Source organism: Bos indicus x Bos taurus, chromosome 27 (genome assembly GCF_003369695.1).
Source record: "Bos indicus x Bos taurus breed Angus x Brahman F1 hybrid chromosome 27, Bos_hybrid_MaternalHap_v2.0, whole genome shotgun sequence".
NCBI classification, from domain to species: Eukaryota; Metazoa; Chordata; class Mammalia; order Artiodactyla; family Bovidae; genus Bos; species Bos indicus x Bos taurus.
This window is the reverse complement of record NC_040102.1, coordinates 20,851,842-21,140,199: the sequence shown is the minus strand read 5'-3', so window position 1 is coordinate 21,140,199 and position 288,358 is coordinate 20,851,842. Positions and strand designations below refer to the sequence as shown.

The 288,358-nt window shown below is 38.1% G+C and overlaps 1 protein-coding gene across 7 annotated transcripts; it reads left to right on the top strand.

The window, feature by feature from the left end:
- The first annotated feature begins 69,655 nt into the window (after positions 1–69,655).
- On the top strand, positions 69,656–284,200 carry TUSC3 (tumor suppressor candidate 3). 7 transcript variants are annotated; one of them, XM_027529727.1, is made up of 11 exons: positions 69,680–70,006; positions 155,395–155,564; positions 176,154–176,271; positions 179,595–179,735; positions 182,606–182,746; positions 198,164–198,253; positions 252,395–252,458; positions 263,532–263,630; positions 269,128–269,218; positions 279,856–279,918; positions 283,718–284,200. In XM_027529727.1, exons 1-10 carry the CDS (start codon positions 69,869–69,871, stop codon positions 279,872–279,874), a joined length of 1,071 nt encoding a protein of 356 aa, XP_027385528.1. In that variant the 5' UTR covers positions 69,680–69,868; the 3' UTR covers positions 279,875–279,918; positions 283,718–284,200. The 7 variants fall into 7 exon arrangements, with proteins under 7 accessions (XP_027385532.1, XP_027385528.1, XP_027385529.1 ...); XM_027529728.1 differs by lacking the exon at positions 283,718–284,200 and adding an exon at positions 282,727–282,824; XM_027529731.1 differs by lacking the exon at positions 279,856–279,918 and having other exon boundaries at positions 69,656–70,006; positions 263,532–263,606.
- The last annotated feature ends 4,158 nt before the right edge of the window (positions 284,201–288,358 follow it).

Below are 288,358 nucleotides of genomic sequence, written 5' to 3'. Positions count from 1 at the left end.
TATAGTTATTATAAAACATTGGCTATATTCCTTGAGCTAGACAATATGTCCTTGTAGCTTATTTATTTTATACATAGTAGTTGATATCTCTTAATTCCATATCCCTTTACTACCTCTCCCCTCTTACCTCCTCCCACTGGTAACCACTAATTTGTTCTCTATATCTGTGAATACATTTGTTTTTTTAATGTTCATTAATTTAACTTGTTTTTTTTAGGTTCCATATATGTGATTCCATAGAGTATTTGTCTTTGTCTGACGTTTCATTTCACATACCTTCCAAGACCATGCATGTTATTACAAATGGCAAAATTTCATCCTTTTTTATGGCTGAGTAGCATTATACTGTGTGTATGTTTGCATATATACCGCATCTTTATCCGCTCATCTGTTGATGGACACTTCGATTGATTCTGTGTCTTGTCTGTGGTAAATAATGGTGTTATAAACATCGGGATGCATATATCTTTTCTAATTAGTGTATTTGGTTTTCTTTTGGATATACACCCAGGAGTAGAATTGCTTGGTCATATGGCAGTTATAGCTTTAGTTTTTTTTGTTTTTTTTTTTAATTTTATTTTATTTTTAAACTTTACATAATTGTATTAGTTTTGCCAAATATCAAAATGAATCCATCACAGGTATACATGTGTTCCCCATAAAAGTCCATACTGTTTTCCACAGTGACTGTACCAATTTACCTTCCCCACAACAGTGTAGGAGGGGTTGCTTTTCTCCACATCCTCACCAACACTTGTTATTTGTGGTCCTTTTGATGATAGCCGTTCTGACAGGTGTGAGGTTGTTATGCCTAGTATTATACCTTGGTTTTAGAATCAAGTTACAATTCAAAAAATTCTGCTGGAATTTGGAATTGTAATTTGGAATTGTAATATGACTTTTTATATCAATCTGAAGAATAGGTATTTTCAATAGATGGTATTATACAGTATCAACATTGATGTTACCTCTAAAAATAATCAAATTACCATGGTAGATTGTGAAATATCAGATGTTTTGATGTACAGAGCAGGATCCATAAAACCAGTAGTGCGGCTCCTTATAAAGTGTTGCTTTAATATTAAACAAGCATGCTTCATCTGAATTTGTTCTTTAAATTGAAGTCTTATTGCCACTGTTACTCAGAGCATTGGTTTAAAGTTAATAGGTTCATAGAACAACAAAAAAAATTCAACTCTACTGACCAAAGTTACCTAATTTCATTGACACAGTAATTGAATTTCACTAGGAGTAACAAATGGAACAGATATGAGAGAAGCGCATGCATCCTGGAATTTAACTGCAGGAAAATTCAGGTAAAAAAAATACTGCATAATTTTACAGCTGTGGATTTCTGGTGTTTTTTTTGTTTTTTTTGTTTTTTCCAAATAAGTATGTGTGTTTATTTCTTCATAGTAGAAAAAACTTAAAATTGAATGTTCAAAGAAATGAAAATACATTTAAAAAACAGGTGAAATAACTAGGAAAGGTTGGTAGTTTAGAACTCGGAGTTCATTTCATAGTCTTACTTTTTGTATTCTTCTGCTATATTCACACACTACATCCCTTGCTCGGATGTGCATGCCTGCTCAGTTGCTCAGTCATGTCTGACTCTTTTCAACCCCATGGACTGTAGCTCACCAGGCTCCACTGCCCATGGGATTCTCCAGGCAAGAATACTAGGGTGGGTCGCCATTTCTTTCTCCAGGGAATCTTCTCGACCTAGGGATCAAACCCGTGTCTCCAGAGTCTCCTGCATTGGCAGGTGGATTCTTTACCACGAAGTCACCTGGGAAGCCACATCCCATGCTCATCCCACTCCAGCACTGAGCATCTTAGCCGGACTCTGTTCAAATCACTCTGTTAATGAAGGCATTCTTCTGTCTTCAAGCCACCCCTCTCTTCTGTGACATATGTTGATACAGAGATTTATTGACTTTCTTTTGCTGTTACCTACTAAAATGTTTGGATAATTGTCAACTGCTACAGGTCCTCTTTATACATGATTTGTTGCTACATGATAATAGTTGGGGCTTCCCAAGTGGTGCTCGTGGTAGAAAACACACCGGCAATGCAGGAGACATAAAGAGACGTGGGCTCAGTCCCTGGGTAGGGAAGATCCACTGGAGTAGGAAATAGCAACCCACTCCACTGTTCTTGCCTGGAGAATTCCATGGACAGAGGAGCCTGGCGGACTACAATCCATAGGGTCGCAAAGAATCAAACACGACTGAAGCAACTTAGCACACGTGAACATACGATAATAATAATTAATTTAATTGAGCAATTATTACATTGCCAAGTACTGCTGCTAAGTTCGGAAGGCTTAAATTGTCCTGTGTTGTCTTCACAACAATGACTGAGAGGTTTATATGATTATTAGATCCATTTTATAGATGAGTCTAGAGATGTTAAGACACTTGCCTAAAGTTCTAGAGCTGGTAAAGGGCAGAGCCAAGACCTGAAAGTAAATTAGTCCATCCCCTGAGGCAGGCGCTGTTTCCTATGCTCTTTTACGGAGCCTACACAGTTAAGGCAGCGTTTGAGATCATTTTTAGGTAGTATCATTTTTGGATTCAGTTAATTAGCACCAATATTATTCTTCCCATCTGTCAGTTTTCTGTTTATCTCTCAGCCTCTTAGCCAAATCCCAAAAGTGGTTTTAAATTCCCCTAGATAAACTTTGAGATCAGAAACAAATTTAACCCTGTACAGATACTTTCATTTTTAGAGAGTTGAAAGAAAAAGTATAAATAAAGAAACTGGAAAATTGGAGCATTAAAGTATTTGGGCAAACATGCCATCACAATAGCTATTTTTTAAAAAATAAACTCATCATTTTGGTTTTATATGAACATTATCGACTTAAGTGTGTTTTTGCCTTCGTTTAAATTATGCACATTAACATAAATACACAGAGCAAAGGGAAGTAAGTAATTTGCATTTTATAAATGTAATTAGCATTAATAGGATGTATGCACTCTGAAATTCGAGATGATATAGTTGCATTAATTCTCTTCCCCTGATAGATTTAAATGATTCCAGAATATATTCCTTTCTAATTAGATTGTTCTAACTGGGATAACTCAGTTTGATGAGCATTTAGAGTTCAATAGAATAGAACTAGAATTTTAACAACATAATGAGGTATTTTTTGGTTTTCTGTACATCAAGCTTTCAAAAATGTCCTTAAAATTATTCCTACAATATTTGTTTGCTCCTACTTAGAAATTTTATTCTGAAAAAAGTGAATTTTTTTTTAACACACCTGTACCAAAAGTGCAGCCTGTACCAAAGGAACAACTACGTAATTGTGTGATTTTTCAAATAGGTTTTATGTTCTTATGTAAGAAAAAATCCATTTAAAGAAAAAAAAACAGTAATATCTAACTCAATGTGAACACTGAGCAGACTATAATAATACTTTAAAAACCGACAGTAAACCCTAGCAAATACTTTTAATCACCCAAAACATATCTTGTATTTCTTAATGTATTGTATTCATTTGTGTTCTATTGTAGCTTATTTTATTTAATAGTTTAGAAGTTTACAGAGTGTTTTGATTTTAACACACTATGGTCTAACTGATTAAAGTGATTAATTGATTAATTGATTGAATAATTAATTGATTAACCGCCCCCCCAAGAAAATAGTAGCTGTATCACCAAAGCTAGTAAGTCTTCAGATATTAAGGTTTAAGACAGCACTCACTTATATTTAGAGAATGTCATTTACAATGGAATTTATTCTATGTTTTGCTCAAAGAATGGAATTTTTTAATTCCATTGCCCAGATAACCTCCCTTTAGCTGTCTATGAGGTTATATCACCCACCCAACCCCCCAGCCTCACCTTTTTTTTAAAGTTTTTTGGAATGGACACTCAAAAAACTTTGCCTGTAACCTAACATCAACCTTTTATTGTAGAAATAGTTTAATTCTGCAAATAATGACTTGCAGTCAGTTAACTTCAAAAATCAACCTCACTTTCACTGGAAAGTTTACAAGAAATAGGTATAGTGAAAAATATATTTCTTATACACATATGGTGTTTTCATATAAATTCTCAAAGAATTGTAGTCCTAAATCATGTGATATTGGCTAAATTTCCTCCTTGCTTTCCTGCTTTATTGAGTTTTCTTATTTTTCTCTTTCTAGCCTATTTCTGATTTAGGCTCCATAATGCTACACAAATCAGTAAAATATCCTTGGAACTTTCACGAAGACATACTGGTTTTGACTTGTCTTGGGTGGCTTCTTCTGAGGCCTCTCTCCATGGCTTGCAGGTGGCTATCGTCTTGTTCCCTCCCTCTGCTCATGGATGTCTGTCTGTGCACACAGGCCCCTGGTGTCCGTGTGTTCTAACCTCCTCGTCTCATAAAGACATTTGTCAGATTGATTTAGGGACCATCCATTCAACCTCATTTAACCTTAATCGTGTCTTTGACTCTGTCTTCAGTCACATTCTAAGCAGGGGACTTCAACATATGAATTTGTCAGGGAGATGGAGGGGAGTATACCGTTCAGTCCGTAACATGACTAAATTACTTTTCTGCCAAATAATCTACTTTCCCTCACTCCAGTACTCTTCCCGAAGGAGTGATTTTCAATATACATTCCTGCTTCTTGGTCCTTGGTCTGGCCCATGAAATATAAGCAGAATTTTTGTTGTTGTTGGAGTATAGTTGCTTTATGGGTCTTCCTAGGTGGCACGTGATAAAGAATCTGCCTGCCAGTGCAGGAGGCACAAGGGATACGGGTTCAATCCCTGGGTTGAGAAGATCCCCTGGAGGAGTAAATGGCACCCCACTCCAGTCTTCTTGCCTGGGAAATCCCATGGACAGAGGAGCCTGGCGGGCTACAGTCCATGGAGTCACAAAGAGTCAGACATGACTGAGCGACTGAACACACACAAACACACACATAGTTGATCTACACGGCTGTGTCAGTTTCTGCTGTACAGCAAAGTGAATCAGCCACACGTATACATAAATACATCCCCTCTTTTATTGCTTCCTTTCCATTTAGGTCACCACAGAACCCTGAGCAGAGTTCCCTGTGCTGCACAGTTGGTTTGCATCAGTTATCTATTTTATACATAGCAGTGTGTATATATCAGTATCAGTCTCTCATTTCGTCCCACCCCCCTTTCCCCTTTGCTGTCCATATGTTTGTTCCCTATATCTATGTCTCTATTTCTGCTTTGCAAGTAGTGAGATCATCTATGCTAATTTTTTAGATTCCACATATATGCATTAATATATGATATTTTTTTCTTTCTGACGTACTTCACTCTGTATGATAAACTCTAGGTCCATCTATGTCTCTGCAAATGAAATAGTTGTGTTCTGCTTTATGGCTAAGTAATATTCCATTAATATATACACCATGTTTTCTTTATCCATTCCTCTGTCAATGGATATTTAGGTACCTGGAGATTCTAAATTACATATTCCATTTCCTCATTTGTTAAGTACAACTCAGGTTCTCTATTTATTTATAACCCAAGTAAAAATTGGGTACCTGATCTCTCATTTTGTTTACAAGTAGCTTTGAAAATGAGAAATTAAATTATTTTATTGATTAATAAAGTGGGTATATGAAATTTTATGAACTATATATTTCTTCTTAAATTCAGGAATCATGTGCATTCAACCTAATTCTAAGACGTTATTTTTCAAGACATGTAAAGAAAAAATTTTACAGGTTCTGCTTATGATTTCTTGGTTAAAAATTAATATAATTAAGAAAAATGAATATCAAAATGCCCATCTTTGTTCCTTTAATCATATGTTTGAACCATATGAATATTCAAGGCTATTTGTATATTTATGGCCCTTTTCAACTGTGTTAGATGTACTTAATCTAAATTACAGTGTATATACTCAATGAAATATTATATAGTCATTAAAAAGGTGCTTTTAAGACATTTATAATGACTGGAAAATTGATGCTGTGGTAGAGTAATGCATATCATACAAAATAGTAACAAACTTGTCTGCACTGAAATTCTTAGGAATAGGAAAAAATTTTAAAAATCCAAAAAACATAGTTTTAATTGCAGTGTCAATATATGATAGAATGAGTGAGTTTTTTCTCCTTTTTGACTCTCTTTTGGGTTCCAAAGTTTGTATCTTGAGCCCATATTACTTTAAACAATGACCCAATAAATTAAAATAGTACCTATACAAACATAGAATTTCAAATCCTATAAAAATATCAAGGAAAAAAATCATTTTAAACTACAAACACTCACAGATTAAAAACCACCTTAAACATTTGCAGAATATATGAAATATACTTCTGTTTATATATACTGAACAGGAGAAAAGAAAGAGGAAAAGGAAAAAAATCTGTTAATACCATATGCTCTTTTTAAGTTAAAACCTATTAACTTGTAGTGTTAATTGTGGTTCACAAAAGGAAATCTGGAATAAAACTTAATACATTTAAAAATTTCAGATAAATGTTTTCTAAGTGATATAAATTATTATTTCCCTAGGAAAAAATCTCCTGAGTTTAAGAACAAAGGAACTATGACTTCCCTGGTGGTCCAGTGGTTGAAACTGCATTGCTGACAGTGCAGGGCACATAAGTTCAATCCCTGGTCTGGGAACTAAAATCCCATATGCTTCATGGTGTAGCCAAAAACATTAAAAAAAATAGTTAATTTAAAACAGTATAAATTTTTAAAAAAAAGAATAAAGGAAACCATTATGATTTTTAAATACATGTTATTTCTCTACTATAAAAGATGAGATAATTAACACTGTCATATGTTCTTTTCCTTTCCTCGCCCACTATCATATCAGATTATGTTATACTATGTCTACTTTAGTGACATTTTTAATATTTATGTTTGGTTTGTTGTTTGCAGTTGCAAAGTTGTATCTGACTCTTTACAACCCCATAAACTGTAGCCTTCCAGGCTGCTCTGTCCATGGGATTATCCTGGCAAAAATGCTGGAATGGATTGCCATTTACTTCTCCAGGTAATCTTCCCAACCCAGGGATAGCACCCACATCTCCTGCTTGGCAGGCAGATTCTCTACCACTGAGTCATCTGGAAAGCTCTAATGTTTGGTTGTTGTTGTTCAATCACTAAGTTGTGTTTGACTGTTTGGGACTCCATGGACTGTAGCACACCAGGTCTCCCTGTCCGTCACTATCTCCTGGAGTTTGCTCGAGTTCATATCCATTGAATCAGTGATGTTATCCAACCATCTCATCCTCTGCCACTCTCTTCCCCTTTTGCCTTCAATCTTTCCCAGCATCGGGGTCTTTTCCAAGGAGCTTCACCTTCAGTATCAATCTTTCCAGTGAGTATTCACGGTTGATTTCCCTTAGGATTGACTAGTTTGATCTCCGTGCAGTTCAAGGGACTCTCAAGAGTCTGTTGCAACATCAGTTTGGGTTTAGTTAAGTTCAGTCGTTCAGTCATGTCTGACTGTTTGCAACCCCATGGACTGCAGCATGCTAGGCCTCCCTGTCCATCACCAACTCCCAGAGCTTGCTCAAACTCATGTCCGTAGAGTTGGTGATGCCATCCAACCATCTCATCCTCTATCGTCCCCTTCTCCTCCAGCCTTCAATCGCTCCCAGCATTGAGGTCTTGTCAAAGGAGTCAGTTCTTCACATCAGGTGGCCTTTGCGTATGCCAAGCCTCCTTCCTCATGACCTTTGCCACGGGCGGAGCTCGCTCCCAGCACTGTTGTTCTATGTCCATTTCTAACTATTGCTTCCTAACCTGCATACAGATTTCTCAAGAGGCAGGTCTGGTGGTCTGGTATTCCCATCTCTTTCAGAATTCTCCACAGTTTATTGTAATCCACACAGTCAAAGGCTTTGGCATAGTCAATAAAGCAGAAATAGATGTTTTTCTGGAACTCTCTTGCTTATTCGATGATCCAGTGGATGTTGACAGTTTGATCTCTGGTTCCTCTGCCTTTTCTAAAACCTGCTTGAACATTTGGAAGTCCACGGTTCACATACTGTTGAAGTCTGGCTTGGAGAATTTTAAGCATTACTTTACTAGCGTGTGAGATGAGTTCAGTTGTGCGGTAGTTTGAGCGTTCTTTGGCATTGTCTTTCTTTGGGATTGGAATGAAAACTGACCTTTTCCAGTCCTATGGCCACTGCTGAGATTTTCAAATTTGCTGGCATATTGAGTACAGCACTTTCACAGCATCATCTTTTAGGATTTGAAATAGCTCAACTATTGAGGTGATAGAATTCCATCACCTCTTCTAGCTTTGTTCGTAGTGATGCTTCCTAAGGCCCACTTGACTTCGCATTCCAGGATGTCTGGCTCAAAGTGAGTGATCACACCATCGTGATTATCTGGTCATGAAGATCTTTTTTGTATAGTTCTTCTGTGTATTCTTGCCACCTCTTCCTAATATCTTCTGCTTCTGTTAGGTCCATACCATTCCTGTCTTTCATTGAGCTCATCTTTGCATGAAATGTTCCCTTGGTATCTCTAACTTTCTTGAAGAGATCTCTAGTCTTTCTCATTCTACCAGTTGGGGTACTCAACCCCAAATTTTCAAATTGTTCATTTGCTTTTGACTTAAGTGCATTCCGTGTTCTCCACCAGGTCTTCGCCACAAACTTTTCATTTCTGGATTCTCTTGGCTGGCTGGGATTTTTAAACCTCATGTAGTTTTTTGTTTTATTTATTTATTTTAAGAGGGCTTGTGTCTGATCTTAAGGGACCTGCAATCTTCATGTTCAAGGAAGTCTGCCTCCTACATTCATGCTTATTCTAGAGTCAGGCTTTCTTTCCTTAGTAGATGTTACTTCCTTTCTTTCTTGCAGTGAATGTTGCTATGAAAAAACTATAAAGCCAGTCTGATTTTCACTGCTTATAGTTGACTTGTTTTTATTTCATAAGATCCTGGGGAACTCTTTGGTTATCAGAGACATTCAATTATATAATAGGATATACATCAATGACAAGATATGAATGATGCCATTTAGAATTTATTTTGTTTATTTGATATGAATGATGCCATTTAGAATTTTAGAATCTATTTTTTCTCATTTCAGGAAAATAATGCTGTATTATATCTGATTACTTTTGCATTACATTTTTTAGAGTCAGTACATCAGGAACCCAATTTTTCTTTGTTTCCCTATTTTTGGCCATGTCTTATCTGTTCTTTGTCATAAGCTTTTGTTTTATTTAATTTATATTCTTTAAAGTTTTCCTACTATATAAGACATTACCAGATAGGAAATGTCTCTATTTTTTGGTCTATCTTTTATAGCATGGTCCATTTTATTCCCATTTTCTTTCTAATTCTTGATTCTGTAGGATGCTTACATAGTTACCATGTTATCTTATACATCTTATTCATGATTACATAAAGCAGGTCTGTGCAGACTTTTTCCTCTAATATATTAAACTATCTCTGACATTCTTTACATTAATTAGAGAATCATGTATCATCTTCTACATGTTATCATTTGAAAACTAGGTGGTATTTCATCCACTTTTTCATAGTACAATTGTTTATCAGACCTTTTGCTCACACTCTGTCAACAATCGTCTTATCCCCTTCCAATCTTCTCATCTGTCTTCCCCTCATTAATTTAAGGCCACCAATGCAATGCTGCCACCTCCAGTCCCAGACAAAATACAACTGGAAATTATAAATTGATGCTTTCCTTAAAGCTTCCCTTGTGGCTCAGCTGGTAAAGAATGCACCTGCAGTGCAAGAGACCTGGGTTCGATCCCTGGGTTGGGAAGATCACCTGGAGAAGAGAAAAGCTACCCACTCCAGTGTTCTGGCCTGGTGAATTACATGGACTGTAAAGTCCATGGGGTAGCAAAAGGAAATGTGTATTTCGTAATGGAGTGTAAATGTAAGTCAGGTACAAAAATAGTATTATTAGAGTTCACACTATGGTTCCACTTCCTAACTATTTTTCTAGCCTTTGGAATTTAGTATGTACTTTGTATGGCCCTTGAAGAGTGGTTAATTCACTCTCTATCTTCTCACTCTGATTCTTCTCTTGTTCTGACCTAGGCACTGACCCACAGAGGGTAACACATTTGACTCCAGATGACCTATGCTATGCTCTCTTTTGTCCATGGACTCCCAAATATTTATTTGTATATTTTAGCAAACTCCTTTGCTACTCCATGCCCTAGGAATATCAGGCACGTGGACGGAGACAACAGCCACATATGATCTTGTGTTGATCTAATGTGCCTCCTTAGAATATAATCGTCTCTACTTTTTCAAATTCTTCTCATGATTTGCACCTGAACTCAAATCCCCAGTCTGCTCTAAGCCTCTTTCCCCCAGAAACATAACATCACATTAAGCTCTTCTTATCAGAAATGAATATAGTCTAGCACTTAATTGTTCTCTAGTTGCTTCATTTGTGCTCATTTATATTTATGATTATTTTATAAATCCACTGAAGTAAAGGCTTCTTTAGTTCCCCACATTTTCTGGCAAAAGAGAGAACACACAATAAATACTCAGTAACCCCACACGTGGTATTTATGTGAGATACATCTCAGTCAAATGAGATCTAGTGCGTCTACCTTTCTCATTGCCTGGTAGGAAGAAGGTAGATGAAACATAATATTAACTGTGGGCACCTTGCTCTTCACAAAAATAATTAGGCAATATACTATATTATTCTTAGTACATACAAAGCAGTTGCTTAATGTAGGCAATTTTTACTGTGCAAAACAGTACAATCATGAAAATGACTGTGCAAGCTGAAATCAAGTGAAGTAATCTTAAAAATCTTTGGGAAAATGTATGATTATGTAAAGACCATTAAAATTTTATTTCAAAATATTAAGAATTCTGTTAGTTATAAACATATGGGGAATTGAAAACTAGTAAAAAAAAAGTGTGTAGTTTATACAATGTAGTATAATTTACTACATTAGAACAGTGAGAAGTGTTTTACTTCTTTGCAAAAAACAAATTTTATCAAGAGTAATTTGAATAATGCTTGCTCTCTTCTCACAAGGTAGTTTATGACTGGAATGAGCAACTTTTCTGAGGCTTAAAGAATCATAATGTTCCATCCAAGTTCAGGTCAGCTAATTTACTTACCTTTTACACTTTCAGTATCAGAAACTATCTCTCAGAGTACCCTGAAAGTGAAGATTTTTGAGAGTGTCACTTCCTCTAGGACATTTCTATCCTTTTTTGTCACAACTACATTCCTCATTTGTGTCTATAAGTTTATCTTCACCAAGTTCTTCTGGCTCAACATCTAGAGTCTTTCAAATGGCTGCAGTGTCAACATGCCCAGCTATTACAACTCCACTTCTGTCTGGTGTGACTCTCACTTTCAGTGTTATCACTTTTGTTTTCTTTGCTGTGCATTCGTCTTTACTGGCTAATTCCCTCTTTCAACTATCGTTTTCACAAAAGGTCACATAGGTTTTTCCCTGGGGAACAAGGAAGCACTGTAACTACACGCTTTGCTGTCTGTGCAGAAATTGAGTAATAAATGCACAGTGATCCATTACACACAACTTCTGAGAAAAGAAATGTGATTGGTAATTGACCCTAATGTGCATCTATTATTTATGTGGTGATTTGCGGACTGAAGACCTAGCAGTTAATTTTATCCAGTATGCTATTATTTATAGTTAATAGGTAGAGTAACTGAAACTTGAACTGAGTTACTGGGGGATTAGTGTCATTTAACTAAAATGTGGTAACTGAAAGTTGTGCATATCCAGACTATACAAAGTAAGATTGCCTATACTTGGTTTTAATATTTTTTAGATTGATCATTCTGTAATTTCTAAGAATAATCCTCTCTTCCTATTCTATAGCTATTGATGATAAATATATTATTATTTTACTTTTATTGATTTTTAGGAACTTTTTCTATATTCCTTATTTCAAAATTTGAAGTTCATAGCAGTGCAAATATACCCGCAGTTCATTAAGTAGCTTTTTACTCAACAACAGGAATATATCCCAGTACTCTATATATTTTCCTAGGAATTTGGTCTTGCAGTCTTTTGAAAATAATTGGAGCATAATTCACCCAGTCATTAAACATGTAAACTTATCTGAAGAGTATATATTGAATGTATATATTCAGGAATATATATATTGGAATGTATATATTGAAAACCTTCAGTTTTTATACCGTTATCTATTATTACTTTCCTTTCTTCTCTGGCAGAGCAATAAAATTCTATTTTGTTCTTCATTGCCTATTATATTTGAGGAATAGTTTCCTGATTCAATCATTTGTTTAATTTTATTTTTGTATTTTAATCCTCTCAGCTAGTTTCATATTTTCTTCTTTCAATGACCTAACCTAATTTCTACTATTTGGATTTTTTTTCCAGTTAACCTGGAAATATTAACTTTAAACATACTATGCTATTGTTTTCCAAAGCTATTGAGTATCTTCAGAACCAAACGATTTGCTGTGTTATTTATTCCTTTTAATATGTTAGTGAGTAGTCATACCAAAATTTGAAAACCTTATTATATTCTATTTCAATTAATTCTTTCTCTAGCATTCATTTTGATATAGTCACTGATACTGGTTAGAGTCTGTCCCAAATTTCTTTATTGAGTTGACCAAAGGAATAATTAACTTATCGCCTTATTTTACTCAAATGCTAAACATTTAAAGAAAATATTAACACCCAATAAAACACAAGTTCTTTTTAGTTTCTTGATATTTTAGCTCAGCACTTAAATTATAAGTGCCACGCCACCTAATTTGTTATTTAATACCAGCACAAATTACTTTGTAAGCTAAAACACTTATTTGCCTAAATAAACTCCATCTCCTTGCATTTGTATACAAAACATTTCTAAGCTATCCTATTTTTTTCCTGAATTCTATCTTCCATGTTATGTATTTCCAATCCTCGTGTATTTTTGGCGCGATTGCCTTAAAATTTCAAAGCAAGCTTTACCTAACTTATTATCTAATCTTAGTTCATTGTTCTTGTCACTAGACTAGTCAATATACTAATAAGATATTTTCTACTAAAAAGAAGATGGGCAGTACGCAGTTGTTGAGAACACACTCATCTAGAATTCAGGTAACCTGAATTCTACTACTACCTCTAGTATAAGCAGTGTGGCCTCTAGACAGTCAGGTTTTCTGAGCATCATCTTATTATCCATATAACAATGTGCACTCGGGAAGGGAAGATTTAAAGTAGACAACTTATGTTTCTTTGACTATGTGTGTGCTCAGTCGTGTCCAACTCTTTAAGACCCCATGGTCTGTTGCCTGCGAGGCTCCTCTGTTCATGGAATTCACCAGGCAAGGATACTGGAGTGGATTGCCATGCCCTTCTGCAGGGGATCTTTCTGACCTTGGGATAGAACCTGCGTTTCTTGCATTTCCAGCATTGGCAGGCCGATTCTTTACCACTGCACCACCTGAAAGTCCCTTTGACTCTGTGTCCCATCCCAACTGAAGTTTCCTTTTTCTCTCTCACTTAAAATTTTCCCTCAATATCAGCTTTGAATATATGCATTTATCTCTAAAATATTTCTATCATTACGGTAACTTCTTTAAACTATGTAAGTATGCTCATTTTGAGGCTCCTCTCCTCCCATGGTTGCAATTATTGTTTCTAAAGATACCTAGCTATTGAAAATGTATTTTATCAGAATCTATTTATCCCCCCTCAAATCAGACATATAAGGTGCTAAAGAATAATTTTACTATGATTAGCTGATTTTATTTATAAACCATTATTGTTCTGTTGATACTGATGCAGTGTGAACTGTGTTATCTTTTGTGTTGCTTTACTAGGACATTACATCAGTTCAGTTCAGTCATTCAGTCATGTCAGATGCCAAGATCTTAGTATTTCGCAAAATGGAAAGACATTGACCAAAACAGTCTGATGCAGGAGATATTTTTCTCATAATTTTATTAGCTAGATCTGTCTTTCACAACAGAATTAGTCTGGGGAGTCCAGTGCCTACCTAAGACAAGACAGGATTTCTAGTGGAGAGATAGAATTACAGACCTCCTCCACAACCACTGAATTCTCTCTCTGCTTCACACACTCTGCTAAATATGTTTGACTATCCTTAGCAAGTGACTCTCTAACCTTTCTGTGCTATACTCTGTCAGAGGCTGGAGATACTGAAGCTGAGCATCCTCTGGGAGCCTTAGACGTCTTTAGCCACTACTCAACAACCCAAGACATTAGCTAAAGCGAACAGAGCCAACACCCAAGGCTATATTCTAAGTAGTTCACATGTATGAGCCAATCTAAATAATTTTCTTTTTATATTGACAACTTTAATATTCTTTAGTGCAGCTAGTTCTACCTGACTACATAGATTTACCTCAAATAACTATGCTGCTTCAGACTTTCAGATTTTTGCACATAGTTCTCACTTCCTGAAATGCCTTTGCTCCTAAACTATTATATTCATTAATTTATTTGTGAAACATATATTGCATACTTACCACATGGAAGTCTGTCACTATCTCACCATCTAGGAGCTCATCGGTCTATCGATTCAGGCAGGACCTGTGGGAACACAAAGGAGCCGTGTATGAATTCTGTTTGGGCAAAGTGATGAAGGACCATAGAGTTAGAAGCAACTTAAGAAATGCCCACACTTTGAAATCTTCCCTGACTGACTACCCCTCATTCAATAATATGAGTATGACAGTTAACATTAGCTTCTCAATATTAGCATTCTTTCCATTTTATCATTTGAAGGCCATATATGCAATAAAGTTTCCTCTACTTAGTTGCAAAGGGTCTAATGACTGAAGCAACTTAGTACACATGCACACAATTTCAGAAGACAGGATCAAGGCCAGTGGGAAGAAGATCACCAGCTTCCTAACTTGTCTTCACCTTAAAGATGAAATATTCTAACATTAAGTGTGGCCCCCCAACAGGGAGGCATGAAGACTTGAGATGGTAGAAGCCCTGTTTCTAGAAGCATTTAAATAGAAACTGGGTAGTCCTAAGAACATTATAGATAATGCATTGGGTAGGAGATTTGATGTAGTCATTTGCAGATTACTTCAGGCATAAATTATGTGAATTTTAAAATATATCAGTTAATTATAATATATATGAAGTTTTATCCTCATGGATACAGGTAAAATGTTCAAAATGTACAGACATACAAAAATAATGGAGTTGATTTTTTAATGATAATGCTTTCCTCTCCACACCAATTCCTACCTGTTGTTTTGTTGTTCAATTACTAAGCCATGTCAAACTCTTTGCAAACCAATGGACTACAGCATGTCAAGCTCCCCTGTCCTTCACTATCTCTCGAAGTTTGCTCATATTCATGTCTGTTGAGTTGGTGATGCTATCTAACCATCTCATCCTCTGTCACCTCCTTCTCTTTTTGTCTTCAATCTTTCCCAACATTAGGGTCTTTTCAAATGAGTCAGATCTTCACATCAAGTGGCCAAAGGCCAAAGTATTGAAACTTCAGCTTCAGTATCAGTCCTTCCAATGAATATTCAGGACTGATTTCCATTAGGATTGACTGGTTTGATCTGTTTTCAGTCCAAGGGACTCTCAAGAGTCTTCACCAGCAGGACAATTTGGAAGCATCAATTCTTGGGCACTCAGCCTTCTTTAGGGTCCAGCTGTCACATGTGTACATGACAACTGGAAAAACATAGTTTTGACTATCTGGACCTTTGTTGGCAAAGTGACAGCTGTGCTTTTTAATCTGCTGTCTAGGTCTGGACCTTCCGAAACTGGGCCTGGAGGTCAGTAAGGTGTTCTTCTTGTTGGTTCATTGTTGCTGCCCAACTGCTCTTCCTCCTCTTGCATAACCTCTGCCCCTGTCAGTTTCAGATCTCTTGTTATCACCAGTAATTTCCATCATGCTTTCATCTTAATGCTTTAATTCCTGATTCAGTGTCAGTCTCCAATGCCAAGCCAACCTCCTTCTCCCTTTTTTCCTTTCTCTTTCTCTCTTTTTCATATCTGGAAAATTTAAACATTTTTTATTTTTTAATATATTTTTCTTACCAAGGTGTACTTTCTATATAATAAAATGCAGGTTAACATGTGCAATTAAGTGAGTTTTGTCAGATCCATGATACATCCATGTTACTATCACCAAATCAGATATAGAACTTTTATATCATCCTACAAATTTCTCTGCACCTTCATACAAAAAACTATGAGGCTTCTCTCACCTTTTGTTTTCCCTTTTGAGCCTCTGCTTAACCCCTCTTCTTGGACTTAGAATACCATATCTCTGTTTCTTAATTAAATCTATGAAGATGCTCTCAGGATGTAAATAGAATATGTACCGCCTCCTCCATGAATCCTTGCCTGAAGGCAAATCTTGGCCAATTGTTCTCTCTTTGGTGCACACGTGGCACTTTGCTGATACTCCACTTCAGCACTTAGCAAACCTTGCCACCTTTATTATGCTCAGTAGGTCTTCAGTGATTGGAAAGGAGACAATGTCCTATTTATCTTGGAATCACTAGTATCTTGAAAACAGTAGCTGCTTAATCTGGAGTGGTAGGAGGTTTTCTTTTCGTCTTTTCAGGCTGGTTGCAATATCTGGGAGCAGGAAGGAAGAAGCCAGATTGACCGTGGCGGTGGTCCTCAACCTGATGGAAGACTCCCATAGGCATCCAAAGTGTTAATGAGTCTGCAAGTCAGTCTCTTCCTGTAGTGTTCCTCCAGGAACAGGCAACAATCAGAATGACAGAGAACACTTGTTGGATGCTTACTGCATATATAACAGAATGCTGGTTGCTTTACTTAGGTGTTTCTAATGCTTTTTAAAAAATAAATAAAAAGGGAATAATTTTTGTTGTTGTTTTTTTATTTTGGCCAAGCCCGTGGCCTGTGGGATCTTAGTTCCCTGACCAGGAACTGAACCTGCATCCCCTGCATTGGAAGGTGAAGTGTTAACCACTAAACGACAAGAGACGACCCTCCAGAGCTCTTTTGAAGTTTTTATTTCCATCAAAGTCATTCTGGTACAAAGTTAAAAGGCACATTGTATTTCAAAACATGCTTAAGAACAGCAGACTCTTCCCCTACCTGTCCTCCCCTTCGTCCAGTACTGATGCCTAGAAGTACCTCTTACCTCTTTACTCCGTTTCTTCCTGTGTTTACGTCCATGTTTCCAAACAATTATGCTCATAATTCCACTGCCCGATTTTTTCATTTTAGTTAGTAATCGTGTATTGGTTTCATGTATTATGAATATTTAACTCTTTTATGCCATCATTTCTTATATCTTATCAACATTCGTCCTATCGATGTAGTTAATCACAATTTCTAGTTAAAGCTGCAGTTTTGATGATCTTGACAATGAAAACAATGTTCACATTGAAGTCAAATAGTAAACTATGATTGTGTCTTCCTTGCACTATTTTTTGCTGGAGTCTATTTATTCATTATTTCTTCACTTGCTCTGTTTTATTTTTAATATATACATTGCTATTTTCCCCTAATTGCCTCAACTAAGTTGACAAATACCTAAGCAATATGATTTCTATAATTCAAATATGTCATATAATCTATCGCTCCTTTAACCCTTCTCAGCACTGAGACCTCTTCCCAGAATTCCGCTCTTCTGCTATTGGAACTGGATTGGAACCTCCTTTCCCTAGAGCTCCTTTATTGGATAACCATTTCCTGGATCCTACATTTTTTTTTTTTTTTTTTTACTCTATCTCTTCTTTATCCTACATTTTGCAGAACCACAGCTTTCAGTACCTTCCCAAAGAGAGTGCAAGTAAGATACTGTTTTTAGTTCTTATATTTTTAAAGGTATCTTCATTCTATTTTTCATCTGGTCAATAATTTAGCTAGGTTTAGAAACCTCAGGATTTTGAATCTATTTCTCCATTGATTTCCAGTGTTGTTAGAGACATTTGGTACCATTTTGAGATTGATTCTTGCACCAGAGTCATTTTTCTTTCTGGATACTTCTAGGAACTTCCTTTCATGCCGAATTGTCTGTAGTTTCACTATAATATGCCTTGAAATGGGTTTTTTTTTTTTAATTTACAGTACTGTGGCCTCAGAGAGAGTTTTAAATCTTGGGATTCATATGCTGCACCACATTTGACTGGATGCACACGATTTCTCACTTTTGAGTGATTGTATGAAAGACTTAAGAATTGTCAAGCACATGATCTTATCACTGTAAAAATTACATAAGTAAATCATCTAAGATGGAAAAGAGGAATGGGAGTATTTTTTTTTTTTTTTTTTTGCACAACTGCTTATCTCAACCAGCCTCTTATTTTCATTTTCAACTGGTTCATGTGCAAACATGTGGCCACGTTTTTTCTATTTTCTCATCTAATTTAAGATTTTAAAAGAAACTTGAAGAGCTTAAGCTATTTCTCAACACTCTCATATTCTTTCTTGACCTCAGTTTCTACATCAGTATAATCTTTTTCTGCAATAAAATTCTGTGGGATAAATATCACAGTTACACACAATATCTTTGAATTTATCAATATTAATCCAGTTGTTGTAGGCTGAATAATGGCCCTCTAAAGATGTCATGGAGAAGGCAATGGCACCCCACTCCAGTACTCTTGCCTGGAAAATCCCATGGATGGAGGAGCCGGGTAGGCCGAAGTCCATGGGGTCGCTAAGAGTCAGACACGACTGAGCGACTTCACTTTCACTTTTCACTTTCATGCTTTGGAGAAGGAAATGGCAACCCACTCCAGTGTTCTTGCCTGGAGAATCCCAGGGACGGGGGAGCCTGGTGGGCTGCCGTCTATGGGGTCGCACAGAGTCGGACACGACTGAAGCGACTTAGCAGCAGCAGCAGCAGCAGCAAAGATGTCGTATCCTAAACTCCAGGACCTGTGAATGGGTTAGCTTACCTGAGTAAGACTTTGCTGATGTAATTAAGCTCAGGATCTGAAGATGGGAGGTTACTCTGAATGATCTTGATGGGCTCAACATTATCACAGGGTCCTTACAAGGGGGAGGCAGGAGGGCCAAGGGGAGATGGGGAGATATGTTGGTGGAATCAGAGGTCTGAGAGAGAAAGAGATTTGGATATGCTGTGTTGCTGGCTTTGAAGATGAAGGACAACCTCTAGAAGCTGGAAAAGAAAACATTCCCCGCCCCCCAGAGACTCTAGGAAGAACTAGTGTGTGCATGCTCAGCCATGGCCAACACTTTTGTGACCCCAAGGACTGTAGCCCACCAGGCTCCTCTGTCTGTGGGATTCTCCAGGCAAGAATACTGTTGTGGGTTGCCATGCCCTCCTCCAGGGGATCTTCCCTGCTCAGGGATTGAACCTGCTTCCTACACCGGCAAGCAGGTTCTTTGGGTATTCTTCACAGAGCTAGAACAAATAATTTCACAATTTGTATGGAAATACAAAAAACCTCGAATAGCCAAAGCTATCTTGAGAAAGAAGAATGGAACTGGAGGAGTCAACCTACCTGACTTCAGGCTCTACTACAAAGCCACAGTTATCAAGACAGTATGGTACTGGCACAAAGACAGAAATATAGATCAGTGGAACAAAATAGAAAGCCCAGAGATAAATCCACCCACATATGGACACCTTATCTTTGACAAAGGAGGCAAGAATATACAATGGATTAGAGACAATCTCTTTAACAAGTGGTGCTGGGAAAACTGGTCAACCACTTGTAAAAGAATGAAACTAGAACACTTTCTAACACCATACACAAAAATAAACTCAAAATGGATTAAAGATCTAAATGTAAGACCAGAAACTATAAAACTCCTAGAGGAGAACATAGGCAAAACACTCTCTGACATACATCACAGTAGGATCCTCTATGACCCACCTCCCAGAATATTGGAAATAAAAGCAAAAATAAACAAATGGGACCTAATTAACCTTAAAACCTTCTGCACATCAAAGGAAACTATTAGCAAGTTGAAAAGGCAGCCTTCAGAATGGGAGAAAATAATAGCAAATGAAGCAACTGACAAACAACTAATCTCAAAAATATACAAGCAACTCCTACAGCTCAACTCCAGAAAAATAAATGACCCAATCAAAAAGTGGGCCAAAGAACTAAACAGACATTTCTCCAAAGAAGACATACAGATGGCTAACAAACACATGAAAAGATGCTCAACATCACTCATTATCAGAGAAATGCAAATCAAAACCACTATGAGGTACCATTTCACACCAGTCAGAATGGCTGCGATCCAAAAGTCTATAAGCAATAAATGCTGGAGAGGGTGTGGAGAAAAGGGAACCCTCTTACACTGTTGGTGGGAATGCAAACTAGTACAGCCACTATGGATAACAGTGTGGAGATTCCTTAAAAAACTGGAAATAGAACTGCCTTATGATCCAGCAATCCCACTGCTGGGCATACACACTGAGGAAACCAGAAGGGAAAGAGACACATGTACCCCAATGTTCATCGCAGCACTGTTTACAATAGCCAGGACATGGAAGCAACCTAGATGTCCATCAACAGATGAATGGGCAAGAAAGCTGTGGTACATATACACAATGGAGTATTACTCAGCCATTAAAAAGAATACATTTGAATCAGTTCTAATGAGGTGGATGAAACTGGAGCCTATCATACAGAGTGAAGTAAGCCAGAAAGAAAAACACCAATACAGTATACTAACGCATATATATAGAATTTAGAAAGATGGTAACAATAACCCTGTATACGAGACAGCAAAAGAGACACTGATGTTTAGAACAGTCTTACGGACTCTGTTGCAGAGGGAGAGGGTGGGAAGATTTGGGAGAAAGGCATTGAAACAGGTAAAATATCATGTATGAAACGAGATGCCAGTCCAGGTTCGATGCAGGATACTGGATGCTTTGGGCTACTGCACTGGGACGACCCAGAGGGATGGTATGGGGAGGGAGGAGGGAGGAGGGTTCAGGATGGGGAACACACGTATACCTGTGGTGGATTCATTTTGATATTTGGCAAAACTAACACAATTTGTAAAGTTTAAAAATAAAATAAAATTTAAAATAATTAAAAAAAAACAAACAAAAAAAGCAGGTTCTTTGTCACTAGTGCCTCTGGGGAAACCCAGGAGGAAGCAGCCATACTAACAATTTTATTTTAGCCCAGTGGACTCTAGACTTCCTGGAACTTTCACTTTCATTTCACAGTGAACTCAGGACTTCCTGGAACTATAAAATAATGAGGGTCTGAGCCACTAAAATTGTGATATTTTATTACAGCAAAAATAGGAAATAATATGTCAGCTTACTAGCTCACTTTTCAAAATTATAATTATTCTGATTTTAACATATAATTATAGTACTTATTGACCGATCCTGTAACAATATCTTTTGGGAGATTGATACTGACCTTTCACATTATAACCAAGAACCTCACATGCCTGGGTTATAGGACCCAAGAGGTATGGTTATAAAAAGAATTTCTGTAGAAGAGAGAACACAGTTCATTTCACCATCCACTGCTCTCTTCAAGCTAGATTTCAGTCAGACAAGCAATGTTTCCAGCAAAGGCGAATCTTTAATTCTACACAAAACTGATTAAATAGTGTAGATCTGGATTCAAATGCTGGTTCTGCTACTAGCCAGCTTTCTAAGTTTCCTTGATTGTAAAATAGTAGAGATCATTACAATTCCCAACTCATAGAAGTGCTGTGAGAATTAAATTAGTCCATATAAACTACTTAGCATAATGTCTGATGTAAGGTAGGCATAAGTCCTCAACAGGGATAAATTATTGATAATAGTTATCATCATTATTAACACCGGTTTATTAAATTATTCAAAAGGATTCCTATTATGCCATATTGTTACTGCTCTTTCTTCAGGATTATGTCCCCTTTTGCCAAAGCAAATTCTTCTATTAAAGATAACATCTGAGCTACATTTTTTAAATGTATTTTTGATTGGAGGATAATGGTTTTAAAATATTGTGTTGGTTTCTACTATACAACAACATGAATCAATCATAAGTATACTTATGTCCCCTCCCTCTGGCGGAGTCCCTTCCACCCCCCACCCCATCCCACCCCTCTAGGTTGTCACAGAACACCAGGTTGCACTCCCTGTGTTATACAGCAATTTCCCACTAGCTATCTGCTTTACTTATGCCAGTGTATATGTCTCAATGCTACGCTCTCAATTTGTCCCACTCTCTCCTCCCTCTGTGTCTGCAAGTCTGTTCTCTGCATCTCTACAGCTGCCCCACAAATAGATTCATCAGTACCATTTTTCTAGATTCCATGTATATGTGTTAATATACTTCATTACTGAAATTCATTTTTTCTTTTTTGTAATTCATGTGTTTTTCCATTCCAGAAGAGTTAGAGACTTCCTGAAGTTAAGTGTTAGTCACTCAGTTATGTCAGACTCTTTGCAACCCCATGGACTGTAGCCCGTCAGCCTCCTCTATCCATGAGGGTTCTCCAGGCAAGAATACTGGAGTGAGTAGCCATTCCCTTCTCCAGGAGATCTTCCTGACCCAGGGATCGAACCCAGGTCCCCTGAATTGCAGGTGGATTCTTTACTGTCTGAGCCACCAGGGAAGCCCCAGAGACTTCCTAAACAATACTATTTCAATGTGCATTAAGCATTAAACAAAATCTTAAAAATCTTATTGCCATATGGTAACAGTCAAGAAATCTGCTCCCACATAATGAAAAGATAACAGATTGCCTTCCATCCACCAAGCCTACAAAGTATCCATGAGTTGGAATAAATCATCTCAGTTATCAACCATGAGAACTGGCTTGACTTTGCAGTTGTTTCCTTGTATGAATCATACCCTTTGCCACAGCTACTTTTTTTGTGATAAAATATTTTAGGAATATTTCTTCCAAAGAAGACATCCATGTCAGTAAGTGAAACTGCACTGTCAGTTCAAAAGAAAGGAAGGAAGAAAGGAGGGAGGGAGGGGGTCAGGAAGGAAGGGAGGAAGGCAAGGGGGAATCAGAATGCTATTCTCATAGTCTTGAGAGCCAGGGGGTTGATCTGCTATCATGGCATTGTACCAAGTCTAGTTTTCTGACATATTTTTAGGTTTGCACTTAATGTATTATACCAAGGCTATTTCTTTATCAGTCAATGTGAGTGTTAATTGCTGTTGCATAAACTTAGCAACATTATTATTCCTAATTTCATGTTCCGTTGCCACACTAGTCATTCCTTCTCACTCTGGGGCTGCCTTTACCACAGAATTTCCCAGACTTGTCTGTCCTAAGGATTATCAACTAAAAATAGAGGTACCCAGGCCTCTGCTATGGAGAATCTGATTTAGTCGGTCTGAAAGAGGAACCAGAAAAATGTATTTTTAACTGATGAATCCCATGGCAAATTGGGAACACTGCTTTTTACAACTTTATATCTGTAAAGTTACAGTGTTTTGTTTTCAGGGTTTTTTTTGTTTGTTTTTTTGTGCCTTTTTTTTTTTTTTTTTTGCTTTAAAGTCTCAAAGGAAGCAAGGATTGAAAGTAAACACATGAAAAGATCTGATAGGCTTCCATGGTTGGGGGTGAAACATTCCTTTCCTGTACTTAATTGCAGATGTCTGTAACATCCTAAGGAACATATTCTTAACTAATCCGGTCACACAAACAATAGGATACAGTGAAGAAGTCAAAAACAATTTAAAAATAATCAATTTACCAACTTGTGATCCCTGTCCACAATAAGCTGGTAAACTAGTGTTTGCAATGGCTTCTAATTGAGAGATACTGCACCAAAAATTGTAAAAATGCCTTGAGTGAAGAGTGCGTGAAAAAGAGACTAATTCCCACTTCACATCAGAACACATAGTGTATTGTTTAAACTATAGAAGAACTTGGCATCTGCATTCATTACATGGACAGAAAGAATAATGTAAGCTTTAGCTTACCATTTAAAACATGGTTTCTCCTATTGCTAATTTTAATTCCCTGGCCTCAGGTCCTTTTTAATTGGGAGGAGGAAGTGTCTATTGGTTGCTAGTTTTGTTGTTTACCAAAATTCTCTTCATAGAGATCTGTATAGTTGGAAGTGGAATATTTGTTGAAAATCAGACAGATGGTGGTTTGGAAAAATTGGGAAAATATCCATTTTCCTTGTAGCTTTTAGATTCTAGCTACTTTTTATAGTTATAGAAAATTAAGAGTTTGTGCCTTTTCTGAGTTTTATCAAATTTTTCGAAAGCTAAATAAAGTTCTTTTGAAGATTGAATTCAAAGGAATCTATAAGAACAAAGAACAAAGAAAATAAGATGTAAATGAGGATGATTTCTGTAACCTCCCATATTCTAATTCAAGAATTATTTCACAAGCACTAAGAATCTGATAGGTACTGGAGATTTAACTAATAAAAGCTTTTGAACTCTTGTAGTTAATACTGGGTGTGGGGAGCAGAGAGATACACACACAAAATTATAGTTCAGTGAAAAACATGCATAGGGAACAAAGGTGAGAAATTGCCTAACCAAGGGGTAAAGCCAGACAGAAGGGAAGGAGGAACAAATCTTAACAGAAGAGGAAGTGAGTGAGCCAGAGTAATAAAAGATGAGCTGAAACTTGCCCTGGGCATTCTTTATTCATGGGACAGGTTTGAGAATATTCCAGTAACTGAAGTGAAGGACCCTATGGAGAAGAAAAGGGATGGATGATTGACAAGATCTCAAAGAGGGAAGGAAGCCATAGGATCTAAAGAGCAGAAAGTCAGCTTAGCCAAAATTGGAGATGGAAGTCTCTTCCTTAAAGAACTGACAAAATGATTAAATGGGATTAACTGAGATTATGAAAGTCAAAGTGAAGTTGCTCAGTCGTGTCCGACTCTTTGCGATCCCATGGACTCCTCTCTACCAGGCTCCTCTGTCCATGGGATTTTCTAGGCAATAGTACTGGAGTGGATTGCCATTTCCTTCTCCAGGGGATCTTCCCAAACCCGGATTGAACCCGGGTCTCCCGCATTGAACCCGGGTCTCCCGCATTGTAGACAGAGACTTTACCGTCTGAGCCACCAGGGAAGTCCTAACTGAGATTATAGGTGAATGTATAGTCCAAAGGCAAAAGTTGAGGACGTTTAGGAATCTAGACATCTTTTAAGTGAAATAAGGAAAAAAACACTAGTAAAGACAACAAAAATCTGTTTATTGATCTTACTATGCTACCCACTTCGTTGAGAGCTTTAAATTTATTTTTATTGAAGTGGAGTTGATTTACAATGTTGGCCAATCTCTGCTGTAAAGCAGAGTGACTCAGTTATACACATAGCTATCCATATGCATACATTCTTTTTATATTCTTTTCCATTATGGTTTATCCCAGGATATTGAATATAGTTCCCTGAGCTATAGAGTAGGACATCATTGTCTATCTATTCTGTATGTAATAGTTTGCATCTACTAACCCCAGACTCTCAGTGCACCCTCCCCCAACCCCTCCTCTTAGGAACTACAGGTCTGTTATCTGTGTCTAGGAGTTTGTTTCACAGATATGTTAATCTGTGCCATTCTTTAGATTCTACATATAAGTGATATCATATGATACTTTTCTTTCTTTGTCTGATTTACATCACTTAGTTTGATAATCTCTAGGTACATTCATGGGCTTCCCTGGTGGCTCAGACGGTAAACCATCTGCCTGCAATGTGGGAGACCCCGATTCGATTCCTGGGTCAGAAAGATCCCCTGAGTGGCAATCCACTCCAGCACTCTTGCCTGGAAAATCCCATGGACGGAGGAGCCTGATAGGCTACAGTCCATGGGGTCGCAAAGAGTCGGACACGACTGAGCGACTTCACCTTACTAGGTACATTCATGTTGCTGCATATGGCATTCAGTTCAGTTCAGAGGCTCAGTCGTGTCTGACTCTTTGAGACCCCATGGACTGCATCACTCTAGGCTTCTCTGTCCATCACTAACTCCTGGAGCTTGCTCAAATTCATGTCCATTGAGTCAGTGATGCCATCCAACCATCTCATCCTCTGTCGTACCCTTCTCCTGCCTGCAATCTTTCCCAGCATCAAGGTCTTTTCCAAGGAGTCAGTTCTTTGCATCAGGTGGCCAAAGTATTCAAGCTTCACACTTAAAGGACGTGCTTTAGGACTGATTACTCCGGTGAATGTTGACATTCACTCTTGCCATCTCTTGTTTGACCACTTCCAATTTGCCTTGATTCATGGACCTGACATTCCAGGTTCGTATGCAATATTGCTCTTTACAACATCGGATATTGCTTCTATCACCAGTCACATCCACAGCTGGGTATTGTTTTTGCTTTGGCTCCATCCCTTCATTCTTTCTGGAGTTATTTCTCCACTGATCTCCAGTAGCATATTGGGCACCTACTGACCTGGGGAGTTCCTCTTTCAGTAGCCTATTATTTTGCCTTTTCATACTGTTCATGGGGTTCTCAAGGCAAGAATAATGAAGTGGTTTGCCATTCCCTTCTCCAGAGGACCACAGTCTGTCAGATCTCTCCACCATGACCCACCCATCTTGGGTTGCCCCACAGGCATGGCTTAGTTTCATTGAGTTAGACAAGGCTGTGGTCCTAGTGTGATTAGATTGACTAGTTTTCTGTGAGTATGGTTTCAGTGTGTTTGCCCTCTGATGCGCTCTTGCAACACCTACCGTCTTACTTGGGTTTCTCTGGCAATGCCAAAGAATGCTCAAACTACTGCACAATTGCACTCCTCTCACACGCTAGTAAAGTAATGCTCAAAATTCTCCAAGCCAGGCTTCAGCAATATGTGAACCGTGAACTTCCTGATGTTCAAGCTGGTTTTAGAAAAGGCAGAGGAACCAAAGATCAAATTGCCAACATCCGCTGGATCATGGAAAAAGCAAGAGAGTTCCAGAAAGGCATCTATTTCTGCTTTATTGACTATGCCAAAGCCTTTGACTGTGTGCATCACAATAAACTGTGGACAATTCTGAAAGAGATGGGAATACCAGACCACCTGATCTGCCTCTTGAGAAATTTGTATGCAGGTCAGGAAGCAACAGTTACAACTGGACATGGAACAACAGACTGTTTCCAAATAGGAAAAGGAGTTCATCAAGGCTGTATATTGTCACCCTGTTTATTTAACTTATATGCAGAATACATCATGAGAAACGCTGGGCTGGAAGAAACACAAGCTGGAATCAAGATTGCCGGGAGAAATATCACTAACCTCAGATATGCAGATGACACCACCCTTATGGCAGAAAGTGAAGAGGAACTCAAAAGCCTCTTGATGAAAGTGAAAGTGGAGAGTGAAAAAGTTGGCTTAAACCTCAACATTCAGAAAACTAAGATCATGGCATCCAGTCCCATCACTTCATGGGAAATAGATGGGGAAACAGTGGAAACAGTGTCAGACTTTGTTTTGAGGGGCTCCAAAATCACTACAGATGGTGACTGAAGCCATGAAATTAAAAGACTTACTCCTTGGAAGGAAAGTTATGACCAACCTAGATAGCATATTCAAAAGCAGAGACATTACTTGGCCAACAAAGGTTCGTCTAGTCAAGGCTATGGTTTTTCCAGTGGTCATGTATGGATGTGAGAGTTGGACTGTGAAGAAGGCTGAGCGCCAAAGAATTGATGCTTTTGAACTGTGGTGTTGGAGAAGACTCTTGAGAGTCCCTTGGACTGCAAGGAGATCCAACCAGTCCATTCTGAAGGAGATCAGCCCTGGGATTTCTTTGGAAGGAATGACGCTAAAGCTGAAACTCCAGTACTTTGGCCACCTCATGCGAAGAGTTGACTCAATGGAAAAGACTCTGATGCTGAGAGGGATTGGGGGCAAGAGGAGAAGGGGACGACAGAGGATGAGATGGCTGGATGGCACCACTGACTCGATGGACGTGAGTCTGAGTGAACTCCGGGAGTTGGTGATGGACAGAGAGGCCTGGCATGCTGCGATTCATGGGGTCCCAAAGAGTCGGACACGACTGAGCAACTGATCTGATCTGATCTGATTCCAGTGAATATTCCGGACTGATTTCCTTTAGGATTGTCTGGTTTGATCTCCTTGTAGTCCAAGGGACTCTCAAGAGTCTTCTCCAACACCACAGTTCAAAAGCATCAATTCTTTGGCGATCAGCTTTCTATATGGTCCAACACTCACATCCATACATGACTATTGGATAAACCATAGTTTTGACTAGATGGACCTTTGTTGGTAAAGTAATGTCTCTGCTTTTTAATGTGGTCTCTAGGTTGGTCATAGCTTTTCTTCCAAGGAGCACGCATCTTTTAATTTAATGGCTGCAGTCACCATCTGCAGTGATTTTGGAGCCCAAGAAAATAAAGTCTGTCACTGTTTCCATTGTTTCTCCATGTATTTGCCATGAAGTGATGGGACCGGATGTTATGATCCTCATTTTTTTTTTTTATCTTCATTTTTTAAATGTTTAGTTTTAAGCCAGTTTTTCACTCTCCTCTTTCACTTTCATCAAGAGGCTCTTTAGTTCCTCTTTGCTTTCTGCCATAAGGGTGGTATCATCTACGTATCTGAGATTATTGATATTTCTCCCTGCAATCTTGATTCCAGCTTTGCTTCATCCAGTCTGGCATTTCGCACGATATACTTTGTATATAAGTTATCAGAGTATAAGTAATTTATACTCTGCATATGGCATTATGCCATTCTTTTTTATGGTTGAATAGATTGCATCATAAATATATACCACATCTTTAACCATTCATCTGTCAATGGGCATTTTATATTGTCTCCATGTCTTGGCTATTGTGAATAGTGCTTTTGTGAACACAGGAGTGTGTGTATCTGCGGGGAGCGAGCTCTGCCCCTGGCAAAGGTCTTAAGGAAGGAGGCTTGGCATACGCAAAGGCAGGATCAAGCCTCAGGAGTCTCCCTGGAAATTCTCGAGCATCTACCCCCAAAACCAGAGTCTGCCTACTTTCTGCTTTGTGCTTTCACCTACACCTCTGACTTTACGGGGGGCTGTCCCCCACTACCTCTCTCTGAAAAAAGAGTTAGCTTACAGCTCCAGTTAATAATTCCTGGGTGTGAGTGTTTCAACCTACAAATTCCTTTGGAAGTCCTCTAGCCTGCCTGAATAGGTTTTTCCGGCCACATGTGATTGCTCAGAGCCTCCCAACTATGAGAGGCATGAGATGTTCTAAACTGTCTAAATACAGATTCCTTTGAGCAGTTAAAAGATTGATTAGAAATTGTATTGGTGAAGGGTTTTTCACTTGTTGGGCCAATGTTTGCTGCTAAGTCTCCATATCCCTTACCTGCTGTGTCCCTGGCAGTGTATTGATTAATATAATTGGTGTAAATAGTAGCTTTAATGTTTGTAACCTGGGACCCTTGAGTTAATTCTTTTTCTTGTTATAGCCCACCACACCTTTGCTCTGTAGGAATGCAACTTTATCTAATGCTTTTGGAGGGTGGCGCTTGACTTATCACCTTTAGAGAAAAATAAGTTTTCTGAAGAAAGGGTCTTAAAATGTTAACAGGCCTCCGGGCCAGAAGATGATGCAAATCACCTAAACTTTTGCATATGATAAGTTTGCAGGAAGAAAGCCTGGCTTACTGCATGACTCTACCCCTTCCCCCATTATCCTCTATGCATAACTTAAGGTATAAAAACAACTTTGGAAAATAAAGTGCGGGCCTTGTTCACCGAAACTTGGTCTCCCCATGTCGCTCTTTCTCTTACCTTCTGGCTGAATTGTTCAGCCTCTTTTCTTCACTGAATTTTCCTACTGAGCTATCCTTATTTCAGCCTCTTTTCTCCACTGAATTTCCTCACTGAGCTATCCTCATTCTATTACTCTTTATATCCTTAGTTAAAGTTTAATTAAGCAGTTGTTTCCTGATCCTCGCCGATGCCGTCCCCGCTTCGAATTCCCTGGATCCACCGGGCTGGACCCCGGCATGTATCTTTTTTGCATCATAGTTTTGTCCAAATATATGCCCAGGAGTGGAATTACTGGATCATATGGTAATTCTATTTTTAGTTTTTTGAGGAACTTGCACTAACTGACATTCTCACCATCAGTTCAGAGGATTGTTTTTTTCTCCATACCTGCTCCAATATTTGCAACTTGTAGATATTTTAATGATGGTCATTTTGACTGGTGTGAGATAGTATCTCATAGTTTTGGTTTGCATTGCTTAATAATTAGTGTGCTTCCCTTGTAGCTCAGGTGGTAAAAAACCTGCCTGCAATGCAGGAGACCCAGGTTCGATTCCTGGATTGGGAAGATCCCCTGGAGAAAGAAATGGCAACCTGCTCCAGTATTCTTGCCTAGAGAATCCATGGACAGATCAGCCTGCCTGGCTACAGTTCATGGGATCGCAAGAGAGTCAGACAGAACTTAGTGACTAAACCACCAATAATTAGTGACTTGAACATCTTTTCATGTACCTATTGGCCATTTACATTTATACTCTTCTTTGGAGAAATATCTATTTAGGTCTTCTGCCCATTTTTTTTTTATTGAGTTTTATTTTATTTTTTACTATTGAGATGTATGTGCTGTTTGTATGTTTTGGAAATTAAGACCTTGTTGGTCACATTGGTTGCAAACAGTTTCTCCCATTAGGTAAGTTGTATTTTGATTTTATTGTTTCCTTTGCTGTGCAAAAAAAATTGTCAGTTTGATTGGGTCCTATTTATTTATTTTTGTCTGTATCACTATTGCCTTGGGAGACTGGCCTAAGAAAATGTTGGTACGATTTATGTCAGAGAATGTTTCACCTATGATCTCTTCTAGGAGTTTTATGGTGTCTTTTCTTATATTAAGTCTTTAACTTCATTGATTTACATACAGCTGTCCAACCTTCTCAACACCAGTTGCTAAAGAGACTTTCTCTTTCCCATTTTATATTAAATAAATACAGAGTTTTAAATGTGTTGCCTTAATTAATTCCTCCCACCAGGGTTGGTACTGTTACTGATTTGATTCTAGTAAATAAGAATTTGAAAATTGAAGAAATTATTTAATTGCCCTGGATTGCACAAATCTTGATTAATGAAGCTGTAGTCCAACAAAAGAGCATTGGCTCAGAATAAGAGGCACAGTTAGGGAAAGCTGTCAAAGATGTGCATAAACTGTCTTGAGAATGGGAGAAGCAGCTAAAAGAGTAAGAGAAAAGAATAGCTGAGGAATGTCGGGGGCCCAGGGAAGGATGAAATCCTTTGGTCTGCTAAAAATCATGTTTCTTTACCAGTGAAAGAGAAAAGAGTGGATATTAGAGAACATTAATGACAGTTTTGTTTTCTTTTTTAAATGTCTTTGCTGCTGCTGCTAAGTCGCTTCAGTCATGTCCGACTCTGTGCGACCCCAGAGATGGCAGCCTACCAGGCTCCCCCGTCCCTGGGATTCTCCAGGCAAGAACACCGGAGTGGGTTGCCATTTCCTTCTCCAATGCATGAAGTGAAAAGTCAAAGTGAAGTTGCTCAGTTGTGTCCGACTCTTAGCGACCTCATGAACTGCAGCCTACCAGGTTCCTCCGTCCATGCGATTTTCCAGGCAAGAGTACTGGAGTGGGGTGCCACTTGTCAATAAATAGGTAGCAACACCCAATGTTAAGTTCTTTTTTTTTTTTTTTTTTCTGATGCTTTGTGAAATTTGAAATTGTGATGTAACAGTGCAAAAACATCAGATTAAGTATTATCAGAACGAACTTGTAGTCCTAACTTTGGATTTGTAATTTTTAATATCTCTGGCCTTCAATTCATCTTTAAAATGCAAACCATCTTGAAGTTTATATTCTGTCCCTTTAAATTAACTGATTGGATCATTTAGAAGTGAAATGAATGTGACTACATGGAGGGACTATATTCTTCTGTATTAGTTGATCAAAATATGCATGTGTGTATATATATATATTATTTTAGCAAGTTGTTTTCTATTTATGATGGGTTTCCCTGACAGCTCAGGTGGTAAAGAATCTGCCTGCAACGCAAGAGACCTGGGTTTGATCCTGGGGTCAAGAAGATCCCCTGGAGAAGGGAATGGCAACCCACTCCAGTATTCTTGTCTGGAGAATTCCGTGGACAGAGGCTACAGTCCATGGTGTCACAAAGACACCACTGTGGGACTAGCACTTTCACTTTTCTATTTACATAATGCTAAATAGGAGATTTGAGAAATCATTGATAGTTTCAGTTCAGTTCAGTTCAGTCGCTCAGTCATGTCCAACTCTTTGCGACCCCATGAATTGCAGCACGCCAGGCCTCCCTGTCCATCACCAACTCCCAGAGTTCACTGAAACTCATGTCCATCGAATCGGTGATGCCATCCAGCCATTTCAGCCTTTGTCATCCCCTTCTCCTCCTGCCTCCAATCCCTCCCAGCATCAGAGTCTTTTCCAATGAGTCAGCTCTTCACATGAGGTAGCCAAAGTACTGGAGTTTCAGCTTTAGCATCAGTCCTTCCAAAGAAATCCCAGGGCTGATCTCCTTTAGAATGGACTGGTTGGATCTCCTTGCAGTCCATGGGACTCTCAAGAGTCTTCTCCAACACCACAGTTCAAAAGCATCAATTCTTTGGCGCTCAGCCTTCTTCACAGTCCAACTCTCACATCCATACATGACCACAGGAAAAACCATAGCCTTGACTAGACGAACCTTTGTTGGCCAAGTAATGTCTCTGCTTTTGAATATGCTATCTAGGTTGGTCATAACTTTCCTTCCAAGGAGTAAGCGTCTTTTAATTTCATTGATAGTTTAAACATGTCAAATAGTAATAAAACTAATCTTTTTATTTTGTGAGTGCTTTGGGGGTAACAAGATCTGATTAATCTCTGTCTTCTTAAATATCTAGTTTTCAGTTTAATTCAATAGTCAGATTTAAATCAGGCCTCAAGGCAAAGAGAAGCTCCGTGTCTGAAGTTACCAAAGTAATTGGAATGGAGTCCTATTTAGTAACATCTCAACAGTGATGAACAGCTTCAGGAAACTTGTAGGGTAAATTTCTGCTTGGCTTAAGTTATTTACTAGAGCATTATAACTCAGGTTTGGTTTGCTTTACCCTGGGAGAACAACTAAACTCCTTAAGCTTATAAATAAAAATAAGTTTAAAATAGAATACATATATTTTTTCAAGTGCACATGGAACATTTGCCAGATAGAGTGTATTCTGAACCATAAATCATAACTCAATAGATTTCAAAGGAGTCCAGACATACCAAATATATTCTCTATAAAAACAGAATTGAAGTAGAAATGAATAACAGAAATATATCTGGAAAATCCCCAGATATTTGAAAACTAAATAACATACTTCTAAAGAACATATAATTCAAAAAAGAAATTAAAATGGAAGTTAGTATTTTGAGCTGAATGAAAATGACAATATAGCATATAAAACATGTAGTCAGCTGCTAACACAATACTTAGAGAGAAATTTTGAGCCCTGAATGCCTATGATAGAAAAAGAAAAATATGACTTAAAATCAAAGCCTTCAGCTTCATACCTTAAAAATCTAAAATGAAAAGAATTAATCCCAAATAAGTAGTGAGGATATTATTAGAGATCAAAGCAGAAAGCAAAGTAATAGAAAAAAGAAAAAAAAAATTGAAGAAACCAAAGGCTGGTTCTCTGTGAAGATCAATAAAATTGATAAACTTCTAAAAGACTGGTCAGGGAGAGAAAAGATACAATTACCAATACCAGAAAGAAGACTGGTAACATCATTACAGAAATTGCAGATATTAAAGTGATACCTGGAGAATATTATATACAAATATACACCAATAATTTCAGCAACTAGTAAGAAATAACAACTTACTTGAAAGATAACGGCCAACATTCACTCATGAAGAACTAAATAACCTAATAATTCTATATCTTTTTTAAAAACATAATTTGTGATTTAAAATCATCCTATATGAGAAACTCCAGGCTTCAGTGGTTCCACTGGTGAATTTAACGAAACATTTGAAGAAGAGATGACACCAGTTTCACACTAACCAACTTAATAAAGAAAATACAAGATTGTTCATTCTTGTATCATATTTCAAAATTATAAAAGTATTTCTCCAGTCATCATCTCTCATATTCTAATCTCTCCTGACATCTGCTTATAGTTGAATCATTCTAATGTATCAACAGGAGCATGCCTGAATCTGTAATGACACTATGCTTCTTACCAAAAATATTTGCACGTCTCAGATTAGTGCTGCTTGACAGGCAAGTTATTGATTTAGGAAGAGATACCATCCATACTGTAAGTTCTGGATTTATGAGGCCTGAAGGAAAGATTACAACAAAGCAAGGTAGTTACAAAAGCAGGGATTGATGGACTCACGTTAGCATGGATAGATGGTATGATCATCTATGCAGATCATCTTTGGTTCCAGAGGGATTCATTCTTGCCTGTAATTCTTCACCATTATACAGTTGGGGCTCCTGTCAGAGTTGGGAAAAGTGATGACATCTCAACTACTCAATAGCTCTGCTATAATGAGACTTAGATCACCTACTCAGAAAGGTAAAATAGAGTTTACAGTCATCAGGAACCTGTGCCTCTTCCACCAGATTCATCATCACAAAGACCCCATCGTCCAGGGGTTATAATGACACAAAAGTGTCATCTCAGTATTAAAATGCACCAAAACAAACAAGCAAACAAGAACAAAAATGAAAGCTCACAGATAATTAAGACCCTAAAATGGGAGACAAATTGAGCAGTCAGGTCAAGATTTGGGGGAGACAATCCTTTATGGATAGCTTGTTTGTCTTCCTCTTCTGAGTAAAGGAATTGACAGCTGTGTTGTAGACTTTGGAAGACAGACGTAGTGTCTCCCATCGGGACTGAGGGCGTATTTGCTTCTTGACCAAAATAATAAAGATAATTTCTCTCTTTGGGACAAAGTTTATGCAGATTTGCTCTCAGCTCATTGATAGATTGCTGGTTTCTTAAGCTCGCGGTCTCTGGGCAGTGTGTAGAGCATACACCTGGGATACTGTGTTTTGCCCTTGTGAGACTTGCAGGATAAGGAGAAACTATAGAAACAGTGAGCTCATGCTGCCCATTGTGCCATAATTGATAAAGTCCTTTGTCTCCAACCCAGGAGTCTTGTATCTTTTGCCGGCATCCATGAAATTGTTGTAGGCTAATTGTTAGCTTGCAAGTATGGTAAGAAAAAAAAATTGTTTTTCCAGACCCCTCACAGTTCGTGACAAGGGTGTATCATGCATTTCTATTGGCCCTGCAAAAAGTAGCAACCACGGATTCCTACAAAGAGTCCTTTCTTAGAAAATATGCTAAGCAGAATGAGTGGACCATGAGAGAGGCTTCCAGAACTCAAGGAAATATATTACTTACTAGATTACTGGTTTATTATAAAAGGATGTAACTCTGGAAGAGCCAAACTGAAGAGATGTCTAGGGCAGGAGGTAGAGAAATAGTACAGAGTGTCTGTGGCCTCTCCAGCTGCCATTCTCCAGCACCTCACGTGTCTCCCCACCCAGAAACTCTCTGAACCCTGTCCTTTTGGGTTTCTATGGAGGTGTCATTACATAGGCATGATTGATTAAAATCACTGACAACTGATTCAACCTTCAGCTCGTCCTCCTCTCCCCTCCCCAAGGGTCGTGGTAGGGCAAAAAGTTCCAACTTTCTAATCACATGATTGGTTCTCCTGGCCACCAGTCCCCTTCTGTAGGTATTTTCCGAAAATCACTTCACTAGCATAAGACACCTTTATTACTCACAAACACTTATGAAATTCCGAAGGTTTTAGGAACTTTGCACTGAGAACTGTGGTGTGTGTGCTCAGTCGTTAAGTCGTGTCTGACTCTTTGTGACCCCATAGACTGTAGCCCACCAGGCTCTTCTGTCCATGGGAATTCCCAGGCCAGAGTACTGGAGTGGGTTGCCAGTTCCTCCTCCAGGGGATCTTCCCGACCCAGGGATTAAGTCTGTGTCTCCTGAATAGGCAGATGGATTCTTTACCACTGCACCATCTGGGAAGCCCAAGAACTGTGGCTAAAGACCAAATATATGTGAGAAATGTATGTTGATCATTCAACTACCTTTTCCCTCATACTTGAGTAGATGTCAAGCTTCCATCATCAGTTCCTCTTCCATTTCAGGCAGGAGAGTTTTCGTGTCCCTACATAGTCAAACTGGGATTGTCATGGAGCAATGGAAATGAGAAAAAAGATGGTAACATATACTAAAATATGGTAAATCATATCAGGTTTCAGTATAATGTCACTTTTTCCTTATTTTTTTTTTTGTTATTGTTTTTAGTGATCACAGAGGAGTGTGTCCTATGAATCATTAACTTACTGAGCTCACTAGGAAGGGTGTGGGGGCTCATGCCATCATTGTTTTCTTACTTTGGGAGCATGTCTCATGCTTCTGCTGCATGGTTTTGCTGCTGAGCAAGCCTGCTTGGTTTTGTGGTTAAGCAAACCTGCTTTCTTGTGTGATCATTAATTTACATTTTTTTCTACACACTATCCCCTAGTGGAATTAACTATTTAGTTACTTACTTTGTCCCTGTCAAAACTGGAAGAATGAAGAAGATGAAGAAAAAATAGAGGGATGAGGAGGAGGAGGAATTTAGAGGAGAAAATCAAAGTGTCAACATAGTAGAAGAAAAAAAAAAATGTGATGGATCTTTTGTGCACCAATTTGGCTGGCCTATGGTGCCCAGATAGTTCAGTTCAGCTCAGTTCAGCCGCTCAGTCGTGTCCGACTCTTTGTGACCCCTTAAACCGCAGCATGCCAGGCCTCCCTGTCCATCACCAACTCCCGGAGTCTACCCAAACCCACGTCCATCAAGGTAATGATGCCATCCAACCATCTCATCCTCTGTTGTCCCCTTCTCCTCCTGCCCTCAATCTTTCCCAGCATCAGGGTCGTTTTCAATGAGTCAGCTCTTCGCATCAGGTGGGCAAAGTATTGGAGTTTCAGCTTCAACATCAGTCCTTCCAATGAACAACCAGGACTGATCTCCTTCAGGATGTCCAGATAGTTGGTCAAACATTATTGTAGACGTTTCTATGAAGGTGTCTTTTGGATGAAATCAACATTTAAATAAATGGACTTTGAGTAAAGAAGATTATGCTCCATCATGTGGGGTGGAGGCATAAATAGAACAAAGACTGATCTCCCCTGAGCAAGAAGGAATTCCACCAGCAGACTACTTTGGACTCATATTTCAGCTTTTCCCTGAGTGTCCAACTACCAGCCTCCTCCATCAGATTTTGGGTTCATTAAGCCTCCACAATCACATGAACCAGTTCCTTGAAATAAATCCTCTTTTCTCTATGTGTGTTTATGCATGCACACACACACATAAATCTCTATACATATTATATGTATAGTGTGTGTGTGTGTGTGTGTGTATCCTTGGTTCTGTTTCTCTGCTGCTGCTGCTGCTAAGTCGCTTCAGTTGTGTCCGACTCTGTTCGACCCCAGAGATGGCAGCCTACCAGGGTCCCCTGTCCCTGGGATTCTCCAGGCAAGAACACTGGAATGGGTTGCCATTTCCTTCTCCAACACATGAAAGTGAAAAGTGAAAGTGAAGTCGCTCAGTCATGTCCGATTCCTAGCGACCCCATGGACTGCAGCCTACCAGGTTCCTCCGTCCATGGGATTTGCCAGGCAAGAGCACTGGAGTGGGGTGCTATTGCCTTCTATGTTTCTCTGGAGAACTGTAACATCTGACCCAAGAAGTTTCTGCTTAGAGAGGATCTCTAGTAATCCTAAATGTTTTAAAAAATTGTGCACTACCATATTCATGGATCTAATCTAAAATATTACCTGAAAAATTAACACAGCCACTCAAATATTAGATAAAAATTAGAAACTCACAAATGAATATAATATAGAAAAACTTATTATGAGAATTAGATACACATAAACCAAGTTGATAGAGTTGTTAGTGAGCTATTTAAGTATTACTTGCTGTCGTGTCCGACTCTTTATGACCCCATGAACTATAGCCCACCAGGCTCCTCTGTCCATGGGATTCTCTAGGCAAGGATACTGGAGTTGCTATTTCCTTTCCCAGGGAATCTTCCCAACCCAGGAATTGAACCTGGATCTCCTGCATTGCAGGCAGACTCTTTACCATCTGAGCCATCAGGGAAGCTTAAATAAACATAGATTAAGTGTAAATAACTTGATAGCTACAAATATAGTATAGTTGTTGTAATTCATAAAAGGAATAGTATATAATAAACAATAACTTGATGGTACTGAACTAAAGAATCTCAGGGAAAAAATCATTTAAAAAATGGTTATTAATGGGGAGATGGGGAGTTGGTGGTAGGAAGTAAAATTTCCATTTTCTTTGTCTTTGATGGAGAGAATCAAAAGGTAATATTTAATCTGTTGGACATAAATTGAGGATTATAGATTATTATTTATTATTATTTAAAGGTATGGAGACATATCTAATCTGAAACCAGATTGTATTCAAAGTTTTCAGAAAGTGCTTTATGAAGCTGAAGATTAGGGGCAAAGGAAGAATATGGCTAATTTTATATTTTTATTTTTTATTTATTCAGTTTTGGCCGCACTGGGTCTTGTCTTGGCTTCTGCACGTGGGCTTTCTCCAGTCGCGGCGAGCAGGGGTTGCTCTCTAGTTGCGGTATATGCCTTCTCACTGTGGTGACTCCTCTTGTTGTGAAGCACGGGCTCTAGGGCACGTGGCCTTCAGAGTTATGACACGCAGGCTCTAGGACGCAGGCTCAGTAGTTGTGGTGCGAGGGGCCAGTTTCCTCGAGGCCTGTGGAATCTTCTCTGAGCAGGGAGATCAAACCCTGTCCCCTGCATTGGCAGGCGGACTCTCAACCACTGGGCCACCAGGGCAGTCCAAAATATAACTAATCTCAAATTCAAGAATTTTACTGAGAATTTAGGTGCTGTCTTGCCGACAGTAGATTAAATGGTTGTCAACTTGATCTTAGCCAGAAGGCCGAGAAGCAATGTCAAGATGCTTTAGATACTTGTAGAAAGAAGGCAACTTGTAAATGACTGTTGTGGGTAGAGTGTGTGGTGTCCCTAGGTCTAGGCAGATTTTCTTCCAGTCTAAAAAGCAAAGGAGCTCTGGGGACAGAGCGGGAAGCACATGTAGGTTGCAGAAATCACAGAAGCAAAATGCACCTCTAGTTGACTATGGCTCTCTTTTCAATCTACCTGTTACTTGAGCCCGATTTTTCCTCTTTTTGTTTCCACTTCCTGGTGCCTCCGTTTATCTATCTGTCCCCCTTCCTCCTCCTGCTTTTCTGCTCTCGGCTTCCTTCGTCCACTCCTTTATGGACAGCTGCGCTTCTCTTATAGCAGAGAGGAACATGTGATGCTTTGATTTGAGCAGCCTAGAACTCCCGTCTATCTGCCATCACTTCTCAGTTACTCATTAACAAAGACTGTTGCTTTCTGTTGGTGTTTATAATTGACACTATCAAACCTAACTAGATTTAATGAAATGTCATTTGGATGTTTTACTCTATGTGGTGTTACTTAAGGAAGTGTTATGCTCCTGTAATTACGTAGATACTTAGATCTGCTTTGTTTTGCATGATGAATGCATCATTATGAATGATGACAGAGTCATTAGCTATATGCTGACAAAATAGGTGTTTTCTTTCACAATAACATTCACATCTGTAGTAGTCAGTTATCTTTATATTTTAGGTTTTTTTTTAATAACAATGTCAAGAGTGAGTTGAGCAAGAAAGTAATTATCTTACAAGGAGTGTTCATTACAAAGCATGCAAAATAAAACATATCCCTTGGATGCTGTAATATTTTTAACTATCTTAACTACAGAGGTCCAGAGTAGAAGATTATAAATCTGAAAGGCAAACTCACCTTGTAATCACACTGAAGGCAAAACTCCACTCTCCATAGTGTAGACCTTCACACCTCTTGAACATTCAAGGGATCTGACTGCTGTGTTTTGTTTAGATTCTTGGTATGGAATAGCCTCCTATGTTTGTTTTCTAAACTATTTTTACACTTATTTTTATTTGGTGTTAATAATAATATTTTAATAGCCACCTTATTTATTTTATAAAGACACATCAAGGTAATCACATCATTCATGATTCCTTTGGAATCGGGCTCTAAAATCACCTAAATCTGGCTTCAGAATGGCTCAGCCACTTAACTAATGTGTTAACTTACACTCTCTTACAGTCTTACACTCTCTCAGTCTCAAATTCCTTATCAATAGAATGAGTATAATAAAACCTACCTTGCATGAATCCATAAATGATATTGTTATTTAATTTGGTTGAAAAATCAGTAGACCACAGACGTTGGGTTTATTTCTGTAATCAAATTTTTCTCCATTGATAATCTGTATGTCTATCTATATGCCAAGACCATATTCTTGATTATTGTGGCTTTGTAGAAAGTTCTGGAGTCAGAAAGTATGAGTCTGCTGACTTTGTTCTTTTTCAAAATTGCTTTGGCTATTTAGGGTCCTTTGCATTTCCATATTAATTTTAGGATGAGTCCATCAATTTCTACTTCAATGTTTTTTAAAGAACAGTTCCTTTTTAAAATCCAGCTCTGCCAGCTGCCAATCCTCAGTGAGATAGTTAGACATACTTACATTTTTTTCCCCCTCTAATTGGCTCCACTGAGGAATGAAAATAAGGCCTCTGGATAACAGACTAACTTAAGGGAAAGTGACTGATAATCTAGATGTGTATTTTACTCAAATTATGTTCCCTTATTTCAGCATCTTCCTGACTCTAGCAAAAGTCCAAATCTTATGTTTTCCTTGGTTCATTTTTAATTGTAGAATTTGAAAACGAAATTGGAGGCTGTTCTGTTAACATCAGCATAGAGCAAAATGCCAATGAAGTTTTTGTTAATCAAGTGCTTTCAAATATGAAAATTCATGTAGTTTATTATACAAGAGATGTACTGTTCAAAAAAATTTTACTATACCCTTGGAACTTTCCCAGAATTTTCTATTTTGTGAAATTATCCAACCTAAAAAGCTTTAGAGGACTTTGGAGAAATGTATAAAAAGGTCAAGTTAGCATAGATTTTTATAGTTACCTATTGTTAATGACTTTCATGGTTGAGTTAACTGAGTTTGACTCATCCTCATCTCTCTTACCAGAAATGTTTCATTGATTTTAAGTCAGAGAAAGAAAAACAAAATTGTATATTAACGCATATACGTAGAATCTAGAAAAATGGTACAGATGAACCTACTTGCAAAGCAGGAATACAGACACAGACATAGAGAACAAACATATGGACACCAAGCGGGGAGGTGGGTGGGGTGAATTGCGAATTGGGATTGACATATACACTCTATTATGTATAAAATAGATAACTAATGAGAACCTGCTGAATAGCACGGGGAACTCTAACCAATGCTCTGTGGTGACAAAGAGGGGATATATGTATATGTATAGCTGATTCACTTGGCCACACCGCAGACACTAACAGACCGCTGTAAAGCAGCTAAATGCCAATAAGAAATGTTTCACTGATTTTAGAATTGATACATATTTCCTGTATTCTCTCAATATATTCAGCATATACGGGGCCATTAAAACAATTAGAGAGGAATGCATTGCCAACCAATTTAGAATCCATGATCTATTCCAACTTTTCAAAGCAAGTGATTAAAATGTTTCTGATGTTCTCACCTGACGTTAATGACTAACAATTTCATTTTCTTTAGTAGCTTCCTTGGTTGAAGACTTGCTTCTCACTTTGATTGCTTCATGGCATTATTCATTTACAGTGCATTGCACTCGGGCTCTGTGTATTTCTCTTGATAAGTACATTGCTTCTTGGTACTCTGGCAGGTGATTCCCCCCTTCCCTGCAAATGGTTTGAGTTTCTATTACCATGCAGATTACTTTTCTTAATTAAAGTGGGTAGGTTTATAAATTGGAGCTGAAAGCATTTGGTTCCTCCACGAAACTCTCTGTTCTGCCATTTGTTATGTCGAGTGTTGGCTCTCGCAGTCTCATTACCATTAACCAGGGCACAAAAATGCTTCTGATTTAGACAAGCTATATTTAGACAGTGAATTCTATGAAATATAAAAGGTCATTCACTCCTCCCTCATTGTTTGTTGAGGAATAAAAAGGATGAGTAATAGACCATCAGACAAAATATAAAAATGTGGGTTATCCATTACAAAGAATATATTTCTAAATGAATGTGTGGTTTTAACAGTAATATATAATGTTAGAGTGTTCATATCATTTACATTTAATTTTAGGGAGTGAGATAATTCTATGCTTCTTTTAATATGGTTATTTGAATTGTATCAGAACTGGGGGAAAATCTTAATAAATGTGATTGAACTTTAAAGATATGAAGGTCTTTAAAGATCATCTAGTTCCCAGTATCAATGCTTAGATTCCCTTTTAGCGGTGACCTGTTATTAATCAATGCTCCCACTTACCTTGGGAACCTGAACTTCCTTCTGAGCAAAGAATTCTAGGGACCCTCACCAGTAGCTCAGAATTTTCTAGTTCTTACATTTACGATAACCTCAAATTATACACATTATGGTTTTACCTTTATAGTGTGTGGTATTGAGAAAAAAGTAGAAAAATACGGAGAAAAAAAGAGAAGTAGAAAAAATTTTATTGGGCCTTTTTCAAATCTTTCTTCATTCTCTTTTTTTTTTAATTTAATTTTATTTTTAAACTTTACAATATTGTATTGGTTTTGCCAAATATCGAAATGAATCCGCCACAGGTATACATGTGTTCCCCATCCTGAACCCTCCTCCCTCCTCCCTCTCCATACCATCCCTCTGGGTTGTCCCAGTGCACCAGCCCCAAAAATCCAGTATCGTGCATTGAACCTGGACTGGCGACTCATTCCATATATGATATTATACGTATTTCAATGCCTTCTCCCAAATCATCCCACCCTCTCCCTCTCCCACAGAGTCCAAAAGACTGTTCTATACATCAGTGTCTCTTTTACTGTCTCGTATACAGGGTTATTGTTACCATCTTTCTAAATTCCATATATATGCGTTAGTATACTGTATTGGTGTTTTTCTTTTTGGCTTACTTCACTCTGTATAATAGGCTCCAGTTTCATCTACCTCATTAGAACTGATTCAAATGTATTCTTTTTAATGGCTGAGTAATACTCCATTGTGTATATGTACCACTGCTTTCTTATCCATTCATCTGTTGATGGACATCTAGGTTGCTTCCATGTCCTGGCTATTATAAACAGTGCTGCGATGAACATTGGGGTACACGTGTCTCTTTCCCTTCTGGTTTCCTCAGTGTGTATGCCCAGCAGTGGGATTGCTGGATCATAAGGCAGTTCTATTTCCAGTTTTTTAAGGAATCTCCACACTGTTCTCCATAGTGGCTGTACTAGTTTGCATTCCCACCAACAGTGTAAGAGGGTTCCCTTTTCTCCACACCCTCTCCAGCATTTATTGCTTATAGACTTAATGGAGGTAAGATATATACATGCATATAATATATTCACATACCTATTTATATGATAATATCTTATTTTAATAAAATATTACTTTATAGATGATGGCTCAGATGGTAAAGAATCTTCCTGCAATGCAGGCAACCTGGGTTCGATTCCTGGGTTGGGAAAATCCCCTGGAGACGGGAATGGCAACCTACTCCAGTATTCTTGCCTGGAGAATTCCATGGACAGAAGAGCCTGGTGGGTTACAGTCCATGGGGTTGCAAAGAGTCTGACACAACTTGAGCAACTAAGCACAACAAAAATATATTAATATATAGATAATAAATATACAATATAGAGAGAATATTATTACATAAAGAATTATTTTAACTAATTGAATTGATTATCATCAAGCCACTTCTTATCAGAAGATACCCTCAGTTTCTATAGGATTTATGCCTTTTCTCTTTTCTTTTTCAGAATTATAAGTAGACATTAAATAAGCCACATATGTGCAGGAACAGTTACTACTCATGGCAGTAAAGTTGAATTTTGAGAAAAAAATAATAGTTAAAGTGTATCACTAAAGGTTTATTCAGGGGTTCTTTTAGTAGGCACTCAAAAGAGTATTTAAAGTTAGCAGTGCTGGGAGAGAAGGAAGGGGAGTTTGGGATTAGCAGAGGCAAAGTATTATATGTAGGATGGGTAAACAACAAGCTCCTACTGTATAGCACAGGGAGAGTGAAAGTGAGAGGGTTAGTCATTCAGTCCTGTCTGACTCTTTGCGACCCCAGGGACAGTAGCCACCAGGCTCCTCTGTCCAAGGAAATCTCCAGGCAAGAATACTTGAGTGGGTTGCCATGCCTTTCTCCAGGGATTGTATAAAACAGGGAACTATATTCAGTAATCTGTGACATGGAACTTCCCTGCAGGTCCAGTGGTTAAAGTTCCATGCTTCCACTGCAGGGGGCATATATTGGATCCCTGGCCAGGGAACTAAGACCCTGCATGTTTTATGGTGTGACCAAAAAAATAAATAAATAAGTAAATTATAGAACTAATCCTGTGACAAACTATAATGGAAAAGAATATATATATGGGTTTTCCTGGTAGCTCAGATAGTAAAGAATCTGACTGCAATATGGGAAACCCAGGTTTGATCCCTGGGTCTGGAAGATCCCCTGGAGAAGGGAGTGGCTACCCATTCCAGTATTCTTGCCTGGAGAATTCCATGGACAGAGGAGCCTGGCAGGCTATAGTCCATAAACGAGTCACTCTGCTGTCTAGAAGAAATTAATGCAACATTGTAAATCAACTATACTTCAATAAAACTTAAAGAAAAAAAATAAAGTTAGAAAGGCTAATAATCCCTCTTTTCACAAAACTAAAGTTTTATGCATCTGAATATGAAGAATTGATTCTATTATAAAAAATAAAAATAGAATCAATCTAAATTATTTGGTTCTCTCTTCTCTATTTGAAAATGTTTATTGAACAATGCCCATGACATTACAAGACTATCCTAAAATTGAATCAATAAATGAAATCTCTGTATGCAAATAAGACACACAATAGCATTCGCTTATACAACAAAACAGCATTACAACTACATTGTATCATCCTGTATTTTGGCTCATTGATTTGGCTTCCTACTCACTCTCATACACACATCTACCGACAAGATTCATCACTCATCTTTTAATTAAACTGTTGAAGCATGATGGAGGAGTCATGATTGTGAGAATAATGATTGTGTTTTATTCTCTTATTTGGCTAATTTTAGAATAGCTTTAAAACTTTTTTGGAGATAGAACCCTAATTGAAACTTACTGAAGACTGTAAAGACATTAGTATCTTTTGGTATTAATCCTAGAAGCATATTTTATATAATCAGCATTTTTCATAGTTCGTTCTTTCAACTAGTTTATTACTCATAAATTATAGAACCTTGAAGCTACAATAGACTCAGTGGTCTTATAGATGTAGAAAGTTCTACATCTACCATCAAAGAAAAGTGGATGCTTGCTCTATTTTAAAATATTTTTATGCATAGAAATTCTCTAAGTTCGTTGACTAGCCTGTTCTATATGGAGTGATAGTGTTGGTATGTGGTTGTAGGCAGTATACCTCTCAATATATTTAGAAGGAAAAACTGTATGTACTTATGAATAAAAGAATTAGGAGATTTTATAGCCCTAGTACACCTAACGATTCAGATGGATTCCAAGATTTTATAATACACTTTACCTTCTAAGCCTGTTCCCCTTTCATCTCCTAATTTTTCTTTAATCACATGGTATCTATGCTAATCTCATTTTAGGTGAATTCAAATTCAACAAACACTCCCTCTTTGAAAGGTATTATAGAAACACTGAGAGAGGGGAAAAAAAAAAGAAGCATGGTCTCTGTCAATAAGGATTTTTGATTTTATAAGTAGGTATACATGTTTAAATATCCTTAACATCATGAAGACTGAGATTAATGCTACAGTAAAATTGGATTTTACTTCCAGCTGTACCACTTAACAACATTATGACCTTGAGTAAGATATTAAACCTTTGAAAGCCTTCATTTCCTCATTTGTCAATGAGATTCATGCAAACCACTTGCTCCAGTGCCTGGTATAGTTCTGAAAAAATAGTTACTTACAGCTACTTGTTATTTAAATGATATCAATCTGTATTTCTATCAAATCAGAAGAGTCTTATAGAAGACCGTGAAACAGCCCTTCCTCTGTATTGAATGAAACCTCTGCATTATATGATAACAAACACAATTTTTATTGCATGTACCTGGAAATATAAAGATACAGAAATAATAGAGTAGATTCATGGGTTTCCCACTCATAATTTTGCTCATGCATTCATGTTTCTCTCTACCTATTTAATTCTAGCCTGCAACCTGCTATTGCTTCTACTCAGGAAAATTTCCACAAATGCTACCACATATATTTTTTTTAATTACAATAAGGTTTTACCATGTGCTAGGCCTAGGGGATGTAGAAATGAATAAATGAAAATTCCAGTCCTTATAGTCTTGTGGTGAGAGAAAAAAAAGGTAAACCAATATATACAATAAAATGGTGAAAGTGATTGCCAAAGCAGGACCTGAAGCAAAGGCTATGTGCACATCCTTTATTTGGAAAGTAATCATAGGAGATGAGGAAGGGGTAGGTAGTGGAAGGAAACAGGGAAGAGAGAAATTCTTTACAAAGAACATGTTCTCCAGTTGACCCCAACTCTTGGAGACTAGCACACCATCCCATTGGACTTTCTGAAGTACTTTATGAATGTCTCTCAAAACTGATGTCCCCTTTTGGCAATTGACTCTTCTTCCTCATTGGTCAGTGGACTGACCAAGGCTAATCTAGGACTTTAATTCAGCTTTCAAATTGTGTGTGGTTGAGTGACTAGCTGATCTTGCAGGTAAGCCATGCCACTGGGGCAAGAAATGAGAAATAAGTTCTGTATTCTCACCTCCCTAGCCTAGGATTCCTTCCACAATACCATGCCAGAGTGTTTTTGGACTCCCTGCCTTGTTTTCTATAGAAGATTATTGTACCAAAGCTTCAAAGAAATCTTTCACCAGGTTTTGGGTCAGTTCCAAGAGGTTTTGCCCACATATTGCATCCCAAGTCACGGGCATGCATGTGTGCTTCAGTCATGTCCAACTCTTTGCAACCCTATGGACTGTAGCCCACCAGATTCCTCTGTCTATGGGGATTCTCCAGACAAGAATACTGGAGTGGGTTGCCATGCCCTCCTACAGGGGATCTTCCCAACCCAGGGATCAAACCTACATCTATGTCTTCTGCCTTGGCAGGCAGGTTCTTTACCACTACTGCCATCTGGAGAGCCACAAGTCATGGGTAAATGCTCTTAAATCAATAAATACTCCACTATCAAGACTTTTTTCCTAATTACCTTGAGCCAACATACACAAGCTCCACTCTCACATGTGTTCCACTTATTCCTGGCTACCTACTAACCCAACTGCAAACACTTTGGGTGTGCCAGCTATTTCCTCCCAAAATAGGGGCTGTTTCCAATTCTAGTTTTGCTTAGATCTGATCCAAGCTGGAGGCAGTGAGGAAGAAAGCATCATCTGAGAAGCTCTGGCTTCAGGCAGAGTTTTTGCAAAGTCCCCAGGTAAACAGAAGCTGCTTTCCTTTAGCAAGTGAATTACATCTGCCAATGTCAAGGGTTCTTCTAACGGATTAAGATCCTCAAGCTTGTCCACACACATGCCCTATTTCAGGGTTTATGTGTAGGTTGTTTACTTGGGAAATGGTTTCAGGTAGCAGGACAGAGAGGCAGTGGGAGTGAAAAGGGAAAGAGTAAAAAACAACACAGAGATGTGTCCCCCGAGGAGACTGATGCTCAATCCTCAATCCTTATGAATTTTATGACTCAGAACTATGTGCCAGGATGATGAAATAGGGAAACCATTTCTCTACTGGTTGTCATCTCCCAGTTGTCAAGGGTTACTCCATAGTATTAAGCCCCCTGCATCTGCAGGTATCTCTACCATAGTATCAGGCAGATGCTGAGGCAGGAAGTGCAAAGTATGTGAGACAGTCTGATTTGAAGCATTGCCCAATGCTTCTGTGTAAAGTCTGGAGGAAGTAGTTGTTGCATGTATGGCTGAAGTGGGGGAGAGTGTGAAGAATGGAGTGGCACACCTAGATGTCTGAGTGTCTTGTAATAAAGGTGTGGGTTCATATTGACCATTTCCCTCTACATGATATATAGTTGGCAGTATCACTTATATTATTACTTACTCCTTATGTAACTTTCATGATTGCGTCTTTTGTCTTCTAAAATACCTGTAAACTCTTTGAGAACCAAGGCTTATTTTACTTATTTTACATCTTAAGATCACCCATCAATGTGCCATGTTTCCTAGAGCTGAATGCTAAATAATTATTGATTACACAGTAAATGTATTTCCAGCTTCTCAAATACTGTTCTTCCCAGATAATTGACTTTTAAAAGCTGTTCTTTTTTAAAGTATGCTTCTTAATAGAGGAGTAAACTAACCCATAAGCCTAACACTTCAATAAAAATACTTTTTTCTTTGCCTATGTTAACTGCTGTGATCATACCACATACTTAGTTTTATACTCTTGAAAGTAGAAACAATTAAAAAGGAGTTGATTGGCACTTTTTAAAATATTAAGCCTATTTACTACAAATGATCCCTTTTAATAAATCTACAACCATTCAGCCTTAATAATAGTGAATAGTTTTGGATAATAGACTTAAATCTCAGTAAACATATCTAACAGAAAGGAATAAGTTCTGACTTAATTCTTAAGATGTACATTTGAATTTGGAATATACCATGGACTTATAACAAAAATAATGTCTTATGTTCAGGTTAAGCAAACTCAGTGGCATTTGCTTAACCTGATATTAAAATATTTTTTTCCTTAAATTAAGAATAGACTTTGTGGAAGTGATATCCAGTATTAGTATTGGGAGGAAGTTTATTTGAGATTTAAAGTCACAGAGGGGGTAATCTGTGTTTAAATAATTGTGAGCATATATGACTCTCTCTCTCAGGTCCCTTGGACTGCAAGGACATCAAACTGTCAGTCCTAAAGGAAATCAGTCCTGAGTATTCACTGGAAGGACTGATGATGAAGCTGAAACTCCAATACTTTGGCTACCTGATGCAAAGAGCAGACTCATTAGAAAAGACCCTGATGCTGGGAAAGACTGAAGGCAGAAGCAGAAGGGGAATGACAGAGGATGAGATGGTTGGATGGCATCACTGACTTGATGGACATGAGTTTGAGCAAGCTCCAGGAGCTGGTGACAGACCGGGAAGCCGGCGTGCTGCAGTCCTTGGGGTCGGAAAGAGTTGGACACGGCTGAGTGACTGAACTGAACTGATGACTTCTCTGTTTCTTTTAATTTTTTGTAAGTAGATAAAGAGAATGGAAACCCACTCCAATGTTCTTGCCTGGAGAATCCCAGGGATGGCAGAGCCTGGTGGGCTGCCGTCTCTGGGGTCACACAGAGTCGGACATGACTGAAGCGACTTATCTGCAGCAGCAGCATAGATATGAAATGATTAGAGAGCATCACCGACTCAATGGACATGAGTCTGAGCAAACTCCGGGAGACAGTGAAAGACAGGGAAGCTTGGCATGCTACAGTTCATGGAGTTGCAGAGTCGGACACGATTTAGCAACTGAACAACAATAGATATTGACAGGCCTAATGAAGGGCTCATTTTTGGATACCCAGATCTATGGCTAATTCTAAAGTTGATAGATGTGTCTTTTGACTTAGTAGAGTGCAGGTTCTTCTGTCTGAGTATGAAAAGAATTCAGGGAGAGGCAGAGTGACAGATAAGAAGAGAGTTTACTACAAGATGATGTTTGTGAGAGAGACAAGCAGGTAGACAAGGGTGGAATGCTGCCCCAAGAACTTAGTGGGTAACAGTTTTATAATCAGAGGGAAAGTGTGGGGGAGAAGACCCCTTCTTCCTCATCCTAGCATAGATGTCAAACTTGCATCATTAGTTCTTCTTCCACATCAAGAGAAATTTTCTGGTCCTACATGCTGGGACTCACCACGGTGCAAATGAACAAAAACGTGGTCACCATATACTATGGTACAGTAAATCATCTCAGGGTTTGGTGTAATGTCACCTTTTGTTGTATTTTTGTTTTTCGTGTGTGCAGTGGAGCATATCCTGGGAGTCCTGGGCAGGATATGGGTCTCCTGCCAACACTGTTTTATTGTTTGGGATGTGTCTCGTGCTTCTGTTGCATGGTTTTGCTGCTAAGCAAGCCTGCTTGCTTTTATGGTTAAGTAAACCTACTTTCTTTTTTTTTACGTATATATTTATCTTTTGATTATTTTTTTCTTTTTTAAAATTTATTTAATTTAATTGGAGGCTAATTACTTTACAATATTGTCCTGGTTTTGCCATACCTCGACATGAATCCACCACGGGTAAGTGATCTCTAACTTACAGAGTCTTTAGTACTTTTTTCTCTACTGACAATCCCCTAGTAGGATTAACTATTTAATCACCTATTCTCTCCCTTTCCTCTGTCCCTATCTTTCCAAAGTGAAACTCCTTTCTCTATCATTCTCTCATGAGTGTACAGTGAAGTTTTCCAGAAGTTATAAATCACATCATATATGTAATACCACAACAGATTAAATGAAGAAACAATATGAGAATATAGTTGTCATTTATAAACCCAGACAGTAAGACTGGCAAAACTGTAATAAAAGAGTTATTCTTTTCACTACTATTTTTTAAAATAAAAATGTTATTTATGTTAAGCAGTTCACTTACTATTATTTTTAAATAAATTAATTTTTTTCTTAGTTTTAATTTAGAACGTGGCAAATATTCCTGTGGTCATGTATGGATGTGAGAGTTGGACTGTGAAGAAGGCTGAGCGCCGAAGAATTGATGCTTTTGAAGTGTGGTGTTGGAGAAGACTCTTGAGAGTCCCCTGGACTGCAAGGAGATCCAACCAGTCCATTCTGAAGGAGATCAGCCCTGGGATTTCTTGGAAGGAATGATGCTAAAGCTGAGAAACTCCAGTACTTTGGCCACCTCATGGGAAGAGTTGACTCATTGGAAAAGACTCTGATGCTGGGAGGGATTGGGGGCAAGAGGAGAAGGGGACGGCAGAGGATGAGATGGCTGGATGGTATCACTGACTCGATGGACGTGAGTCTGAGTGAACTCCGGGAGTTGGTGATGAACAGGGAGGCCTGGCGTGCTGCGATTCACGGGGTCGCAAAGAGTTGGACACGACTGAGCGACTGATCTGATCTGAAACATTGATTAATACTGCTGCTGCTACTGCTAACTCGCTTCAGTTGTGTCCGACTCTGTGCGACCCCATAGACGGCAGCCGACCAGGCTCCCCCGTCCCTGGGATTATCCAGGCAGGAACACTGGAGTGGGTTGCCATTTCCTTCTCCAATGCATGAAAGTGAAAAGCGAAAGTGAAGTCGCTCAGTCGTGCCCGACTCTTAGCGACCCCATGGACTGCAGCCCACCAGGCTCCTCCGTCCATGGGATTTTCCAGGCAAGAGTACTGGAGTCGGGTGCCGTTGCCTTCTCCGACATTGATCAATACAGTCCGCATAAACAAAAGCTCTTTGAGCGTGCAGTAGTTTTTGAGAAGTTTACCCTTTATGGTCTACTGAGTTCAAAATGTTTGGGAACTGCTGCTATGTATTAATAATTGTCCAAAGATGGGACTAGGCAAAGAATTCAGAAAAAGAGTTCAAGGTGAACTAGAAGATTCTGTGAAGATTTTAGGCGGAAATATATACTTGAACTGAGTCTTAAATGATAAAGGGGGATTTGAGCTTTGTAGAATATAAAGGGCCTTAAAGTCAGGGAACCAAAGGCAGAGGTGCAAACCGTGGAATGGGTGGGGGTGGAGAAACTGGATGTGTTTCACCATAAGAGGAAAGCAAGTAGTAGCAAAACAATGAGAAAGTAACAAGAGATAAGAAGAAAAGACAAAGGCTGGAACACAGGACATGGGGAATTTAAATTTCATCATATTGGCTTTAGGGAGCCAGTGAAGGTTTCCAAGCACATTGTTGTTTGTTGTTCAGTCACCAAGTCCTGTGGGACTCTTTGAGACCCCCTGGACTGTAGACCTCCGGGTTTCTCTGTCCATGGGATTTTCCCAGGCAAGAATGGTGTAGTGGGTTGTTATTTCCTTCTCCAGGAGATCTTTCTGGATCAGGGACTGAACTCGAGGCTCCTGCATTGGGAGGTGGATTCTTTACCACTAAGTCACCAAGGAAGCCCCCATCCTACCCTATACTCATTTATATATAATTTTAACAAATAAAATTATTTTTAGTAATAGTCAATGTGGATTAAACCTTGTTGACTAATAAATTGGGGTACTTACATTTTGAGCTTCTTGGTTAGTCCTGGTTCTAGTCCAAAAAACATCCTTGGACATATTGCTCAATTACTAATTTAGTCCCTAGAATATGATGAACTCTTGCAGGCAATCAACTAAATCTGCCATAATATTCTACCAATAAAACTTAATGACTGATTATAATTTAGTTAAATACTTGATTTTGTTAATATGAAGAGAATTAAACTTACCTCAGCATATGCGGTGTTTAAAAAAAAAAAAACTACTCCATATTTCTTTCCTGGAAAATGATAAGGTTAAAATGAACATTTATTCAGTGAAATAAAATTATTGGCATGTGGGTATTAGCATATAAGGTACCTTATTTGGTGAGTTTAGGAAATAAATTAGGAAGAAAGCCATGTGTTAATATCTGACGATTCAGTGTATAATGTACTCATTACATTCTGAAGTTCAATTTAACCTTTTATATATAATTCAAAAGAGGAGATAATTGAAAAGAAGTAAAAATAAGTTAAATTGGCCACTTGTATCCTAACAAATTATAGCATTTTTAAACCCTGAGAACTACAAATCAGAACAACCCTGTTAAGTATTCTGCAGCAAACTCTCTTCTGTCCAGGCTCAGGCGATTTGTTTGGCATAATAAGAAGAGTGAAATTATCTCTTCTGCTCACCTGGCTTCATAGCTTCCTTTCCAATGTTTTCTTGGCTCTGCGGAACAGTTCTTCAATTATTTCAGAATCTCTGAGATACTCTCTATGCACTCCTGTGAACCTCTTGGATTCGTTTCTTCTTTAAATGAATTGCTACCGATTGCATGAATTAAAGAGCTTCAATCATTGGTGCGTATCTCTATCTTCCTTCTATATAATTTCATTAAGATGAACTGCATTCTTTTAGTGAGCCTGGAATATTCTGGAAGCATTCTGCCAAAAAGCAGAAAGATTCTGGACTTGGACCTCAGGGTATCTGGTATACAAGAATTCAAGAAAATAACACCCTTCCTGTTGGTCCCCACAGTGGGCCCACCAGTGACTAACCAAAGCACAGTTCTTCAAAGTGATTTTTCTTGACCCCATCTTATGCTCCACTGGCTGCTCCATACATAAAACATGCTGAACAAATAAGTGATATGCTATTTGAGCTAACCAAACATTCTACATTATCAAATCATTTGCTGGAGGATATTTCTATAAACATCCCCAAGACAAACATTAGATTCTAAAATATAATTATACAAGTGCTTTCCTGGTGGCTCAGTGGTAAAGAATCCGCCTGCCAATGCAGGAGACGCAGGAGACATGGGTTGGATCCCTGGGTTGGGAAGACCCCCGGAGGAGGAAATGGCAACCCTCTCCAGTAGTCTTGCTTGTAAAATTCCCTGGACAGAGGTGTCTGGTGGGCTACAGTCCAAAGGGTCAAAAAGAGTTGGACACAACTTAGCATCTGAGCATGTACGCACATGCTCTTTAATACTGTAACTCCATTTGGTGGATCTTTTACTAGAATATTTCTTAATATTTGTGTTTTAAATATGAATCTATATTGAATTTGATAGATATTCTAGGGCAGATATTTAACAATAAGAAAAGATCATATACAAAGGATTTTTATAAATGTTGCTAAATTATATGAATAAAAGGGAATGTTTTAATGCTATGGGAAGTATCACTAGGGTGAAGTTTAACAATACTTATAAAAATAATCTAATTCCTGTTGGTTACATGGAAACAGTACTTCAAATAAATTTTTCAGTTACTAAGATACACTTTAAAAATAATTGAGTATAATTTATGATCACATAAAAATAATTTTTATTCTGGAATACCTCTAAGAAACACTCATCATAGAAAACTTGTTTTAAATGGCCAAGTGTTTGAAAAATACTACACTTACTTAGATATACTATCTGAAGTGAATATGTTTAGGAAAATGAGAAAAGGCTGCTAGAATTAAATATGAATACCTAACGTTTCCAGTCATTGGTTTTCAAACCGTTTCCTGCCTTCTGTGTTTTCTCTTTACACTTTCCTCAACGTCAGGGATCCCCAACCTCTGGGATCTAATGGTTGATGATTCGAGGTGGAACTGATGTAATAATATTAAAAATAAAGTGCACAATAAATGTAATGCACGGGAATCATCCTGAAACCATTCCCCACTCTCCGTCCATGGAAAGATCAGATCAGTCACTCAGTCGTGTCCGACTCTTTGTGACCCCACGAATCACAGCACACCAGGCCTCCCTGTCCATCACCAACTCCCAGAGTTCGCTGAGACTCATGTGCATCAAGTCAGTGATGCCATCCAGCCATCTCATCCTCTGTCGTCCCCTTCTCCTCCTGCCCCCAATCCCCCTCAGCATCAGAGTCTTTTCCAGTGAGTCAGCTCTTCTCACGAGGTGGCCAAAGAACTGGAGTTTCAGCTTTAGCATCATTCCTTCCAAAGAAATCCTTCAGAATGGACTGGTTGGATCTCCTTGCAGTCCAAGGGACTCTCAAGAGTCTTCTCCAACACCACAGTTCAAAAGCATCAATTCTTCAGCACTCAGCCTTCTTCACAATCTAACTCTCACATCCATACATGACCACAGGAAAAACCATAGCCTTGACTAGACGAACCTTTGTTGGCCAAGTAATGTCTCTGCTTTTGAATATGCTATCTAGGTTGGTCATAACTTTCCTTCCAAGGAGTAAGCATCTTTTAATTTCATGGCTGCAGTCACCATCTGTAGTGATTTTGGAGCCCAGAAAAATAAAGTCTGACACTGTTTCCACTGTTTCCCCATCTATTTCCCATGAAGTGGTGGGACCGGATGCCATGATCTTTGTTTTCTGAATGTTGAGTTTTAAGCCAACTTTTTCACTCTCCTCTTTCACTTTCATCAAGAGGCTTTTTAGTTCTTTGCTTTCTGCCATAAGGGTGGTGTCATCTGCTTATCTGAGGTTATTGATATTTCTCCCGGCAATCTTGATTCCAGCTTGTGTTTCTTCCGGTCTTCCATTAATCGGTCCCTGGTATCAAAAAAGTTGGGGACCACTGTCTAACACAGAGGGGCATCTGTGTAACACTTCTGGGGGAAAAACTTTCTAGTCTCCTGTATTGCAGCATGGACAGTATTAGGAACGTGGGACTGAAGTCTCTGGTCATAGTCTTGTTCCCTGGTAATTTGTCCTCCACCCAGCAGCTAGAAGGATGTTTCTTCACATCACTGAGCAGCTTCTCTCTCCAATGGAAGCGTGCTGAATATCTACCATTTTTCTTAAGCAAGGGTGATGCCTGTCAGTGTCTGTAGATACTAAATATCTGGATTCTGTTAAATATTTATTGAGCAACTATGACCACAGTGGGAGATAACATATGGGATTTATAATGTTTACAAATTTATAATTTATAATGTTTTCTAGTACCCTTCTAAATGCTTGACCTGCAGTCACTTCTTTCATCTCCATTGTACCATTCTTATCCTCATTTTACAAATGAAGAAACTGCAGCACCGGTTTCCCTGATGGCTCAGAGGTTAAAGCCTCCAATCTTCCAGGGGAAGATTCCCTGGAGAAGGAAATGGTAACCCACTCCAGTATTCTCGCCTGGAGAATCCCATGGACGGAGAAGCCTGGTAGGCTACAGTCCACGGGGTCGCAAAGAGTCGGACACAACTGAGCGACTTCACCTTGGCAGCACAGAGAGGTGGTATAATCCGCCCAAAGTCCCACAGCTAACTAAGAAGTACAGGAAGTAGTCTAGCTCCAGCGTCCATGCGGCCAAATGCTCCACAGTAATTGGAGCTGGGAGTACAAAGAGAGATTAAACACAGTCTGAGTGTTTGCTGTTCAGCAGAGGGCAACGTATTTTCAGTGTAACGGTAAAAGATAATCATAGAGATAGCAAATATTTATTAAGAATTTATAAATTCTGAGCTCTGTAATAATTCACTTATATGCATTGTTTGGGCTTCTCCGGTGGCTCAGCAGTAAAGAATTTGCCTGCAATGCAGGAGATGCAGGAAATGTGGGTTTGATTCCTGGGCCTGGAAGATCCTCTGGAATGGGAAATGGCTACACACTTCAGTATTCTGGCCTAGAGAATCCCATGGATAGAGGAGCCTGGTGGGCTACAGTCCATGGGGTTGGAAAGAGTCGGACACAACTGAGCATGCACGCATGCATGCACATGCATTGTTTAACTTCATAAGAATCCTATACTTTTTCAATTAGAAAATTAAGATAATTTTGCTCAAGATGAGAAAGAACAAATTAGATCCTGATTCCAGTTAGCTTGGATTCCTCTGGATTTAACAGGCCTTAGTTTTCCTCTGTTGAATATTAAAGAGCTTCTTAGAACACACTGACCTTGGACAAGTTCACTTTGTGACTGTGACTGAGCAAGACAAAAATGAGTCCCTTTCATAATCTTGTCAGAACACAGACAAAAAAAAAGAACACAATACAAACCACAAAAATGACCAAACATTCCCCATCTTAGCTAACAGCAGTGACTGCCCCCTTTTCTGATCAATTTTATCTCGAGCTCTAATTTGTTCCTGTAACCTTCTAGACAAAATTTTTCAGGCACTATCTTTTCCCTGTTATCTGCTCTAATCCAGAGCAAAATCATTGTTTTAAAAGTCCTTCAAAAAAAATAAAAACAAGCCTAAATCTTATAGCAAGTTTTTTCTAACACCCTCCTACTGAGATCCCCCCGGTTTCTCATGGTAATCTATCTTCTCTGTTTGCAATGAGCCAATAAACTCAACTTGGTTCCACTTCAGGTGTATTTTTTAGCTGGAGGATATTATCAGTTAGGTCCCACTGAGATTGGGCTGAGACCCTCACCCAGGACAGGTCACTAGATTCAGTAATAAGATGCACATTGGGGTCACTTTTAAATCTCTTCCCGCTCAAGTGTTTAAGGTGTCACCCTGGCCACATATGGGAAGCTAATTTCACTATGAACTAAGCTGTGATTATTATTTCATTGTGATCCTTTGGCATTGGATTTTTGTTTTGTTTTGTTTTTTGACTTAGGACTAAGTTCCCTGCTGGCTCAGACAGTAAAGAACCTGCCTGCAATGCAGGAGACAAGGCTTTGATCCTTGGGTCGAGAAGATCCCCTGGAGAAGGGAATGGGAACCCACTCCAATATTCTTGCCTGGAAAATGCCATGGACAGAGAAACCTGGTGGGCTATAGTCCATGCGGTTGCAAAGAGTCGGATACAACTGAATGATTAACACTTCTTTCATTCTCTTGGGACTTATTGGTTATATGAGCAGATTTATGTTGTTTCTTAGTGAATTGTTTTCTGGCCTTGTATTCATTGCTATGGTCTGCTTGTTTACTCTATAAGAAAAAAGTCTATAAGGAGGGGATTGACATAGACTTGATAAGTTTATCTTTCACCCGGTCCTGGCGAAGGAGTTCAGAAAGTGTCATCAGACTAGTGTTCTTTGAGTAAAAATGCTGTAGGTCAGCATTTCAAAAACTTATAAGAAGTTTCCCCTCAATCTTGTGAGAAATAATTTATTTAGTTTCATCTGTCCCAGGTTGTTTGGTTCCTGATCAGGGCAAGTTTAGAGGAACAAAGTTGCACAAACACCAACGTTACTGACCACTGGAATTCTCATGGGGCCATCTCTTGATCTAAACCTGCAACTCTTTCAAGCCAAAATCCCGTTTTCTTTATATTTTCTAAATATAAGGTAAAATATCTATATATATATGTCTGTATATAGATAGAAATATATATATATATATATTTATATATAGACATACTCTCTGACTGGTGAAAATTACTAGAGACAATGTGAAACCGTAATGACTGCTGGGAGAATTGTGACATTAGCAAGATGTTAATTTGATAGCTTCCTTAGAACAAAAGAGGAAGAAACACTCATGGGGAGATTGTCTTGTCTACAACAAAGAGATTATTTTATTCAATGTAGAAGACTCCTTTTTCATTTCTTCAGGGTTAAATGAAGAAAAGAAATGGCTTTTAAAATGAGTGGCTTGATAAAATTGTCAACCACTTTTTCTCTCTTTTGTATGTATATACATGTCAAAATGGGTTTTCTTGCATCTAAAGTTTGTCACCTCTCCTTGCAAGAAATAGGTTTTTATAATGATATTAATTTAATATTTGGTGGAATTTGGCCCCTGCTTACTTATTTTTCAATAAACTGTGGAAAATTCTGAAAGAGATGGGAATACCAGACCACCTGACCTGCCTCTTGAGAAACCTATATGCAGGTCAGGAAGCAACAGTTATAACTGGACATAGAACAACAGACTGGTTCCAAATAGGAAAAGGAGTACGTCAAGGCTGTATATTGTCACCCTGCTTATTTAACTTATATGCAGAATACATCATGGGAAACGCTGGGCTGGAAGAAGCACAAACTGGAATCAAGATTGCTGGGAGAAATATCACTAACCTCAGATATGCAGATGACACCACCCTTATGGCAGAAAGTGAAGAGGAACTAAAAAATCTCTTGATGAAAGTGAAAGAGGAGAGTGAAAACGTTGGCTTAAAGCTCAACATTCAGAAAAATAAGATCATGGCATCTGGTCCCATCATTTCATGGGAAATATAGGGAAACAGTGGAAACAGTGATAGACTTTATTATTTTGGGCTCCAAAATCACTGCAGATGGTGATTGCAGCCATGAAATTGAAAGACGCTTACTCCTTGGAAGGAAAGTTATGACCAACCTAGATAGCATATTCAAAAGCAGAGACATTACTTTGCCAACAAAGGTCCATCTAGTCAAGGCTATGGTTTTTCCAGTAGTCATGTATGGATGTGAGAGTTGGACTGTGAAGAAAGCTGAGCACCAAAGAATTGATGCTTTTGAACTGTGATGTTGGAGAAGACTCCTGAGAGTCCCTTGGACTGCAAGGAGATCCAACCAGTCCATTCTAAAGATCAGCCCTGGGTGTTTTTTGGAAGGAATTATGCTAAAGCTGAAACTCCCGTACTTTGGCCACCTTATGTGAAGAGTTGACTCATTGGAAAAGACTCTGATGCTGGGAGGGATTGGGGGCAGGAGGAGAAGGGGATGACAGAGGATGAGATGGCTGGATGGCATCACTGACTCGATGGATGTGAGTTTGAGTGAACTCCGGGTGTGGTGATGGACAGGGAGGCCTGACGTGCTGCAGTTCATGGGATCGCAAAGAGTTGGACACGACTGAGCCACTGAACTAACTACCTATTTTTCTACTTATGTTCCTCGCTCTCTTTTTCTTATGCTTGGGAAATCCTAAAGAGAAACAGATTACAAAAATCATTTTGCTGGTACAAATGCACTCTGGGGATATCTAGTGAAGACAAACACTAAAAGTTGTTTTAAAATAATTATTGTGTTATATTTGCTCTAAAAATTGTAGAGTTAGAAAACGTGCATTTACTTAGCCTTCAGTACTATAATTATGAGATAAAAATATATTAGTTCTAATATATGAAATAGCTTTTGGCATCATTTAAAGAAGTCTGTTAAATTTAGTTTATCATATAAAAATATTAGCACAATATTTAGATTTATATAAACCAGGTTTTATTTCACAGCTTAAATTCCCTAAAATGACTTATGGTTTAAGTTATTACTACTGTTTTCTTAAAAAATTAGACATATACAAAAACATATGTGTGTGTGTATACATATATGTGTATAATATATACTGATAATAGTGGATATCTTTTTAAATGTTTAATTTTATGAAATTTTTACAATGTTGCAATCATAAGGATTTAATATATTGACTAAGATTATAGTCTAACTTTTCTTAACAAACTTTAAGATCTTGGACTATTCAAGACAGTAGTGACTACTATAATAGCCACTGTACCTATTGAAATTTGAATTATTTAAAATTAAATAAATAAATATTCAGTTCCTTAGTTGCACTAACCACAAGTCTAGTGCTCAGTAGTCACATATGGCCAGTGGCTACCATACTGGACAGTACACATGTAGGACATTTAAATAATTAGAGTTCCATTGATAGCACTGCCTTAGACATATGATTAAGCTAATAAGAAAATAATCTTTGGGTGCCCGGTAGTTTTTAAGTAAGAAAGATAGACAAGCACTGATTACTGAAAATGTTCTGCACTCAATTCTGTTGTGTGGCAGGATTTTCCACAACACCAAGGAATTCTCAAATGCTAGCTGGGTGTCCTACAGTTGAACTAAAAAAAAGCTCTGGCACTATTAACCGCATATACAGGAGATGGTCTCAGATTGCACAGGTTAAGTCCTCATCCCTGCAGGACTACACACCTCCCTTCCTCGGTACTTACCCCTTCCCCCATCCCCTCCCAGACTCCAGACACAAACCAAGGTTAACATCTGTGCTTCTAAGTGAGTGAAAGTCACTCAGTCATGTCTGACTCTTTGCGATCCCATGGACTCTACAGTCATGGAATTCTCCAGGCCAGAATACTCCAGGCTTCCCAGGAGTGGGAAGCCTTTCCCTTCTCCAGGGGATCTTCCCAATCCAGGGATCGAACCCAGGTCTCCCACATTGCAGGTAGATTCTTTACCAGGTGAGCCACAAGGGAAGCCCAAGAGTACCAGAGTGGGTAGTCTATCCCTTCTCCAGTGGATCTTCCTGACCCAGGAATTGAATTGGGTGTTCTGCATTGCAGGTGAATTCTTTACTAAGTGATAGTTCATAAATTGTAAGTTCCAATGATCTTAATTCTGTTGATTTGCTAGAGTGTCTCATAGAATCAGGGAAGCATTTATCTTAATAGACTATTAAGCATTCGGTTCAGCTCAGTCGTCCAGTCGTGTTCAACTCTTTGCGACCCCACGAATCACAGCACGCCAGACCTCCCTGTCTGTCACCAACTCCCGGAGTTCACTCAAACTCACATGCATTGAGTTGGTGATGCCATCCAGCCATCTCATCCTCTGTCGTCCCCTTCTCCTCCTGCCCCTAATCCCTCCCAGCATCAGAGTCTTTTCCAATAAGTCAACTCTTTGCATGAGGTGGCCAAAGTATTGGAGTTTCAGCCTCAGCATCATTCTTTCCAAAGAACACGCAGGACTGGTCTCCTTTAGGATGGACTGGTTGGATCTCCTTGCAGTCCAAGGGACTCTCAAGAGTCTTCTCCAACATCACAGTTCAAAAGCATCAATTCTTTGGCGCTCAGCTTTCTTCACAGTCCAACTCTCACATCCATACATGACTACTGGAAAAACCATAGCCTTGACTAGATGGACCTTTGTTGACAAAGTAATGTCTCTGCTTTTGCATATGCTATCTAGGTTGGTCATAACTTTCCTTCGAAGGAGTAAGTGTCTTTCAATTTCATGGCTGCAATCGCTATCTGCAGTGATTTTGGAGCCCAAAACAATAAAGTCTATCACTATTTCCACTGTTTCCCCATCTATTTCCCATGAAGTGATGGGACCAGATGCCATGGTCTTATTTTTCTGAATGTTGAGCTTTAAGCCAACGTTTTCACTCTCCTCTTTCACTTTCATCAAGAGGCTTTTTAGCTCCTCTTCACTTTCTGCCATAAGGGTGGTGTCATCTGCATATCTGAAGTTATTGATATTTCTCCTGGCAATCTTACTACTTATTAAGCATTTTACGTATTAGGTTTATTAGAAAAGGATGTAAGTTGGGAACAGTCACATGGAGGAGATGCATAGGGACAAGGATGAGCTAAGGCGAGTAGAGCTCCCATGTCATCTCCAAGTGCATCATTTTCCCCAAATCTCCATGTGTTCACCAACCCAGAAGCTCGCTGAACTCTGGCTTTTATTAGGTAGGTATGGTTGTTTAAATTACTGTCATCTGGGACTGATTTACCCTCCAGTCCCTTTCTCTCCTCCCCTGCCAGAGGTCAGATGGAGAGACTGAAAGTTTCAACAAAGTTTCTTCAATCACCTTGTGGCCTCTCCTGGCAACTAGCCCCATTCTTAGGTGCTTTCCAGATCTCACCTTATCAATCTTATTAATACAAAAGACACTTCTCTCACTCTCATCATTTAGGTAGTTCCAAGAGTTTTAGGAACTCTGTGCCATTTACAGGATGAAGGCCTAATATATATTTCTTATAAATCACAATATCACAATCAGTAAACATAATTTTAATTTACCCTTACTTCTTAGAATAGCTGAGATCGGCCAAATATGCAAATATCTGTGAATTATATATATGTATGTGTGCATGCATGCATAGGTGGTTTTTGCTGCTTTACTATAAAACTAGTACCTTAAGAAATAAGTGCTTTTGAAGAAAAGATATCTAAACGCTTCTTACTTTTCCATCTTCTAGTTTTCTCTTGTGTCTGGAGGAAAGAAAAGTAGCTACTTTAGTTGAAGAGGTATTTAAATGGTTGACTATTCTAGGCACTCTGATTATACAGTTAGACAAATAAGTATACAAAAATAATGCATGCAATTTTTTGTTTATTAGGAAAGTTATCATAGTTTTTCAATATAGTACATTTATATGATATATACATTGTTTTATTTAATATACTGATAGATTATATTTTAAACCTACAGTTAAAAGTTTGAATTTACAGATTTATGCATTTTATACCTTAAGTACATATATAAGGAAGATATGTTAGTAAATCATTTACCATATATATATTTCTTCCAGAATAATGTACAGAAGAGTTAAATTATAACTTTAAACTTTTTTGTAAAATCACCTGTTATTTTATGCCTAGATTAACAGTTCATTTTCATCACAGTTTTTTTTGTCTTTTCAAATCATTTTTTAAAAGATTGCTTATTTTGAAAGAACAGTTAAGATCCCAGTAATCATAACTTTATTTTAGTGTGTTTGACAAGACTATAATTTTTTTATCCTTAGTTAATTATGACATAATTACTATTAATGTATATCTTGTATTTTTTGACAACTATATCAAATGCTAAATATGTGTTTTTATATAAGCAACTTACAAATATCTATGGAAGCAAAAGGAGACACTGACTACTGCTGGCTAGGAATCAGGAATCACGAAGGGGTGATATCTGAGTTGTTCACTGAAAGATGGGCAAGATTTTGAAGGGCAAGGAATATAGACAATGTTATTATTGCAAAAGGATGCAATAGTGACAGAGGCAGGAATGTCCAGAATTTAGTCTTCAAAAATGCTTTGATAACATCTCTCTAAATATGGAAGACTAGATATCCTTTTGTCCATTTTAAAGGAAATATCTAAACATTTCATCCTAAGTTTACATAGTTGCAAAGAAACCATTTCCCACAAGTTTTAAATACTGACATCTAAATAATAAAAGTCACAGCATTCTTTTAAATATTTTTGAAGTATAGAAATGATGGTCATCATTATCCATTAAAAATTAACAAAAAGGAGCTCTTCTTTTTAATAGTTGAATACTTTATATTACATTTTTATGATTCTGAACTTGTATTTTCAGCTTGTTGCCTCCAAGGGATTTTAAATATATGCTTTTCATAAAATTCTTTATTAAAAAGTAGCTTTTGTATTGAGATATAATACACATAAATACATCATAAGTTTCTGGCTCAATAGATTTTTATGAAGAGCATGCATTCATGTAAAAACCAGCATTCAGATGAAGAAATAGGTCGTAGAATATTTTTAGCATTGCAGAGTTTTCTCTTGGGACCTTTTTCACTATCCTGACTTCTAATCTGGGATAATAAATATAATAACCAACAATGGCCAGATCATATATAAAAACAGAGGTTGGATCCACAACCTGCAGCAGCTTGCTCAGGAAACCAACCCCTTGTCTATCATAACCCATTAAAGCAGGTTGCTTTAAGTTGGACTAGACTGCTTAGCTCTAATAACTGTTGTGTTGTATACTTAACAGTTGCTAAATGTCAGACCTTTCAGTGTCATATCTTTTTTTGCCTCTTCATACTACTCATGGGGTTCTCATGGCAAGAATACTGAAGTGGTTTGCCGTTCCCTTTTCTAGTGGACCACATTTGTCAGAATTTTCCACAAGGACCTGTCCGTCTTGGATGGCCCTATCTGGCATGGCTCATAGTTTTATTGAGTTAGACAAGGTGATAGTTTGATTAGTTTTCTGTGATTGTGGTTTTCATTCTGTCTGCCCTCTGAGGGATATGGATAAGAGGCTTATGGAAGCTTATCACAGTAATCCAAATCTATGCCCCAACCAGTAATGCTGAAGAAGCTCAAGCTGAACGATTCTATGAATTTACAAGACCTTCTAGAGTTAACATCCCCAAAAGATGTCCTTTTCATTATAGGGGACTAGAATGCAAAAGTAGGAAGACAAGAGATATCTGGAGTAACAGGCAAATTTGGCCTTTGGAGTACAAAACGAAGCAGGGCTAAGGCTAACAGAATTTTGCCAAGAGAATGCACTGGTCATAGCAAACACCTTCTTCCAACAACACAAGAGAAGACTCTACACATGGATATCACTAGATGGTGAATACTGAAATCAGATTGATTATATTCTTTGCAGCCAAATATAGAGAAACTCTGGGAGAAGGCAATGGAACCCCACTCCAGTACTCTTGCCTGGAAAATCCCATGGACAGAGGAGCCTGGTAGGCTGCAGTCCATGGGGTCGCTAAGAGTTGGACATGACTGAACGACTTCACTTTCACTTTTCACTTTCATGCATTGGAGGAGGAAATGGCAACCCACTCCAGTGTTCTTGCCTGGAGAATCCCAGGGACGGCAGGGCCTGGTGGACTGCCGTCTATGAGGTCACACAGAGTAGGACACGACTGAAGTGACTTAGCAGCAGCAGCAGCAGCATGGAGAAGCTCTATACAGTCAGAAAAAACAAGACCAGGAGCTGACTGTGGCTGAGATCATGAACTCCTTATTGCCAAATTCAGACTTAAATTGAAGAAAGTAGGGAAAACCATGAGGCCATTCAGGTATGACCTAAATCAAATCCCTTACACTTTTACAGTGGAAGTGACAAATAGAGTCAAGGGATTAGATTTGATAGACAGTACCTGAAGAACTATGGACGGAGGTTCATGACATTGTACAGGAGGCAGTGATCAAGACCATGCCTAAGAAAAAGAAATGCAAGATGACAAATGGTTGTCTGAGGAGACAACCTTACAAATAGCTGAGAGAAGAAGAGAAGCTAGAGGCAAAGAAGAAAAGGAAAGATATAACCATTTGAATGCAGAGTTCCAAAGAATAGCATGGAGAAATAAGAAAGCCTTCCTCACAATACAAAGGATTAGAGGAAAACAATAGAATGGGAAAGACTAGAGGTCTCTTCAAGAAAATTAGTGATACCAAGGGAACATTTCATGCAAAGATGGGCACAAAAAGATCAGAAATAGTATGGACCTAATAGAGCAGAAGATATTAAGAAGAGGTGGCAACAATACACAGAAGAACTAACAAAAGAGATCTTAATGACCCCAGAGAACCACAGTGGTGTGATCACTCACCAAAGTCAGACATCCTGGAATGCAAACTCAAGTGGGTCTTAGGAAGCGTCATTAGGAGCAAAGCTAGTGGAGGTGATGGAATTCCAGTTGAGCTATTTCAAATCCTAAAAGGTGATGCTGTTAAAGTCTTGCACTCAATATGCCAGCAAATTTGGAAGACTCAGCAGTGGCCACAGGACTGAAAAAGTTAAGTTTTCATTCCAATCCCAAAGAAAGGCAACACCACAGAATGTTCAAACTACCACACAATTCCACTCTCTCACATGCTAGCAAAGTAGTGCTCAAAATTCTCCAAGCCAGGCTTCAACAGTATATGAACCATGAAATTCCAGATGTTCAAGCTGGATTTAGAAAAGGCAGAGGAACCAGAGATCAAATTGCCAACATCCGTTGGATCATCAAAAAAGCAAGAGAGTTCCAGAAAAACATCTATTCCTGCTTTATTGACTACACCAATGTCTTTGACTGTGTGGATCACAACATACTGTGGAAAATTCTTAAAGAGATGGGAATACCAGACCACCTGACATGCCTCCTGAGAAATCTGTATGCAGGTCAGGAAGCAACAATTAGAACTGGACATGAAATAACAGACTGCTTCAAAATTGGGAAAGGAGTACGTCAAGGCTGTATATTATCACCCTGCTTATTTAGCTTACATGCAGAGTATATCATGCAAAATGCCAGCCTGGTTGAAGCACAAGCTGAAATCAAGATTACCTGGAGAAATATCAATAACGTCAGATAAGCAGATGACACCACCCTTATGGCAGAAAGCAAAGAGGAACTAAAGAGCCTCTTGATGGAAGTGAAAGAGGAGAGTTGAAAAAGCTGACTTAAAGCTCAACATTCAAAAAATGAAGATCATGGCCTCCGGTCCCATCACTTCATGGCAGATAGATGGAAAAACAATGGAAACAGTGAGAGACTTTATTTTCTTGGGCTCCAAAATCACTGCAGATGGTTGACTGCAGCCATGAAATTAAAAGACGCTTGCTTCTTGGAAGAAAAGGTATGACCAATCTAGACAGCATATTAAAAAGCAGAGACACTACTTTGCCAACAAAGGTCCGTCTAGTCAAAGCTATGGTTTTCCAGTAGTTATGTATGGATTTGAGAGTTGGATCATAAAGAAAGTTGAGTGCTGAAGAATTGATGCTTTTGAATTGTGGTGTTGGAGAAGACTCCTGAGAGTCCCTTGGACTGCAAGGAGATCCAACCAGTCCATCCTAAAGGAAATCAGTCCTGAATATTCATTGGAAGGTCTGATGTTGAAGCTGAAACTCCAATACTTTGGCCACCTGATGCGAAGAACTGACTCACTGGAAAAGTCCCTGACGCTGGGAAAGACTGAAGGTGAGAAGAGAAGGGGACAACAGAGCTGGTTCGATGGCATCATGGACTTGATGGACATGACTTTGAGCAAGCTTCAGGAGTTGGTGAGGACTAGGAAGCCTGGTGTGCTGCATTCCATGGGGTCGCAAAGAGTCGGACATGACTGAGTAACTGAACTATTAGATCTCTTTTTCAAATGCATATTTCTGTATTTTCTGTCCAGGTTTTAGTGGCAGTGTCCAGGATTTTAGTTGCAGCATGTGGGATCTAGTTCCCTGACCAGTGGTCAAACTGAAGCTTGAAGCCCCCTGCATTGGGAGCACAGAGTGTTAGCCTCTGGACCACCTCTTTTTAAAATGTATATTTATTTATTTGGCTGTCCAGGTTTTAGTTGCTGCATGTGGGATCTTGTTCCCTGACCAGGGATCAAACGCAAGCCCCAAGCCCCAAGCCCCCTGCATTGGGAGCACAGAGTGTTAGCCTCTGGACCACCAGGGAAGTTAACACTTTATTGTTTGTTAATGACCTTCCCTTGTGGCTCAGCTGGTAAAGAATTCACCTGCAATGCGGGAGACCTGAGTTAGATGCCTGGGCTGGGAAGATCCCCTGGAGAAAGGAAAGGCTACCCACTCCAGTATTCTGGCCTGGAGAATTCCATGGACCGTACAGTCCATGGCATCGCAAAGAGTTGGACATGACTGAGCAACTTTCACTTTTCAAGAACAAACCATGACTTCTCTAACAATTGATCCCAAATGGCCAGTACTTGATTAATAACTGACAGTCTCCCTAATTTTTGGCCATGCCTCCAACTTAAGACTAACTACAGGAAGCCAAATATGCATCCCTCAGATCAGATCAGATCAGATCAGATCAGTCGCTCAGTCGTGTCCGACTCTTCGCGACCCCATGAATCGCAGCATGCCAGGCCTCCCTGTCCATCACCAACTCCCGGAGTTCACTGAGACTCACATCCATCGAGTCAGAGATGCCATCCAGCCATCTCATCCTCTGTTGTCCCCTTCTCCTCCTGCCCCCAATCCCTCCCAGCATCAGAGTCTTCTCCAATGAGTCAACTCTAAGCAGTCACATAAGGAGTTCCCCTTTCTAGTTAGCCCACCTACAGCCTCCAATCATAGCACACCTGAAGCCTTCCTCTCTTTCCACTGCTGTTTCCTACTCTTCTGCCTGCCTTTGAGTCTGTGCACAAGCTCAAGTGATGTCAGCTGAGTCACTTGATGTTGCAAGCACTGAATAAGCAGCCTTTGCCTATTCGCATTTGGTTGATCTTGATCTTTATTTTTACAAACCCTAATATATTACTTTTGTGTGTGGATCTTTATGTTGTAAAATTCATTCCATATATTAATATGCATAAATGTCATTAGTTTGTTTCTACTGTTATACGGTGTTCAGATCAGATCAGATCAGTTGCTCAGTCATGTCCGACTCTTTGTGACCCCATGAACCACAGCATGCCAGGCCTCCCTGTCCATCACGAACTCCCGGAGTTCACTCAAACTCACATCCATTGAGTCGGTGATGCCATCCAGCCATCTCATCCTCTGTCGTCCCCTTCTCCTCCTGCCCCCAATCCCTCCCAGCATCAGAGTCTTTTCCAGTGAGTCAGCTCTTCTGATGAGGTAGCCAAAGTTACTGTATCAGAAATTATTTCTCTATTTTACTGTTGATGGATATTTGGTCTCTTTGCAGCTTGGGCCTTTTTTGAATAAAGCAGCTATCCAAATTTTTACACGTCACTCAGTGAATATATGCTTATGTGGAACTCTGGGATCTTGGTTAGGTGTATTTAGCTTTAGCAGATACTGCCAAACAGTTCTTCAAGGTGGTTAAATCCATTTGCTCTCCCACAGGCAGTATAATCTGATAGAATTTTATCCTGATATACCTTTTTTATGCTTGGAAGTCTTTTATTGATTTTTTTTTTATGGTGGAAAGTCATTCTTCTCTGCAAAAAGAGTTGTATAAATCGAAATTTGATTTAAACAAACTTCTGTGACCATAAGGCTATATTAAAATTTATGTTTTGTACTGTTATCGTTGGTTATTATTAGTAGTACCCAATTTATCAAAATAACATGTATGATGAATTTGAGAAAACTAATAAACACGAAAAGCAAAACTGTATCGAGAAAACATTCCTTGTAAAGATAAAGCATTTAAAAATTAGTTTATGTACCTGTGGATAAATAATCATTGCTAGAAGGAGATAATATGCAGCATCACTTATTCTTACTTTAAATTTTTGTTCATGTTACATGCTAAGAAACTATGTTCACAACAAGTAGGAAAAGATACTGTTATAGAATACTCTGATCACAATATCATTCAATTCTCTGAACTATTTTTGAGTAAAAACGTCCCAAGAAGATCAGAGGGTTGCCATGAGCTAGAAGGACCAGATCCTTACTAATTCCTCAGAGATCTTCTCTATCACCGAAGAAGGCAATTTTATTATGTATGTCTCTGGTTCCAGGTAGAGCGTTGGATAAACAAGATCCTTCAATATCCCTGGGAGCAGGTGCTGGTTTCAGCGGCAGGTCAGCCTAGGGTTCCGATCGGCGAGCCGGCAAAGAGGACCACGCCCTCCGCCGCCGCGCGGGTCTCCCACAGATCGCGGGCTGCGTGCGCCGCGCAGCGCGGCTCGCCGAGGCCCCCGCTCCCTGGCCACGCCCACTTCCTGCCCCATCCCGGGTCTTTCCAGGTCTCCTCTCCCGGTGAACCGGATGCGCCGTCAGTTTTCTCTTCAGCGTCCTCCGTTGGTTCCTCGCTCCCCGGCGAGGCCGTAGGCATCCACGGGGGCACGGGCAGGGGGCTCCCGGAGGCTGGCCTGGCAGGTATAGGGCGCCGGTAGGAGCTGGGCGCGCACGGTTACCGCGCGTGGAGGAGACACTGCCCTGCGGCGATGGGTGCCAGGGGCGCTCCTTCACGCCGGAGGCAGGCGGGGCGGCGGCCGCGGTATCTCCCCACCGGGAGCTTCCCCTTCCTCCTCCTCCTGCTGCTCCTGTGCATCCAGCTCGGCGGAGGACAGAAGAAAAAGGAGGTAGGACGAATCCCATGGGCATTCCTGGGAGGGCCGGGGCGGGTCCGAGCGGGCGAGCCGCGTTGCTAGGCAGATGGGCCGCCGGGCGTGGGCGATGGCTGTTTTTGGGGGTGCTGGCGGAGTCGGCGGGCAGGCCTTTGCGCATGTCCTTTGAGCCCCACAGTTTCAAAAGTGGGGTTGCCATGTCCTTCCTCAGAAAACAACGCCAAGCCCCTTGCTCTTAGGTCACGGCGCGCTTTTGACCCTTAGTTGAAGGCTAAGCTTCGGGGCCCCTGAGTCAGTAAAAAGGGGTGTGTTGGGTGTGAAAATACCGTTTAGGAATATTTGAAGCCTGCATCGAAGGAACGGTTTGTTCCTTGTGTTCATTATCCGGCGCCCTTTGTTATCCATTTAGGAGGCAACAGAGCATATTGAGACTGTTTAAAGTTATTCTGTATTTTATTAAACCCTTGTAAAGCTGTGTATTTTTCCTTAGGTTAAATTAACGGTATAATTGTGCCAGTAACCTCACATTATTTAGGTTGCACACATTTGTTTGTGAAATTCAGATCACCTGACCTCAGTCCTAGCCCTCTAATAACTTTGATGAGGGGCTTCTCTGGTGGCTCAGTGGTAAAGAATCCGCCTGTCAGTGCAGGAGCCAGAGGAGGCTCGGTTCGATCCCTGAGTCGGGAAGATTCTCTGGAGGAGGAAATGGCATTTCACTCCAGAATCTTGCTTGGGAAATCCCATGGACCGAGGAGCCTGGTGGGCTTCAGTCGTGGGGTGGCGACAAGAACACAGCACACACGCACAACTTTGACGAGGGCGAGGATTGAAGTAACTGTATTTAAAGTAACTGTCGAGTTATTTGTGAATTTCAGTTGTCCTTGGATAACTTTTACCTTGGATGCTCGATCTATAAGGATTAGAAAAAAAAAATTATTCGGAAATGTGAGTAAGGTTTCTAATTGTACGTCATTTTGGTGAGAGCGTCTCCTCATATTAATGAGGTTTTTTCAAAATGGTTTTTCCCGGTGAAGTTTTATTTACATACACCTGGGTCTAATTCAAGTTTCAGATGTTACCGCAGCTTTCTTGATAACTGGGTTGAGAGCGTGAAAAAAAATCCTCACACACAAAATAATTCTGGTACTCTTTGCTTGAAACAACTTTGGATTAAAATATTTTCTTCCCTTTAACTTTTTAAATTTTAACATGAAAATAGGCCTTAGCGAAATTCTTGGTGGAGTTCTGGATTTTTGGTGAAGAACCACTGTTAACTTAAGACTGTATTTACAAATATAACGATTTTTTCCCCCTACCGCTTGCTATTTATATACATTCTTCGAGTTTTAGATTTCATAGTTTTTCTTGAGAAAAGGAGGAGATTTGAAAAGTAGTTTTTGTGTGGATTACCAAAGCAGAGGGCAATTAAAACGATGAGGAACTCCAGGAAAATTCTAATGATTTGTCTCCTAGAAAGATTTCTGTGAGTACGGTTACTTTCAGTTGAAAGAAAAAAAAAGCCCCCAAAGAGGTCTGTAAAGTGCACATCTTCAAAGCATCTTAGCATCTCTAAATATGACTACTTTAACACGTGACAACATGCATTAATTTAGTATAGGTGGCTTCCCTGGTGGCTCAGTTGGTAAAGAGTCTGCCTGCAATGTGGGAGACCTGGGTTCGATCCTTGGGTTGGGAAGATCCCCTGGAGAAGGAAACGGCAACCCACTCTGGTATTCTTGCGGGAATTCTATGGACAGAGGAGCCTGGTGGCCACAGTCCATGGGGTCACAAAGAGTCGGACATGACTGAGTGACTAACTCTAACTTTCATAAATTACGAAAATCTGTTTCCATTAAATTCTTTTTGTAAAAGGTATTTTAAAAATGCAATATTTTGGAGAAACTTGTTAAGGATTAAAAAAGGATGTCTTCCAAAACTTTTTCTTTCTCTTAAATAGGAGAGTCTAACACTGCTACATGGTGATATTGTAGAATATACATATTTAAGGAAAAGAGCAAAATAACAAATAGCTGAAATTTTAACGCTTTACCAAATGAGCATGCATATTTCTGAAATGTAGTCTAGTTCTCTTTCTGATGCTCAGTTACAAAACTATGGTCCTAAACAGACATTTCTCCAAAGAAGACATACAGATGGCTAACAAATACATGAAAAGATACTTAATATCGCTCATTCAGATCAGATCAGATCAGTCGCTCAGTCGTGTCCGACTCCTTGCGACCCCATGAATCGCAGCATGCCAGGCCTCCCTGTCCATCACCAACTCCCGGAGTTCACTCAGACTCACATCCATCGAGTCAGTGATGCCATCCAGCCATCTCATCCTCTGTCCTCCCCTTCTCCTCCTGCCCCCAATCCCTCCCAGCATCAGAGTCTTTTCCAATGAGTCAACTCTTCCCATGAGGTGGCCAAAGTACTGGAGTTTCAGCTTTAGCATCATTGCTTCCAAAGAAATCCCAGGGCTGATCTCCTTCAGAATGGACTGGTTGGATCTCCTTGCAGTCCAAGGGACTCTCAAGAGTCTTCTCCAACACCACAGTTCAAAAGCATCAATTCTTCAGCGCTCAGCCTTCTTCACAGTCCAACTCTCACATCCATACATGACCACTGGAAAAACCATAGCCTTGACTAGACGGACCTTTGTTGGCAAAGTAATGTCTCTGCTTTTGAATATGCTATCTAGGTTGGTCATAACTTTCCTTCCAAGGAGTAAACATCTTTTAATTTCATGGCTGCAGTCACCATCTGTAGTGATTTTGGAGCCCAGGAAAATAAAGTCTGACACTGTTTCCACTGTTTTCCCCTCTATTTCCCATGAAGTGATGGGACCAGATGCCATGATCTTTGTTTTCTGAATGTTGAGCTTTAAGCCAACTTTTTCACTCTCCTCTTTCACTTTCATCAAGAGGCTTTTGAGTTCCTCTTCACTTTTTGCCATAAGGGTGGTGTCATCTGCATATCTGTGGTACATAGACACAGTGGAGTATTACTTAGCCATAAAAAGGGACAACTTTGAGTCAGTTCTAGTGAGGTGGATTAACCTAGAGCTTGTTATACAGAGTGAAGTAAGTCAGAAAGAGAAAAATAAATATCATATACTAATGCATATATATGGAATCTATAAAAATGGTACCAAAGAATTTATTTTCAGGGCAGCAATGGAGAAACAGACATAGAGAATAGACTTATGGACATGGGGAGAAGGGAGGAGAGGGTGAGATGTATGGAAAGAGTAACATGGAAACTTAAAATTACCATATATAAAATAGATAGCCAATGGGAGTTTGCTGTATGTCTCAGGGAACTCAAACAGGGGCTCTATTTCAACCTAGAGGGGTGGGATGGAGGGAGATGGGAGGGAGGTTCAAGAGGGAAGGGACATATATATACCTATGGCTGATTCATGTTGAGGTTTGACAGAAAACAAAATTCTGTAAAGCAATTATCCTATAATTAAAAAAAAAAATCCAAAGGCTGGTCTCTTCAAATACTGAGAGAAAAACATTCTTTATTGGCGTTACTGGAAAGTGATTAGTCTCAAGTGTTTTATTTTTCTAGGACTATTACAGTGTTGTTTTGACCATATGTGGTTGGTTGGTTGGTTTTTTGCTGAGATTAGAACCTGATGCGCAGTATGAGATTTGACACCATTGAACCAGAAAAATATAACAGTTGGAACTTAATTTACTACAATAAATACTACTAACATAAGTGCCAGAATGTCTGACTTGGCATGGATGGTGTTTTCTTTTGTGTTGGGGAATCCAAATGGAAACCTACAGTTGAACCTAGAATCAGAAACTGGACACTGGGTGCTTTTAAGGAAGTCACATTTATGACAGTAATAGTACCATTATAGGTTTTTTAATAGAATTGATGGTGTGGTTACAATTCATACCCTGTCTAATTATTTAATTTTAAATCACTTAACTTCCTGAATTTTAGTTATGTTTCTTAAAAATACAGACATAATACCTACATTTCAGGGTTGTTGGGATTAAATAAGACTAAATTTAAAGTGTTTAGTACAATGCACATAACAAATGATCAATAATTTGGGTGCTGTAATTATGTGTCCTGATTTAAATGAAAGAGGATAGACATAATGAAATCCTAAAATATGTAACATTTTTTTGCTAAGTTAACTGACTTTGTAATAACTAAATTATGGTTTATGGAATAAATTGTCTGTTACTTATTTTATTTTGAAACACTGGGAATTCCAAACTCTTATGTTGTTTGAGAACTTCCCAAAAGGAGGTTTTTATATCATGGAACAGTTGGTGATATTCATGGCTATGTGTGTGTCTGTCTATATTTGTATATACCTATTTGTTCAAGAAGACATTTTCACTCACTATAGTTAGCTTTCCTATATTCTTTATTTAAGAATATAGTCAAGAGAAATAAGTGAATAGGGAAGGAAAATCAACTAGAGATTTTTATAGTCCACTTCCTTAGTTACGTTGAATACAGTCTTGTTAATTGATTTTTAAATCCTCATGTGAAGTGGTATGGGTTTGTGGGAGACTTTAGTTCTTAATAGTATATCATTAGCATTTCTGGTGTCTCATGGGTTTCCATTATTTTGACAGTTTCTCTGTTTCTTCATTGTTTAATTAGCTTCATTTAGAATTGTTTCAATCTGTAATGACTTCTTCTAATAGTATAAAAAGAGCTCAAATTCTGTAATGATTTCCAGTGGACTTAGTGACTTTGCCACCATCAAAAGTAGCTGCCGTCAGCTCTCCATATCAGTGGATCCTGCATCTGCAGACACAAAGGGCCAGCTGTCCCCCCACCATTTGGTAGGATAAAGAGCTTGAGTAGTTTCAGATTTTGGTACCTACTGGATCCTGGAACTAATTTTCATCAGATCAGTTCAATTCAGTCGCTCAGTCGTTTCTCTTCGCGACCCCTCGGGCTGCCACATGCCAGGCTTCCCTGTCCATCACCAACTCCCAGAGTTTGCTCAAACTTGTGTCCATCGAGTCTGATGCCATCCAACCATCTCATGCTCTGTCGTTCCCTTCTCCTGCCCTTAATCTTGCCCAGCATCAGGGTCTTTCCATCAGATACTGAAGGACAACTATAATATATATTATACTTTCTGCAAAGAAAGTGATTAGCTAACAGGCTAGAACATGTAGGTAACAATGAACATGCAATATGAAACATTAAGTGACTCATTTTTTTAAGAGAAGTAACATTATTAGTTGCCTCTGAGATAACTTCTGTAAGCACATTTAACACTAAGATGTATGTATCCAGTATCCAGTTACTTTTTAGTGGTACAGCCCTGAAATACTTTACTGTCTTAGCAAATGGTAAGGAAAGGATGAAACTAAGCAGTGGATTTCGATTTTACCTTTAACCAGAGAACTTAGGTGGAAGAAATAGCATGTAAACATATGAGCACAACTTTAAGAAATGCATAGTAATTATACATTGATATGTGTCCACACGTACAGCAGTCATGGTGATGTCAGATTGTTGTGTCATGTAGATTAGATTTTGTGTACGGTAACTCCTTGAAGAGTAATTGGAAATGACAGGTCTTAGTATGGCCAAAACTGCTTGTCAGTAACTGTGAATGTTTCGCCTGCTGCAGTCTCGTGGGTAATGGCAGAAGGCATAGGACTCCTGGGTCACAGCTGGACAGTTTATTACAGCAGTAGAATTGCCAGAATATCAGCGTTTGTGCCGGTGACCCAGGCCAGCTGACACCAGGAATGTAAATTTTGGAGCAGAAGAGAACCTTGAGCTTGTGGACCCAGATCTTTCATAATGGGCAGTAAACTTATCTGGCTTCAGCTCTAGAGGAAGACAACATCTTCATTAAAGTAGAAAGTGAACGGACCTGTGTGTTCTGGAAGGGACCCCGTGTCACAAAGTTGTGTGCTGTACAGACATCCTTGAAAAGATGCCGTAGAACAGTCAGTCAGTGCCTGGGCTTGCAAGTTATGTAGAAACCTGTGACCTGTCTGCTGACGTAAAGGACTGTACCTTTGCCAAAATGAGCACTTCAGGATAGTTTCCTGTGCATAGACACAGCACCTGCACGCTCAGCCCCTTGTAGGTGTTCTCTTCACATGGAGGACGTGGAGATGGAACGGACGGCAGCATGAAACTTGACCCACGGATTCATCAGTTGTTTGTTAACTTTTTTTTTTGGCCATATTTACTTGTGCACGTTGTCTTTTGCCTTAAATAGTGAGTTTGGATATAAGAGTGATCAGTATGGCTGTGACTACCTTAAGCAGCCTCCAGGTTTTATTGGTGTATTAGACCATGTGAAGAGCCCACTCAATTGGAAAAGACCCCGATGCTGGGCAAGGTTGAAGGCAGGAGAAGGGGGTGACAGAGGATGAGATGGTTGGATGACATCACCCACTCAGTGGACATGGATTTGAGCAAAATCTGGGAGATGGTGAAGGACAGGGAAGCCTGACATGCTGCAGTCCATGGGGTTGCAAAGAGTCAGACATGACTGAGCGACTGAACAACAACATGATCCAATCCCACCAGAAAATTTACCTTGGGCTTAGTGTCAGAGTAATGTTTCTCCTGCTAGAGGACAGGTAGATCATGAAGAGTTATGTATTTGTCATCTAACACTGTGTGTCTGTGTGTGTATGTGTGTGTGTGTGTGTGCACGCATGTACATATGTGGACCACATAGGTAGTATTTATGTGCATCTGGTCCCATCACTTCATGGGAAATAGATGGGGAAACAGTGGAAACAGTGTCAGACTTTATCCTTTGGGGCTCCAAAATCACTGCAGATGGTGACTGTAGCCATGAAATTAAAAGACGCTTAACTCCTTGGAAGGAAAGTCATGACCAACCTAGATAGCATATTGAAAAGCAGAGACATTACTTTGCCAACAAAGGTTCGTCTAGTCAAGGCTATGGTTTTTCCTGTGGTCATGTATAGATGTGAGAGTTGGACTGTAAAGAAGGCTGAGCGCCGAAGAATTGATGCCTTTGAACTGTGGTGTTGGAGAAGACTCTTGAGAGTCCCTTGGACTGCAGGGAGATCCAACCAGTCCATTCTGAAGGAGATCAGCCCTGGGATTTCTTTGGAAGCAATGATGCTAAAGCTGAAACTCCAGTACTTTGGCCACCTCATGAGAAGAGTTGAGTCATTGGAAAAGACTCTGATGCTGGGAGGGATTGGGGGCAGGAGGAGAAGGGGACGACAGAGGATGAGATGGCTGGATGGCATCACTGACTCGATGGATGTGAGTCTGAGTGAACTCCGGGAGATGGTGATGGACAGGGAGGCCTGGCGTGCTGCAATTCATGGGGTCGCAAAGAGTCGGACACGACTGAGCGACTGAACTGAACTGAACTGATGTTAATCTCTCTAGTTTTTTTTTCTATCTAATGGCCAGATTTCTGCAGCTTCTCAAATTGAGCATATCTAAAAGGAAATTGTCCACCCTGCCCTCTGCCCATCTGTTTTCTCATTGCTGTTAACAGTGTTGTTTTATGGGGAACACATTTTAACCTAATTTTTAAGTAATCGCTTGCCATATATGTATCTTGGTAGCTCTTATATTTTGCACACTGTACACAAAGGCTGACTTCACATAATTTCTTGCAGAGTTGTATATAGATTTAAGGAGAGTGTCTTGCAAAATACTACACATAGAGATATAAAACACAGAAATACTTAGTTTGAATTGTAAAACTTCAAAATAGTATTAAGAAGAATAGAGAGTATCTTTTTGTTGTAGTAATAGATATCTGTCTACCTACCTGCCTGGTTGTCTCCTTCAGTTTAATGTCTAAAGGAAGAAGGTCACTGTCAACAGTGAGCTTACATTACAGCATGTTTCACAAATCTGTGATGAAAAGTCCTAACTTAGAAGCATAGCATCTGAAGCCATTAATGGACTGAAAAAAGTTAAGAAAGAAAGGAAGTATTTTCTAATGTATTTATTGTTACTGTGTTTTTTTGTTGTTGCTTTTTTTTTTGGTTACTACGTTTCTGGATGCATATGTGAAGATACCTATTAGTATTTTGATGTTTGAAATTGGAAAAGGAAGTTTCTTTGCCCTGAAGGCTACTAAGAGAGCTCAGCCACCTTTAATGAAAAGGGGGATACCACACTATAGGTTAGGTAAATTGTGGTATTGATTTTATTTAATGGAACTGTTGTCTGTTTATTTTAGGTATGTATGTTTAGAGGTGGCTTAATATTGTGATCAACATGATTTGACTCAACTTTTGGAAAGATTGTGTCCTCTCTGCCCAGAAAGAAGGCAAACCATTGGAAAGTTAGTTCATAGGATTTTTGTGGTAAAACTTAAGGTACAAAATTGATTACAAATCGTGAACTCTGCTTACTACTCATATTAAATATTAAATTGAATGAGAAGCCTTCCTGTAATTTAGTGAATTTAACAAACTTGGGAGTTAGAATTAAGGCTTAAATTGTATCAGGAAATGAAAAAAATGTCAGTGTGGATAGATGTAATGCCAGGCATTTCACTTAAATTGTTTATAATCCTCACAATATCTTGGTGGTTGTGACAGTTTTGTTTGCCTTACCTTTGTCTTTGTTAACAGTATTCCTTGGTTTGATTTAAGTAATAGGAGAAATTGGGACTATCCTAAGCCCCAAGCAGTGATTTTCATTTGTCGAAGATTATCACGATTATCCAGTACCTTTCTAATTATTGGTTTAGGAGTGAGCATGTGATACAGTTATGCAGGGTTTTTGGAAGTTTGCTCCCCCTCCTTTATAAAGGACCCAAGAGTGGGGTGGGGGTAATTCTCTCTTCCGTCTTTGAAGGTGTCTATCAGGATGTGATGCTTGAGTTGCTGAACTCATCTTGAACCACGAAAATACAAGCCTTAGGTCAAAACTAGTAAGTTCATGATGGCAGAGTAGAAAAGAGGGAAGAGCCAGGGGTACTTGATGGCATGACTTAACTAGCCTTGGAATTGCTCTAACTGTGGACTCCTTGTTGAGTTAACAAGCTTTCTTATTGTTTGTGCTAAGTCACTTCAGTTGTGTCTGACTCTTTGTAACCCTAAGGACTGTAGCCTGCCAGGCTCTTCTGTCCATAGGATTCTTCAGGCAAAAATACTGTAGTGGGTTGCCATGCCCTCCTCCAGGGGATCTTTTCTGGAGGGATTGAAGCAGCTTCTCTTATGTCTCCTGCATTACCACTGGGATGCCTGGGAAGCCTTCTTATTGTTTACATTTCAAATTGAATTTTCTGATTTTTTGTATTTAAAAGCATTGTACCGAGAAAGGTCATCTTGCAATAAGAATTTTATACGTGACTGTACAACTTGTAAGTTTACAGCCTTACTCCAAAGAACTCTTTCTACACTATGCTTTAGTCACCTAACAATTACTTTGCTATATGAGTTAGTTATTAAATATTAGTGAAGGACCATTAAGTATATATAGTCATTGCCAATTTTTGAATATCAGTGGTCAGTATTAGAAGTTTGTGTTTGTCTTTGAAGTGAAATCATGTTCCTTTTATTGAAATAATTTCATTTTTATTGTATGAAATGAAATTCTCTTTCCAAAAATTATGTCCAAAAGATGGTAGGAAAGAAATTAGGCATAAATTTGTTATGTGCCTTTAAAGCTATTAGCCCAAGAAGAATAGAAGAGAGGAAGTATACCTGAGATATATTTGCCGTGTGCTGCTTTGTGTGTGAATGTTTTAAAAAAAATTACTTATCCCTTTTGCATATGTAGTAGGTTGATATGTAACTTAAACATATGTGAAATAAAATTCAGGAAGATATTTTCTTTTAAAAAAGATCTTATTTTAATAAACTTTCAGTTAACATTTGAGTTAAAATTGAGAAGAAAAACAGGGACCTTTCTCAAAGAGCTGGTTTTGTGCAGTGTTGATTGGTTCATTTTTTTTTTTTTTTTTAACAGTGAAATCTTTCAAAGGGAATAAAAGATTTTTCTCATACTCATGAAAGTGGAGTGGCTTTGCTATGTCCTGCGCTTGTTTCCTGTACATTTTCCCCCCCTTTTGGAGCCCTTACAGGGCGAAAGAGTGACTGAGTCAAGGTGTAACAGAATCATAATGGCCCTGTGACTCAGCTTGGCTTCCTGCTGAGAGCTGCCTGAGTCCTGGGCTTTGATGCCCAGTGGACTCCACATCATCAAGAGGATAGTAACTGGATGTGTGTGTGGGGGGTGCGGGGGGCGAGGAGGTTTAAACACTGGCTGTAGAATGATAAAGCAGGAAAATCCGATTCCAGGCTAAACAACAAAGCTGGCTGCCACCAGGGTTGTATTTCCCCATCCCCATGCTCAGTTACTCCTTCCTTGTTTCTGCCTCTCCCCTCTTTTTTATTTTGATTATCTTTTCATAACTGATTTTTATGAACTTTAATGATACTTAGAGTTGACCTCTTTGATAAAATAATTTATAAACTTAGGCCATCATTTTCTTTAGCAAGTTGTTTAAATAAATGAATTTAGGCTGAGGGGAGCCTAAAGTCACAAAAGACAGAACTCTGTAACCTACATGAATTCAGAAAGTATGAAAGTTTCTATTCCATCTTTCTTTCCCGAGTGGTGCCTCCTGCAATCTCTGACACTAAGTAAAGCATCTTCATACATCTGTTTGCCAGAGTCTGAAATCAGGTCACATTTTACTAGGTTTCAAACCTTTACTCACTTGTGATTTTTTTGCCACCTCTTCCTTCACCCCAGCTGAAGATGTCCCCTGGGACTTTTCTAACCAATGCTATCTTGGAGGAGTACTGTTTTAAATGCCAGTAAAATGGACTCAGTGTTCTTTTCATGCTGTTGAGTGCTTTTCCTGAGTGAGGCTTTGTCTAACTGTCCTGTTTTAGATCTCGCCACTGGTACATGCTTCTCTCTAGGGTTAACTTAAACAGGTTACTCCTTCCTCTCCATTTAGAATCAGGAATTCCTACCCTGTGCTTCCCAAGTGGCTCAGTGGATAAAGAATCTGCCTGCAACACAGGAGACATGGGCTTGACCTCTGGGGCGGAAAGATTCCTTGAAGGAGGGCATGGCAACGCATTACAGTATTTTTGCCTGGAGAATCCCATGGACAGAGGAGCCTGGCGGGCTATAGTCCATGGGTTGTAAAGTGTCTCAGAGCTGGACACGACTGAAGTGACTGAGCATGCACGCACCCTGTGCTCACATCGATGGTCTGTGTGCTTCTTCTGTATGACTCTTGGGTGAATTACTGCCTGTTGTGTGTCATTCCTTTTATTCTGCAAGCCCTTTGAGAAGAAGGGTTGTAGGTTTATTTTTATATTTCTATCCTCCATATGCAGGCATAGTGCCTTGTACTTGGTAAATGCTTAGTAAGGCTACTTTGGTCAAATTACTTAATCTCTCTAAGCTTCAACTTCTCTATATGAAAAGTAGAGATCGTCTGTTAGTCCCTGCTATAGAGTTGTGACCCTTCATGAGATAATCCTCTAAAGTATTTAGCATAGTGCCTGGAACGTAAGTGCTTAATGAATTGCTAGCTTTGGTGCTTATGTTAGTGAATGAATTCCCAGGATGTTCTGTGGTTGGTTTTATGTTTCCAAAGTGAATTTTCATGAGTAGCATAAATTGATTTGGCATTTCAAAAGAAACTTTTAAAGACATTTGAAGTGCATAATTTTTCATGAATACTTTCTTATGTGACAGATTCTGCTACTAAATTGGGTGTTGAGAATGTCATCATTACTTTCTTCAAATGATTAAAGATTCGGCAGTGACCATTTTATCATGGTTCCTTTTCCTGTTTGACTTGTTACCACATTTGGTAAGTGTCTCAGTGTAGCCCTGTGTGTGTGTGTCTGTGTCTGTGTGCACACTCAGTTGTGTACAACTCTTTGCAAACCTGTGGGCTGTAGCCTGCCAGGCTCCTCTGTCCATGAAATTGTCTAGGCAAGAGTACTGAATGGGTTGCCATTTCCTGCATCAGGGGATCTTCCTGACCCAGGGATCGAACTTGCATCTCCTGCATTGGCAATTGGATTCTTTACCACTGTGCCACTTGGGAAGCCCTTTTTGGGTGTAACATATTTAGCGTGCTTTGTACGTCTTAGAATTGGAGGTCTATTTCCCTCTACAGGTTTTCTTCTGTTGTTGCATTAAGTATACCTTCTGTCCCCTTTTCTTTCTCTTCTCCTTCTGGAATTCCTATAATGCAAGCATTGTTCCTTTGATTGTGTCCCATAATTCCTGTAGGCTTTCTTCAATCTTTTGTTTCTCTGACTGGATGATTTCAGTTGTCCTGATTCTTTCTTTTCTGTGGTTGAGTCTGGTTTTGAAACTCTGTTGAATTCTTCTGATCAGGTATTGTATTTTTGTACTCTGGGATTTCTGGTTTTTTTTATTTCTATTTTTTTTTGTTGTTGATCTTCTCGTTTGGTTGAAGCATTGTGTTCCTAATTTCATTTGTCTGCATGTTCTTGTAGGTCAATAAAATTCTTTAAGAAATTTGTCTGGTAGTTCTTAGATCTGCACGTTTTTAGTATCCATTATCAAAGCATTATTAGTCTCCTTTGGTGGTGTCATATTTACCTGATTTTTGTGATCCTTGGTTCCTTACGTTGATATCTGCACGTGAGTAAATGCTCTCCTTTTCCAGACTTTGAATGTTTGCTCTGACAGAGATAGTGCTCCACCAGTCAGCTCAGTTTGGGTTTCTGGATTCCTCAGCTCTTACAGAGTTACTTTTATTTTTCAGTGGGTGCTGAATGTTTGTTGTTGAGGGGAGGGGATGGTAAAAATGAAGGTCGTCTTATGCTGACATGATGCTGACGTCACTCTTCTTGCCTTCTTTTTTGAAAGTTCAGCAGCCTTGCCTTGTGCGACTTGACTTTACACATGGCTTTGTAGCAGAATGACGGATAGCAGAGATTATCTGAATGCCACTATTACCTCTGTTTTTTTTGCTATTGATTTTAATTGTCACCTTTCTTTGGCCTTTAATTGAAAATCTGTGACACCGTGTATAATTTGGTTTGGTCATTTGCTTTCTCATTGTCTTTTCTTCTTATTTTACTGCTTGGTAGTCTTTATAGAGTGGAATGAAAATGTGAAAAGCCCGTAATGTGAATTCTAGCTATATTGTTTATCTTTGCAAATTATTTAGACCACAGTTTCCTTCTTTATAAATTAGAGTAATTCCCAACTTGAAGTTGGTTTGAAGAGGAAATGAAATGTGAACTTTACAAAAGGTTAAGGGTTTAATAAAAGTTAGTTCTAGAAAATGAACTGTGGGTTCCAGGTTCTTTGATATAAACTCTGTGCTCTTGGGCCAGGCACTTAACCTTTTGAAACATCAGTTCGGTTCTAAAATGAGAACATTGAAAAAGATCAGGATGTCGGAATCTAGGTTAAATAGGAAAAGCTTCCCATTGGCCCTCTGAAATTATAAACATTATTCATAAATGGATTTTTCTGGCATGAGCATCTGTCCTGTTTATTAGATTTTTAAAAAGTTAAAAGCTATTGGATTAAACATTTGCTTAGATCCTTTTTAGATGGTAAAATTATCGGAAATATGATATTTGAATGATTTATGGTAGTTTCACTAAATATCAAAGGTAATTTTGTCTTAGAGGTTGAATCTTAGTAATAGTTCTGCTCTGATTTGAATAAAGTGTCCTTATCATAAAGAACCTGTACTAACACTAGTTTTTAACAGTGAGTTATATGATCCATAGAGGATGTCTACAACTAATGGTGGCAGGGCTATGCAAGTTCTTTGTATTTGACTGTCAAATAGCAATTAGATTTACACTTGCCTTATCTTTTCCCATTTCAAATATATAATCTACAAAGCCACAAATTAAAATAATAAGCTATTTCTGTACACCGCTCTAGTTTTCAATATGGCATAGTTACTATTTCTGTAGTAACTCATCATAGATAAGAAACCTTAAAGAAGTAGTCAGTTTTCTGAGTACCATCATTAGCACCAGTCTCTAGGGTTCGAGATATATGTTAGCAGAACAGAAAGAACATACTTCATTATCTAAAAAGGAATTGGTGAAGGAAACAGTGGTGTTTTCCTTTGTAAAGTTAGGTTAGCTCTATGGCATTTTTACATAGATTACAGCCCATTTTTTTTGTTTTTGCATTTTCACAGGATTCCTTCATGTCATAGTAGATGATCTCAGGGAGCTTTTCTGTATTATTTTATTCATATCTTACCAAAATCTAAACTTCTTTATTGTAGGGAGTTCCTAGTCTTACTTGTCTATAAGTAATCATAATCATAACAGAAGTCCTAAGTGGAGGAGTCTTTTAAATTTTGTGATTGTTCTTCTGGTTATTGATTTCTTAAATAGTGTATTTTTTTTCACATTGTGTCCTTTGGGATTATTTTAAATAGATATAATTAAAGTAAGGGATAGAAAATAAGTTTGAGTGTCATCTCCCTAAAAGATGGCATACATTACTGAGTTAAGGGCCATGTCACTGACATTTCTGTAAAATGCGATCTATTGTTCCTTTTTTTCAACAATCATCTGTTGATGAATACTGCATGTCAGATATCATGCTGTCTTTTGGAGGTAAAATAGCGAATAAGACAGCCACTGTTCTGATATTTTCTATTGCTCCTAGCCTAGAAAGAGATTCAGACAGGAAAACAGTTATTTATAATGTGGTGTGAGAAATGAATAAACTGGAAACGGATGGGTGCCATGGTGTTCGGTTAGCACACTGGGGTCAGCTGAAAACCCAAGGTACACATTTGTTGTTGTTCAGTCACTAAGTCATGTCCAAGTCTTTGTGACCCCACGGACTGCAGCACACCAGGCTCTCCTGTCCTCCACAGTCTCCCTGTGTTTGCTCAGAGTCATATGCATTGAGTTGATAATGCTGTCCAACCGTCTCATCCTCTGCTGCTCCCTTCTCCTTTTGCCCTCATTCTGTCCCAGCATCACGGTCTTTTCCAGTAAGTTGGCACTTTGCATCAGGTGGCCAAAGTACTGGAGCTTCAGCTTCAGTCCTTCCAGTGGATATTCAGGGTTGATTTCCTTTAGGATGGAAGGTACACATAGGAAATGATTTAACGAAGGAAGGAGTGTTCTAAGAAGAAGAACTAGTACTGTGAAGGTCCAGAAGTATGAAAAAGCACAGCAAATTCAGGGAACTCAAAGTAGGTCGACATGGCTTGGCTTAGAATGCACAGGGTGGGCGGGGTGACAGGGCTTGAGGCTGGAAGCTGGAGTCAAATCCCAAGGGTCCCTGTGAGCATTGACCTTGAAGTCAGTGGGGGGAATTGAAAGGTTTTCTCTTGGAGGTGAGGAGGAGGCTCACATTTAGGAGTATTGCTCTGGCAATGCTGTGGCAATCAGCTTAGGTGGGAATGTGAAATTGGAGGAACAGCAGCAGTGTGCTCAAGAGGCTCTGGCAGGAATGGACATGAGAGTTGATGATGACTCTTTACAGGTTGTGGCCGTGAGAATACAGAATGGTCACTGGACTTTTGAACTCTGTGAGCCAGACTTGGCAGCTGTTGGTGATCGATTGCTTGTGGGATGAAGAGAAAGGCAAGAATAAGGAGTCCATTGCTTGGTAAAACAGAAATTCTATTTACTGAAATAGGAAACAAGAGAAAGGTGAGATTTTGGAAGGAAGATATATTCCCTTCTAAGACTGTGTGCCATACATGGGCGGAATCTAAACGGAGGTGTCTGAGAGGTGGTAGAATGCACGAGTACAGACCTGTGATTTGGGCTGACGTGAAATGGCTTTGGAAATCATTAGCATCAGTGGGAACTGAACTTTTGGTGGTGGTTAAAAATCACCCTGCCAGAGTACGTAGGGTGAAAACAGAGAGCAGAGGCAGACCCTCAGGGATACCGGTGTGTCACTGTCCTCCAGAGGACAGGCTTGCAGAAGAGACCAAGGCTGCGCCACTGGAGAGCTAGGAAGAAACCCCGCAGAGGGGATGGCACAGAAGAAGAATGTTCCAGCAAGAGAGAGGTCAGCGGAGGCGAATGGCAACAGGCTAAACAAAAACTAGTAAGAATCTTTTGGATTTGGCCAGAGCCCTTTGACTGCAGTGCTGGGCCGGCAGCTGGAAGGGAGTGAGTGAATACCTGAGTGGTTCAAGAGGAAGCGGAGACAGCCAGCGCCTCTTATCAGGCACTTCCACTGGGGAAGGATGGAGAGTTAAGTGGGTGGGAGCTGGAGAAGAGGTTGACAGGTGAAGAGAGAAGGTAACCCAAGCAGAGCTAGGTGGTGAGAGGGGAGTGGGAGCTGGAGACTCGGGTTGGGGTTAGCTTCATACGGCACTGTGACAGCTCTCAGAGCTGCAGATAGTGTTGGGTTTTCTTCATGCCCGTGATAGGATTGCAGTTTCCCACTCCTGTGAACGCGGGCTTGGCCACGTGACTGACTTCGGCTCATGAGATGTGAGCAGAGGTGTTGTGTGTCCGTGACAGGCAGAGGCTCCGAGAGTCACTACATGCTCCACCATTGTCTTTTTCCTTCTGGCAGGGGACTGAATGTTTGACGCGGTGGATACTCTTATCATCTGGGTCCTCATGTGAAGAGGGTGAGCACAGTCTCCCTGCCAGCCCATGAGTTGGCGAAATCCACCTGTATTTTTTAAATGCTGAGATTGGAGCCTGTAGTGCTCTGTAATACAAGCTGTTTGGATTGTTACAAGGAGTATCGACCTCTCTTACCTTTTGATGAGAGAAGGGGGTGGAAGAACGGGTACAGTTGCAGGCACATTTGTTCCTTTGGTGGCCGAGACTGTTTCCTCTGTGAAATGGAAGGTGAACTGAAAAGGAGGAGTAAGTTGTCTAGGACAGTGACTAGTCTTAAGTAGCCAGAACAGGCATCAGGTAATTTGCCTAGAATTACCCCCCACTTTTCACTGAATAGGAAAACAAAAAAGCATTGTTAAATCACAGGAAGGGTCAGATAATTTGAGAATCATGAGTTTTGTATAATCCTTATTTGATTTTCTTTTCCTCTAGCTGACCCAGAAGGGAAACTGCAGGGACAAGAAGTGTAGGCAGTTGGATTGCTTCAGGGTTGGAGGTTTCAGGTGGGAGATGGAAAGAGTGGCAAGGGGAGTTAACAGACATGCTGTGGGGTGAGTGACTTGGAAGATAAAAGACTGTCCGTGCTGAGAGGGGAAAGAAGCAAGGCCCCAGTGATAGTGGCGGGTCAGAATGTTGAGGGGAAACCAGAGTGAGGGAACTGGGAGAGCTGGTTTTTGTCATTATTGGGTTATATCAGTTTATCATTGCAGAGGTGAAACAGTACCAGATAAGACCCTACTCGTAAGGGCTGGAGTTGAGGTTAGTTATTGGAAGTGATGAGGATAAAGAGCTGAAATCTTACCTAGGAGGTAAGATTGTTTATGTGGACTTTACTCAATACTCAGAGTAAAAGAAAGATGAAGGGTAGTGACTAAGTTCCGTAGATGACACTGACTGAACGAGATGGAGAACTTAAGATTTTGAAGGTCTGATTCATACAAGAGCAGGGGTTTTTCTGTGAGCACACAGTTTCCCTGGTGGCTCAGACGGTAAGGAATCTGCCTGAAATAAGGGAGACCTGAGTTTGAGCCATGGGTTGCGAAGATCCTTCTCCCCCCTGGAGGAGGGCATGGCAACCCATTTCAGTATTCTTGCCCGGAGAATCCCCAAGGACCGAAGAGCCTGGCAGGCTACAGTCCATGGGGTCGTAAAGTTAAGGACAGTGAAAGGTTTTCATTTTAGTAGCTCGAGACGTTCTAGCTAAGAGATTAGGGGAATACTCACTGTAGATACAAAAACTGTAAGGAATCAGTTGTGATCTTGAACATTTTATATAAGCTTTTTCTTTGATTAGATGGCAGTATTGCAGTTTTAAAATGAGAAATTGTTAGGCAGTTAACAGTAACCTTCATTTCCTCCATATCATACTTCCAAGGTCTCACACCAATTTCCTGATGTTACAGCATTTTTATGTATCAGATAAATTTTTTCATGTCTGCAGTATTTCATGGATATATGGAATATTGCTTCTGCTAAATGATCTTGTAGAAATTTGGCAACATTTGATCTTTTACAAATTGCAGCCTTTTGTGTAACAGTATTAAATCTAGCTAAATTTCTTACAGACTGTTTCAGCTCTGGATCATTTTATGAGATATAAGCCAATATGAATGCATAATCATTCATTGGTCTCTGATTTAAAATGCATCAATAATAATTGATTTCTGGACATAGATGATCAGAATGATTAATAAAAAGAGGTAAGAATTGATTTTAAGTCAGCTTTCAGACCTAAGAAAGAAATGGAAAAACAGCCACAATGACAACTAAGCAGGAGTCTCTGTCTTCAGAGATTTTGGAGATAAAAACCATCCCCAGCATTTTGTTATAACCAGGGTGTCGTTACAGAATTATCACGGGGGGTTGAGTCATGTGATGATATACCAACTACTGTTTTCTCATGGTTTTCTTCTGAGACGTTATCATTTGTAGTTTGTATATAATGTGTCCTGTCCTATTACTGAAATAATCTTAGGAAGTGTGCTGTAATAATAGAGCCGCTTTGCAGTGTATCTTTCCATCACACTTATCTCTTCCTCTTAAGATGAATAGTCCCTAGGAGCATTCAGAAACAGGCTATAAATACAAAGGTGGTTTGTGACTGTATTAGTTTTCTATTGATGCATAGCAGATGACCACAGATTTAGTGACTAAAAATAATACCCATTTTTTTTTCTCCTCTCATAGTTTCTACAGGTGAGAGATCTGGATTCTCTGCTGAGAGGCTGCCAGGCTGACGTTCAGGTGTGGCCAGGCTGTTCTAGAGCCTCTTCTTAACTCACTCAAGTTGTTGGTAGATTTCAGTTCCTGGAGTTGTAGAACCTGGTTGTGTATTTTCTTGCTGGCTGTGTTCTCTCCACTGTTGGAGGTCACCCTCTGGTTCTTAGCCATGTGGCTGTCTCCATGGTCAGTTTAAAACATGGCCGTTTGCTTTCTTCCAGGCCAGTAGGCTCGCCTCTGACTCTTCACTTTCTTCTACAGTGCTCATCTAATTTGGTCAGGACCACTTAGTATAATCTCCCTTGTGAGTAACTCAGAATTAACTGACTTTACATCAGCACATGTTTGCTGTATAAGGTAACATAATTACAGAAGTGCTAGTCCATCACATTCACAAGTCTTGTCCATACCCATGGGAGGGAATTATATAAGGTTATGGGTCTCTGGGGATTATTTTAGAATTCTGCCTCCTAAACTAGGTGAGCTTGGACTTGTAGAGTTTTCTGTGCTTTAAAGTGGTGGCTTACAAACTCAACATAGACAGTTATGATAGTGTATAGAACAACATTATTTAATAAAATATGTTTAGTAAGGCTATAAAGTTGAAGTGATAAACTTGAAGTGATAATAAAATTGAAGTATCAGTTCAGTCAGATGAGCAGGAGTGCAAGAAGATGAACATGCATGTGTGTGTGTGTGCATGTATCCGTCCTTGTTAAAAGGATTTGACCTCATGCAGTGGTGGGGGCTGTTTGGTGGGAAGAACAGGAACAAGCTGAAACCTCTGAGGAAGGAGTGAAACCATCCTCCTAGTAATTTTAAAGCTCAGTTCGGAAATTGCATAGTATGGAGGGAATAGTTATTTACAGAAATAAGTATTTGGAAATGATGAGAATTATTTTAAACAGATCATGTATCTTGCAACCTCAGGATGCCAGTTAAACTGGTAAATAAGTTTAAAGAGTAACAGACATTTTATTTTCTTTTTCATTTGGGAAACTTACAATTAAAATTAAACATTAAAATTCAAAAGAAATTTTCAATCTGATATAATTGTTTAGTGGAGTATATTTTAAAAATAAAATTTCTTCCCATTCAGTGCTGTATAGAAATGTTTCCCTCCCACCCACCCCATTATAGGATAATTATCATTTCTCTACTTACTTGTGATCTCAAAATAGAAAAGTTAAGTTCAGATTTTTTTCCATTTTTATGACTGATACTTTATGTATCTTGGTAAGCCTCATAGCAAGGGACCCTGCATTTCTAAATTGCACTTATTAATATTATAGAGAACATTGGGGAAATAACCTGAGTTAGGATAGTCATATTGTTTTTCGAATTAACATTTCTCTGTCATCTAAAATAAAAAATAAAAAAGTGATTTCTCATCTCATTTGAAATATTCATACTAGCTGCCAACTGGTATTATCAAAAAGTAAACTATGGAATAATCCATGTCTACTTTATTATTACTAAGTCTCATGAGTGTAGGATTTCAAGATAATGCCTTAATAAAGTTGACAGTTTATATGGTATTATCTTATACTGTAAAGATATGTATGTCTCTGTGATAGCAGCTCTTATTTGTGCATGTATCTGAGCAATACAGATTGCTTAGTAATTTACAACTACTTCTCATCTTTGTTTCCTGCTGTGGCTTTCATATTTTTATCAGATTTTATTACATTAAAAAAAATTCTTTGGTATGCCAGAGCTGTTTACCATATCAGTTTTTTCTTCTTCATAGACTCAAGCTAGACTGCATTTCCCAGCCTCCTCTACATTTATTTAGGGCCATGTGACCAAGTCATGATTAATGGAAAGTGAATGGAAGTGATATGTACCATCTCTAGCCTACCCATAAAGATGGCCCTTCAGCTTGTGCTGGTCATCCACTATCCTGTTTGGAAGACTCATCAGGATTGTATCACAAGCTTCCTTTGAGAGTCTGTGTTAGTTTTCCTCTCAGATTTGGAAGGTAGATAGGGGGCGAGACCACTGTTCTTCAGAAGTAATTGAGGCAGGTTCGAGGACAAATGTAAGGTTTGAAGTATTGTCCTGGAAAGTCCAGGATGACTGGCATGTGTTCATTTCCTATTTTACTGTATCAAATTATCACAAACTTATTGGCTTATTTTATTATCTTAGAGTTTTAGAGATCAGAAATCCAAAATCAGTCTCATTGGACTCAAGTCAGGGTGTGGTAAGAACTGTGTTCCTTTGGGAAGCTGAGGGGAAAATCAATTTCCTTGTGTTTTTCAACTTATGAAGGCGGTTTGAATACTTAATGATTCTTTAGTTGCATCACTCCAACCTCATGCTTGCATCTTCACATCTTATACTGAGTGATACTCTTGCCTCCTTCTTATAAAACCCTAATGATTATATTGGACCCACTCAGCTAATGTAGGATATCTCTGCATTTCAAGATTTTTTTTTTGAATAATTGAAGTGTAGTTGATTTACAATGTTGTGTTAATTTCTGCTGTAGAGCAGAGTGATTCTGTTAAATATATACACATGTATGTAATATACACACACATGTGTATACATACACATTATTATATTCTCTTCCATTATGATTTATCTCAGGACATTGAATATAGTTCCCTTGCTATACAGTGGGACCTTGTTTATTTCAAGATCCTAAATCACATCTGCTCAGTTCCATTTACTACATGCTTCAAGTTTCTGGGACTTAGGATGTGAACATCTTACAGGGGTGGGAGGGGAGCACATTGTTTAGCCCGTCACTGGTCACTTAGCTCTTACAGACCAAGATACTTGGTGGAAGCCTCCAAGAAGTTTAAGAGCTTCCAGATGAGCTCTTGAGAACCCCATGTTCTGAGTTTGTTGGTGGCTGTTTGTCTTAACCGTAATTTCTTATGCACTTCTCAGTGACATTCTAAGCTGCTTTTAATTCCTGTGTTAAATCCCTTTATATGTGGAGGACATGGAGCGTTTTTTTTTTCCTGACTGAACCCTGATTGATCCAAAGCTCTTTCTGTGTTACTGGGTATGTAAAGAGTGATCTGGGAAACACAATGTAAAATGTGTTGATATGGCAGAGCAGTCATCAGTCTGCGTGGTCATGACTGTGTGGAGGAGAGGCCCCCTGCTGCCCTGAATTCTGCACTGCATTGTTATATGGATGTGAGTCACTCAAACTGGGGCTCCATTTCACACTATAGTCTACAGCCTAGTTTACTCTTAATAATAGAGGTGTTTGTTGTTGTTGAAAACTAAATATGAAACAAGTCCCATCTCTTTCTTTGTGTTTAAACACACTTGATTTACAGTAGAACATTTTTCTATGTAAGAATGTATCATGCAAGGACAGCAGACTTCAAACATTTGTGTCTGTCATTTATCAAAAAGTTACTGTCTCAGCATCTGAAGGAACTCATTGGTATATATGCTCAGTTTCTTCTCTTCACTTTTGGGTGAGGGGGCTACTTGCATATTTGGACAGTGTCCTCATGTAATGTACTTCTTGTAATGTCTGGACTAAAGCATAGGACTCAGTAGCTGTTCTTTGATAATACACTCTCATGTGGGATGCAGCAGTTTCACCATCAGATTTAAAGTGTGCTTCGGGAGCTCAGAAGCAAATCTCAGTGGCTGTTTTTTCTTGAGGAACACAGCTTTAAAGGCATCATATCATTTATTCTTCATAGGAGTATTTTGAACAGGTGGTATTGTTACCACTGTAAGATGAGAGAACATATGTTAGTTCAGGAATTTTGGTACCAAGGTAACAAAGCTGGCAAGGGAAAGTCATGGGCCACAAACATGATCTTCTTGCTCTTAGTTCATGACTTTTCCCCAAGCTTCCCTAGTGGCTCAGTCAGTAGAGAATCCACCTGCAATGTGGGAGACCTGAGTTCAAAGCCTGGGTTGGGAATATCCCCTGGAGGAGGGCATGGCAACCCACTCCAGTATTCTTGCCTGGAGAATCCCCATGGACTGAGGAGTTTGGTGGGCTACAGTCCATGGATCACAAAGACTTGGACATGACTGAGTGACTAAGCACTGGCCTCACAGCAGGCATGTGTACTATTTACTTCTCCTCACAGAAAACACATAGTCAAGAAGTATAGTTGAATTACAATATTGTGTTGGTTTCAGATGTACAGCAGAGTGATTCAGTTAAGAAGTACATTTTTTTCAGAATGTTTTCCACTAGAGATAGTACAGGATACTAAGTATTGTCCCGTGTGTCATCCAGTAAATCCTTGTTGCGTATCTGTTTTATATTTTTGTTGTTGTTCAGTCTCTAAGTCATGTCCAACTCTTTGTCACCCAGGGACTGCAGCACGCCAGGTTTCCCGGTCCTTCACTGTCTCCTGGAGTTTGCTCAGACTCATGTCCATTGAGTCAGTGATGCTACCCAATCCTCTGTCACCCACCTTTCCCCCCTGTCCTCAGTCTTTCCCAGCATCAGAGTCTTTTCCAGTGGGTGGCTGTTCACATCAAGTGACCAAAGTATTGGAGCTTCAGCTTCAGCATTAGTCCTTCCATTGAATATTTAGAGTTGATTTTCTTTAGGATTGACTGGCTTGATCTCGGGGCTGTCCAAGGGCCTCTCGAGTCTTCTTCAACACCACAGTTCAAAAGCATCAATTCTTCAGTGCTCAGCCTTCCTTATGGTCCAGCTCTTATATCCGTACATGACTACTGGAAAAACCATAGTTGTTACTCTACGGACCTTTGTTGGCAAAGTGATATCTCTGCTTTTTATGTGCTATCTAGGTTTGTCATAACTTTTCTGCCAAGGAGCGGGCATCTTTTAATTTCATGGCTGCAGTCACCATCCACAGTGATTTTGGAACCCAAGAAAATAAAACTTGTCACTGTTGCCAATTTCTCCCCATCTATTTGGCATGAAGTGATGGGACTAGATGCCATGATCTTCGTTTTTTGAATGTTGAGTTTTAAGCCAGCTTTTTCAGTCTCCTCTTCCACCTTCATCAAAAGGCTCTTTAGTTCTTCTTCACTTTCTGCCATAAGGGTGGTATCATCTGCATATCTGAGGTTATTAATATTTCTCCCGGCAATCTTGACTCCAACTTGTGCTTCATCCAGCCTGGCATTTCTCATAATGTACTCTGCATAGAAGTTAAATAAACATGGTGACAGTATACAGCCTTGACATACTCTTTACCCAGTTTTGAACCAGTCTGTTGTTCCATGTTCCTTTCTAACTGTTGCTTCTTGTCATGCACACAGATTTCTCAGGAGGCAGGTCAGGTTGTCTGGTATTCCCATCTCTTTAAGAATTTTCCACGGTTTGTTGTGATCCACACAGTCAAAGGCTTTAACGTAGTTAATGAAGCAGATTTTTTTTTGGAATTCCCTTGCTTTTTCTGTGATCCAGCAGATGTTGGCAATTTGATGTTTGGTTCCTCTGCCTTTTCTAAATCCAGCTTGTACATCTGGAAGTTCTCAGTTCATGTACTATGGAAGCCTAGCTTGAAAAATTTTGAACATAATCATACTAGCATGTGAAATGAATGCGGTTTTATATATAGTTTGTGTATCTGTCAGTAGAAGCGTCTCCTAGTTGCCGTTTCTAAATGAAGATCAATAGAGAACACAAAACAAAATTTGTAAAAGAAAAATGGGATTAATAGATTTATATTTGTATTGAAGGTGCTCTTGGCTAAGACAGTGGTGTGGCCACTGGAAATCTATAGCAAAGGTTCTAGTTATAATTCTCTTTCTCTTCTCTCTCCCTCCCCCACCACCCACCCCACCACCAAGCCCATTCATAGCTCTTTAAACTCTTGACTCTGTTGTTTTGATTAAGTCACTATGACTTTTTGGGTCACAAAATTTTGTTAGTTAAAAAAATACATAGTTAAGCTAGATGCAAGATGCCTTTAAGCTTTCACATCTTATCATTCCTCTTAATGAAAGAATTGAAAATACTTCAGGGCAGTCGGGGAACCTTTATTTTCAAAAAAGTTAATATTTTTCAGTTAAAAATATTTTTTTATTAAAAATATTCCCTTACTTAGTGTTTCTTTGGTTACCACCATTGATTTCTCATACAGCCCATTTTTAAAATCTTCTTTCAAATATTAGCATAATGTCCTTTATATTAGTCATCCTCAAATCTCCCATAGAACTTAGTTGAGTATCTTTCTCAGATTAGGTGCTCACTTAAGCAGGTGTTTCAGTGGTAGCAAGCTCTGAGCAGTAGCAAGCATTTTTAGGTACACAAGGCCTCTAAACTGAAATTAAATAGTAATTGGAAGAGGCTACTCACCCTTATGGCAGAAAGCAAAGAGGAACTAAAGAGCCTCTTGATGAAAGTGAAACAGGAGAGTGAAAAATTTGGCTTAAAACTCAACATTCAAAGAACTAAGATCATTGTATCCAGTCCCATCACTTCATGGCAAATAGATGGGGAAACAATGGAAACAGTGAGTGCCTTTATTGTTTTAGGCTCCAAAATCACTGCAGATGGTGATTGCAGCCATGAAATTAAAAGATGCTTGCTCCTTGGAAGAAAAGCTATGAACAACCTAGACAGCATATTAAAAAGCAGAGACAGTACTTTGCCAACAAAGGTCCATCTAGTCAAAACTATGGTGGTTCTTCCAGTAGTCATGTATGAGGGTTGGACCATAAAGAAAGCTGAGCGCTGAAGAATTTATGCTTTTTAACTGTGGTGTTGGAGAATACTCTTGAGAGTCCCTTGGACTGCAAGGAGATCCAACAAGTCAATCCTAAAGGAAATCAGTCCTAAAAAATAATAAATAAAGGAAATCAGTCCTGAATATTCAGTGGAAGGACTGATGCTGAATCTGAAAGTCCAATCCTTTGGCCACCTGATGTGAAGCACTGACTCATTGGAAAGGACCCTGATGCTGGGAAAGATTGAAGGCAGGAAGAGAATGGGATGAAAGAGGATTAGCTGATTGGATGGCATCACCAAGTTGTGAGTTTGAGCAAGCTCCAGGAGTTGGTGATGGACAGGTAGGCCTGGCGTGCTGTAGTCCAGGTGTCGCAGAGTCAGACAAGCTTGAGCGACTGAACTGAACTGAAAGAGGCTATCTTACAAATCTAGTTAAGGATTAACAATATTTTATAGATGTGTAATTATCTAAAATTAAAACTAAAAATTTATTCATTTGATCATATGCTTAACATTTAGCTCTTAAATTGAAATTAATCATTATCTGTTAGAATGAACAATGAATGAATAAGTTCTCATATTTTTTGGTGTGATTTTTCTCAATAAAATTACACGATAGCATAGTCAGACATCTTCAGTTAATGCTTGACATTTGGAGCATGATTCCGGAGGTCAGTTTCCTAAAAATATTTTCATGTTTACCACTTTTCTCAAGGGTGTTGGAAGTACCTAATGTCATCCTCCTAGTTGGCCTTCTCTTTTCATATGTTAATCATTATAATTCTGACAGATACTCATTTGTTAGTGGTTTTGCATATAATTTGAGTAGTTCTGCTGCATCAGTTTTAAAAATTAACTTAATGAAATCCTTTGACGTTTATAAGATTGCAGTCAAGTATAATAATGGCCAAAAAGTAATGTGACATGGTGTGTTGGGATCAATGCTTGGTTGAAATCAGGAAAGATGTCTGCATAGGGATTACATTTATAAATGGTTGATTCATCCGTGAATATACCTTCAGTTCAGTCGCTCAGTCATGTCCGACTCTTTGCGACCCCATGAATCGCAGCATGCCAGGCCTCCCTGTCCATCACCAACTCCCGGAGTTCACTCAGACTCAGGTCCAATGAGTCAGTGATGCCATCCAGCCATCTCATACTCTGTCATCCCCTTCTCCTGCCCCCAATCCCTCCCAGCATCAGTCTTTTCCAGTGAGTCAACTCTTCGCATGAGGTGGCCAAAGTACTGGAGTTTCAGCTTTAGCATCATTCCTTCCAAAGAAATCCCAGGGCTGATCTCCTTCAGAATGGACTGGTTGGATCTCCTTGCAGTCCAAGGGACTCTCAAGAGTCTTCTCCAACACCACAGTTCAAAAGCATCAATTCTTCAGCGCTCAGCCTTCTTCACAGTCCAACTCTCACATCCATACATGACCACAGGAAAAACCATAGCCTTGACTAGACGAACCTTTGTTGGCAAAGTAATGTCTCTGCTTTTGAATATGCTATCTAGGTTGGTCATAACTTTCCTTCCAAGGAGTAAGCGTCTTTTAATTTCATGGCTGCAGTCACCATCTGCAGTGATTTTGGAGCCCAAAGAAATAAAGTCTGACACTGTTTCCTCTGTTTCTCCATCTATTTCCCATGAAGTGATGGGACCGGATGCCATGATCTTCGTTTTCTTAACATTGAGCTTTAAGCCAATTTTTTCACTCTCCTCTTTCACTTTCATCAAGAGGCTTTTGAGTTCCTCTTTACTTTCTGCCATAAGGGTGGTGTCATCTGCATATCTGAGGTTATTAATATATCTCCCAGCAATCTTGATTGCTTTTGCTTTATGATGTACCTTGGTGTTTTTGTGTGCACATATTGAGTAGTTAGGTAGGAAGAAGCCCCTGTGGCATATTCAGGACAGAAAACTGCTGTGAAGTTGCTGAAATGGAGGGTTTGCTTGTGTTTGGATTGCTGGTAAGGAAGGACCTAGTAAAGAAGATGTAGTGACTTTAACTTTCGGCCTCTGCCGACTGTCACTCCTTTCCCTTCTCTTTGTTTTCATCTTGATTCCTTCTTTAAGGACCACTGAGGTACATATGTTACCAGGCTACCATAGTCATACCACTAACTCATTTGTCATATTTGGCACGGTGTTGGGCAGGTGCCCTAGAGCCATTCACTGAGATTTTCTAGATGGAGCTAGTAGCTTGTTTTGCTGATTGGTATATCAAGTTGCAAGGATGGATTTTAGGTTGTCTGTCACTTCTGGCATGAAGAACTCTGATGTACAGAAGCTAAGCAGATAAACAGAGATTTTCACAGATTGAGTAAATACTAAGATGCTAACTCAGTGCCAGTCTTTGTTCTAGGTGCCACCAATACAGAAATAAACATAACACATAAAATTGTCACCCTTCTGTGGCTGGAGGGAGTACTGACGATACAGTCAAGTTCTTGGATGTAGCCATGCCTGAAACTGCAGTTATCTCCATCCTTCTTTGTTATGTGTGCTTACACAGCCCCTTTTTGCCCAAGCTAGACTGAGTTAGGCTTATGTCACTTTTTTTAAAGTTCATTTTCCTTTGGTTGAGTTGTGCAGCATGTGGGATCTGAGATCAAATCCATGCCCCCTGCGTTGGAAGCGCAGAGTGTTAACCAGCTGACTGCCAAGGAAGTCCCTGCCCTTATGTCAGTTTTAATAAAAGTCAGTTTTGTAAATATGAAAGCCATGCATAATTTCAGCCTTCATTAAGAAGATGACAAAGTTTAAAATATATGCATAAATTCCAATTTGTGAATTTGGGTAAAACTTTGTCACATATTTTTACACTTTTTCCTCAGTTTTCAATAAATGAAGATTACCTTATCCTTTCTTTTTCTTCTGTTCTGTTCCAGACTTTAACCTCATGGCTTTCTGGTAAGGCTCTCTGGCTGACTACTTTCTTTAGTCGTTCAGAAAGATGTAACTATGTGTTCAGTAGTTATTTTCAATAGACCTGTTTTAGGCAGCACAGGTTATTTTGGTAAATTGTTTTTAAAGAGTACTGTATGACTACTTGCATATTGGATGTGCAGATATTGAGAACTAGAAATAAAACTTCAATTTATGGATTTCTTTTATTGCTATTGAATGTGATGAGGAATATGTGAGGTGGGAGTCTACCCTTGAAGTTGCTGAGCTACTTTTGTCCTGGATGCTTCTCTATTTCACACAAGTACTGTGTGATGGGTAAGCAGCTTAATTCTGTTAGTGATTAATTCTTTTAGGTGAGAATACCTTCTTTATATAGTTTTTCTTGGTACCTGTTGGAAAATGTATGGGCAATTTGTTTTTCTACAAAATATGTGCTGTTTAAGACTAATTGAGGGGAGAATTAGAGGAAGTTTTACTGTATGAATTTGAGATAAATTATAGCCTAATGGTAATGAAGTAACATTATACATATGCATAATGTTACGTTTACCTCCCTTAGAATGTCTGTGTTATTATCCTGACATCTGGACCAGGGCAAAGATAGTCACTTGTGGCCAGAGGAACCAGGTACTTAGAAGTTGGATGATCATATAATTTGCTGTCCAAACCATAATGCTTGAGAGTGAAAAAAGGTGCAATTGATAATTTTGGTGAGATAGCAGAAGTAGACTGGGACTGTCCGTGGGCTAACTAGGGCATACGGTCACTCTCTCGAACTAGGAGAGAAGGGTTTTAAAATGGATACACAGTTAATGTTTACTACATTTTCATTGATTAGAATTATTTTATAGGAATTTTGATCAAAAAGTTCTTTCTCTCTGTGTTTAAGCTATGTTTACACTCTTGTATATGATTCATTATCCATTTTGTGCTGCACAAGAGTTTTGTGTGTTCCGCTGGTTCCTTTAGTGCTGCTTATTTAATTTTTAAACTCAAATTTAAAATTTTACCCTACTGTTTTTCTTCAATTAAGCAATTCATTTTCATTAAAAATAGAAGTTAATTTGTATCCATGCATTTATAAATAATGAACTTTAAATTGTATGTACAAAATACTGGTGGAAATTTTTTCTTGAAAAGGCCCATAGAGGTAAAAATATACTCACATTATCATTACTCATTTATTGTATATAGCTTGTCAATGACATTGTAAAGTTGGTAATTTTCTCAGTATGATGTAACTCTGAATTTGCACATTATACATCTTCCCTGTAACTTATTTATTTCACAAAACATGGTAGCACACGTTTAAGTCTTTTCCTAGTGTTAAAATAGTATTTCACACACACACACACACACACACACACACACACACCTCTGAGTGATGAGACAATGATGCTCAATGGAAATTGGTTAAAATATTGTACTCTTTGATTTGAAATCTGTCACCTATATTTATAACATATGAAGCTATCAATACATCAATTCAAATACAGACTTTTTTTTTGTCCTTCCTTTATTAATCTAAAGAAAACTCAGACTTTTCATTGGGCAGCCACTAGTGGTAGTTTTGAACTTGGAAGAAGAAATTTGAAAATTATTTTAAAAACATAGTTGTTTAAATTTGTTTAAAACAGACACTAATATTTACATTTTGTTTGTGTTTCCACATAAATTTAACAAACCAATGACTATGACTGTGACTGCCATTTATTAAATACTTACTGTTTTGTATATATATTACCTCATTTAAGCACAAGAACAATGCAATACAACTTTATTCTATAGATGAACTTAAGAGAGTTAAAATAATTTGCCCCCAGTAATGCAGCTGACAGTTATACCAATATTCAAATAAAGAATTGACTTCTTAGCTGTTGCTTTTGATTAACTATTACTCTATCTCTGCTTTTCATACAGAGGCAGGAGAATGAATACATACCTCCAGGGATCTGTAGGTGCAGCATGAAGCCACCTGACTGTTCAGATTGTCTTTGAGATCTTATGTGTTGTATTAAAACATTCTGCAGACTTTGCTTTCTATCACATTATCTATTAGGTTTTTTTTTTTTTAACTTTAAAAATATAATTGTCTCTTTTGTGTACTCTAAGTTGTTGGATATGAGTTACTTCAGGATGGTACTATTATGTTTTTCTTGGCAAACTATTAAGTCACCTCTGGGGTGCTTAGGGCTATTCTGTTCGAGAACCAAGAGAATCAGAACTGTATTGCCTTTCATAGAAGCCACATCCAAAGCTATTACAGCTTCAGTCATACAGCCTTCTGTATGTCAAGCAGTTAAATGGTTTCTAGACAACGGTGTAGTGGCAGCTGCTAGGTTGCCCCAGCTGCTTGGCACACTTCCATAGATTGTGCTGGAAGGAGACAGGAAGCCCGAATGGGTTTAGGTAGTTTATTACTCCAGACACTGCAGACAGTATGATCTGCGGGTTTGAGTGGGCTGTCTTTCCTCTTTACATCCAATGGGGTGATGCAGAGTTGGGTTCTGGTGGATGCTGTGTGCTCAGCTCAGTAGGGCTGTGTCACAGTTGAGGATCCCAGAGTTTAGGAAACTTCCCATCTTTTAATGAGGGATCTAGCAAACCTTCCATCCTTTGCCCTGGAGAGAGATATCTTTATCATTCTGGTTAGGAAGCAAATCTCTCCCCTGATCCAGAGGGAAACTTGGTGTCTAGCTTCCCAGACTTTTTGTTTAACAAACAAAAGATGTCGTCGAAAAGATCGTCTGGAAGAACAGCTTTCACAGGACAGGACATGCAGAAATTGGGGATTTTCTCCCAAGTACGTTCCATCTTGCAGATTCTTAGAAATCCTGAATATAACAGATTAAAAAAAAAATCAAAACACTTACCTTCACAGTACCAGGTAGAGAGTTGAAGAAGCTGGCTAACTGAATTTTTTCTCTAGGTAATTTTAGCTGTTTCTGTTGTCATCTTGGGGTGATATTTTGTTCCTGGAAGTTTTTCCAGCCTTAAAAAATTTTTTTTGACTAATTGATCTGGCTTAGATGGACTTAGGAAAGTTCAGTGTTCTGCTGTGAAGAGGGCCCCACTGGCAGTCTTGCTCCTTGTCTACTTCATGGTCACATACTCATTTTTTGTGCACTCACTTGATAGCCCTTGTGCATATTCCACTCTCACCATCAGAGTCTGCAGAGATTTAACCTCCTGTACTCCTCATTGTTGCTACCACAAGTAACAATTATGATTATAAGTATAAATGAATTTTGTGAGCCTGGGAAAATTGTGATGGCTAGAAAATTGTCAGGAGGCATTGCCCTTCCTCTAGTACTCAGCTTCTTTTTTCTATGTTTTGTTGTCATCCTGCTCTCATTTCTTCCCTAGGGTAGTTAGTGTTCATCAGGTTCTCTCTCTGGCTCAGGTGCATTCTTAAAATTGGTGGTTCTTTTCCACTTTGAGCAGGTAGGTTAAGGTGGGCCTGGATAATCAATACGATTTAGTAGAGCATTCAGCTGCCTCTTCACCCCTCGAAAGTGATTTACATGGTAATAACTTTTCTGATAACTCTGCCTCACAGAGTTTATTTTAGAGTTTTCATTCCCAGGTTTGTTAGGTTTTTCCTTTCTTTTTTAATAAGAGCTAGAGCTCACTTTTTTTTTTTTTTTAACTTTAATTTTTTTCTTTTACTTTAATTACTGCACAGCATGTGGGATCTTAGTTTCCTAACCAGGGACTGAACCTGAGTGTTAACCACTGGACCTCCAGAGAAACCCCTAGATCTCATTTTGTAGCTAACATTGTCTCGTTCATCCTGAGAATTTGGGTGGGTTTTTACCATCGAATTCACTCCAGTACTCTTCCCTGGAAAATCCCATGAATGGTGGAGCCTGGTGGGCTGCAGTCCATGGGGTTGCTAAGAGTTGGACATGACTGAGCAACTTCACTTGGACTTTTCACTTTTATGTATTGGAGAAGGAAGTGGCAACCCATTCCAGTGTTCTTGCCTAGAGAATCTCAGGGATGGGGGAGCCTGATGGCCTGCCGTCTATGGGGTCACACAGGGTCAGACACGACTGAAGTGACTTAGCAGTAGCATACCATCGAATTAGTCACTTTGGGATGCTGTAACTAAGTAGCGTAGACTAGGTGGATTTTAAACAACAGAAATTTGTCAGTTCTGGAGGCTGGAAGTCAGATCAAGGTGTGACTGGGTTTCAGAAAACTGACTTATTGTATTTTCCATGGGAGAAAGAGGGTAAGAGTGTTCTCTGAGGTCCCTTGTGTTAGGACACTAATCCAGCCCATGAAGGCTCCACTCTCATGACCTAATTATTTCCCAAAGACTCCACCTCCTAATACTACCACATTGGGGATTAGAAATTCAATGTGTGAATTTGTGTGTGTGTGTGGAGGGGGTACAAATACTCACTCCTTTGAAACCACCTTAGAGAAATAGGTCAGTCAGATATTATTTTCAGCTAGATGGTATACTTCGTGTCCAAATGGGCTTTCATCTAGGTGTAAATTACTTGGGAAACATTTAGAGGGATCAGCCAGTTGGAACATAATAAGCATGATTGGTTTCATCAGACAGTCCCTGAGATTCAATGGTTTGACTTAAAATTTTTTAACTTTACAATGCTGCAAAAGTGGTATGCACTGAGTAGAAACTGGACTTCGAATTTTGAGGTTTGATCCTGGTCTGGTGTTATGCAGTAGGTATACTCTCTGATGCTGGGCAGTGCTGTGAACCTCAGCTCTCAGGAAGCCACCTGTGACCTCAGGGTAAACAACTGGTACTCTTAGAACCATTCTGTACCCAAACATTTTTTTCACTTTTAGTACAGTTTTCAAAAAATTACTTAAGAAAGCGAAGAACTAAAGAGCCTCTTTATGGAAGTGAAAGAGGAGAGTGAAAAAGTTGGCTTAAAATGCAACATTCAGAAAACTAAGATCATGGTTGTATGGCGTCACCTACTCAATGGATGTGAGTTTGAGCAAACTCTGGGAGCTGGTAAAGGACGGGGAAGCCTGGTGTGCTACAGTCCATGGGCTCGCAGAGTCCAACAGGACTGAGCAACTGAACAACAGCATACATACAGAAAAGTACACCTGTCATAAAAGAACAGTGGATGAGTCATCACAGTTTATCATTTCCATGTAACTGTTGCAGGAAAGAGAATGTGGGGCATGAGAGCATGGTCACACCTGAAGTCACTTCTGATTCCCTGGGACATCCTCCAAGTGTGAGTTCTTGGATTTGTGTAGGACAGAATTCAAGAGTAGCCACAGTACAATGAAAGATGGGTTATTCATGGAGGAGATGCACTCTGTACATAGATTGTGGGCCGTCTCAGAAGGCAGGAGATACCCAAGAGGCCAAACTGGAATTTTAAAAATTATCTTTATTGGAAAACTCTTTTTTTTTTTAACTTATTTTTTAACTGAAGGATAATTGGTTTACAGAATTTCATTGTTTTCTGTCAAACCTCAAAATGAATCAGCCACAGGTATACACATATTCCCCCCCTTTGGACCCTCCCTCCCATATCCCTCCCCATCCCACCCCTAGGTTGATACAGAGCCCCTGTTTGAGGTTCCTGAGATATACGGCAAATTCCCATTGGCTCTCTGTTTTACTTATGGTAATGTAAGTTTCCACGTTACTCTCTGAATACATCTCACCCTCCACTCCCCTCTCCCCATGTCCATAAGTCTGTTCTTGGTGTCTGTTTCTCCACTGCTGCCCTGTAAGTAAAGTCTTCAGCACCAGTTATCTAGATTCCGTATATATGCATTAGAATATGATATTTATCTTTCTCTTTCTGACTGACTTCACTTTGTATAATAGGCTCTAGGTTCATCCACCTCATTAGAACTGACTCAAATGTTTTCCTTTTTATGGCTGAATAATATTCCACTGTGTATATGTACCACAACTTCTTTATCCATTCATCTATCGATGGACATCTAGGTTTCTTCCATGTTCTAGCTATTGTAAATAGTGCTGCAATGAACAATGGGATACATATGTCTTTTTCAGTTTTGGGGTATATGCCTAGGAGTGGGATTGCTGGGTCATATGATGATTTTATTCCTAGTTTTATAAAGAATCTCCCATAGCGGCTGTATCAATTTACATTCCCAGCAACAGTGCAAGAGGGTTCCTTTTTCTCCACACACTCTCCAGCATTTACTATTTGTAGACTTTTTGATGATGGCCATTCTGACTGGTGTGAGGTGATATCTCACTGTAGTTTTGATTTCCATTTCTCTAATAATGAGTGATGTTGAGTATCTTTTCATGTGTTAGTTAGCCATCTGTATGTCTTCTTTGGAGAAATGTCTGTTTAGGTTTTTTCCCCATTATTTGATTGGGTTGTTCATTTTTCTGGTATTGAATTGTATGAGCTGCTTGTATATTTTGGAAATTAATCCTTTGTCAGTTGTTTCATTTGCTATTATTTCCTTCCATTTTTAGGGTTGTCTTTTCACCTTGCCTATAGTTTCCTTTGCTGTGCAAAAGCTTTTAATAGGTTCCACTTGTTTACTTTTGTTTTTATTTTCATTACTTTAGGAGGTGGATCATAGAGGATCTTGCTTTGATTTATGTTATCGAGTGTTCTGTGTATGTTTTCCTCTATGAGTTTTATAGTTTCTGGTTTTACCTTTAGGTCTTTAATCCATTTTGAGTTTATCCTTGTGTATGGTGTTAGGAAGTATTCTAATTTCATTCTTTTACATGTAGCTGTCTAGTTTTCCCAGCACCATTTATTGAAGAGGCTGTCTTTGCCCCATTGTATATTTTTGCCTCCTTTGTCAAAAATAAGGTACCCATAGGTGCATGGGTTTATTTCTGGGCATTCTGTCTTGTTCCATTGGTCTATATTTCTGTTTTTAATGCCAGTACCATACTGTCTTGATGACTGTAGCTTTGTCGTATAATCTGAAGTCAGGAAGATTGATTCCTCCAGCTCCATTCTTCTTTCTCAGGACTCCTTTGGCTTTTTGGGGTCTTTTGTGTTTCCATATGAATTGTGAAATTTTTTATTCTAGTTCTGTCAAGAACGCCATTGGTAGTTTGATAGGGATCACATCAAATCTGTAGATTGCATTTGGTAGTATAGTGATTTTCACAATATTGATTGTTCCTACACAGGAACATGGAATATCTCTTCATCTGTTTATGTCTTCTTTGATTTCTTTCATCAGTGTTTTATAATTTTCTGTGTACAGTTCTTTTGTCTCCCTAGATAAGTTTATTCCTAGATACTTAATTCTTTTTGTTGCAGTGGTGAATGGAATTGTTTCCTTAATTTCTCTGATTTTTTAGTTAGCATATAGAAATGCAGGTTGGTTTTGTATCCTGCAACTTTGCTAAATTCACTGATTAGTTCTAGTAATTTTCTGATACTATCTTTAGGGTTTTCTATGTACAGTGTCATGTCATCTGCAAACAGTGAGAGCTTTACTTTTTCTTTTCTGATCTGGATTCTTCTTATTTCTTTTCCTTCTCTAATTGCTGTAGCTAGGACTTCCAAAACTATGTTGAATAATAGTGGTGAAAGTGGACACCTTTCTGTGCCCATTTTTTGAAGAGCTTTAATCATAAATGGGTACTGAATTTTTCCAAAGACTTTTCCTGCATCTATTGAGATTATCATAAAGTTTTTGTCTTTCAATTTGTTAATAATGGTATATCACATTGATTTATTTGTGTATATTAAAGAATCTTTGCATCCCTGGGGTAAACTCAACCTAATGATGGTGTATGAGCTTTTTCATGTGTTGCTGAGTCCTGTTTGATGAAATTTTGTTGAGGGTTTTTGCATCTGTGTTCATCAGTGATGTTGTCCTAAGTTTTCTTTTTTTGTCTTGTCTTTGTCTGATTTTGGTATCAGGGTGATGGTGGCCTTGTAGAATGAGTTTGGAAGTATTCCTTCCTCTGCAGTTTTTTGAAAGTGTTTTAGAAGGATAGGCATTATTAGCTCTTCTCTAAATGTTTGGCAGAATTCTCCTGTGAAGCCATCTGATCCTGGGCTTTTGTTTTTTGGGAGATTTGTGATCACAACTTCAATTTCAGTGCTTGTTATTGGATTGTTCATAATTTCTATTTCTTCCTGGTTCAGTCTTGGAAGATTGAACGTTTCTAGGAATCTGTCCATTTCTTCCAGGTTATCTATTTTATTGCCATATAGTTGTTCGTAATTGTCTCTTATGATCCTTTGTATTTCTGCATTGTCTATTGTAATCTGTCCTTTTTCATTTCTAAGTTTGTTGATTTGATTCTTCTCTCATTTTTCTTAATGTTGCTGCTGCTGCTGCTGAGTTGCTTTAGTCGTGTCCGATTCTGTGTGACCGCATAGACGGCAGCCCATCAGGCTCCCCCGTCCCTGGGATTCTCAAGGCAAGAACACTGCAGTGCGTTGCCATTTCTTTCTCCAATGCATGAAAGTGAAAAGTGAAAGTGAAGTTGCTCAGTTGTGTCCGACTCTAGTGACCCCATGGAGTACAGCCCACCAGGCTCCTCCGTCCATGGGATTTTCCAGGCAAAAGTACTGGATGGAGTGGGGTGCCATTGCCTTCTCCGTTTTCTTGATGAGTCTGACTAAATGTTTGTCAATTTTGTTTATCTTCTCAAAGAACCAGTTTTTTATTAATATTAACTACTGTTTCTTTCATTTCTTTTTAATTTATTTCTGCTCTGATATTAATGATTTCTTCTACTAATTTTGTGGGTTTTTATTTTTTTCCTTCTTGTTATAGTTGTTTTAGGTGTAAAGTTAGGTTGTCTATTTGATGTTTTTCTAGTTTCTTGAGGTAGGATTGTATTGCTATAAACTTCCCTCTTAGAACTGCTTTTGCTGCATCCCATAGGTTTTGAGTTGTTACGTTTTCATTGTCATTTTTTTCTAGGAATTTTTTGATTTTCCTTTTGATTTCTTCAGTAACCTCTTGGACAACTCTTTTAAAAGTACGTTAAATGGAGCATGATCCATGTATATATACATTCAAAGCCAAAAAAAAAACACAAACAAACCCAAAAATGACCCTCTTAGTTGATAAGAGGCTCCTCTAAAATGAGGATACACATTAGGGGGAAGATAGGAAATGGGAGGAAGGAAGGGGAATATCAGCTTAATAAACAGATGCACTGAATCAAATCTTAAGATAGATGATGTAACTAGACTGCCTTCTGCTAATAAGGCAATATTTTGCATGAAAATGTTAAAAATAGCTCTTCATGGGAAGTGTGCATATGACTAGTATTTTTGTGGGAATCAGACTTTGATGCTTAATTGCTGTTAAACTTATTTAATATTTCTTTAGTGTATTCTTCATTGTGAACCTCCTGAACATATCATTATAGTTAATTTGAGTAAATGGAGCACAAATGTATAGATGTCTCAGTGAATGGTTGTAAAGTTGTTAATCTCAGCAGAGCATTGTCTTAATGGCCTGCTGATCAAGGAGAATGAGAGTGTGTTTATATTCTATTGTAAAAGTGGGGAAAGATTCCAATTACTAGTGATGGTGACATAAAAACTAAGAAAAACATGATTAAGTGCTAGGTAGACTCACTTTATGACCTTGTAAGAATAAGTCGATATCCCTGCATGCTGATTGACTTAATTTAGTCTTGACTCTCAAGCAGGAGCTAGACCAGTTGAGGAAGGCTGTAGGCTGCAGGTTGTTACGGAGTCAGAGAGAGAGAGAGAGAGAGATTGTGTGTATGTGTGTGGTGGTGGTAATGGGACGTGAATGGAGAATCCTGGGTGGTGAGAATAGGATTCATGAAGGTACAATCTGAAAATATACTAAGTTCAGTGAATTTCAAATGGTGGGGCCTTTTGCATGTACACAATTGGAGATCTGTAGGAGTTATGAAGTGAGTCTCAACTGGTTTGAATGGAAACCAAGGCTTTAAGGTCCTGAAATGCTATTCAAAGCAATTGAAATTTGTATTGTAGGAGATGAGGCGTTGAATGGGGAATATCCAGACTCCAGACGTGGGAGACACTGCATATCTGCCACTAGAAAGATAACACAGTAATGAAGAAGGGATTTGAAGTTGGGGATGTTTTAAATGTAAGATTCTTGGAATAAAGGCCAATCCAGGTTATGAAAATATTAATTTGGAAGAGATAATGAAAGGCTGCTGGTATTACTGAAAAAGGACTGGAGAGAAGGAGATAGTCAAACCTTTTAGAAGATGGAATGGCGACCAGGATATGAGGAATGAAGAAGAATGCTATGCTATGCTATGCTAAGTCGCTTCAGTCATGTCCAACTCTGTGCGACCCCATAGACGGCAGCCCACCAGGCTCCGTCGTCCCTGGGATTCTCCAGGCAAGAATACTGGAGTGGGTTGCCATTTCCTTCTCTGGTGCATGAAAAGAGAAAAGTGAAAGTGAGGTCTCTCAGTCGTGTCCGACTTTAACGACCCCATGGACTTCAGCCTACCAGGCTCCTCCATCCATGGGATTTTCCAGGCAAGAGTACTGGAGTGGGGTGCCATTGCCTTCTCCAATGAAGAAGAATGGTGATTACCAAATGGATCCTGTGTTTCTGGCCTAGGAAACTGGTGAATTCACTGGTGTTAGGAACATGAGGTTCAACTTTAGACACATGGCAAGTGAGGTCCTTGGCAATTTCACTTAAGGTTCAGGAGAACAGTATAGCTCAGGCTCCATAATAAGTGTTAAAGCCATGAATGTAGATAAAATCACCCAGATGAATTCATGTATCAATACAATAGAATGAAGACAATGGAAACAGAATTCTGGGAGGGAGGGAAGGAAAGAAGGAAACACAATAGTGAAGAAGACTGAGAAGTAGTAGTGAGGGGGAGGCAGGAGGAGAACTCAGAATGTGGGGTATCTCAGACTAGGAAAAATGTCTAAGGAGAGGATGACTGATGGTTCCAGATAGTGTGTTCAGAGAAGGCAAAGCCAGAAGAGTGTGCATCAGATGTGCTAGTTCATCTTTAGTTTGTCGGGAACTTTGAGTAATAAGTATGATTGAATGTTGTCGGTTAAGAAGTGAACCGTTGTGTTGTCATTATTTTAAATGGGAGAGGCTGGAACTTGTCTGTAGGAAAAACCTCAGAAGGAACCAGTGAAACAAGATGAAGACGTGAGAATGGCATAGTAGGGGTCCTAGGGTGATCAGATCTTGAAACACAGGTGATTGTTCTGTGGCTGTAGGTATTTTGACTCTTGAATTTTTTTTTTTAATGTGGACTATTTTTAAGAGTCTTTATTAAAGTTGTTACACCCCTAAGTGTTAGTCACTCAGTTGTGTTTGATTCTTTGCAAGCCCATGGATTGTAGCCAGCCAGGTTCCTCTGTCCCTGGAGTTTTCCAGGCAAGAATACTGGAGTGGGTTGCCATTTCCTTCTCCAGGGGATCTTCCCAACCTGGGTCTCCTGCATTGCAGGTAAATTCTTTACCATCTGAGCCTTTAGGGAAACCCTGTTTTTATGGTTTTTGTTTGTTTGTTTTTGTTGCCATTAGGCATGTGGGATCTTAGTTCCCCAACCAGGGCTTGAACCCACAGCCCCTCCTTTGGAGGGCAAAGTCTTAACCACTGGACCACTCTAAGTCCTGACCCTTGCTCTTTAAAGTGTGGTTCATCAGCAAGTCAGATGGTGCCTTAGATAAGAGAGGGAGTGGGTCTTGGAATTTCCTGAGCCGCAGAGCCTTGTAGGGTCTAGAAAATCTTGTGACTCACAAGGGGAAACAAATGGTATTGTAAAAGGTAAACGAAACTAAGAGCTGTATTTTTGCACACAAACTGATGATGATACCAGTTTTTGGCCTGGGATTATAAGCGGGAGCCCTCAAAACTGTAATTTGAAGCACCCTTGGGGTATACACACCACCAGACCCTTTTCCCAATTGAGACTCCAGTTTGCTGTCACTCGGGACTTTCCAGTGCTGTTCAAGTCTAGATGTAGATTTGGCCCAAATAGGTGATGTATACACTGTTACTTCTCTCTATTGTTTCTGATACTTTTAATGAGTGTATATTGAAATTAAGTTAAATAATACTCTATTAAGTGTTGAAATTGTTAAATAATAAAATGTGGTTTATGAATTGGCAGCATCAGCTTCACCTGGCAGCTTAAACTATAGCACCTTCCCAACATTTTCAGAATCTTCATTTTAGCACAATCCTGAGCATCTTAAGGGCATGATCCTATGCCCCTTAAAGTTTGAGAGGAGTTTGAGATAAAAGAATAGGATAAAATTAGAATGTGGGCTGACTTTAGTAAATTTTTAGATCAATTCGAAATGTAGGATAAAGTTTAGGAAGGAAGAGTATAGTATGGAGCAGAGTTAATTTAACATAAGATTAAAATAGGTAATTTATATTTTTATTTAATATTACATTTATCATGAGATAGAAAATAAGCCTTCTGTCTCATTGAGATTCATAAGTAGTATACTAGGTCAATAAGCTTAATGTTACTACAACCTATATTTTTTAGGTCCTATTCAGATTCTTTGTATAATGTGCCAAGCTTGCTGCCCTAGATGACTTGGAAATTTTGTGTAAATTTGAATTAAAAAGTTTCAAAATTGAGAGTGAAATTGGAAAGGAATAACCTTTACAGCTTAAAAACAGAAGAAAAATACAGATTTGAGTGTTTTATTTGCCTCTTGGTAGGTCACTTACAACCACCATCATTTTTTATCATCTTACAAATGAGCAAATAGCCTTAGAGAACTTATGCAATGTAGTTACTGTTCCACTGTTAGTTCATGGTTGAGCCAAGGAATGATTTAGAATCTTCTGATTCTGGAACCTCTCATGGAGAAGCTGGGAGAAAAAAACTACTTCAATGTAGAAGTAGATGAGTATAAAATCTCACCATCTCTAGTAAGGAATAGGAAAGAACAAATAAACTTAAGCCTTCTTTGAGGTAAACTTGCTCATGTTGTTGGGATAGATTTCATTTGCACTATATCTCTTAATTTCTGATTACCATTTAATGTGTGAATTAGACCCCACTCTATTAATGTCCTGTTAAAAGCTTTTGACTTAATATTTAGGCTGACATATTACTGTATTGTAATAAAGTAGACAATAGACAACATGTCTGGATATTTGAATTTTTAAAATAGTCATCCTGGATTTTCTTTTCAGTTTATCCAAAAATGTCTTATTACTTATAAACAGGTTCTTGTAAATTTGGTTCTCTGAATCTTGAGATTTAACAAAAATCATAATCTTTGTTATGTATTAGATTGCTGGAAAAGTGATTATGGTTTTGGACCCTAAATTTTAAATTATTATAACTAGGCTCAAGCACATCTTTATTAATCAAAATAGGAACCATTACAGTCAGCACATTTTTGCCAATGAGAAATAAGTTTGTTTACTCCTGTAGCATAAAAATCCATGCTTTGAGATTTTATGAACTCTTGGAGAGCACTTTCTGCATCCTGCTGGTGGTGGAAGCGTTTTCCCTGCAAAAAGTTGTCAAGATGCTTGAAGAAATGGTAATTTGGCGAGAGGTCAGGTGAATATGCAGATAAGGCAAAATGTCATAGCCCACTCTTTCAACTTTTGAATCATTGATTGTGAGATGTGTGGCTGGGTGTTGTCACAGAGAAGAATTGGGTCCTTTCTGTTAACCCGTGATGGCTACAAGCATTGCATCTCAGTGATTTACTGAGCATACTTATCAGATGTAATGATTTCACCAGGATTCAGAAAGCTGTCGTGGCTCAGCAGATCATGAAACAGTGACTATGACCCTTTTTTTGGTGCAGGTTTGGCTTTGGGAAGTGCTTTGGAGCTGCTTCTTGGTTCAGCCACTGAACTGGTCATCACTGGCTGTCATGTAAAATCCATTTTTCATCCCATATCACAATCAGATCAAGAAATGATCTGTTGTTGTTGTGTAGAATAAGAGAAGATGACACTTCAAAATGACATTTTTTTTTTTTTTTTTTGGTTTTCGGTCAGCCCATCAAAAAATGATGGCCCCCAGTTACCTTTTTCACCCTTCAGTTTGCTGCAAATGCCAAATGACCCATTTAATGCTCAACGTTGAGTTCTTGGGCAACTTGTGTTTTCATTGTAAGAGATCAGCTTCAGTGATCCCCTGTTGGTCATGGTCAACTCCTGATGGCCAGCCACTCATTTTCAGTGCTCTTGTCTCCATTGCAAAACTTGTTGAACCACCACTGCACTGGACGTTTGTTAGCAGTTCCTGGGCCCGATGCCTTGTTGATGTTGAGTTGTCTCCACTGCTTTAGGACCTATTTGAACTTGTGTAAGAAAATCACTGGAATTTGCTTTTTGTCCAACATAATTTCCATAGTCTAAAATACATATAAATAACCAGCAAGTAATAATTCATTAGCAAAAAACATAAAGCAAGAAACGTGCGTTAAAATGATGTATAGCATAGTGACATTTATTTAAAAATGTATTCCAATATCAAATGGCAGAGTTCAACAGTGCGAAACTGTAGTTACTTTTGCACAGCCTAAATAGCAACCCACTCCAGTATTCTTGCCTGGAGAATCCCATGTTCAGAGGAGCCTGGCAGGCTACAGTTCATGGGTTCACAAGAGTTGGACGGGACTTAAGGACTAGACTACTGCTCCTACTAATTCCTCACTTAGTGTATGAACTGTGTGAACTAGATAGGGTAGCAAATGAGAGCTACCTACCTTCAGGTGGTATTTAATGTGTTTTGTTTTTTTTTTCAACTTCACCCCAGTAGTAGTTGTACTTTGCTATTTTTCAGAGTTGTTTCCTTTAGACTTTAATATTTTGTTTCTTTGACCATTATGGTGATACTGACTTGGGAAACATCCCCACACTCACTCTTTGGGGGACTTCTACTGCTTGACCATATGTGACTGATCTCTGTGTCTTTTGTTGGTAAATTAAGGGTGTGAATACTTACATACCCTCACCACTTCCAAAATATTTATAAATTATTCTTTTGCTTTCTCCTCTGTGAAGATAAATCTTACTGATTCATCAAATGAAGAAGTTTGAGATTTCCCCCCTATATTATTAATGAAAGTTTGTCATGATACAAAATTAAAAAGAGTAGTAAATTTTGCCCTTTGAATTGATTGTACATGTGTTCTGAGAGAACTGAAATTACACATTTTTGATTTGACTTAAGAATTTATTATCTTGTAGTGGCAATGATAGAGATAGGACAGAATCTTGAATTTTGTTTTAGAAACCTGACCTTGAAAATGGCTTTGCCATTGACTGGCAATGATATTTTAGAAAGTTGCTTTTCCTGGTGCTGGGGAAACTGGATAGCTGCACAGGAGAGAATGAAATCAGAGAATTTTATCATACCATAGAAAAAAAACTCAGTATGGATTAAAAACCTGAATGCAAGATTGGAAACTCTAAAGCACCTGAAAGAAAACATAGACCACTCTGGACATAAATCGTAGCAATCATTTTTTTGGATTTTCTCCTCAGGGAAAGCAAACAAAAGCAAAATTAAACAAATGAGACTTAATTTAAAGCATTTGTACAGCAAAGGGAACACCAACAAAATGAAATGATAACCCAATGAAATGATAGAAAATATTTTCAAATGATACGTTCTATAAGGGGTTAATATTCAAAGTGTATAAGCAGCTCAATATTAAAAGACAAATTGGGTTTTGCTCAAACTCAGTTTTTAATATGCCTCAATATTTATGAGTTTGGAGTTCAAAGAAAGATCAGGTTTGGAGCTACAAACATTTTGGGATTTATTAGCCTATAGAAGAAGAAGAAGGAAATGGCAACCCTCTCCAGTGTTCTTGCCTGGAGAATCCCAGGGACAGGGGAGCCTGCTGGGCTGTCGTCTCTGGGGTTGCACAGAGTCAGACATGACTGAAGCGACTTAGCAGTAGCAGCAGCAGCCTATAGATAATAATGTCTTCATTATGTATTAATGTGCTTTTAAACAATGTTTATCACTTAAAATGATGCAAGCTACATTTTCACCAGACCAGTAGCATGGTCAGAGTATTCTTACATACTTCCATAGAGATATTTAAATGAGTCATTAATAGTTGTGTATACATTGTCATCTCAGGTTCTTTATTTTAAAAATTATTTAATATAAAAAGCCATTTGAATTAGGATTTGCCACCTATTGTTCCCAAAGATTAATAATACATTTAAATTCCAATAGTCAGATTTTTAATTTAATTTTTTTTTTTTTTACTGTAGCTCTGCTCTCCATAGCTTCCTAACTTCTTGCAGTCTTTTCCTCAGTTTCCACCATTATATTGAAATGACTCTGTTGATTTTCATTGTTTTTCTCCTCTCTGTATCCAGGATCCTTTTCATCCTTTTATTCTTTATGCCCTGTGCACTACTGGTTTTCATTATTCAGTCCCTCCTTTTCTATTCTCTTCCTTGCCTTATAATTACTGCTGTCTTTTTTTTTTTTACTTCTTCAGGAATCAAAATGTTAACCAATCCTGAAGACCTAGTGAAAGTATTAAACTACTGTGAAGTTGCCCCTCACTATTATAGCCAATATTGATCTTTTCATTCAGTATCACTAACTTTGGCATGTACTAATAACACTATGTTATGAGGTGTTTTATACATGTATGTTTTTTCTCCCCCACTTGTATAATTCCTGAGGCCAGAAACTGTATCTAAATTTTTAACTTTCAGAATTTTGCATAGTATAGTATTGTGTCCTTTGAAGGTACTCACTGAAGAACTTTTGATTTTTAAAGTGAATTTTGAATATATAATGAGCATTGACCATATGTTCATATCTTTTACTATAATGATCAGAATCCCAGTGTCCCAACCTGAGAGAGCCCTTTTTAAATTCCCCAAAATCAAGGCATTTATTTATTTTTAGTCCTTTCATGCACTGAGATAAGAGAAAGTCAAGAAATCAAAGCCGTAATAGCTCTGCTGGTATCTGGGGTCACTCTTTTGTGATACATTATTCTTGGAAGATATGGATGTTAATGTGCTGTTTTTGGGCTAACGGTAATTACTTCAGAATCAAAGTTGATGTGTGTTTATTGACTAATATGTTAAAATAAGTTTGAGAGATGAAGGGAAACAAAACTGAAGACATTTTGTTGTTAATAATGAGCTTCATTTTATTTAATACAACATAGAATTTTCTTATTTGAGATGGGCACAGAGACTTTGGGATTTATTATAAGATCTCTTTATAAGAAGGGATTCCTGGTGACTCAGATGGTAAAGAGTCTGCCTGCAACGCAGGAGACCTGAGTTCTGTCCCTGGGTTGGGAAGATCCCCTGAAGAAGAAAATGGCAACCCACTCTAGTACTCTTGCATGGAAAGTCCCATGGACAGAGGAGCCTGGCAGACTACAGTCCATAGGGTTGCAAAGAGTTGGACCACAACTGAGCAACTTCACTTTCTTTTTTTCTTTCTATACAAGAAACGTCTTGGATGATTATATATATTCTATCAGTACTGTAGAGATTGTTTCCAAACAGAAATCTGCTGTCATCCTTATCTTTGTGCCTCTGTATCTAATGTGTCTTTTTTTCTCTCTGTTTTTAAGATTTTCTCTCTAATACTGGCTTTAAGCAATTGTCTGTATTGATATCGAGGGCTCAGTGGCCCTTGGAACCTAAATGATCTGAACCAATATCATTTGGTTTTTCTGAGTATAATCTGGATAATTCTTTTTTTTTTTTTTTTAGGTAAACTTTGTACTGTTCTTGGGCCAGTTAGGTGCTGGATTCGTGAAACGTTAATTACTAGCTTCAGTTTGTCAGTATGTTTCGTAATTTATTGAGTAAATTTATGTGTTTCTTTTCTTCTTTTTTGTCTTCAAATTATTCTCTTAGCACAATGAATTTTGAGTTAAATAGAATTCTTAGCTAATTATTTGTTTAAATGATCAAGCTTTATAAAATTTTGACAACCTGTCATGTAAAAAATTCATTTCAAAAGCCTAGCACATAGGAATATATATAATAAACTAAATATACATTTAAATTAGACTGATACTAGTTACAAAAACCTTCATGAATCTGTTTTTGGGAAATGATGACCAGATATCTGTCATTGGAATTAAGGACACACACTGAAAGCATATATGTAAATCCTAACTTACTGCTCTCCAACTATTTCTTTCATACTTTATCATTTGTCAGAAATATGTATGACCTAGATTTTTAAAGTAATTCATGTTCTACTTTGATAATATGGGGGGGCCTTTTGTTGCTACTGAGCATTGATTTTTGGTAATAGTGTATACTTTTAGTAATGCTTATTGATCAGCATTTATATATGCATTATGTACACACACACAGAAGTGTGTGCGTGAAACACTGTGGCCCATAATTGGTAGTTAGGAAGTGCTTTTCACGTAAGGTTGGTTTTACTAGGTTTAAGATATATAATTGCTATGAGAATCTAGCTATTTACAAACTTCAGGAGTTTCTGGTTGAATAACTGTGATTGTAAAGGGGATTTGGAGAGTACAATATAGGTTGGAATTTCATATAATTCTTGTTGTTATAATCTCGGACCTCATCCCCTCCCCCCAACACTCCACCCAGATTTTTACTGAAAGTTTTTCTTTTGTCTTTTCTTGCTTTTATGTACTTAGGTTCATGATAATATCCCTTTTTACTGAAATTTTGATTTGAGTTAGATGACCTTTAAGTTTATTACAACCTAAAGGTAGGATATTTTGTTAAAAATTTTGCTATATTTTATAGTTAATCAAAACTATCATGTTTTCCATTGCACATTGGACCATAAGTAAAAGTACTGCAGTGAATTATCCCATCTTCTTTTATTTCTATATTTTAAAATAAGTTTGCAGCAGGGTTTATAAAGTCATTTAATTTAGAATTAAATAATCTTCTTTTAGTCAGCATAGAAATATAATTCAGAGTTTTACTGTTGACCTGATATTTAATCTATGCTGTATGATTTAGGACATATTTTCTTGTTATATGAAGTAGTAGTATTTTCCTATTTTTTAGTATGACTTTCCTCTTAAAGATGTATGATTTTGTGTCGTAGGACAGGATTTCACATTTCTATATAGGATATGTATATTTTGCAAAAGTGTTTTATTTTAAAAATTCTTTTGTAAGCATTTGAAGTATAAAATTCCAACTAGTTGTCTCAGTATGTTTGCTATTAGAAAACTACAGTTAGCCCATGGAAGAACATTTAACTGGCGGTGTGGGAGGGGAATACTGACATTTGCAATGAAAATAAAAGATGATATTGCACTCATAATAGTATTTAAGAAAAAGTAAAGTAATGCTTAAAATTCTCCAAGCCAGGCTTCAGCAATACGTGAACTGTGAATCTCCAGATATTCAAGCTGGTTTTAGAAAAGGCAGAGGAACCAAAGATCAAATTGCCACCATCTGCTGGATCATGGAAAAAGCAAGAGAGTTCCAGAAAAACACCTATTTCTGCTTTATTGACTGTGCCAAAGCCTTTGACTGTGTGGATCACAATAAATTGCGGAAAATTCTGAAAGAGATGGGAATACCAGACCACCTGACTAGCTTCTTGAGAAACCTGTATGCAGGTCAGGAAGCAACAGTTAGAACTGGATATGGAACAACAGACTGGTTCCAAATAGGAAAAAGAGTACGTCAAGGCTGTATATTGTCACCCTGCTTATGTAACTTCTTTTTTTTTATTATTTAATATTTTTTTTTAATTTTATTTTATTTTTAAACTTTACAATATTGTATTAGTTTTTCCAAATATTGAAATGAATCCGCCACAGGTATACCTGTGTTCCCCATCCTGAACCCTCCTCCCTCCTCCCTCCCCTTACCCTCCCTCTGGGTCGTCCCAGTGCACCAGCCCCAAACATCCAGTATCGTGCATCGAACCTGGACTGGCGACTCGTTTCATACATGATATTATACATGTTTCAATGCCATTCTCCCAAATCTCTCCACCCTCTCCCTCTCCCACAGAGTCCTTCTATGCAGAGTATGTACATCATGAGAAATGCTGGGCTGGAGGAAGCACAAGCTGGAATCAAGATTGTCGGGAGAAATATCAATAATCTCAGTTATGCAGATGACACCACCCTTATGGCAGAAAGTGAAGAAGAACTAAAGAGCCTCTTGATGAAAGTGAAAGAGGAGAGTGAAAAAGTTGGCTTAAAGCTCAACATTCAGAGAACGAAGATTATGGCATCCAGTCCCATCACTTCATGGCAAATAGATGGGGAAACAGTGGAAACAGTGTCAGACTTTATTTTTCTGGGCTCCAAAATCACTGCAGATGGTGATTGCAGCCATGAAATTAAAAGACACTTACTCCTTGGAAGGAGGTTTATGACCAACCTAGACAGCATATTCAAAAGCAGAGACATTACTTTGCCAACAAAGGTCCGTCTAGTCCAGGCTCTGGTTTTTCCAGTGGTCATGTATGGATGTGAAAGTTGGAGTATAAAGAAAGCTGAGTGCTGAAGAATTGATGCTTTTGAACTGTGGTGTTGGAGAAGACTCTTGCGAGTCCCTTGAACTGCAAGGAGATCCAACCAGTCCATCCTAAAAATCAGTCCTAGGTGTTCATTGGAAGGACTCATGTAGAAGATGAAACTCCAATACTTTAGCCACCTGATGCGAAGAGTTGACTCACTTGAAAAGACACTGATGCTGGGGAAGATTGAGGGCAGGAGGAGAAGGGGATGACAGAGGATGAGATGGTTGGATGGCATCACTGACTCGATGGACATGGGTTTGGGTGGACTCTGGGAGTTGGTGATGGACAGGGAAGCCTGGCGTGCTGCGATTCATGGGGTCGCAAAGAGTCTGACGCAACTGAGCGACTGAACTGATTGAATGATTGAATTAGGAAAATCCTTGCATTTAAGGATAAGCTACAAGTTTGATTATAATTTAGGTAACCTTAGAAAACATAAAAAGAATGAATCCAGGTCTCCTGCATTGTAGGTAGACGCTTTACTGTCTGAGCCACCATGGAGTCCAATGTTAATTTGGAGAAGGAGAATTAGAGATAGCTAACGATTTCTGTAGTTTATTTTGTCTATAACTTTGTTTCCTTTAACTTGTTTTCATTTTTCTTCTTCTTAAGTTTGTTAGATACATAGAAGATCTAATTTTATTTTGTTTATTTTGTCCTAATGGGTTGCACAAGTTGGAGGGGCAATTAGGTGAGAGGTGTAAAAACATACGTGAATACTTAAAATGACTCAGCAGCCATGAGATACAGTAGTTCAGTTACTCAGTCATGTCCAACTCTTTGCGACCCCATGAACCATAGCACACCAGGCTTCCCTGTCCATCACCCACTGCCGGAGTCTACCCAAACCCATGTCCATTGAGTTGGTGATGCCATCCAACCATCTCATCCTCTGTTGTCCCCTTCTCCTCCTGCCCTCAATCTTTCCCAGCATCAGGGTCTTTTCAAATAAGTGAGCTCTTCAGATCAGGTGCCCAAAGATACAAGGTATGGTGTATTGTTTTGCTGTTTAAGAACTGAAATCACTTTCTTCAACTCTTTTTAATAGTTTCAGCTACTTGGTATATAGATTCCAGAATTTTTTTCTTTTTTGAGTTTGTTAGCATTGTTGATTTTGCTAATAAAGGAATTGTACTTCTGGTAGATAGGATAAATGGAATATCAATATGAAATTGTTTCATGATAACAAATGACTAATCTGAATTTCTTAATAATTATCCATATTGAGAGTTTATATGTGCAGACACTGTGTTAAATACCTTATGTGTTAGTGGAAATATCTTTTTCCTCATTTCAGCAGGGAAACCACAGGGTCACTGAAATCAAAAGAAGTACTTCCTCCAAGTCCCTAACAACTGCAGAATTCTGAATTACAAGTTAACTTCGTAAAATATTGTCAGTGGATTTGTTCTCATGGTATCCATGGCTAACAGGTCTATAGTGGGTTCATAAAATGAAATATGAGAAAGAGGTTTTAATCTATTTCAGAGAATGGGTATTTTAATAAGTTGTATCTGTATTTTTCATTAATCATATAGAGTCTATCTACTTTATATTTGTAAGGATATAAAATGCATTGCCCCCTAAAAACAGCACACAAACATTTCCCCAAACTATTCTGTGAGCAGTGTACTCTCGTAGTAGGGATGGAAGATCTAAGTGCTAAGGTGTGTAGATTGAAGCCTTATGGGAAGACAGGCAAGCCCACTGAGACAGAAAGACCATAGTGGTGATACTCCCACCTAGTGGTGAAACCTGGTAACCCAACATGTAGAGCAAGGCATGGATCCCATTCTGTGATTTTTTTTTTTTTTTTTTTTAAATAAGCCACAGGCCGTACAATTCATCAGATCTAGAATTTGGGTTGCTTCTATAACAATTTGATTAAATTCAGTACTTTCTCTTTAAATTTATTGTTGTTCAATCACCCAGTCGTGACCAACTCTTTGACCCCAGGGACTGCAGCACTCTGGGCCTCCCTGTCCCTTACCATTTCTCAAAGTTTGCCCAAGTTCATGTTCAGTGCATTGGTGATGCTATCCAGCCATCTCACTTTATAAAACCTGTGGCACTATATCTACTACACACACACTATATATATCCACTATAAAACCTATATAAAACCTGCAGCAGTGGGAGGGCATTGCTTTAATGTTAGCTTCAACGTAAATCTGAGGAGATTTTTCTGAAGGAAGTAGGGAGGTGGTATTTTAAAGATAGTGGTGATGGTTCTCAATGGTTCTCATGGAGTAGAAGCTTCTGATGAAGAGATTGCCTGAACTTTGGAATGAGCTTTTGAGACCTTGGGAATGATTTTTCTAGATTTGAAGATAAAAACATATTCATATTTCTGCTTCCAAATCATAAGTATGAATTTATTTTAGGATTCATTTATGTTGTTCTCAGTTGTGATACACATTACACTAACTGAAACATTTGATTTTAATACATGTATGAGCATAATGTTGGGAGTTCTTACAGTTTATTGCATAGATGTATGCTTTGGGCTCAGGTGGTAAAGAATCTGCCTGCAATGCAGGAGACCCTGGTTTGATTCTTGGGTTGGGAAGATACCCTGGAGAAGGGAAAGGCTACCCACTCCAGTATTCTGTCTGGCCTGGAGAATTCCATGGACATGCGAACCCATGTGACCATGGGGTTGCAAAGAATTGGACACTTTCATGCTTTGGGCCACTTTTTCTCTCTGAAAAATTTGTTTTATTCAAAACACTCTGTGACTACCTATAACCTAGTAGGAACTGTTATGCATTTACCGCATTCCGTGGCTTTTTTCATACCAATGTTTCTGTATATGTTTGCTTTGTTTGCAGATACTGTAAGAATTTATTCAGATGCTGTTGTTATTTTTATTGTGGTTTTTTAGTTTCCAGAATTAACTGAAATGCAGTATCAGTATTGGATTATTTAGAACTTCATTTACTAGTAAATAATTTTTTTATTGCCTGCTGTTTACACATAACTACTTACTTTCTGTGGAGTCTGTATAGAGTGTATAATAAAATCTGATTTCTCTGGCAAAAAATCTCCATTAAATAAACTTCGATACAGCTATGATGAAAAAGATTTAATAGGTTTTAATTTTCCTACAATTTTTCATATGATTGCATTTTTTACAGCTTCACACTTTTACACTCACTTGTTAAAAGTATTGTTGAGCTTATTAGAGGCAGTTTCTAATGGTGGAATGAGGTGATGCAGTGTCTGTGACACGCAGCATAGAGTTTGTGGTCAGTCAGCACAAGTAACCATCTCTGTGTCTTGAGCAAATTGCCTCATCTTTGCAACAGTATGTGAGCATGCACACGTGCACACATACACACACACACATACATATACATACATACACACACACACACACAGACTATTTGTTGACTATTTGTTAACTAGTATGTAGCATGCATTCAATCTCTGTTAGCTATTTCTTTATTGTTTTATACAAAGAAAAAAGACAGTGAAAGTGATCTCTAGAAAAATAAGAGTATTACCTCATACCATAAATAAAAATAACAAAAATAAAGATTTAATGTTATCAGCTTAGGAGAATATTTTATGATGTCAAAGGAGAGAGAAGGTCTTTTTAAATAAGTTACAAAGAGGTGCAGATTATAAAGGAAAAGATTGATTTTGACCACATTAAGGAACAGAAGGGTATGACAGAAGACATCATAAATAGAATTTTATGCCAAGTCCTAGATGATAGAAGATAGTTGTCACTCATGCAGATGATTAATATTAATGACTAATACATTGCTAGTTAATTACTAGTAAGGAACTACTACAATTTGATAAGAAATGACAACTCAATTGAAAAATAGGTAAGTGATCTGAACAGGCAGTTCATAGAGGAATCTGAGTGGTTAGTAAACATAGTAAAATGCCTGTGATATCATTGATCATCAGGGATATGGAAATTACAAGAAGATTGAGATACTGTTCATTGGACTGAAAATTTTTTTAAAAACTCTGCCACTTTTATTGTTGATAGAGATGTAGGAAAATAGGAACTCATACATTGTTGATGAGCATCTAAATTAGCATAATTAGTCTGGATATATACCCTTTGGCAATACCAACTTTTTTATGTGCTGTGGGAAGATTTAACAGTCTGGCAAAGCCTATGCACTTTTTTGCAGAATAATTTTTAAATGAATAATGTATGTAGAAGTACAAAGGATGATAATCTCATTAAAATACTGTTATCAAAATACAAATGTGATGCAAGAATGTTTGTTTCTTTTTGAAGTCATAACAAGAATCTAATGACAGGTCTGATAACTGTTGTGAGTTTCTAAGTATTGAGGAGTATTAAAGTATATAGAGCCATGTGTGACAAATAGAATGGAAGAGAAGACCCCTGATTTTTATTGGTCACAGAGTCACAGATACTGTTTATTCTCTGGTGTTTGTTATTTCCATTTATAATTGAAATGTTAAATTTTAGTTAGAGGTTTGTGAAAATGAAGATATATTTTTATCCCTTTCCAAGTTCATGATCTGTCTTAATTCTATTTATGGAAGCAGTGAAGATCCAGTTTAAGAAGTCTTATGGAGAGAGTCTCAAAACCATGAACAGTGCTCATTGTTCATAACAATTTTAAAAATGCTTATAATTCTTATAAACACTCTATAGCAATGGAAATAAATGGATTATACCTCTATATGTCAACATGCATAAATTTCTAAAACAAAATTAGAAGAGAACATTATGCCAATTAAAAAAATATGAAACTATATTTTATATTGCTGATGATTTTATGTACCTGTTTTAGTGTTTGTCTCTATAGATATAAAGATAGATTTAAAAGAAATAATACTTTTACCTAAATGGGAGAGAGGAGAATAAGATGGAATAAAAGTATTCAGACACACCTGTAATGTTGAAAATATTGAAATAAAAAAGAAGTGTCACAGAGATAGGTTAGTTGAAAGGGTACTAACTTCTTTTATTTGCTTCAGGTATGTATGGGTTACTCCTGTACATAATTGTATAGTTGATACTTTGTGACTAACTCAAACATTTGTCTGCTTTCTGCTTTTCCATTACATTGAACAGAAGGTTTGTTTGGGTTTATGGAGAAACCCAAATGAACCTTTTGGCCAACCGTGTACTTAGACTGTAAAAGGAAACCTTTAAATATCAATTGATGTTTATGGTAGCAGAATGAAAGCTCAATTAACATGGGTAAGACTGTGTTCCTCTGCAGTAACTTAATAGCCCTAAATTTGTCAATTTCTGGCATGTTTATCACCAGAAAAGCTTAAAAGTGTATATTACTAGACTCAGGAAAATGGTTTTATTTGTTGGGTTTATATTGGTTTCTTGTTTCTCTTCTTTCTAATGGTTCACTAAATTAGATCTGAAATATCTGGGATTGCTTTCTTCAGTTTCTTAGTAAAGAGATACATAAAATCTTGGTTATTGAAGAACTTTTGATACTTACTCCTGGTCATTTTTACTGAAATGATCTGAGTTGTTTATCAATAAAAATGAATGTAGTGGTAACTGTTCAAGTTGGAATATATTGAAATGTCTTCACTTTCTCAGTTACCTGCCTAGAAAGTAAAGATTAAATTGAAGTGAAATGAACAAAGCTTCAAAGAGAGCAGAGTCAGTCCACAGATAGGAAGGTTAAATAGGAACAGCAAAGTATTATATAGGAACAGGTTAGTATTTCAAATAACACAGAAATTTATAAAGTAGAATACATATACCCCTATAATCTTCTCCTCCAGAAATAAAGCACTATCAATTTGCTATATATCCTTTAAGATATTTAGCATGTGCAGTGTGTCAGCAGTAAAGAATCTACCTGCAATGTAGGAGACCTGGGTTTGATCCCTGGGTGGGGAAAAATTCCCTGGAGAAGGGAGTGGCAACCCGCTCCAGTATTCTTGCCTGAAGAATCCCATGGACAGAGGAGCCAGGTGGCCTACAGACCGTGGGGTTGCAAAGAGTCGGACACAACTGAGTGACTAACACCTCACTTTACTTCACAGTGTATAAAATAAGTTAATGAGTAAGTAGGCACACATGTTTATTTTTAAAATATGAAATGGTTCTGTACATAGTGTTGTGATAAGTAATCCTTTTGGATTTACTTAAAGGTAAGTTGTGACTGTCCTTTTAGGTAAGTGTCTCATCTTGTTAATGACTGTGATAGTGTTTCATTTCATACTGTTTTATGATCTAACTAATACCCTTTTTATGGACACACATCTTATCTCCAAGTATAACATGCATATGTGAAATGGAAAAAATGTTTTGTTTTCATAATATTTTTACCAAATGAATATTACCACTAAACATATGGGACCTTATGTACACACTCCTTCCAAGTTTTAATGATCAACTTTCATCTTGGGCTGCTGTCTCTTATCATAATAACAAATGTTTTTGAAAGATTAATTCTCCTGCCACAAGGGGATGGAGAAGGGTGTCTTGACCCAGGACTGTGTTACTTATGAGAGAGCTATTTTATTCTATTTCTGCATTTCCTGTAAGTTCCATTAGTTACTTGGCTATATGAGTATTCATCTAGGGGTCAAGTACCAGGCTGGTCACTGGGGACATAATGAATGAGACACAATACTAGGCTTTATTTTAATAATTTAATGGTAGAAACTGATAAATAACTGATTGTTGCTGTTCATTTGCTAAGTTGTGTCCAACTCTTTGCAACCCCATGAACAGTAGTATGCCAGGCTCCTCTGTCTTCCATTACTTACTGGAGTTTGCTCAAAAATTCATGTCCATTGAGTTGGTGATGCTATTTACCATCTCATCCTCTGCTGACCCCTACTCCTTTTGCCCTCAGTCTTTCCCAGCATCTCAGGGTGTTTTCCAATGAGTCCTCTCTTCTCATTAAGTGGCCAAAGTATTCCTTCCAGTGAATATTCAGAGTTGATTTCCTTTAGCATTGACTGGTTTGATTTCCTTGCACTTCAAGGGACTCTCAAGAACCTTCTTCAGCTCCACAATTTGAAAAAAATCAATTCTTGGGTCCTCAGCCTTCTTTATGGTCCAACTGTACATCTGTACAGACTACTGGAAAAATCATAGCTTTGACTATATGGACTTTTGTTGGCAAAGTGATGCAGCTGGTAACAGGCAGCTATTTAAGAAACTAGCATTATGGTTATAAAATGACATTTGTAAAATAATACCCTATCACAAAAGGCCAAATAGAAATGTTCACAGATGAGAGCGGGAAAAAAAAAAAATCACTAAATTAAATCACCTAGAAACAACTGTCATTAATATTAGGTGAATTTCATTTTTTTACAATATTTTATTTTGAGTGTTTCAAACTGTACATAGAAGTTGAGAGAATTTTACAGTGAATACTCAGAAACACCACCACACAATCTTTGAATTCAATCAGAATTATACTGTGCTTGCTTTATTATGTGTCTATCCTGTCATCACTGTTCACCTTTTTTAAAGTAAGTTGCAGACATAAGTATTCTTCTTTCCTTCAAATGCGCAGATTACCTACTGCTTTAAATAATACTGTGTTTTACTTAAAGTCTAATTTAACTATATACTGTAGAAAATGTAAAAAATTTTGTACTGTTACATTCCCTCCCCTGTCTCCAAATGCTTGATAAATTACTTTTTCTAATTTTGGAACATAATGTAAGTGTTATAAATCTTGAGCAACCATATAACTTTATCCAGACAAGGATATTTGTGAGAGAAAAAGGAGGTCACACTAGTGATTATGCCGGGACAGTGAATATAGTTTGGCTCCTCTTAAGCAAACAGATATGATCAGACTATCTGTTGCTGGAGTAATTATTCTCAATTTTATACTTAAATATATTTGTATTTAATAAACACTATAGTCAACATTTAGTCTTTTACTGTAGCTTCTTTATTTCTCAAGTTCTTGATCTTGATTCACCTCTTGATTTTATCCATAGCTTCTCTTTTCCTGAGATCTTTATTTTCATTTTATGACCCTTGGATTTTATCCTTAAGTAGTTCCCCACCTCCTTGACTGGGTCTAATTTGTACTGAATTCATTAATAATTTTTTGTTTGGTTTGTTACCCTACATTATTTTTGTACTTTTAATAAATAACATATTTCAGTATGATATTGTTCTGTTATTATCCCTATAATATAGGGGTAAATGAAACAGTAGTAGAGGTATCGCTTATCCAGAAATGGGGGCACAGTGTTAGGTTAGAATATTGTCTCTAATATTCAATGTTACCTACATGAAGTCTCAGGTAGGAAGTTTCTTTTGAGGTTTTAATGCCCCCAATTTTGAAGTCTCTGTCAGTAATACAGATTTCAGATTTCAGTTAGTAGGTAGCTGTGATAATTTTTTTTAATTTAATTTTTATTTCTTTTAACACCAAAAACGTTTTGTACTGGAGTGTAGCTGAATAACAGTGTTGTGATAGTTTGCAGTGAATGGTGAAGGGACTCAGTCATACATGTATGTGTATCGATTCTCCCCCAAACCCTCCTCCCATCCAGGCTGGTGCATAACACTGAGCAGAGTTCTATATGCTATACAATAGGTTTTTGGTGGTTATCCATTTTAAATATAGCAGTGTGTACATGACCTTCCCAGTGTCCTTAACTTATCCCTTCCCCTCTGGCAACCATGTGTGGTTATCTAAGTCTGCAAGTCTCTTTGTGTTTTGTAAGTTCATTTGTATCATTAGTTTTTTTAGATTCCACATATAAGGGATGTCATGTGATACTTCTCCTTCTCTGTCTGACTTAACTTCTCTCAATATGACACTCAGTAGGTCCATCCATGTTGTTGCAAATGGCCTTATTGGCCTTATTTCATTCCTCTTAATGGCTGAGTAATATAACATTGTGTACTATAACACATTACATTGTAGTAGTATGACATTACACACACACACCCACCCCACATCTTCTTCATCCATTCCTCTGTTGATAGGCATTTAGGTTGTTTCCATGTCTCGGCTGTTATAAACAGTGCGGCAGTGAACATTGGGGTGCATGTATCTTTTCGGGCCATGTTTTTCTCTGGATGTATGCCCAGGAATGGGATTGCAGGCTGATACGGTAGCTCTATTTTTAGTTTTTTAAGGAACCTCCATCCTGTTCTCCATAGTGGGTGTACCAATTTGCATTCCCACCAACAGTGCAGGAGGGTTCCCTTCTCCCCTGAGCCTGTCCAGCATTTGTTGTTTGTGGATTTTTTTGATGATAGCCATTCTGACCAGTGTGAGGTGATATCTCATTGTAGTTTTGCTTGACTTGCATTTCTCAAATAACTAGCGATGTTGAAGATCTTTTAAGGTGCCTGTCGGCCATCTGTATGTTCTCTTTAGAGAAATGTCTATTCAGGTCTGCCCATTTTTTTGAGTGGGTTGTTTGTTTTGATACTGTTAAGTGTCATAGGCTGTTTGTAAATTTTGGAGACTAGTCCTCTATCAGGACATCATTTGAAAATATTTTCTCCCAATCTGTGAGCTTTTTGTTTTGTTTATTGTTTCCTTTGCTGTGCAAAAGCTTTTGAGTTTAAGTAGGTCCCATTTGTTTATTTTTGGTTTTATTTACATTATTATGGGAAATGAATAAGAAAGATGTTATTGTGATTTATGTCAGAGAGTGTTCTGCATATATTTTCCTAAGAGTTTTATAGTATCCAGTTTAACGTTAGGCCTTTATCCATTTTGAGCTTATTTTTGTGTGTGGAGTTAAGAAATAATCTAATTTCATCTTTTACATGTGGCTGTCCAGTTTTTCCAGCACCATTTGTTGAAGACACTGTCTTTCCAACATTGTGTACTCTTGCCTCCTTTGTCATAGATTAATTGACTATAGGTGCATGGGCTTATTTCTGGGTTTTTTATCCTGCTCCACTGACCTATATTTCTGTATTTTTGTGTGTGATGGTACCATACTGTTTTGATGACTGTAGCTTTGTAGTATACTCTGAAGTCAGGGAACCTGATTCCTCCAACTCCATTTTTCTTTCTCAAGATTGCTTTGGCTATTTGGGGTCTTTTGTGCCTCCATACAAATTTTGAGAATTTTTTATTCTAGTTCTGTGAAAATTGCCATTGGTAATTTGATAGGGATTGTGCTGAATCTGTATATTGCTTTGGGTAGTATAGTCATTCTAACAATATTGATTCTTCCACAAACATGGTATATGCTTGGATAAACATGGTACATCCATCTGTTTATGTCTCCTTTGATTTCTTTCATCAACATCTTACAGTTTTTGAAGTATAGGTCTTTTGTCTCCTTAGGTAGGTTTATACCTAAGTAGTTTGTTCTTTTTGAGGCAACGTTAAGTGGAATTTTTTCTTGAATTTCTCTTTCTGGTAATTCATTGTTAGTGTATAGAAATGCATAGACTTCTGTGTATTAATTTTGTAACCTGCAACTTTTCCATATTCATTGATGAGCTCTAGTAGTTTTCTGGTGCATCTAGAATCCTCAATGTGTAGTATCATGTCATCTGGAAACAGTGACAGTTTAACTTCCTTCTTTTCCGGTTTGGATTCCCTGTACTTCCTTTTGTTCTCTGATTGCTGTAGCTAGGACTTCCAAAACTATGTTGAGTAAAAGTGGTGAGAGTGGATATCCTTGACTTGTTTCTGATCTTAGAGGAAATGCTTCCAGCTTTTCACCATTGAGTATGATGCCAGCTGTAGGTTTATCATATATGACCTTTATTATATTGAGGTATGTACCCTCTTGGAGAAGGAAATGGCAACCCACTCCAGTATTCTTGCCTGGAAAATCCCAGGGACAGGGGAGCTGGGCTGCTGTCTATGGAGTTGGGCACGACTGAAGCAACTTAGCATGCGTACATGTATTGGAGACGGAAATGGCAACTCACTCCAGTATTCTTGCCTAGAGAATTCCAGTTGACAGAGGAGCCTGGTGGGTTGCTGTCAATGGGGTCGCACAGAGTCAGACACGACTGAAGCAACTTAGCGGCAGTAGTAGCAGCATGTACCCTCTTAGGCCCACTTTCTGGAGACTTTTTATCATAAATAGGTTGCTGCATTTTGTCAAAAGCCTTTTCTCAATCTACTGAGATGATAATATGGTTTTTATTCTTCAATTTGTTAATAGAGTGTATCACATTGATTAATTGGTGGATATTGAAATATCCTTGCATCCCTGGGGTAAATCCCACTTAATCATGGTGTGTATGACCTTTTTAATGTATTGTTGGACATGGATTGGTAGTATTTAGTTGAGTATTTTTGCATCTATGTTCATTAGTGATATTGGCCTCTAATATTCTTTTTTGTGGTATCTTTGTCTGGTTTTGGTATCAGGGTGATGATAGCATCATAAAATGAGTTTGGAGGTTTTCCTTCCTTTGCAGTTTTTTGGAACAGTTTTAGAAGGATAGGTGTTAACTCATCACTATATGATTGATAAAATTTGCCAGTGAAGTGTTAGGTCCTGGACTTTGGTTTGTTGGGAGTTTTTAAATTACGGTTTCAATTTCAGTACTTGTAATCAATCTGTTCATAGTTTCTGTTCCTGGTTCAGTCTAGACATGCTGTACCTTTCTAAGAAATTTTACATTTCTTCCAGGTTGTCCATTTTATGGGCATACAGTTGTTCATAGTAGTCTGTTAGGATTCTTGGTATTTCTGTTGAGTCAGTTGTAACTTCTTTTTCACTTCTAATTTTACTGATTTGAGTCCTCTCCTTTTCTATTTGATGAATAAGGTTTATCAATCTTGTTTATCTTTTCACAGAGTTGACTATTAGTTTCATTGATCTTTGCTATTGTTTTCTTTGTCTCTATTTCATTTATTTCTACTCTGATCTTTATGATTTCCTTCTTTCTACTAACTTTAGGTTTTGTTTGTTCTTTCTCTAGTTGTTTTAGGTGTAAAGTTAGATTGTTTATTTGAGATTTTTCTTGTTTATTGAGGTTAGATTGTGTTGCTACAGACTTCACTCTTAGAACTGCTTTTACTGCATCTCATAACTTGGACCTTTTTTGTTTTCATTTGTCTCTAGGTAATTTTTAATTTCTTCTTTGATTTCTTCAGTGATCCAGTGGTTATTTATTAGCATATTGTTTAGCTGCCACATGTTTGTGTCTCTTAGAGTTTTTTCTTGTAGTTTATTTCTAATCTTCTTGTTTCTGACAGTCTGATCAGAAAAGATGCTTCATATGATTTTGGTTTTCTTAAACTTATCAATGCTTGCCTTGTGGCCCAGCATGTGATCAATCCCGGAGAATGTTCAGTGTGCACTTGAGAAAAAGGTGTAGTCTGTTGCTTTTGGATCGAGTGCTCTATAAATATCAGTTAAATCCATCTCATCTAAAGTGTCATTTAAGGCCTGCGTTTTCCTCATTGATTTTTCTGTCTGGATGATCTGTCCATTGATGAAAGTAGGGTATTAAAATCCCCCACTGTTATTGCATTACTGTCAATTTCTGCCTTTATGTTTGTTAGTTTTTACCTTACATATTGAGGTGCTCCTATTTTGGGTGCGTATATATTTATAATTGTTATATCATCTTCTTTGACTGAACTCTTGATCAGTAGTGTCCTTCTTTGTCTCTTGTAACAGTCTTTGTTTTAAGTCTGTTTTGTCTGATATGAGTATTGCTACTCCAGCTTTCTTCTGATTTCCATTTGTGTGAAATACCTTCTCCCATCCCCTTACTTTCAGTCTGAAGTGTCCATAGGTATGAGGTGGGTCTCTTGTAGACAACATATAACAGTCTTGTTTTTGTATCAAGCCAGCCAGTCTGTGTCTTTTGCTTGATACCTTTAATCCATTTACAATTAAGGTAATTACTGATATGTATGATTCTATCACCACTTTGTTAATTGTTTTGGGTTTATTTTTTTATAGATCTTTTCTTTCTCAGGTGTTTTGTGTCTAGAGAAGTTCCTTTAGCATTTGCTGTAAAGTTGGTTTAATGGTGCTGAATTCTCTTTACTTTTGCTTGCCTGGAAAGCTTTTGATTTCTCCATCAAATCTGAATGAGAGTCCTTCTAGGTAGAGTATTCTTGTTCGTAGGTTCTTCCCTTTCATCACTTGGAATATATGATGTCCTTCCCTTCTGGCTTGTAGAGTTTCTGTTGAGAAATTGGCTGATAACCTTATGGGTTGTCCCTTATATGTTATTTGTCTTTTTTCTCTTGTTGCTTTTAATACTTTATCTTTGTGTTTGATTTTTGTCAGTTCAATTACATTGTATCTTGGTGTGTTCCTCCTTGGGTTTATCCTGCCTGGCACTTTTCTGGGCTTCTTGGATATGTTTGACTATTTCCTTTCCCACGTTGGGGAAGTTTTCAGCTATTACCTCTTCAGATATGTTCTCAAGTCCCTTCTCTCTGTTTTCTCCTTCTGGGATCCCTATGATGCAAATATTGGTGCATTTAATGTTGTCCTAGAGGTCTGTTAGGATATCTTCATTTCTTTTCATTCTTTTTCTATATTCTGTCTTGCAGCATTAATTTCCACCATTCTGTCTTCTAGGACACTTATCTGTTCTGCCTCAATTACTGTGCTATTGATTCCTTCTAGTAAATTGTTCATCTCCGTTCTTTAGTTCTTCAGGTCCTTGATAAACAATTCTTGCATCTTCTCAATCTTTACCTCCACTTTTTCCCCAAGATCCTGAATTATCTTCACTATCATTCTAAATTCTTTTTATGGGGAGGTTGCCTATGTAACTTTAATTAGTTGTTTTTCTGGGCCAGTCCCTACATTCAGGAAGCTTCTACAAGCCTCTTATCCATCAGAGGGCAGACAGAATGAAAACCACAGTCACAGAAAACTAACCAAACTGATCACATGGATCACAGCCTTGTCTAACTCAATCACACTATGAGCCATGCCATGTAGGACCACTCAATATGGACATGTCATGACGGAGAGTTCTGACAAAATGTCATCCAGTGGATAAGGAAATGGCAAACCACGTTAGTATTATTGCCTTGATAATCTCATGAACAGTATGAAAAATCAAAGAGATATGACACTGAAAGATGAACTCCACAGATTAGTAGATGCCCAATATGCTACTGGAGAAGAGTGGAGAAATGGCCCCAGAAAGAATGAAGAGGCTGAGCCAACATGAAAACAATACCCAGTTGTGGATGTGACTGATGATGAAAATAAAGTCCAGTGCTATAAAGAACAGTATTGCATAGGAACTTGGAATGTTAGGTCCATGAATCAAGATAAATTTGAAGTGGTCAAAATGTTGATGTTAATTTTAGGAATTGTGATCTAAATTGACAGTTTAGGAATCAGTGAACTGTGAATCAGAATGGACGAATTCAATTCAGATGACCATTACATCTACTACTGTGGGCAAGAATCCCTTAGAAGAAATGGAGTAGCCCTCATAGTCAACAGAAGAGTCTGAAATGCAGTACCTGGGTGCAATCTCAAAAACGACAGAATGATTTCTGTTTGCTTCCAAAGCAAATGATTCAATATCACAGTAATAAAAGTCTGTGTCCCACCCACTAATGCTAAAGAAGCTGAAGTTGAACAGTTCTATGAACACCTACAAGACTTTCTAGAACTAACACCAAAAAAGATGTCCTTTTCGTCATAGGGGACTGGAATGGAAAAGTAGGAAGTCAAGAGACACTTGGAGTAACAGGCAAGTTTGGCCTTGGAGTACAAAATGAAGGAGGGCAAAGGCTAACAGAGTTTTGCCAACAGAATGCTCTGGTCATAGAAAACACCGTCTTCCAGCAACACAAGAGAGGACTCTACCCATGGAAATCACCAGCTGGTCAGTACCAAAATCAGATTGATTTTATTCTTTGCTGCCAAAGATGGGGAAGCTCTATACAGTCAGCAAAGACAAGACCAGGAGCTGACAGTGGCTCAGATCATGAACTCCTTATGGCAAAATTCACTTAAATTGAAGAAAGTAGGAAAACCCACTAGACCATTCAGGTATGACATAAATCCCTTACGATTATACAGTGGAAGTGAAAAGTAGATTCAAGGGATTAGATCTGATAGATCAAGTGCCTGAAGAACTATGGACAGAGGTTCATAACATTGTACGGGAGGCAGTGATCAAAACCATCACCAAGAAGAAGAAATGTAAAAAGAAGAAATGCAAAATGGTTGTCTGAGAAGGCCTTACAAATAGCTAAGAGAAGAAGAGAAGCAAAAGGCAGAGGACAAAAGGAAAGATACATCCATCTGAATGCGAAGAGTGAGTCAGCTCCTCTCATCAGGCGGCCAAAGTATTGGAGTTTCAGCTTCAACATCAGTCCTACCAATGAACACCCAGGACTGATCTCCTTTAGGATGGACTGGTTGGATCTCCTTGCAGTCCAAGGGACTCAAGAGTCTTCTCCAACACCACAGTTCAAAAGCATCAATTCTTTGGCGCTCAGCTTTCTATATAGTCCATCTCTCACATCCGTACATGACCACTGGAAAACCCATAGTCTTGACTAGATGGACCTTTGTTGACAAAGTAATGTCTCTGCTTTTTAATATGCTGTCTAGGTTGGTCATAACTTAAGTGATCCTAAGTGATCAGTGCAAAATATGTAGGGAAAAGTAGAATGGGAAAGACTAGAGATCGCTTCAGGAAAATCAGAAATAACAAGGCAACATTTCATGCAAAGAAGGCACAATAAAGGAGAGAAATGATATGGACCTAACAGAAGCAGAAGATATTAAGAAGAGGTGGCAAAAATATGCAAAACTATAGAAAAAAGATCTTCATGGCCCAGGTAATCATGATGGTGTGATCACTTACCTAGAGCCAGACATCCTGGAGTGTGAAGTCAAGCGGGGCTTAGGAAATATCACTACCAGCAAAGCTAGTGGAAGTGAAAAAATTCCAGTTGAGCTATTTCAAATCCTAAAAGATGATGCTGTGAAAGTGCTGCACTCAATATGGCAGCAAATTTGGAAAAGTCAGCAGTGGCCACAGGACTGGAAAAGCTCAGTTTTCATTCCAGTCTCAAAGGCGATGCCAAAGAATGTTCAAACAACACATGTATACCTGTGGCGGATCCATTTCGATATTTGGCAAAATCAATACAATATTGTAAAGTTTAAAAATAAAATTAAAAAAAAATAGCCAAGGCCATCTAAGTATCTATCAACAGAGGAATTGATAAAGATGATGTGTTAACATATATACAATGTAATGTTACTCAACTGTTAAAAATAATTAAATAATGTAGTTTTCAGCTACAAAAAAAAAAGGAATAAAAACATTTAAATAGTTGTGATAAAATGATTAATAAAAAAAAGAATGTTCAAACTACTGCACAATTGCACTCATCTCACATGCTAGCAAAGTAATGCTCAAAATTCTCCATGCCAGTCTTCAACAGTAAGTGAACTGAGAATTTCTAGATACTCAAGTTGGATTTAGAAAAGGAACCAGAGATCAAATTGCCAACATATGTTGGAATATCAAAAAAAAGCAAGAGAATTCCATAAAAACATCTACTTCTGCTTCATTGACTCTGCCAAACTCTGACTGTGTGGGTCACAATGAACTGGAAAATTCTCAAAGAAATGGGAATACCAGAGCAGCTCACCTGCCTCCTGAGATACCTATAAGCAGGTCAAGAAGACATAGAACTAGACATGGAACAACAGACTGTTTCCAAATAGGGAAAGGAGTACATCAAGGTTGTATATTGTCATCCTGCTTATTTAACTTATATGCAGAGCACATTATGTGTAATGCTGGACTGGATGAAGCATAAGCTGAAGTCAAGATTGCTGGGAGAAATATCAATAGCCTCAGATATGCAGATGCCACCACTGTTATGGCAGAAAACAAAGAGGAACTAAAGAGCCTCTTGATGAAAGTGAAGGAGGAGAGTGAAAACACTGGCTTAAAACTCAACATTCAGAAAACTAAGATCATGGCATCTGGTCCCATCACTTCATGGCAGATAGATGGGGAAACAATGGAAACAGTGATATACTTTATTTTGGGGTGATATACTTTATTTTGTCTCCCAAGTAAGACAGTAGGCACTGAGAGGGGATCATAGGGCAGACAGACAATCACAGACAACTAGCCAATCTGATCACATGGACCACAGCCTTGTCTAACTCAATGAAACTAAGCCATGCCGTGTGGGGCCACCCAAGACGGCCGGGTTGTGGTGGAGAATTCTGATAAAACGTGGTCCACTGGAGAAGGGAATGGCAAACCACTAAAGTATTCTTGCCTTGAGAACTCCATGAACAGTATGAAAAGGCAAAAAGATAGGACACTGAAAGATGAACTCCCCAGGTCAGTAGGTTATTGGAGATCAGTGGAGAAATAACTCCAAAAAGAATGAAGGGATGGAGCCAAAGCAAAAACAGCACCCAGTTGTGAATGGGACTGGTGATGGAAGCAGGGTTCGAAGCTGTAAAGAGCAATATTGCATAGGAACCTGGAATGTCAGGTCCATGAATCAAGGCGAATTGAAAGTGGTCAAACAGGAGATGACAAGAGTGAACATTGACATTCTAGGAATCAGTGAACTAAGATGGACTGGAATGGGTGAATTTAACTCAGATGACCATTATATCTACTACTGTGGGCAGGAATCCCTTAGAAGAAATGGAGTAGCCATCATAGTCAACAAAAGAGTCCAAAGTGCAGTACTTGGATGCAATCTCAAAAACGACAGAATGATCTTTGTTCATTTCAAGGCAAACCATTCACCATCTAGGTAATCCAAGTCTATGCTCTGACCAGTGATAATGAAGAAGCTGAAGTTGAACAGTTCTATGAAGACCTAGAAGACCTTCTAGAACTAACACCCCCAAAAGATGTCCTTTTCATTATAGGGGACTGGAAGGCAAAAGTAGGAAGTCAAGAAACCCCTGGAATAACAGGCAAATTAGGCCTTCGAGTACAGAATGAAGCAGGGCAAAGGCTAATAGAGTTCTGCCAAGAGAACACAGTGGTCATAGCAAACACCCTCTTCCAGCAACACAAGAGAAGACTCTACACATGGAAATCACCAGATGGTCGACACCAAAATCAGATTGATTTTATTCTTTGCTGTCAAAGATGGAGGAGCTCTATACAGTCAGCAAAAACAAGACTGGGAGCTGACTGTGGCTCAGATCATGAGCTCTTTATTGCTAAATTCAGACTGAAATTGAAGAAAGTGGAGAAAACCACTAGACCATTCAGGTATGACCTAAATCAAATCCCTTATGACTATACAGTGAAAGTGAGAGATAGATTTAAGGGACTAGATCTGATAGAGTGCCTGATGAACTATGGATGGAGGTATGTGACATTGTACAAGAGACAGGAATCAAGACCATCCCCAAGAAAAAGACATGCAAAAAAAGCAAAATGGCTATCTGAGGAGGCCTTACAAATAACTGTGAAAAGAAGGGAAGCGAAAAGCAAAGGAGAAAAGGAAAGATATACCCATCTGAATGCAGAGTTCCAAAGAATAGCAAGGAGAGATAAGAAAGCCTTCCTTAGCGATCAGTGCAAAGAAATAGAGGAAAACAATAGAATGGGAAAGACTAGAGATCTCTTCAGGAAAATTAGAGATACCAAGAGAATATTTCATACAAAGATGGGCTCAATAAAAGACAGAAATGGTAGGGACCTATCAGAAGTAGAAGATGTTAGGAAGAGGTGGCAAGAATACACAGAAGACCTGTACAAAAAAGATCTTCACGACCCAGATAATCACGGTGGTGTGATCACTCAGCTAGAGCCAGACATCCTGGAATGTGAAGTCAAGTGTGCCTTAGGAAGCATCACTATGGACAAAGCTAGTGGAGGTGATGGAATTCCAGTTGAGCTGTTTCAAATCCTGAAAGATGATGCTGTGAAAGTGCTGCACTCAATGTCCCAGCAAATTTGGAAAAGTCAGCAGTGGCCACAGGACTGGAAAAGGTCAGTTTTCATTCCAGTCCCAAAGAAAGGCAATGCCAAAGAATACTCAAACTACCACACAATTGCACTCATTTCACATGCTAGTAAAGTAATGCTTAAAATTCTGCAAGCCAGGCTTCAGCAGTATATGAACTGTGAACTTCCAGATGTTCAAGCTGGTTTTAGAAAAGGCAGAGGAACCAGAGATCAAATTGCCAACATCTGCTGGATGATTGAAAACGCACGAGTTCCAGAAAAACATCTATTTCTGGTTCATTGACTAGGCCAAAGCCTTTGACTGTGTGGATCACAATAAACTGTGGAAAATTCTGAAAGAGATGGGAATACCAGACCACCTGACCTGCCTCTTGAGAAACCTGTATGCAAGTCAGTAAGTAACAGTTAGAATTGGACATGGAAGAACAGACTGGTTCCAAATAGGAAAAGGAGTACGTCAAGGCTGTATATTTTCACCCTGCTTACTTAACTTCTATGCAGAGTACATCATGAGAAACGCTGGGCTGGAGGAAGCACAAGCTGGAATCAAGATTGCTGGGAGAAATATCAATAACCTCAGATATGCAGATGATACCACCCTTATGGCAGAAAATGAAGAAGATCTAAAGAGCCTCTTGAAAGTGAAAGAGGAGAGTGAAAAAGTTGGCTTAAAGCTCAACATTCAGAAAAGTAAGGTCATGGCATCTGGTCCCATCACTTTATGGGAAATAGATGGGGAAACAGTGGAAATAGTGGCTGACTTTATTTTTCTGGGCTCCAAGATGCTGCAGATGGTGACTGCAGCCATGAAATTAAAAGACGCTTACTCCTTGGAAGGAAGGTTATGACCAGCCTAGACAGCATATTAAAAAGCAGAGACATTACTTTGCCAACAAAGGTCCGTCTAGTCAAGGCTATGGTTTTTCAAATAGTTGTATGTGGATGTGAAAGTTGGACTATAAAGAAAGCTGAGCACTGAAGAATTGATGCTTCTGAACTGTGGTGTTGGAGAAGACTCTTGAGAGTCCCTTGGACTGCAAAGAGATCCAACCAGTCCATCCTAAAGGAGATCAGTCCTGGGTGTTCATTGGAAGGATTGATGTTGAAGCTGAAACTCCAATACTTTGGCCACTTGATGTGATGATCGGACTCATTTGAAAAGATCGTGATGCTGGGAAAGATTGAGGGCAGGAGGAGAAGGGGATGGCAGAGGATGAGATGGTTGGATGGCATCACCGAGTCGATGAACATGGGTTTGGGTAGACTCTAGGAGTTGGTGATGGATAGGGAGGCCTGGCATGCTGTGATTCATGGGGTCGCAAAGAGTTGGACATGACTGAGCAATTGAACTGAACCAAAAATCACTGCTGATGGTGACTCCAACCATGAAATTCAATGATGCTTGCTCCTTGGAAGGAAAGCTCTGACTTACCTAGACAGCATATTAAAAATCAGAGACATTACTTTGCTGATAATGGTCCATCTAGTCAGAGCTGTCATTTTTCCAGTAGTCATGTATGGATGTGAGAGTTGGACCATAAGGAAAGTTGAGTGCTGATGAATTGATGCTTTTGAACTGTGGTGTTGGAGAGACTCTTGAGAGTCCTTTGTACCGCAAGGCGATCCAGCCAGCCATCCTGAAGGAAATCAGTCATGAATATCCTTTGAAGGACTGATGCTGAAGCTGAAACTCCAATACTTTGGCCACCTGATGCGAAGAAACTGACTCATTGGAAAAGATCCTTATGCTGGGAAGGATTGAAGGCAGTTGGAGAAGGGGACGATGGAGGATGAGGTGGTTGGATTGCATTGTCGACTGGCTGGACATGAGTTTGAGAAAAGTTCCAGAGGTTGGTGATGTACAGGGAAGCCTGGTTGCTGTATTCCGTGGGGTTGCAAAGATTCAGACAGGACAGAGCAACTGGTCTGATACTGTTACTGAACTCTGTTGTTCTTTCATCTGGGACATAACTCTGTTTCTTTCCATTTTGGGTATCTTTCTGTGATTGTGGTATTAATTTTGGAGGCTGATGGGATTGTAGTTCTTATTCTTTCTGACTGCCTTCTGGTAGTTGAAGATAAGAGGCTTGTGGAAGCTTCCTGATGGGAGCTCCCTCTCTGTTTGTTGTTTGGCTTGAGGCAACCTAGTCCTAAAGTCTGTAGGCTTCTATAGTAGGGCTGTAGGTGACATCCAAGAGGACGTAAGCCAGGATGCATCTCCCAGGATGGCTGCTACTAGTGCCCCTCACTCTGTGGCAGACCACTGCCAACCCGCGCTTTTGTAGGAGACCCTCAAACACTCACAGGTAGTTCTGCCTCAGTCTCCTGTGGGGTCGCTGCTCCTTTCCCCTGGGTCCTGGTGTGCACAGGATTTTGTTTGTGTCCTCCAAGATTCTCTGCTCCTTCCCATCCTATGGAAGCTTTGTAATCAATCCTGCTCACCTTCAAAGTCAGATTCCATAGGATTCCCAGTCCCTTGGCCGTATTCCCAGGCTGTGGAGCCTGATCTTGGGGCCTAGAACCTTCACAACAGTGTAAAAACTTCTTTGTTATTCTCCAGTTTGTGAGTTGCTCACTCGGTGGGTATCGAATTCGATTTTATTATAATTGTGCCCCTCGTACTGTTTGGTTGTGGCTTCTCCTTTGTTCTTGGATGTGGGGTGTCTTTCTTTTGTGGGGGAGGTTCCACTGTCTTCCTGTCGATGATTGTTCAATGGCTACTTTGTGATAATTCTTGATAGTATACCTTTTATATGAAATAACCAAACCAGATCGTCTGTTCTATCCAACAACTTGCTGCTGCTATTTGGAAGTAATTTGGTAGACCATATTTTCTGGTAGGTTAATGAAAAAGATACTGGAAAGCTTTAAAGCACATTGAAAATTTTGCTTCCCTCTCAACTCACTTTCTTTGGATTCTGATAAGTTTTTCTTGCTTTTAATAATTTCACTATCACAGATTTTACTGATTAGCTTGTGTGACTCAAGAATAATCCTGCTGAAAAACCCATCTAAGTTTGCAATTTATGAATAAAGTTTTTATTTTTTCATATTCTTTTAGTAAAGGTTTTCTTCAGTTGTAGCACATAGTATATTGCTATTAATAGAGAAGACTTATATACAACCACTCGTAGAGCAGTGCAGATAACTTTATGATATAATGTATTATAATAGGATATCTGCTATACTCAGTAGTACTGGTAATGGTGATCCTGCCTGGATCCTGCTCTCAAGGGAGTAAGGCCAGATGGTTGTTTATAGTCTCTTCTTTGCTCATACATTTCTTACCTTTGTATCTGGTACCTATTTTAAAAGGGGATATTTATTTATACAAGAATAGATGTCCAACAGAAGGATATGGAGTTCAGGAAAGAAGGTATCAGAAATGAAGGCAATGGTGGAATTGATATCAGATGCTCATCTAGGCCGTATCATGATTGTTCCTTATTAAAATGACTTCATATTTTGATCCCTCAAGTGAAAACATCATAATCCCTATTTTAATGATGTTGGCTCCTGACAGGAGAGTATTGTAGTTAATCAATTTTACAGTGAAAAACAGTCACAAAGACAACCCACATGAATTTAAGGACGCATTCTCCAAAAACCCAAAAAGGCTGTTTTTACTTTGCAGTAAGAAATAAACAATGCCAAAAAAGACAGCTTTCCACTGTTTACATGACTTTGTGGTTTATCTGTAGATAGTCATTTAGTTGTAGTGTGAACTTTACCTTCTTTCTACTTAATGTTATAACATTTTTTCACTAGAGACCACATATGTAATTATTCTAGTCCCTAGTATTTTATTGTTTAAATATGCTCTTTATTTCCTGCCTTTTTAACTTTTTTTGATGTTAATCACCTGTGTTCAGATTTTTCCTTCAGAATTATATTTAAGGGACATTAAAGTAGATATGATTAACTACTAGTAGATAGATTGTTATCAGTGTGATGTGTTTTATATCAGTGGTTTTGTGTGGGCCTTAACTTTTGCAGGATGGGGAATATTTCTGGGATACCTGAGTGTATATAATTCCATACATTCACAAATATAGTGTTGTTACTATTAATACTACTACTATCAATTTAAAAATATTTCAAAACATCTAGTGATAGTTTCTGCTGTTTTCTCTGATAAAATTAAGGTGTAACGGCATTTAACATTAAGTATTTTAAAATTTATTACTGCCTTGGGATAGTTAATTTTCTCATGGGACAAAATATTTTGATATTTTTCATTGTAGAATTTATATTCATCTGTTAATGTAAATGCACTTTTTATTTTTGTGAATTAGGATATCCTAAAATAATTAAAATTGATATTAAATTCTTGAACTGTTAATTGTAAATTTTACCACAGTAATTAAGTTCTTATGATTTTGTCAATTATCAGTTCAGTTCAGTTGCCCAGTCATGTGCAACTCTTTGCGACCCCATGGACTGCAGCATGTCAGGCTTCCCCGTCCCATCACTTGCTCCCAGAGCTTGCTCATCAGACTCATGTCCGTTGAGTCAGTGATGCCATCCAACCATCTCATCCTCTGTCATCCCCTTCTCCTCCTGCCTTCAATCTTTCCCAGCATCAGGGTATTTATTTTTCAATGAGTCAGTTCTTCTCATCAGGTGGCCAAAGTTTTGGAGTTTTAGTTTCAGAATCAGTCCTTCCTTTGAATATTCAGGACTGATTTCCTTTAGGATTGACTGGTTTGATCTCCTTGCAGTCCAAGGACTCTCAAGAGCCTTCTCCAGCACTACAATTCAAAAGCATCAGTTTCTTGGCGCTCAGCTTTATTTATGGTCCAACTCTCACATCCATACATGACTACTGGAAAAACCATAGCCTTAACTAGACAGACCTTTTTCAGCAAAGTAATGTCTCTGCTTTTTAATATGCTGTCTAGGTAAGTCATAGCTTTTCTTCCAAGGAGCAAGCGTCATTCAATTTCATGGTTACAGTCACCATCTGCAGTGATTTTGGAGCCCCCCAAAATAAAGTATGTCACTGTTTCCATTGTTTACCCATCTATCTGCCATGAAGTGATGGGACCAGAGGCCATGATCTTAGTTTTTTGAATGTTGAGTTTTAAGCCAGTGTTTTCACTCTCCTCCTTCACTTTCATCAAGAGGCTCTTTAGTTCCTCTTTGCTTTCTGCCATAAGGGTGGTATTTGCATATCTGATATTATTGATATTTCTCCCAGCAATCTTACTTCCAGCTTGTGCTTTATCCAGCCCTGCATTTTACATTGATGTACTCTGCATATAAGTTAAATAAACAGGGTGACAATTTACAACCTTGATGTACTCCTTTCCCAATTTGGAACCAGTTCATTGTTCCATGTCCTGTTCTAAATGTTGCTTCTTGATCTGCATACAGATTTCTCAAGAGGCAGGTATCGTGATCTGGTATTCCCACCTCTTTAAGAGTTTTTCACAGTTTGTTGTGAGCCACACAGTAAAAGGCTTGGGGTAGTCAGTGAAGCAAAAGTAGATATTTTTCTGGAATTCTCTTGCATTTTTTATGATCCAGTGGATGGGTGTTGGCTATTTGATCTCTGGTTCCTGTGCCTTTTCTAAATCCAGCTGGAACATCTGGAAGTTCACGGTTCACGTACTGTTGAAGCCTGGCTTGGAGAATTTTGAGCATTACTGTGCTAGCATGTGAGATGAGTACAGTTCTGTTGTAGTTTCAACATTCTTTGACATTGCCTTTCTTTGGGATTGTAGTGAAAACTGATCTTTTCCAGTCCTGTGGCCACTGCTGAGTTTTCCAAAGTTGCTGGCTTATTGAGTGCAGTACTTTCACAGCATCATCTTTTAGGATTTGAAATAGCTTGACTGGAATTCCATCACCTCCACTAGCTTTGTCAATTATATATACTGTAAATATGCAAGTTCAGCAGGCAGGTTGCTTCTTTTATAGTGCTCTTTCTACTTTTGAAGTAGCGAGCAAATAGAGCAAAGAATCTATGATTAAACTGAATTTTAGAAACCCTTGTTTTAAAAATTGCATTTTTAAATAGGCATAATTTTATATCAGGCATAAATTTATATCAGTTGATAAATTAGTTAATAAATGATCAGTTCCCAGATTACCTCTTTAAAATTTTACAGATTATCCTCTAGGTAGATGAACAGTGTGTATAGAGCAAGCATCAGGACCAGTCAGAAGCTTGCCATGCTCAGGAGGCTTCAAGTGATACAAAACCATGGAACAGTGTATCTTTTCCCAGGCAAATTTTCTGGGAAGAGTTCAGGTTAAAGCTATTGCTTAAAAGACTGTTACTGGAAATATATATATATATTTAAAATCATTTTATTTTTAAACTTTACATAATTGTATTAGTTTTGCCAAATATAAAATGAATCCGCCACAGGTATACATTTTTACTGATTCTTTAAGAAGAGTTTACTTAACTCAGTGTTAATTCACTTGAACCATTGTTTGAAGTTTTCTCCGTGCTAAAAAATAAAAAGGCAGGAACATTTGAAAAATTTTTTTCCTAAATAACTATTTATACATTTCTCATTCAGATCTGAATTTAATTAGATATTATTTTTGACATATTGGACTTAACAACTTATGTAGACTCTCTCCCCCATGTAAGCGTGTAGCTGCTGTGGTATTGGCCATAGGTAGCCAATTCCCTTTTCTGTATTTACCCAGGTTCTCTTTAGGCTCTACACTGAGATGCAATTGTTCTGGGGTTCTCCAGTATTTATTTATTTAATTCTAAAGCATTTGATATCAAATACACAAGAGAACTCTCAGTATTGATAGCTTACGGTAAATGATGTTGGATTCTTGATCTTTGAAGAAGAAGATTTAGCTTTAGGACCAGGGACCAGTCTTGATCACTGAAGAGCTTTTGTGTAGCAGAGTTTTATTAAAAGTATGAAAAGGGTTAGAGAAAGCTTCTGACACATCAGAAGGGGGACGGAGAGTGCCTGCCTTGCTAGTGTTAGCAATGGAATTATATACTTTTTAATTAGTTATTACAGTAAATCAAAAGGATGTCTCAAAGTTGTAAAAATTTTACCAGACCCATTCCCACAATTTACATTTTAAGGTAACAGGATTAGAACTTAACAATAGAAAGTTTAGTTGCTCAGTCATGTCCTACTCTAGTGACCCTATAGACTGTAGCCTGCCAGGCTTCTCTGCCCATGGGATTCTCCAGGCAAGAATACCAGAGTGGGTTGCCATTTCCTTTTCGAGGGGTATCTTCCCAACCCAGGGATTGAACCCAGGTCTCCTGTATTGCAGTCACACTGTTTACTGACTGAGCTACAGGGGAAGGCCACCCTCGTAATGTACATTTTAAGATAACAGGATTCAGTTCAGTTCAGTTCAGTTGCTCAGTCGTGTCCGACTCTGTGACCCCATGAATCGAAGCACGCCAGGCCTCCCTGTCCATCACCAACTCCCGGAGTTCACTCAGACTCACGTCCATCTAGTCAGTGATGCCATCTAGCCATCTCATCCTCTGTCGTCCCCTTCTCCTCTTGCCCCCAATCCCTCCCAGCGTCAGAGTCTTTTCCAATGAGTCAGTTCTTCCCACGAGGTGGCCAAAGTACTGGAGTTTCAGCTTTCGCATCATTCCTTCCAAAGAAATCCCAGGGCTGATCTTTTTTGAATCTTTGCACTTTTTATGGCTTGTGTACTGTGTGCATTTTCTATTTTTGATAAATCTGTCTGTCCTCTTGATTGTTTAGCTCATTGTGGTCTTCTGAGGGCCCTAAGACTGCTGGTGATCTTTAGTGACTAGATGTAATATACACGGGGTGGTATAAAGTGTGAAAATTTGGCTTCTGGGAACATCCATTACCGCTTACATTTTATTCAAATCTGAGAGGAATGCTGTAATATTAAGAAAATCGAATAAAAGAAGTTGGGGATCAATTAATTGTAGAAATTGAAACTGATTTTGTCCCAAATGCTAAAATATGCATCTGGCTGCTTTTTGGCTGCTTTTATTTGCTCTATCATTTGGCTTTGATTGAACCTTTTGGATATTCAAGTTGTGAAAAGGAAAACTCTCTTTTCTTGTTAGAAAAGAGGAAATGTGTAAATATTTTATATTCTAAAAAAAAAAAAAAAAAAAACAGGACAGAGAGGTGATGAAGTTTCTTTGTGTCACCGAGAGATACCTTCAGCATGTACTTCTTATTCTCATTCCAAATTTATGTCCTGTGAATTATTATAAGCAGGTTATATCGTGGCTATTTGGAAGACAGTGGGTGCCTAAACGAATGCTGTATGGTTGTAAATACTGTATAGGTGACTGGGGCAAAGACATGTGAACAGCCATCTTTCTGGCAGATGTATGTTTTTTAAGACATGAGGCCACATACGTATCTTTAGTTTGGTGCATCTGGTCATCATTAAATTTTACCTAGGGAGAAAATGCTAAAAAAAGAAAAAAGTATGAATGTAAAAGTATTAAATTATTGAGATTTTATTTTTCCTGTTTGAGCTTCACTTTGGAATGAAAAATTTCATTGAACAGTGTTTAAATGAAAGGTACCATTTCTTTGTATTTTGTTATGAATTGGTTAAAAAATAAAACATGAATTGAGGAGAAGTTACATAATGTCATATGTTGGGGACTGGCATATATAAATTATGCCAGTTTGGGCACCTATTGTTAATATGACTGAGTGTCTTAATTTTGTTAATATGTGGGACCTGCCAGCCCATGAGTTTTACAGGGTAACAGGTAAGGACAGGGTTTTTTCCTTGAAGAGTCTAAGTTTTAGAGTTCTTTTTCCTTTGGAAATGGTAGATGTATGGCACTTATGTCTATTTCCCAGCTTTTGCTAGCAGCAGACAAAACCCAACTGGTCATGTACTCTTTACTGATAGTATCAGTCTGGATTTCAAAAGTTTGCATTGTACTGATTTTAAATTAGCCACTACCAATCACTTAGTGCTCATGGAAGTAAGATCTTTAGTGCTGTCCTTTCCTGACTTGGCACTGAGCCATTTATTTAACAGCAAAGCCACAACCAGAGTACATCAATATAAGTATATTTTTTAACGCTAGAGCTTATTTGCTATAAAGCCTAAAGAGTAGATTCTGTTGTGCTTATCTTTCATTCTCTGTAAATTAAGCATAGTGCTTGTCATATAATTGGTAATCCACAGTGCATGTTTATAGACTTTAGCACAATGTTTGCTATGTAGTGAGTACTCAGAAAACATTTGTTAACTCTGTGCTGTGCTGTACGCACTCAGTCATGACTTTGCAACCCTATATGGACTGTAGCCCCCCAGGCTCCTCTGTCCATGGAAGTTCCCAGGCAAGAATACCGGAGTGGGTTGCCATTTCCTTCTCCAGGGGATCTTCCCAACCCAGGGATCAAACCCATGTCTCTTGCATCTGATACATTGACAGGTGGATTCTTTACCAATGTGCCACTTGAAGATATTAATAAGATTAAAAAAAATTCCCATGGTAGGTATTCCTTCAGCAACCAAATCAGTATTGCTGATAGAAATTAACCCGAGGAGAAGGGGACACAATTTGAGTGCCAGTACTTTGAAGGATGCTGTGCTAGGAGTTTTCCATACAGTAACTCATAATTTTATCGATATCATTGTGATATTATTTTATAGATGGAGAAACTGAGATTCAGAGAAACAATTTGGTCAAGTCACATTGCATGTAAACACAGAATCATCATTTAAACTTGAGCCATCAAATTCTTTTTCTGTTTTTAAAATGAACATATGGATCGCTTTGGCTATTCGAGGTTTTTTGTATTTCCATACAAATTGTGAAATTATTTGTTTTAGCTCTGTGAAGAATACTGTTGGTAGCTTGATAGGGATTGCGTTGATTCTATAAATTGCTTTGGGTAGTATACTCATTTTCACTATATTGATTCTTCCAATCCATGAACATGGTATATTTCTCCATCTATTAGTGTCCTCTTTGATTTCTTTCACCAGTGTTTTATAGTTTTCTATATATAGGTCTAGTTTCTTTAGGTAGATATATTCCTAAGTATTTTATGCTTTCCGTTGCAATGGTGAATGGAATTGTTTCCTTAATTTCTCTTTCTGTTTTCTCATTATTAGTGTATAGGAATGCAAGGGATTTCTGTGTGTTGATTTTATATCCTGCAACTTTACTATAGTCATTGATTATTTCTAGTAATTTTCTGGTGGAATCTTTAGGGTTTTCTATGTAGAGGATCATGTCATCTGCAAATAGTGAGAGTTTTACTTCTTCTTTTCCAATTTGGATTCCTTTTATTTCTTTTTCTGCTCTGATTGCTGTGGCCAAAACTTCCAAAACTATGTTGAATAGTAATGGTGAAAGTGGGCACCCTTGTCTTGTTCCTGACTTTAGAGGAAATGCTTTCAATTTTTCACCATTGAGGATAATGTTTGCTGTGGGTTTGTCATATATAGCTTTTATTATGTTGAGGTATGTTCCTTCTATTCCTGCTTTCTGGAGAGTTTTTATCATAAATGGATGTTGAATTTTGTCAAAGGCTTTCTCTGCATCTATTGAGATAATCATATGGTTTTTATTTTTCAACTTGTTAATGTGGTCCCTTATCTTTGACAAAGGAGGCAAGAATATACAATGGATTAAAGACAATCTCTTTAACAAGTGGTGCTGGGAAATCTGGTCAACCACTTGTAAAAGAATGAAACTAGACCACTTTCTAACACCATACACAAAAATAAACTCAAAATGGATTAAAGATCTAAACGTAAGACCAGAAACTATAAAACTCCTAGAGGAGAACATAGGCAAAACACTCTCCAACATACATCACAGCAGGATCCTCTATGACCCACCTCCCAGAATATTGGAAATAAAAGCAAAAATAAACAAATGGGACCTAATTAACCTTAAAAGCTTCTGCACATCAAAGGAAACTATTAGCAAGGTGAAAAGACAGCCTTCAGAATGGGAGAAAATAATAGCAAATGAAGCAACTGACAAACAACTAATCTCAAAAATATACAAGCAACTCCTACAGCTCAACTCCAGAAAAATAAACGACCCAATCCAAAAATGGGCCAAAGAACTAAATAGACATTTCTCCAAAGAAGACATACAGATGGCTAACAAACACATGAAAAGATGCTCAACATCACTTATTATCAGAGAAATGCAAATCAAAACCACTATGAGGTACCATTTCACACCAGTCAGAATGGCTGCGATCCAAAAGTCTACAAATAATAAATGCTGGAGAGGGTGTGGAGAAAAGGGAACCCTCTTACACTGTTGGTGGGAATGCAAACTAGTACAGCCACTATGGATAACAGTGTGGAGATTCCTTAAAAAACTAGAAATAGAACTGCCTTATGATCCAGCAATCCCACTGCTGGGCATACACACTGAGGAAACCAGAAGGGAAAGAGACACGTGTACCCCAGTGTTCATCGCAGCACTGTTTATAATAGCCAGGACATGGAAGCAACCTAGTTGTCCATCAGCAGATGAATGGATAAGAAAGCAGTGGTACATATACACAATGGAGTATTACTCAGCCATTAAAAAGAATACATTTGAATCAGTTCTAATGAGGTGGATGAAACTGGAGCCTATTATACAGAGTGAAGTAAGCCAGAAGGAAAAACATAAATACAGTATACTAACGCATATATATGGAATTTAGAAAGATGGTAACAATAACCCGGTGTACGAGACAGCAAAAGAGACACTGATGTATAGAACAGTCTCATGGACTCTGTGGGAGAGGGAGAGGGTGGGAAGATTTGGGAGAATGACATTGAAACATGTAAAATATCATGTAAGAAACGAGTTGCCAGTCCAGGTTCGATACATGATACTGGATGCTTGGGGCTAGTGCACTGGGACGACCCAGAGGGATGGTATGGGGAGGGAGGAGGGAGGAGGGTTTAGGATGGGGAACACATGTATACCTGTGGCGGATTCATTTTGATATTTGGCAAAACTAATACAATTATGTAAAGTTAAAAAAAAAAAACCAAATAAATAAAATAAAATGAACATATGGTGCCTTCTCAATTTTTAAAGGTTGTGCTATAGTCCATGTTAGGGATGTTTTTATGCTCCCTTCACCACACAGAATTCCCTTGGGCCTGATTTTGCTTTAGGTTTCATCCTCCAGTGGGAATATGGAGTTAAGATTCATGAGCATCAGAGACCCAAAGGGACATACAATCAGAGATGGTGGTGAAGTCTTCAGAGTAGTCCTGGAGAAAAGAAACTATATCATGAAGAAAAAAAGCTAACAAAGAGAGTACAAATGTCCCTAAAAAGGGAGATGCTTTGAAGGAACAGATGTACCTAACCTTCTCCTTCAGTTAGGTCATAGTCCTGTCCCAGAGAAATGTAATGGTAGATTAATTTCTGTGATCTTTCTCAGATTTTAAAAGCTTGAATTCACATTACTCAGACTTCTTTTCCTTACTGAATATTTCTGCTCTGTCACCCTGCAACATTTTCGTCTGGGAATTAGCTTAGCCTTCTTTATAACACATGCTCTTGAAAGTTTCAGTTAACCATGGTGCCCCAGAAGCCTACCTTTCTAAACCATTTCTTTTTCTGTGCAAAGTTTACTAGATGAAGATGCGAAGAGGCCTCTCTTTCTTTGGTAGTAGTGTTATCCCCTCTTCAGTTCATAGACTCTCCTACTTAGCAATTTTGTTTTGAATTCAATATGTGCTTTTTGAATATTAGGCTTCTGGTTGCATGGGCTTTTCTGTAATCTCTAAAACCTTTAAGATTCTGCCATGTGTGTAAAGGTTTTTTAAAAATTGTTTTTGGAGTGTGGTTGATTTACGATGTTGTATTAGTTTCTGCTGTACAGCAGAGTGAGTCAGCTATATTAATACATATCCATATATCCACTCTTTTTTAGATTATATTCCCATATAGGTCATTACAGAGTATAGAGTAGAGTTCCCTGTCCTGTACAGGAGGCCTTATTAGTTATCTCTTTTATATATAGAAGTGTGTTTATGTCAATCCCAGTCTTGCAATTTATCCTCCTGTTTTCCTCTGTGGTACAGCATAAGTTTGTTTTCTATACCTGTGTCTCTGTTTCTGTTTTGTGAGTTCATTTGTATCTTTTTTTTTTTTTTTTTAAGATTCCACATGTAAGTGATATCATATGATAGTTGCCTTTCTCTGTCTGACTTACTCAGTATGACATCTGTGTCACTGCAAATGGCATTATTTCAGTGGCGGGAGACCTGAGTTCGATCCCTGGTTTGGAGAGGGCATGGCAACCCACTCCAGTATTCTTGCCTGGAGAATTCCCATGGACAGAGGAGCCTAGTGGGTACAGTTCACGGGGTTGCAAAGAGTCAGACACGACTGAGAGACTAAGCACGCACACACGCGCACACACATGTATCATATCCTCTTTATCCTTTCCTCTGTCCACAGACATTGAGATTGTTTCCATGTTTTGGCTATTATAGTGCTGCAGTGAATATTGATTGGGCCTACATGTATCTTTATTATTTTTTTTTTAATTTTTTGAGTCTCTCCTTGAATTTGTTAGAGTATTGCTTCTGTTTTTATGTTTTGGTTTTTTGACCACAAAGCATGTGGGATCTTAGCTCTCTGACCAGGAGTGGAGTCTGTGCCCGCCATGCACTGAAAGGTGGAGTTGTAACCACTGGACTGCCAGGGAAGTCCCTGCATGTATCTTTCTGAATTGTGGTTTTCTTTGGATATGTGCCCAGAAGTGGGATTGCTGGATCATGTGGTAGCTCTGTTCTTACTTTTTAAAGGAATTTACGTACTGTTCATACTGACGGCGCCAGTTTACATTCCCACCGACAGTGTAGGAGGATTCCTTTTTCTCCACACCCTCTCCAGCATTTATTCTTTGTAGAGTTTTTTGATGATGGCTGTTCTGATGGGTGTGAGTTGATACCTCAGTGTAGTTTTGCGTTTCTCTAATGATCACTGACATTGAGCATCTTTTCATGCATCTCTTGGCCATCGGTATGTCCTCTTTGGAGAAATGTCTGTGTAGATCTCCACCCATTTTCTGATTGGGTCTTTTTTTATATATATATATATATTATTGAGCTACATGAGCTATTTCTATATGTACAGAAGTTTAGAGTATGTACTTTGGATTAAGACTTGGAGTCCCAGTTCTCCCATTTTCTAGCTGTATAATCTCGTAGAGGTTACTTAAGTCTCAGTGCCTCAGTTTACTTGTCTCTGAACTTGAAACAACAGGGATAACCCCCGTAGGACTGTTATGAGGATTGATGAGTTTATTCCCTAATGAAAGCATTTTGTACAGTGCCTAGTCCATAGTAAGCACCCAGTAAGTGTTTGCTGGTTTTGTTAATACTACAGATTTTTAAGGTGATGTCTTCTGTGTTTTACAGTCTTAACTTTTGTTTTGTTTCCAGACTTAATTTGTTAATGTAGTTGAATATCTTCACATGATAAAAATTATTTCTCCATGTATACAAATTATTGACTTATCTTTTTTTATTGACTTGTCTTTAAAAAAAAAAACAAACCCAAATAACTCTCTATCACTTACCATGCTAATGTGTTTTATCTCAAACAATAATAGGTCAGCATTACCTTTTCCTCTAATAATGGGGGATTTGAAGCTTGTCATATGAATAAAACTGAGCACTCACTAGAGGTGTTGTTGTTGGTTTAAGGTAACTGGCGTATTTTTTAGAGTTGGTTGCAAGTAGAACCTTTCAGGGTAGAGCAGTGATGAGAGCTGCAGTTCTTTATCAGTTTCTCATCTGTGGAGTAAGTGTATTATGTGTCTGCTGCCTGACTGCTATGTGGGTTTAGTAAGGTGGCATATGTGATGTCCACAGTATGGTGCTTAGCATATATGAAGCACTTAATATTCTGAGACAGTAATTAGAGAAAGATAGATTTTATTTTTAAAATTTCTCATTTTTTGTCATTTAATATTTAATCTGAATATATACAGTTCTCTGGTAATAGCCAGAATTAAAACTGTGATTCTCACTTGTGTGTTGTTTTAATGTATTTCAGAAGAGGTGGGAAATTTGACAGGAGAGGCATTATAGATTATATAGGATGATAGTGATCACCCTTCATTATTTCACAATAGTAAAAACAATACTTCTACTAATATCACCTTATGTTTTATAGTAGTTTATAATTCACAATCATTTTTTGTCTATCACCTCTCAATAAATCATCTTGGTAATTGGAATGCTGTGTGCGTGCTAAGTCGCTTCAGTCATGTCTGTTTCTTTATGACCCCATGGACTGTGGCCTGCCAGGCTCCTCTGTCCATGGGACTCTCCAGGCAAGAGTACTGGAGTGGGTTTTCATGTCCTCCTCCAGGGGATCTTCCCCACCTAGGGATCAAACCTGGGTCTCTTGGGTTTCCTGCATTGGCAGGCAGGTTCTTTACCACTGGCACCACCTGGGAAGCTCATTTATTGGAAGGTCAGATGTTAACAGATAAGTCCCTAGGTTCTGAGAGGAGAAGTGTCTTGTCCAAGTTTTCCTATTGAGGGACCAGAACATCCCTTTTCTCTGCATACAGTACTCTTGGACTGTGGCTTGGTGGGCTCAGGTATGACTCTTGATAATCATGTTGTTTAGTCAGTAAGTTGTGCCTGTTCTTTTGCAACCCCATGGACGGTAGCCCACCAGTTTCCTCTCTCCATGGGATTTCCCAGGCAAGAATACTGGAGTGGTTGCCATTTCCTTCTCCAGGGAATCTTCTCGGACCAGAGATTGAACCCACGTCTCTTGCGTTGACAGGCAGATCCTGTACAGCTGAGTCAGAAGGCATCTAGCTGTCACTGTTGTTGTTGTTCAGTCACCAAGTCACGTCTGACTCTTTGCAACCCCATGGACTGCAGCACGCCAGACCTCCCTGTCCCTCTCCATTTCTCGGAGTTTGCCCAAGTTCATGTCCATTGAATTGGTGATACCATCCGACCATCTCATCCTCTGTTGCCCTCTTCTGCCGCCTTCAGTCTTTCCCAGAATCATGGTCTTTTCCAGTGAGTTGGCTCTTCACATCAGGTAGCCAAAGTACTGGAGCTTCAGCCTCAGCACCAGTCCTTCCAATTCAGAGTTGATTTCTTGTAGGATTGATTGGTTTGATCTCCTTGCTGTCCAAGGGACTCTCAAGTCTCTTCTCCAGCACTGCAGTTGAAAAGCATCAATTCTTTGGTGCTCTCACATCCACGCATGACTACTGGAAAGACCATAGCCTTGACTGTATAGGCCTTTGTTGGCATAGTGATGTCTTTGCTTGTTAATAGTCTGTCTAGGTTGCATAGCTTTCCTTCCAGGAAGCAATCATCTTCTAATTTCATGGCTGCAGTTACTGTCGGCAGTGATGGGAAGTCCCCTAGGTATCATACATCTCATCCATTAAGATAATATCTCTCCCTAAGTCCTTAGTCTTTCTTAAATGGCATAATTGAAGCCTTTCTTCCCTGCCCATTCATGCTTTCTTGGTTTTCCAAGGCTAACATTTCTTGTAGGAATACAACCCCATGCTTTTTTTTTTAACTTCTCAGACTTTTTCAGGTAAAATGGGCAATGTAAAGATTAAGAGCATCCTATACAGAGGCTAGAGAGTTACTTCACTCCCACCCGCATCCTGGAAGAGAAGCTTCCTGGTTCCCCAGCTCCATGGAACCGCCTCACCTCACCATGCCTTCCACCACTGCGGTGCCTGCTGTACTCGGCCACTGTCCTGACTTCTAGCACAGTAGGGTTTTTCCCCTTTTTGACCTTACTATAAATATTAACAGAATCACGCAGCAGTGCTGTTTTGTACATTGTCTTTCACTCAGCCTGATCTTCACGAGCTCCCTCCATACTGCTGCATGTTAAAGCTTAGCGGGGATTTGACTCTACTTGGGTTGAGGCATCTCATTCATTCCGCCCTTCATAGTGAGGGAGGCAGAATAAGGGCAGTGTTTCTTCTGTGATATTTGGCTAGACTAGAGCAGTTACTTCTTGGCTTACTCGGTTGTCCCTCTTTGTCCCTTGGGTAAAGAGAGCGGGCTTCTCTTGGGGCTTTTTGTGTGTGTTTGTGTCCATTGGTGGTGTTGGACTGCCAACGCCTCTAGCTACCAGTCTGGGATGGACGAGGCTGAAACAAAACTTAGGGCACTCACTGCTTTGGCACTCTGCCTTTTGGGATTCCCCTGCCATCCTTCCTCTTCTGTCTACTTCTCAGAGCCTTCTTAGGGTTGTATTTTTATACAGTGACCAGGGTTTTTAGCTGTGTTTAGTGGAGGATTAGGGAAAAGCACCCTGGCATCGCAGGTGGCACTGGTGATAAAGAACCCACCTGCCAGTGCAGCAGCCATAAGAGATGTGGGCTTGATCTCTGGGTCAGGAAGCTCCCCTGGAGAAGGAAATGGCAACTCACTCCAGTATTCTTGCCTGGAGAATCCCATGGACAGAGGAGACAGGCAAGCTATAGTCCACGGGGTTGCATAGAGTCAGACACAACTCGAGTGACTTCGCACTCACTAGGGAAAAGCACATCATTTCCTTTTTCTGGAAGTGAAAGTCTGTTTTATCTTGATGCCTTTTTAATAACTTTTCCAGTCATTAGGAAGAATAAATGAAGCATTTTATGCATACGTGGTCAGCTAACAATGTATGTGTTCACCAAAACAAATTTTTGGTAACATATAGCCCCATGTAATTTTTTTTTAATATATAAAGTACAAACCGAAGGATTTGAACCCTGTGTAAATTTAAATCCTTATGTTTACTGCAGAATCTTTTAGCCGAGAAAGTAGAACAGCTGATGGAATGGAGTTCCAGGCGCTCAGTCTTCCGAATGAATGGTGACAAATTCCGAAAATTTATAAAGGCACCACCTCGAAACTATTCTATGATTGTTATGTTCACTGCTCTTCAACCCCAGCGCCAGTGTTCTGTGTGCAGGTAATGTATGTATTTAAAAAATTAACTGTTATTGTATTATTACGTACTTATTACAGTTAAGATAAACATGTATAATAGAATTAAGCATTTGTTCGGATTCTCTGGCAGTACAGTGGTTAACATTCCCTGCTTCCAATGCAGGGGGTGCTGTGGGTTGTATCCCTGGTTGAAGAATTAAGATCCCACATGCTGCAGGGGGGCATTAAAAAAAAAAAAGAAACATTTGTTCAATGTTGTAGTCAACTGTAAGTCAGTGCATTTAAATGTAGGCTCAAACTTAGTGTTTTCTGGGAAGTGATTTTGAAAGGCTAATATTTTTATATTGTGTAGACCAATCCACAAGTAATCATAAAACAAATTTTTGGCTTTGTGTCCTGTGTAAAGTTATGTATGTTATGGAATTCAGTTTGAATATTGCCTTGTAGGTCACCAACTTATATCTCAGGAGCAGTGAAGTAGCCCCATTAAATACACTCTACTTAAATTGTTTAATAGAAAGACTTTAATGGACTTAAGGAAGTCCATTTACCTTTTAGTACCTCTAATGTTGAGAATTTTGTTCCTGTGATGTAGAAGTAAACAATTTGAAATGAATGAAATATTTTTCAGTGGAAACACACCAATGAAAGTTTTGGAGGAGTATAAATATATATGCAGCAACGCTTATTTTAAATTAGAACCTTAATTTTGAGATAATTGTAGTCTTCCATGCAGTTCTAAGACACAATACAGAGAAATCCTGTGTAGCTTTCCCCCAGTGACCTCCAGTGTTAACAGCCTGTGAAGCTATAGCGCAGTTTCATACGCAGGATATTGGTATTGATACAGTCAAGATGCAGAGCAGTTCTTCACAATAAGTATTCTTCTGGTGTCCTTTCTTCTGGTGCCACACCCACCCCATCTCCCCACCTCCTCAATTTATTCTCCATTTCTATAATTACATCATTTCAAGACTGTCATATAAATGGAATCATACAACACATGACCTTTTGGATTTGGCTTTATGTTTTTTTTACTTTTAACTCCTTCAAAATCTATCCAAGTTGTTGCATTTATCAGTACTTCATTGTTTTTATTCCTGAGTAGTATCCTGTGGTGGGCTTCCCTGGTGGCTCAGTGGTAAAGAATTTGTCTGCCAGTGCGGAGACACAGGTTTGACCCCTGGGTTAGGGAGATCCCCTGGAGAAGCATATGGCAACTCACTCCAGTATTCTTGCCTGGGAAACCCTGTGGACAGAGGAGCTTGGTGGGCTGCAGTCCATGGAGTCTCAAAAGAGTCGGACACAACTTAGGGACTAAACAACAACAATATCCTGTGGTATGAAAGTACTGCAGTTTGTTTAACCATCCATCTGCTAAAAGAATCCTGGGTTGTTTCCAGTTTTTGGCTATTAGAAATACAACCATTATGAACACTCTTGTACAGGTTTGTGTGCACTGAAGTGTTCATCTCTCTGAGATAAATTGCCAGAGTGTGTGATGGCTGAGTTGCGTGGTAGTTACATGCCAAAATGTTTTCCAGCGTGGCTGTATCATTTTACATTCTTACCAGCAGTGTGTGAAGGGCCTAGTTTTTCCATATCCTTACCAGCATCAGTGTTGTTATAGTTTTATTTTAGTCATTCCATGGGTATGTAGTTTTATTTTGTGGTTTTATTTTGCATCTCAGTGATGTAATGGTGCTGAACATCTTCTCATTTACTTTTTTGTCATCTGTGTATCACCTCTTTACTGAAATATCTGTTCATGTCTTCTGTGCTGTGCTTAGTTGCTCAGTCATATCCAACTCTTTGTGGCCCCATGGACTATAGTCCTCCCGGCTCCTCTGTCCATGGGGATTCTCCAGGCAAGATGCTAGTCTATGGCTTGTCTTTACATCCTCATAACAAGATCTTTTGCAGATTTCAATTGAGTGAGTCCAGTTTTACAGTTTATCTTTTACAGATCTTGTCTTGTCAAATTGAACTCTTTGCCTAGCCACCAATTTTTTTTTCCTCTTACGTGTTTTTCTAAAAGTTTTATGTTTTACACTTTCATCTGATCTCCGGGAGAAAGCATTCAGTCTTTCATCACTTGTTATGTTATTAGCTGTTAGATTTTTACTAATATTCTTTATAATTGAGAGTGTTCTTTACTAGTTTATTGAGAGCTTTTGTCATGAATGGGTATTGAATTTTGTCTGATTTGGGGAGTTAATTGATAGGATTTTTCTTCTTTAGGTCGTTCATATGGTAGATTACATGGGCTTCCCTAGTGGCTCAGATGGTAAGAAATCTACCTGTAATGCAGGATACCTGGATTTGATCCCTGGGTTGGGAAGATGCCCTGTAGAAGGGAATGGGTACTCATTTCGGTATTCTTGCCTGGAGAATTACATGGACAGAGGAGCCTGGTAGGCTACACTCCATGGGGTTGCAAAGAGTTGTACACAACTGAGTGACTAACACTATGGTAGATTACATTGATTGATTTTCAGCTGTTGAATCAACTTTGCATTTTGGAATATATCCCACTTGATTATTATATTCTTTTTTAGTATTGCTGAATTGAATTTGCTGATACTTTGTTGAAGACTTTTATATTTTAAGTTATATCAGATATTGGTTTATATTTTTCATTACTTATATTGTCTTTGTCTAGTTTTGGTATCATGGTAATACTTCATAAAATATATTGGGAAATGTTCCCTCATTTATTTTCTGGAAGTGATTTGGAAAATTAGTTTTAGAAATTGTGTTAATTCTTCTTTAAATGTTTGATTAAATTCTCCAGTAAAATTGTCTTAACCTGGAGTTCTTAAATTACATATTCCATTTCCTTAGTTGTTAAGGATAATTCAGTTTTTCTGTTTCTTCTTGGATGAATGTTTTTCTTTTCAAGAACAAACACTTTTTATGTGGTGACTCCACATTCAGACTTCACATTGTGTATTTATCTGTAGACTTTATTTAGATTTCTAAACCATTTTGAACTTTAGTGGAAAACGAAATCATTAGTAACATGAGCCAGTGGAAGAAAACTAGTCAGTTTCTGTCAGACCGCTGCTGCTGCTAAGTCACTTCAGTCGCGTCCGATTCTGTGCGACCCCATAGACTAGCTTGCAGAAAGGGAATTTCAGTGTTCTGAAATTTTTATGAAAGATTTCATCACAATCTAGTAATGAGTGTATGTTGAGACAGGTCAAGGTAGGTAAAAAAAGATAATGAGCAAACTATTTTGAAAAACAGTATTTCAGATGATTCTGAGTCCCTTTCCTATCAATTTGAAGACTCATACTTAAGTGGACATTAGCATTTGTCAGCACTGGGCTAGCACTTAAGAACAGGGTGTGTTTATGTTCATAAACAAGGGCTGTTCAGCACTTGTGGAGCAAAAATACATCTTAATTGGCATTTGGTGTAACAGCTCAAATTCCACAAAAATTCAGACTATCCTCTGGCATCCTACAATGCCATATGTAACTTAGGGAAATCATTTCTTTGCTTCTAAAAACTGAATATATTGATTTTATGTATTCATTATTATGAAGAGATCTATTATTATATTTTTGCGACTGTAATCTAGAAAGGATGTACCGACTGACTCAGTGGGAAAGAATCCACCTGCAATGCAGGAGACCAGGGTTCGATCCCTGGGTCGGGAAGATCCCCTGGAGAAAGAAATGGCAACCCACTCCAGTATTCTTGCCTGGAGAATTCCATGGATAGAGGAGCCTGGCTGGCTACAGTCCATGGGGTCATAAAGAGTTGGACATGACTTAGTGACTAAATAACAACAATCTAGAAAGATTTTATTATCCAGGTATTTATTTCACAGCTACATATAATTGTATGTTATTTGATAATGTAAACCAAAACATAATGTAAATGGCATATCCTGTAGATAGTAGTTGACTTAATGCAGTATGTTGTTAAATTGTTAAATATGGATCCTCAATTTTTTAATGATGCTTAGCTCAAAATAACTTGTATTTACTTGTTTATTACAGCCTGTTTTGTAATAAACTTTTAAATTTTAGAGTAGTTTTAGATTTATGAGAGAAAAAGATTGAAGTTATTTGAAAAAGTCATTTCACAGGTTAGAAAGAGGGTGAAGTTGTTAGAGAAGAAAGAACAGGTGAAGCTTTAGAGGCAAATAAAAAGTATAGAGTAGATATGTGGTTCCCATGCCCAGATATTTTGATTTGTTTTTTGGCGTGGAGGACATTTAAAAATGCTCTAGGTAATCCTAGTATGCAGCTAGGATAGACAAAGGGAAGGTGAGAAGCAGTTTAGTGATTAATAGCTTTTAAAAATTTAATTTCATTGAGGAAAAATTGGAGTAGGAAGCTTAACTAATTGGAATGACCGTATGGCATTGACAAGGATCCTTGATGAAACTAGAATACTCACATTTTTAGTGAAGAGTCTCCGGAATTAAATGATTTTTTTCCCCAGTACTCAGCAATTGAGGAGCAAGAGTATCCTCTGTAGGGACTAAGCTGTTTGCTTTATTCTGTGAAGTAGACTAGGCAGATATTCTGACTATGCTAACAAGAGTATATTTGAAATGTATAAATGTGAGTTAGAAGTTGGATAGGGCATCAGAGAAGCCATGGGACAGTTGATCAACTAGGTGTAACACAGTTAAGCTAGATTTTCTTTCTTTCTTTTCTAATTGGTGCTTAGTCACTTTACATGTTGTGTTCGTTTCTGCTGTACAGCACAGTGAATCAGCTGTACATGTATATACCACAGAGCACGCGTAGTTTGCTGTGCTAGACAGTCAGCTCATTAGTTATCTGTTTTATGGATTTTCATATGAGGTTTTGTGTGAAAGGGGGATGGAGTTGAAAATTAGGAGGTTGGAAAGGGTTGATTTAATAAATAAGTAAATTGCTGATGTATAGTGTAGATGATTGTTGATGTAATAGAGAAGCTTTAGGAGTAATAAGGCTGGGCTAGTGTAATAATTTGTATACTATAAACATGCATGTCGAAATAACTCAGGATTTTAATGGAACTGGAGGGGAAAAACGGTAACTGAGCTGAAAGAGGGGGATGCCTTTGAGTTATGTTGGATGAGGATGATAGATTTATAGAATACTGCAAATTTAAAAGGAGAATTTGTTAAATAATTCTGATCGAACAGTGGTTTGAGATCTGCTGTCATTGAGCCAAGAGATTACCAACTGTGGCCTATATGGACAGAGTGCATCAGAGAGATCTCAAGGGGACAACTAAGATGAAAAGATAAGGAGGGGTTTCATGGAAAAAATTTCAAGAACAAGTATTCAGATTATATTTTGTATTATAAATTAAGCCTCAAAGGGAGTTGTAGATTCATGGAGAAAGGCACCCGTCAACAGCAATGTTTTGTTTTGTTTTGTTTTTTTTAATTTAAAAAGTACGTGAATTGAATTCTCCGGGGTACTTCTGCATGTCAGTGTAATTTGGGACCATCTTGTGATACTGCTGTAATTTTTTTATAATCCATAGAATTATTGAAATGTTAATAACTATAATTTTAAAAGATTAGTGCTTTTCCTTTGTGAGACTTCTCTGCTATTTTTGTTTTCTTTAAGAAAAAGTGAAATTTTCTTCTAGAGCTAACACACTGAGATTCTCCAGTTGCTTTTCTTTGCTGAAAGGCTGGTGAATGAGCTATTGGCCTCCTCGTAAGCCCTCTTAGCAAATCACTCTGCTCTTCTTTCACACAGTCAGTTTATTCACAAATCTCAGAATTCAATTCTCACCTTCCTCAGTGGGAACATCAACCTCCTTGGCCAAATAAAGTTGTTAATTAAGACTACTCAGTACAATTCTCACCTCCCATAAGTGTTAACTCCAAACTTCCTTTATCAGATTGTACTATGAGGAATATTCTTCGTAATTGCTAAATCTTTTAGATGTATTCTACCACACAGTTACTCATCTTTTCCAGAATTCACTAAAAATTCTAAGAACAAAATATCTTCTTCCAAGGTTATTACTATGGTTCAGTAGAGGTAAGGAAAAACATCCTGGTGTTGGAAAATCAAAAAGTACATATGGAATCAGTCTGGGTGCACATATCATCAAAGGCTGGTAATACTAGAAATTAATATATTGTTGAATGTCAAATAAAAGAAGATATAATTAGTAATTGCAAAGACATTTTAAAGACGAGGGAGAATAAATTATTGCATTGATAGATATTAACTGGTTAATGTCTTTCCTTCTCTAAATAAATAAAATTATTATTTACTATGTATAAATTATTTGGGCAGTCCTAGGTTAAGTCGTCTATGTATGTAATATCTCTTGGCATTCTCACTGCTCTACATGGTAAGAGTTAAAAAAAAAAATCATTTCTTTAGATGAGCCTATCTAGGCTGAGAGGTTATACAGTTTTCCCAAAGTCACAGAGCTAATACCTGTCAGGGTTGGGATTTGTGACTCCTGAGCTAGTAAATTTAATGCTTTCCTTAAGTGTACATATTCATCATTGCTTTTATCCTGTGAACTGTAATTTGCATTTGGCTTTTGCATTCCCAACTAAGATTATTAGTCTTTTAGGGCAGGGATCCATCAGCCAGCATTTCTTAAACTCTTTAGATCATGAAAAGCTTTCATTCAGGTTAGCATTTCAAACAAGGGCAGGTGAGTTGAAGCTAGCTAGCCCACATCATGTGAAATAGTTCATCAGCCTTTTGTTTCACTATGGTGAAGTCACATCTCTTAGGAAATTCTATTCTAAGGGCAGCGCATAAGGTGAGAACTGTGTTTATCAATAGATAAAATCACCTTTTGCATCACTTAATGCACTTGTAAGTGCTTTCTAAATGGCTTTGGGTCTGCAACCCTTGTTTCTTCTAGTCCTTAGATAATTTCTCTATGGCCTTAATTCTTAGGTTTTTCAAATATGCCTGGCTACCTGGACAAAGTATTTCACTTTCTCAAAGACTATCAAACTCTCATGCCATTCACACATATTTTGCCTGGCTTGTCTAATACGTGAGGACTGTTTCAGACTTGATTGAATCCGTAGCAGTTTAATATAAATGACGTTCTAGGGTTATTGTTGAGCTCTGTCTAGTTTATTTTTTAATGTCTAAGGCATATGATATAACTTCATTGTACTAAATTTCTTCCTAGGTGTCTCTTCCCCAGGTTGGCTAATTCTGACTATTTTACAATAAATAGATGAATGTTTTCATGAACTTTGATTATCTGTGTGACATTGTAGCATTCTCTGAGCTCTATTTTCTGTATTATTTGTATATAAAGCCCAGTTTTAGTCATCCATCTTATAATTTGAAAGCTACAGAAAGTCGAAACAGTAGTATTAATACAAAGGCACCAGTCTACCCTTTCCTAAGATTCATAATTTTAATATTTTGTCACATTTGATTTTGCTCATCGACTTAAAGGAAGACACACAAGAGTTTTATGATTTTAAGTTTTATACCCTGGGAGATAGCCACTCAATTCGGAGAAGCTGCTCTGAAAAGATAGGGGAGGAGCCAGTAAATGTATGTTTTAGCTGAGAAATGCATGCAGTGAGGCACACAGTTTGGTAAAAGATTACTGCTCATCCCGAAGAACAGATATCTCAAGTTAATGATTTAGTGCTTTTCTGCTTCTGGGAAGATTCAAGAATCTGGTCATTGAAATTCTTCCTGAATTTCAGTGGTCTGACTACTTAAGGGCCTGTTTATCCAAAGCACAGGGCTCCTGGGCATTTTTCATCCTGAATTCTTCTCCGTGGTAGTGTCAGTGGGTGACTGCTGTGGTTACAGTTTAACTCTTGAAGAACAGGGTGATGAGAGATGTTCTTTGTGTTTCTCTGTTCAGTCTTTTAAGTATAAGTAAAAAATCAGTCAGTCAGTTCAGTCAGTCAGTCAGTTCACTCGCTCAGTCATGTCCAACTCTTTGTGACCCCGTGGACTGTAGCATACCAGGCTTCCCTGTCCATCACCAACTCCCAGAGCCTACTCAAACTCATGTCCATTGTTTCGATGATGACATCCAGCCATTTCATCCTCTGTTGTCCCCTTCTCCTCCTGCCTTCAATCCTTCCCAGCATCAGGGTCTTTTCAAATGAGTCCAATCATCGCATCAGGTGGCCAAAGTATTGGAGTTTCAGCTTCAGCATGGTCCTTCCAATGAATATTCAGAACTGATTGCCTTTAGGATGTATCTCCTTGCAGTCCAAGGGACTATCAAGAGTCTTCTCCAACACCACAGTTCAAAAACATCAATTCTTCAGCACTTAGCTGTCATAGTCCAACCCTCACATCCATGCATGACCACTGGAAAAACCATAGCCTTGACTAGATGGACCTTTGTTGACAAAGTAATGTCTCTACTTTTTTAATACACTGTCTAGGTTGGTCAGTTTTTCTTCCATGGAGCAAGCATCTTTTAGGTTCATGGTTGCAGTCACAATCTGCAATGATTTTGGAGTCCAAGAAAATAAAGTCTGTCACTGTTTCCATTGTTTCCCCAACTATTTGCCGTGAAGTGATGGGACCAGATGCCATGATCTTAGTTTTCTGAATGTGGAGTTTTAACCCAACTTCTTCACATTCCTTTCACTTTCATCAAGAGGCTCTTTAGTTCTTCACTGTCTGCCGTAAGCATGGTGTCATCTGCATATCTGAGATTATTGATATTTTTCCTGGCAATCTTGATTCCAGCTTGTGCTTCATCCAGCCTTGCATTTTGCATTGATGTACTCTGCATATAAGTTAAATAATCAGGGTGATAGTATACAGCCTTGACATTCTCCTTTCCCAATTTGGAACCAGTCTGTTGTTCCATGTCCAGTTCTAACTGTTGCTTCTTGACCTGTGTACAGATATCTCAGGAGGCAAGTCAGGTGGTGTGGTGTTCCCATCTCTTTCAGAATTTTCCACATTTTGTTGTGATACACACAGTCAAAGGTTTTGGCATAGTCAGTAAAGCAAAAGTAGATGGCTTTCTGGAACGCTCTCGCTTATTCAATGATCCAGTGGATGTTGACAGTTTGATCTCTGGTTCCTCTGCCGTTTCTAAATCCAGCTTGAACATCTGGAAGTTCACGGTTCATGTGCTGTTGAAGCCTGGCTTGGAGAATTTTGAGCATTACTTTGCTAGCGTGTGAGATAAGTGCGATTGTGTGGACCTTCAATGCCAAACATTCTTTGGCATTGCCTTTCTTTGGGATTGGAGTGAAAACTGGCCTTTTCCAGTCCTGTGGCCACTGCTGAGTTTTCCAGATTTTGCTGGCATATTGAATGCAGCATGTTGGGCTGCATATTGCTGGCTTATTGGGCTTCCCTGATAGCTGAGTTGGTAAAGAATCCACCTGCAGTGCAGGAGACCGTGGTTCGATTTCTGGGTCAGGAAGATCCACTGGAGAAGGGAAAGGCTTCCCACTCCAATATTCTGGCCTGGAGAATTTCACGGGGTTGCAAAGAGGCGGACACGACTGAGCGACTTTCACCTTTCACTTTCACTTTGAAAGCACTTTCACAGTATCATCTGATTTGAAATAGCTCAATTGGAATTCCATCACCTTCACTAACTTTGTTCGTAGTGATGCTTCCTAAGGCCCACTTGACTTTGCATTCCAGGATGTCTGGCTCTAGGTGAGTGTTCACACCATCGTGGTTATCTGGGTCATGAAGATTTTTTTTCCCCTATAGTTCTGTGTATTCATGCCACCTCTTCTTAGTATCTTCTGCTTCTGTTAGGTCCATACCACTTCTGTCCTTTATTGTGCTCATCTTTGCATGAAATGTTCCCTTGGTGTCTCTAATTTTCTTGAAGAGATCTCTAGTCCTTTCCCATTCTATTGTTTGCCTCTATTTCTTTGCATTGATCTCTGAGGAAGGCTTTCTTATTGCTACTTGCTTTTCTTTGGAACTCTGCATTCAAATGGGCATATCTTTTTTTTTTCTCTCTCTCCTTTGCCTTTCGCTTCTCTTCTTTTCTCAGCCATTTGTAAGGCCTCCTCAGACAACCATTTTGCTTCTTTCCATTTCTTTTTCTTGGGGATGGTCTTGATTACTGCCCCCTGTACATTGCTAGGGCTTCCCTGGTAGGTCAGACGGTAAAGCCTCTGCCTACAATGCAGGAGATCCTGGTTCGATCCCTGGGTTGGGAAGATCCCCTGGAGAAGAAAATGGCAACCTACTCCAGTACTCTTGCCTGGAAAATCCCATGGACCAAGGAGCCTGGTGGGCTACAGTCCATGGGCTCCTAAAGAGTCGGACAGGACTGTACACTGTCAGGAACCTCTGTCCATAGTTCTTCAGGCATTCTTCCTCCCTGCCTTTGGGTGGGGAGGGGTCTGTATGCAGCTGGCTAGCTCTCCTTTGGTGTTTGCTCAATCCTTTGTTCTGTGAGTGGGCCAGGCTGAGCATTAGGTTGTTATGCTAGAGCCTTTGGCCGGAAAGTTCTCTTTTCCGCAGTTGTGGTTAGGCATGAATTCCCCCACATACCCCGCTGTGGATGGGTTTCCTACTGTGTGAAAACTTCTCATTCACGACTCCCTGCCTAGGATAGATTTCTATCCCTAACTCTTTTGTCTCTCTTTTTGTCTTTTATATTTTGTCCTGCCTCCTTTAGAAGAGAATGGACTGCCTTTTTTGGGTGCCTGGTGTCCTCCACCAGTGTTCAGAAGTTGTTTTGTGGAAGTTGCTCAGCATTCAAATGATTTTTGATGAATTTGTGAGGGAGAAAGTGATCTCCCCGTCCTATTCTGCCATCTTGAAGCAGATGGGTCATGTACCAGCAAATATAGACATCATGAAATATCACCACTAAATATTTAAGTTTGCATATTTTAATATGACATTCTTACATAATCAGAATAACATCATTTTTAAATGAGTTGACATTAGTTCAATAATACAGTCTGCTTTTTCTTTTTTTTTTAAGGAATTCAGACAACTTGCCTTGTATATTGTTTCATGATCTGGATTTACTTGTTTCCTCATGATTAAACTCAGTGACTAATTTTTACACAAGTACGATAGCAATTATCTGTGTACTTCTTACTGCATTGTATCAGGAGGCATATAATGTTCACTTCAATTCAGTCACTCAGTCATGTCTGACTCTTTGCAACCCCATGGACTGCAGCACACCACGCCTCCCTGTCCATCCCTGACTCTCGGAGCTTGCTGACTCATTTCCATTGAGTTGGTGATGCCATCCAACCATCTCATCCTCTGTCATCTCCTCCTTCTGTCTTCAGTCTTTCCCAGCATCAGTGTCTTCTCCAGTGAGTCAGTTCTTCACATCAGGTGGCCAAAAGTATTGGAGTTTCAGCTTCAGCATCAGTCCTTCTGATGAACACTCAGGACTGATCTCCTTTAGGATGGACTGGTTCTGTCTCCTTGCAATCCAAGGGACTCTCAAGAGTCTTCTCCAACATCACAGTTCAAAAGCATCAATTCTTCGATGCTCAGCTTCCTTTATAGTCTAACTCTCACATCCATACATGACTGCTGGAAAAACGATAGCTTTCGCTAGATATAATGTTAGTTCTTTTAGATACCAAAGGTGAAATCGATTACTTGATCACAGTGGGGATCCCTGCATCTTTCTGTTGTACAAGTATATCCTTCCCTGGTAATAAGTGTTAGCAGGAGGTGAATAGGTTAAGAGGGGAGAATACTTAAAAATTATGTAACTATCCTATTTCTTGGTACTTTACTCAGCGATCGTAACATCCATTGATAATCTCTGCCTGAATTTGGTGTTTCATTGATTATTGTGAATGGTGATTTTGAACATTCTGTCTTTGCATCTGCGTTAATTGGTTAGTATTTGTCTATAAAGGAGAGCTCTTCCTTCCTCCATTTTCCCCTTGGAGTATCTCTACTCAAAGATTCTTGTTTATTCACTAACCCATTACTGTGATTATTCTTCTTCACTCTTCAAGTTGCCCTAAATTTCCAATGGAAACCAACTCCCATGTCATTGAATGCCTCTGTTAGTCTTTGCTTTCTGGCTCAGTAAAATATTCTAAGCCTACATTATACTTATTCGTGGAACTGAAAGAAGCATTTTTTTTTTTTTTTTGAGGAGTCCTTCCTCCTTTTGTTGGAAACAGTGTTTAGAAAGCAACACCTGGGTAAGTTACACTCTTTCCTGTTGAGATAGTATCATTGTTTTCAGACCTTTTTAATATAGTTAAGATGTGTGTACATATGTGTGTGTATGTATGTGTCATATAAATTAATAAAGACATAACTTACGACTTTAATTGGATATCTCCTCTTCCAAGCTAATACTGTAGGGTTTTTCCTGTATTTTCCTCATTCTAAGTTTTATCTGCTTTCTACAAATTGAAACCCTGGATCCCACCAATATTACGTATTTGGTCATTTGGTCTCTCGTTACGTATTTATAAAATAGTTGGAGAATTTCAACGCCAGTATGATCTCTGAAAACAAATTATGGACTGGAGTCTCTATGCCGTTCCTTTCTTTTACCTACATTATGTGTCAGTTTTCTTAGCATACACCCTTTAAGCTTTCTTGTATGTTTGTGTTACCATTTTTCTTGAGAACAAAAATTCTACTGACATAAACTGAGTTGTATGTGCATGTTATATACAGTTTAGTATCTCTTACGTTCATATACATTTTTGATGTAAGATATGTGTTGGGATCATATATTCATGTTAGAATAGTTTTCTAAGGAAAAAATAGATGCACAGAAAACATAGTGTAATGGACACAACATCTTTATCATAGAAGTAGTGAACTGTACAGAGCCAGTTACAAAATGGTAGTGAATCTTCAGCCCTTCAGAGGCATTGGGTCTATTTAATATATTTCCATATATTAAGTAGTATCCTGAATACGTGTGGCACAACCAGAGGGAAGTCACTGTTGAAATCTTTGTGCAGCATGTTGTTTACCAACTTTTCTCTCTTCAGGATACCAGGACCATAAGTAGTGGGTGGTTCTGCTCACCCCAGATCTCTCTCTATATATATTATCATCTGTAGAGATTAACTGGGGCTTCCCTGATAGCTCAATTGGTAAGAATCCACCTGTAGTGCGGGAGACCCTGGTTTGATTCCTGGGTTGGGAAGATCTGCTGACAAAGGGATAGGCTACCAACTCCAGTATTCTTGGGCTTCCCTTGTGGCTCAGCAGGTAAAAAATCCACCTGCAATTTGGAAGACCTGGGTTGGGAAGATCCCCTGGAGAAGGGAAAGGCTACCCACTCCAGTATTAATTTGATGTTTTATGAAGACATACTCTGATGTATCTATGCAATATATAAGTAGCTGTTGTTCAGCCACTGAAGTCATGTCCAACTCTTTTTGACCCCATGGACTGCAGCACACCAGGCTTCCCTGTCCTTCACTGTCTTCCAGAGTTTGCTCAAACTCATGTCCATTGAGTCGGTGATGCTATCGAACCATTTCATCCTTTGCTGCCTCTTCCCCTTTTGAATTAAATCTTTATAATTTTATAATTCAATCTTTATAATTCATCATAAACATATAACTGTAAAAAACATACATTGGGATTTTGATATCTGTTACTTTATAGGAAATTTGATTAACCTTAAAAAGAGAAACCATGTTTCTTTAAAAATCCCTTCAAGGGATAAAAAGATAAAATATACATTCATCATGGGAGCTGTGTTAGTATATACGACTATAGATGAGCTAATAATACTTGATGATAATACAAAATGTTATAGCATTTGGGTTAAGTGATTTTTTTTTCTTGTTTTCATAATAAAAGATTGGAAAGATTTCATAGAAGAGCTTTATCAGACCTGTGCCCTGCAGTTGCTGCGTAAGCCTTTCTGGATGCTTGGCCACAACTTGACTGCCCTCTTCAGGCTGCATGTGAATGGATTAGAAACGTTTACAATGTACCCTCCATTCATGGTGTTGCATCTCTGATGTTCCTATGAACTATTAAAAAAGAAAATACTTTTTAGCTAACAGTGTTGGAAAAGTGCTTATTTAAGTGTTTGGAGCATTTTCAGTTTTCAGCTTTCAGTTTCAGGAAACAGTGAAGTTGGTAGGATTCTTATAAGTACTAGTGATGGCTTTGCTCATTAGAATAAGCTGACACAAGTCTTTGCAAGAAGCCAGTGACTTCCTTTGTCATTAGTTAGGCTTAAGCGTGAAGAAGTTGGAAAATGGAGGGATAAGAGGTAATGGAGTTAAGTTTAGAGAACAGGGTTTATGTTATTGGACATATGTTAATATTTGCACATTCCTTCTACCAAGTCTTATATTGTAAATAGATATTATCAACGTTGAAATATGTATTTCTTAGGCTTATTGAATTACTTTTCACGACAGACATATCTGGTTTCTAGTCCTATTGCTACTAAATTATATTCAACAGAAGAAAGCCCCATTTATCTTGTCAGTATTAAATTTTCACTAAGTATTGTATTTGTGTTGAAAAAAATGTAATTTTCTCAGCTCCCCTGGAATTCTTTATTCCAGCCAGATGGATTCCTAACTAAAAGCAAAATGTGTAGAAAATTTTGCTGGTTGTTTCGGCATGTTAGATGCTAAAGGAGTATGTGTACGAAACAGGTCATATCTTCATTTATATACTATTTTAATAGCCTCGTAGATTTTCCCAACTAGACCATTATAGTAACATTCAAGGTGGTTTAAAAACATTTATTTTCTCCTCCTATAATACATTATGCCCTCTCCTGCCAATTACAGCTTTCTTAATCAACATTTTACATAATGAACTTCTTTCAAAACACTCAGTAGCTGTTCACTATTTACAGAGTAAAGTTAAGATCTTGTGTATCTTTCTCTTGGAAGAGAGGTATCAGTTTCTTCTTTCCTATTTTCTGACATGAAACTTATATTCTATTATTTAACTACATAATACACATTTCAGACTGGGTAGTGTTTGTTTATACTCTTCTCTTCCCTTGATATCCTCTTCCTGTCCTTCCTTGCTTACTATTTAGCCCTTCCATTCTTTCTTGAATATTTTCACATTCACACTTTTGTATAGCACCTGCAGTCTGCAGTTTTTTTTAAGTATATGTATCTCCTTTGTATGTTTGTGTGTGTCTTTTCTATTCTCTAACAAGCATCTTAGAGGTGGAGACTGTGATGTATCTTTTATTATTTGCATAACATATGAAAACACTGAATACATATTATTGATGATTAAGATGTACATTCTGTATTGCATGTGAAATTGATATTAGATGATATGATATTAGATGCTTTAGTCATTATAATCTTTCAAGTCAAGACCACTATTCCTTTAACAAATAGCATGTATTTGTGATGGTATATGGTGTAAGGTATTCCTTTTTTTCATCCTAAAGTACAGTGAAGCAGATTGATCTTGAAAGGGACATTGATCTGTGACATTAATCTGACTAAGCAGGCTTTTAGTCAGACTCTCCAGATTTCACAATCTCTAATTTAGACTTACTTAGGGTGTGTGGGGTTGTATGTGTATTGTGTATATACACAGACTCTTTAGGAAATTATATTATTCATCATCAAACCTTAAATGCCTGTTTTGGACTAGGTCTTAGCCACCGAAGAATCCATGCATAAACAGAAAATGCATAAACAGAACAATATGTACATAAATAGTGCTGCACAGTAGCTGAGAAACCGTCGAGATTTGAAGGGGGGCATTTTGGAGCAAGCTTTCTGAAAGAACGGAGGACATTTTAAGCAAAGGATTTAATACTTTAAATCTTAAAGAATGAACACGGGGTGTCATACAACAGAGAGACCCTTTGAATGTGTGGTTTGTTCATATGGACATAGATTGCAGATGTAAATTGTGGAGACGTTGTGTTCTATTCTGCCCAGGGTCTTCGTTATGTAGGCAGTTTTCTAGGACTTTGGAGCAGAGGATAGAACCCACGGTTGATTATTGGAAATTAAACTGAGAATGTGGACAGTATGGAAACAGAGTTTGACAGCGAAATGAATCCATCTTCTTTGGCTTCTCAGTACCACTTATCACATCTTCTTGTTTTAGTTTTTTCAGAGTATTTCTGATTATCTGACATTTTGTGTGTACTTGGATGAGGCATCTTTTTTTCATGGAATGTATTATTCTTGAGGTCAGGGCCCTTCCATTTATTATCCATTCCTTCATTACCTGACACATTGTGGGCACCAAAATATATTTGTGGACTGAATGAATGTATACCTAATAGAATCTAATAGGTCTGCGGTAGGTTATCACATGATGAGGGAAAAGTTCAAGATTATCCTAGTCATATCATCCCTTAAGATCTTATACACAGATGTTGAATACTAACATTTGATTGTTCTCTTCCTGTTTTTCAAAATGAAGCATTTTCATTTCTTAGAATATCATCATCGTAAGAATGTCAGTTTTTGAAGATTTACCATTTCCCTGTTTTGCTTTAAAATTTAAAATGTGTTTTTGTGAAAATGTTCCTTTGTGTAAAAATAACCTGTTTTCTTAATTGTAATGCCATCCTTTTAATGATTTATGTATTTTTTTTAATGGGAGCACTGTTCTCTTAAGGTTTATCAGTCTGCAGAAATGTTCAGTGAATCATCAGTGCCAATTCACTGTATGATGTTACTATACATATTTTCTTTGAAAATAATTGGTGAATTTGTTATTGTTTCATTGCTCTGTCATGTCTGACTCTTTGCAACCCCATGGACTGCAGCCCACCAGGCTCCTCTGTCCATGTGATCCTCTAGGCAATAAAACTGGAGTGAGTTGCCATTTCCTTCTCCAGGGGATCTTCCTGACCCACGGATTGAATCCTCGTCTTCTGCATTGGTAGGGGGCTTCTTTACCACTTAGCCTCCAGGGAAGCCCCCAATATTATATTCCATATGACAAAAATCATATCAGATTTTAGAGCTCATATTCGTCCTAACTCTGTTTTCATTTAGGATTGGAAGAGAAGCTGTGAGGTAGTATTTGTTTAAACAGCATGTTCCCATTTATATCACAGCTTCAGTTCATCAGCATCTTAAATTCTTTCTCTAGTGTCTCATGCCTGCTACTCCTGCTCCCTGAGATGTTCTTTCTTGACCTCTTTGCAGCGATGGATTTTTCTCTTCCTTGGAATTTGAACATTAATGTCCCTTCATCTGAGAAGCTTTTTATGACCGTGTCATCTAAGTAGATCTTCCATTGTTTTCTGTAATACAATTCTGTGTAATTTTTCTCTCAGTATATATTTTAGCTTTGAATGATTTTCTCTCATTTGGTTGGTTGTTTATTATATGTCTCCTCAGTAAAACCTCAACTCCATGAAAGCAGACCTTGGAACCTTGGAGATTAGCTCACTTTTTGCTATTAGGTGCTCATGTTAAATGTTACTTAGGCACCAAAGCTTTACAAGCTTCTATTTCATTGAACAGATTCAAAATATATATAGTACAGCTTTCTGCCTGCTGAGCATAATGCAGTTTCAGGCTGATGTTTACAGTGGTAGATATTTTGGACTGTTTTACCATAAAACGTGCCCGTAAGGTCTTTATGCTAAATGATCTCAGATAGGTCTTTATGCTAAATGACCGAAGATAAAAGCTTTGTTTGCTTTTTAGCTCTCTTAAATAGATATATTTCGATCATAGCAATATTATGTGGCTCCTTGTTAATAAAAAAGGGCCTAGACTATCCCTAGCCCTTGCATTCACCTGTTTGCACAGTTAGCCATAGGCAATTTGTTATTCCTTTATTTTTTCTTTCTTTCTTTTTTTAATCTCTAAAGGTTACTTTTGTATATTTCATACAGTACACCTAGTCTTTACATTTCTGGCTCTTAACAAGTGAGGATTTAACTCATCTCACCTCTTGTCATTTTTATAGCTTTTTTGTTTTACTATTATAAAAGTAAATAGCATCCTTCTATTACTTATTCATAAGTGATATCTCTTGATTCCATAAGTTGCAGGTTAGCAAGTACAACCTCTCCTCCCCTCTTACCCAGCAAATCCTGTTACCTCTATCTCTATATTGTCATCGTTGATAGCACTGTCATCGTTGATAGGCCATCATTATGTCTGTCTGTAGGTTGACTTATTGTTTCCACATAAATAACATCAGTTGCAAAGTAGTAGGTTTTTATTATGGTTCCTTTTCTACAGTGTCGTGCTGTTGCTTATAACTCTACTTCTGTGTAAAAGAAAATGTTCAAAATAATTAATTTTTCCCATCACCTATTAATCTAGATAATGATAAATTTTAATTTTCTTCTTACTTAGACCTTGCCTTTTATATTCATTTTGTTGTCATCATTCTTACTGTTGTGGGACCAAATATGTCTCCCTACAGTCTTTGATATCGTCCAACGCTTTCTAATTATAATGGTTGCTTAGAATGTATTCTGTTCTTCATCTTGAGGTCCAATTCCTGTTCTGATTTGTATTTCACAGCTTTGTAGTCGGATCGCAGCTTTCTTACACATCTGCCTTTCCTCCTGCACCATATCCTGCCTAGTCATCCTTTTTTTTTTCTTTTTCTTACAGTTCCTTTATTATATTCTCAGGTTTTCTCATTTTTTCCATTCCTAGTACCTTTCTATTAATTATATCTTAAGGTACTTTCACATGACTTACCTTTCTTCACATGACTTATATTTCTTCAAACATGTTTATTTCAGACTTCATCAGTTGTTTGGCTTGATGTAATTCTAGATGGAAAACAGCACGCCCTCAAAACTCTACAGCCGTGTTCTGCAGGCACCGAGCGCTGCCGATAGCCGGTCCAGTCCCCGTCTCACTGTTTGCCCTTGTTAAATACTTTTCTCTTCAGAAAGTTTTTAGGACCTTCTTTTTATCCATAACATTCTAAAGTATCACAACATGTTGGTCTTATTCCACTTATTCAGAATCTGGCAAGTAATTTAATTTGAATACTTAGTCCCTTTAATTGTATTATGTTTCCAGAAATACTTCCTTTGTCTCTTCTCTTTCTGGAGTTCTTTCTGTTTGAAAGTTGGATTTATTGGATTAAATATCTAGGTCCCTTTCTCCTTCCTGCCCCCAATATAGTCTACCTGTGTCCTTTTTGTTCTGTGAATTTTATTTAACTCTGTATTTAATTTGAGAAATCATACTTCCTCTTTAAAGTGCCCTCTCAGTTTATTTGCTCTTTTTTTTATATGGCATTGCTATTTTTTTATGACTACTGTTGGGAAAAGCAGTCAACCATGGGCTGTGATCATCCCGCCTGTTCTTGCTGGGCACGCCAAGAAAGCAAAGGATTGTGTGTGCAGTGACAAGCCTTAAGGAGTGGCGTTATGTCTTTCCCCAAAGCACGGAGTTGGTCATCATGTACTAGAAAAACAGTAGTCCCCAAACTCGGTAGCACAGTCCTGTAACCCAGTCAGCTGTGTGTGTGGACATCCAGGAAGGGCCTTTTGTGTCATCCCGTGAACTTGGGGGCACAGGGATACAAACAAGAAGAATAAAGTCCTCTAGGTCTCTGACCCTGAGTCTTGTGGCTTCTGCCAGCACCCAAGACAGTAACAGGCTGGCTTGTCGGCAAGACGAAACCTCCAACCCAGCAGCTTTGTGCTTCTTATCCAGTATTTTCCTAGGTTCTTCTGCACTGCTGTCTTCTTGGAGATTGTAATTTCGTCCATCAAAACTTTTCCACTAGCCTTACGTTTTCCAGATATTCCTTGAAATCTCTTTATCTGCTGCTGACTCCTTTCCAAGTTTTTTTGTGATTGTAGGATTAGACCTTTTTCTATCTATACTTCTTTGGGGGAGGGACTCACCATATCTCCTGTGAAGAGTCAACTACATGGAAGAAGCTCCCTCTCCTTTTTTTAAGTTTTAGCAATCACTGTTGCTTCATTTTCCATGACTGTGCGTACATCCTTTTGCAACCAGCCTTTCCTTATTTCTCCTCCATGTCTATGTCAAAAAATAGAGCTTCTGTATCTGGCGTATCAACAAAATGTCCAATACAAATGAATTCAAAATAAGAGTAAATATGCTCTTAGAGGAGGGCTTGTTTGTGGCATTTGGTTTAGCTACTCAAATCTTTGCTTACTTTTAGGTGCAAACGTAAATGCATTTTTAAATAGATGGAATACATAAAGGTGGAGCATAACTGATATTTACAGTTTTAAAACATATCCATGATGTTTATTTCTCTGTTAAAGTGAATTGCAAAATTCTTAAAAACGGCTCTGTGCTTTTTACAAAAAATCATTAGAAAATTTAAGTTATATATATGTAGGAAGTGGCACAAAATGATTTTATCCCCTAGAACAAGAGTTGTCATGCTTCTTATACAAAGGGCCAGGATGAGCTTTTTGCCCTCACACTTTCTACTAGAACTCCTCAACTCTGCCCTTATGTAGCTTAGTAGCAGCCGCAGCAATAAGTAAATGAATCAGTGTGTCTGTGTTGCAGGAAACCTTTATTCATGAATGATAAAAATTTGAATTTTAGATAATTTTTATGTGTCATGGGATATTCTTTTTTTTTTTTCCCCACAGCCATTTAAAATATAAAATCTACTCTTAGCTTGTAGTCCTTACTAAAGCCAGGGTAACTCTTGCCCCAGAATTCCTGTTTTATTAATAGCTTTGTTGACGTTTGAATACTGATAATGTTTCCACTCTGTGCCATTATCCTTATCAGACTAGCTAACGAAGAATATCAAATACTGGCTAACTCCTGGCGCTATTCATCTGCCTTTTGTAACAAACTCTTCTTCAGTAAAGTGGACTATGATGAGGGAACAGACATTTTTCAACAGGTAAGAGAGTTATATTTTGTTTCAATAGCGTATTTATCAGAGTTGGTTATGGTTGATAACGTCTTTGTGTGCCAGGTAAAAACACAGTTCAGTGATTCCAATGAGTAGTTACTAAATTCTGTGGTATGATGAAGATAATATTAAGTGTAATTATTTTAATCAGTACAGTTTTTGCCATTAGTGAATAAACACATTTTAGCTTTTCCATCATAGAGGAAATATGTCTTTTTTCCCCATCATACAGTGGCAGTTTATATGCTGCTGCTAAGTCGCTTCAGTCATGTCTGACTCTGTGCAACCCATTAACTTTATTTTGATATTTAATTGTATGTGCTTTGGGTGGTATTTTGCATAAATTTGTGAAATTTTGTATAAGATTCAAGGTAAGTTTTACATGGGGCTTCCCTGGTAGCTTGATGGTAAAGAATCTACCAGCAATATAGGAGACAAATATTCAGTCCCTAGGTCAGGAAGATTCACTGGAGGATGAGTGGCAACTCACTCCAGTATTTTTGCCTGGAGAATCCCATGGACAGAAGGGCCTGGTGGGCTACAATCCACAGGGTTGCAAAAGAGTCGGGTACGACTTAGCAACTGAATAGCAACAATGAAGTTTTACTTAACCTTTAAGCTGTTTTAGGGGGATAAAAGGTCTTTAAGCGGGGGTGAGTGTGAGTGAAAGTCGCTGTCATGTCCGACTCTTTGCGACCCCATGGACCATACAGTCCGTGGAATTCTCCAGGCCAGAATCCTGGAGTGGGTAGCCGTTCCCTCCTCCAGGGGATCTTCCCAACCCAGGGATCAAACCCAGGTCTCCTGCATTGAAGGTGGATTTTTTACCAGCTGAGCCACAAGGGAAGCCCTTTAAGAGGATTAATTAAGGTTAAATGATGTCATAAGGATGAAACTAGAAATCAGCAAAGAAGAATAAATTATCAGTCTGAAAGCAAGCAAGCAAAAATATTCACTAACGGTCCACTTAAAATTAGCTTGAGTCTAAATGCTTTTCCATGACCTGGTAAAGAACTGGGTCAGACAGTGTAAGAAAAAAAAAAGGGACAAGGATACCCAAACTAATCCATGCTGGGTACTGCAATGAGTTGTACATTTGAAAGGCATGATCAAGTACTGATAAACACAAAAAGTTAATAACTATAGGTTAACAGCAGGGGTCAGGGAGCCAGACAGTTGAGCTCAGATTTTATCTACATATTTTATCATCTCCATATATTAACTTTGTATTCTTGGACAAGGGACGTAACCTCTCTATACCTTAATGTCTTCATGTACGAAACAAATAAAAATGATATATTTCTCTGTGATTGTTGTGAAGCTAAATGAAAGAAAACACATGAACCACTTAGAAGTGTCCCTGGAATATAAAGACTCAATGTTAGCAGTGATGATGATATAATCTTGACAGATTTCAATAGGACTGGAATCCTTATAAGAAGTAGGACATGAGTCCTTTTGGATTAGCATCTCATCCTTATGACATCATTTAAGGGGGGAGTTCAGTTCAGTTTCTCAGTCGTGTCCGACTCTTTGCGACCCCATGAATCGCAGCATGCCAGGCCACCCTGTCCATCACCAACTCCCGGAGTTTACCCAAACTCATGTCCATCGAGTCAGTGATGCCATCCAGCCATCTCATCCTCTGTCGTCCCCTTCTCCTCCTGCCCCCAATCCCTCCCAGCATCAGAGTCTTTTCCAGTGAGTCAGCTCTTCGCATCAAAGTATTGGAGTTTCAGCTTTAGCATCAGTCCTTCCAGTGAACACCAGGGACTGATCTCCTTTAGGATGGACTGGTTGGGTCTCCTTGCAGTCCAAGGGGCTCTCAAGAGTCTTCTCCAACACCACAGTTCAAAAGCATCAATTCTTCGGCACTCAGCTTGCTTCACAGTCCAACTCTCACATCCATACATGACCACTGGAAAACCATAGCCTTGACTAGATGGACCTTTGTTGGCAAAGTAACGTCTCTGCTTTTGAATATGCTCTCTAGGTTGGTCATAACTTTCCTTCCAAGGAGTAAAGTGTCTTTTAATTTCATGGCTGCAATCACCATCTGCAGTGATTTTGGAGCCCCCCAAAATAAAGTCTGACACTGTTTCCACTGTTTCCCCATCTATTTCCCATGAAGTGATGGGACCAGATGCCATGATCTTAGTTTTCTGAATGTTGAGCTTTAAGAGGGGTATATAAGGTTAAATGATGTCATGTAGAAATTTGATAGTCCTGGGCTTGTTAGGGACTTGTTCAGAAAGTAAACTATATGTGACTCCTGTGTGATGGCTGAGGCTAAGTGTCTGACAACAGACCAGGAACTCAGTGATGTGTTAGAGGGAGCTGTGCACTAGCAGTCATGTTGGCTGTAACTGTCTCCTGTGCACCTATCAGGAAAACGCACACAAACAAAGTGTGGAGTGGGAGAAAGGAATTGGTGACTGTGTTTTTGTTCAATTTAGTAAAAATTACTAAATGTCCATAACATGTACGCCCCCGCTGGTACTGCTGTATCTTTACCTTGAACCGTGATCTAATGTTTGTTGTTACTTGAATTTTTTTATTTTTATTGTTGGGGAATGTTGAACTGTATATTGGAAGCCAGGGCCAAAAAGCTCCTTGCCTTTCATTTGAATCATTTTTCATAATTCTTGGGCAGCAAGAATTTAATCTGTATCTGTGCTTTGCAGTTTACTCCCCAATGCAAATTAACCTCATTTTTTTTTTAGGTTGTTATTAATAAACACCATTTATACTAGGGTGGTGTATATTCAATATACTTTTCAAATGAAGCTTGCCTTTAGAAAATAATTAATGAGATGTAACCATTTTAAGACAGTTGAAATAACAGAGGAGATGAACAGAAAAAGTTTTTAAAATTAATAGAGAAGTCAATATACTCAAAATTAATTACATAATATATTTATATCTTTCATCAAATGCCAACCTTTTTCTTTAACAACTGCTTAAGAACTGAAAATCATCCGTGTACCCCCAAACTACAGTAGTTCTATTTTGCACTTTGAATCATTTCATTCTTTAGTTGTAGAATTCTAGAAAATAAAGAAGGAAATGAGCAATGAAATAGATGGATATAGCTGAGAATATGAATGATGTATGTGAAATGTTAAGGTTCAGTGAACTTGGCCTAATTCATAAGTTCTTTTCTATTCAGCAGTATATCAAGATGAATAAAAACAGTAGTTAAGCTCTGGAAATCCCCTTGGATTTTTCATAATAAATGCCGTCTTTCCAAAATTCATGCAGGAACAAAAGCTGGGATATTAGATTTAGTCTTTTTATCTCATGTTTTACAGCTCAACATTAACTCCGCTCCTACGTTCATGCATTTTCCTCCAAAAGGCAGACCCAAGAGAGCTGATACTTTTGACCTTCAAAGAATTGGATTTGGCGCTGAACAACTAGCAAAGTGGATTGCTGACAGAACGGATGTTCATGTATGTTTTTATTCCCCACAGTTTTAATAATAGGCTAATTAGCTTGATTTGGTATAACATTATAATAAGGCCACAGGATTTTTTTCATTTTCTCCTGCTTTAGGAAAACTGCATATGATAGCTGTAAGCTGAACTTTGAGTTAGGTGAATTTAAATGGTTTTTAGAATAATGGTTTTTAAAATATCAATGAACCATTAAAGAATACATGTTAGGCACAAAGTAATTTCTGAGGCTAAAAAATATACTGAATATTGCTCAGTGGTCTTAATAATCAAAGATACTCTAATTAAAAAAACAGGTGTATAATTTTTATCTATCCTTTGGGCAAATAACAATAGGATAATACCCACTTTTCATGAGCCATATGAGAAAATGTCACTGACATATGCTGTTCTTAGGACTATAAATTCTAACAGTATAATTCTTTCCTTCCTTCCCTTCTCCCCCAACCATTAACTATGGGGGAAAAAATTTACACATTTTAATAGAAGAAAATCACTCAGGAATCAGATATCTAAAAATGAGAATTGAATTAAATGTGTACAGTCTAGACAAACAGTGGTGTGCAACATTATTTGACATAGAAAGAAGCTCAAAGGATAACAAGTGAAAAAGTAGGATAGAAAAACAGTATTTATAGTTGATTTAGAAAAGCAAAATATTACTGAGATATGTACAATGTTGATGGTAGTTAATGTCTTTGTGGAGGGCTATGGCTATTTTGTTCCTTAATATCACTAGAAGTTTTTTACAGTGAGCAATTCTAACCAGCTATTTAAAAATTACATTTCCCTTAGATATAATACAGGGATATTAATTTTGTGTAAGCATATTTCTCATTTGAGATGTCTCTCATACTATCATTGTACATAAAATAATATAGGTATTAATGATATTTTGGTGACTACCTCTTTTTTGGTGGAAATATTTAGGCAGATATTCAGTTCTACAATGTATCATTTGTTTGGTACAAAATATTAAATGTAACATTGGAAAGTACTACTAGTTCTTTATAAGAAATACTCAGTTTTAATCAGAAATAATTCTAACCTATTTATCACACTTATATGTTGTTGACAGATCCACATTTGTAAAAAGAAAATACATATTTGGAAATAATTTCAAACTTTAAGTAGTTCCACAAATGAAAAAAGTGTAGTCTCAATGTAGACCCTATATCAGGATTCACATACTCTTAACTTTTTATGGCTTTTGCTTTGGCATTCTTACTCTCTTACCATCCCTCACCCTGTCTACACATATACTTACATACCCACACACATTTTTTTCTGAATCCTTTTAAGGTGAATTGTCTTTCCTAAGAAATACAGGACCGTACAGTTATTGTGTTCACAGACGCACATTAATATATTGAGCTTCTGTACATAGTCTAGTTTTGTCAGTTGACCTACCCTGTCCTTCCTAAATCGTAAGCTCCCTATGTGGAGACATTTAGGATCATGCAGATATCCTACTCCTCATCAAAATTTTGTCAGTATTTAGTATCCATTGATGACTCTTCCTTGATCCAGATTTCATCATGCTGGTTGCAGAATGATGATGTTCCAGTTCTAGCACTTTGTCCATATTTCAGATTGATCCTTGGCATTTTACTGTAAGCAAAAGTTCTCCTCTCCTCTTTGTATTTCATTCATTCATTGGTACACAATCTTATATTGTTTTTTCCCTCCAGTGATTGTTAGTACTATGCTTAAATATTTTGGTACCAAAATTGTTCTAAATATAATTAGTGGGAGCCCCTTCATGCTGGCTTCTTTGTTCTTGTAAAGTATCTCACCTTGTAAAGTAAGTCGGGGAAATAGGAATCCTCATATACCACTTGTGGGAATGCAAAATAGTGCAACCACTTTGGTAAACAGTTTCACAGTTCTTCAAACCATTAAGCATAGTTTCTATGTGACCCAGAAATTCTACTCCTAGGTATACATATGTAAGAGAAAAGAAAACATACACTACACAAAAACTTGTGCAAAATGTTTATAGCAGCATTATTCATAAGAGCCATAAGGTGCAAACAACGCAAATATCCAACTGATTATTTGGCTAATGGATAAGCAAAGTGTGATATCCACACAAGGAAATACTAGCCATGAAAAGGAATGAAGCAGCGGCACATTTTACAACAAGGGTGAGCCTTGAGAAGGTCATACTGACTGAAAGAAGCCAGTTACAAAAGACTACATGTTATATGAAATTGCAGAATAAATGTATGGAGTCAGAAAGTAGATTGATTGGTGGTTGCTTAAGGCTGCAGGGTGAGAGGAATAAGGGAGTGGATGCCAAAAGGGAATGGGATTTCCTTTTGAAGTGATTCAAATGTTCTGATACTGACTGTGGTGATGGCTGCACCTATCTGAATATGCTTAAAAAAATATATCACTGGATTGTACACTTTCAGTGGGTGGATTGTATGGTATATGGATTAAAGCTCAGTAAAGTTGTTTAAAAGAAAATGTCTTAAAAAATTCCAATTTGAAATAATACAAGTAGTAGTCCTTCCATCTCACCTCTCCTTTTTACCAGATGATCCCGTGTTTGGGATCATCATGATTATCTGGTTCATCATCATGAACCAGAACAGCTCTGGGTTGAATGTAAGTAGGTTTTGCATATATTTAACTGTATTCACCTAAAAGCACCAGAAGAGCACGTTTTGTTACATAGCCATGATGCTTTAGGGCATATATTTTTGACTCATAAAGAACAAAAGGAATGTTAGTGCCTGGTATGAAAAGTAAGGTGGTACCTTTCTGAATTACATGTGTTAAAGATCAGAAGGACGAGAATATCAGAGAAAAAAATGAATATTTTTCTTGAACTTTAAAACATTTTCATTGTGTTGTTGCAGATTCGTGTCTTCAGGCCTCCCAACTACTCTGGCACCATTGCTTTGGCTTTGTTGGTGTCACTTGTGGGTGGTTTGCTCTATTTAAGAAGGAACAACTTGGAGTTCATCTATAACAAGACTGGTTGGGCCATGGTGTCTCTGGTATGTTAACACATTTACCCTATTTCTTTGGGTAATGGTCCAAGTTGTGTAATATTAACAAAGTGATCCAGATTATAACTGTAATGAAAATCAAGTCTGGATGAGAAGAATTAACTTTTAGGACTTAGGTGATGTAACTTAAGTTCACCATTAATGTAGCTTGTGCTCTCTTCCTTCAGTTTTCACAACTAAAATGTAATGTCTTTCCATGTGTACTTGGCATATTACGAGTGCTAGATAAATGTATGGTAATACATTTAGAAATACACTAGGGATTCGTGTATTTTTACTAATTACACTAAAAATACTTACAGACTGTTAGAGTCTGAAGCACTTGGAAATGTACTCATTCAGCTATTTTTTCCCCAGCAACTCTTTTCTTTTGTCTCTACTATGTGCCTGATAATTATTAGGTACCAGAGATAAGACAGGTAAGACATAAACCCCACCTGATCGTAATTCATCACAGGGATACTAATCAAACTAATCAAGAGATAAATCATGTAACATTCTGCATGCTGTGATGGAAGTAAGCACACAGGATTAGAGGATTACATACTATATAGGAAGGACACCTAATCTTGAGTACTGAAAAGTCATTATAGGCTTCCTAGAGTGTGTGACATCATTTATGTTTTTTAGGTTAAGAGTATCTTAAGATCTCTAGCAAGTATCTTAGTAATGATGCCTACAGTCATCTGCTCTTCATCATTTTACTTGTGGTCTTGGTCAAAGCATAAGAATGGAGAAAGAAATACAGGGAATAAAAAACTGTAAAGAAAGAGATGTTACTATTTACTTAATTTGTGATTTGCCTATATGACTGTCTACATGAAAATTTTATCACAATTTACAGAGTAAAATAAAATTAATACTAGAGTTGAACAGTTCTGAATTCAAGGTCTCCAATAATCATTAGAATTTTTACACAGTAAACAATTTAGATGATTAAAATCTGTTTCCCAAAGGAAGAAGAAAATAATGATACTTAAAAGTAACAAAAGATGTATAAAACATTTATAAACAATATAAAACATGAAGCTATTTAATATGTATATGTATACATATATATATATTTACAGCTAAATGTCAGTTTGTTGGTTTTACCTTCGTGCAGTAGCCCTCCATCCTTCTATTTTTCAGCAAACAGTGGTGTTTATGATACAGTAGGACAGACTGATACAGTTTAGATACAGTAGGACAGACTGATAAGTGAGCATCCCAGTCAACTCACCTTAAAGCACCCATCATGTGCAATAATAGCTTATGTCTTGAAATTCAAGCAGATCCTCTATGGCTTTGTGGTAGACAGAGAAATAAGATTTTTGAGGTTTGGATTTTTTTAGCGTAAGGAAGATTTTTCAAGGAAAGTTTCTTAATATTTTCTCAGTTTTTGATAACCGAGTTAAAGAGATTTATTAGTTATACTCCAGTTACTGTAACTGGATCCAGTGGGTGATCTCAGTCACCGTGGTCATTAAGTTTGAAAGTGTTTTGGACGTTGCTTAGTCTGGTTTTCAGGTTGCTTCATTCAGTTAAGCCACCCACTGTCTTGGTGAAAAAAAAAATACACCCCTTCTTTCAAAGTGTTATTGGAAGGTTAAAATTCCTTTAGTATTTCAGCATTATTATACCAAATTTTGTCACTGTTTCAGTCTCCTGAAAAACTAAGTCTGCTTCCGATGTAACCATGTGCCTGAAGTAGACCCAGATGATACACCTGCATACACTATTCTCCCTTCTCAAGAGGAGGTGGCCTCCCTGGCAGCTTAGTCAGTAAAGGGTCCGCCTGCAATGCGGGAGACCCAGGTTCGGTCTCTGGGTTGGGAAGATCTCCCGGAGAAGGAAATGGCAACCCACTCCAGTATTCTTGCCTGGAGAATTCCATGGATGAGCCTGGTGGGCTACAGTCCATGGGGTCACAAAAGAGTCGGATACAACTAAGTGACTAACTTTCACTCCTCAAGAAGAGACGTAGAGTTATTACTGTAAGTAATAATGGACATTACAGCACCTCTTCCTTCTTTGGGGGTTATGTTTCTTATGTTTATTCTTTATAATGACTATGAAAAGGAATTTCTATTATCATCATTTTACAGACAAGGAAACATTCAGTAAACTCAATTTGCAGAACCTCACACCTGGGATAGGATTCTGTGTACATCTAACTTAAGACTTGGTACTTCTCACAGTGCTGTGCTGTGCTTAGTTGCTCAGTCATGTCCGACTCTTTGCGACCCCATGGACTGTACCCTGCCAGGCTCATCTGTCCATGGGAATTCTCCAGGCAAGAATACTGGAGTAGGCTGCCATGCCCTCCTCCAGGGGATCTTCCTGACCCAGGAGTCCAACCAGGGTCTCCTGCATTGCAGGCGGATTCTTTACCAGTTGAGCTACCAAGGAAGCCCTTTCACAGTGTTGGGTTCTCTAAATCTGGCATGTGCCTCATATGCTGGATGTTTAATCCAGTGGATGCAGTGAGTCATTACAACTCTAAATAAATGTCTAAGAACATTTATATGGCAACCAAATGTTAGTACTTAAATGGTCAATTCTCTCACACCCTCTGCCACATCATACAGATTTTTTTCCTTTGAATCCTTGAAAGCTAATGAGCTTGGCATAACAGAAGATGCTCTAACATTCATAGACACATACTTGAGAAGGAAATCTTGGCAGGTATGTCTACTCCCCAATGGCAGCCTTTCAGAAGCCATAACAGGCTGCAGAAAACAGACATGTTTTCAAACAATATGCTGGAAAACTCTGAATATAAAATGTTGAATTAAACAGATTTGTCTTTTTTTAAATTTTTCCTCATCTGCTGATGGCTTATGAAGCTTAAACAGTGAGGGCAGAAATAATTTAAATCTCCGTTACCATTTTCTGTCACCATTACCACCACCAAACTTGATTCTTTTAAATGAAAAACTATTTTACATGAAAAACTGGATTTGCCCAATTCCAGTCCTTTTAAATCCAATTTTTGGGCTATCCTTACAAAGTTAAGAGGCCATCCAAAATACTGAATCATTTACTCAAATTGCTAGACATTTGTTTATTTAAAACAACCAATATCTGGTTCTTCTTTGGAAATGATATATTTTGAAATAATTCTTGGCAAAATACTGTTATCTGATTTGCAGAAATGCTGAAATCCTTGGCTTGCACAGTAAAATGAAGTTCTTAAAAAAAGTAGTGAACTCTGTACAACAGCACAGCATTTTTGTAATGTAAAAACTGTATGCCCAAGGAAAATAATGAAAAAACAGTTTGGTGGAGAATTTCTGTGGACATGCTCACTTCATAGTAAAGAACGACTATACATACAGGTCGGAGAAGGCGATGGCACCCCACTCCAGTGTTCTTGCCTGGAGAATCCCAGGGACAGGGGAGCCTGGTGGGCTGCTGTCTCTGGGGTCACACAGAGTCAGACACGACTGAAGTGACTTAGCAGCTGAAGCAGCAGCATACATACAAGTAGCAGTTGTGTCTTACCTTTGAACAGATGCCAGAGTACCTCTGAGTCCTTAGTTCTGAGCGGACTGTATTCTAAGGCTGGTAAATTTTTTTTTTCTCTTTTTCATTATTATTTCATATTATTGTATATGAGTCATGGGATTAAGAATCAAGTATATGCTGGGAAGAGAAATCTATTAATAGTGCTTTAAGGTATAAGATAGAGACAAAGCTTGCAATTTCCTGGCATAGAGGAAGTAATATATGCAAATGTTGAAACATACATAGATACTATAGCTTCCTGGTTTTGAGCTTTAAAGAAAAAAATAGGTGAAGGAATAGTCATAAGTTGTTCTTGGTCTCATGCTTCCTAGGGGGAAAAATGCTTGTTAACATAAAGGTACTGTTGGTTCTTTTTGGAGCTAAATAAAGCATTGGTTCTGGTTTGGTTTCACTCTGCTTTCCAAACTTCGTCCACCTCCTTAAGATGGAGGATAATAAAAAACCTACACATGTATACCTGTGGCAGATTCATTTTGATATTTGGCAAAACTAATACAATTATGTAAAGTTTAAAAATAAAAAAAAAAAAACCTACAGAGTACCTGTTTCATGATGAGTTTAAAGTAGAATGGTTGTATAAAATGTTATGTTTTGTAGCCCTTAATGCAGAGCTTTATGGCAAGCTGCTGCTGCTAAGGCGCTTCAGTTGTGTCCAACTCTGTGCGACCCCATAGACGGCAGCCCACGAGGCTCCCCCGTCCCTTGGATTCTCCAGGCAAGAACACTGGAGTGGGTTGCCATTTCCTTCTCCAACACAGAAAAGTGAAAGTGAAGTCGCTCAGTTGTGTCAGATTCGTCGAGACCCCATGGACCGCAGCCTACCAGATTCCTCCATCCATGGGATTTTTCAGGCAAGAGTAGTAGAGTGGGTTGCCATTGCCTTCTCCTGTGGCAGGCTATCGTCGCAACCCCATGAACCGCAGCCTACCAGATTCCTCTGTCCGTGGGAATTTCCAGGCAAGAGTAGTAGTGGGTTGCCATTGCCTTCGCCTATGGCAGGCTAATGCTCCTGATAGAGGACTGTCATTTCAAACCAGGAATATGAATGTGATGAGTAGTTGCATCCATTTCAAACACAAATAAAAGCCTCCTAAAAATCCACAATTAAAACCGTGAAAGATAAAAACATCATTTAAAAAGATCTAATAACCCAAGCCTTATTATCACAGTAAATCTCAGTAGGATAGAAGCTGTTCTCTGCCTTTTAACACCATTGCTCTGCATTGTAGGATGATTCATATGCCTTAATATTTCTTCTGTCTCAAACACATTATATTGGTTTAATTATGTTCTATGAAAAATGTAAGCTCCAGATTAATATATTTATTACTACATAATTTTCACAATTTATGAAAGTTTCTGTGGCATCTATACATTATGGTATATCAGTAGAAATGTGTTTTTTGTGAGCATTCTGAACTACAGGGCAGCTCTGACTTCAGAGTGGAATAAGCTCCTTTTTCTTTCAAATTTTTCTTGAATAAAATTATGCATTAATACTTTGTAATGTCATACAGGTATTATCTCTGTGGCATGTTTATAAGTGCGAAGCAAATAATTGCTGATAATATTTGTTTCCAGTGAAGTAACTTCTAACAAACAGCTTTTCCCATTAGGTAGTTGAATCATTTGGCCATTTGAAGATAGGTATGTCAGTTTATGGACTTCCCTGGTGGCTCAGACAGTAAAGCGTGTGCCTACAATGCAGAAGACCCGGCTTCAATCCCTAGGTCGGGAAGATCTCCTGGAGAAGGAAATGGCAACCCACTCCAGTATTCTTGCCTGTAAAATCCCACGGACAGAGGAGCCTGGTGGGCTACAGTCCATGGGGTCGCAGAGAGTCGGACACAACTGAGCAACTTCACTCACTCACTCATGTCTGTTTATAGGTAATTTTTCTATATAGCCAAATGTATAATTTTGTTCATATCGGGAGTATGACAACAATATAATGAAATGAGTTAATATCTTATTAGGGTATACTTTTCTTAATACATATAGCATTTAATTTTCTTTAATGAGGAGAGGTAATGGCCTATATAAACTCAGACATTTAAAAGTTACTCAGATGATCTTACCTTTTTTTTTTTTTTGCATTTGAATGTGCTTGTCTTGAGTTTTTTGCTTATTATAAAGCTACAAATAAGCCTCAGTGTGAATATCCAGTACATGGAGTAATCCCCCAGCTTCTGTTCTCCATTCATCATAAAATTTCTCAATAGAGGAAACATACCTCAACATAATAAAGGCCTTATATGATAAACCCACAGCTAACATGGTATTCAGTGGAACAAAGCTGAAAGCTTTTCCTGTAAGATCAGGAAGAAAGCCAGGATGTCCACTTTCAGCACTTTTGACATATTTGCTGTCCGAGTGAGAGCAGTTATGCAAGAAAAAGGACATCCAAATCAGAAAGGAAGAAGTAAAACTGTCCTTGTTCAGATAACATAATACTGTATATGAAAGTGAAAAGTGTTAGTCACTCAGTGTTGTGTGACTTTTTGCAACCCACCAGGCTGCTCGGCCTGGAATTCTCCAGGGAAGAATACTGGAGTGGGTAGCCATTTCCTCCTCTAGGGGTGAAAGTGTTAGTTGCTCAATTGTGTCTGACTCTTACTCCTAGAATTCATAAATGAATTCAGTAAAGTTTCAGGATAAAAAAAATCAGTATACAGAAGAATGTGGCACTTCCGCATACTAATATCAAACTATCAGTGAAACTAAAAATCCAGTTTCATTCACAAGTCATCAAAAAGAATGAAATAACTTAGGAATAACTTTAACCAAGGAGTTTAAAGACCTGTACACAAGTAACTACTAAGACACTGATGAAAGAAATTGAAAATGACACAAGCAAAGGGGAAGTTATACTTTGCACATAGATTAGAAGCGTTAGTATTGTTCAAATGTTTACTACCAAATATTATACTACCCAAAGCAGTCTACAAATTCAGTGCATTACTATCAAAATTACAAAGGCACTTTTTACAGAAATAGAAGAAACAATCCTAAAGTCTGTATGGATCCACAGAAGATGCTGAATAGACAGAACAAAAATAAACACGCATACGTGATCAATTAATTTGTGACAAAGGAGCCAAGAATAGGTGTTGGGGAAAGGACAGTCTCGTCAATAAATGGTGTTGGGAAACTGGACAGCCACATGCAGATGAATAAAACCAGACCCCTACCTTAGCCACACACAAAAAGTTAACCCAAAATGGAGAAAAGATTTGAATTCAAGACCTGAAACTGTAAAACTCCCAGAAGAAAACATAGGTGGTAAGCTTTTTGATGTTGTTCTTGGTGATAAATTTTTGTATTTGACATAAAATGCCAACGCAAAACAAGCAAAAATAAGTGGGATCTGCATCAAACCATGAAGCTTCTGCACAGCAAAGGAAACCATTAACAAAATGAAGAGACCATCTGGATGGGAGAAAATATTTGCAAACCATGTATCTGTTAAGGGGTTAATACCCAGAATAAGGTATTGGCGCACTGTGGTCCATGGGGTCGCAAAGAGTTGGACACGACTGGGCGACTGAACATCAACCCAGAATAAATAAAAAACTCATACAGCTCAATAGCAAAAACAACAAATAAATGAATTTGAAAAACAGGCAGAGAGAAATGGGTTAATGGTTTGAACAGACACTTCATAAAAGAAGATATAGAAATGGTCCCAAGAAACATTTAAAGTTTAGTCATTTGGAACATGTAAATTAAAACCAAAGTAGTTACCCATAGAAGCCTATTAAATATGCTCAAATTTCAAAGAAAGGTGGCATTAAGGTTAGGACAGATATGCAGGAAAATGAGTCTTCATATATTACTGGTGGAAATGTTAAATGGTATCTTCCTTCAATTTCACTTCTGGTTATTTATCAAAAAGAAATGAAAATGTGTGTACATACAAGGCTTGTCTTTGAATATTCATAGAAGTTTTATTCACAAATATACCTCTTTGAAAGAAACAATATAGTGTCCATAAACAGGGGAATATATAAACAAACTGTGAAATATGCATACCAAAAAAAAAAAAAAGGAAACAACAAACCAGGCAGAGAATCAGGAGAGACATTGTTCTAAAGAGAGATACAAGTGGTAGTTAAGTCACTGAAGCCTGGTATACACATACTCTATGATGCAGCATTTTCAAGAAAATTTTCTTACCCCTTCAGAGGTCTATGGAGGTAAATAATTAGGAAAGGCACCAGTGGACTGTTTTTAATAGTATTCTACTTGATCTCAGTGTTAGTTACAATGATGTATTCATGTTAGAATTGGAGAAGGCAGTGGCACCCCACTCCAGTACTCTTGCCTGGAAAATCCCATGGACAGAGGAGCCTGGTAGGCTGCAGGCCATGGGGTCGAGAAGAGTCGGACACGACTGAGCGACTTCACTATCACTTTTCACTTTCATCCATTGGAGAAGGAAATGGCAACCCACTCCAGTGTTCTTGCCTGGAGAATCCCAGGGACGGGGGAGCCTGGTGGGCTGCCGTCTATGGGGTCACACAGAGTTGGACACGACTGAAGCGACTTAGCAGCAGCAGCAGCAGCAGCAGCATGTTAGAATTCATTAAGCTGTACCCTTTAAATCGTGTCCATTTTTGTCCTTTTTTATTTTAGTAAATAAGATACAAGAGTAAACTTGTAGTTTAATTATAAAAATTTAAATTTCCAAATTAGAGTGGTAAAGTGCTGGACATTTCCATTATTAAAGTAAAAAAATAAATACCATTTATACTTATTTTAGAGATAGAATTTTAATAATTCTAGGCCATTTTGCACTGTCAAAGTTTATTTAGTATTTTATTATATTGTGAGAAGTGCCCACAGCTCTGTGTGTAATTATAAATACTGTAAATACATCTGTCAGTACTTCAAATGATTAAGCAAGTATACCATGTTTAAGCCTGCTTTTGTTTTATTGAACCATTTCTTAGAATCTTGAATAAATCATGTATTAAGATGAATTTTTAAAAACTTCTATAACAAAGCATATGTAATATAGCTATTGCTATTTAATTTTAACTTCTCATTTTAAAATTTGAGCATTTTCTCATGTGTATGTAACATTTGTCACACTGTAGTTTTTACCTTTCCTTATTAATGCATTAAATCACCAAACCTAGTGTGGATCTAGTAACTACCACAGATTTGAAGTAGTTAAGAGTATAAACAAATGTTTTGAGATATCCACTGTAACTGTTGTAATATGAAAATGTTAGAGTATGAAACAGGTGCTGTTACAACTATTGTGATCTGTCAACTGCATACTTACAAGACAGTGAAAATGAAGGTTTGTTTTTATCTCGTTTAAGTACCCAGATCTCCTTCCACCCCCGCATTCTATGCATGGCCTCTTGGAGTCTGTTCTCTGTTACTTGAACCATTTCTACTCTTTTCTGAGACTAACACCCCCGCTTGGGTACTAGGTCTCCTTCCTGCTCTGCTATTCAGTGACCGTGCACCGACAGTCTGCCCTCTTTTTCTGTCATCCTTATTTTTTCTTTTATTACTGAACCTTTCTCATTAGCAAGGCACACAGCTCCTTATTCATCCTGAAGGGACATATTGCTGTTTTCCCTTCCAGAAACTGTCCTATTTACCTGATCCCTTTTATAGCAAAACTCTTTGAAACAATTGTCTACGTTGTTTCCTTCTTTTCTCATAAGGCTTTTGTCTCACTCACTGTTCCATTGAAAATGCTCTAGTCTAGGGCACAGATATTTTCCAGGGACATAAATTCAGATATTAGTTCTGGGTTTAGTTCACATCACTGGTCTTGCGTCAGTATCTACACACCTTTTCTCTTCGTCCACAACCACTTTCTTGTGTTCCAGGGGGCCACACTTCTCTCACTGCTACTTCTTAATCATCTTTGCTCATTCATTTGTTATCTCCTTTCACTTCCTACTTTGGAGGGTCTTCTGGATTTTGCTCATCCTCTCTATCTATATTTACTTAATTGGTGTCCAGCTTTAAAGACGGTCTATTGTGTGTATGTTAAGTCGCTTCAGTTGTGTCTGACTCTTTGTGACCCCATGGACTGTAGCCCACCAGGCTCTCTGTCCATGGGATTTTCCAGCTAGGTAAGAAAAATGGAGTGGGTTGCCGTGCTCTCCTTCAGGAAATACTGTCTATTATTGAGTCCTGAATTTTATCTTGGGGCCAGATCTCCCTGTAAACTCCAGACTGATAAATCCAACTTGTTCATCTTGCATCTCTACCTGGAAGCCTACCAGGTGTCTCAAAACAGACTCCTAACCTCAGTCCCCAAACCTAATTGTCCCACACCTTTGATTTCTCAGCTAACGGCAACTTTATTTTTTCCGTTGTTCAAGTCAAAAACCTCAGTCTTTTCTCACCACTTCTTTCCTCCTATACCTCACATCTAATCTCAGAAAATCCTCTTGGTTCTTGCTGCAAAATACATCTAGATTCCAACAACTTCTCACCATACTTACCACCTTTAAGGTCTAATTATTTCACAGTCCACTTCTTGCAATAGCATTTGAACTGTATCCCAGCCTCCACCTTTACACACCATATGGTTAATTTTCCAACCCAGGGGCTCTGGATCTGGCCTTGCACTACTCACCAACCTTATCCGTTTCTCCTCTCCTCAGCAACTGTCCTTCAGTCCTCTTGGCTTCTTTGCTGTCTCTTAATACGCCGGATATTCTCCTTCAACACAACCTGGCTCACTGGCTCTTCCCTCTTTTCCCAAGTATTTTCCTGGCTTGTAGACATCTTCAGATGTCTGCTGAGAGCTCCACTGTCTTGAAGAGGCCCCTGCTGACCACTCATAAGTACTGCAATCCTTCTCTCATGACTTCTTTTCTCCAGTTTTCATTGTCTCTAATTATTTTGAATTTCCCTAGAAGCTTAAATCGGAGAAGGCAATGATACCCCACTCCAGTACTCTGGCCTGGAAAATCCCATGGATGGAGGAGCCTGGTGGGCTACAGTTCATGGGGTCGCTAAGAGTCAGACATGACTGAGTGACTTCACTTTCACTTTTCACTTTCATGCATTGGAGAAGGAAATGGCAACCCACTCCAGTGTTCTTGCCTGGAGAATCCCAGGGACGGGGGAGCCTGGTGGGCTTCCGTCTGTGGGGTCGCACAGAGTCGGACACGACTGAAGCGACTTAGCAGCAGCAGCAGCAGTAGCTTAAGTGGTAAAGAATCTGCCTGCAATGCAGGAGACTTGGGTTCAGTCCCTTGGTCAAGGAAAACTCCCCCGGAGAAGGGAATGGCTACCCACTCCAGTATTCTTGCCTGGAGAATCCCATCAACAGAGGAGCCTGGTGGGCTACAGTCCATGGGGTTGGAAATAGTCAGATAAGACTGAGCAACTAACACTTTCATCATATAATTTAATTACTTAAATTTTTTTTTTTTTTTTTTACTATTTTCTCCCTATAGAATGCAAGCTCCATGAAGATAGTGTCTCCCTTGTATTTTTGTTCTTTGTTTTATTCTCAGCTTCTTAAACAGACCTAGGGATCAAAGCCAGGTGTTCTGCATTGCAGGCATATTCTTTACCATCTGAGCCATCAGGGATGCCCTCTTGAATATATAGTTAGTTCTTGGTATATAAATGTTGAATGAGTGAAGGAGGAATGCCTACTTATTTTTTATGACTCAGGGAACATGTCACTTACTGAGGATCTTCATCTAAGGGTAGGGATTATTTTTACCTTATTCATTGCTATAGTCCTACTGTCCAGTGAATAATTGTCAAATGAGTAAATTAGGCTGGAAAGGCTTCATAGAAAACCATATATAGACCTAAATATAAAGAGGTTGGCTCCGTAGGAATCTTAGGCAGGTGTGGCATTAACAAGATGTAGCTGTAGCCACTGCCTACACCATGGATGGACCTGTCATCATCATACTAATTGAAAACAGAAATATACGGTATCACTTACATGCAGGATCTTTAAAAAAGTGACACAAATGAACTTATGTTTGAAACAGTCACCAGGGAGAAGGGCTTGTGGCGAGGGACAGACTGGCAATTGAGAATTGACATGTACACACTGCTGCATTTAACATAAATTACCAACAAAGACCTATTGTTAAAAAAATAATTAAAAAAGCTCAACTCCGAATCTGGGTAACCTTGTTCCTTTTTACCCTCACAAGCTTCTTCCTTATTCTTTATCTCATTGGGTGGCACTACTGACTGTACATTGTTCTTCAGATCGGCAACTCAGAGGTTAATTTTTTACTATTTTCTATCACGTCAGTCAATCAATGAAGTCTGTTGATTCCATCTCTTAAATATTTCCATTTATCTAAATTGCTCAATTCTGTCATTACTATGGAATTGTTCCCTTGATACCACTGTTCTCCATGGTATCCATGGAGATACCAACGGAACATTTCATGTAGAAATGGGCATGATAAAGGACAGAAATGGCAAGGACCTAACAGAAACAGAAGAGGTTAAGAATATGTGGCAAGAATACACAAAAGACCTGTATAAAAGTGGTCATAATGACCTGGATAACTGCAATGCTATGGTCACAAACCTAGAGCCAGACATCCTGGGGTCTGAAGTCAAGTGGGTCTTTGGAAGAATCACTATGAATAAAGCTAGTGGAGGTGATGGTAGAATTCCAGCTGAGCTATTTCAGATCCTAAAAGATGATGGTGTTAAATTGCTGCACTCAATATGCCAGCAAATTTGGAAAACTCATCAGTGGCCACAGGACTGGAAAAGGTTAGTTTTCATTCCAATCCCAAAGAAAGGCAATGGCAAAGAATGTTCAAACAACCACACAATTGCACTCATCTCACATGCTAGCAAATTAATGCTCAAAATCCTTCATGCTAGACTTCAGCATTATGTGAACTGAGAACTTACAGATGTACCAGCTGGCTTTAGAAAAGGCAGAGGAACCAGAGATCATATTGCTAGCATTTGTTTGATCATAGAGAAAGCAAGGGAATTCCAGGGAAATATCTACTTCTGCTTCATTGACTACACTAAAGCTTTTGTGTGGATCACAACAAACTGTGGAAAATTCTTAAAGAGATGGGGATACCAAACCACCTGACCTGTCTCCTGAGAAGCCTGTATACGGACAAGAAGCAATAATTAGAACTGGATATGGATCAACGGACTGGTTCCAAGTTGGGAAAGGCTTACGTCAAGGCTGTATATTGTCACTTTGCATATTTAACTTATATGCACAGTACATCACACAAAATGCCAGTCATTACAGTGCTTAAGTAATGACTTAAGCTGGAATCAAGATGGCAGGAGAAATATCAATAACAGATATACAGATGATATCACTAATGGCAGAAAGCAAAGAGGACCAAAGAGTCTCTTGATGCAGGTGAAAGAGGAGAGTGAAAAAGCTTCCTTAAAATTCAACATTCATAAAACAAAGATCATGGTGTCTGGTCCCATAACTTCATGACAAATAGATGAATGAAAAGTGGACAGACTTTGGATGAAAAGGACAGTGACAGACTTTATTTTCTATGCTCTAAAATCACTGTGAATGGTGAGTGCAGCCATGAAATTAAAAGACACTTGCTTCTTGGAAGAAAAGTCCCAACAAACCTAGTTCAGTTCAATTCAGTTCAGTTGCTCAGTTGTGTCTGACTCTTTGCGACCCCATGAACTGAGCACGCCAGGCCTCCCTGTCCATCATCAACTCCCGGAGTCCACCCAAACCCATGTCCATTGAGTCGGTGATGCCATCCAGCCATCTCATCCTCTGTTGTCCCCTTCTCCTCCTGCCCTTAATCTTTCCCAGCATCAGGGTCTTTTCCAATGAGTCAGACCTAGACAGTGTACTAAAAAGCAGATACACCACTTCATCAACAAAGGTCCATATAATCAAAGCTATGGTTTTCCCAGTAGTCAGTATGGATATGAGAGTTGGACCATAAGGAAAGCTGATTGCCAAAGAATTGATGCTTCTGAACTGTGATGCTGGAAAAACTCTTGAGAGTCCCTTGGCCAGCAAGGAGATTAAACCAGTCAATCCTAGGAAATCAACCCTGAGTATTGATTGGAAGGACTGATGCTGAAGCTCCAATACTTTGGCCACCTTATGGGAAGAACTGACTCATTGGAAAAGACCCTGATGCTGGGAAAGATTGAAGGCAAGAGGAGAAGGGAATGACAGAGGATGACATGACAATGGACTTGAATTTGAGTTAACTCTGGGAGATAGTATAAGACAGGGAAGCATGCTGTGTTACAGTTCATGGGGTCGCGAAAAGTCGGACAGGACTTAGCGACTGAACAAGGCATGGAATTGGCCACTCTAGTCTCACAAACAGTTGTGTGTATCAGCCTCCAAACTGATGTCTGTGCCTCAAGTTACACTTTCCCCAGTCTGTTCTCCACAGTGTGGCTAGTACCCTCCTTCTAAAATACAGACTTGATCATGCATTTTTCCACCACAGTTAGGAATATCAATTGAAGCAGTAAAAGAGAAGGAATATAGATGGGTAGAAGTAAAACCAGAAATATATATAATTTTAGTGCTGATTTAGTGACTACAAGGGTTTGATCCTCAAAAAATTCAGAACTCGAATTTTAGAGTGTCTACTAAAAACAAAAATGTCATTTGCTTATACTTTAAATATGTTTATTCACTAGGTACATCTTTCCCTGGATTTTAAAATATACTCTGCCTTTCACACTACTATATTATAATCTACAGGATATTCGACTTTCATATATTCTTTAAATCACTGATATGATCTTCTGTAAACAAGAGATATAATTTATTTTTCTCATAACAATTTCCCACTTTTTATGATGTTTTAGATGGTACATCATTCTCTGTGTCACTCTGGGCCTAGTATTCTAGTGCACCTTCAAAGTTTAAAGTGCAAGTATTCTGTAAAATCTTGGCTTTCAGAAATATCTCAATCTAGGCAAAGTCTGGAGGTCAGATCTGGCTTTTAAGAAGTTTGTGTTAAATTCAGAAGTATTATCAAGAAAATAGGGAAAGGATTCATATTAATCTTTATAATCTTGCTATATCATTTTCATTTTCTTCTGAAATGCAGTGGTTGCCAGGAAGTTATGAAACAGAATCTGGATTTATTTTCTGGGTTTAAAAACTCTCCATAATTTCCCCCATCCTGCTGTTTCCCTTTTGTATCCTCTTACCTGCTTTAGAAATTGTGCAGATCTAACATGTTTAGATCCCTAGTCACATTGCTTAGTCTGACCTTGAATCTTTGTTGATACATCTCAGCTACTTGCCAGAGGCAGGCAGCTCAAAAACAGTGAGCTGGGCAAGTTCTGAGACATTCAGAAGCGTTTTAACCTGAAGACACACTTTAGTCTAAAGATGCCCACGTTTATAAATTTAAGCATAGATGATTTAAACAAAACATGCTTTCATTTGAGTTATAGAGATTGACTGACGTCCAGTTTATACTCTCTCCTCTACCCTCTCCGTAATGCCTCAGATTTTTAAGATTAGTTTTCCAAATACAGCCTTTCTTGCTGGATCTAGCAGTTATGTGGTTTCTATGAATTATTCCTGGCTCTATCTAAAAGCATCATGTTTGATCTATGCTTTTAACTATGCTTTACCTCTGGTTAGGACATATGAGATTACCAGTCACCATGCCAGATGCTTTATATATGTTACCCAATTTGGTTATTAATATATGTCTTAAGCATAGTTGGTATCACCATTTTATAGATACCAAATCTGCCAGCAGAAGAATAAGTTACTTACCAAAGGTCCCATAATTAGTAAATGAAAATGCTTTTAACAGATGAGCTGATATACATGGTATTTGAAAGTAGTTTCATGACCATTTTTTAAAGATTGCAGTGTTCCCCCATTTCTTAGTTTGCATGGTATAACACTGTACCCTGTCTTTTCAGTGTATAGTCTTTGCTATGACTTCTGGCCAGATGTGGAATCACATCCGTGGACCACCATATGCTCATAAAAACCCACACAATGGACAAGTGGTAAGTGCATGTTCTAAGCATCAATATTATGAACTTGAATCCTGTTTACACGGCAGTCAGAAAGTTAATATTTAGTAAGAAAGAGTTTATTTGTAAATCTAAATATATGTTCCATTTTCTCATTCCTCCACTATGTACATACACACATGCACGTGTATGTAGATATATATATATATATGTGCATATTATTTTATGGTGAGGACTGCTTCAGCATAGATTAAAAAAATTCAGTGTACCTCCCATACCAAATATACACACATAAAGGATTTTTTCAACTTTGTAGACTGCTATGGCAATACTATGTAATGTCCAAAGAGGAAATAGAAACAGTTTTAACGAGCATCCCAGCATTGGTAAATTTAATTTAGTTCAGAAGAGATTAAATGGTAAATTTAATTTAGTTCAGAAGATCATTAAAAACTCAGGAAAACATTGTATTAGAATGCCAGGAACAGTCTGCCACAAAATTCAAAGTGAAATTGGCGTGCAGTTCTGTCAGTAGCAGAGCTGACTTTAGTAACCGCTACTGTCCTATTGCCTTCCCTTTCCACCAAAAATGGCCAGTGGCACATGTTACCATAGATCAGCTTTACAAAATACCATCTCTGAGGCTTAGTATTAGAGGTTACTGAAGATTATTAGCTGTTTTAAAATGTGCCTCTTTTCTCTAGCTTTTTATACAGATTTTTGAGGGAAGAATATAATGATACCCCTTATGTACTCATCACCAAGGTTAATTGCCACTTCATAACCCGTCGTGTTCCATCTATTCTCCTGCCCAGTACTCTTTACCTGCTGTAGGATTCTTTCGAAATAACTTACCAATATAATTTCATTTACACATAAATATTTCAATAGGTATTTATAAAAAATAAGATTATCTTTAAAAATCTAATGATAGCACCACACAATCACACATAAAATGGTAATAAAGTCTTAATTTCTGAAATTCGGTTCTGAATGGAATACTGTTATTCTGTGGCAAATAATCTTATGATTTCTCTATAAAGGTATAATGTAAGCTTGTGAGGTTTATTCTTCATTGCTTACAGTACTTCACATATCTTTAATATTAAAGAAAGCTAACAAATTATTCGTTTCTTCTTCCTAAATTGATTGTGACTTTCTTTGAACTTCTTTGTGGAACTGTAATTTAGGGATATAATTCATTTTATTTATTGTATTCTCCCTGGTGACTCAATTAGGTTTTAAGGGCTGGTTGCAAATAAGCAGAGTTGCAGTCACTGATACTACATATTATAAGAACCAGTTTGGTCTCATATTGTCGTCACCGTTTTCAGATATATTCTATAGGTGTCTAGGATATAGAGTCAAAGTTAGACTCTAAACCAGATATGCTTTTTGTTAGATGTACTATGTATTTTCGAAATCTGTCACTACTTAGAGAAGTAATTTGAGTATCTCAACTCTTCAGAATTAGATTTTACAGAAAAAATAATGGAAGTAATTATCAAGCAATAAATTGTCCCCTTTTCTTCAAGTCTTCCTGACTGTCCTTTTTGAGAATGTGGTTGTTTTCTCTGCCCTCCCCTAAATTATCCATACTCACTGTCACCCTTTCCTCTTTAAATTTTTTCTCCTTTATCACTTAAAACATGCTATATGATTTATTTATTTTGTGTTACATTTGTTTGTCTTTTGCCAGGACCCCAGTAGGATATAAGCACTTCACAAAATGATTTTTTTATATCTGTTTTAGTCCCTGATATATTCCTATTTCATAGAGAAGGGCCTGACACAAAGATTTGATCACTATGGTGTCAGTGATACTTAAAAGTATAAATTTAGGAAATCTTATATTTTTATTCCTGTCTCTTAATATTCTTCTAAAATAATATTCCTTAGGTAAAAATAAATAAGCACTGCTTTTTGTTATTGTTTATTATTGGCTAATATATCTGAAAAATAACCTCCTCATGAAATGTTTTAGCTTGTGTAGGGAAAGAAAATACAATTTTCCCTCTACTGTTCTGACTCCCTCTTTGGCTGAGGTCCCTGTAATAAAAGAGAATAACAAGAGAAAACCAAATCTGTTAACGTGTATACCTCATGTATACATGGAAGATACTCAGGATAAAAAAAAAAAGACCACCACTCAGAAGTGGCTTAGACCTCAGGCTTAAGTACAAGCTTTGGTTAAAGACAGAAAGAAAAGTACTGAGGGAAAGTCAGTTATGTGGAGGTGACCAGGAAAAAGAAAGATTAAGTTTACTATGCAGATAGAATTTAGTAGGTACTTTGCAGTTGATAAGGAGCTAAAGTTGTCTCCAGGGGTTAGCCTTTGTCCTTCCTGGTAGAGAAAGAAGAAGGGACACCTTTGTAAATTTAGGTCCTGTTTTTAGGGAGCTGGGAGAAGACAGAAAACTTTTCTTGTATCTGCTTTATCTCATCTCTGCTTTATCTCAGTGCCTTCAGCTTAAAATAAATTCTTAGGCCAAAGTGGGATATTAGAGTGTCATATGCTGTCATCCTTCATTCTCACTGTCATCTTCTTAGCATTTCAACCTTTACTTTGATAAATCATGAAACTCTAATCCCTTTACATGTAGTTTATTGGAGTAAGCTCCAAAAGCTCCAAGTGCTGGAGAGCTTTCCCTCAGCACTAACAGTGACATCAGCATGGATGCCATCTGTTGCTAACTAAACATATGCTGGGCACTAGACTTCACAAATGAGTACTTTAGGCATTAGATGCACATTGCTGAAGCACATTGATTATAGTTAAAATATCAATATATGCGGACCTAAGTTAACTCCAGTCAAGTGGGAAATCCTCAGTAGCTCTCCATTAATACTCCCATTGTAATCTTCATTTGCATCCTGAGACTCTGCTTTGCAAAGAAAGAAACTCCATGTTAGTGTATTTGTACTGTCCCTTGTCCCCTATATATGTGCTGCTTTTGGTTCTTCCATTCCCACCCGGAATTTCTATCAAAACATGCTCATCGTCAAACACCACCTAATTTGCCCATCCCTCTGAAATGCTTTATTTAATTACATTAGAAATTCTTTTTTCCTTTACCTACTTATAAACATGTAGTTATCCCATTTATGTATCTTACTTACATTAGTCAAATTCTTACCATTGAGTTTCTTTTAAGTTGTTTTTCATCTTTACACTTACATACACCTGGTCCTCAATAAATGTTTTCTTAAAAGATTGTAAAGACACTAGGAGATGTTTTCTTAAACTGGATTATCTTAATTCTTTCAATTTATTTTTTCTCACTAGTCAGAAGAGTAATAGGATCAACATGTCCCTGTTAATTTAGCATAAACCAGTTAGTAACCTTAACATGGTAGGAACATTTATTTAAGGTTCAGATTAGATTGGAAAGAAATCTTCTCTGTTGATTTAGACAATTTTTTATCCTGTTCCACATTGTTGTGTTACTGTTTTGTAGGTAGACAGTGGCATGGCCAGTAGGTAGAGGTCCTGTGATGGCCCAGAGGAACACTTTACCTTCGTATGTTAATGAAAAATACATACATTGAAAGTGCATATAACTTTTAATGTGTATATTTTAGCTTTTCAGGACCTTATCTTTTCAGCACCGTATCAGAAGTTACAGAAATGATGAGACTTATACTTATAACCAAGATATTCAAAAAGATGAATTTCATCCCAAACTCTCCACCCTCTTCTGTTTTAAAAAATATATTTTTTCTTCTATTTGAATAAAGTATTAGGATTGAAGGGAAAAAAATCATGAAAGTCTTGGAAATATAGGAGGCTTCTTGGTACAAAATCAGTGCTTAAATGTGCTCTTGGCCAGAGATGTGGATCCAGTTTTAGACTGATGTGAGATGTTAATTACTAATCAGTGCAGACAAAGGCAGGTTAAAGGGGCAGGTTAAAGTTGTCCCTTGGTATATAGCTTTCTACTTTTTTTAAATTTTAACATATTTTAGAAAAACATCCCTTCCTGTATTCTTGTATGCTTAATGTCAACGTATACTGAAACAGAAAACTGTGGTTTAAGTTTTATTTTAATGAATTGATCTGCATAATAATGTGTTTTCCTGTTACTGAACAAAATAGAAGATTAACTTTGCTTTATAACATCAAGTGGTTACTGGCAAAGAATTATACTTTAAACAATGCTTGTCCATTAGAATAATAATAGTGAATAGGTTTTTTTTTTTTAATAACACTTCAGTTCAGTCGCTCAGTCCTGTCCCACTCTTTGCGACCCTATGAATCACAGCACTCCAGGCCTCCCTGTCCATCACCAACTCCCGGAGTTCACTCAGACTCACGTCCATCGAGTCGGTGATGCCATCCAGCCATCTCATCCTCTGTCGTCCCCTTCTCCTCCTGCCCCCAATCCCTCCCAGCATCAGAGTCTTTTCCAATGAGTCAGCTCTTCACATGAGGTGGCCAAAGTACTGGAGTTTCAGCTTTAGCATCATTGCTTCCAAAGAAATCCCAGGGCTGATCTCCTTCAGAATGGACTGGTTGGATCTCCTTGCAGTCCAAGGGACTCTCAAGAGTCTTCTTCAACACCACAGTTCAAATGCATCAATTCTTCTGCGCTCAGCTTTCTTCAGAGTCCAACTCTCACATCCATACATGACCACTGGGAAAACCATAGCCTTGACTAGACAGACCTTTGTTGGCAAAGTAATGTCTCTGCTTTTCAATATGCTATCTAGGTTGGTCATAACTTTCCTTCCAAGGAGTAAGCATCTTTTAATTTCATGGCTGCAGTCACCATCCGCAGTGATTTTGGAGCCCCCCAAAAATAAAGTCTTGACACTGTTTCCAATGTTTCCCCATCTATTTCCCACAAAGTGGTGGGACTGGATGCCATGATCTTCGTTTCCTGAATGTTGAGCTTTAAGCCAACTTTTTCACTCTCTTCTTTCACTTTCATCAAGAGACTTTTGAGTTCCTCTTCACTTTCTTCCCTAAGGGTGATGTCATCTGCATATCTGAGGTTATTGATATTTCTCTGGGCAATCTTGATTCCAGCTTGTGCTTCTTCCTGTCCAGCGTTTCTCATGATGTACTCTGCATATAAGTTAAATAAGCAGGGTGACAATATACAGCCTTGACGTACTCCTTTTCCTATTTGGAACCAGTCTGTTGTTCCATGTCCAGTTCTAACTGTTGCTTCCTGACATGCATATAGGTTTCTCAAGAGGCAGGTCAGGTGGTCTGGTATTCCATCTCTTTCAGAATTTTCCACAGTTTATTATGATAGATGTGCTTAAATTTCAAGATACAACTTGAAAATTAGCACTCTCCTTCTTTGGTAATTTCTTCATATTTTAACCTATATTTCTGAAAAGAAATTACCATGTAGTATTTGCATTTTTGAGAATAACTATAATTAGGCTATTTATTTCTTTCAGTGGTATGGAATAAAATGACAGAATGAGTATCTTATGAATATTTATATAGGAATTTTGTAATTTGACATTAATTCTTGATGACCAGTGCACATTTAGTGGAGTAAGGTATATGAAACAGTATTTTTATTGTTTTTCATACTTGTAACATAATTGAATAACCATTTATATTTTAAAGATTTATTTTTAGGCAGGTACTACACATAAATAACAACTAATTGAATTCTAATTTTTGTTCATTTTTCCTGAATTAGTTTTTAAAATGTTTTGCTTCAACTATTTGTCTTAGATGGTTTGAGAAACTGTATTAAATTGTTTATAAAGAATTATTTCAATGTTAAAGTGAATTAACTTTGTTAATACTTTAAAATTATATTCAGAATGTCTCTATGGTTTCTAGAAATAGTTAGGGGATTTTTTTCCCCCTTTTTCTGAAGTTGGTTTCTAAATAGAATTCTGAATGATGGTGAGTTCTTTCATGCTGGACTTTTAAAATATGCTGTTTTTCCTGTGGGAGTTTTTAATGGGTTTTGGCTTTTTATGTCTAGTTTGATACCTTTTAGGCATAATGCTGTGAGATCAGAGAGCAGATATTTTACAAATGAGGAAAAATAATAGTCTAAGTAGTAGAAGCCAGAATTAAAATGGTGGATCTCATAATGTGATTGAGAGTCATTCAGAGACTTAAGTTGATAATATTTTAAATATTTTTTAAATATTTTAAATATTTTTATATTTAAAACTGTAAATATTTTAAAATACATATTTATAAAGTTTAGACATAAATATTATTAATAGTAATGGGTTGGTATTTGGTCCTTGATGCTAAAATCTATTTTAAATTTTTGACAGAAATTCCAGGAAGTCTTAGGGCCCTGAGCAGTCTATGAATTCAAATTGGTACCTACTATTTTCTTTTTTTTTTTTTAATTTTATTTTATTTTTAAACTTTACATAATTGTATGAGATTGACTAATTAAATAAGGGTGAAATGTCATGAAAGCTCCATAACCTTGACAAACATAATGCTTTTAAATAAAATGACCTGGTGGCTCAGAGGTTAAAGGGTCTGCCTACAATGGGGGAGACATGGGTCGGGAAGATCCCTGGGTCCAGAAGATCCCCTGGAGAAGGAAGTGGCAACCCACTCCAGTATTCTTGCCTGGAGAATCCCATGGACAGAGGAGTCTGGTGGGCTACAGGCCACAGGGTCGCAAAGAGTTGGACATGAATGAACGAGCGACTTAATGCCTAATAATACCCTAGAGGTTTAAAGATACTGTTTTTCTCTATTATCTGATTCCTCTCATTATTCTTTGAAATATGAATTTTGACTTTTTCTTTCAGCTTTTGCTTTTGAAGTTTCTGATCTTAAAATTATTAATAAGTTCTCATTATGAAAATCTAGAGTATTATTTAAAAAATAGGTATCAATAAATGCTACCTCTTTGTAGTTTTCATGTCAAAGAGAGAGAAAGCACATATTTAAGCAAACTGTCTTCTTATAGGTAATAGATTAAAGAGAATGCTGTTGAAACAAACTGTAAAGTTATGAGAAATAGGAGATGCAAAACATTCAATGCCAGGCTTGTCATTCATACTATAAGCAGAAAAATTGAAAAGCCACTGAGAACTGAATGGCCTGTTCTTTCATCAATAAAATACCATATAAATACCATACAAAACCTACACACATACACACAGTTTAACACAGAGAATGGGTCTATGTACATTCCTGAGACCACCTTACGTGTCTCTTGTGAAACCTGTATGCAGGTCAAGAAGCAATAGTTAGATCCAGACATGAAACAATGGACTGGATCAAAACTGTTAAAGGAGTACGTCAAGGTTGTATATTGTCACCCTGCTTATTTAACTTATATACAGAGTACATCATGCGAAATGCCCTGCTGGATGAAGCACAAGCTGGAATCAAGATTGCCAGGAGAAATATCAGTAACCTCAGATATGTAGATGACACCACCCTTATCAGAGATACCAAAGGAACATTTCATGCAAAGATGGGCTCGATAAAGGACAGAAATGGTATGGACCTAACAGAAGCAGAAGATATTAAGAAGAGGTGGTAAGAATATACAGAAGAACTGTACAAAAAAGATCTTCACGACCCAGATAATCACGATGGTGTGATTACTGACCTAGAGCCAGACATCCTGGAATGTGAAGACAAGTGGGCCTTAGAAAGCATCACTACGAACAAAGCTTGTGGAGGTGATAGAATTCCAGTTGAGCTGTTCCAAATCCTGAAAGATGATGCTGTGAAAGTGCTGCAGTCAATATGCCAGCAAATTTGGAAAAGTCAGCAGTGGCCACAGGACTGGAAGAGGTCAGTTTTCATTCCAATCCCAAAGAAAGGCAATCCCAAAGAATGCTCAAACTGCCGCACAATTGCACTCATCTCACACGCTAGTAAAGTAATGCTCAAATTCTCCAAGCCAGGCTTCAGCAATATGTGAACCGTGAACTTCCTGATGTTCAAGCTGGTTTTAGAAAAGGCAGAGGAACCAGAGATCAAATTGCCAACATCCACTGGATCATGGAAAAAGCAAGAGAGTTCCAGAAAAGCATCTATTTCTGCTTTATTGACTATGCCAAAGCCTTTGACTGTGTGCATCACAATAAACTGTGGACAATTCTGAAAGAGATGGGAATACCAGACCACCTGATCTGTCTCTTGAGAAACCTGTATGCAGGTCAGGAAGCAACAGTTAGAACTGAACATGGAACAACAGACTGGTTCCAAATAGGAAAAGGAGTATGTCAAGGCTGTATATTGTCACCCTGTTTATTTAACTTCCATGCAGAGTACATCATGAGAAACGCTGGACAGGAAGAAGCACAAGCTGGAATCAAGATTGCCCAGAGAAATATCAATAACCTCAGATATGCAGATGACACCACCCTTAGGGCAGAAAGTGAAGAGGAACTCAAAAGCCTCTTGATGAAAGTGAAAGAAGAGAGTGAAAAAGTTGGCTTAAAGCTCAACATTCAGAAAACGAAGATCATGGCATCCGGTCCCACCACTTCATGGGAAATAGTGTCAGACTTTATTTTTCTGGGCTCCAAAATCACTGCAGATGGTGACTGCAGCCATGAAATTAAAAGACGCTTACTCCTTGGAAGGAAAGTTATGACCAACCTAGATAGCATATTCAAAAGCAGAGACATTACTTTGCCAACAAAGGTCTGTCTAGTCAAGGCTATGGTTTTCCCAGTGGTCATGTATGGATGTGAGAGTTGAACTGTGAAGAAGGCTGAGTGCCAAAGAATTGATGCTTTTGAACTGTGGAGTTGGAGAAGACTCTTGAGAGTCCCTTGGACTGCAAGGAGATCCAACCAGTCCATTCTGAAGGAGATCAGCCCTGGGATTTCTTTGGAAGCAATGATGCTAAAGCTGAAACTCCAATACTTTGGCCACCTCATGCGAAGAGTTGACTCATTGGAAAAGACTCTGATGCTGTGAGGGATTGGGGGCAGGAGGAGAAGGGAAGACAGAGGATGAGATGGCTGGATGGCATCACTGACTCAATGGACATGAGTCTGAGTGAACTCCGGGAGTTGGTGATGGACAGGGAGGCCTGGCATGCTGTGATTCATGGGGTCACATAGAGTCGGACACGACTGAGTGACTGATCTGATCTGATCATTGGCAGCAAGTGGAGAGAAATTAAATAGCCTCTTGATGAAGGTTAAAGAGGAGAATGAAAAATGAGGCTTTAAAACTCAGCATTCAAAAACAAAGATAATGGCATCTGGTCCCATCACTTCATCACACATAGATAGGGAAATAGTGGAAACAGGGACAGAGTTTATTTTCTTCAGCTCCAAAATCTCTGTCGGTGACTGCAGCCATAAAATTAAAAGATTCCTGCTCCTTGGCAGAAAAACTATGACAAAGCTAGGCAGTATATTAAAAAATAGAGACATTACTTCGCCCACAAAGTTTGGTATAGTTAAGGGTATGGTTTTTCCAGTAGTCATGTATGGATGTGAGAGCTGGACAGTAAAAAAGGCTGAGCGCCAAAGAATTGATGCTTTGAACTGTGGTGCTAAAGAAGACTTTTGAGAGTCCCTTGGACACCAAGGAGATCAAACCAGTCAGTCCTAAAGGAAATCAACCCTGAATATTCACTGGAAGGACTGATGCTGAAGCTGAAACTCCAGTACTTTGGCCACCTGATGCGAAGACCCAGCTCTTTGGAAAAGACTGTGATGTTGGGAAAGATTGAAGGCAGGAGGAGAAGGAGAGAACAGTGGATGAGATAGTTGGATAGTATCACCAATTCAATGGACATGAGTTTGAGCAAACTCTGGGAGATTGTGAAGAGAGGGAAACCTGGCGTGCTGCAGTTCGTGGGGTCTCAAAGAGTCAGACACGATTGAGCAACTGAACAACAGCATTCCTGAGATGATACCATAAAGATGACAGTGAAACAGAAGTAAAGAGAGAGTTTCAGGGTTAATATGAAGGCCTGATACATATCTGCCTTCTTTCTTGTTAAATACTGATAGAGATTCATCAAAATGCAAAGCTAGAAGCAGAATTACAAAGTAAAGCTAACTAAGCCCAAATCATCCCAAAGCACAGGAGGTTGTTAACTATTATTATTCATATAATATTAACATCTGAATTTATTGAAATGGACATTGGCATATAGTTTCTTTGTGCTTCTGAACTTCCTCAGAGTTGTCTTTTAAGTTTCCATCAGTATGCTTACATCTATTTTACTTCACATGTCCTATGTCTCATCTTACCAGAGGTCTGTTGTTCTTCCTCATGCTATCAGGATTGTATAGAGCTATTAGTGGGATGGGTGATAGTCGCTCAGTCGTGTCTGACTCTTTGCGACCCCGTGGACTGTAGCCCACCAGGCTCCTCTCTCCATGGATTCTCCAGGCAAGAATACTGGAGTAGGTTGCCATTTCCTTCTCCAGGAGATCTTCCTAACCCAGGTCTCCAGCCCAAACACAGGTCTGCGGCATTGCAGGCAGATTCTTTACCACCTGAGTCACTATGGAAGCCTGGGAAAGACAAGCTAAATGTAACAGATTCCATTGTTGGTCCCAAACATGAAAAACAATGGTTCTTTCTGTAAAACCGCATTAAGTAATGTTTCAGAAGGATTCGCTTCATGCCTATTGTTACTTCTTTCACTTCCACAAAGTTATAAAGTATTTTTTGTTTGTTTTTAATAACTTTGGAACCCTATAACGTTAGATGAATGTTACCAGGACTTCAACTTTTCCTCATTTGTAAAATTTCAAGGTAGGTTTAAATGGTTTCTGTTCCGACGCCACATTAAACTCTACTGCCCTTATAGCTGTCTGGTGAAATAGTCGGGGATGTTTGGGCTGTGGAACTATGCATCATACCACAGGGGATGAATTCCCACCCCCACCCCCTGCCTCGGGACCCTTGGTAGTTTCTGGATTCTTTGGTTGTCGCAAGGTGGGGGCACGTGCTCTCTACTGGCACCTAGTGTTCAAGGCCGAGCATGGCGCGCAGCCTCCCGCAATGCAGCGCCAATGGCTCACAGGGAGGAAGCACCTGGCCCGAAGGTCAGCGTTGAGAAGCCCTGTTTCAGAGCTGTGAGAACCCTAAATATAATTTTGTCCTTATTTTGCATCCCAGAAAACCATCCCATATAGCATTTATACCTAAAATATGACTTTCTTTAAAAAATTATTTTTTTAGAAATCGAAGTAACCCTTGAGTGCATAGGATCACACTGACCCAATGTTTGGGATGGCTGTGTATGTTGAATTCCGTCACTAAGTATGACTTATACGTCAGTGTTTAGGCTACAGTTGTTTCCTTTAATCTGTCTTAGTAAATAAACATGGTTTAACCTTGGACATTTTGTATATGCTTAAAAAGAGGTGCTTACATAAAAATGACTCTCAGGCCCACAGAGTCATTTTTATGTCTTTGTCCTGAAGTGTCCAGCGAAGAGAAACAGAAGGAAAGGAAACAGGGTTGGTTTCTTCCCAAGTTCTGCCTCTTACCAGCTGTGTCCTTGGGGGGGAAGTTACTTGGTGACTCTTTTCTTATATAAAATGAGTCTAATAGTGCTCTTCTTACCTTGTATTTGTGAGATAAAATATGACAGTAGATGTATAAGTACTTCTCAAAGTTGAAAACACTCCAGTCTTAGTTTGGATTCCTCCCAAAACAGACCCCAAGACAATAACTGAGTTGAAAGTAGTTCATAGGGAGGTGAAGGAAACGCGGGCGGGGGGTGGGAAATTGAGTTCAGGAGGGAACGGCGGTCAAAAAAAGATGCTTTATCCCAGCAGTGAGCGTTGTGGGTCCTGAAGCCTAATACTGCTTGGGGGTCTCTGGGAGCCAGTGCAGAACACACCCAGTGATTTTCCTGTCCAAGTGGTGAGGGGACCTAAGCTCTACACCTGCTTTTATCAGTCACTCGTTGAGTGCTGTTTCCTGGAGAAGGCATTACTTGCCCGCACTGATGGACCTCAGGTATTAAAGCCCCCCAGACACAGAAATGCAGGTGCTGCTGGGGGGAGTCAGGCTGGGTTGCCAGGTGGTGCCCTTGTAGATGGCTTGTACCACTGCTTCCAATAATGTGCTAAGTTTATTCTTTGTTAGTAGATTCCAAAGCAGAGGAGAAAATCATGAAGAGGGCTAGTTTTCAACTGGTGTTTTTAATATACCATTCTTTGAAAAAAAAAGAATGACAAATAATAACAATGTCTCACCAATTATAGATAACTTTTAAAATCAATGTAGTGTTTGTCTTGTAGACAGTCCTCTAGGGAAAAGTATAAAAATATATTCACACTTACAAATATCTATCAGAAATGGTTTTAGCCTATTATTTGTTCCCTTATAGAAGATTGGTTACTGATGCTGTTAAGGGGGCCTGTGTTTTGCATTGTATTGTCCGGAAAGGGACAGCTTGCAGTCTTCTCGGCCATCTACCCACACTGCTCATTTGCCCTGGGATCAGCATATATATACTCCTTGGGAAACACTGGGCAGAGTGGTGCAGAGTTCATGGCCATCAACAGAATCAACATATAACGGGCCTGTGTCAGCTCTGAACTTCTGATTTAGCTTTAATAGTCCCGTTTTCTGACTGAACTGAGATAATTCGATCAGACAAGCTTAAAAGACCGAGGCATATGCTGTTGGGTCTGCATTTAGCTATCAGCTTAGCAAATATGTACTTGTAAGGCTGGTGACCGTTCCCATTTTCATATATTAATTGTAAAATAAAACATGTCTACAGGATCTAAAAATGTTATCAGAGTTTCACTGCATTGAACTGAAGTGTAAATGAATACAAAGAATGGAAAGAAAATTAATAGTGCAGGCAGTGTGGTACTGTGCTGATTTGCCAGTTTGTTTTGTCTGTCATTATTAAGTTGCTATATAGTGGCCAAGTCAAGTACTAATGGTCTACTTAACAGCATGAAAGTCATCACAAAAACAGCCATTACTGTGTAGCTAAAGGGAATCTATATAACTGTATGGTTACATGGAACATTAATACAATTGCTGCTAAAACAACAACAACAAAAAAACAATAATCTCAAATGACATACATTCAGCAAAATAAAGCTTGTGCCTAGATGATAACCCCTACCATAAACAAATGTACTGGTCTCTTATTTTTAGGATTTGGCTTTTAGCTGCTGCCTGAGGAATGCTATGGATTTACCATATATACTGCCAATATTTCACTGTATTAGACTTCAGTTATGAATGAAACCAAGAGCTGTGTTCTACATGCATGTGCAAAAGCATTTTGTTGCAAAAATGCATGCTATCATTGATGATAACGTAGCACCTTTTCTGTGTCTCGGGTAGTCTTAGTAGTCTCATACTTTCTCCAGTGCTGCACACACACTCTCATGCCTTAGAAATTCTGCATATGCCACCTCTTTGAGGAACATATGTTTAGTCCTAAATTGAAAAATATATAGGCTTATTTAAACTAACACAGTTAATCTGATCTAGGATATTCAGTAGTTTTATTCCCATCTCTATACCACCAGCAAAGAGAATGTCAACATGTAATGACAAATTTTAAACAAAAATATCAGAAAGATAATATAAAGGTATGCAGAAAACTTCCAGTACAGTTTGGAATTGCAATTCTGCCTTTTCATGTATGTACTCCTTTATTTTCCCATCCAATAACTGTTTGTTGAAGGCCCATTAAGCGGCAGGTACTGTATTTGCCCTTGCAGTACAGCTGCATCCCAGGACTGATAGACCAGTGGAGAGATGCAGCGTGAGTCTAGTTCACCCCATGTCTCCGTCAGTAAAGCTTTGCATTGTATTAGAAACTGAATTGTTTTACATTGTTGCCTCAGTTCCCTGGTTGCTGTGACCTTGCATCTTTTTTCTTGACAAGCTTTGCCTTTTTATTTCTTTTGGTTTTTAACATTTTTTTGTGTCTAGTTGGCCATTGGTAAAGGTCCTTGCCTTTGTCTTTAGCATCCGTTGCTTCTCTCTGCTGTCTCTATACCTGGCTTTGACTTTCATCATCAAGTATGCATTCTTGATACTAAATTCACTGATCTACACCACCTTCTGAAGCCAATCCAAACTGTTCCTTTACTTTCTTTTAATTGTTGGTGCTAACAATCCTGACAGTTAAGAAGGGCCATGTGAGTGATTTGTGGAGAAGGAAATGGCAGCCCACTCCAGTATTCTTGCCTGGAGAATCCCATGGACAGAGGAGCCTGGCGGGCTACAGACCATGGGATCACAAGAGGCAGACACGGCTTAGCGACTACACCACCACCACCACCACCACCACCACGTGATTTGTACCCTCCCTGTCTATCAAAACATTTCACACATGATACATATTAAATAAAAATAAATCTGAATAGATAAATCTTTCTTTGCAAATAGAAACTCAAGCTTATTTTCAGTCTTTCAAAAATATTAACTGTGTCTGGGAAAAATGTAGTTTCCCTCCTAAGGTTTGTTTGTACTTTGTAATTAAAACCTTTAAAGCACATACCCAAAGGGATTATAGAACTACAAAATGAGAGTGTTTTACGATGTCAGACTTCATGTAACACTGAGAATCCAGAATAAATGTGATTTCAGAGAAAAGAGTAAAAAAGCAGAGGCAAGGAGAATTGACTCACACACAAAGAAAGGGATGTTATTTGCTGACTGGTTGGCATTATTTAAATTTTTTCCACTTTTGGTAGATTTAGTATATTGTAAAGAATAATGTACTAAATAAATAGAACCCTGTGGTCATTAAAAAATACGGAAATTATTCTCATACTATCAATAAAATTGAATTAAATTAAATTATATTAAACATAATTCATAATAAGCATATATATTCTAATTTGAAAAAAAGCATTTAGGGTTGTATCTCTCCAACCTCAAAATAAGAGCATGTAAATTTCAGTAAATCAGAATATGTCTTATTCATTGTGTATTTTCCAGTATCATTATATTTTGATTCTCTAAAATGCCAATCAATGATTTAAAAAGAATTTTTATAAGCTTGCATGAAATTTAGTAGTCCAAAATTATTTCAGTATTCATATTCATATCACCTTTCTATATAAAGATTAGGAGCCATGAGAAAATTTGTGTAAAATTTAAGTATTAGGTTACATTAAAAGAAGTTTTAGTGTTTCTATATGTTTAATGTTTCTTCCCCATAAAATCTTAAGCACTACATCAAATGTGTCACATATACTTACCAAAACAGAGAATCAAAATATACTTGGTCCCTCTTATATTAAAAAACATGGCACAGTGCGATTTGGTCACATATGCTAAAATTTGTGAATGATTAAAAATCGTAAGAGAAGGAAACAATAGGTCTGTGTTGGAGAAATGCACCACTGTTTTGGAGACATCATGCTAAATATTTTGAAGTAACAATAAAATCATTGTCTCTCTCTCTATGTGTTCCACTTCCTGCATTCTAACTTATTTCTTACCTCCCCCTAAATATTATTATTAAACTTCTGGTGTCATGTTAGCTAAATAGTAAAATAGCCCAAAGAATAGAACTCACGTAGAAAAACCAGTCTGATATATTTGTTAAATTCTTGTTAACAATGAAGACATTGCACATTTTCTTTTACTGTAAATATTATCATTGTGGAATGGCATTCCTCCTTTTCTATACTTGTAAAACCCATGTTGTTTTTTTGAATGAAGTCTTTTCTTTTTATCTTGGATGAATATGGAGTTTTCCAATTCTGAATGGCCATGGTAGTTATTTGTCGTATTCATTTTTTTCAATCTTAAATATTTTTGCATAATCATGTCCACTCATAAAATGAAATTACCTTAGACACAGAATTGGAATGTTACTTATCTTTGTAATTCTTTTTTTTAATAAGATTTATACAGACTTGAATGAATGAATAGAATGAGCCAAAGAACAGTCACACAAAATGATCAAACCTGATGGATTCTGTACATTTTATTCTGTATTTGGGCTGATAAGGCTGTCTGTGTTCTAGCTATTTATAACATGTCAAAGGTTTTTTTTTGGCCTGTTCTTAGGTTACTATGAGAAAATAATGCTTTAATTTTGTTCTACTCACTCACTAGAAGACCATTGACTGCATATAGTATACAAATGATTATTTATGAAATTATTTGTAGCTATATAATTATATCTAATAGTCCATTGGTAATTTACTTATATGGGTTGTAATTGTTTATTCCTTACCTTGCTAAAATTTAATCTATTTGAAAAATTTGGACTTGTCTGACTTGGATTTATTGTGTATTAAAGTACAAAGTATACAGTGAAATATTACTCAGCCATAATGAAGAAAATTGAATCAGTTGTACAGAGGTACATGAACCTAGAGTCTATCATAGTGAAGTCAGTCAGAAAGAAAATGAAATCTCCTATATTAACACATATACATGAAACCTAGGAAAATGGTACAGATGAACCTGTTTGCAGGGCAGAATACCAGATGCAGAGAACAGACTTGTGACACAGCAGGGGGACAAGAAGGTAGGACAGATGGAGAGAGTAGCACAGACGTACATACACGGCCGAGTGTAGGCAGACAGCTAGAGGGCAGCTGCTGCATAACAAGGAGCTCAGCCTGCTGCTCGGTGACCACCTAGAGGTGTGGGGTGGACGCTCAAGAGGGAAGGGGCATGTGCATACTTCCAGCTGATTCACGTTGCTGTACAACAGAAACCGACGCAACATTGTTAAGCAGTTATCCTCCAATTAAAAAAGAACAAAAGGACTCACAAAAAAGTATATACCATAAAACATTTTAAAGCAAGTTTTTAAATATCGCTTGCCTCTACTATAATTTCTGATCTTTTATCTCTGAGTGTAACTTTTAAAAGACTGTGTAATTTAGACTACTCTAAGCCTCATGCTTAAAATGAATTCTATAACAGATGTACTAGCAGAGTTGCTATGTTAATAATGAAAAGGTGCTTTAATTCTCTCCTGAAGAAACACTTACTGTGAAAAGCAACATTTTATTTCTGCCAAGAAACAGAAGTACTGTGTCCTACATCAAATCTTGCAAGAATCCTTGAAAAGCTCTGAAAGTTAGGTAACATTATAGTTTTCTCTCATTCAAAGATAAAATAGTATTTTTTTTTTTTACATAAAGGGAACATTATGAAATAAGCAGTCACTAAATTTTATCTGAAATTTGATTTGCAATCTATAAACTTATTAAATCTTTAACAATTTCAGGTTTAAAATGTAAACTGTAAATCATCAGGAATGCTTTTCCCATTATATGAAATTGTAACACACCACTGTGTTCTTTTTTTGAGGTACATACCTGTCAGGTTCAATTTAATTGGATATGCAAACTAATACCTAAGGTTTCTTCTCGTTTCCTCAAAATTATATGGTACATGTTTTTTAAAATTTTAATAATACCTAAAATGTGTAAGATAGCATATAGAATGCAATACCATTTTATTGTTCTTTAGAAGTCCTCCAACTGATAACTTCATACAATCTGAAGCCTCACTTGAAAATGAAAAAAAAATGTCTCCATTATTATATATGTGATAATGTCAATTTAGTCACTCAGTTGTGTCCAAATCTTTCTGACCCCAAGGACTGTGGCATGTCAGGCTTCCCTGTCCATCACCAACTCTCGGAGCCTCCTTAAACTCATGTCCATAGCGTCAGTAATGCCAGCCACCCATCTTATCCTCTGTCATCCCCTTCTCTTCCCACCTTCAATCTTTCCCAGCATCAGGGTCTTTTCCAATGAGTTGGTTCTTCGCATCAGGTGGCCAGAGTATTGGAGTCTCAGCTTAAACATCAGTCCTTCCAATGAATATTCAGGGCTGATTTCCTTTAGGATGGACTGGTTTGATCTCCTTGCAGTCCAAGGGACTCTCAAGAGTCTTCTCCAACTCCACAGTTCAAAAGCATCAATTCTTTGGCGCTCAGCTTTCTTTACAGTCCAACTCTCACATCCATACATGACTACTGGAAAAACCATAGCTTTGACTAGACAGACCATTGTTGGCAAAGTGATGTCTCTGCTTCTTAATATGCTGTTTAGGTTGGTCATAGCTTTTCTTTCAAGGAGCAAGTGTCTTTTAATTTCATGGCTGTAGTCACCATCTACAGTGATTTTAGAGTCCCCCCCCCAAAAAATCTCTCACTGTTTCCATTGTTTGCCCATCTATTTGCCATGAAGTGATGGGACCAGATGCCATAATCTTAGTTTTCTGACTGTTGAGTTTTAAGCCAGCTTTTTCACTCTTCTCTCTCACTTTCATCAAGAGGCTCTCTAATACTTCACTTTCTGCCATAAGGGTGATGTCATCTGCATATCTGAGATTATTGATATTTCTCCCTGCAGTCTTTATTCCAGCTTGTGCTTCATCCAGCCTAGCGTTTTGCATGATGTACTCTGCATAGAAGTTAAATAAGCAGGTGACAATATACGGCCTTGATGTACTCCTTTCCCGATTTGGAACCACTCTGTTGTTCCATCTCTGGTTCTAATTGTTGCTTCTTGACCTGCATATAGATTTCTCAGGTAAGGTGGTCTTGTATTCCCATCTCTTTAAGAATTTCCCACAGTTTTTTTTGTGGTTCACACAAAGGCTTTGGTGTAGTCAATAAAGCAAAAGTAGATGTTTTTCTGGAACTCTCTTGCTTTTTCGATGATCCAGTGATAATGTATGGCACCCAAATTGTTGAAACTATTACATTTCAAAATAACATTTGCTATTAGGTTGTTATAGTATCTAACACTATTTTCATATTTAAGATATTTTTTCAGTAACTTTCCATTTTCATATATATATAAAAATGAAGTAGTTTTCAAATATTTTACTGTGATAGCCTTCATGATATTCCTAGACTGCTTATATTTAAGTTTTGATGGCCAGAAACCATTCTTTTTCTTTAGTTTGCTTATTGAGTTAATATATTGAGTTCTGAAAGCATGGATCATCTTCAATATATTTTATAATAATACACTGTAAATATAACTAACAATTATTTAACTATACTTTCTCAGTGAGTTATAATCTGTACTTCATTAACTCATTATTAAGTCATTACTAAAGACATTCTCTAAAGAAAGTTTTTTGTCTTTTTTTCCAAACACTTAAGTTTGCTGTGGTTCTAGAAAATTTCAAACTTACATAGCTCTCTTTTTCTTTTTTTTTTTGTGCTATTTCATTAATGCTAATAAAATTCTAGACAACCTGGATTTAAGTCTCCAACTATCAAAATCTGCATTAATAGGAGTAGTAACATAATTAATGACTTAAAAGTGCAAATGGCAACGTAGCAAAACCTGGTACCCCAATCCCTCATGGGTCCCCATAAAAATCAATGATTGGACAGCTATCCACAAATAAAAATTTCTCTGGAAGACCTAAAAAGTCCATTTGGCAAGTTTTAGCAACACAGTCGAACAAAAAACCTGCGAAAATCTCACTAGAAGGAAAGGTTTCATTTTGCCTGCATCACTCCATCCCTCATGCTGGCATTGTTCAGCATCAGGAAGCAACTTCCCAGCTAGAAAGAATTCCTCTAACCAAAAAAGGAAAAGCAAATAGTTTCTTCATCCTTTTGAGGCCCTTTGTAATGGTCTGCTTCAACTTTACCCCACCCATAACAACAAAGCTGAGATTTACAGAGCCAACAAAATCAAGGAGGAAAAGCAGAGGCTATTACCAGCACAAACGCAGTGCAATGACTGCGTTTCACAGAGACCAGCTTTGAAGACAAACTCAGCAGATTTTGCCACTGACAGAGTCAATAGCCAGCACAGCCACCAGGGACTCCTTGAACATTCTGCTATCTTCCACTCCAGGGATGTTTCTGTTTGCTTACACTAGCCACCTGAGCCCCTCCCCACCCCTGCTGCAGCCCTGAAATTGCATCAGCAGTCATCACGGTCCTCTGCATCTGCACAAGGGTAAGACATCAGCAGTCTTGAGTCCCTCCCCAGCTTCCGAGGAACTTGGGAGCCATGTGGGCAGTTAGTTCAGGGCTCTGCCGTGCAAGTGCAAGCCTAGATTCCCTGCTAATTACCCCTACCACCAGGTCCAGCGACCTGAGTAGAAGCAGCACTCGGTCTGGTCCCCACCACAGACGCAGACACGCGCACACATACGTACCTGGTGCTCTGGACCACTAGACCCAGGGTAACAGCAGATGCCATTACGCCCCACCCGTGATAACTTTTTCTGTATTAAAGTTAGTTCATGAAGTCTGGAACGGTGACTGCTTCTTAAAAATACTTAGTCATCTATGCAAGTCTCCAGGAATCACAGAGAATCAAGGAAACATGACTCCACCAAAGAATACAGTAAACCTCCAGTAACTGGTCCCAAAGAAGTAATGATCCGGGAACTGCCAACAAAGAATTCAAAGCAATTGCTCTAATGATGCTCAAAGAGCTGTAAGAGAACACAGGTTGGTGATTTTGAAATACCAGGGAAATGATATAAGAACAGAATAAATGCAATAGTGAGATAGGAAACATGAAGTAAATCCAAACAGAAATGTTGGAGCTGAAGAATTCCGTAGAGAGCTTCAAAAGCAGACTTGACCAGACAGAAAAGTCAGTGAGTTAGAAGACAGATCAATTTTAATCATCCGAGGAATAAAATGAAGGAAAAGAAATAAAGAACTTATAGGACTGACAAACCCCATCAAGGGAAATGATGTATGCATAAGTGGAGTCCCAGAAGGAGAAGAAAGGGATAGAAAGCTTGTTTATAGAAATAATAGGGAATTCCCTGGCAGTCCAATGGTTAGGACTCTATACTTTCACTGCCAGGGGTCCGGGTTCAATCTCTGATTGGGCAACTAATATCCCACAAGCCACATGGCATGGCCAAAAGAAAAAAGAAATAATGGCTTAGAACTTCCCAAGTATGGAGTGATTTGAACATTCCAAGTTCTGCAGTTAGTAGGTAAACCCAAAATTACAGTTAAAAATACTTTCTCTAAGAGGCATTGTAACAAAATTACTGAAATCAAAGAAACAGAATTTTATAAGCAGTAAGAGAAAAATTTTCTTATACATGGTAACCCCCAGAAGACTGTCCGAGGTTTGTCAGCAAAGACCTTGCAGTCCGGGAGAGAAAGGGTGTTAGATTCAACGTGCAGAGGAAAGGAGCTGCCAACCGATAACACATTACCCACCAAAGCCATCCTTCACAAATAAAGGCAGGATGGAGACTTCTTTTAAAAATTACGGGAGTTCATCATCACTAGACCTATCTTACAGAAATACTGAGAGGAGTTCTTCAGACTTTACCAAAACAACAGTAATTAGTAACAAGAAAGCATATGAAAATGTACAACACACTGAAAAAATCAACATATAATCAGATTCAGAATACTCTGAATATTGTAATATGATGATGTGTTAAATACTTAATTCTAGTATAAAGGTTAAAGGGCAAAAGTATTAAAGTAGCTATAGCTTCAACAATTTATTAAGGTATAAACAAAATAAAAGATGTAAATGGCAACCTCAAAAACATAAAAGGAGTAAAATATTAGAGTTTTTGTCTGTGATCAAAGAAAAACTGCCATCATTGTAAAATGCACCTTTATATATTTTTATACAAGCTTCATGGTAAAATCTACAATAGATTTACAAAAGCTAAAGAGAAGGAAGACAAAACTTATCACAATGGAAAATTATCGATTCAGAAAGGAAGGCAATTCTCAAGAGAAAAGAGGAAACAACGAAACAGCCATAAAACTGATAAGATAGCCTTAGTGAGTTCTTACCTATCAGTAATTACTTTTAATATCACTGTATTGAACTCTCTAAAAGCTTACTGTGGCTGGATGGATAAAATTAAACACCAACTGTATACTGCCTACAAAAGATGCACTTCAGCTTTAAGGACAGAGGCTAAAAAAAACCCAAAGGGATGGAAAAAGATACAACATGAAATTAGAAAGCAAAAGAGAACAAGGGTAGTTATAGCTGTATCAGACAGATTTGAAGCCAAAAGCAGTATTAAGAGAAAAGGATCATTTTATAATGATAAAGGGGATCATTAAGCTTACTGTTATTTTAAACAACGTGTTAGTAAACAGATCGAAAGAAAGAAGCAGACAAAAATAGAACTATAGTAGGGGAATTGAGTGCCCCACTTTCAACAGTGGATAGATGATGCAGACAGAAAATCAGTTAAGGGAACATTGGACCTGAGCCTAATGAATTTAAGTAAGAGGATCTAACAGCTGCATATGTTATAGAACATTCCACCCAAAAGCAGTAGAGTATACAGTCTTCTCAAGCACACATAAAACTTCTCCAAGAGAGACTATATAAGTCATGAAACTAATCTCTGCAATTTAAGAATACTGAAATCACACCAAGGATCGTTTCTGACTATAGTGCTATGAAACTGTTAATAACAGGAATAAACCTGGAAAAGTCACAAATACAGGTTTTATTCACTATCTGTAAGTAGGGCATTCCTATGAAAACTTCTGTAGGCCAGAATGGTGCAAAGAAAGGGCGGGAGCAATTACTTTTTTTCTTTCATGGAGTGAAACTTTATACTAGCAGCATGTGTCTCCTGTAAAAGTGAAGTGGCATAGAGAGTGGCATAGAGAGGAAAAGTAAGGGATTCTTGTATATAGAAATTAAATAATGCACTGCTGAGCAACCAGTAGGTCAAAGAAGAAATCAGAAAGGAAATCAATTGTGAAACAGAAGAAGAGGGAAACACAACATATCAAAACCTGTGGGCTGATTGATACACAAGTGTTCTAAGCAGGGAGTTTCTAGTGATACTCTCATATTAATTGAAAAGAAAAATCCCCAGCAAATCAACTTTTCACTTTAAGGAAGTAGAAGAAGAAGAACAAACTAAAGTCAAACTCAGCAGAGGAAGGGAAATAAAGAACAAAAATAAATAGAAAATGGACCGACAACAGAAAATCAACAAAAATAAATGATCGTTTTGGAAACCATAAACAAATAATACTTTAGCTGGACTAACTCAGAAAAAATAGACTCAAATAAAGTTAGAAAGAGAAAACTTTAAAACTGATAACACAGTTATACAAAGGGTCATAAGATGCTACCATGAACAAAAATCAATAAACTAGAAGAAACTGATAAATTCTTAGAACCATACAGTTAGCTGAGCCTGAATCATGAAGATAAAGGAAATTTGAATAGACTCAGTAACAAGTGAGGAGACTGAATCACTAACCAAAAAAAAAACCTTCCAACACAGGAAAAGCCCTGGACCAGATGCTTTCATTTGTGAATTCTACCAAACAATTCAAGAAGTATTAAATTAATATCAATATTTCTCAAACCCCTACAAAAAACTGAAGAGGAGGGAATACTCTCCAACTTACTATACAAAGCCAGAATTACCCTGACACCAAAGCCATATATGGCCACTATAGAAAATTATAGATCAATATTGCTAGTGAACATAGATGCACTATTCCTTGACAGAATGTTAGCAAACTAAGTTCAACAGCACATTAAAGGATCATATACCATGATCAAGTGGGATTTATCTCTGAGGTGCAAAAATGGTTAAACGTATATAAATCAATAAGCATATTACACCATATTAATAGAATGAAAGATAAAAACTGTATTATCATCCCCATAAGTGAAGACAACAAATTTGACAAATTAAGCATTGTTTCATGGAGAAAAAGCTCAACAGGTTGGATATAGAAGGAACATACCTCAACACAATGAAAGCCATGTGTGACCACCAGCCAATATGGTACTCAACAGTGTGATATTAAAAAGTTTTTGTCTACAATGAGGAATAAGACAAAGGTGCCCACTCATCATTCCCATTCAACATAGTATTGGAAGGCCTGGCCAGAGCAATCAGGCAAGAAAGGGAATAAAAGGCATCCAAATCAGAAAGGAAGAAGTAAAATTCTTTGTAAATGGTATGATCTAATGTGTAGAAAATACTAATGACTCCACCAAAAAACTATTAGAATTAATCAACCAATTCAACATAACTGCAGGATGCAGAATTAACATACAAAAATCAGTGGCATTTCTATATACTGACAATAAAATATCTGAGAAAATAATCCTATTTACAGAAATATGTTGAATATTGCAAATTTAACCAAGGAGGTGAAAGATCTATACACTGTACGGTGAAAACTGAAGACACTGGTGAAAAAAAATCGAAGAGAGCATAATTAGTGGAAAGATATTCATGGTCACAGGCCAGAAGAATTAATATTGTCATAATGTACATGCCATCCAAAGCCATCTACAGATTCAGTGCAATCACTTTCAAAATTCCAGTAGTATTTTTAACCAAATAGAAAAATCCTAAAATTTATGTGGAACTACAAAAGACCCTGAATAGCCAGAGTGATTCTGGGAAAGGAGAACAAAATGGTGACATCACACTTCCTGATAAAATTGCATCACAGAGCTATAGCAATTTTATGCCAGTATGATACTGGGATGAGAATAGACACATTGACCCACAGAATAGAATTTGATAGTCTATTAATAAACCCCTGCATATACAATCAAATAATATATGGCAGGGAAACCAAGAATACTCAAAGGGGAAAGGATATTCTCTTCAATAAATGGTGTTAGAAAAACTAGATAAGCACAGCAGAAAAATAAAATGGGACCCCTTTCTTGAGATCAGTCACAGAAGTTCAAGTGAATTAAAGACTTAAACCTCAGGCCCCAAACCATAAAACTCCTAGAATAAACTCTGGGAAAAAGATCCTTGACAGTGATCTTTGCATTGATTTTCTGGATGTGATACCAAAGTCACAAGAAACAAAAGCAAAATAAGTGGGGCTAACTACATCAAACTAAACAATCTCTGCACAGCAAAAGAAGTCATCAACAAAATGGAAAGGCAACCTAAGGTATGGGAAAAATACTTGCAAATTATATATCCAATAAGAGATTAACATCCAAAACACATAAAGTATTCATACAACTCAATAGCAAAAATACAAACCTGATGAAAAAATGAGCGGAGGAACTGAGAAGACATTTTTCCAGAGAAGGCATATAAATGATCTAAAGGTACACGAAAACATGCTCAGTATCACTGATCGTCAGGGGAATGCATATGAAAGCCACCATGAACATTACTCACGCCTGTAAGAATAGCTGTCATCACAGATAAGAGGTATACGTTGTTGGGGATGTATGTGGAGAAAAAGGAGTCCTTGTGAACTGTCATTGGGGTGTAAATTGATACAGCCACTATGGAAAATAGTATGGGCTTACTCAAAAAGTCAAAAATAGAAGTGCCATATGATCCAACAGTTTCACTTCCAAGTAAGTATCTGCAAAAGCCTAGATAGGGAAACAACCTAAATGTATGTCAGTGGATGAATGGATAAATAAAGTGCGATATAGATACAGATCTCATGTTATACACATAAAGGAACAGTATTCAGCAATGAGAACATCCTGCCATTTCTGAAAACTTTAATCTTGAGGTTACAGTGCTTAATGCAGTAAGCCAGACAGATAAAGACAAATACAGTATGGTATAACTTATATGTGGAAACTAAAAAAGCCAGATATACAGAGAAAGTAGAGTGGTGGTTACCAGGGGTTGAAGGTGGAAGAAATAGGGAAATACTGGCCAAAGGTTATGAATTTCCAGTTATAAAATACGTATCTTGAAAGTCTACCTTAAAAAAATAGAGCATCGTATATCCTGGGGGTATAATTTATGGCAGAGTGAAATAAACACAGTTGACATGGACCACGTTTTGTCATGTGGTTTTCTGTGGATGGTTTACAAATTGTTGAGAAGAGAAACAAAAGGCAAAGTAAAAGGGAAAGATACTCCCAACTAAATGCAAAGCTTCAGAGAATAGCAAAGATAGATTAAAAAAAGCCTTCTTAAGTGAACAATGTAAAAGAAATACAGGAAGACAATAAAATGGGAAAGACTGGAGATTCTTCAAGAAAATTGGAGATACCAAGGGAACATTTCATGCAAAGATGGGCACAATAAAGGACAGAAATCGCCAGGACCTAACCGAGGCAGAAGAGATTAAGAAGAGGTGGCAGGAATACACAGAACTATACAAAAAAGGTCTTGGTGACATGGATAACCATGGTGGTGTGGTCACTCACCTAGAGCAAGACACCCTGGAATGTAAAGTCTAGTGGGCCTTAGGAAGCACTACCACAAACAAAGCTAGTGGAGGTGATGGAATTCCAACTGAGCTGTTTCAAATCCTAAAAGATGCTGCACTCAGTTAAGTTACTCAGTCATCTCCGACTCTTTGCTACCCCATGAACTGCAGCACGCCGGGCATCCCTGTCCATCGCCAACTCCCAGAGTTCACTCAAACTCACGTCCATTGAGTCAGTGATGCCATCCAACCATCTCATCCTCTGTTGTCCCCTTTTCCTCCAGCCTTTAATTTTTCCCAGCATCAGGGTTTTTTCAAATGAGTCAGTTCTTTGCATCAGGTAGCCAAAGTATTGGAGTTTCAGCTTTAGCGTCAGTCCTTCTAATGAACATTCAATATTGATTTCCTTTAGGATGGACTGGTTGTATCTCTTGCAGTCCAAGGGACTCTGAAGAGTCTTCTCCAACACCACAGTTCAAAAGCATCAATTTTCCAGTGCTCAACCTTCTTCACAGTCCAACTCTCACATTCATACATGACCACAGGAAAAACCATAGCCTTGACTAGACTGACTTTTGTTGGCAAAGTAATGTCTTTGCTTTTTAATATGCTATTTAGGTTGGTCATAACTTTTCTTCCACGGAGCAAGCGTCTTTTAATTTCATGGCTACAGTCACTATCTGCAGTGATTTTGGAGCTCCCCAAAATAAAGTCTGTCACTGTATCCACTGTTTGCCCATCTATTTGCCATGAAGTGGTGGGACCAGATGCCATGATCTTAAGATTTCTGAATGTTGAGCTTTAGGCCAACTGTTTCACTCTCCTCTTTCACTTTCATCAAGAGGCTCTTTAGTTCTTTGCTTTCTGCCATAAGGGTGGTGTCATCTGCATTTCTGAGGTTATTGATATTTCTCCTGGCAATCTTGATTCCAGCTTGTGCTTCTCCAGTCCAGCATTTCTCATGATATACTCTGCATATAAGTTAAATAAGCAGTATGCACTCAATATACCAGCAACTTTGGCAACTCAAAGGTGGCCGCAGTACTGGAAAAAATCAGTTTTCATTCCAGTCCCAAAGAAGGGCAATGCCAAAGAATGTTCAGACTACTGCACAGTTGCGCTCATTTCACATGATAGCGAGATCATGCTCATAATTCTTCAAGTTAGGCTTCAACAGTATGTGAACGGAGAACTTACAGATGTATAACCTAGATTTAGAAAAGGCAGAGGAACCAGAGATCAAATTGCCAACATCCCTTGGATCATAGAAAAAGAAGGAAATTCTAAGAAAACATCTACTTCTGTTTCATTGACTATGCTAAAGCCTTTGATTGTGTGGATCACAGCAAACTCTGGAAAATTCTTCAAGAGATGGGTTTAACAGACCACCTTACCTGCCTCCAGGGAAACCTGTATGCAGGTCAAGAAGCAACAATTAGAACTGGACGTGGAACAACTGACTGGTTCTAAATTGGGAAAGGAGTACGTCAAGGCTGTATATTGTCACCCTCCTTATTTTACTTCTATGCAGAGTACATCATGCAAAATGCTCGGCACCAAGACTTATAAGCTGGGATCAAGATTGCTAGGAGAAATATCAACAACCTCAGATATGCAGATGATACCACCCTAATGACAGAAAGCAAAGAGGAACTAAAGAGCCTCTTGATGAAGGTGAAAGAGGAGAGTGAAAAAACTAGCTTAAAACTCAACATTCAAAAAGCAAAGATCAGGGCATCCTGTCACATCACTTCATGGCAGTCAGTCAGTTCAGTCGCTCAGTTGTGATCGACTCTTTGCAAACCCATGAGCTGCAGCACGCCAGTCCTCCCTGTCCATCACCAATTCCCTGAATTTACTCAGACTCATTTCCATTGAGTCGCTGATGCCATCCAACCATCCTCTGTCGGCCCTTCTCCTCCTGCCTTCAGTCTTTCCCAGCATCAGGGTCTTTTCCAGTGAGTCAGTTCTTCACATCAGGTGGCCAAAGTATTGGAGTTTCAGTGTCAGCATCAGTCCTTCCAATGAATATTCAGGACTGATTTCCCTTAGGATGGACTGGTTTGATCTCCTTGCAGTCCCCGGGACTCTGAAGTCTTCTCTAACACCACAGTTCAAAAGCATCAATTCTTCGGTGCTTGACTTTGTTTATAGTCCAACTCTCACATCCATACACAATTACTGGAAAAACCATAGCTTTGACTAGACAGACCATTGTTGGCAAAGTTTTTAATATGCTGTCTAGGTTGGTCATAACTTTTCTTTTAAGGAGCAAGGTCTTTTAATTTCATGGCTGCAGTCACTATCTTCAGTGATTTTGGAGCCCCCCAAAATAAAGTCTGTCACTGTTTCCCCATCTATTTGCCATGAAGTGATGGGACCAGATGCCATCATCTTACGTTTTCTGAATGTTGAGTTTTAAGCCAGTTTTCCCACTTTTTTAGACTTCCTTATCTGTTTTAGAAACTGAATGCCTTGTCCTTTGCATATACCTGAGACCCCAGAAATGGACAAGATTGTGGAAACAGCAGTAAGCCTTGGTGATGATATTATAACTATCTAAATCTACTCATACTCAGATAAACTCAGAGTCTAGGAAATCAGTGGCACTGACTCAGGAAATAATGAGGTTATCATCTTCTGTTATCAGAAAGTGAAATTATCATCTCTGTGATACCACAGAAATATTTACACTTCAAGTTATTTTAGTTCAATTCAAGAACTAACTGCTGTGTGCTTTTTACTCTGTGTTATTCCAGCATTGTAAGAATATTCTGGGCTTACACAGTTCAGGTAAGGATGCAGGTCAGCATAGCAGTCATTTCATATACAGTGTGACAAAAGCTGTGATCCTGATAAAAAGCAAAGTGATGTTTGCACACAGAGTAAGAAGGAATGAAAGATGTTTTCCTCCAGCTGGGTATCTTAGGAAAAATAAAATTTTATCAGGCAAAAGACAACTGGAAAATGTATTCAAGATGGAGAAGACAGAGTGAATAAAAGCCATATCCCTCATTCAGAGGACAGGAAGTAATTTGACGTGTGGTTAGTGTCTGTGAATGTTGAAAACTGAGGCTATAAAGGTAACTTGGTGCTCAGTTATGAAAGACCTTGAGAACCTTGTGGCAACTTTTTCTTAATCATAAGAGCAGTAGGAAATCGTGGGATGATGTGAAGACAGAGTGGTGTGGTGTGACGTGAGAGAATGTGTAAACAATTTTGTATTGTGAGGTGGCTCTTTCCTGGTTTCTGTTTGTTCGTTTTTGACTAGAATGAGCAGGCTTTTCTTGGAGATTTTTTCTGTCTGTGCTGTTGTTTCTGGCCTTCCTACTTATCTAGTATCATCCAGTCCAGGACATAAGTACAAAGAGACCCTAAGATGTATTGTTTTTGGTTCCTGAGGTCCCTGGCCTATATGGGTTCTTCTCTCTACCTTTCAGAACCTTCTTATGTTTCATATATAAATAACATTCAGAGTTTGGAGCAGTAGTTAGCATGAGGAATGAGGAGAATGCCATCCATTCCATCTTGTCCAGATCCACAAGGTGTTTTTAGTTTTTTGCTTTATAACATATATGTATTTTTAGTTTTGGTTGTGCTGGGTCTTTGTTGCTGCACGCGTGTTTTCTCTAGCTGCAGAGAGCAGGGGCTACTCTCTCCTCGGCGATACACATGCTTCTCATTTCAGTGGCTTCTCTTATTACGGACCACAGGCTGTAGGCACATGGGCTCAGTAGTTGTGGCTCACAGGCTTAGTTGCTGCACAGCATGTGGAGTCTTCCTGGGCCAGGGATAGAATCCGTGTCCCCTGCATTGGCAGGCAGATTCTCACCCATTGTACCACCGGGGAAGTCCCAGAACCACAAGTTTTAAAATTGACTTTCACAAATTTTTTATGGAAGTAAAATGTATAGTCCAATGTACAAATCTTAACTTCCAACTTGAGAAACTTTGATACACATATGTGTGTATGTATATGTGTGTGTGTATACATATATGCACACATACACCCATATATCCCTAAAGGAGGGCATGGCAACCCACTTCATTTTTCTTGCCTGGAGAATCCCATGGACTGGAGCTTGCCAGGCTCCAGTCCATGGGGTCACAAAGAGTTGGACATGACTGAGTATTCATGCATCACATACACACACACACACACATACACTAATATAGATATTATATACCTATAACAATGAAGATACACACTATTGGTATCCACCCCGCCATGGATTTCTTCTGGCCCTCTTCCATTTGCACCCCCCTCCCTTATATGACATCACTGTTCTGATTTCCATTGCCATAGATTAATTTGCCTGTGCTTAAAAACATAAGAAAAAAATTGCAGAGTATATATTTGGATATTTTTACTTAACAGTGTTTTTGAGATTTAAGATGATTTGTGAGTGTGTATATTTATAGATATACACACACAAATAGATCAGATCAGTGGCTCAGTTGTGTCCGACTCTTTGTGTCCGACCCCATGAATCGCAGCACGCCAGGCCTCCCTGTCCATCACCAACTCCCGGTGTTCACTCAGACTCACGTCCATCGAGTCAGTGATGCCATCCAGCCATCTCATCCTCTGTCTTCCCCTTCTCCTCCTGCCCCCAATCCCTCCCAGCATCAGAGTCTTTTCCAATGAGTCAACTCTTCGCATGAGGTGGCCAAAGTACTGGAGTTTCAGCTTTAGCATCATTCCTTCCAAAGAAATCCCAGGGCTGATCTCCTTCAGAATGGACTGGTTGGATCTCCTTGCAGTCCAAGGGACTCTCAAGAGTCTTCTCCAACACCACGTTGAAAAGCATCAATTCTTCGGCACTCAGCCTTCTTCACAGTCCAACTCTCATATCCATACATGACCACAGATAAAACCACAGCCTTGACTAGACGGACCTTTGTTGGCAAAGTAATGTCTCTGCTTTTGAATATGCTATCTAGGTTGGTCATAACTTTCCTTCCAAGGAGTAAGCATCTTTTAATTTCATGGCTGCAGTCACCATCTGTAGTGATTTTGGAGCCCAGAAAAATAAAGTCTGACACTGTTTCCACTGTTTCCCCATCTATTTCCCATGAAGTGGTGGGACCAGATGCCATGATCTTCGTTTTCTGAATGTTGAGTTTTAAGCCAACTTTTTCACTCTCCACTTTCACTTTCATCAAGAGGCTTTTGAGTTCCTCTTCACTTTCTGCCCTAAGGGTGGTGTCATCTGCATATCTGAGGTTATTGGTATTTCTCCGGGCAATCTTGATTCCAGCTTGTGTTTCTTCCAGCCCAGCGTTTCTCATGATATACTCTGCATCTAAGTTAAATAAACGAGGTGACAATATACATCCTTGATGTACTCCTTTTCTTATTTGGAACCAGTCTGTTGTTCCATGTTCAGTTCTAACTGTTGCTTCCTGACCTGCATACAGGTTTCTCAAGAGGCAGATCAGGTGGTCTGGTATTCCCATCTCTTTCAGAATTTTCCACAGTTTATTGTGATCCACACAGTCAAAGGCTTTGGCATAGTCAGTAAAGCAGAAATAGATGTTTTTCTGGAACTCTCTTGCTTTTTCCATGATCCAGTGGATGTTGGCAATTTGATCTCTGGTTCCTCTGTCTTTTCTAAAACCAGCTTGAACATCAGGAAGTTCACGGTTCACATATTGCTGAAGCCTGGCTTGGAGAATTTTGAGCATTACTTTACTAGCGTGTGAGATGAGTGCAATTGTGTGGTAGTTTGAGCATTCTTTGGGATTGCCTTTCTTTGGGATTGGAATGAAAACTGACCTTTTCCAGTCCTGTGGCCACTGCTGAGTTTTCCAAATTTGCCGGCATATTGAGTGCAGCACTTTCACAGCGTCATCTTTCAGTATTTGGAATAGCTCAACTGGAATTCCATCACCTCCCTAGCTTTGTTTGTAAATATATAGTTTTACTATTAAAAATTTTAAGCCAAAGAACAATACATTAGAAGTAATGTTTTAAGAAGGGAGTTGGTTTTACAGTAGGTATCATAGGTATTTGGTGGGGAGGGGTGGTTGGTACATGGAGATGTGGAACTCCCCACATTGTCACCAGTCATTAATAATGCAAAACTAAATGTATTAGATCTTCCTGCAGCAAGAAAGCCTTAGCAATGTCTTGAAAGTAGAAAGCAGAAGTGGGGTATTTATAAGGGTCTTGGGAACTCAAATAGTTTAAGTTGGCCATTTCAAAGCAGATGGCTGATCTGAATTGCCCACGATTTTCCAAGAATAGGTTTACTGAACACCTAGAGGTGAAAATCTTCAAGTAAGCTGTTCATCCAGGTGTCCAGACTATTGTTTCTGATAAATGGATCTGTAAGAACTACTTGAAGCACAATGAGGTTGTTTTTTGGTTTATAGTCTTATCTTTGCCAGGCAAAGATTTCTTTGAACTAACTACTAAGTCATGTTGACATAGATGGTCTCAGTTCTCAGAGATAAGTTAAAAGGTGGTTGTTGAATTTCAAGTTATTAAGGCTGCAGCCAAGGTAACAGTGATGTGATGAGAATGGAAGAGCCATTAGATAAGGAATCAGTATGGCATATTTGGAGTAAAAAAAAAAAAAAGAGAGAGAGATTCTGTTTTCAGGGTGTGATGGGGCTTATTTTTTATTTTTATAGACTTTTTATTGTGGCATTTAATTTTCAGACTTTTCTTATTGATCTTAAAGATGGAAGGGATTCTAAAGTTATCAAGGCCAGAATTCTCTGAGTAAGGAGCCCTTTTATAACATCCATATTAAATCATCATTTTTGAGCCTCTTAAACAGTTTAGATGAGAGGGAACTTGCTTTCTCATCAACAGCCAATTTTAGCTTCATTTGATGGGAAGGTATTTCTTATATTGGGTTGAAGACTGTTTCTTTGACATACCTAATAACAGTCCTCTCCTCCCCAGGCACTGAAATCTCATAGTTAAGTGCCTACTAAGTTCTGTACGTCAGCTGAACAAATGTGAGGTGGGTATCATTCTGGACTCTTTCCAGGCAATATGCTTCCATTTCTGTCAGCTGTTGCCACAGGGCAGACATGTAAGTCCTCACTGTCCTGAGAACTGTTCTCTGCTTTGCTTTCTGTCAGTGCCACTCTCCAACTGCAGTGTTCAAGCTAGAATGTTATTCTTTAGACATGTCTGAACAGGGAGGAGAAATACTGATTTCTGGGTACCAGACTTACATATTTAAACAACAGCAGCAACAGAAACAGAACAGACTTTCTCGGAACTTTCTAATGATTTGATCAGATGGGGACACTCACAGCTTATTTGGTTTCAGTGTTACTAGGCATGGTTGAGAATGACAGGTAATGGGGTTCCAGAGAGGCGAGTTGAAACTACCTGTTTATGTGCACAGTACTTGCACTGTCCCTACTTACTAAATGAAAAGAGAGTATCTGCTGTTTGCTTCATATCTGTACCATCAAATAGTGAATGGACATTTCTGTAATGAGTTGATATAAGTAAAAACCATGCCTTTGCAAATTTCAAGAGAGAAATTTCTGAAGGAACGCCCCTTGAAAGAGTTAGTGGTTAGAGAGAGATTACAAAACATTGTCAGTAGAAGCCTGATGAATAGATGGTATTTGGATTTCTTATATATTTAAATAAATCTCTGTCCTTTTGGTGATGAACTCTTAGGCACGGAGAGACACATATGACGCATTTGTCCTTTGGAAACAGCTCTGCAAGGGTGGCTGGCAGCACTGATGCTCTTGTTATTTTTGCTCAATTCAGACCTTAGTACAGGGAAGAACTGCTGAGATTCTTGCTTGTCAATTCCCCAAATGACGGCAAACTCTCATCCTCTTTGCTTGGCTTGCTGTTGTTAGGGAAGAAAGTGTCTTTCCAAACTCTTTTTGAATTCAAGGACTTTATAGAAGAAATAGCAGGGGACACCAGCGTAGCTGTAAACTTTAAAGAGTTATGTGACTTGAGCTATGTGACTTAATTACTGAATATAATGCAATATAATATAATAGAGATAAAATTCACAGGTGACTTGTACTAAACATTTAGAGAAGAGTTAACACCTATCCTTCTGAAACTCTTCCCAAAAAGCTGCAGAGGAAGGAACACTCCAAAACTCATTCTATGAGGCCACCCTCACCCTGATACCCAAACCAGACAAAGATACCACAAAAAAAGTAAATTATAGGCCAGTATCAACACAGATGCAAAAATCCTCAACAAAATACTAGCAAACTGAATCCAACAATACATGAGAAAGATCATACACCACTATCAACTTGGATTTATCCCAGGGATGCAAGGATTTCTCAGTATCTGCAAATCAACAAGTGTGATATGCCACATTAACAAATTGAAAAGTAAAAATCATATGATTATCTCAGTAGATATAGAAAAAGGTTTTTAAAAAATTCAACACCCATTTATGATAAAAAAACTCTCCAGAAAGTGGGCATAGAGGGGACCCATCTCAGCATAATAAAGGCCATTTATAACAAACCCACAACTAACATCATTCTGAATAGTGAAAAGTTGAAAGCATTTCTTCTAAGATCCAGGAAGAAGACAAGGATGTCCATTCTTGCCACTTTTATTCAGCGTAGTTTTGAGAGTTGTAGCCACAGCAGTCAGCCTCCAAAAGGAAATAAAAGGCATTCAAAATGGAAAAGAAAAAGTAAAACTGTCACTGTTTGCAAATGACATGATACTCTATGTAGAAAATCCTAAAGACACTACCAGAAAACTACTAGAGCTCATCAATGAACTCGGTCAGACAGTGTGGTATTGGCACAAAAACAGAAATGTAGCTCAATGGAGCAGGATAAGAAGTCCAGGAATAAACTCACTCATCTATGGTCAATAAATCAGTGACAGAGAGGCAGGACTGTATGGAGAAAAGGCAGTCCCTTCAATAAACAGTGCTGCGAAGACTGGACAGCTACATATAAAAGAATTAAATTAGAGTAATCTTTACCACCATATACAAAAATAAACTCTATATGGATTAAAGACCTAAATATAAGACCAGATACTATGTTTTCCCAGAGGAAAACATATGCAGAACACTCTTTGACATAAACTGCAGCAGTATCTTTTCAACCCATCTCTTAAGAGTAATGGAAATAAAAACAAAAATAAACAACTGGAACTTAAACTCAAAAGCTTTTATATAGCAAAGGAAACCATAAACAAAAGGAAAAGACAACTCCCAGAACGGGAGGAAATATTTGCAAACAGTTTGACCGACAAGGGATTAATCTCCAAAATTTATAAACAGCTCATGTAGCTCAATGTGAAGAAACAGCCGGATCAAAATGGGCAAAAGACCTAAATAGACATTTCTCCTAAGAAGACAAATAGATGGCCAAAAGTCACATGAAAAGAGGCTCAACACTGCTAATTATCAGAGCAATGTAAATTAACTACAATGTGGTATCAACTTACACCAGTCAGAATAACCATCATTAAAAAATCAGTAACAATAAATGCTGGACAGGATGTGGAGAAAAGGCAACCCTCCTACACTGGTGGTAAGAATATAAACCAGTGCAACTACTACATAGAACAGTGTGGAGTTTCCTTAAAAAACTAAAAATAGAGTTACTACATAATCCTACAATCCCACTCCTGGGCACATATCCAAAGAAAACCATGGTTCAAAGGGATACATGCACCCCAGTGTTCATTGCAGTGCTGTTTACAGTAGCCAAGACGTGGAAGTAACGTAAATGTCCATTGGCAGATGAATGGATAGAGAATACGTGATGTGTGCATACACACACATAAACACACACACAATGGAATATTACTCAGCCCTTAAAAACAATGAAACAATGCCATTTGCGGTACCATAGTGGGCTTGGAGATTATTAGACTGAGTGAAATAAGTCAGAGAAAGACATGGTAGCACTTACGTGCAGAATCTAAAAAAATGACACAAATGAGCTTATTTACAAAATAGAAGCAGACATCAAAAAAAAAAAGTTATCAAAGGTGAAAGGTGAGGGGGAGGGATAAATTAGGAGTTTGGGATTGATGTATACATTTTTGTATTTTTGAAATAGATAACCAACAAGAAATACTGTGTAGCACAGGGAACTTTGCTTAAAATTCTGTAATAACCTAAATGGGAAAAGAATTTGTAAAAGAATAGACACATGTATATGTAAAACTTGCTGTATACAACTAAAGCTAACGCAACATTGCTAATCAATTATACTCTAAAATTAAAAAAAGGTACCGTACCATATACCACATATTTATGGTGTCTCTTGATGTATTATTTTATATCTGCCTCTTATTTTCATCTTAGAACCTAGTTCTATGTATTTTTTTTTAATCAAAAGGTTAGTTAAAGAAGGAAAGGAAGAAAATGTTATTTCCCATGAACAGCATTTTATTTTGAGGTGCAATTTCCCCAGGAAATGGAACAAAGACCCATTATACATAATCTAGCAAAGATATTTAACTAGGTACAAAAATACTGGTTCTTAAGTAAGCTTATTAAGATGGTTTTCTGCAAACTTCATTCATTATGTTGTACTTACCAGTCAAACAGATACAGACCCATGATGAGAATACTTAAGCATTTGAAATGTCAGTAGAAGAAGGTTCCATTCTGAAATTATGTTTGCAGGAGTGGAGAAAAGATAACACTATTATCAATGTTTTTGTGGTGCACACAGTTTTACATTGCTTATATTAAAATGTGGTTTGTAATATAAAACATGTTAATGCAATGGTAAATATTTCATAACAGGAACATAAAATCATAATTACTCCTTCTGTGTGGATGACACATACATCACATTGAACTCTTGATTGTGCAGAGATCTGGTCATGAACATCTTCTTAACACCCTTCCACTGTACAACAATTTCAATACTTCACAAAACTAAAGTACTTCCAAAGAAGCATGTATTAAGCTGTCAACTGTATTTTATTCTTTATTCCATTATTTTGAGCTTTTAAATTTGGGAAATTAAGCTGCAGGTGAAGTCACAAAATTCATTCAGCCATCCAGAGCAACATTAAACAGTGATAACTAGAAGAATGCTAATCCTGATCATTGACTCATGTGAATTATATACATCCTCATCTGTTAGTGTCATTTTGGAAGTGGTACTGAATTTAGTATTTGATAAGTCATATTTCAGTTGGTTCAAAAGAAAATAGGAAGTACTCCAGATGCTAAGTGACCATACATACACTAAGATGAGAAGTCAGAAACGAAAATGATGTGTTTTAGAAGAAAGATAGCCTGACTAGAAAAGAGAGAGCAGCCAAATATTCACCCGTGTTACATTTGGAAACACTATACATAAAACTCGAGGATATGTAAAAACAGTGTAATCTATCTTGGGAGGTCAGGTAGGCAGATTTATTTACCACTGAAAAAAAGAAAGTTTTCTTTTAGTTGTATTTCTTGACAGCAATATACAGTTCTATTATTAGAGATAGCAAAGCCAACCTTGAAGCTTTTGCCCAAATCCAAGTATAACAAAACGAGAACACACTACTAGAAAAGTTATGTTTTGTGTATTTTTGACTATTTCACATACGTCTTAGCTCTTCTTTAGCAATCTGAACTTCTTACATGTATCTTATACATTCTTCACTTTTTCTCTGAAGTCTTACATTTTGTTTTCTTCATCAGGATTTAGCTCCAGGCAAACTCACGTGAACCATCTAAATATACCATATTTAGCATAGGAAAAACTTGAGTCATGTGAAAAAGTGGATGACGATGATGATCACAATGACCAACTACCTCTGAGGTGCTAGGAAATTGACATGTTGGCCTCCTTCAGTGTCTGCAGGGCCCTTATATGAAGTCGTTTCTCTCCCATCCCCTAATTACAAGTGGTAGCTGGGACTCAGGTTAGGCAGCTCGATCAAGTAGAGTAGCAATAGAACCCAGATCTGTGTAGCCTTGATTCACCATCACTGTGATCCGTAGCATGGTGACTTACCTTCATCTTGTCACGGTTCATTAAATTTGTGGCTTCTGGATTCACCTTCCTGGAAGTGACTTACAATCGTGTCTCCTTTCTGTTCAAACGTCCTCTGTGACTTCCTTATTCCTGTAAAATTAAAATCAGGCATACTTATTTCTGCCTTTTATCCAAGGCTCCTTCTACAGGTAGTGACAGCCTGCATTTCTGGCCTCATCTCTGACTACTTTCTTCCCAGCAGCGCCATCTACAGCCTATGCTGTCCTTAGCATAGTGCTCCTATCTGCACTTTCAGGAGTGCTTCCTCTTTTCTTCTCTCATCTGTTGAAATTACACTTAAGTTTCATGTAGTTTTGATGCTGTCTTCCAAGAGGCCTTGTCTGCTTCCGCATCCTTCCTCTTTTACAGTGCTTTGTTTGCTGCCACTTATACCACTTAATTTTTTTGCTTGCTTTGTATTTCAGGTACTATGGAATTATTTAAAGTAGATTATAAACTTCTTGAAGGCAAAAACTATGATTTTCTCATTTTTATGGTATCCTATGTAGGGTCTGGTACATCCTAAGCCTAGGTAAGTAAAAAGTAAGGATGGAAATGATCTCTGATCCCGAGTCTATAGTCAGTAATCCATCTGCTTTCTAAATGACTGGAGTAAAGGGTTTCAAATCAGCAGATTTGTTGAATACTCAGAAATGCCTGTGGCAGGAGAAAGCATTTGCTGAGAGGATGAAAAAATTACTTTTGAACCTCTCAACTGTTGTTTTTCCATTTATGTCTTAGAATGGCTGTATACACCCCCAGGGTACTTGTTAAATGCAGATTCCAGAAACTAGTATCCAGAAATGTACCCTACTAGCACAATCCCCAGTTTATTTACTTACATATCTGAGATTTTTTTTAATAGAAACATAACATAAATTTAAGAAAGTGCTTAAAATTAAATGCTTTAAATCATGTGTGGCTTAGTTCACTTTTTTTATTTTAATTATTTTTTAATTGAAGGATAATTGCTTTACAGAATTTTGTTGTTTCCTGTCAAACCTCAGTATGAATCAGCCATAGATACACATATAGTCCCTCCCTTTTGAACCCCACTTCCCATCTCCCCCCCACCATCCCACCCCTCTAGGTTGATACAGAGCCCCTGTTTGAGTTTCCTGAACCATACAGCAAATTCCTGTTGGCTATCTATTTTACATATGGTAATGTAAGTTTCCATGTTATTCTTTCCATACATCTTACCCTCTCCTCCCGAAACAGACATAGACAATACGCTTAGTTCATTTTAATGGAGAGAACACTCCTGTATAGCCAGCACCAGATCAAGAAGCAGAAGGTAGCCTGCATTCCAGCAGCCAGGCCACACTCCCCTTGCTAAGTCACTTCAGTTGTGTCCAACTCTGTGTGACCCCATAGACGTCAGCCCACCAGACTCCCTCGTATCTGGGATTCTCCAGGCAAGAACACTGGAGTGGGTTGCCATTTCCCTTCTCCAATGCATGCAAGTGAAAAGTGAAAGTGAAGTCGCTCAGTTGTGTCCAACCCTCAGTAACCCCATGGACTGCAGCCTTCCAGGCTCCTCCATCCATGGGATTTTCCAGGCAAGAGTACCTGAGTGGGTTGCCATTGCCCTTATTCACTAGCTAATCTACCCCTCAGGGGTTTCCTGTGTTTTGTATACAGGAAGTTTAAGGACTTCTGCCTCAGTGCAGGCCTGCTCCTGGTACTGCCATGTAATAAGCATCACTCCCCAAACCACATCCCCCTCTTCTTTTTCCTCCCTTTGTTTTCTTGTCATCTTCCCTCCATACCAGCTTTCTCCTTCATAATAAAAATTCATAACATTTTTCTTCTGAAAAAGTTTCTACCCAGTGTTGAATCCTTAAGCCCTAAAATCACATTTTGGGGTTCTCCCCCTTCTCTTGTACGGTTCCAGAATTAGTCTACTAGGCACAGAAGATTCTGTTTATTTTCCCCCCTCAAACATTACTTGGAAGATTGAAAGGATAAAAATTGAAAAGCATGTGTGCTATTGATTGTTTCTAAACCAAAAGCTTATCTTATTGTAGCTAAGCTGGTAAAGAATTCACCTGCAATGCAGGAGACCCTGGTTTGAGTCCTGGGTTGGGAAGTCCCCTGGAGAAGGGATAGGTTACCCACTCCAGTATTCTTGGGCTTCCCTGGTGGCTCTGATGGTAAAGAATCTGCTTGCAATGCAGGAGACCCAGGTTTGATGCCTGTGTTGGGAAGATCCCCTCCCAGGTTTTTTAGAGAATCCCCATGGATAGAGGAGCCTGGCGGACTACAGTCCATGGGGTTGCAAAGAGTTGGATGCGACTGAGCGACTAAGCACGTATATTTTAAAGAAAAAGAAAGGTATATATATATATTTTTTTAATTGCTTTAAGCATTAATTAAGGATTCAATATATATGGGATTCATATATATAAACTACATAAAATAGATAAGCAACAAGTATTTACTATATAGTGCAAGGAATTATACCTAATATCTTATAGTAACCTATAATGGAATATAATCTGCAAACACCCTGAATCAGTATGATGTACACTTGAAACTAACACAATATTGTAAATCACCTCTCCTTCAACTAAAAAAGGACTCAGTTTTAGAGTTTGTGATAGTTTAGATAAGTATATTGCACTGGGCAGGCCTGGTTTACTAAGCAAATTAAAGCTGTAAACAGTTTTGACTGAGTTTTGATTAGATTGCTCAATAAAATATTTCTAGGTGCACAGTATTACTTTGATTGTTATATCCTTAAAGATGATGCTAATTGCCAATATATTTTATCTTTTACTGAACAAGTTTTCCACTTTCAAAATTTTACTTGACAATTCATTATTCTGTTTGAGAATTTGTTTTTAAAATTATACCTTCCTTCTCTCCCCAGTTTGGTACAGTCAGATTGTTACTGTATTTTTAGGAACTAAAAGTAAATCATAAATACGAAAGTACAAATATATATTGCTGTGATTTGTTAAAGAAAACATTGCAGTAGCCACAATATGATATATTAATTCCATTTAAGTAGGATAAATTAGAATTGTGCAGCCATTTAAAAAAATATTTTCAAGAGGATAAAAATCTCATTAAGTTAATTTGTAGCACTTATAAATGATGCTGCTAGGACTGAATATTCTTTGTGTCATTTATACTCTTTTTGGAAAAGACCTATTTTTTGCTATATTTAAGACAAACATGTAGTAACTTCCTTGAAGAATAAGATCAGAGGGATAAAAGACTTTTAAAGGTTGTCTAATTCACTCTGTCTTCAGGCATGATATATATATTTTTTTAAACTCCTTTATTTAGAATGCCCATGCTGTCTATTCGTTCAGCACATTGGCTTCATATTTTCATTTTTTTCTCTTTAAATTCTATAACGTACTTGTTCATTTCACTTAAACTTCTCACTTGGGAACTACCTGAAACCTCATCGAAATTTTTAATAGTTCCAAATCCAAGCTTTCAGACTTGCAATTAATATCAATGAATTCAATTTCTTCTATTCTCTTATTCCTGCTTATTCTGCTGTTCCATCTTTGTCCATTTTCTTTGATTTCTCATATTTTCTGTTCTCTCACCCGCTTCCAAGGGACTTAACTGGTCCCCAAGAACACTAAGATCAACCTTTCTTCAGAATCTCCATCCACTTTTTCAAGCATATCCTCCTTGTCAATACCTTTTCCTGTAAGGTCTACTATCTACTTGGTTGCCACTTGTAAGATATTTTGGAAAATCATAAATAAAGTTTGATTTAATGTATTCCACGTGGTTTATTGTTAAAATTTCTCAGTAGCACACCTCTCTCCTGGTCTTTGCAGTCATAACATGACCTAATTGACTATGTGAGGGTTGTCTCTGCCCATGATCTCAGTTCATTTCTGGTCACTCCCAGTGTCCTTCCATCTGGCTTCTGTACCCATCACTCATCTGAAAATCACACTAGTTCACCAAGGATTTCCATGTTGTTAAATACCAGATGGACATTTTTCAGTCGTATAAAAAATCAGATTTGTACATAGCATTTACAAGCAATTCCTTAAAAAACTAAAAGTAGAACTACCATATGATCCAGCAGTCCCACTCCTGGGCATATATCCAGAAGAAAACCATAATTGGAAAATATACATACACCCAGTGTTCATTGCAGCACTATTTACAATAGCCAAGACATGAAACCAACTGAAATGTCCATCGACAGTGTATAAAGAAGAAGTGGTATATAAATACAGTTGAATATTACTCAGCTATAAGAAAATAATGAAATTATGCCATTTACAGTAACATGAATGGACCTAGAGATGGATGGTGTTAAAGGTTATCATAGTAAGTAGAGTAAGTCAGAGAAAGATGAATATCATATATACCATTCGTGTGGAATCTAATTTTTAAAAACGATAAATGAACATATTTATGAAACAGACTCGCAGACATAGAAGACAAACTTATGGTTACCAAAGGGGAAACTTGGCCAGGTGGGGATAAATCAGGAGCTTGGGATGAACATACACACACTATTATATATAAAATAGATATTCAACAAGGGCCTCCTATATAGCACAGGGAACTCTACTCATTATTCTGGGATAACCTATATGAGAAAAGAATTTTAAAAAAGGATGTGTGTGTGTGTGCATATATGTGTGTGTATATAATTGAATCACTTTGCTATACACCTGAAACTAACACTGTAGATCAATGATACTCTGATAAAGTTAAAAAAATAATATAAAAGATACTCTGATGGAAAAATAAAGAATCAGTAAAATGTCATTTCAAATTCCTCCCAGTAGTGTTGGGTTTTAGGAAAAAAGTGCTTCCTTCCTGATTATAATGAAAAACTCATGGAAGAATTTTATTATAGATATGATGGAAAGACTCTTGTTTCTGTTCATTTTTTCTAAACAATATTTCTTCGAAAATATACCTCTTTAGAACTGACATATAATTTGCATACAGAAAATTGCAAAAGTCTTAAATCTATAGTTTGAGTTTTGACTGGGCTTAGCTATCCCAATACAAAATCTGTGGGTGCCTGGTTCCCCCCCATTGTGTATTTTTGATTAAGAACAAATCGGAGTAATCTATTATGAATTAGCCAGTTTAAAAAAAAAAAAGCACAGTTAAAAGAAGCTTTTAGACTTTAAATCAATCATGTATACTTGCGGTGTCACAAACTCTCAATATGTGAGGCTAAGTTCACATTTTGATATTTGCAATCTCTCAGGTAAGATTTTTAAAATCTATAAAGAAAAAGCACATATTTTAAAAATGGAATTATATACCCCCCAAAAAATTTAGGTGTTAAAAATTAAGTACATATAAATACACAAGAACATTTGTAATACATTACTAACAATGGAGGGCTTCCCTGATAGCTCGGTTGGTAAAGAATCTGCCTGCAATGCAGGAGACCCTGGTTTGATTCCTGGGTCGGGAAGATCTGCTTGAGAAGGGATTGGCTACCCACCCCAGTATTCCTGGGCTTCCCTTGTAGTTCAGCTGGTAAAGAATCCTCCTGTAATGCAGGAGACCTTGGTTCGATCCCTGGATTGGGAATACATTTTTGAAATCTCTGGAGAGATATGATTTTTTCAATTATGTGCTTATAGTACATACTGATAACCACCAAATATCAATGTTTACTTGTTAAAATTTTTATTGGCAAAAATTTCTTAATAAATATTATTTAATGAGCCCAGTCTAAATTTGAGAAGAGTACACTGTGATTTTATTAATTTTAAATAACATTCACTCTACATAGTTGTTTAAAACATCACTTTTTCTCTAAGATATATATATATATAAAATATTTCCTGAGCTTAACTGTTCTTTATGCTATTTTGAGGAATTTAACTTCATTTGTTAGCTTCATCTAAGATGTTAAAAATACAGTTATTAATAAATGCTCTAGATTTTTAAAAAATTCCTAAATTACACTAAATATACAGAGTTTTACAATCATTTCACAGTTTACTTTAGGGTTTAAATATATTTTGTATTTAATTATTTTAAAATATGTTGAAGCAAGTATTTGAAGCCTGTTCTCTTTTTTAAAAAATTGAAATATTCTGTATTCTACAAGTAATATATCCTTTTTCCTGAGACAGTGGTATTCATGTGAGTTTTAAGTCTAGAATCCTAACATTATAAATCCGTATGTGACTAAGATACAGATGAAATGTTATAGACAGTATTATAATAGTTTAAGGGCATTAACTATTCATTACCCTGAGGCAAAGTTTTATTAAAAGAGGTAGAATTAGAGTTATTAAATCACACTAAATTTTGGTTACCCAGTAAGAATAAAGATTGCTCCTTGATATGGATCAGAAAGAAAAAAAAATGGAACAGCCTTAAGAAAACCCATACAGAGGTGAAAATGAGGACAGGATGTTTGGGGACCATAATTTTTTTTTAGATATAATTTTTAATGGAAATAGTGTTAGAAAAAGTGTACTTACTGTGGCATCCCAATCATGTCTTACCTTCAAACCCCTTCCCATCCTCTGTTAATTTCCTTGTCATTTTCCACCTGTTTAAAGTTCGCTCTGACTATTCCTAATGTATCTCTACATAATCTCTATTGAAATACCCTGTTTATAGTTAACCATCTTTGGAGCCTTTTCCTTCCATTTCACACTACAGTAATTTCATCTTTGTTTTTTTTTTTTAAACTTTACATAATTGTATTAGTTTTGCCAAATATCAAAATGAATCCGCCACAGGTATACACATGCTCCCCATCCTGAACCCTCCTCCCTCCTCCCTCCCCATACCATCCCTCTGGGTCGTCCCAGTGCACCAGCCCCAAGCATCCAGTATCATGCATCGAACCTGGACTGGCATCTCGTTTCATACATGATATTTTACATGTTTCAATGCCATTCTCCCAAATCTTCCCACCCTCTCCCTCTCCACAGAGTCCATAAGACTGATCTATACATCAATGTCTCTTTTGCTGTCTCGTACACAGGGTTATTGTTACCATCTTTCTAAATTCCATATATATGCATTAGTATACTGTATTGGTGTTTTTCCTTCTGGCTTACTTCACTCTGTATAATAGGCTCCAGTTTCATCCACCTCATTAGAACTGATTCAAATGTATTCTTTTTAATGGCTGAGTAATACTCCATTGTGTATATGTACCACAGCTTTCTTATCCATTCATCTGCTGATGGACATCTAGGTTGCTTCCATGTCCTGGCTATTATAAACAGTGCTGCGATGAACATTGGGGTACACGTGTCTCTTTCCTTTCTGGTTACATAATTGTATTAGTTTTGCCAAATATCAAAATGAATCTGCCACAGGCATACATGTGTTCCCCATCCTGAACCCTCCTCCCTCCTCCCTCCCCATACCATCCCTCTGGTTCATCTTTTATATTTCTCTAGAACTCACTGAACACATAGCTAAATTATAGAGTCCTTACTGAATACCACATAATTTAGTAGCTAATTAACTTCTGATCTGTTCACTCCAGTAGCAGTTTTCAGTAAGAAAGATACAGTTATCATCCCGATTTACAAAGAGGCAACTCAAGCACAGACTCAAATGTTGGCTTACTAATTCTAGAATGTTAAGCACACTGCCCTTATTTTGTCTGTATGGTTAGAGATCTCCATGTGCATGTTCCCATGTTTCTTTTTCAGCAAAAAAAAAAAAAAAAACCCACCATGTTTTTTACATGTACTTGTTTTCTCATTTTATGGAATACAGCTCTCTCACTGTTAAGTAATGACTAGATGGCTTGATTGATTAATCGATTGATTCAAAAGTGTTTGACTTTACTGCCAAGAGTTGTGGCCTCTAAGCAGTTTTAAATTTTCAAAGGTTTGTGAGCAGTAGACTGATGAAAGTGGAGATTTTGGAAGATTTAGCTAGAAATGAGAGATTGGAGACTAAAGATTAGAGTGCCCATAATCCAAGCATGATATGATAAACATCCATACACAGTCAGTTGTGTCAATGTAATAGAAAAAAGGCAAATATAGGGTAGAAAGTGTTCACTGGCATTACAATTGATGTAGGCAGAAATGGTAAAGTTGAAATTTGGATCATTAGAAGAATGGTTGCATTATTGACAGAAGCACAGAAGTCTGGCCAAGATAAATAATTTTGTGCAGAGAATAGTGACATGTTTGAAAAACATTTGGTTTTAGAGTATTAGGACATTCAAGTGAGATATTCAAGTAGATATATCCAATTAGTTGTTATACTACAAGATGTAACACTATAGTCCTGGCTAAGAAGGAGTCTTTCATACCAAGAGCTGTTGAATTGAAGAGTATGAATCATCTAAAGGAGAAATGTGAGAAGAGAAAGGAATGTCAACGACAAATGATGTAACTTATCTCTTCGCTATTTCAATTACAGAACCATTACTAATTAAAGTACGTTACCATTTTCAGTGACCTCTTTATTTTAATAAGCCCAAATATATAAACAAGTATGTGGATTTTGTTTTGAATTGATGTAGTCTCAATTTAACGTTCCATATAGTAGTATTTTATGTTATTTGATGCTTTTGAACTGTGGTGTTGGAGAAGACTCTTGTGGAGTCCCTTGGACTGCAAGGAGATCCAACCAGTCCATTCTGAAGGAGATCAGCCCTGGGATTTCTTTGGAAGGAATGATGCTAAAGCTGAAACTCCAATACTTTGGCCACCTCATGCGAAGAGCTGACTCATTGGAAAAGACTCTGATGCTGGGAGGGATTGGGGGCAAGAGGAGAAGGGGACGACAGTGGATGAGATGGTTGGATGGCATCACTGACTCGATGGACGTGAGTCTGAGTGAACTCCGGGAGTTGGTGATGGACAGGGAGGCCTGGCGTGCTGAGATTCACGGGGTCGCAAAGAGTCGGACATGACTGAGCGACTGATCTGATCTGATCTGATAATATATTTTATTTTTATTTATATTCATTGGGCTTTTCTCCCCTCCAGTTCCCTGCCCCCAACACACACACACATGTGCACAAACACCAGGCTATAAACCCTATGTGTGTGTGTTAGTCACTCAGTCGTGTCCGACTCTTTGCAACCCTGTGGACTGTAGCCCTCCATGCTCCTCTGTCCATGGGATTCTCCAGGCAAAACTACTGGAGTGGGTTGCCATTTCCTTCTCCAATAAACCCCACGAGGCCAGGGATTTTTGCTCTGTTCACTCTTATCTCAAGTGTCTAGAAATGTGCCTGTCACATATTAGACATTCAATAAATATCAGCTGAACAAACAGAAATAACGATAGCCAACACTTAAGGAAGGCTCACGTCATGTCATACTTTTCTGAATGCTATAAATTATTATAACATCCTTGATCTGCTGATGCAGAAACTGACCCACAGGTCGGTTAACACACCCCAGCCTACACAGCAGCCTGGTCTGTAACCAGATTCTCCAGCCGTCAGTGTGGTGCTTCTGTTGAAGACGATTGCTGTGTTTGGTTCTGTGAAGTCTTTATGGAAGAACCAGAAGCTGTATATTAGCCTCTAGATACAAAATACTAGTTATATACCTGGATTCACATTGTTAGTATACTGATTAAGTATGAAAGTAAATGCTACTGATTTGAAGCTTTCAAAGTAGTAAGCTTAAAGAAATAGAAAATCACACCCAAGAATTTGATGTCTCATTTGGCAGATTAGCAGGCTAAACCAGGCCCAGCCATCGTTAAACCCATTCTCAAGGCTTGCAGATCCAGGGTACTGTCAGCAGTGTTATATGGGTCTAATATCTGAGTCCTTATCAGTGTCATTTTCATTTCTGAGACAGGTTTCATTTATCATCCCATTGTGCTATGTTTCACATCAAATGTCAAGATAAAGTCTCTAATGTCAAAGATTTAGAGGCAGTGATTTTCCAGACTTGTTCATCAGAATGCAGTGATCCTGGACATCCAGAGAAAACGGATGGCACTGAACTTTTAAAGCAGATGGTGAACTGGCATTAGGTGAACTTTAGAGAGAGTATCACTCTAAGACAATATGCGAGAAGTTTCAAGGATATGAACTAAAGGCATCTGAAGAAACTGGACTAGAAAACCCATCACAGCAGGTAGTTCCACGTGATGCAATGGGATCCAGACTTAGCAATGTTTCACTCAGGTCGCAATCAGTGAGGAAGTGACAGGGAAAAATACCAAGTGCAAACAGTGATCAGGGAATTATCTAATAGACACACTACAAGACTCATCATTAAGGAATAATTGCCTAGCATCTCAGTTGCTTTCATCCACATGAATATGCTTTCATACAGAGGAATATCAAAGACTTATCATGGGAGCATTGAGAGGGAAGATGTGAATATCCATTTTCACAGATAATCCAAAAAAGAAAAATATGAGAGACTAGGTTTCAAAAGACAGTGGTCATTTTTCTGCTTATTTTTTGTTTAAATCCATTTTATAGACTTCTCTTGATAATATCTTTTTTTATCACCTAATAGGCCCATAAGTAACAACAACAACAAAAAATGATCTGTACAAGGAAAATGAATTAAGGAGAGGTTAAATGGCTTTCCTGGGGGAAATCATTCAATTCATCTGCAAAGTTAGAGTAGGGCAGAAAAACTATCTTCCTAGTGCATTTCTTATGCCAGTCACAGATACAAAATATTTAGTGATATGAAATGAGTGATTTTACTTTTTAACATAGAATAATGTGACTTTTAAGCTTCATGTTACATTGTATTTTGTTGTTGTTGTTCTTGTACTTTAGATTACATTTATAACAACATGAGAATAGTAATGTTCCTTGATGATTTTTTTGTAAAAGATAAAAAGGAAAAAAGCCCATATATACTTTTACTCTATTATACTTTTCATATATATCTAATATGACAGAGTTCCCAAAACATTTGCATTGTAGATCTACATATTCAGTGTATCTCATATCAAAAGCTATTCAGTTGGATTTTAAAATGAAGAATCTAACAAGTAACTTTTCATTTTGAACTTACTACTTTAGTTACCAAAAATATTCCATGAGAGTAATTCTACTAAGCATTCCAGGTTTCCTTTCATTGATGAATAGAAGAATTGATAAGTCTAGAAATGGGCTGTCAAGAAAATATTAATTACTAAAATGTACTTAGAAGCTGAGTCACAGGACCTTTTAAGTCAACCTCTGCTGTACACTTGAAAGAAACAGTCATACTATGTTGTCATATTATTTAACCTCTCAACGTTTTGAAAGCACAGTGAATATGAGAAGCTCTCTCGTCAGTCATAGTATCGGTTTTGTACAAAAACTAGAAAGTGCTTCTACAAGCATACGTTCTCCCCAGTAGCTGTCTCACTAGTGTCTGGGCTTTAGGGTAGTCTTACAGTCTCCTCAGAATTTTTCAGGCCTGCCTGCACTTTGGGTTCTCATTGCCTGACCTTCTAGGGAGGAGCAGTTGTGATGAACTATTTCCGCATATTCTGCTTAGGATTTCCTTAGAATTGATTGGAGCTTTTTGGTTTGGTTGTTCTGTGTTGTTACTTGTTCTCTCCCATACCTCCCCTGTTTACAGTACCTGACCTACTGATCTTATGGTCCCTGTGAATTCAGGTAAAGCTCCTAAGGAGAGGTGTGTCTCCACTGTACTAGCGGGGCTGACGCTTTTTTCGTAGAGAAGAGTTTGAATAAGACCAATCATACCTACCTAGCCTGGGGGAATCCAGCACAGTGGCATTCTTTGCCATCTGGCTGTAGGTAACCATCCCTATCTATGTCTCTTATTTCAGGCAAGTCCAGAAGGACTTGGCCGAGCTATTTATTGTCTGATCTATATCACACCTGCTGCTTGGTGTCACGGCCTTGTAAGGACCAGTGCTACCTCAGAGAAGTTTACCCAGTTTGATGTATAAGAAGACAACCTCAAAGAAAGGACTGGGACTATGTAACTATCAAGAAATAGAGAAATCTTTTATTAGACTCTCAGAGGGCTAAGTACCTCAGGATTTCCACTTGTTTTGCACCAACAGTGGTGATCCAGACACTCCCATTTGCCAACAGAAGCCTGCCCACCTGCTGCCCACTCTCACACTGTTTTTACTAAAGACGCAAGTAACTGGTTCCAAAGATCATAGAACCATACATTAGGAAGGTCACAGAATGCCTCGGAATACTTCTGTTATACTTAACACTAAATAAAAGAGTATATTTTGTCTTAATAGTTAAAGAAAATCTCTTCCTAGATGTTCGTCTTCTCACAAAGAAACTGAGAAAGAAATGATCAAGATTACTTCCTTTTAGTATTCTGGGTGCCTGAGCACACAAAGGAGACTCAGGACTATGATGTCATTACTGCATTGCTACAAACTTGTATATTTTAAAATAGCATCTTCTTTATTTAGAGTTATGTGGTTAAAAAAAAAGATTGACTATCATATATGAAAAATGGATCCCTCACTGTACGTAGGCTTTGATCAGGAAAGCTGTTGCTCTTCTACTGGCAGATCTTAAATAGCCAAGATTAAAGACACAAGTTTATTTAAGAGCAATGAGGAAACTCATTTGACTTCTTGGAAGTCCTGCCAAAAGAAATACAAGATTTTTCTCCTACATTCTGTCTTCACGTTGATAATAAATCATCATGTTTTTTTGCTGTTATAGTACTTCTGTTGCAGAGTGAGAATCATATGCTAGACAGTTGAGAGATTATCGCTTAAATATTTCCTTAAATTTCATGTGTCTGCTCTTGTACTGGAGGATAGTAAACAAGGTACAGAAAAAGCTGAAAGGATTCACACAGGTCATTTTTCCTGACGTATACACGAAGGGAAAGAGAATGAACAGAAATAAAGTTTACATTCCCTACTGATGAGTCCAGCTGCATGAAGAGATGGACAGGAAGAATCCACATGATAGTAAAAGATCATCACAGCAGTGTTTCCTCTAGCTATTGACAAGATCTTAGTTCATTGTACAATTGTGTATTTTTTTTAAATTTTTTTTTTAAATTTTTATTCCTTTATTTCTCATGTGTTCCCCATCCTGAACCCTCCTCCCTCCTCCCTCCCCATACCATCCCTCTGGGTCGTCCCAGTGCACCAGCCCCAAGCATCTAGCATCGTGCATTGAACCTGGACTGGCATCTCGTTTCATACATGACATTTCACATGTTTCAATGCCATTCTCCCAAATCTTCCCACCCTCTCCCTCTCCCACAGAGTCCATAAGCCTGTTCTATACATCAGTGTCTCTTTTGCTGTCTCGTATACAGGGTTATCGTTACCATCTTTCTAAATTCCATATATATGCGTTAGTATACTGTATTGGTGTTTTTCCTTCTGGCTTACTTCACTCTGTATAATAGGCTCCAGTTTCATCCACCTCATTAGAACTGATTCAAATGTATTCTTTTTAATGGCTGAGTAATACTCCATTGTGTATATGTACCACAGCTTTCTTATCCATTCATCTGCTGATGGACATCTAGGTTGCTTCCATGTCCTGGCTATTATAAACAGTGCTGCGATGAACATTGGGGTACACGTGTCTCTTTCCCTTCTGGTTTCCAATTGTGTATTTTAAAATGAAAGAAAGGACCAAAAGTGCTCTTGTGGATTTGATGTTAAGCTGAAAGTGGCATTTGGATAACACCAGACAATATCAAATCTAAGTTTTTATTTGCCGTTTTCTTGGTGTCATAAAATGTTTTTTAGTCAGTCATGTCCGACTCTTTTGCAACCCCATGGCCTATAGCCCACCAGGCTCCTCTGTCCATGGAATTTTCCAGGCAAGAATACTGGAGTGGGTTGCCATTTCCAAGTTAAATAAATATTTAGGATTAAATTTCCATGAGTTACTGACATTTCCCTTGTCAGAATTCATAAAAATCACAGGTGGAAAGAATATAAATGAACATCATGCTTGCTGAAGTTGTAAAGGAATTACTCAGTGTTCCTTCTTCCAAAGTATTTTCAAAGTACATGCATCAGTTAAATACATATATTAAAGACTAGCTTAAAATGGTGAGCTTAGTTAGATTTTAATTGTGTTAAGCATTGCTTTAGGTAACCCTGTAAATGAAACATTCCCTCCAAGGTCAGCACTTAAGACCTCTAGAGTGCTTGTTTGTTCTTTTATTCTTGTTTTTGCTCTTCTGACTTTTATATGTGCCAGTAATGTCTCTGTCGCACTCTGGTAGACAAAATGTGTTCTCACAGTTTGAATGTGTAAGCTTGTGAAAGCATTTTTTTGGATTTGTTTGTTTCATTTTGTTTGCTGTTTGTTACACTTGATATCCCCATTGCCTAAATAAGTGCATAGTATCTGCACTGTGGTTCTAATCCAAGTTCCTCGCAGTTGTCACATACATCTGGGCATCTTATTCTGTGTTGTTATAGTCAGATATTTCAGTCAGTCACATAAATGTTGATTTTTAATTCCTTTAATGGTCAACATTTAACTGTGATCACCAGTAAAAACTTTTATAAAACTTTCCACTAGGTTTTTCTTCCTGTCTTTTGCTAAGTTATTATATGATGGAAAAGGCATGGACCTTGGAGGTCAAACCCAGGTTGCTCTCCAAATTTCACCAGTTACTAGTTGTGCAATCTTAGTTCATTTCTCTAAATCTCAGTTTCCTCGTTTGGAAGACAGAATAACATCTATTTTATATAGTTATTAAGAAGATATGATGGGATAATCTATATGAAGCATCCTGTCAAGTGTCCAGCAAATAACTAAGTATCGATAGTATAGTGAATATGAGCTCAGGATCTGAAATCACACAGACCTAATTTCAAATCTCAGATTTTACACACAGCAGATGCGAAAACTTAAGCAATTTTTCACCTCTGTTGAGCCTCAGTTACCTTATTGATTAAGTGGCTGTAATAAAAATACCTTTGTTATGACTACTAGAACTAAATGGGCTATTGCATGTAGAACTTGTGTTAAATACAAAATGAGTGCTTAATAAATAGTTGTTATTAGTACTTGGTATCACTGTATTTGGTATTATCTATGCTGCTATAGTTATTAGAATAATAAAACCTTCATTTCTGTGATATGAGAGTCTTAGCTTCTAATCAGACTTAAATAATATATAACACATTGCTTATAGTATTTGTATTGCTACACTGTTGTCAATATAGTAATATTTAATAAAATAGAAAATATATGTGACAATATTCCTCATAAGCTATAATGTAAATAAACCACACATGGCTGTTTTTAGTTGGTTTGCTTGAAGCTGTTCTTTAAAAATATATCCAAATACACGTTTGAATGAGGCAGCTGCACTACGAATGATTGAGAAATTAGAGATGGAAACAAAGGTAGCTTAGACTGAAGTACCAAAAGCAGTCTCTACATGAAAATACCAAGACAAAATTGATAACAATACACACAAGACTGTACATGCTTCAAAAAGATCAGAGGACTCAGTTAATCCAGTTCCTAGTTTTATGGATGAGGGGATATTGAATAATTGAGAGACTGGGTGACATACCAGGGTTAAGGACAAAAAGGAATAATGTCCTGACTTTTAGTTAAATACTTTTTCCATGAAAGCCAAACTACTGTGGGAATCAGGTTTTCAGAAGCAAAATAATCCTGCATGGAGATTTTTGTCAAATTTCTATAATTGACTGGTATCAACTAATATAGTTCTTACCAGGTATAGGAAACTATACCTTTCTCAATAGGATGAAATAATTTTAATAATTATGTTTTGAAAAAATCAGTTTAAAATAAATGCGTTTGTAAAGCTATCTCCTTAATTTAAAAACTTTGATAGTATAGAAAAGAGTCATTAACTTTTGATTGGTCATTTTTTATTTACTTTAAAGGATATAGAGTCATTAATCTTAGTTCCTCTAATCTGTGTGTTACACTATATTAAGTATATTTTATGGAGGCTCTGGAAGAATCATTACAGTTGGTGTATGTTTTTGTGGTAAACCTTTTAACAAATTATACTAAGTTTACTTCTGATAGTAGGTTGCTTTCTACAGTTGACAGTGGCATCAGCCACCAGGGCTTCTTCTGTTCTAGTTAACTGAGAATTATTTTATTCAAAAATAACTAATTATTTCATTCCAAAACCATAAATAGGAGCTTAATTCATAGCTTCATCCATTGTTAATCTTCAAGGTATAGAATTATACAAAGAAAAAGCTGCCAAAACCCTGCTTTTCCCCAGATTGTAATTTTTTGCTTCTCTGTCTTGTTTTATAGAGCTACATTCATGGGAGCAGCCAGGTCCAATTCGTGGCAGAGTCACACATTATTCTGGTACTAAGTATCCTTTAAAGTACTGATGGGTTGAGAAGAACAAAGCAGAGCTGCATGCTATCAAATTGATTTTTTTCCTAACAAATAATCAAGACTTTTGAGACATTAAATTTTAAACTTTACCATGTGACTAATTTTCCAATTCCTATGCTATTTTCTCTTACCATGTAATTTTTAAAATTCTAAATCATTAATAGGTTATAATTTTCTTTTTTTACTGACTATTGAATTTTGAAGTATAGCTTTTGATTATCTCTGGCTAGAGTTTTTTTTTGTGATGTCTGTATGGTTTTTCCCTTTAGAATCTTAATGGGGAAGGAAAATAAAGTGTTCTATTACATAAAAAGCAGGATAAAGAAATTATCTTAATTCCCTTAAATGTTATAGTAAATGAGAAGAGGAAGATTTAGGATAATTAGACAACTTTTTGGAACATGGAAGACTAAATGTTATGAATTAGATAATACAGTACAATTTATGGTTTAGAGGTAGAAGGGTGAAGAAGACAGCAAAATAGCAAAGAGGTACGATTCATTTCTCAAAAAGAAAATTACATATTACTAAAAAGAAGAGGAGAAGGCTTTGGCACCCCACTCCAGCACTCTTGCCTGGAGAGTCCCATGGGCGGAGGAGCCTGATAGGCTGTAGTCCATGGGGTTGCTAAGAGTCGGACACGACTGAGCGACTTCCCTTTCACTTTTCACTTGCGTGCATTGGAGAAGGAAATGGCAACCCACTCCAGTGTTCTTGCCTGGAGAATCCCAGGGACGGGGGAGCCTGGTGGGCTTCCGTCTATGGGGTCGCACAGAGTCGGACATGACTGAAGCGACGCAGCAGCAGCAGCAGAATGAAGTAAGGTTAATTTTGGGGCACACAGTTATACTTTGGGGGAACACTGACATTTGTGTGAGTCCTGTGGAAACGTTTGTATGTTAAGTTTATAGTGTTGAATGTACTGAGTCATTGTCAGGATCTAAAGTGTGCCTTATAGTGTCGTTTATAAAATTCAATTACTCTCCAGGTTACCAAGGTTCATCTTCAAATAAAGCAGTCTAGACCCAATTTTCTAGTATCTGATACAACCATAACTATTTAAACCTTTAAGGATTCTTAGAACTCTACTAGAGCAAAACCTCATTTTATAGCTAGGAAAACTAAAACCCACAAAATTTAATTGCCTTGCCTTAGTTTGGAGAAAGAACTGTATTTTTTCCTAGACATACATACCTTTGGTACAGGTTACTTTACAGACTAGGCAAAGTAAGAGAATATTCAAACTGTCAGCATCACTACTCTTGTGCTTTGGGGCCACTAAAAACAGCGTCACCTGAACACAGCCCTGCGACCCCACGACAGCTGATCTGGTAACAGGATGGCTGCTGAGTGACACTGAACAGGTAGTGAATGCAGGGTGGACACTCTGGACAGAGGGACAGTTCACATCCAGAGGAACAGGGCAGGAAAATGTGAGATTTCATCATGCTGCTAGAATGGCATTTGAATCTTACTTTAAAACTTACGAATTATTTCTGAAATTTCCATTTAATGTTTTTTGGACTGTGGGTAACTGAAACCGTAGAACGTGAACCTACAGAAAAGGGGAAATACGTTTTGCAGGCTAACTTTTTGGTTCTTATTTGTATAGTTTTTTTTTTTTTCTTCTGTTTTCAATCCATGATGTAGCATTTTAGCAATATACTTCTTTCAGAGCAGCTATTAAATCAGAAATACCTAGCAAAAGGAATGAAAAGGTATATTGAGACCATCATTCCATTGTATGGCAGGAATTCCCCAACGTTTCATTTCATGGCTCATTGACCTCAAGCTGAGATTTAGGACGCAAAGAAATTTTACAAACAGTATGAAGTCTTCCATGTAGATTTTTAACAGTAAAATGTATTATCTTTCTGCTGCTAGTAACTATTTGTTGCTTTATCGCTGCTGTTCTTTTTATTTGCCTGTATCTATGAAAAGAGAAAATGTCTTAAAATGGTGGGCTCATTAAAATCAACAAAAGTTTAGAAGAAGCCATTATATAATAATTTCTGATTTTACTTGGCAGTATCTACTAATTTTTTAAAACTTACTTTATAATTTTTTTTTTTGTAATTTGCATGTATGTTTTTATGTGGTGGTTTAGTCGCTAAGTCGTGTCTGACTCTTGCAACCCCATGGACTGTAGCCCTCCAGGCTCCTCTGTCCATTGGATTCTCCAGGCAAGAATACTGGAGTGGGTTGAAAAAATGCAAATTCCAGGTGGTAACTTCTTGTTTATCTTTGGAGAAAATTTCTGCCTTTTGGTTTTCTCTTCCTAATTTAGTAAGCCAGATCATTAGATGCAGTTGCTACATACAAAATTTTATTTTAAAAAATCTAAGAACAAACAGATGGAGTCATTTGATGTCATAGGTTATAGAATGACATTTAGTAGAAATAAGATTTTTCTCCATTAGTAGTCTTTTATTTCAGTACCCTATTTAGGAGGGAAAAAAAATCCTAAGTAGTCTTTGAGAGGAAGTTATTTTTAAAAATAATAAAAAATGTTATGACATTTTAATAAAGAATATATGAACTAAGGCTAATATATAAATCTCTATATTTTTCCAAATAAAATATTTTTTAAATTTTTCATTCAGTTATGTTTTAACACCTGTTGTAAATATATTTGCTGTTTGCAAGAAGGTAGGCTGATAGGACCAGTACTCTTGCCTGGAAAATCCCATGGATGGAGGAGCCTGGTGGGCTGCAGTCTATGGGGTCACTAGGGGTCGGACACGACTGAGCGACTTCACTTTCACTTTTCACTTTCATGCACTGGAGAAGGCAATGGCAACCCACTCCAGTGTCCTTGCCTGGAGAATCCCAGGGACAGTGGAGCCTGGTGGGCTGCCATCTCTGGGGTCACACAGAGTCTGACACGACTGAAGCGACTTAGCAGCAGCAGCAGGCTGATAGGAAAATAATTTTAATTAGTATGAGGCATCAAGAGGCAACTTGATGCATCGAAAAGTTGAATTGACTTTTTAGCCAGGTTTTTATACAGTAGAAAAGGACTTCACCCCAGGTGGAGAATGAGTGAGCGAGACTATTCCAGTGGAAGGTGTAACAGGTAGAAAAACATAAAATGAAAGAGTATTCACAGACTGTGCAGGGCAGACTGATGAAAGGTTAGTTGGCTGGATAATAAATATCTTTCCATACGTTGCTAAGAAATTTGAATCTGATCTAAATTCACCAAGACATGTTCTACATGCTAGTGGAAACCAGACACATGAGTTCTCGGATTGGCTTTACTGTCAAGTATACAAATTCTGACCTATCCTTTAATTCTGCACATCCTCTAAATTCTGGGATGTCAAGATGACATGAGATAAATATCAATTAGGAGTAAAGGTTCTCATATAAAAGGCAAAGATTACACTAGCAGTAACAACTGTTTCTAAATATTTAAAAATATGTGTTTTTATAAAGATCACATTTGCTTTTCCTATGAGAAAAACATTTGTTTTCCATCTATTATGAGAGTATAGTTTTACTCTGACTTATTTTCAGTCTATGATAGACAGCAAATGTTTCTTTTAATGTGTTATATCCAAGGAGAAACATACTACAGAAAAAAATTAATGATGGATACAAGTTGAAGATATTTTAGATAAAGTCTATAATATGCTGACTTTTTCCCAACATTTGTTCACATTTATCTTTAAACTGACAATCCTGGGTCTCTTCTTAGGAGCCATCGTAAACGTAACATCATTTGTGATTGAGAATGGATTGTAATGTAATGCAAATATATGTGCATTTCTGTGCACATTCATTTCTAGGATATTCATTTTCTGTGGATTTTGTTATTTACACAAACAGCAGCTCCTGTTTTATGTAGGATCATGTCAATATTTTGACTTTTTTAGCAGTAAGAAAGTGATTGACAAGATAAGCAGGGGACTGGAGAGTAATAGCTGAAGTGTATAATGTTATGATATTAATCAATACAGATGTGCAAAGTTATACATGAAGTAGAACAAAGGTGTGTGTGTGTGTGCGTGTGTTTGTGTCTATGTAGGCACAGACATTAATCTCAGGACAATAGAAAAAGTTTCAGGAACATTACCATTTAGCTGGTATATATTTATATCTCTTAATGTTGAGATTCTTTAATAAGGCTTAGTTAAATGGTTACACCCATCAGTTTATGACAGAAAAGTATCTGTTATTCCAGAGTTTGACACAGAATCTCTCAGAGATTTGTAAGAGCTTTCATTAATCAGTCAGCCTTCCACCCAATAAAGGAAGCCCTACACATTAACTCTGGCAGATGTTACAGTCAAAGCTTTTTCCTGTGTTTATAAATCAGTACATCATCTAAAAATGTTTACATTACAAATGTGATTTTTCCCCCAAATGATAACTATTATGTAGGCTCTCTTTTACCAAAAATTATTTTCATTGACAAAATAGAACTTGACCTAAATAATTCTCAATGCTCAAAGCTTTTAAGCTCAAAAGTATTTTTAGATAAAAGAGGAGGGTTGGCTAGTTTAAGCCATTTAGTGTAATTCACGTATCTCAGTTACAGCCATCAAGTTTAAAGTAGGTTCACAGGTCTTTCCTTGTTAATGACTAGAAAACTCACTTTTGCAGGAAACATTCTAAGTAAAAAACTCACACTTAGTTCCTGACCCTGCTGCCCTCTAATAAAGTATTTTATATTGGGGTTGTACATAACACCTATATCTAATAATCTTTTTGCTTTAAAGTTCCTACTTTGAGATCATGTGTACAAGGATTTTTGCATTTCTTTATTTTCACATAAGAGCAAAGCTAACTTCCTCTCAGACATAACAGTTTAGAGTATCTTCGGCACTGTCTCAGATCCTCTATAGCAGGGGTTGGCAAACTAGGACCAGTGAGGTTCAATTCCAGCCTGACTGATATTTTTATAAATTAAGTTTTATTGGAACACAGCCACACCTATTCATTTGTGAATTGTCTGTGATTACTTTGCACTACAGTAGCAGAATTGAGTAGTAACAATACACCATACAGCGTGCATAGCCCCAAATATTTACATTCTGGGCCTTCACAGAAAAAGTTTGCAAACTACTATTATGTAGAGTATAAATAATAGAAAACAAAACCCTACAACCTTATTACCCCAAAACAGTTGCTTTTAACTTTTTATTATCTTTCTTTCCCTGAATTTCTCTTATTATTTGTAAAGAGATGCAATTATACTGTTAAGTGCATTTTCACTTGATATAAAATTTTATGCTTAGTATAAAGATATACATTGTTAAACAGATTTAACTATTTTGTTCCTTTGCTGTTCCCTCATCATTTTCTTCTAACCCTGTTACCATCCTGCTTCAATTCTTCTGTGTTCTTTTGGTTTGTACCTTTTACTCACTAACTTTGTGGCTTTGCACAAGTTACTTGGATCTCTCTGATGGCTTCAGTTTTCTTATGTGTAAACTGAGGATTACAATCATGTATATCAGAGCCTAGTTGGTACTGGGTAAGATAGTGAACAAAATAAACTCCCTACCCTTTGGGCACTAACATTGTAGTGATAGGAGAGAGACAGTAAATGAATTAAAAAGATACAAGTTCTAAATTTCTTTTAAAAAATAATGTTAATAGAGAAAAATAAAGCAAGATAAGAAGTACAGTGTTCAAAGGAGGCTTCTCTACTGTCATTTGATCAAAAACCCAAAGGAAGTGAGGGAGTGAGTTATACGGACATTCAGGGGAATAGCATTCAGATAGAGAAATAGCAGGTGCAAAGATCCTGAGGCAGAGGGTTCTTCTTGTTGAAAAAATACCAAGGACACGAATAAGAGCCAACAAGGGCAGAGCGGTATAGAAGTGGATCAGGGTACAAATGAGGTGCCACCTGGAGGTCATTTTGAGGTCTTCAGATGATTAACTTTCCATCTCACTATGAGTAGAGAGTACTCTGAGGAAAACCATGACATTACCTGCCTTATGTTAAAGATATAGAAAGTCCATACTGCCCAAAGCAATCTGTAGATTCAGTGCAGTTCTTTTCAAAATACTAGTGCCATTTTTCACAAAACTAGAATAATTAAAATTTGCACAGAACTGCATAAGACCCTGTTTAGCCAAAGCAATCATGAGAAAGAACAAAGGTGTAGGTATCACAGACCCTGATTTCAAACTGTATTAAAAAGCTGTGTGGCTTCCTTGGTGGTCCAGGGGTTAAGAATTCACCTTGCAATGCAGGGGACACCAGTTCAGTCCCTGGTCTGGGAAGATCCCACATGCCACAAGGCAAATAAGCCCTTGTGCCATAGCTACTGAGCCTACAATCTGGAGACCATGAGCCACAAACACTGAGCCCATGTGCTGTAATTGCTGAAGCCTGCATGCCCTAGAACACATGCTCTGCAACGAGAGGAGCCACTGCAACGAGAAGCCCACGCACCACCAGAGAGTAGCCCCTCTCTCCACAACCAGAGAAAAGCCCACACAGCAACCAAGACCCAGCACAAAACACTATGGTAATAGAAACGGTATGCTATGCTATGCTATGCTATGCTAAGTCACTTCAGTAGTGTCCGACTCTGTGTGACCCCATAGACGGCAGCCACCAGGCTCCCCCGTCCCTGGGATTCTCCAGGCAAGAACACTGGAGTGGGTCGCCATTTCCTTCTCCAACGCATGAAAGTGAAAAGTGAAAGTGAAGTCGCTCAGTCGTGTCCGACTCTTAGCGACCCCGTGGACTGCAGCCTACCAGGCTCCTCCGCCCATGGGATTTTCCAGGCAAGAGTACTGGAGTGGGGTGCCATTGCCTTCTCTGAGAAACGGTATAGAATCAGCACAAAAATGGAGACACATATCAACAGAACACACTGGAGAGCCCAATATAAACCCATGCACTTATGGTCGATTAAGCTACAAAAAAGAAAGAATATGCAGTGGGAAAAATACAGCCCCGTTAATAAATGGTGTTGGGAAAACTGGACAGCTACATGCGGAAGAACGAAACTGGACCACTCTCTCACACCATATACAAAATAAGGTCAAAATGAATTAAAGACTTAAAGGTAAGACCCGAAAGCATAAAATTCCTCAAAGAAGACACACAGGCAGGATGCTCTTCGCCATGGGTCTTGGCAATAATTTTTTCGCTCTGTCTCCTTAGGCAAGGCAAACAAAAGCAAATATAAACAAGTGAGACTACATCAAATTAAGAAGCATTTTGCACATTGGAAAAAAAGCCATCAACAAAATGAAAAGGTAGCTTACTGAATGGGAGAAGATATTTGTAGTTTATATATCCAATAAGCAGTTAATATCCAGATACACAACTCATACAACTCAGTATCAAGAAACAAACAACACAGTTTAGAAATAGATGGAGGACTTGAGTGGACTAACTCTTTTCTAAGGAAGACATAATTCCAACAGTCACATGGAAAGACAGTCTAAATCACTAATCATCAAGGAACTGCAAATAAAATCCAAGTAAGATACCACCTTACACCTGTCAGAATGGCTGTCATCAAGAAGACAACAAATAAACCTTGATGAGGATTGGAGGAATCTCATTTGGTACAGCCACTATGGGAAACAGTATGAAAGTTTCTAAAAAAATAAAAATAGAACTAGCATATGATTCAGTAATTTTCTGAATATTTACCTGAAGAAAATGAAAACTAATTCAGAAGGATATATACACCTCTCTGTTCGCTGCAGCATTATTTAGAGTAGCCAAGATATGGACACAACCGAAATGTCCATCAGTGGATAAACAGGTGAAGAAGATCCGATGTACAGACACACATACTCAACCATTAAAAGAAAAATCTTGCCATTTGCAGCAACATGGATGAATCTAAAAGATCATGCTAAGTGAAATAAGTTAAAGGCGGGCACTTTATGATCTCACTTGTATGTGGAATCTAAAAAACAAATGAACAAACAACAAACCAAAAGCAGATTCATAGGTACAGAAAACAGGGTGGTTGCAAAGGGCAGCTGGGTGAGGGCTTGAGCAAAACAGGGGACGAGGAGGCACAAACTTACAGTGTTAAAGTAGTCTCGGGGATGTAATACACAACATAAGGAATATGGCTGATAACATTTAATAACTCTGTATGGGACGTGTGGTTACTAGACTTCTGGTGATTATTAGTTCCTAACGTATGTAAATGTCCAGACACTTAATATTGTATATCTAAAACTAACAGAGTATTTCTAAGACTTAGGGGTAGGAATTAATTTCATAAGTAAGAAACAGTAACCAAAGCTCATAAAGGAAAAGAATAACAATTTTGACCATACTGAAATGACAACCTTCTGATAAGTAAACAATTTAAAAGACAAGTAGAAGAATCTGTATGTAACACTTCAAAATATTCATATTCAGAAAAAACTGAAGCATCTTCTAAGATAATAAGAAAACGCAAATATACTTATGGGAAAATGGGCAAAAAAAAAAAAAAAGTAAGCACAATACAAAAACTTAAGCAAAAAAAGGAATTAACATATCAAAAGACAAACTCTGACTCACTAGTGAGACAGATCCCTACTCAACAGTTTGATAAAATCAATAGTTCAGCAAAACTGTGTTAGTGTAGTGTAAAAAAATGGTAATTCTTTTAACACTACTTGTTTTACAGAATATGATCATACCTAGTAAATTTGAAACTACATATATCAGCCTCTCAAAAACTCTACCTCTAGGTGTAGACCCTAGAAAAAATATTTCACATATACATATAAGAAGATATTCCTTGTAGGAGTATTTTTAACACTTGGAAACAAAAACAAATGTCCTTGAGTAAGATAAGCAATAACTATCAGTATACTCTGATGAAAATCTTACAGCTTTGTAATAACACTGTTCGAATTTGTGTGAAGTTCAAAAGCAATCAAATGAGAAATACATTGGTCACGCCGTTTTCAAATCTACAGAGGGACAAAGTGACAAAGCAATTTTTGACAAGGTGAAAGTTGCTCAGTCACTTCCGACTCTGCTACCCCATGCACCATAGAGTCCATGGAATTCTCTAGGCCACAATACTGGAGTGGGTAACCTTTCCCTTCTCCAGGGGATCTTTCCAGCCCAGGGATTGAACCCAAGTCTCCCACATTGCAGATGGATTCTTTACTAGCTGAGCTAGAAGGGAAGCCCAAGAAGACTGGTGTGGGTAGCCTTATCCGTTCTCCAGCGGATCTTCCTGATGTAGGAATCGAACTGGGGTTTCCTGCATTGCAGGTGGAATCTACCAACTGAGCTATCAGGGAAGCCCTACAGAAGGAACAGTAGTAATTTTTTTAAAAAGTATAAATATATATATATATATATATATATGTTACGAAGATATTAACAGGGGTATGTTACACTTGACTGACCATAGTTAATATCCAATAAAATGTAATTTGCTTAATAACTTCTCCCTAAGTGAATATTTATGTCTCTGTGTGCTAATAACACATACAGTGTACACATGGGTGTTTACATATCCAGTTTTATCCTAAGACTGTTTTAATATACAGCTTTCATCTAGTTAAAATTTTAAAGCATTTAATTTCTAAACTTTATTTTTACCTAGAAGTAAAAAATAGTGCTATTTCCCCCAATGTTATATTTTGGAAGCTACTCAGTAGATGGCATCATAAAATAAATATTTGTTTTGTTTGTAGTATCTATATAAAATAATTTTTAAATGTGATTTATATTTCAAACATGTATTGAAAATGTGTTTGAGATAAATTAATCCAGAAATCTGTGTGAATTGTCAGTAGCTCAAGTCTGTACTGGAGAAGGCAATGGCACCCCACTCCAATACTCTTGCCTGGAAAATCCCATGGATGGAGGAGCCTGGTGGGCTGCAGTCCATGAGGTCGCTAAGAGTCGGACACGACTGAGCGACTTCACTTTCACTTTTCACTTTCATGCATTGGAGAAGGAAATGGCAACCCATTCCAGTGTTCTTGCCTGTAGAATCCCAGGGATGGGGGAGCCTGGTGGGCTGCCGTCTGTGGGGTCACACAGAGTCGGACACGACTGAAGCGACTTAGCAGCAGCAGCAGCAAGTCTGTACACTTAAATGGATAGAATTATACATGAATATAAAAGGGTGTTGCCAGAAAAAAATGGAAGGGCAATCCTAATTGAACTCCTTTTTAAGGATCTACATCAGTCCCATCAATTCAAAGAACTAAGTTAAGCAGTAAATTTCCTGTCTATCCGCAGTTTCAGTGAAATAAGCTTTTAATTTTTCTATCAGTTGATTATTGGTAACATCCCCATCATTACACAATTGAAACACAAAGAACTTATAATTATCTAAATTTCAGAAGTTTTCAAACTGTTACCACGAATTCCCTCAAAGTTTAGTGGTATGTGTATATGTATGTCAGGTGGGCTTCCCTGGTTTCTCAGTGGTAAAGAGCCTGCCTGCCAGTGCAGGAGAGGCCTGGGTCAGGAAGATGCCCTGGAGAGGGAGATGGCAACCCACTCCAGTGTTCTTGCCTGGAGGATCTCATGGACAGAGGAGCCTGGCAGACTACAGTCCATGGGTTTGCAAAGAGGCACATATGACTTTGCAACTAAACAACAGAAACATTTTTGTCAGGCAAGGGGATGGTTTTTAGTAGCTTTCTCTCTTGTACATATTAGGCATCCGCCAAGGCTGGTTGGTTGGTTCCATGCTGAGTATATTCTAATTTTCTGTGATTGCCCAATGAAATGTCATTCTAGGTGTAACTAGTATATGTATATCTTTATGTATAAGGTGCAATATCATTATTGGTTTTGAGAGTATATAATTCATACGTACTATTAAAGTCCTGGAATTTAATAGCATTTAGAATTAGACCTTAAAAATCTCACAAAGCAAAGTTTGAGGTTATGTAGTCTAAAAATCAAGGCATATTTATTTAAATACATGAAAAGCAGTAATTTTGTATCAGGAGAGTAAGTTGCATTCACCTCTGTGTGCGTGTGTAATTCAGTCATTCTGGTACAGAACACATGATGTTCAGGTCCAGAACAATTAATAGATTTTATTTGCATCTATTTCTAATGTTTCCTTGACAATTACTATAGATGCTGCTATCACCATGGGGATGGTTCTTCTAAATGAAGCGGCAACATCCAAGGGAGATGTTGGAAAAAGACGGAGTAAGTCTCTGTGTTGGTATCTTTGTAAGTTTGTTTTAGTCAAGTTCATTTAAATCAAATGGGAAATAGATAAAAATCCTTTGTAAATTAACTTCTTAAGAAAGGTTCTGGTTTGAAGACAGCTGCAGCGTTTCTTACTTTTTTCTCTTTCTTGGATGTGTGGTGTGCGCACAAATATTTAAAAATACATTTCTTCCAAAATGGGATTGGTGCTTTTCTGTGGAATTGGGTATAAAGAAAAGTTGTTATTCACCCTTGTTGGGGGTGGTTTGATTTATCTCTGCTGAAGTTATGGTCTCTTTGGTCATGTCCACCATACAGGAAGAGGGGGAAAGTTCTAGGGACAGAGTCTTCAGAGGTTTTATAGGCTAATGATATGTCCCTTATGCCACAAGAGCCATCTATGCATTCAAGGACTGATTCAGACAGAGAAGTTTGTGTGTAAGTGTTGTACCCCGAAGTGTTATAATACCTTCCAACTACCTCCAAAACCTCTTTTGAGCTACATTTTGAAAGGGGGCATCTTGTGGTACCATCTTTCTCAGGGTTTTTGCCTTTTCCAGTGATATTCCAAGATTCACAACTCTACCGAGTCTCAGCTTTGTGTCTTAACCAGGTGACTATTTTATCCTTTGACAGAGCTGTTCCCCTCAGGGAGTTCCAGTAAGAGATTACACATTTTTATGAAGTGTTTTTGGCAAGAAAAGGGAAAAAACACAGGAAAAATCTTCTGCCCTCAGGAGCACGGGTCAAAGAATGTCAGAGAGCCTTAAATTCAGTATTTCCTGCCACAAATCTTCCCATAATTGATATAAAGTCCCTATGTGAATTTATGATTATGCTTCCACAAACCTATAATTAAGATTTTTATCAATATGCTTTGCATTTCTGAACCCTATTAAAATCCAGAATGTATGTATGAGGAACATAGGCATCTGGAGAAGATTCTTAATTTATTAAAAAGTTTAAAATACAAATCCAGACTTATTTTCTTTATGGGGAGTTTTAGCTATGGTGACATGAATGTCAGTCAGTCACAGTGATTTCTAAATACAATCCTTAGGGATCTTTAGTGTTGAAATATTTTGGATGTAATAGATCCTTTACCCTCATTTCCCCTGATGCCATTTACATACTGTTATAAAGAAACCACAGAAGCAAGGAATGCATTACTTTGTTTACTTAATCATTGTTCAGAACATCATTTTATGATTTATCATTTGCATAAAGAATGTGATGTTCTTGGGACCAACGAGTAGTATTTATATAAGGACAAATTCTTACATGTTCATATATTTATCATACATCCTGTCACATTAAAGTAGTGAGATAGTGTGTAATATATATATAAAATCACCTCAGCCCCACCCACTGCCACTTTATTTGTGTATGTGTGTGCGAGAGGAGTGCACGAGCGAGTGCATGGGAGAGAGAGGAGGAGTGCGGAAGGGGAAATATATTTTGAAATCTGCCCTTTTGATCCCAGTGTGGTTTTTATTCTGGATATAGTGCAAGCGCTGTGATTACCGTTGCCCAGATCAGAATCCGTCTGTGTCCTCTTAGCACGTTCTTCTCACAAGGATGTTACCTGGGAACGGCTGCAGTGCGTGGTTTGTTGGGTCACCACTGACTCCTCCCCAAGTCCTCTTCTTCCCCATGTGCCTGTACCTCAGTTCCATTACTTTGCTCCACCACATAGAATCAAGTAAATAGCTTCTGTTTTACTTGATCACATTTTGAGACACATTTCCCACGGTATATATCAAGTGTTCAATTTAGTTCAGTCACTCAGTCGTGTCCAACATTTTGTGACCCCATGGACTGCAGCACGCCAGGCTTCCCTGTCTAGCACCAACTCCCGGAGTTTACTCAAACTTACGTTCATCTCATCCTCTGTCGTCTCCTCCTCCTCCTGCCTTCAGTCTTTCTCAGCATCAGGGCCTTTTCCAATGAGTCAATTCTTTGCATCAGGTGGCCAAAGTATTGGAGTTTCAGCTTCAGCGGCAGTCCTTCCAATGAATATTCAGGACTGATTTCCTTTAGGATGGACTGGTTTGATCTCCCTGCAGCTCAAGGGACTCTCAAGAGTCTTCTCCAATATTGTAAAGTTAAAAAATAAAATAAAATAGTCTTCTCCAACACTACAGTTCAAAAGCCTCAGTTTTTCGGCACTCAGCTTTCTTTATAGTTGAACTCTCACATCCATACATGACTACTGGAAAAATCATAGCTTTGACAAGACAGACCTTTGTTGGCAAAGTAATGTCTCTGCTTTTTAATATGCTCTCTAGGTTTGTCATAGCTTTTCTCCCAAGGAACAAAGGTCTTTTAATTTCATGGCTGTAGTCACCATCATGGTTATCTGGGTCATGATCTTTTTGGTATAGTTCTTCTGTGTATTCTTGCCACTTGTTCTTAATATTTTCTGCTTCTGTTAGGTCCATACCATTTCTGTCCTTTATTTTGCCCATCTCTGCATGAAATGTTCCCTTCGTATCTCTTATTTTCTTGAAGAGATCTCTGGTCTTTCCCGTTCTGTTGTTTTCCTCTGTTCTTTGCACTGATCACTGACGAAGGCTTTCTTAAACCTCTCCTTGCTATTCTTTGGAACTCTGCATTCAGATGGGTATATCTTTCCTTTTCTCCTTTGTCTTTAGCTTCTCTTCTCTCAGCTATTTGTAAGGCCTCCTCAGGCAACCATTTTGCCTTTTTGCATTTCTTTTTCTTGGGGATGGTCTTGATCCCTGCCTCCTGTACAATGTCACAAACCTCCGTCCATAGTTCTTTAGGCACTCTGTCTATCAGATCTAATCTCTTGAATCTATTTCTCACTTGCACTGTATAATCGTAAGGGATTTGATTTAGGTCATACCTGAATGGCCTAGTGATTTCCCTACTTTGTTCAATTTAAGTCTGAATTTGGCAATAAGGAATTCATGATTTGAGCTACAGTCAGCTCCCTGTTTTGTTTTTGCTGACTGAATAGAGCTTCTCCATCTTTGGATGCAAAGAAGATAATCAGTCTGATTTTGGTATTGACCATCTGGTGATGTCCATGTGTAGAGTCTTCTCTTGTGTTGTTGGAAGAGGATGTTTGCTATGACCAGCGTGTTCCCTTGCCAAAACTCCGTTAGCGTTTGACCTGCTTTGTTTTGTTCTCCAAGGCCAAATTTGCCTGTTACCCCAGGTATCTCTTGACTTCTCACTTTTGCATTCCAGTCCCTTATAATGCAAAGGACATCTTCTTTGGGTGTTAGTTCTAGAAGGTCTTGTAGGTCTTCATAGAACTGTTCAACTTCAGCTTTTTCAGCATTACTGGTCAGGGCATAGACTTGGATTACTGTGATATTGAATGGTTTGCCTTGGAAACAAAGATCATTCTGTCGTTTTTGAGATTGCATCCAAGTACTGCATTTCGGACTCTTTTGTTGACTATGAGGGCTCCTCCATTTCTTCTAAGGGATTCTTGCCCACAGTAGTAGATAAAGGTCATCTGAGTTAAATTCGCCCATTCCAGTCCATCTTAGTCCATTGATGGCTAAAATGTTGAGGTTCACTCTTGCCGTCTCCTGTCTGACCACTTCCAATTTGCCTTGATTCATGGACCTAAAATTCCAAATTCCTATACAGTATTGCTCTTTACGACATCAGACTTGACTTTGATCACTAGTCACATCCACAACTGGGTGTAGTTTTTGCTTTGTCTCCATTTCTTCATTCTTTCTGGAGTTATTTCTCCACTGATCTTCAGTAGCATATTGGGTACTTACTGACTTGGGGAGTTCATCTTTAAGTTTCCTATCTTTTTGCCTTTTCATACTGTAAACAGCAAAGGGAGTGATAAAGTGTTTTACTCAGCTCCTGGAAAAAGACTGAGGGAAGGAAGAAGTGTGTGGTCATACCAAATGTAGGAAAATGTAAAGTAAAGCAACATGTCATTCATTCTAGGTGCACTAAGATTAATGTAAGCAAAGTTGCTACGTCAGGTGGCTGGTGTCTGTCTGTTTGGGCATTCTACAGTTTCGGGGGGAAAAGATGGTTTTCATTTTTGCAGTATTCAGCCGCTTTTTTTTTTTTTTTTTGCTTTATTTTCTGCCAAAATTCATTTGAAATTCATGTGCATGTGTGTTACATATGAAATGTCACAGAGGCTGCAACTGAATGCTATTAAGTACTTAGCATTTTTCACAATTTGTTCTCAAAACTGAGAGAGTGATATTCCTACAGAGTTGAAGGAAAACTGACCAACAGGCTTCTGGATCATGTTTTAACAATTTCCTAAAGTCTCCACTGATTTCTAGGATTGTAATTAAACCTGGTCTAATTTATATGCTAGAATAAGTTAAAAATTATAGTTCATCACTATAGAAGCATATAGAATTATTTAATCTCCCTTGTTTTCTTCTGTCTTGGCATGTTTAATCTCTTTTATCTTCCCCTTTCTTTTATAATTAATCATATTAGATAGCCCAGTGTTTTTAAAGAATTCCCTGAAACTAATGAAAGGATACAGGTATCATGCATATGTTTAATTCCTAAGAAATCTTTAGGTATTTCTTATTAAAAGAACTTATTTACAGAGCAGATTTAGGTAAATTTCCATTTCTCTAAATATATATTTTTATTCTAAACATACCTGCATTTAATTGGCTCAGATTTTTAAGCATTTAAAGAATTTACTGCTAGCAAATTTAATTAAAAACCTAGTAGATGTATTTGCATATATTTCATAATATATATTTGATTAGTCATCTACTTTAGAGTAAAATCTTCCTAACCATAACAGAAAGGGAAAGAAATGTCCCTGTTGTCAACTTGTGAGGGATAAAGTGATGCTGGAAACCTAAATCACAGCCCAGCGGATTCTGCTGTAACATATACCACTTGTTCCTCTAAAACGAACAGTAATGCCTTGACACCATCACCAGCTCTTTAGGGTTGGTTTTCCCTCTTTGACTATCACAGAGTCTATATTTTCTCACACCCCAAGCCTTTGGTTACTGGCTTGCGGGATGCTGAGATGAACTATCACTTTTAAGTAACAGGCGTTTACTGAAGCAATAATCTAGCCAATCATGTAAAATTGCATTTCTTTGTAAATACTGCATGGCATCTGAAAATAAAATTATATTGCACATTCCAGTACTGTAGATGTCTCTGCTAATATAGCTAGTACTTCACAGCGCAGGGACTGATCATCTCATTTGTGGTTTATCACATTTTGTTGTGTTTGGTTTTGGTCCCTCCGCGGGCATTATTAGTACTTGTAGGAATTTGGTAAGAGAAGAATACCACCCAGAAACTTAGATCAATCACTTTTTTGTTTTGTTTTGTTTTCATACTCCAAGTAGTAAATTGTCATTGAGAAGAATGTGGAAAATAGTGATTATCTGGTTTGTGGTACCTGTATGTGCCATGAGCTGTTACATGTAAGTATGTGTAATTAACTGAATGCTTTTTAAAAATATAAACATTTGTGTTGTGTGTGTCTAGACTAATGGAGTTTTCTGTTTCTTTCTAGTTATTTGTCTCGTGGGATTAGGCCTGGTGGTCTTCTTCTTCAGTTTTTTACTTTCAATATTTCGTTCCAAGTACCACGGCTACCCTTACAGGTAATATCATTATACTAATATGAATGTTTTCATTTTAAACTAATAGAATAAACCGAATTTCATGTTTTTATGTTTCTAACATGTATTTAAGGATTAATATAAAGTAGCTACTTTATTTGCCAAGTCATCTTAAACTCTGTTAAGCAAGTTTTTGAGCACCTACTATGTGTTCAGCACAGATTATATGAAGGAGATATATATATAAGGCATGGTACCTGCCCTCCTTTGTATATGATGGTTTCATTTTAGATATATGTTGCATGCATATGTGTGTGTGTGTGTGTGGATATATGTATGTATGTATGTATACATTACATATATATACAGACACACATAACAAAATGAGTTTTCAACTTTGTGGAATTTATCAAAATTTCTTCTTGTTTTGGTTTGCCTATTCATGATTTTTACTTCATTTACAAATTTTTTCTCATATAATCTAGTGTTCAGTGTCCAGCAAACTCCCATCATATTTTGAATTCTTCAAAGTTTTAGCTTTTCAAATAAGGAATGGCAACATGAATGGAAAATGAAATGATAAAAGAATCCCTGGTCACTACAAGCTGTCATAAAAGAACATCTCCTAAGTTTTTCATCAACATAGTTTGATAATTGGGGATGGGAAGATGTTGAAAATCATTCTGAAACAACGTTATTATAACCAAACTATTATTCTTACTAAAGCAAAGTACAACTGACACGCCAGATTACAGTTATCCAGGTCAGGAAGTAGGCACAGGTTCATTTCTTGACCATTCCTCCCTTAACTTGTCTCAAAGGAATAAGTATTCCACTTTCTCTAGGGAGCATCCTCCTCCCCAGTGAAGCAGTAAAGGTCCCTTTTCTCCGAGATTTTGAGAACTTTCTGTTGAGATAGTAGAGCTCATGATATATTGACAGAAAATAAAATCTCATAATTCACATCCCTCTTGCAGGTAAGTGAATGAATGACAATCACTGTGTAGTATCCGACTCTCTGTGACCCCATGGACTGTAGCTTGCCAGGTTCCTGTGTCCATGGAATTCTCCAGAATACTGGAGTGGGTTGTCATTGTGAACTGAGCAATTACTTCAAGAAAATGTTTCTGCATAGGTGATGGCAGCCATGTGTAGCTTTATCTGGGGCACAGAACTATTCCCATGACAGAGAGATCTGATTAAGGGCTTATAGTAAAGAGTAAAACACTTCAACCCTGCCTCTGTATCTTTTCATATGGGCAGAGGCACATTTCCAAGACTTCTCATATCCATTAAAAATAAACGTACTCAAGGAGTAGAAGAAATCTGAATATCAGATGTGAGCTGTGGGACCATCTGCCTTTAATCTGGTCTGCAGTATAAAGGTCTGAGGGCAAGAAGTTTAATAAGAAAGGCCAAGTAAAGTCTCCAATTTCTTGGTTTTTATTCTTGATGCTGTCTGGCTATTTCATTTTGGTTTTGAAAATATGAAGTCAGAAGAATCAAATCCAAGATGAAGTAGGCCCAAGAAAGATGAAGTTTCTGTTCTTCTTCTCCCCTACCCTAGATTGAGGATCATGGTTCTGTATGATTAGAGTCTCAGTTTGACTTGCATGTATTCCATTAACAGAATCTGTAGAAGAATATTTCTATTACTTAAGTTTTCATTTACTTAAAAAACATTTATTCATTTCAACCTACAGCATTTACAGTGTCAATGAAAGGTATCTAAATTATAAAAAGGAAAGTGTCATAAGTTATGTGATTCTTAAAACCTATTTAGTTGACAGAAAACGGAGGAAGGTAAAGAGCAAGTTCCAGCTCTCCTTACACATCAGAGCACCTAATCCAACAAGAGTCAGTTGAGTTCAGTTCAGTCGCTCAGTCACGTCTGATTCTTTGCAACCCCATGGACCGCAGCATGCCAAGCCTCTCTGTCCATCACAAACTCCCGGAGTTTACTCAAACTCATGTCCGTCAAGTCAGTGATGCCATCCAACCATCTCATCCTCTGTTGTCCCCTTCTCCTCTGCCTTCAATCTTTCCCAGCATCAGGGTCTTTTCAAATGAGTCAGTTCTTTGCATAAGGTGGCCAAAGTACTGGAGTTTCAGCTTCAGCGGCACTCCTTCCAATGTATATTCAGGACTGATTTCCTTTAGGATAGACTGGTTTGATCTCCCTGCAGTCCAAGGGACTCGCAAGAGTCTTCAGCACCACAGTTCAAAAGCATCAATTCTTCAGCGCTCAGCTTTCTTTATGGTCCAACTCTCACATGCATACATGACTACTGGAAAAACCATAGCTTTGACTACATGGACTTTTGTTGGCAAAGTAATATCTCTGCTTTTTAATATGCTGTCTAGGTTGGTCATAATTTTACTTCCAAGGACGTGAAGTGAAGTTACTCAGTCATGTCTGACTCTTTGCGACCCCATGGACTGTAGCCTACCAGGCTCCTCAGTCCATGGGATTTTCCAGGCAAGAGTACTGGAGTGGGTTGCCATTTCCTTGTCCAGGGGATTTTCCCGACCCAGGGATTGAACCTGGGTCTCCTACATTGTAGGCAGACGCTTTACCATCTGAGCTACCCTGCAGTCACCATCTGCAGTGATTTTGGAGCCCAAGAAAATAAAGTCTGACACTGTTTCCATTGTTTCCCCATCTGTTTGCCATGAAGTGATGGGACTGGATGCCATGATCTTAGTTTTCTGAATGTTGCACTTTAAGCCAACTTTTTCACTCTCCTCTTTCACTTTCACCAAGAGGCTCTTTAGTTCTTCTTTGCTTTCTGCCATAAGGGTGGTATCATCTGCTTATCTGAGGTTATTGATATTTCTCCTAGCAATCTTGATTCCAGCTTGTGCTTCATTCCGCCCAGCATTTCGCATGATGTACTCTGCATATAAGTTAAATAAGCAGGCTGACAGTATACAGCCTTGACATACTCCTTTCACGATTGCAACCAGTCTGTTGTTCCATGTCCCATTCTAATTGTTGCTTCTTGGACTGAATACAGATTTCTCAGGAAGAGGGTCAGGGTGGTGTGGTATTCCCATCTCTTTCAGAATTTTCCAGTTTGTTGTGATCCACACAGTCAAAGGTTTTGGCATAGTCAATGAAGCAGAAGTAGATGTTTTTCTGGTATTCTCTTGCTTTTTTGATGATCCAGTGGATGTGGCAATTTGATCTCTGGTTCCTCTGCCTTTTCTAAATCCAGCTTGAACATCTGGTATTTCACAGTTCACGTATTGCTGAAGCCTGGTTTGGAGAATTTTGAGCATTACTTTGCTAGCGTGTAAGATGAGTGCAATTGAGTGGTAGTTTGAGCATTCTTTGGCATTGCCTTTTTTTGGGATTGGTATGAAAACTGATCTTTTCCAGTCCTATGGCCACTGCTGAATTTTCCAAATTTGCTAGCATATTGAGTGAAACACTTTTACAGCATCAGCTTTTAGGATTTGAAACAGTGCAACTGGAATTCCATCACTTCCACTAGCTTTGTTCATAGTGATGCTTCCTAAGGCCCACTTGATTTCGCTTTCTAGGATGTCTGGCTCTGGGTCAGTGATCATACCACCATGATTATCTGGGTCGTGAAGATCTTCTTTGTACAGTTTTTCTGTGTATTCTTGCCACCTCTTAATATATTCTGCTTATGTTAGGTCCATACCATTTCTGTCCTTTATTGTGCCCATTTTTGCATGGAAAGCTCCCTTGGTATCTCTAATTTTCTTGAAGAAAATACTCTGATCAGTAATGCTGAAGAAGCTGAAGTTGAACAGTTCTATGGAGACCTACAAGACCTTCTAGAACTAACACCCCAATATGATGTCCTTTTCATTATAGGGGACTGGAATGCAAAAGTAGGAAGTCAAGAAATACTTGAACTAACAGGCAAATTTGACCTTGGAGTACAGAATGGAGCAGGGCAAAGGCTAATAGAGTTTTGCCAAGAGAACGCACTGGTCATAGCAAACATCATCTTCCAACAACACAAGAGAAGAGATTCTACACCTGGACATAACCAGATGGTCAATACTGAAATCAGATTGATTCTATTCTTAGCAGCCAAAGATGGAGAAGCTCTATACAGTCAGCAAAACCAGACCAGGAGCTGACTGTGGCTCAGATAATGAACTCCTTATTGCCAAATTAAGACTTAAATTGAAGAAAGTAGGGAAAACCACTAGACCATTCAGATATGACCTAAATCAAATTCCTATCGACTATACAGTGGAAGTGAGAAATAGATTCAAGGGATTAGATCTGATAGAGTATGAACTAAAGAACTATGCCTGAAGAACTATGGACGGAGGTTCATGACATTGTACAGGAGGCAGGGATCAAGACCATCACCAAGATTGAGAAGTGTTAAAAGGCAAAATGCTTGACAAATAGCTGTGAAAAGAACAGAAGCGAAAGACTAAGGAGAAAAGGAAAGATATACCCATCGGAATGCAGAGTTCCAAAGAATAGCACGAAGAGATAAGAAAGCCTTCGTCAGTGATCAGTGCAAAGAAACAGAAGAAAACAGTAGAATGGGAAAGACTAGAGATCTCTTCTAGAAAATTAGAGATACCAAGGGAACTTTTCATGCAAAGATGGGCACAATCCAACAAAAACAGGATTTCCTATCTAGATGTTCCTGGTCACGATCCTGCTCTGATAGAACAAGTAAAGTTGAATTTTACTAGTTCCAAGAATAATGTTACATTTGACAGCATTGTATTTTGTCATGATGTGAAGAGTTTAATTTGTACTTTTCCCAAGGAGTAGCTGTCATTTAGTATTGATTGTATAAAACTCTAATCCTCTGGTCTTTACAAGAGTGGACATGTAAATTACCTGAGAAGCTTTTTAAAATACATATTCTAGGCCTCACCTTAGCTTTCCATTGTGAGCATTTCTGAACCAGAGTATATGCTGGTTTTATTTTTCTATGAGTGTGCCCCCCACACCATGCTTATTGGGTCCCAATCCCACCCCCTTGTCAGGGGCCCACCAGGCTAAATGAGGAGGGGGCTTGCTGGCAGCTGGCTTCATGGGACTGGAAGTAAGATGAAATGTCCTATAAGAAGTCAGATGGAAATCATGCCCCAGGGTGGTTTATGAATATGAAATTTGACATAGTTTAGATGAAAACCCTACAAGTGCTGCCAATAAACAGCATCAGAACAGAGCCCAGCATTAAAAAAGCAGCAGCAGCAGCCTGGGAAGATAGGTGCACTGAAAGAGTGGGACGTGGCATTACAGAGACGTGAAGGCAGGGACCCGGCTGTGGCCCAGCTCTCGTGAGCTCTGTGATTTGCTGGGCTGTTGCAGGACTCAGCCATCCAGCCCTCCTGTGACCCTACCTAAATCATTCTTTTAGTTTCACCATCTCTTCTCTTATCACGTTAAAGCTTCCTAGTATTCCTCTTCAGACTCTTAAGAACTTCTGCTTGTTTCTGCATCGTGTCTTTTCTGTGGATATGGTGATGCATCATTCATCAAGCTTCCATAAATCCATCCAGCCCTCTTAGACCATCCCTCTCCACTCACTCATTTTCTTGCTTTGTAAAGTTGGTAGGACAGGTTATGTATGTTTCTTTCATCACATGTACAGCAACCCTTTGAGGTAACAAAATTTGGCAGATGGGAGCATTGTGAACAAAAACATGTGCTTTGCATTAGAACGTTTTTATGCTCTTATTAATCTAACCCATGGATATATGCCAGGGTTACCCTAGTAATGTTATATACTGCTTTGGGATTTGTTTTCGATTCATTGCATCATTTTCCTTCAGAATAAAATTTTTCTCAGAAATTTTATCAGTTTTATTATGAATGATTATAATAATAAACATATTATTCATATCAAGAGTTAAAGCTGGATTTAGAAAAGGCAGAGGGACCAGAGATCAAATTGCCGGCATCTGTTGGATCATAGAAAAAGCAAGATAGTTCCAGAAAAATATCTACTTTTGCTTCATTGACTATGCCAAAGCCTTTGATTGTGTGGACCACAGCGATCTGTGGAAAATTCTTCAAGAGAGGGGAATACTAGACCACCTTACCTGCCTCCTGAGGATCTATATGCAGGTCAAGAAGCAACAGTTAAAACTGGACATGGAACAACAGACTGGTTCCAAACTGGGAAAGGAGTTTGTCAAGGCTGTATATTGTCACCCTGCTTATTTAACTTCTGTGCAGAGTACATCATGTGAAATGCCAGGCTGGATGAAGAACAGGCTGGAATCAAGATTGCTGGGAGAAATAGCAATAACCTCAGATATACAGATAACATCACCCTTATGGCAGAAAGCAAAGAGGAACTAAAGAGCCTCTTGATGAAAGTGAAAGAGGAGAATGAAAAAGCTGGCTTAAAACTCAACATTCAAAAGCTAAGATCATGGCATCTGGTCCCATCACTTCATGGCAAATAGATGGGGAAACAATGGAAACAGTGACAGACTTTATTTTCCTGGATTCCAAAATCAGGGCAGATGGTGACCACAGCCATGAAAATAAAAGACTCGCCCTCCTTGAAAGACAAGCTGACAAACCTAGACAGTGTATTAAAAAGCAGAGACATTACTTTGCTGTCAGAGGTCCATCTAGTCAAAGCTATGGTTTTTCCAGTAGTCATGTATGGATGTGAGAGTTGAACCATAAAGAAAGCTCATCACCAAAGAATTAAATGCTTTTGAACCACGGTGTTGGAGAAGACTCTCAAGAGTCCCTTGGACTGCAAGATCAAACCAGCCTAAAGAAAATCAATACTGAATATTCATTGGAAGGACTGATGCTGTAGCTCCAATACTTTGGCTCCCTGATGCAAAGAGCCAACTCATTAGAAAAGACCCTGATGCTGGGAAGATTGAAGACAGGAGAAGGGGATGACAGAGGACAAGATCATTGGATGGCATTACCGACTCAATGGACAGGAGTTTGAACAAGCTCCAGTAGATGGTGAAGGACAGGGAAGCCTGGAGTGCTGCAGTCCATGGGGTTGCAAAGAGTCAGACAGGACTGAGCGTCTGAACAGTAATAACAACACATCAAGAGCAGTTGTTGCCCAGAGGACTAGAAGGAGAATATACACCAGAGAACTGGAATAATCCTGAGCTAAATTCTAGAAACCAGGCAGCATAGTGGGGAAGAAAGTATCTATCCAGCTAGTTAGTTCACTGGAGAAAAAGCAAACGTGATGCAGAAGCCAGAGTGAGAGGAGGAATAAATGAAAGAAGGGAAGAGAGAAGTCATTTGGGAATAGTTGAAAAGTGAAAGTCGCTCAGTCGTGTCTGACTCTTTGCAACCCCATGGACTGACTATACAGTCCATGGAATTCTCCAGTCCAGAATACTGGAGTGGGTAGCCTTTTCCTTCTCCAGAAGTTAAAAGATGAGATGTTAGTACAAAAGAAAAAGAAACCTTTTCCTTCTGAGTTACTCTGTGGGAGAGGCTCGGTCAGTGATGGACATAGTACCATATTCTGGAGGGACACTTTGCAATCCCAGCAGCATGTTTCTGTGGCACCAGCATAATATGATTTGATTAAAAAAAAAAAAGCTTGTTCCTATTGGAAAATGATAGTTCGTAGGGAAGGAGAAAATAGGATTCCGGACACCATCAGTATAACAAGAGAAAGGCTATTCCATATGCCGGAAGATATGCCCTGGTCTTGTATTACTGAAAAGACCGTGTGGATGTCCATATTCAAAGGGAGTTAGTACTTATTATAATGTATCATAAACCCTGGTGACCAAGAGCTAAGTCAACCCCCAATCATTTTTACCAATATACACTGAAGTAGGCTTGTAGAAAAAAAAAAAAAAAAGACTTTCTTAAACAAGACCATTTCCTTATCCTTGAGATGAGCTGCCAGGACAAAAAAAAAAGTTTTCTTCTAAAAGAATGGAAAAACTTCCCTCTTCTACCTACTCTGGTTGGTACTGGATAAGATGCAAGATATCCTTTACTGAAAATGCGCATTTGAACATAACTCCATCTGCTAATTGAAAAACACCTTTAGCAGGGGCTTTAGCTTCAATGCCAGAGTCCACTCTTGGGTATAATACCATAGCCTTTGGTGGCCTTTGATGTCTGTGTTTTAGGTTTGTGATTTTTAACTTTTATACCAGGAAATGCCACTGATGTCTATAAACTAATTTTTTATTTCCTCACAATTTTTAATTGATCGACAGTCTTTAATTTCTTCTGTACGGAATGATCTTTCTGCTTTTCCATTTTTAAACTTCACAGAACCTTAAACATTCATGTGTTTCTTATTTTCTCAGTACTTCACACTGATATTTTTGTTGTTGAACTGTGTGCTTGCTGAAAGGGATAAAAGTCTATTACATGTTTACCCTATTTCCTTAAATCTTCCCCACATTTTGGTCTTACGGGTTTTTTCCCTACGGTATCAGCATCTTTCATACCATCACTAAATTCTCCCAGATCATCTTTTAAGTTTCAGTAAGCAACCTTCCATCATTTACATCCTTAATCTACATGTTACTAACTCAGAGACTTTGGGAAAGTTAAATAACTTTTCTAAACCTTGGTTTTCTCATTTCTAAGTGGGAAATGTTTACATACTTTGACATCATGTAGGTTACATGATGTAAGTCACTTAGCACATTGCCTAGTACTTAGTATGTGGCACATATTATTACTTACTCAAAAACCACTTTCTCCTAATTATTATCATTAGCTCTGATGTAAAGATTTTACCCATTTATATTTAATTTTTCATGAGCAGGATTTTTTTTTATGCTAAAAATTAAGCAAGTGTTGTTTTTTATTTGCATGATTCCGTGGGGTGAAGATTAGATTTTCCCTGAACCTTCTGAGGAACTTAATTGGGCTCTCAAAACCTTTGAAATTAGTGAAATAACAAAGATATTAAGAAGTTTATCTAATTACCATCTGACCCATAGTTCAGAAAAAGAAATTGTATTCTAGTGGTAGCAAGAATTCATTTTGTATATTAAATAAAGATTAGCTTTAGGGCTTGTTCCATTTTCCAAGAGCAAAGTGCTAGTGTTCATACATGCACGTCGTCTCTTATGGGTAATTACTTTCCCACTGGTTGCCCCTGACATACTTTGATTCAAAAGTTTTCTTCAAAAAGATTTCTATAAAACTATTTGAAAGATCAAGTCTCTGAGTAGAAAAATAGCATAGAACATTCTCTACTAATTCTCTCACTTTGCTACCTGTTTATGATTCTTTAGTTGTCTTAGAGAGATGGTGTGGTATAATGGGAAAATATTTAGAATCCAAGACATGAGTTCAAATTCAGTATATCATTTTGTATGTCAGTTAAGAACGCTGGCCCAGCAGGCATAGATACTGGCTTGAATCTTACACCCTCTCATCACTAACTTCGGGACTAACTTCTCAGTCTCATTTTTCCTCACCTGTAAAAGTATGTTTTTATGGGGTTGGATAACAACTTTGTTAAGCTTATTTCTTCATTTATAAACTTGGCATAATAATAAATATGTATCTGAGAATTTTGAGGGGATAAAGTACATCATCAATTTATAGTTCATGGAATGTTGCAGGTTCTGAGAACAAATTACTTCACCTACCTCTTGCCTATCCTTAGCCATTTCAGCGCTTGGTTATTCAATAGCACTTTACCACGTTAGCTTTTTCATTAAGTATCCATATGTAACTTTTGTGTATTGGAGTTCTTTTCTTTCTAGAGTATTGTAAGGTGCCTTACAGAAGGTCACGGCTGTGCCTTTTTAATATCTCCAGAGTGTTACACATAGCAGGTGCTCATCGTGTACTTACTAATCGAATGTGTTTACTCAGAGGCATTTTGTAAATGTACTCCTTATCTAAATGCAACAGGAACAATTAAGATAGAAACATAGTGGACAGAGGAGTATTGGTTTGCCACATTGCACAACTCCAGAAGGTGGACTCACATCACATGACACCCCCATGGAGTTGTCGGGTTGTTCCCCCACACTGAAGGGGTGCAGTGTGCACAAACAGTGTTCTGGAAACCTGGGCTCTAAAGATGCTTATTGCAACCTCAAGTGGACCCTGAGCTGGCCCACATCAAAAAATACACACTGATTAAGCTTACAATGGATATAGAAACTATTGACAAGATACCTGTAATTCATGATGTCTTTGGTTCCTTTTGAGTTACTTTGAGAAATAATGAGTTTAAAAAAAATTTTAAAAATCAATCTACATTCCATAATGGAAAGTACAGAATAATAGCTAGACAAGAAAGACATTCCTGGTGAATTTTGAGGCAAATGTACTAATGAACCAGCACAGCAAGGCAAAATATCCCAGGACATGCAGTATGTAACAATATCCCATTCATTTCTGTATCTTACTTAGATGTAGATCTTTTATCTATAGGGAAAATAGAAAATACAGTCTTAAGCTATACAAATAGAAAACACAGAAATGGTGTGGTGATCAACCCACAGTACGTGTCATTGATAAGAATTTCACTGGGATTGCCTTTCTGATGCTGAGTTCCAGCTTTGAAGAATATCATGAAGGACCAAAGACTTAGAGATGAGTAGGTGAAGATCTGGAGAGTGTCTACATAAAGAATACAGTGCTAAGTCTTTGTAATACTATTTTACAAGTGGAAATTGAATCTCAAGGACTATTTTTTCCATATTGTTGTATTTCACTGTGGTGTATTGGAAAGTGATCTGGACTTTGAGTGAGAAGATGAGATTTGGACCATGGCACTTTAAAACTGTAACCTCAGGCAAGTCTTTTCATCTTCTCTGAGCCTCAGTTTTCCTCATCTTTCAGATAATAACCATAATCTTTATCTCATAAGTAAGACAAGTTGTGGCAGACTATTGTTTTACAAATGAAAGATAACTTTGAATTGTGAGATCTCATATTCCAGTCTCATGCTGTTGTACTTAGCTGCTACAGGAACAAGTCCTTGGATAAAATTGCCAGCAATAGACTTTGGCTCACAGAATTAACCACTGACAAGCACAGTATTTTTTTTTTTAAATAACAATATCCATATGCATGCGTATGCCCTCCATTTCAAACAAAATATGATTGCATTTGGTTATTTCTGTTTTATTACTTTAGGGAAGAAAACAGAACTATACAGCTGACAGAAATATATTGAATTCTGCCGAGGAAAAATGTCGTCAGATGCCTTTTCCCACTAACAATATAAGTCTTAATTTTCAGAATAAAATACAAGTTTTCTAAACATGGACTAATTTTTTAATCAATATTTAGTAATTCAAAACTAGATATTAGGAACCGCTATATAAATCCAACATGATTTTAATAGAAAACTCAGAATCTAGGCTTTTTGATTTTGCAGCGCACATTCCCACCCCTCAGACCGCAGAAGACATGGTCTAAGCAGAGACACACAGCAAAGGAAGCTCTGGAGGCTTATTTCCGTTGTGTAAATACAGTTTTCTTACTCTGGCAGAAACTCCACCATTCAGCAACCCCCTGAAAGCAGGGAATGAGGAGGAAGCTCCTTTGTCCCTAAGTTCTGTTTTTTATCTGACCGCCAACCTCTTCCCACATACAAGCTCTATTGGTCTTTTTCCCCAGACCCAGCATCCGTGTTTCTGACCACACAGAGTTATGAACGATAATGTTACCAGCCTCTTCCAAAATGTGCCCCTCTGTGTAGGCTGTAGAGATGTGCCCTTAGCAGTCGTAAGACTTGACAGCTCTCATCCTGTGTAGCTACAGATCAGAAAGCTTACCACTCCCAAAGATCTGTTTCCCGACTCCTAATAAAATCCTGAATTTCTTTAGGCCTTTATTTTAGATCATGTACTTCAGACTTGAAGACTCTTCGGGGTTCAGTAAGTTTCTGTCACAAAGAAGAGAGCCCCCAGGGCTTCTGGCCAAAGAGGCCTGGGTGGCAGCCATCATGTACTTCTCCCTGGCATCCCCTTAGAACGCTTGTGAAAATAAAGGTTAGAAAATCCCAAGAACAGGGAATCATTAAGTTCTACTAACCCCAAGGCCAGGGGAACACGTGTGAACTTGCTAGTGGCCTATCCTTGTTCAGAGTAAAGAACCAAGGCTTTTCCTCCCTTCTATACTTTCTGGCTCCAAGATGACATCAGTAGCTGCCCCTTATCCATGTAAGCGATTTCTGTGTGACAGAGTGCCAGGACATGCCCAGAAGTCTCTGACTTCTTTCCCAGTTTAAGATCAGGAAGTGAGAACCTTAGCCAAGAAAATTCTGGCCAGCTGAAGGTCTCGGTAGAGAATTTAACCTGATCTCAATTGGACAGAATTCATTCATTCAAGAGCACTGCATCCATTCTGATGTTTTAAAACACTGTGGAGCAGGTGAATTAATTACTCTAAGAGAAGTCTAAACAAAATACCAACCACTGTTTGGTGCCTCCTGCATATTTCACAGGAGGAGAAAAGGCACGTGTTTCACACGTAATATGGTCTCCAGCGGCCACCCAGTAATCAAACCCAGATGCCTTTTCTCATGTGGCAACCTACATAACCCTTCCAGGATTCTAGTTAACCATCTCCTCTTGAGTATCTTATGCCCTGGATTTTGAAACATGACACTCCTAGACCTTCCTTTTTCCTTTCAGATGACTTCTCGGTCCCAACAGACATGCCAAATTCTGACCTAAGGCCTAGAGCCAGACCTCAGACCATATTGTCACCTCCTCAGCTCCAAAGCCAGGCTCATCCCTGCTCCAAACCATATCTCTTCTTCCCATGTTCCCTAACACAATTATTGTTATAATCATACAACATATAAAAGTAGAACCTTTTTAATCTTCCCAGAACCAAAAAGTTCGCAAGCATAAAATGATCATAAAGGGTCATATTCTTGCTTTTATGATAGTAGTATTTTTATAAAAGGTGATCTTTAGTATTCCATAGCTTGAAATGTTCAGACTATTTTTATTAAAAAACAAACCTGTAAATTGTCAGGTATTTTTTAAATTATAAGTTTTGCAGCTTTCATTACCATTTTAAATATTTTATGGTGATGTTTTCTTTTTTAACTGTCAGTCAGCTTTATCTTTAGGGCAATCTTATATCTGAGGACAGAGAAAGCCAAAGTGTTCATCTACACATTTTATATATATATATATTAAAAAAATATATATATATATAAAACATACCCCTGCTTTGCCACCACTGTTGTTAAAGATTGGGTGGATTGAACAGCAGCAGTACCTTAATGCTCTGAGGAATGTTACTGCTGATCTTCATGGCAATGTTACCCTTGCAGTACTTAAGTCATAACTTGTTATCTCAAAAAATAGAAGCAATGTCTTGTTGCCTCTAGACATCAGCACTTGATTTGTATCTTGTAATTTAGTAATTCCTCAGAAAAAGATAGGGTAATAAAAAGTTTAGGCTGTATTGCATAATTGCTTTATTATATATTACAAGCTAATAGAGATAATATATATTTAAATATATAATGCTTTATATTTACTATTTAGTATATGAAGTATATTTATATTCACTATATAGTATATATATATGTTATATAATGTGTGTTTTTTTTTTTTTTTACTATTTATTTATATAGTATCACAGGATTAAAATAAACATTAGCACTGGAAAGAACTTTGGAGATCATCCAAAACAAGCGTTCTTCTCACTAATGAGGAAACCGAGGTTCAGAAAGACGAAGTAACATATGCCTAGGATATTGTAATTTGAGTGTCCAAGTATTAAACTTATCAGTTTGAACAATTTCCCAACTACATGGTTTTTCAACTATAGTAACCATTAATATTTTTAATATTAATGTTTTAATATTAGTTAACAATTGGTTCATTTCTGGTTGTCCTAAAGTTACGTTGCCAAGACTATAAAAAGCAAAGTTGCTGCACGTTAGCAGAAAGGTACAAATAGCCAACAAAGGCTTAATGATGTTATTCAAATTGACATGATATTACGAACTTACATTTTTTTTCATAGATAAAAGTGTTGCCTAGGGAAATCAAGAAAGGCAAAAAGAGTTATTTTGCTTTTTTTTCCTATATGTATAAACGTCTATTTGTATCATTTCATCAGAACCTGATGATACTTTTATTATGATTTATAATTATTTTTGACTTCAATATAGTGAAATTATAAAATTCTTAAAAGTATTTAAGTAAATGCATATTGATTAAATAACCAGAAAAAATATATTGTCTAAAATATTGAAATGACCCAATCCAAGTGTATGTTTCAGCTCATTCCCTTTCTTCCCCTGTGTTGTCAGTTTAAATGCCAATTTAACTAGGAGTCTTGCTAACGTTGAGAATGACTCACAGAAGTTAACCAAACTTAACCAACACAACTTCAAGTTCTTATCAGAATCTGCTTTCACCCCTGACCTAGTCTCACCTGATCCCATTACAGGATCTAGTTCATAGAAATTGCCCTGATATAAAATTACAATTAAGTGAATTAATGTAACTGTGTATGACGTTACATTTTTATTTTATATTTACCTGTACTAAGTTAATATAGAATAAAAAGCACACTGTGTTTTTTTTTTTCAGCAAAGAATTTTCTTTCTTTTTCAGCTTTTTAATTAAGTGAAGCCAAGTGGGATTTGCATAAAGTGACTGTTTACCATGAAGACAAAGTGTCCCAGACATACTAGTTCCAACTCTTGAGTCCATTTCCTTGCTGATTGTGATAATCCAGCTGTTTCTTGTATAATTTTTTTTTTAAATGTGAGTTTTCATAGTAAACTTAATTTATAGACATGGATGGTTAACTTTAACATGGAATAAACAAGGGCAACAGTGAAGAGTTTTTCCAGCAAATTATAGTCTGTGTATGCTATAGATTGAAATAAACAACAATGTAATTATGAATTCATGCTTTTAAGCTATTCACTCATTAGCAAAGAAAACTATAATGTTAGTAAAGGAGAAACTATGAAATGTATCCTCAGCAGTTCTTGGGATTGTACAGAGATAGGTGTATGCATGAAAATATGTCATGTACTGAAAAATTATACTTTCCTCAGTCTCAGTATAAAGGATGTGTATGGTTACAAATAGCGTTTTGTTCTTATTAATCATAACTAGATGAAGGAGATGGGGCCGGGAGCTGGACACACAGTACATGGATGCCTGCCCTAGGGAACGGAGGTCCTTCCCAGGATAGAAATCTACAGCAAACACGACTGAATCAGCATGCTCAGGGCACAGGCAACGGGAGCAGCACACCAGAACTAGGAACGAATTCTTCCCCAACTCAGAAGTGTGACCCGAGAATCCAGACCTGCAACCACAGAACTCACCCACGGGGATATTATCCCCTTGTGTCATGTGGAAGAGGCTAGTCATCAAAAGCTTATTCCCAGACCCGAACAGAGACTGTGTGCATGTGTGCTAAGTCGCTTCAGTCATGTCCGACTCTTTGTGACCCCATGGACTGTAGCCCACCAGGCTCCTTTGTCCCTGGGATTCTCCAAGCAGGAATACTGGAGCAGGTTGCCATTCCCTCGTCCAAGAGATTCTTCCTGACCCAGGGATTGACCCCCATCTTTTACATCTCCTGCACTGGCAAGCAGTTTCTTTACCTCTAGGGCCACCTGGTAAGCCCTGATAGAGAGTAGTTATCCTAATATGAGTGAGGGACTTAGTGAAACTTTCTTGAAAAGCAAATATAGGAGAGTAACCATTATTATGTTTGTATATTGTATTTTAGCTTACAAAGCACCTTCCCATTTGTTAGGGTATTTTTTTCTTCACAGCAACCCTGTAAATTAGGCATTTAGACAGGAAATGTATATTCTATCTGACTTATTTAAGTACTGAAAGCTGAAAGCCACAAAGGAAAAACAGAGCTCGTAACTGGGCTTGCAGACTCTCAGACCTGAATTTCCATTTTCTGTGGTGCAGTCTAAAGAAGGATTTAGAAGCACAGTTAATTTTAGTCAGCTCAATAAACTTTTTTAGGCTTTGTTATCTAATTTTCCTTAAGATCTGAGTAACAGACCATGGAAATCTTTGTTAGTCGGGAGTTCCAGCTGTGTAGTCTCAAACCAGGACTCATGTGCACGCCCAGTGAACTACACGCTTTGTACCTAGAAAATTCAGTAAAGAATGGGAAATACAAAAACCTACAAGGATATATGGAGTTTAATCCCAGGATAGTGTGTGTGCTAGCAGGAAGAAACAAGATATTCAGCAAAAATCATGATGTAAATTCTCAACTATGTTAACCTTAACACATGCTCCGAAAATCTGTTATTTAAAAAATCACATTTACTCTCCCAGTTCCTGTACACAGAATGATCAATTCATTATTGGAATGGCATTTATGGGAAAGCAGTAACTGATCATAATAATTTAATGTCTACACCTAGGTAGCATTTGACCTGTAAACCTCAACCCATTAGAGTATTCTTCTCTAAAGTTTATTCAGGACAAGCATCAAAATTGGGAGTTTGAGGCCAAATTTTACATTGAGTAAAAGCTTCTTTATTTTACACAATTACTTTTGCTTGTTCCTTTAAAGCTCAAAATTCTTATTAACAGCACATATCTAATCTCTTTATAAAGCCTAATAATGTTTAATTATGACCAAAGTCAGCTAGTTCTCACACACTGTGACTGAGGTAAAGAGAACTTCCTTAGCCCAGATTAGTAACAAATTTCTAGCCTATATTCTGTAATTTTCTCCAAATATTAAATATATGCCACCTATGACTCCCCGCCTCCCCGCCCCAAGTTTCAATTTGAAAAGCTGTTGCTTCTCTATAGGCAATTATTGCATCACAGAAAGGAAAAAAGTCTGCCTCAAAATAAGTCATTCCTGAAAAGTGCTACAGACAAAACTACAGGAAGTAGCTCAAATGGAGTCTGTTTACAGAATGTAGCATGTGGAAAATCACATACAAAACATAAGACATCTTCACTTTTGTCAAATAATTTAAATTGAAAAATGAATCTGTATGTGGTGTATTACATCGTTCAATGTCACTTCAGCTAGATTCACTGCATGGAAGTCTCCCTTAAAAACAGATTTTATGTTTAACCATCTTCAGTAAGAACAAAAGGAATTAACTCACCTACTCAGTTGGAGAGAAAAATCTTAATATAAAATTCCAGCTAAAGGAGTAAAATTCCATTTAAATCTTAATATGAAAATTTCATCTATTAATATAATAACATCTATTGAATAAAGTGTTCCATTTTCCTCAGCTCATTGTTCCTTATATTAGATATTCACATGAGTAAGCCCAATAGTGTGTGTTTACTGTAATTTTTCTTTTCTGTCACGTGAAGGAATATCCTTGTCAATTTTAATTCAACAAGCATGGTGATTTGGGAAGATGAGATCTTATAACCAAAGAGCTTGCGGAGTATTCCCTTTCTTGCTATTAGGAGGACCTCCCACAAAGGTACCCGAAGAGAGTGGTTACTCTATACCAAGATCAAAGACACTGAACAGTGTGCTTCAAGAAGGACTGGTTTATGGGGCAAACACATGAGCTCTAAACATTTGAGTGGCCTTTTAGAGACTTAATGTTCCTTGGAGTCCACAGAATTCAGTAAGTTTAAAACATTAAAATGTTTTTCCTATTCCAGCAGGAAGCCAAACTGACTTAATTCCTAACAGTGGAAAACGGGTGAGCAGTAGCTAGTTATTCTCAGAGTACAAATATGTACGTGAAGGTGAAGTCGCTCAGTCATGTCCAACTCTTTGCGACCCCGTGGACTGTAGCCTACCAGGCTCCTCTGTCCATGAGATTCTCCAGGCAAGAATACTGAAGTGGGTTGACATTTCTTTCTCCAGGAGATCTTCCCAACCCAGGGATTGAACCAGGTCTCCTGCATTGGAGGCAGACGCTTTAACCTCTGAGCCACCAGGGAAGCCTCAGGGTACAAGTATGTACATGAATCCACCCCTAAATTTCTTTATATGATTCATAAGCACATCTGTCACTTCCCATGGAACATTTTCCATGTTCCTTTACCTACTTATTTTTATGAACTATATGCAGATGTTTATGACATAACTAGAGTACAAGTACACAAAGTTTTATTAAAGGATCACATATTTGGACTAATAGGAAAGCCATGTTACAGTCACCCAAATGTTGGTGCATCCACTTGCATTAAAAATATGCATATATGCCAGCAAAAGTAGCATAATGAGGAACTCTAGGGACCTATCCCCTCCATAGAAAACTAGAAAAACTGACAAAAACTGGCAGATGTTAGTTTTGTTGAAAGTCTGTAAAGTAGTTTAAGTCTTAGAGGAGCCAAGTAAATGCTTAAAAAACAAAAAAACAAGAACTGAAACCCAGGAGGATAGTTTAATGGCATTTCATCTTAACTTTTCCTCAGCCTTTCTGCCCCAGTCAGCCTCAAAAAAATGGCAGCCTGTCTTCCTGGCGTGGTTCTGAGGAAGCAGAACAGACCTTGTTCCCAAGGAACGGTGTGTGTGCTCACTTTTCTGGAGACTCCTAGGAAAACTGAGGCAAGGGCTTGCCTTTGTTTGACCTAACTCAGAAGTCACTCAGGGTAGCAAAAAGGCTGCACACAAAGGGTGTTTCTCTAAAAACTCAAGGTAAATGAACATGCTGCTGCTGCCCAGGCAAAAGATAAGAGCTGCGACAAACAACACACACAGAGTTGAAAGCCTGGCCGGAAAACTGGGGAGTGACATACTCGGGAATAAGGGCTTCAAAAAGCACCCTCATATTCTAAGGAACCTAGAAGGACCTGCCAGTAACCCAAGGCAGGATACGTCTTCATAAAAAATGTGCAAAGCCCTTGAGTTTTTCCCTCTTTCCAGTCTTTACACCGAAGCCCACGCAGGAAGTGGAGGCCAAAGCGGAGCTGTAAACACCAGGTAAGTGTTGAAGGGGCAACAAACACAGTCAATCTGCAAAGACCAGGAGAGGATTTTCTCTCATTTCCTTTTCTTTTTGGCTTTAAGCATTTAAGGAAAGCTCTGTCACACCACTAGCTGACCACTAAAATAGAAACTTCACGTGCCACATGCAGTTTCTACAAAAACAATTTTTTGGAAAGTCACTAAAGAAGTACAACCTACAATAAGCAGCAGAAAATCTGGAGAGGGAGCAGAATTTCCAGAGTTGCCATATTAGAGTATTTAAAATGAGCAATTTCAAAAAATAAAAACATACAACAAGAAAACGGTCTATTCACAGGAAAGAAAAAAATTAGCAGAAAACT

Coding starts and splice junctions, on each gene's coding strand:
- TUSC3 (XM_027529726.1), top strand. CDS start 69,869: ATGGGTGCCAGGGGCGCTCCTTCACGCCGGAGGCAGGCGGGGCGGCGG. Junction 155,565..176,153: donor CGCCAGTGTTCTGTGTGCAG/GTAATGTATGTA, acceptor TATCCTTATCAG/ACTAGCTAACGAAGAATATC. Junction 176,272..179,594: donor GAACAGACATTTTTCAACAG/GTAAGAGAGTTA, acceptor CATGTTTTACAG/CTCAACATTAACTCCGCTCC.